The sequence below is a fragment of the Amblyraja radiata genome, chromosome 10 (assembly GCF_010909765.2).
Source record: "Amblyraja radiata isolate CabotCenter1 chromosome 10, sAmbRad1.1.pri, whole genome shotgun sequence".
In the NCBI taxonomy this organism is placed as follows: Eukaryota; Metazoa; Chordata; class Chondrichthyes; order Rajiformes; family Rajidae; genus Amblyraja; species Amblyraja radiata.
The window spans coordinates 47013197-47301554 of record NC_045965.1 but is presented as its reverse complement, the minus strand read 5'-3'; the positions used below and the strand labels follow the sequence as shown (position 1 = coordinate 47301554).

Below are 288358 nucleotides of genomic sequence, written 5' to 3'. Positions count from 1 at the left end.
AAATGGTCATACATGATCACTTTTAAAACAGAGACCATTGGTAGATTGGCAAGAGCAATAATAAATCCTGATTTTCTGATCAATGTAATATGCTAAGATCAGAGAGATTCATACAGCTAACTTAGCACGGCTACCTTACAGTGCTTATAAAGCCATAGACCCAGGTTCGATCCTGACTAGGGGCACTGTCTGGATGGAGTTTGTATGTTCTCCCCTGACTGCGTGGGTTTTCTCCGAGATCTTCGGTTTCCTCCCACACTCCAAAGACGTACAGGTTTGTAGGTTAGTTGGCTTGGTAGAAATTGTCCCTAGTGTGTGTAGGATAGTGTTATTGTGCGGGTATTGTGGTCGGTGCAGGCTCGATGGGCCGAGGGGCTTGTTTCTGTACTGTATCTCTAAATTAAACTAAACTAAACTAAACTAAACTAAAAACACTGGTCAGGGACTGATATTGGGACTCGTTCTGTGTGGCCCAGTTCAGTATAGTACTAGTTAAATCATCAATCTCAGCAACTAGTTTATCAACAAAAATATTAATTGCGATCAAAAACGAATCATTCATTCATCTTGCCTAACTCCAAAATTACACATCTCCCGATTAATTATTTTAGCTATTTTTAATTATTGCAAAAAAAGTCAGATTTATGTAAGATAACACTTCTCTATAATCAGTGGAATCAAGTGCTGACTTTGCTATGCACTCTGTCTGCCAGAGCATCTAAAACTCCTGGTTGCAAGCCAACTTAATACCCCTTCCAATTTCCACAATGGGCTGGATCTCCTCTGCCTCCTCTGCTGCCTGGGCGAGAGGAAACTAGAGGAACAGCACCACATTTTCCGTCTGGGTAGTCTACAACCCAAACATTCAATTCTCCAAATTATTCCTTGGAGCATCTGGGGAGGGAATAGGCAGGTGACAATTCGGGTCGGGACCCTTCTTCAGACTGATTGAAACAAAATGTGCTGTAGTAACTCAACAGGTCAGGAAGCATCACTGGATAACAAGGATAGGTGATGTTTCAGATTGGGACCCCTCCTCAGAATGAAAAGGTAACCCAGCACAGTTATATCCAGCACTCGCTGCTAACCACCATTATCTCGGTCACCCAAGACCTCCATCAAAATGCATTGTTTTCTTCCGTAACTGTTTACGTACTCTTTGAGGCAAAGGAAACATTCATGTGCTGTTGTGCAAAGAGCTGAAAGACTTCAAAGACTAGCACTGGAAACCACCGATGAGACCACAAGGTTGCAGGCAGGAAATTGTTCTGCCTAGTCCTTGGTGTCACCGAATAGTAGCCTGCAACAACAGGGTTCCTTTGGGGGAATATCTGTCAAAAAAAATAGACACAGAACTTTATATTGACTTTTATTTGTTGTTCCACTTAATGTGGGATTACGAGTAGGTGCAGTTCATTATCAGATAGACTAAAGGTGCAAACTTGCCTGCCTGGGAAATTTTGGGTGGGTTACATTAACACATCCCATTTCCACAACTTATGCAAAGTTTTCTAGTTTGCTATGCAAAATTGACAGCTATTTGAACTGTACCCGAATGACCTGTGGTGTTTCCCTGCAATATTATTTCATATTTGATATCCCCAGATGAAGGTTTACTAGGCACTGCTGCCTGGCTTTCATATGTGGTGCAATTCATCAAAGACTTGCAACGCACTCCCTCGCAGAAGTTGTTTCTCTGTATGCTTGATTGATTGAAAGCTGGCAGTTTTTCTTAAATCATGCATTACTTACTTACCTGATCCTCAAAGTATCTTCTATGTCACTATATAATGGTTTAATTGAATGAGCTAAATTCATAAGCAGCACATGAGCAAATTGGGTTATTATTTGGTGAATATCATGAATTCTTCAAATTAACTCAATTTCTTTAAACAACCCAAAGCACTGGAGGAATTCAGTGTGTTTTAGGCTTTAGAGATGCAGAGCGGGAAAAGGCCCTTTGGCCCATCTAGTCCGCACCGATCAGTGATACACTAACGTACACATACACTAGGGACAACTTTCCAAAGCCAATTAACCTACAAACCTGTACGTCTTTGGAGTATGAGAGGAAACCAGCGCACCAGGAAAAAAACCCTTGCGGTCACCGGGAGAACGTATCAACTCCATACAGATAGCACCCTTATTGAACACAGGTCCTCCTGATTAAATTTTACTGATTGTATGCCTCGTTGTCAGCTTCCCCTCAGCTAACGATGAACCATCCTACATTTTCCTTGATCGTCGTCCCCTTTGATCTCTCCTTTTCACACTTTTCCCTTCCATATCTCTGTCTCCCTCTCCCCTCACTCTCAGTCTGAAGAAGGATCTCGACCCAAAACTTTACTCTCCAGAGAGGCTGTCTGTCCCACTGAGTTACTCCAGCATTTTGTGTCTATCTTCAGTGTAAACCAGCATCTGCAGTTCCTTCCTGCACATATTAAGAGTAGTCTTGACCTGAATCCAGCAACACTATTTGCCTCTACTACGTTATTTGAATGTGCGACTGAACAAACCCCAGTTCAGTGCCTGATACAGTGAACGGAGTCACATTGAACCTGTTCTTACAAGTGAGGTAAATTGATTTTCACCACTGGGTGTCATCATGTTCAAAGCACCTAGCTTTCAAAAATGTATATATCCTAAAAAAGTATTTATTTTTTGAGCAATGTCATTTTATATCTGTTACCATGAAGTATAATTCTATTATCATTCTATATAATGAAAATAGAATTATAACTTTCATTTTTCTTCAACTTGTAATGTACCTAGCCACAATATTAAAAAAATGACCTGAAAACATGTTCTTAAATTCATCCCCAGGAGTGTAATTTCCAATGACTATTACAAATGTTGAGAATAAAATGCTTTCATGGCATTGTAGAAACTTTATAGTGGGACTAATTTCTTCTATTATTCTGTATTCTTCATGACATCCCTGCCTTTTTTTTAACTTTCTTTTGAATTCTGTTTTCATATAACTCTGTCAATGATTCTTTCATTGTGGACTTCATTCAAGCCCAGTGACACGGTGGTGCAGCGGTGGAGTTGTTGCCTTACTGCACTTGCAGCGCTGGAGACCCGGGTTCAATCCCGACTGCGGGTGCTGTCTGTCCGGAGTTTGTACGTTCTCCCCTTGACCGTGTGGGTTTTCTCCGAAATCTTCGGTTTCCTCCCACACACCAAAGACGTACACGTATATAGGTTAATTGGCTTGGTGTAAGTGTAAATTGTCCCTATTGTGTGTAGGATAGTGTTAATGTGCGGGGATCGCTGGTCAGTGCGGAATCTGTGGGCCGAAGGGCCTGTTTACATGCTGTATCTCTAAACTAAATTACACTAAATATGGCAGGTTTTTCACCCATAAAAAGGTATTTATAATTTTAATGTAAATGGACATGGCAAATTAATCTTCAAGGCTGATTCAAGCCCTAAGATCACATGGTTGCCCTCAGTCATATGCATATAATAGGATTTTAAAATCTCAGTCAAATCAATAGCAATGGTACTACATTATGGCAAGGTTCTTTCCACAAGAGGGGCTAAAGTCGTAAGGGAAGGACAACCCAATTCATGTTTAGCCTAGTCAAACTGAGAGGAGTTACCAAGCGACAGAAGACAAAATGCTTATCACCTGTCCCACATTCTCATTTAGAGATTAATGCACAGATACAGAACTGCAGAAATAAATGTTAACTTATGTTATTCTACTGGACGGAACTTATCAGCATTCTAACATTTCTCCCTCTCTCACATATATATATATTTTAAGGAGCGCTTTACTCACAAATTCACATCCTATTGAAATACTTACTGAACTAATTTATCAGTCTTTCTGTTCATGACCCGACAACATAAATAGAAGAACCAGATGTTTGCGAATGCAACAAAAAAAATGTCTATTGATAACTCTGACATCAACACCAAGGCCTGCTCGTTCCTTTTCTTTCTGTAATCAGGCTTTGATTTCTGTTCAACGCAGTCCAATGTTTATGTGTGTGAGTATCACATAAACCAGGATAATAACAGCGGCACACACTGAGCAAATTGTGTGTTAGCAACAGGAACCCCAGTGGAAAGGCAGCTGTCACAGCCTGCAGCTTGGGTGGTCCATTCAGCTGTGTTTATGCTCCCAGCCTATGAGATTGCCATGCTTGTGCTGGGGAATTGAATCTGATTTACAAGTGCTTTAGGCCATTATGGGAAATCAAGCTGCAAATCTGGGATTTCTGGAGGCGTTCAGCTCACCCCCCCTGAGCTCCACATTTTACTTAAATTAGCCAATTTAAAGTGATTGAACTGCATACGAATGAAACTGTATCTCCTCCCTTTGTCACATCGGACAGGAGCACACAGACTGAGCCTTTAACCCTTTCAGGAAAGCAATGCTTTTGTGACTGAGGAAGGTATATTAAAAGGACAATTTCATAATTTGACACTTCATGCAAATGGTTTGGGTTTATAATTGTCTTTTTAATAAACCAGTGTCTTCTGAACTGCACTTTTCCAGGCAGCAATAACAAGAACAATAATGGCTGACCATTGTGGCCTCCAGCTTTCCTTGATCATCATTATTTTTTGCATATCTTTCATTTATTTATTCTATATCTCTCTATAATGACTGTCTATATCTCTCATTTCCCTTTCCCCTGTCTCTCAGTCTGAAGAAGGGTCTCAACGCGATACGTCACCTATTCCTTTTCTCCAGAGGTGTCGCCTGACTCGCTGAGTTACTCCAACTTTTTGTGTCTATTTTCTGTTTAAACCAGCATCTGCAGTTCCTCCCTACACATAACTTCCATTGTGTTGTGCTTTCAATGGAGTAAAATGTGCTAAGGTGTTAGTTACACAAAGGGTGTTATCAAAGAATCATTGACTCTGAACTGCCTAAGATTGTGCCCAAGGAAATACCTAAAAAATTGTGTTATAAAAGATAGGCGTTAAGCAAGATTTTAAATGAAGGTAAAGAGGTGGAGGGAAGGAATTCTAAAGGTCTGGGACTCAGCAGGCTGATGGAGTGATTATATTTAGGGATAATGCCACAAGTGCAGATATAGACCTGGAGTACATTACTGAGATAGAGAACAGACCCTATCTTCCTGACCTGAGTTTGACTTGACCTGACTATATGGCTCAGCAAGGGTCAGGTTGTTCTGTGCTGTGCTTTATCCAGGTTAAGATTTACTTAATGTGACCAGCAAGTGAATAGTCTATTTAAATTGTTATACTTACGTCAATGATTGAGATTGGGTTTGATAAAACGGTAAGTACATATGCCCAGGTTGGGATTATATTGGGCGTGACTGGGTTGGGTTTTCATTTTATACCCTAGCAGACATGTATTACAAAGGGGGGAAAAAATCACAAAGATAATTCAAATCATGGGAGAAAAAGAATTAAATTCAGGGATAGACACAAAATGCTGGAGTAAATCAGCGGAAGAGGGAAAGCAGAGGGAAAGCAAGGGTTACTTGAAGTACATTGACTTCTCTAACTTCAAGTAACCCTTGCTTTTCCTCTCTCTCCATCCCTCACCTTCCCAGTTCACCGACCAGTCTTACTGTCTCCGACTACATTTTATCTCTGTTTGCTTTGAACAGAGATTTTTAAAAAGCAGTTAACTCCCAGCTAACAATGATCTATTCTAAGGTACACAAAAATGCTGGAGAAACTCAGCGGGTGCAGCAGTATCTATGGAGCGAAGGAAATAGGCAACGTTTCGGGCCGAAACCCTTCTTCTATTCTACATTTTCCTTGATCACCGTGCCCTTTGTCCTATTTTCACACCTTACACTTCCTTATCTATGTATGTCCTTCTCCCTTGACATCAGTCTGAAGAAGGGGCTCAACCCAAAATATCACCCACTTTTTCTCTCCAGAGATGCTGCCTGTCCCGCTGAGATACTCCAGCATTTTGTGTCTATCTTCGGTTTAAACCCACATCTGAAGTTCCTTCCTACACATTAAATTCCATGCATTGTTTAAGCAGGAGCATTGTTTAAGCAGGAGCCTGTTCAGTGTGTCAGGGGTTATGGGGAGAAGGCAGAAGAATGGGGTTGAGAGGGAAAGATAGATCAGCCATGATTGAATGGCAGAGGAGGCTTGATGGGCAGAATGGCCTAATTCTGCTCCGAGAATTTATGAACATCTGTAGGAAGAGAAACAGAGATAACTGTACAGGTGGAAGTGCCTTTGTCTTTCTGCAGATGCTACCTTTTACTTTGCGGGACATTGTGCTCTGTGGACCTTGCTCGGATGTATAAGATCTGTCTACACTTTGTGCTGGACAGTGCAGTGCGGGAGGGAAGGGAGAAAAACTGGCAAATGCACAAGAGGCAAATATTTCTTTCCTTCTTGGTTGTGAAATAACATGCAGTCTTGCCCATTTTTGTAACCGATATGTTTACCTGAATCTGTGTTCTGAATTCTCTGGCTTCTGCTGCCTGTCCAAATAATAGCGTTTGCATGCGCTACAGAGACAAGCGCACAGATACCAGCGGTACTCTCTTTGATAAGCCATGGCTTCAGAGACCTCTACTATGATTATTAAAAATTTCATTTTATAGAATCTGGCATTTACTTATTGCCAATTCCCAATTGTCTGGTTGCAGATTATTTTGTTTGGCCTCATACTGCGATAATGGAGAGGAATTTGTGAGTTTGTGCTGGGAGCTAAAGCCAATGCACAATTTTTCTGCCACGACAGGTCAGCTGGTGCAAGAGTCCATCTCTGGACAATTCCTGGATGGAGGCTGTAGTGCAGCCTTCCGCCCAGCAAAGCAGCTGCTGCAGGACTTCTCCACTGCATGGTTGGACACCTCACAGAGCCGAATGGAAGAACAGTGGTGAATCTCTGGAACTCTCTGCCACAGAAGGTGGCAGTAGTTGAGGCCAGTTCATTGGCTATATTTAAGAGGGAGTTAGATGTGGCCCTTGTGGCTAAAGGGAGCAGGGGGTATGGAGAGAAGGCAGGTACAGGATACTGAGTTGGATGATCAGCTATGATCATATTGAATGGTGGTGCAGGCTCGAAGGGCCGAGTGGTCTACTCCTGCACCTATTTTCTATGTTTCTATGTTTCTATGTAACAGGAATGTGTGCAGATATCCCTAGGAGTAACCCAAAGAGCCTGCACCAGGTTACCTCAACACAAGTAGAATGGGCCAATTTCAATTACTGCGAAGAGTCGCTGGGACAATAGTATGAAAAGGTCTTTATTGGGTTTTTTAAAAGCTAGTTTAAATGTTTAACTGTGTGTGTATGTGTGTTTAGTTTAACATCCTTGTCACTACAGTCAGCCTCTTGCATTGAGAGATCCATCACACTCCTTGCTGGTGTACTTGGAGTTAGGGTCATCAAGGAAAACCACAGCCTGGGCCTGCTGGACAACTGCCCCAATGCATTTAGTCTTCCTAACATTTCATTCAAAGAACCATCTGCTCACTCAATACTGGTACCTTCAAATTCCCACCGTTAGCCTTTGGCCCTTCATGCACTGTGACCCTTGCTCGGCTTGGAATGCTGGGATACAATCCTCCACAGCTCTACCCCATTTTCACCATTTGGACCATTGCAATGGATCCTCCAGGCTAGCGACCTCCATAAACTTTGGAGCAACTGAAGCCTATACACTAACTCACAAAAATTACTGTTCTTATACCATCCCCATATTCACTAATAAATTCTGGTATTATCTCAACTTTAAAATTCCCATCTGTGTTTTCATATATCATTTTCACACCTCCCCCTTGTCTTATTCTTAATGTTTCCAGATCTGTGACCTTCATTTCCTCCACTGGGACTGTTGCACATCCACGATTTTATTCCCTCCAAACATTATTGCCTATGCTACAGCTGCCTTCAGCATAAGCAATAGAGATTTCTCCTTAGAATTTTCCACACCGCTTACGGATCTCTGCAGCATCAACATGCTCCTTGAAATATTGTTCTGAGACCAAGCGATCACCGTGGTTCAGTGACAAACATTGTTTGACGATGTTCCTTGGAATGTTTTACCACATTACTACGCTAGCTTACGAAGAAGCTGCACGTTCCCCATACTTGTCTGTATAAATGATGTTTTTACAAATCAGAACCAAAAATGGCTTTCTGAAGTGGCTCCCTAGTTTGAAGCCACGCTGCCGATTGGCCTCAGCTGCTCCCTCCACACTCCGGAGACACTGGGTCCAGTACAAGTGCTACTAGTCTGCCCTAGAGAGTAGTACAAGTGAGTAGTTGTGGGTGGCAAAGTGGCTGCAGGCAACGGATGTAGATTACTTAATCATCAATCGAGAATGTCCCAAGCAACCGGTTTGCATGCTTCTAATTTTTCTCTGTCACTTTAAACAGACCCAGGCGTTTAAAAGGTCACAGGCCAGGCTTTGCTAAGTTCCTTCCCAGACAGTATCTAAAGCATGTAAATGATTATGCTGACTAGCACAGTAACTCATGTAACTGATCACCCAAATGTATGTTCTTCATATATCATTCATTGAAGTCACAAAGTCTCAGAACATAAGGAACCGTTTTGCTTAGCACTGACCCCTACTGGAATTATGAATTATTGTCATGCGTATAATGAGATTTATAACATGATGCAAATAAATTTGAATTAAAAATCTAAATTGAAATGCAACACTGGCATGAACAGATGTGAAGAATACAACTGTATGCTCATTGATTCCAAGATTTATTCTTCCATTGTTTATTACCAAACAATGTTGAATTTCACGACCTGTATGAATTGGATCTGGTCAATTTCTCCCTCCCCTCCATACCCACTCCCCGTGGTATGTTTAAAGTGGCATTCTCTTTGTGATTATTTATTTTACTTTTATCTGGATAAGGAACAAAGCCTGAAACAATATACTATTTTCATCATGATATTCCCTGAATCATCCTTCGCATCACATCATGTATGCGACGAACAGAATCTGCCATTCATTTTGTATGAACGTGGAGCTTCTTTGACAACATTCATATAAAGGGGCTGTTGCACTTGGGCGACCTAATTGGCGAGTTTAGAAGAGTTTAGGAGAGTTTGAAAAAATGTCATGTTGAAGACCTCCTTTGACTATGTTGAGGACTAGTTACGACTAACTTCTGGAAAATTGGACACCGAATAGTGGAGAGTGAAGATGACCTCCTTCGATCTCCTCAGACCTCCCTTCGACTATGATGAAGACTATCAACGACTACCTTCGACTACCCTCGATTACCTACGACTAACATGCCGACCTACTACGACCTACTACGACTAAACCTACGAGTAAAAAAAGTATCGATTTTTTCCATGGCGACCTTTTTTTATTCGCGGGCATTTTTCAACATGTTGAAAAATACGTCGCGACCAAGCTGAGGCCTCGAGTACACGGGGACTACTCTCAAGCATGAAGGGGAGTTATAAAAACCTCCTACGACCTCGTGTCGACCATGCTGCGAGTATGAGTCGAGGGCAAACTCGCCAGAACTCGCGAATTAGGTCGCCCAAGTGGGACAGCCCCTTAACTAATTTCTCCCCATTATTTATTTTATTTCCTCCTTTTTCTTTGCAGATTTCCATTATTGTAAATGTAATTTGTAATGAGAGAACATTTGACAATGGCAGAGTTCTGATGCTATAATTATAATTTAGAATGGGGTAAGGTGCTATTCGCCTCTCAATGTTTTGAGGGGAACTTATCATGTCAGAAAATGGTTTCACTTCTAATTGGTTGTAAAACCTCCCAGAATGTAATTGTGGTGCATTACTGGAAACACCTGTGGATTGATTGAAAGTCTCTTATCTGCCATGTAGAAACAAAGAACTGCTGATGCTGCCTAATACAAAAAAGGATATAAAGTACTGGAGTAACTTGGGAGGCCAGGCCGCATCTCTGCAGAAAATATGAATAGTTGACCTTTTGGGTTCAGTGGGTCTCAACCCGAAACTTTACTTATCCATGTTCTCCAAAGATGCTGCCTGACCTGCCGAGTTACTCCAGCACTTTGTGTCCTTTTGTATTTTCTCATCTCCCATATCTGCGATAATTCTAAGTAAAAGCAGCGTATTGGATACTTTCAGTGGGTTCCAAATAAGAATCGAAGGTAGAAACAAAATGCTGGAGTAACATAGAAACATAGAAATTAGGTGCAGGAGTAGGCCATTCGGCCCTTCGAGCTTGCACCGCCATTCAATATGATCATGGCTGATCATCCAACTCAGTATCCCGTACCTGCCTTCTCTCCATACCCTCTGATCCCCTTAGCCACAAGGGCCACATCTAACTCCCTCTTAAATATAGCCAATGAACTGGCCTCGACTACCTTCTGTGGCAGGGAGTTCCAGAGATTCACTACTCTCTGTGTGAAAAAAGTTCTTCTCATCTCGGTTTTAAAGGATTTCCCCCTTATCCTTAAGCTGTGACCCCTTGTCCTGGACTTCCCCCACATCGGGAGCAATCTTCCTGCATCTAGCCTGTCCAACCCCTTAAGAATTTTGTAAGTTTCTATAAGATCCCCTCTCAATCTCCTAAATTCTAGAGAGTATAAACCAAGTCTATCCAGTCTTTCTTCATAAGACAGTCCTGACATCCCAGGAATCAGTCTGGTGAACCTTCTCTGCACTCCCTCTATGGCAATAATGTCCTTCCTCAGATTTGGAGACCAAAACTGTACGCAATACTCCAGGTGTGGTCTCACCAAGACCCTGTACAACTGCAGTAGAACCTCCCTGCTCCTATACTCAAATCCTTTTGCTATGAAAGCTAACATACCATTCGCTTTCTTCACTGCCTGCTGCACCTGCATGCCCACTTTCAATGACTGGTGTACCATGACACCCAGGTCTCGCTGCATCTCCCCTTTTCCTAGTCGGCCACCATTTAGATAATAGTCTGCTTTCATGTTTTTGCCACCAAAATGGATAACCTCACATTTATCCACATTATACTGCATCTGCCAAACATTTGCCCACTCACCCAGCCTATCCAAGTCACCTTGCAGTCTCCTAGCATCCTCCTCACAGCTAACACTGCCCCCCAGCTTAGTGTCATCCGCAAACTTGGAGATATTGCCTTCAATTCCCTCATCCAGATCATTAATATATATTGTAAATAGCTGGGGTCCCAGCACTGAGCCTTGCGGTACCCCACTAGTCACTGCCTGCCATTGTGAAAAGGACCCGTTTACTCCTACTCTTTGCTTCCTGTTTGCCAGCCAGTTCTCTATCCACATCAATACTGAACCCCCAATGCCGTGTGCTTTAAGTTTGTAAACTAATCTCTTATGTGGGACCTTGTCGAAAGCCTTCTGGAAGTCCAGATACACCACATCCACTGGTTCTCCCCTATCCACGCTACTAGTTATATCCTCGAAAAATTCTATAAGATTCGTCAGACATGATTTACCTTTTGTAAATCCATGCTGACTTTGTCCAATGATTTCACCACTTTCCAAATGTGCTGCTATCCCATCTTTAATAACTGACTCTAGCAGTTTCCCCACTACCGATGTTAGACTAACTGGTCTGTAATTCCCCGTTTTCTCTCTCCCTCCCTTCTTAAAAAGTGCGGTTACGTTTGCTACCCGCCAATCCTCAGGAACTACTCCAGAATCTAAAGAGTTTTGAAAGATTATTACTAATGCATCCACTATTTCTGGAGCTACTTCCTTAAGTACTCTGGGATGCAGCCTATCTGGCCCTGGGGATTTATCGGCCTTTAATCCATTTAATTTACCCAACACCACTTCCCGGCTAACCTGGATTTCACTCAATTCCTCCAACTCCTTTGACCCGCGGTCCCCTGCTATTTCCGGCAGATTATTTATGTCTTCCTTAGTGAAGACAGAACCAAAGTAGTTATTCAATTGGTCCGCCATATCCTTGTTCCCCATGATCAACTCACCCGTTTCTGACTGCAAGGGACCTACATTTGTTTTAACTCAGCGGGACAGGCAGCATCTCTGGAGAGAAGGAATGGGTGATGTTTCGGGTCGAGACACTTGTTCAGACTCGGGTCACCCATTCCTTCTAACCCATTCCTTCTCTGCCATTCCTTCTCTCCAGAGATGCTGCCTGTCCTGCTGAGTTACTCCAGCATTTTGTGTCTACCTTCGATTTTAACCAGCATCTGCAGTTCTTTCCTCCAAATAAGAATCTATGTTACAAAAGGTGCCCATTACATCTGTCTAATCCTTGTAAAGCACGAGGATGCTGGTGCAGAAAATGGAATTACCCAAGTGCTTGAGGGCGAAAGCTGAGCTGCGCTTAAGGTAGGAGAAGGAAACAACAAAAAATCTTGCACTCACTGTGCTGTAGATAAATATATAGTACAAGGGGGACTTGTACTTTGAATTTCCAAATCCAACTGCACAGCAACCCCTCACTTTAATAAATGGAAAATTCTCATTTCCTTTTTGTAAACTGTTCTGATAACATCAAAATCTCATTACGATTAGTACATTCTTATGCTGTTGTTGATAAAGCCCATGAGTTACCATTAGAGGAGGTAGAAAACTGAAGGGAAAACTGCAACCCATTAGCTCCCTTGGTTTATTACTCTTTGAAAATATATGCATTTCTAAAAGTCTCCACCCATTATTGTTAATTTAGCTGCTATACCAGCCAAAGTTTTGTAAATTGCTGTTCTTATTGATGGATGCAATAAATTATCTGTCGACGACTATGGCTCAGCATTTTGGTTGTTGAAAATAATTGTCCAAGTATAAAATGTTATTGGTTCTTTAAAATAAGCTGCAACAAAATCTATTCAAACTCCTCTTGAGGTGGGGTGGGGCGGACAGCAGAGAACAAAGGGGGTACCTGTTATGGGGCCGTTAAGAACGAAGTGGGGATCCTCGGGGTGCTGCCTGCTGCCACGTGCGGTGGCAGGCAGAAGATAGGACGGTTCAATTAATTTTTGTAACTTTGGCAGTGCTAGAAACATGGCGACTCTTGTGTACTGCTTAGGTGAAGTCTTCTAAATGATATCACCGGGTTGTTTGCGAAACAATGCCTTTCACTGTGCCTAGGTACATGTGACAATAAAATATAATTGAATCAATGAATGATTGGCTACCAGTTAAGCTTCTGATAAATGGTGATTCCCAAGATGTTGTATTGAGATTTTGGCTATGCTGATGACTTTGAAGGTCAAGGTGAGATGTCTGGCGTTTCTCTTCTTCAATTTAGCCCATGGACATTACCCAGAACTCAATGCCGTAAGTCTGGATATTATATGAAGTCCTGCTTTAAATTGCTATTATTTCTTTTATTAATGGGTGAATTTGAATGAAGATGAACACAGTAGAATCATAAGCAAACTTTTCTAATGAAGAGAAGATCAACTGGAAATGGTCTGATCATCTTTTCTTCTGTGAGAAATCTGTTGAATAAAAGCAGGGGAGTGTATTGAGTGCTCAGTTAATTGCAACTACCTTTCTTTGCAACAATTGTAATCTCAACTACTGGAGAGTTTTCCACGCATAGACTTTTGAAAATTTCATGGTACTATGCATATATTGTAATGGTGTCTCAATAACGTGGATAATTACTTTCACCTCTCCTCTGCCTTCAGTTATTTCATGCATTCCTGAATCAAGCTGAAAGTAGGTAGACACAAAATGCTGGAGTAACTCAGCAGGGCAGGCAGCATCTCTGGAGAGTAGAAATTGGTGACGTTTTGGGTCGAGACCCTTGTTCAGACTAGTTAGGAAAAAGGAAAATGAGAGATATAGACAATAATGTAGAAAGATAAAGAACAATGATTGAAAGATTTGCAAAAAACATAACGATGATAAAGGAAACAGGCCATTGCTTGTTGGGTGAAAACAAGAAGCTGGTGTGATTTGGCTGGGGGAGGGATAAAGAGAGAGGGAATGCCGGGGTTACTTGAAGTTAAAGAAATCAATATTCATACCAGTGGGCTGTAAGCTGCCCAAGTAAAATATGAGATGCTGTTCCTCCAATTTGCATTTAGCTGCACTTCAATTGGAATTGGCATTAGTTTATTACTGTCACATGTTCCAAGATACATGTTCCAAGATACTGTCACATGTTCCAAGATACAAAGACTAAGTCGCGATGCAGGCCATATGCAGACTATAGCTGGGACTTGTCGTGGCCTATGTCCTCTGATATACCCAGGGAGTTCTTCCACATATTGCAAAGGTGTAAAATAATTTTGCTGGAAATTGCCAAACAAAATGATGGGAAATTGTGCAATTAGCCATAATAGCAGGCAAAATAAAGTATTTCATCGTATCTTAGTATACATGACAATAGTAAATCAATCCCATTACCAATAGTCTTCTGTTCCCATCTGCTTCAAAGAAACCTCCATCATTTCACTTAATCACATCTGTCCAGTAACACTACCATCAACCATGCTTGGCAATGGCTCACATTTTCACCAGTAATCCGGACAATTTTGACCTCATGCAATTCATGTACACAAAAAAAAGATATATGAAGAACACCATCTCTTGCACTACTTTCAACTCTGGCTTATTTTGACAATAAAAGCAATGCTATTGTTGCTATAGATGACTAGACATTGCTATACACTGACTATGTTGAGGCAGCAACTATGCAATGTTTAAGAAACAATGAGGCAGGTACATAGGAAGGTTCGGCAGAAGGGCCTTTTTCCACGGTGTATCACTATGATTCTATGTTCTCATTCTTTAGTAAAAATGCTCTCCCCCCCCCCCCTGCTGTTGTGGATGGATTCCTCATTTATGCCTTCCCTGTGTCCTGTAGTTCTGCTCTCTTCCCCCCCTACCCTACAGATGGAACAAGGATAGAGTTTACCTGGTCCTTACTTTTCACCCCCACCCTCTCTACAGCATCCAACACATCATTCTCCAATTTTCTGCGACCGGCAAAGTGATCCCACCACCAATCACATCTTCCCATCCTTCCCTTCCAACTTTCCAGAGAGACCCCTTCCCATCCAAACTGCTCCCCCTCCCCCAGGTACTTTCCCCTGCAACAGCTGGAGATGTAACACCTGTCCCAACACCTCCTCCTTCATCTCCCTCATCTCCTCCATCCATGAACGCCAGCAGCCCTTCCAAGTGAGTCAAAGCTTTACATGCACATCCTCTAACCTCATCTACTGCATTCGGTGCTCATGATGTGGCCCCCTTTACATTTGCGAAACCAAGTGTGGACTAGCATCAAACACTTGCACTTGGTCCGCCAAGGATCTCTCATTTCTAACCATTTTAACTAACCTTTCCATTTCAATACCAACTTTTCTGTCCTAGGCCTCGTCCAATGCCAGAGTGAGGCCACACGCAAACTGGAGAAACAGCATCTTGTATTCCACTTGGGTAGCTTATAATCCAACCTTATCAATGAATTCTCCAATTTCAGGTAACACCCCACTTATTTTAATTTCTTTCCTGTGCCTCTCCAACACCATTGTATGCCTATTTCTCCCATAATCCTGGACCACCTTCTACTACAATCAGTCTGACTAATTCTTTTCCAGCCTCTACTACAATCAGTCTGACAAACCTTCTACCAGAGATGCTGCCTGACCCATTGAGTTTCTCCAGCACTTTGTGTTTTACTCACGATTCCAGCATCTGCCTTGTGCCTTAGATATCTTCCTGGCAAACAGGATAATCATAAAAGAGGAACTATTTACTTGCTTCCCCCAACTGTGTGTGTTAAAAGGTCAGGAAATCAGCAGATTGGGAGGATGTGGACAGAAGCTGATTTTACTCCTACAATAAATTGTACCAGCACATGACCTTTTTCTTGCCTTTTTTAATTACCACATTGTTCCCAGTCATTTGTCTTTCTGAGGATGGCAACAATTTCAGAACCATTATAAAGAATTAGCCTCAAAACATTTTACATTTAATCCTCTCTTCCAATCTCTACTCCCCATAATTGCACTTCACTTATTTGGCAGTCTGCAGATCAGATAGGTTGGCACTAATTTACTATAAATGGACTGTAAACACTGACTTTCCATGGGAGGGAATGTAGATCAGGCAGGATAATAAAATGACATGAATAGTTATTTCATTAAGTACCTCATTATTATTCTCTGTGGGAATATGGTGCACCAAACTTCAGTTATCTGTTTCCTGTTCTCTCTTTTAAATGAACCTCATTCCGAACCCTTCCTGTGAACTTTTCCTTGTAACTTCCAATGAAATTACATGACCCAAATCTGCTTCAGACTGATTTGGAAGGGTTTTGGATACTGAGATTGTTAAAGGATTATTTGGGGGTTATAAAATGACATGGAGGTAGCAGCCATTAATTCAAAACAAGAACCAAAATATCTGTTCGAATGTGTATTGAACGCAGTAATCAGTTTGCCATTAAAAGGATTGTTTGGCAAACAGTCAGGCTATCTAATCAAATGACCATGACTCGTTTGTGTGTGTGAATCAGCCAAAGTGTAAAATAATGGGGTATGTTAATTGGCCTACATCAAACCAGGAATCTTCATCTTGTTTAAGAAAGAACTGCAGATGCTGGAAAAATCGAAGGTAGACAAAAATGCTGGAGAAACTCAGCGGGTGAGTTTTTCCTTTTCTTCGCTCCATAGATGCTGCCTCACCCGCTGAGTTTCTCCAGCATTTTTGTCTACCTAGGAATCTTCATCTTGTTATTTCACACCATTGTGATTGAGATGACAGAAGCTTCCAGACCAGATATATTTGTCACTTGGTCATAAGCATGAAGTCTGAAGAAGGGTCTCGACCCGAAACGTCACCCATTCCTTCTCTCCAGAGATGCTGCCTGGCCCGCTGAGTTACTCCACCTTTTTGTGTCTGTCAGAGGCATATTTGTCTGTCTAACAACAATTGGAATATTTATATTGTCAAGAAAGTCAGCCCTCACAATGCCAATTTTGGGTTGCTGGATTCTCCGCCCTCAGATGCTTTGAGATCATCCCTATGAATTATTTTGTCCCAGCAGGTGTTTGAATACTCAGAGGAGCCTTGGCAGCTACAATATGCTCCAATTGTAAATATGTAACTCTGCAAAGTTTCTTGTCTTTGCAAAAAATGTTAAAGCTCAGTAGATAATTGTCGCCGTTGAAACTGTAGTTAATCATTTATTGCATAGGAAGGAACTGCAGAGGCTGTTTACACCGAAGATAGACACAAAATACTGGAGTAACTCAGCGGGCCAGGCAGCATGTCTGGAGAAAAGGAATAGGTGACGCTTTGGGTCGAAACCCTTCCATTGTTGCCTTTGTGTTTCAAACATACATAAGCTCGAAGATAGACACAAAATGCTGGTATAAATCAGCGGGACAGGCAGCATATCTGGAGAGAAGGAATGGGTGACCCTTCTCGACGCGAAACGTCATCCGTCCCTTCTCGACCCAAATCGTTATCCATTCCTTCACTCCAGAGATGCTGCTTGTCCTGCTGAGTTACTCTAGTTTTTTGTGTCTATCTTCGGCTTAAACCACCATCTGCAGTTCCTTCCTATACATAAGCTCGATGTACATTGAGTTTGTAATTTTTGTCGAGAGCTTCTCCAACAGAACGTCTGTTTCTCTTGGATAAACAATGACTTTTATATCAACCAGCTTCAGCCTCTAATGACTTAGTTCAAAATATCACAACACATTAGACTAATTTGAAAGAGTTTTGGGTACCAGGAAAAAAAACATTGGAGAGGAGAAACAAGGTGAATATATACCAGGGAGTGATAGTGTGTGGATGGTTAAAAATGAAAAGTCTTGCCTTTATGTGGAGCCTTTCATATCCTCAAGTGTTTTCCAATCAATTGAAAAGTGGTCATTATGGTGAGGAAGAAAAGGTAGCAACCATTTTGCACAATGCGATAATAAGTGAATAAAATATAAATTTTGAAATGCTGAATGAGGGGAAAAAAAATTACTTGCATACCAAGAGGCAAGAGTCATGAGTGTTTTATTGTCATATGTCCAGAAACAGGACAATGAAATCCTTACTTGTTACAGCACAACAGATATGCAAACATAGTACTCTGCATACACCATCATTAACAAAAAAGTTCAGTATATATAAAATACATAAACAATAATAGTGTAAAGATAAAAGCCATGCCCCAAGTCTATGTCGATCTTGTATGAAGGTTGTTGTATTTAATAGCGTGATGGTTGTTGGGAAGAAGCTGCTCCTGAACCTGGACTTTACAGTTTTCAGGCTGCTGTACCTTCTTCCCTATGGCAGGAGTGAAATGAGAGCATGGCCAGGGTAATGTAGGTCTCTAATGATGCTGGCTGCCTATTTGAGGCAGCGACTCCTGTAGATCCCTTCGATGGTTGCAGTCAGTACCTGTGATCGACTGGTGGTCAGCATTCATCACATTTTGCAATCCTCACCATTCCTGGGTGTTCGAGTTGCTGAACCAGGCCATGATGCAACCAGTCACTATGGTCTCAATTGTACACTTCTACAGAAGTTCAAGAGAGTATTATTTTCGATACCGAATCTCCTTAAACTTCTAAGGAAGTAAAGACATTGATGAGCTTTCTTTGTGATTGTGGACTTTGTGTTGAGTCCAGGACAGAGATATGTACACCCAGGAATTTGAAGTTTTTCACTTTCTCCACCACCGCCCATCGATGAAGACAGGTTTGTGAATCCTTGGCCTTCTTCATCTAAAGTCAACAATCAGTCCCTTGGTTTTACTACTGTTGAGAGCAAGGTTGGTGTTCTGGCACCATTTGGTCAGTCAATGATTTCCCTCCTATACTTATTATCATCTGTAATTTGTCCAACAATGGCGGTGTCATCAGCAAAATTGAAGATGGAGTGGGAACTGTGTCTGGCTACACACTCATCATAGAATGAGCAAAACACAGGGCTGAGCAACCAACGATGAGGTGCTCCTGTGCTTGTGATTATCGAGGAGGAGGAGGTGTTGCTGCCAATTTGTTCAGATTGTGGTCTGTTGATGCAGAAGTCAAGAATCCAGTTGCAGAAGAATAAGCATAGACCCAATTCTGAGTGCTTGGTAACATGTTTGGAGGGGATGATTGTGTTGAATGCCGAGCTGTAGTCAACGAACAACATCCCGACGTATGTGTTTTTATTGTCCAAGTGGTCCAGTGCAGAGTTGAGAGTCAGTGAGATAGCATCCTCCATCGACCAGTTGTGGTGATAGGCAAATTGTAATGGGTCCAGGTTTTGAGTAAGGTAGGAGTCGATATGCGCCATAACCAACATCTCAAAGCACTTCATCACCATGGTCATTAGTGCCACTGCTTGGTGACGCTGTGTGTCATGGAGGCATTTACCTTACTTTTCTTGGGTACTGGTATAATTGACGCTCTTTTCATTCCCATGCTCTCTTGCATAACAGAGCCTTGGGATCTTTTGTAGAAACAAGGAACTGCAAATGCTAATGAAGAAGGATCTTGACTCAAAACATCACCTATCCATGTTCTCCAGAGATGTTGCCTGGCCCACTGAGCTACTCCAGCACTTTGTGTTCTTGGGATCATTTGTGTGTTGAGCTTCAATTTAACTTCACATCTTAAAGGATAGAAATTCCAAAAATGCAGCGATCCATCAACTAAAGTATTAGCTTAGGTTTTTTGTTTTTCAGTTTCTGGAACAGGACAATCCTCCACAACACTCTCAGTGTCTCCATGTTAATCCCAATTGCCTCCTTCATCACTAATTAAATATCTCCCTGACTGACTGCTGTCTTTTTGATTATCTCACTAATTCAACATTCCATGGGATCATTGAACATGTCTAGCCAATTCCCAACCACAGCACGGTGGCGCTGCGGTAGAGTTGCTGCCTTACAGCGCCAGAGACCCGGGTTCGATCCTGGCTACGGATGCTTTCTATGTAGAGTTTGTACGTTCTTCCTGTGACCACTGGGTTTTTCTCAGAGAACTTTGGTTTTCTCTGAGATCTTCTGTTTCCTCCCACACCCCAAAGATATGCAGGTTTGTAGGTTAATTGGCTTGGTATAAATGTAAAATTTATACGGGTTGGAGTTGAGTTGATCGGGTTGGACTCGGTGGGCCGAAGGGCCTGTTTCTGTGCTGTATCTCTAAGCTAAACTAAACCTCCCCATCACATAAGTGCCAACCTGATTCCTGACATGCAAGAAGATTGACTTGAATCATTTCCTTGCCTGCTAAAACAAAAAGACTGACTGATCTCGCTCATACTGCCAACAATAGAAAAGTAGACATTGCTTTTGCTTCCTCACTGTGAAGACATAGGTGAATTGGCTCTTGTAAATGATCCCTATTGTAGGTGGGTAGCAGGGGAATTGTAAAGAGTGTTAATGTGCATGAAGACAATAGGTTACAGGGAAATACTGTAAGTGGGGAAATAGGATGAGCCAGCAGAGACTTGATGGGCTGAATGGCATTCTACATCATAAACAATATGGGAAATATATAAATGACTGATTCTAGCCATCCCTAAAATCAAGAAGAATAGCCGATCCCTTCTCTGCCCAAACACAAGAAGACCAGTCAACCCGTCCCATGTTCCAATTGTTCAATGATACTTTATTTCAGATGTACTTTGGTAAAGTCATTGCTTAATTGCATATAGTTCAGGAAAAATCTCACCATACATCGGTACAGTCATACTCAAATTGAAGAATGTACGAATAGTAAATACTGAGGCAGTAGACAAAGAGTCGCTGCATTTCTGGCACTTTTTTGTACGATTCAAGTCCAAAGCTGCTAAAAATGTAGAGTCTTGACTTTGCCATGAGGGCACGTTGTCCTGGCGGCAGCGCTGGGTTGGAGTTGCAAGGTCGGCTTGGTCAGGCCGTGCTGTTGGTGTCCTCCACCACTCTGCTGCTTCATGCTGCTGCATGCCACCTGGAGCGGCGCCTGATCTAATCTAGCCCTAGTTGTCTGATCCCTCCCTCTGTAAGCAAGAGAACCAACCTTCTATATAGGGTGGCACAGTGGTACTGTGGTAGAGTTGCTGCCTTACAGCACCAGAGTCTCAGGTTTGACCCTGACCACGGGTGCTGGCTGTACGGAGTATGTACATTCTCGCTGTGACCGCGTGGGTTTCTCCGGGTGCTCCAGTTTCCTCCCACATGCCAAAGACTGCAGGTTTGTATGTTCAGTAATGTTAAATTGTCCCTAATGTGTAGGATAGTGCTAATGTATGAGGTGATCGCTGGTCGGGGCGGACTCGAGAGGCTGAAGGGCCTGTTTCCACACTGTATCTCTAAAGTCTAAAAAGTCTAAATTTCACCCCGCTCCACCTCAATGCAGGAAAAAAGAACAAATCTCTCCCACCTCAACACCAGCAAGCTGCCTGACTGCCTCTCCAAGCATTGCAAACACAATGACCACCCACCACTCCTCAAGCACAAAAATAACTGGCTGAGCCCTTCCAACAGAGTGGCTTAAGTCATGGCAATATTAGGAATTAAAAGTAACATTACCAAATTTGCTGACGACACAAAGCTGGTTGGCAGTGTAATCTGTGAAGAGGATGCTATGAGGATGCAGGATGATTTGGACAGGTTGGATGAGTGGGTAGATGCATGGCAGATGCAGTATAATGTGGATAAATGTGAGGTTATCCACTTTGATGGCAAGAACAGGAAGGCAGATTATTATCTAAGGTGTCAAGTTGGGAAAAGGGGAAGTACAATGAGACCTGGGTGTGCTTGTAATTCAGTCACTGAAAGTAAGCATACAGGTGCAGCAGGCAGTGCTTCAGTCACTGAAAGTAAGCATACAGGTGCAGCAGGCAGTGAAGAAAGCTGATGGCATGTTGTCCTTCATAACGAGAGGATTTGAGTATAGGAGCAAAGAGGTCCTTCTGCAGTTGTTCGGGGCCCTGGGGGCTCCAGTCGCAGAGTCTGCGGACTACTCGCCATCGTGGGGCTGGCCGGCCTCGGAACATCGCCTGGCACGGCCTTAAATGGCCGTGGGACTTACCATCGCCCACCTGGGGCTTCGACATCGGGAGAGAAATGGTGCAGGGGAGAGAAAATACTTTGCCTTCCATCACAGTGAGGAGGAGATTCACTGTGATGGATGTTTGTGTAAATTGAATTGTTTGTGCGTCTTGTAGGAATTGTTTTGTTTGTATGGCTGTGGAAACTGAGTTTCGTTTGAGCCATACTGAGGTGCAAATGACATGAATTAAATATTGTATTGTATTGTATTGAATCAAAGGATATGGGAAGAAGGCAGGAACGGGGTACTGATTGTGGATGATCACATTGAATGGCAGTGCTGGTTCAAAGGGCCAAATGGCCTACTCCTGCACCTATTGTCTATGTATCTATGTATTCCCATTTGGCAGACTTCTTTCTTATTCCTTGAAGACTGCCACACAGTTATGCTTAATTCATCTGGTTATTTTCTTATTCCCTGCTAAAAAGACTTCTGTTCCTGTCTGCTGGGAACTACAATTGGCATTGCCAGTATTGTTATTTTTTTGATAACTATAGAAACTCTTACGTCCATGTTTACATTACTTGTCTTTCTTAATCATTACCTTGGTTTTTAGAGTCATAGAGTTATACAGAGTGGAAACAGGCCCCTTCGGCCCGACTTGCCCACGCCGACCAATGTGCCTGATCTACACTAGCCCCACCTGCATACTTATCCCACTAAGCCTATCCTATCCATGTATCTGTCTAAATGTTTCTTAAACGTTGCGCTAGTAACTGCCTCAACTACATCCGCCAACAACTTGTTCCATGCACCCATCGTCTTTGTGTAAAAAAAAAACCCCATCGTCTTTGTGTAAAAAAAAAGACCCCTCAAGTTCCTATTAAACCTTTTCCCCCCTTGCCTTAAACCTATGGTCCTCTGGTTCTTCATTCCTGTTCACTGGGCAAAAGACTCTGTGCATTTACTTGATCTATTCCTCTCAAGATTTTGTACATCTCCATAAGACTATCCCTCACTCTCCTGCGCTCCAAGGAATAAAGTCCTGACCTCATCCTAGAGCTCAGGCCCTCGAGTCCTGGCAACATCTTTGCCGAGTTCTATAATGCTTCGAATTCTTAGGCCTTTTGTTATATCTGGGCTCTTCTTTAAATTTAATGCATCTTTCATTTTTGCCTGTCAGCCTTCGATGAAGAAACAAAGAACACAAAGTTCTGGAGGTGGGGAAATTCAGCAGGTCAGTCAGCATCTCTGGAGATAGACACAAAATGCCTGGAGTCATTTAGCGGAACAAGCAGAAGGAATGGGTGATGTTTTGGGTCCAGACCCTTCTTCAGACCTGGAGACATGTTCTCCAGTAATGCCGAGTCACTCCAGCACTTTTGGGAGTCTTGGATGAACCATTTTTTCTTGTAGGTTTTTGTGCCCACAGGAATGTATTTTCATGCCCATAGGAATATATGCCTTCGTGTCACTGCCAGGGACTTACAGGTATCTGCATTTAAGAAAAAATGAAGGAGTGTATCTACCCCTGCCCATTGCATGTATTGAAGACCTAGTGTATTTTCGGGATCAATGTAATCTGTAAAACATAATCTGCTCTTTGATCTTGCTAATGTTGAGAGCACAATTGTTATTCTGGCACAGTTTGTTCAGATTATTAATCTCCCTCCTGCACTCAGACTCTATTATTCTTCCAACAATGGTTGTATCGTCTGTAAATTTAAAGGTGGCATAGGAACTGTGTCTGGCTACAGCTGCCGACAACATTATATGACATGGGTATGAGAGAGAGTTGAGCAGGGGACTGAGCCCACAGCCTTGAGGTGCTCCTGTATTGATTGTTATTGAGGAGGAAGCTTTGTTGCCAATTTGTACTGCCGATTGTGGTCTGCCAATGAGCAAGTCAAGAATCCAGTTGCATAGGGACAAGCAGAGATCCAACTCTCTAAGCTGAATGATAAGTTTACAGGGGTTGATGGTGTTGTTGTCGATGAACTGATGTTGCCTGATGTCAGTGGTCTGATTGTCCAAGTGGTCCAATTCAGATTGTCCAAGTGGTCCAATTCACCAACCGTCATAACGGATCAACAGGGGCTGCAGTGAGTCGCAGCCTCTGTTGATCCGTTATGATGGTAGGTAAATTAGGAGTTCAGGTCATTACTAAGGCAGGAGTTGATATGCGTCATAACTAATCTCTCGCAGTACTTTATCACCACAAACATCAGTGCCACCGGTCCATGGTCATTGAGGCATGTTAACTTGTTCTTTGTGTACACTGTGGATGTTCTTTTAAAGCAGGTGGGGATCTCAAGCAGCAGTGAGATGGTGAAGATGTCCGCACATATTCCAGTCAGATAATCCACACAGGTATTAAGAACGCGGCCAGGTACACTAGTGGGGCTGGACACTTTACTGAAGGTCCAGCTTCCTGAAGGATCTTCTGATGTTGGCCTCAGTGACTGAGATTATAATGTCGTCGGCAGCTGTGAGGACCCGAGAATTTACAACAATGTTCTCCCTTTCGAAGTGAGCATAGAAAGCTTTGAACTTGTCCAGGAGTATTGCCTCGCTGTCGCTTGAGCCACTACTTGGTTTTCCTTAAATGATGTAACGGCTTACAAGCCTTGTCACAGCTGTCAAATGTCCGGCTTTCTCGATGGCCTTATTGAGGTTGTACCTTGAATATGACTCTGCATTTGAACCCCCAAGATATGGTCCTCAGTAGATTGGGGACCTCCTGGTTCATCCACGGCTTCTGGTTAGGGTATTAGTGGGAACCCACACAGCCACACATTTCCTTATGAAGTAACAACTGTGACATATTTGTTCATATCCATTGCTGAGTCCTCGAACACCATCCAGTCTACCAACTCCAAACTGTCCAAACTCCTCCAATTCCCTGACCAGCTCTGTGCAATGTTTACCACTGGAGCTGCATTCTTCAGTTGTTGTCTAAGCGCAGATTGAAGTATAAAAATGTTGCACAAATGTTAGGGTGACAAATTGAATTTTAGCCTTAATTACTAGGGGTATAAAAGATTCTGAAGGGGGATTGATTGGATAGATGCAGAGGTGATTTTCCCTCAGTGTCTAGAACTGAGAAGCATAATTTTAGAATACCAGATTGTCTACTTCACATGGGAATGAAGAGGACTATCTTCTGTCAGAGAGCCATGACTCTGAAATTCTTTCCCCTGGAGAACTAAGGAGGCCATTCAAGGTAATGAGTGGCAGACATTTAAACCACAAGAGAGTCAAGGAATGTGAATAGTGTGTAAATAAATTGGCGTCACGGTCGAGATTGGATCTTATCGATTAATGGAACATGCTTGAGGGCGGCACTGCCGCTCCTGTTTCTGAGGGTCTTTCAAATAAAATGAGTCTAAAGGAACCACGGACATCCTTAACTAATGTTATATATTTAACCTATTTACCTAGTAGCTGTGCGTTTGTTTTGCGTTGTTGTGAGAACTGTTATTAGGTTGTGCAAGTGAGCACAGTGTCCTCCAGCTGACTCCAGCCGTCCTGCTTATCAGTTGCAGCAGGCCCATTGCAGACCCGGAACTGTAGATCGAAGGCGCAACGAACCCAGTTCATCCGGACACCAAGCGCACATGTTGTGTCCGCGCTCCTTTTAACTCCCCGGGTCCAGTCACACACAGAAACTGTCCAGCCTGCTCCCGGCGTTGAGTTTTTTTTACACCGTCCACCTTGTTTTTTCTCTAACAACATCGGTGGAGGCTGCTGTGCTCCGCCGGCTGCGCCGCAGAGCCCGCGCTAAGGTAAACGACAGGAGAGCGGCCTGGGCCTGAAGCCGGAGAGTGTGAGCCCAGGACTGGGTGCAGGGGACAGGGGGACAGGAGAGGGGGTTGTGATCCAGGGAGAAAGCATCGGGCTCCGGGGGAGAAAGGACTGGGGTCGAGGGGAGAAAGTATTGGGTTTGCATCAGTGCCGGCTCTGATTTGTTCTGAACCTCTTCATACTTTTAGTTTCCCCCTCCCCTGAATCTCAGTCTGAAGAAAAGTCCTCAATCAAAACGTCTCCAGAGATGCTGCCTGACCCACTGACTTACTCCAGCATGTTGTGTGTCTGTGGGAGGTGAAGGATGACGGGTAGGTGGAGCTGAGGGGTGGGAGGAGGTTGCAGTTGGGACACAGGCAACTGGGTAATAGGGGGAAGATGCATGGATTTGCAAATGATAGCAAAACAACAAACTCAAATCTAGACACGAGGGGCTGCAGATGCTGGTTTACCAAATAAAAGGCACAAAATGCTGGAGTATATCAATGGGTCAGGCAGCATCTCTGGGGAACATGGATAGGCGACATTATGGGTCAGGATCTTTCTTCCTAATTGTAGTAGGGGGGAGAAAACTGGAAGACAGGTGAGGGTGGGATAAAGTCTGACAAGTGATAGATTGATAAAGGTTTGAGTTCAGCTTATTGTCACATGTACTGAGGTAGTGAAAAGCTTTTGTTGCGCACTAAAGAGAATACATGATTACAATAGAGCTATCCACAGTGTACAGATACATGATAAAGGGAATAACGTGAATGACGTTTAGTGCAAGGTAAAGTTTGATCAAAGATAGTCCGAGGGTCTCCAATGAGGTAGATAGAACCTCAGGACTGCTCTCTAGTTATTGGTTGGATGGTTCAATTGCCTGATAACAGCTCGGAAGAAATTATCCCTTGCACCTGGAGATGTGCTTTTTTACACTTCTATACCTTTTGCCCATGGGAGAGGGGAGAGGGGAGGTGGGAGTGGCTGGGGTGCGACTCGTCCTTGATTATGTTGCTGGCCTTGCCGAGGCAGCGTGAGGAGTGTTTTGTGTGATGGTCTGGGCTGCGTCCACACTTAAATCTGCAATTTATTGCGGTCTTGGATGGAGCTGTTCCCAAACCATGCTGCGATACCTTGCTAATGCTACATGGGATTGTTTGGACTAGATTTGAAGGGGGGATGGGATCGCGTACAGGACAGAGTCACGTGAGAGGCTAGACCTTGGTATGGAGGGTGGTGAGAGAAAGGTTAGTGGACAGAATGGGCATGTGAAAGGCGGAGCGCGAGGAAGGAGTGTTGGTTTAAACGGCATGTATTTTAATGCAAGGGGCCTGACGGGTAAGGCAGATGAGCTTAGGGCATGGATAGGTACGTGCGACTGGAAAGATGTAGCCATGACTGAAACCTGGCTAAGGGAGGGGCGGGGCTGGCAGCTCAATGGGGTACACGAGCTTCAGGAGAGCCGGGGGGTGAGGGTAAAAGAGGAGGGGGGGGGTTGCATTGTTGGTTAAAGAGTATGTCACGGCTGTGGTCAGAGATTACATTATGTCTAGTGAGGCTATATGGGTAGAGCTGAGGAACAAGAAAGGGATAATCACCTTGTTGCGGTGTACTACAGACCCCCGAATAGTGAACGGGAATTAGAAGAACAAATATACCAGGAGATTGCAGACAGCTGCAGGTCAAATACGGTTGTTATAGTAGGGGATTTTAACTTTCCCAATATTGAATGGGAAAATCATAGTGAGAAGGGTTTAAATGGGGTGCAATTCCTCAAAAGTGTTCAGGAGAGTTTTCTTAAGGAGTATGTAGAGGCCCCCACACGTGAGAGGGCAACACTGGATCTAGTATTGGGATATTGGGAGGGGCAAGTTAATGAAGTGTTTGTGGAGGAGCCTTTTGGGACCAGGGACCACAGAGACCACTGTCTGAAGAAGGGGTCTCGACCTGAAACGTCACCTTTTCGTTCGCTCCATAGATGCTGCCTCACCCGCTGAGTTTCTCCAGCATTTCTGTCTACCTTCGATTTTTCCAGCATCTGCAGTTCTTTCTAAAGAACAGTTCGATTAGGTTAAAGATAGATATGGATAGGGATGGAGAGGGTACACATGTTAAAATGCTCAACTGGGGTAATGCCGACTTTGAGAGTATGAGAGATGGTCTCGCTCAAGTTGACTGGAGCAGGTTATTTGAGGGGAAGGGAACATCAGCCAAGTGAGATGTTTTTAAAAGTGTGCTGACACAAGCTATGGATGTGTACGTCCCCGTTAGAGTGAAGGGCAAAGTTGACAAACGTAAGGAAGCTAATCTGATGAGGGAAATTGCGGCATTGGTCAAAATCAAGAAGGATGCATGGGACAGGTTTAGGCAGCTGGGATCAAGTGCATCCCTGGAGCAGTTTCGGGAACTATGGAGTAAACTGAAAAAGGAGATCAGAAGGGCAAAAAGGGGCCAGGAGATAGCTCTGGCGGGTAGCATTAAGGACAATCCCAAAAGATTTTATAAATGCACAAGGGGGAAAAGGGTAATTAGAGAGACAGTGGGATCTCTCAGGAATCAAAGCGGTCACCTCTGCGCGGAGCCACAGGAGATGGGCAAGGTACTAAATGAGTATTTCTCCTCTGTATTTACCGAGGAGAAAAACAGTAGGACGGAGGAACTTGGGGCAGTCAATGGAAGTGTCTTGAGAGCAGTCAGTGTTACCGTTGAAGAAGTACTGAAAGTACTATCGTGTATGAAGGTAGACAAATCTCCAGGGCCTGATCAGATATATTCAAAGGCATTGCGGGAAACTAGCGAGGAAATTGCGGGAGCCCTGGTTGAAATTTACGAGTCGTCCTTAAATGCAGGAGAGGTGCCGGAAAAATAGAGGGTGGCAAATGTTGTTTCAAGCAGGGCTGCAGGGAAAATGCTGGGAACTATAGGCCGGTGAGCTTAACATCTGTAGTTAAACAGTTACTAGAGAGTATTCTGAGGAATAGGTTATACAGGCATTTGGATGGGCAAGGGCTGATTAGGGATAGTCAGCATGGTTTTGTACATGGGAGGTCGTGTCTCACAAATCTGATTGATTTTTTTTTAAGAAGTGACCAAAAAGGTCGATGAGGGCAGAGCTGTGGATGTTGTGTACATGGATTTCAGTAAGGCATTCGACAAGGTTCCGCATGGTAGGCTGCTCTGGAAGGTTAGATCGCATGGGAACCAAGGAGAGATAGCTGAATGGATAGCAAATTGGCTCCATGGAAGGAAGCAATGGAAAGGGTGATGGTGGAAGGTTGCTTCTCGGACTGGAGGCCTGTGACTAGTGGTGTGCTTCAGGGTTCGATGCTGGGACCCATTACTGTTTGTCATCTACATCAATGATTTGGATGAGAACATACAGGGCAAGATTAGCAAGTTTGCCAATTATACAAAAGTGAGTTGTTTTGCAGATAGTGAATATGGTTGTGAACAATTGCAGCAGGATCTGGATCGATTGGCCAGGTGGTCTGAGAATGTTTAATGGAATTTAATGCAGAGAAATGTGAGGTGTTGCATTTTGGGATGTCGAACAAGGATAGGACCTACACAGTAAACGATAGGTCTCTGGGGACTCTGTAGAGCAGAGGGATCTAGGAGTGCAGGTGCATGGTTCCTTGAAGGTCAAGTCGCAGATAGATTATGTCGTCAAAAAGGCTTTTGGCACATTGGCCTTCATCCGTCAGAATATTGAGTATAGAAGTTGGGAAGTCATGTTGCAGTTGTATAAGACATTGGTGAGATTGCATTTAGAATATTGTGTTCAGTTCTGAGCACCAAGTTATAGGAAAGATACTATCAAGCTTGAAAGGGTTCAGAAAAGATTTACGAGGACGTTGCCAGGACTAGAGGGCGTGAGCTATAGGGACTGGTTGAGTAGGCTGGTCTCTATTCCTTGGAGCGCAGGAGGATGAAGGGTGATCTTATAGAGGTGTACAAAATCATGAGAGGAATAGATCAGGTAGATGCACAGAGTCTCTTTTGTCTACCTTTGATTTTCCAGCATCTGCAGTTCCTTCTTAAGCACAGAGTCACTTGCCCAGAGTAGGGGAATCGAAGACCATAGGTTCAAGGTTGTAAAGAGGAGTCATAACACACTGTGTCTTTACTACTGTCTATTCATGATACACATACATTGCTGCCCTAGCTGGTCGTGGTCTGTCACCGGAACCAGAGAGAGAGATCCATGGGTGGGAAGGTTGTAATTATACTTGTGATATGGGGAGTGGTTAGTAGTGGTGAGGTCACTATGTTAAAGGTACATGCACATGTCATCTACATCCTTCCCCTTGGAAATGAAAAGCAATACAGTAGTGACAGGGCGACCACGTCTCATACGCTACGAGCAGGTAAGCAAACAGTTAAGCAAAATCACCATAACGGACAGGCGGCTTGACCACCCGCCCGGACCGGGTACGCAGCTCGCCATCTCCCCCCTCTGCAGGAAGAAAAGGAGCAGGTGCGGGTGAGCGAACCGGGGACCCGGGAGGAGAAGGAGAAGATGGAGACGGAGGAGGGGATGCAGGCGCAGCAGCGGGAAGACGGGCAGGCGAGGGAGGATTGGCTGTTGGAGAGCGGGGCTGATAGAGCTGAGAAGGCAGGGGCCGAGGCAGGCGTGGAGCGGCAGGCAACGTGGCAGACAGCAGGGGGGCAAAGGGGTCGGCAGGCGGTGGTGGGGGCTCATTGACAAGCCGCAGATGTTGGCGGGACCGGCGATAAATGGTACCGTCATGGTCGACTAGATAGGACCGCGGCGAACCAGCAGTACCGACGACGATGGCAAGCCTGGAGTGACCGGAAGGGGACTGCATCCGGACGACTTGGCCAGGGAACAGACGCGGGAGGGGACGGCAGGACTTGTCGTGGGAGCGCTTTTGGATTTCTTGCTTGAGGGCAATGCGCTCCTGGACGGCAGCGGGCTGGAGAACAGAGGGCACGAGGGACCGCTGGGTTACCGGGATCGGAGGTCTCGTAGTGCGAGACATCAGCCGCTGTGCCGGCGAGCCCAAGGCAGGGTCGCGGGAGATGTTTCGAAGGTTGAGGAGGGCCAGGTAAAAGTCAGAATGGGACAGTCTACAATGTTCCAGCAAGTCCTTAGCACTGCGGACAGCGCGCTCTGCCAGGCCGTTCCTTTGCGGGTACTCTGGGCTGCTGGTATAGTGTCGGAAGTTCCAGGTGACAGCGAAATTCCGAAATTCGGCACTTGAGAACTGGCTGCCGTTGTCCGATTGAAGACTTGCCGGGGAGCCAAAGGTTGCGAAGTGGCGGCGCAGCTTCCCGATAACGGCCGAAGAGGTGAGGGAGTGCAGCTGGTCAACCTCGAACCAGCTGGAGTACGAGTCAACAAGGACCTGGAAGTGCTTGCCACGCCACTCGAAAATGTCAGTGGCGACGGCCATCCAGGGCAGCTTGGGGGCCGGCTGTTGCAGAAGCGGCTGCCGTTGCTGATGGGGAGCGAGGCTATTGCAGGTAGAGCAGGCGGAGACCCTCTCCCGGATGTCTTGGGCCATGCCGGGCCAGTAGAACTGACTCTGGGCCTGAGACAGAGTGGCCTCGGCCCCAGGATGACCGCGGTGGGCGGTCTGAAAGTAGTGGTCTCGCAGCGCAGCAGGCACAACGACCTTGTGTCCCTTCACGACCACGCCGTCGTGCAGCACGAGCTCGTCACGGACCAGGAAGTAGGGCACGGCACCAGCCGGCAAGGATGAACGACGGTCTGGCCAGCCCTGCCGGATGACGTCGGCAAGCTGCTGCAGGGCAGGATCCTTGGCAGTGTTGCTGACCAGGGACTGCATCTGCTGTGAAGGCACAATGTTAACGTTAAGCACCATCAGGTCAGACGATTCATATGGATGGCGATCGGTGGACGTTAGCGGTGCGCGAGACAGCGTGTCAGCCACGAACATGTCCTTGCCCTTGCGATATACAATTCTGAACATAAAACGCTGGAGCTGCAGCATCATGCGCTGCAACCGGGACGAGGCAACGTGGATCGGCTTGTTGAGGATAGAGACCAGCGGCTGGTGGTCGGTCTCGATCGTGAAGCTGTTGCCCAGAATATAGTCCCTGAACTTGGAGCAGGCAAACACCACAGCAAGCAGCTCCTTCTATATCTGAGCATAGCGCTGCTCGGCAGGGGTCATGGTGCGGGAGATACAAAAAAACACACAGGATAGGGAACTGGGTCAAAAGTAAAGAAAACCCGACAAACAGGAGGCGCAAAGGTACGATTCTGACACCATGTAAAGAGTAGTCATAACACACTGTGTCTTTACTACTGTTTATTCATGATACACATACATTGCTGCCCTAGCTGTTCGTGGTCTGTCACCGGAACCAGAGAGAGAGATCCATGGGTGGGAAGGTTGTAATTATACTTGTGATATGGGGAGTGGTTAGTAGTGGTGAGGTCACTATGTTAAAGGTACATGCACATGTCATCTATAAAGGTGAAGGGGAAAAGATTTAATAGGAATCCGAGGGGTAACCTTTTCACATAAAGGGTGGTGAGTGTATGGAACAAGCTGCCAGAGGAGGTAGTTGAGGCTGGGACTGTCCCATCGTTTAAGAAACAATTAGACAGGTACATGGATAGGACAGGTTTGGAGGGATATGCACCAAGCGCAGGCAAGTGGGACTAGTGAAGCTGGGACATTGTTGGCCAGTGAGGGCAAGTTGGGCCGAAGGGCCTGTTTCCACACTGTATCACTCTATGACTTCCGATAAAATACTTTCTACGGCGCACCTGTAGAAATTGGTGAGAATTGTTGGGGACATGCTGAACTTTCAAAGCCTTCTAGAGAAATAGTGGCGTTAGTATGCTTTCTTGACCATTGCTTCAATATGGGTGGTCCAGGACAAGTTGTTGGTGATATTTACTCTGAGGAATTTGAAGCTTTCAACCATCTCTACTTCGGCACCGTAAATACAAACTGGGCTCTGTGTACAACTTCACTTCCTGAAGTCTATCACTATCTCCTTTGTCTTGCTGACATTGAGAGAAAGGTTGGTGTCTGAGACACCAGGTCACGAGTTTCTCAATCTCCCTCCTGTACTCCGTCTCATCACTATTTGATATTCGGCCCACAATGGTGGTGTCATCTGCAAATGTTTCAATTGAATTGGATTTGTACTTGGCTGCATGGAAAGGGGTTGGAATTGGCAAATGGGTGGACAAAGGGCTGGGATGAAAAGACAAAAAGTGCCTGGAAGAAGCATGAAAATTGAAGAATTTAATGTTTATGCCTTTTAGTTGCAAGTTATCCAAGTGGAATATCAGGCACTGTTTGTTCATTTTGCATATGGCCTCGCGTGAAGCCCAGGATAGTTAGGTCAGTCAAGGAATAGGAAGGGGAGTTAAAATGATTAGCAACTGGGAAATCCAGCAGGTCTTGGCGGACCGAGCGCAAGTGTTTGGCGAAACAGTTTCCAGGTATACGCTTGGTCTTTTTAAATAACCAGTTAAAGTAGAGGAGGTGGATGTGAACCTCTGTTTCATTTGAAAGGGCTGCCGTTAGCCCTGCATGGATATCAGGGAGGTGGAATTGGGACATCTCCTGCGATTGCATAGCACAATATCTGGGAAGAGGGTGGTTTGGGTGGGAAGGGAAGAATGAACAAATTAATAATTAATAAAGCATATGTAATCATGTGGGTAGTGCGATGAATGTGTAAACAGCTGCTGAGGGTGATTGGCGAGGATGCGGAGGCTAATGTTGTGGGATTCTGATACATAGAGAAGGTAATAATGGGAATCTTTAAGGGACAGATGAAGGGTCCCAATCCAAGATGCCGACCATTCCTTACCTTGCACGTTTGCTGCTGCCAGTGAATTCCTCCAGCAGCCTGCATTTTGTTCCAGATGCCAGCATTTGCCATCTCTCGTGTCTCTGTATCTGGTCTGATCAGAGCTCGTCGAACATTTCCAATAAAATAGGGCAAGAAATTTTGATGTACAAAGAATCTTTGATATAATGGAAACTCTTGCAGCTTCTGTCACTTTGTCTAATTTGTGCGATACTGGACAAAGTGCTATTGCTGGAGAATTATTTTGCATTTGGAGTTCACATTTCCATTGTGGATCATGAACACCAGCAATAATTTTCATAACTTTCACATACTTTTCACAAATAAATAATTCCCGAGGTACTTTGCTGGGGCAAAAATAAGAACAACATGGCAGTAAATCTTCATAAACAGAAGAGGCAAAGAATGAGGATTTGTAAGGGAGAATTCAAGGTAGCATTGACTGAGGTAGTTGAATTACTTTATAGTCGTACTTGGAATGAAAGGGACAAAGGGACACATGAAAGGTCAGATTTGGCAGGGCTGGTCACTGGAATTAAAATAGAAATGTAATATGAGGAAAAGTTGCATTATTGGGGGCATGGCAAAGTCACATTTGCATGAGAAAATACAGATGTAATGAGATGGGAGTGGGGGGGGGGAGAAAAAGCAGAAGTGGAGAAGTACCAAGGATGCTTTAAGGGGCTGTCCCACTGCGGCGACCTAATTGGCGAGTTTAAAAGAGTTTAGGAGCGTTTGAGAAAGTGCCATGTTGAAGACCTCCTTCGACTATGTTGAAGACTAGCTTCGGGAAAATTGGACACCAAATAGTGGAGAGTGAAGACTATTTCCTTCGACCTCCCTTCGACTGTAGAAGAATACGACTACCTTCGATTACTTTTGATTACCTTCGACTACCCTCGATTATCTACGACTAACATGCTGACCTACTACGACCTACTTCGACTAAACCTATGAGTAAAAAAAACATCGATTTTTTTTCCATGGCGACCTTTTTTTACTCGCGGGCATTTTCCAGCATGTTGAAAAATACGCCGCGATCTAGCTGAGGCCTCGAGTACACGGGGACTACTCTCGAGCATGAAGGAGAGTTACAAATACCTCCTAGGACCTCGTGTCGACCATGCTGCGAGTATGAGTCGAGGGAAAACTCTTCTAAACTCGCCAGTTAGGTCGCCGCAGTGAACCAGCTCCTTTAGCATGTTCGAAAGTTAACATGGGACCTGAATGAGTTTGGGCAAGATTGTGATTTGAGGGTCGAGAATGTGTGAGATGGAAGGAAGAAATTTTGGCAATGGCTAACTTATTGGGCACAGGATCAAAACCACTTGCTCACTCCATTATTGCACTTTAGTCCTTCGGTTACTCTGTTATTGAGCTTTAGCATTTTCTTTTGCACTCTTTCAAATTACAATCTGTGTACCATTCTGTTTACATTTGTCAATATATTTATTGTTGTATCTATGATCATGTGTATGGGCATCCAATTAACTTAATGTGAACAAGGAATTTCATTGCACCGGCATTTATGACAGTAAACTAATCTGAATCATTTTTTGAGGTGGGACTAAGCTATTTTACCAATGGCTAATTTATAAGTTTTAAAGCTCAGCAATAGGTTGAACAGACTATCAAGGTTGTTTTAAAGATTGATTAAGTCTGTGTGATTTGCTGCAGGAATTGGACTGTCAGAAACATCCTCATTTGTATTGTTATGATGAATCCTAAAGTCAGATGGAATGGACCTGACCTTTGATAGTTGTCATGCATAGTTCATCAAATGCTAATGTATGCATTGTTCAAATATAGATTTTATGTTTTATAGAAAACCATAAGATGGAGTTCCAGGCTGTGTTGATGGCAGCTGCTGGGGGCTCCCGCATGATGGACCTCACCTCCAGTATCCCAAAGCCCCTTCTACCAGTTGGAAACAAACCACTAATATGGTATCCTCTAAACCTTTTGGAACGACTTGGGATTGAAGGTAGGATTGCTGCAGCAAAAGAATTGGCCAACGATATGTTAACGAATATTAATTGAAGTTGGCTTCATTCTTAAAGCTAGCAATAACAGATTTTCTGAGACTTCCCTTGGATTTTGAAACATTTTTTCTCACAGAGAGTGGTGAGTCTGTGGAATGCTCTGCCTCAGAGGGCGGTGGAGGCAGGTTCTCTGGATGCTTTCAAGAGAGAGCTAGATAGGCTCTTAAAAATAGTGGAGTCAGCGGATATGAGGAGAAGGCAGGAATGGGGTACTGATTGGGGATGATCAGCCATGATCACATTGAATGGCGATGCTGGCTCGAAGGGCCGAATGGCCTACTCCTGCACCTATTGTCTATTTTGGTGTGTTGATGAACCATTCCTGTTTCACACCCCTCCGTGGGACTGGATTTTTATTGGCTAATAATAGCCAGGTATTGCTCCTTTCCTGAAAATGACAATTTTATACCTGGAATATCAGCTTCCTAAGATAGACACAAAAATCTGGAGTAACTCAGTGGGTCAGGCAGGATCTCTGGTGAAAAGGAATAAGTGGCATTTCGGGTTGAGACCTGAAGAAGAGTCTCGATCCAGAGGTGCTGCCTGACCTGCTGAGTTACTCCAGCTTTTTGTTTCTTTCTTCAGTGTCAAGATTCCCATCCACAATATATACAATAGCCTCCATAATGTTTGGGACAAAGGCCCATCGTGTATTTATTTGCCTCTGCACTCCACATTTTGAGATTTGTAATAGAAAAAAAAACATGTGGTTAAAGTGCACTTTGTTAGATTTTAATAAAGGCCATTTTTATACATTTTGATTTCACCACATATAAATTACAGCTGTGTTTATACATAGTCCCCCCATTTCAGGGCACCATAATGTTTGGGACACATGGCTTAATTGGTGTTTGTCATTGCTCTTGTGTGTTTAATTGTCTCCTTAATGCAGGTATAAGAGCTCTCAGCACCTAGTCTTTCCTCCATCCAGTCTTTCCATCACCCTTGGATACTTTTGTTGTTGTTTATCAACATGATGACTAAATTTGTGCCACTGAAAGTTAAAGAAGCCATTATGAGACTGAGAAACAAGAATAAAACTGTTAGAGTCTTCAGCCAAACCTTAGGCTTACCAAATTCAACTGTTTGGAACATCATTAAGAAGAAAGAGCACTGGTGAGCTTACTAATCGCAAAGGGACTGGCAGGCCAAGGAAGACCTCCACAGCTGATGGCAGAAGAATTCTCTCTATTATAAAGAAAAATCCCCAAACACCTGTCCGTCAGATGAGAAACACTCTTCAGGAGTCAGGTGTGGATTTGTCAATGACCACTGTCTGCAGAAGATTTCATGAACAGAAATACAGAGGCTACACTGCAAGATGCAAACCACTGGTTAGCTGCAAAAATAGAATGGCCAGGTTACAGCTTACCAAGAAGTACTTAAAAAAGCAACCACAGATCTGGAAAAAGGTCTTGTGGACAGATGAGATGAAGATTAACTTATATCAGAGTGATGACAAGAGCAAAGTATGGAAGAGAGAAGGAACTGCCCAAGATCCAAAGCATACCACCTCATCTGTGAAACACGGTGGTGTGGGTGTTATGGCCTGGGCCAGTATGGCTGCTGAAGGTACTGGCTCACTTATCTTCATTGATGATACAACTGCTGATGGTAGTAGCATAATGAATTCTGAAGTGTATAGACACATCCTATCTGCTCAAGTTCAAACAAATCGCTTGAAACTCATTGGCCGACGGTTCATTCTACAGCAAGACAATGTTCCCAAACTTACTGCTAAAGCACAGTAGGAGTTTTTCAAAGCTAAAAAATGGTAAATTCTTGAGTGGCCAAGTCAATCACCCGATCTGAACCCAATTGAGCATGCCTTTTATATGCTGAAGAGAAAACTGAAGTAGACTAGCCCCCAAAACAAGCTAAAGATGGCTGCAATACAGGCCTGGCAGAGCATCACCAGAGAAGACACCCAGCAACTGGTGATCGCAGACTTCAAGCAGTCATTACATGCAAAGGATATGCAACAAAATACTAAACATGACTACTTTCATTTACATGACATTGCTGTGTCCCAAACATTATGGTGCCCTGAAATGGGGGGACTATGTGTAAACACTGCTGTAATTTCTACATGGTGAAACCAAAATGTATAAAAATGCCTTTATTAAAATCTGGCAAATGTGCACTTTAACCACATGTGATTTTTTTCTATTACAAATCTGAAATTGTGGAGTACAGAGGCAAATAAATAAATGATGGGTCTTTGTACCAAACAATATGGAGGGCACTGTAGGTGACTCCTACATGGGGAGGGGGAGGATTGCGTTCCTAGGAATCAGTTCTATCATGATCTTCCATAACATGAAGCCGCATCACCTGCACATGTGGCCAAAAATATAAGGCTTAGGAAAATGTTTTTAATAATTAACCTTTTATAACCATAAATTCCGTCATAGCTTAAATTTTGGGGAGTTTGTAAATTGTACAAGGACATACTTCCATTGCCCAAAGGCTACAATCTGGTATAAAATGCTACGTTTTCTGATTAAAGATTTTGTAGCAGAAGTTATCTTCACCATTAAAATCTCCATCTTGGAGGTTGGAGCCATCTGACAATGGCTTGGCTTGAAAGAAAGTTGTACCAATTTTTAGTTTAGTTATGAGATGTAGCATGAAAGCAGGCTGTTTGGCCCACCAAGTTCATGCCAACGATCGAACACCTGCTCACATAATTCTATGCTATCCCTCTTTCTCATCCACTCCTTATAAACGAGGGGCAATTTACTGTCCAATTAAGTTATAAATCCACACATCTTTCAGACCTGGGAGGAAACCCATGCGGTCACAGGGATAGCATGTAAACTCCACAAAGACAGCGTCCAAGATCAGGATCGAACCCAAGTCTGCTGCTATGAGGCAGCAGCTGGGCAGCAGCATCACTGCTGCAATCCATGACTTTCAACGCCTTGTATTACTTATTACATTTTAGTAAAATTGAGATGCTGTTGGGAGTTGGTTCACCCTCTGCAGGTCAGCAAATGAATAAGGTTAAATATGAGTTTTTTGCAGTTTAATTTAGATGAACACTTGAACACAAGCTTCAATTAGCACGTAGGTATTAATGTTATGGTGTTTCCAGTAATGGTTGTCTCTGTCACATTCTATTGGGTTTGTGTGGGTCACGTTGTACTATTATTTGTACGCCACTCAAGCCCACAGCTAAGTTCTCCTCCATCTTGACAGCATTTGCTGACCTGGAAATGCTTAATTAATTCTTACACTGCCATGAGATGGCGCTGCATCTTGTATAACTCACCAGGTTATTTTTATGAGCGGTATTTAGATCGGTATAACGAGCAAAAAATAAAGAGCTACAGGTAAATTCTTGTTGGTCAAAAAGAAAATAAGCCTTTAAGCACTGGGAAACAGGATTCTAATAATCAGAGATTTAATAAATTCAAACAAAATCGTGGTATTGCACGTTTTTCTTTGGTCCTTTGATAATACTGCAAAATTAAATTTTGGAAATTAAAAAATAACTATCTCAATCATTTGAGATGGCCTTTAAATGTTAGTGCATTCCTATTTATGAAGTGCAAGACACCCTTAAGGACATCTAGATCAGAAATTTACCAGTACTTTTTGTAATCCTGTAAGCCAGGAGTTCATGATGACATGGGTTTCATTTTTAAGAAACAAATTATATTTGTTGTTGCTGGGAGAAACTGAATATCATGGAGTGTGTCTGTAGTGGGGGATTGGTGGGGGGTGCGAAATGATCTTATAAATCATTGTAGATTTTGCTAACACTGAATTTTAATATATACGTTAGAACTTGGACAACACTGCAAAAGGTTGCTGAAAAAATGTGAATAATAATAATGAGATTGATTAGCTGAGTAGTACTACATGCTATTTGTAAGTGATTTTCGACAGGCGATTTTCAAACTGAAGACATTCCTCTTTATCAAAGTCACATGTAACGTTTCACATGTTTGTGACAAATATTTTCAAAAACAAATGTTGACTAGAATTGCATTTTTTGGAAGGTCAAAATGACCTTCACGAAAGGACTGGGTGAGGTCTGATTTAATCCTTCCTTTCACAAAATTTCCTTTGAGAGGATGATCTCTTCATTTCAGCATCATAAATCTCCATGAAATTTCTATGCTCTGGGCTTGAAATACCATCTCCCACTACACAGGAGCATTATTCATTTTTATAGTGAACCAATTTTCTTTTGGAGAACGATAGCTTTTTTTATATTTACAAGCAGATCACTCAAGGCAGATGATGCTTTTTAAAGTATTTTGACTGGTTTCTGAAATTAGTGAAGACATAAGGGACTGCAGATGCTGAAAACTTGAGCAAAAAGCAAACTGCTGGAGGAACTCTGGATCAGGGAGTATCTGAAAGGAAATGGGCAGATGAAGTTTGTCCCCTTCCCCTCACCACAATCTGTCAGCTATCTCCCCTCTAGATCTGATTTGATTTGATTTAATTTATTGTCAAAAAAAAAACTCTACTCCATTAATCTGAATAAAGGTTGTCTGTCCATTTCCCTCCAGAGTTTATTTTGTGTTCTGGAAGACCAGTGTTGACATTTCCATGTTCTGCATATAATAAAATACTGCATTTACTATGCAGTGTGGAAGACAAGTTTTCTTATCTTTAAGCAAAATCTGTTAAATAATAGCACCTGCTTCCGGAACTTGGTCTTGTCTTTAAGAACGGTGGTTGGTTTTGAAGATGAGTAAGGCAATATGACCATGTGTGTGGACATACTATAAGTATGAAGGTTGGTTTGAGTTCTTAATCACTGGCTGGATTTTTACACCCAGCACCTATATTTGAGAACAGAATCATGGTGATTTATGCTTCCAAAGTACTGAATGACATTCTGAGAACGTGAAAGGTTATTTACAAATCAAATGGAAGGGTGTCCTGCCCACACTCTTTATAATCGGACCAGTCATGAGGGAGAAGGTAGTAAATAGTTCACTCAATATGGTATGGCTAATAGTATTTTTGGAAAACATTAATAATTGATTTGCTTTGTTTCTACGAATAGTGCAAAAATGCTAATTCAGATTACTAACTTGTTTTCAAAAATGGCTCTCCGAAGGAATTAGCTCTGATGACCCATGCCTTCTGTAAATCTCTTGGCCCAATCTGTTAGACTCCATACTGGTATCAATCCTCAGATTTTTTCAGTGGACAGTCTAAATTCCACCTTCTATCTATTCATCATCTTCCCTCTACCTCGTGCTCCATTTGTCACAAACCCAAAACCCATCCCAGAGCAAGTGATGGATGTGTTTAATCTTTGTGGCAGATCAGGGATTTGTACTGATTCAGACCTCAAGGATTTCTATATTACATATTTTGAATAAAACCCTGATATATCCTGTGATTTGTGTTTTTAAATTAGTTCACTGTGGTTACTGTTTGAGAGTTATCCTTTGCAATGAAGGAAATAATAGATTTCTATCCAGCGGATATAAAATATTATGAATGCAGTGGGATGAATGGTCTCCTAATGGTGACAAATGTCTAGTTTCTGGGTGATTCATAAGGCAGCTTCCTGATAGATCTGTTACTGCCAGCTGTTTACCCTTGGTGACTAGCACTTTTCAGCTCTGTTCATGTTCTGTAAGCAAAGGATAACCAAAGGCTTCATGGAGTTAAATTCTGAAAGCAAGATGCTGCAAAAATTCAATTTAAACAAAGTTGACAGCTCGGGCATAGGTCTTCATCCCTACAATGCCCTTGTCATTGCTGCAGCTCTTCACTTGTGACGGGGAGTCTCAACACAAGACCCACCCTAGACCCACTGGAGAGCAGCATGGTGAAGGAGCAGCAGGTTATGGAGGATCTACTCCTTAACATTCTTGTGAGTTGAGGAGAGGAGAGGACAGGACAGGAAGTGACGAAATGCTGTCGTATAAAAATGTGGATTGCTGTGCACGGAATAAATAAAATAATTTGAAGAAGTATGTGAGAGCACCAACTGGAACAACGCTTTTAACATTGGGACCAGGATAATAATTTTCATTGTATGTGAAACTGCGGTTTCACTTAGAACTTGGTCTTCCAGATTTATTTTTCCCTTGTGCTGCATCTCAAATTCCTGATTGGGATGTGTTGGTGTCAGCAAGGTATTCTACTGCAATGCCATGTTCTTAATTAAACAGGAGATTTAAATAAACATGGATGGGGAAGCTGGGTTTCTTGCTGAGACGTTCCATTATCCATTCTCTGATGGTTTGATAGAGCACTGCTCTGATTTTCTGGCAATCCTTCCTAACCAGATTATTTAAAGTATTCGACAGACACCAGCCATCTGCTGTTAATATTAACGTAACCCCATTCCTGGAATTTGGAATCGGATTAATGCTTTCTCCTGGGAACAATGATGTCAGCGAGGGGTTTTAGAAGTATTATGCCTCTTTGTTCTTTTCAAAATCACTGCAACTAGATAACTAAATACCATGGTCTTATAACTACATCTGGGCAATGAAAATTTGCAGAGAACCTCTACATATTCTGCCATACTGTTCTAATCCATTGCTGCTTGACATCTTCTGCCATTGAAACCAAAAATGCTTCTTTATCTTTCATCTATTGTAACTTTTGATGCTTAGTGAAAGAAGAAAGGATATTGCCAGGTTCTAGAGGGTGTGAGCTGTAAGGAGAGGTTGAGTAGGCTGGGTCTCTATTCCATGGAGCACAGGAGGATGAGGGGAGATATTATAGAGATGTACAAAATTATGAGAGGAATAGATTGGGTCGATGCACAGAGTCTTTTGCCCAGAGTATGGGAATCGAGGACCAGAGGTTCAAGGTGAAGGGGAAAAGATTTAATAGGAATCCGAGGGGTAACATTTTCATACAAAGGGTGGTGGGTGTATGGAACAAGCTGCCAGAGGAGGTAGTTGTGGCTGGGACTATCCCATTGTTTAAGAAACAATTAGACAGGTACATGGATAAGACAGGGTTGGAGGGATATGGACCAAGCGCACGCAAGTGGGACTGGTGTAGCTGGGACATTGTTGGCTGGTATGGGCGTTGGGCAGAAGGGCCTGTTTCTACACTGTATCACTATGACTCTAAATCGAGGCATTATTGGTCACCCTATTCTGAACACTCTTAAATCTTACTATCTGATATTAAGATTATATTTTGCCTGAGATAATATAATTTAAATAAGATAAAAAATCAAATTATTGTTGTGATACCTCAGTGGGGGAAGGGGAAGATGTTACTTCATCTTTTGGTATTTCCATTAAAGTGCATATTTCCAGGGCTAACGCAAGCTATTATGTTACTAAGAAAGATAGACACAAAAAGCTGGAGTAACTCAGGCAGCATCTCTGGAGAGAAGGAATGGGTGACATTTCGGGTCGAGACCCTACTCTACTTTTCTATTCAGAAAAGTCCTTGATAGTTTGTATTTTTCTTTCTTAACCTTTTAAAGCTTAGTTATGCAGATTATTAACAAATTATTAATAAAAACATGACAGCTTGCTTCTGACTTATTAGTAGAATAATTGTAAAGTCTATATTGAAATCTTTCAGCATGTATTGAGCACTTCTAAGATCTAGATTACTTTGAGGATTGCCCATGGCCCATCTAGTTGTCAGACACTCCATCAACTATACACCAGGTCAGTTCACTTGAGTGAAGATGTGTGTTGAGTTTTAAATGACTAAAGTCAACAAAGAAACAACAATCTGAAATATCATGCAAAATGTTCTTCATAAACCCTTGTGTCTAATTGTAGATAAGCACCTTTGACATCTGAAAGGTTAAACAATTGATCATTTCCAAGTGCTTAGCTCTGCATGTACATTTTGATTGGGAATCCTTGTTTACTTTCCTTTCCAGAAGTAATTGTGATTACCACAAAAGAAGTCCATAAACAGCAACAGTTCGACACAAAAATGAAATTGGATATGGTGTATATTCCTGAAGACACTGACATGGGAACTGCTGACTCCTTACGAGAGATACATGGAAAAATTAAGGTAGTACATTATTTTGAAATTAAGGTATTACTGTATTAAGAGTCAATCAGTTATTCCCATTTTTAGGTATGTTGGGAGAATAGGTAACATACCTGTTTTCTACATTTCTTTGCATAAAGAATAATATTTTTGCAAGGTATAATTTTGTGCAGTCTGGAGTTTCAGGAATATATTTTCTGTTTCCAAGTTTGCAGATTTGTTTTTATTTTTCTAATCCTTCAGATAATGTTGAATCTTCCCATTGAATCTGTATTTCAACCTTGCATTTTCTCACTTTATCAATCTTTGTAACTTTCTGCCATTCAAACTTTCTTTTTCCTATGTTGTTGCTTAAGTGCAAATATATTCAGAATTTTATAAACATTTTTAGTTTCTATTGACCAAGTCGAATAATTTTTCGCACCATCTGAATGCAGGTTTTACTGTTTTTTCAGCCATCGGCTGAAATAAATAAAATTAGGGCTAATTATACTGTAGATAGATTACTGGTTCAATTGCTTATTATGGTGGGCTAGTTTATTGTCACATGTACCAAGATACAGTGAGAAGCTTGTTGTTGTGTGCTATCTAGTCTGCGGAAAGACTATATATGATTACAATCGAGCCGTCCACAGATCAGAATTTATGAACCTAAAGCATCCTCAATTTGCTTGGCTAAGTACTGTGTGGCACTCTGGTTTTACCACACTTGATTGGGTTGAGTAAGTATGACAAATTAAGCTTGGTTTCTAGGTTTCTTGGTCCTCCAAAATATTCCAAATGGAATTTAAACTGGAGGTGGTGAAGGGAGGGCTTAAGCCAGAAAGGGTTATTGCTCTGAAAGCTCTATGCTTTCAACTGCAGAGATACCATTGACAGATGGCAGGGTTGTGCTCCCAATTTTGCCCTTTGTCATAGATGTCAAGCTTTTGGAATGCTTCTAGCCCCTGACGACTGGAAACATTGGAAAACCATGAAAATAAGTTTTTAGAAAATTATAATACTACACTTTTAGAAAAAATAACCTTAAATAAAATTACATAAATACTTTTAGTTAATTAGAAACGATGGAAAAACACAAACCTTTAAAAAAAACAACTTGCTACATGGCTCCCAAATGTGCAAAGCCTTCATAAAATGAATCAATTTGTGGTCTTGTGTAGCAGATCCCTAAGCCATTGTGTTTGAACATCTCAAAGTTCAGGCTCTATCTTTGGACTCCACAAGTAATCGAATAGCAGTGTGCTTGAACAACTTATCTGACTGGAATTGTGAGTGAGTTCAGGTTGTCTGAAGAAGGGCCTTGCCCCGAAACGTCTCTTATCCATGTTCTCCAGAAATGTTGCCTAACCCGCTGAGTCATTGCAGCACATTGTGTCCTCTCTGAGCTTGATTTGGGCTGCTTTCTTTATCAGTCAGGTGTTTCCAAGTTTGTGTCATTGTTGTAGAGATGCCTCTGTAAATGTTATGCAGTTTGTATTTTACTCTTCTTGATTTTTTTCCAACTTGGATCATGCTGTCCTATAGTATGCAGCCTCTTTAGGATGCTGTGGATTTCTGGGACTGTAAGGAATCATAATTGGCCAGCTCATCTATGTTTAAATTAGAGCTGGATTTCTAGGGCTGAAGCTTATCCAAGAAATTTAAGAGCAGGGTCATAATCATCAATTACAAAACCCTTTCCAGTTTGTTGAATTCAGTTTCATTCCAGAAATTCACAAGTTCATAAATTGTAGGTCATTCAGCCCATATTATTGCGCCATTCAATCATGGCTGATCTATCTTTCCATTCCAACCCCACCCTACCTGCCTTCTCGCCATAACCCCTGACACCCTAACTAATCACGAAGGTGAGTTTCGGACTCTTGAGGATAGCATGTGGGTAGTGGTAGTCTTTCGCGTTTTCTTTGACTTTAGAAGGATGTAGAATCTTTGGCCACGCATGTTGGGCCAATGGCATTAATTCCAACTCAAAAACTGAAATGGATAGAGATTGTGTTTAACAAAACTTCAGCTGGTCAATCAAATCTTGCCTTTGGAAGACAAAAATTGAATTGAGATTCAAGAGAGTTTATTGTCATGTTTATTACTCATTTCAGATAATGATGGTAATCTTGACAATAATAGATTTGCAATACAAGCCAAATGCAAGAATCAGCAAGCTTCCCCAAGCCAAAACTTGTTTATCCACTTAAATAGTTGATAAGCAAATATTTCTGTTAAATGTATGGAAATTGGTAAAAGGAAAACTTGATGATATCTACATCCTGTGTCGTCACTCCTGTTTAACTAATTTTCACTGTTTATTCTTGTTTTTGCAGAAATTGCAATTTTTGTATTGTTTGCACCCCACATTCCACACTGTTAGCGTTCTGTATAATTTGTTGAATGACTTGTAATTTCAACAATCTAGTAAATTGCAGTGTATTTACCAGTAATATCAGAATGCTTCAAGATTTTAGTTTTTTAATAAAGTTTGTAGAAATGGGAGTATTCCTGTGGGTTTGGATATAACCTATAATACACAATAAGACCAGTCTGAAGAAGGATCTCGACCCAAAATGTCACCCATTCCCCCTTTCCAGAGATGCTGCCTGTTCTCTACTCAATCACGTTACGAGTCCACGTATGTTAAGTTTGCTGAGATCGGTCTATAGGTTATGACAGGTATAGGTATGAGAGGCTCCCACCAATTACCTGCAGCACCAGACCAGTCTGAAGAAGAGCCTCGACCTGAAACATCACTCGTTGAGTCTGAAGAAGGATCTCGACCCGAAACGTCACCCATTCCTTCTCTCCAGAGATGCTCCAGAGAGTGGAGAGCATAAAGTTCCTCAGAGTGCAAATCACAGACAGTCTCACCTGGTCCAGGAACATCACTGGGATTGTCAAACGGGCCCATCAGCGACTGCACTACCTGAGGAAACTCAAACAGGTCTCACTTCCCACCAATATCCTCAGGACTTTTTACAGGGGCACGGTGGAGTCTGTACTCACGTACTGCATGAACACGTGGTACTCCAACTGTAACTGCTCAGACAGGAAGTCTCTGCAGAGGGTATTGAGGGGAGCAGAGAGGATCATTGGCGTCTCGCTACCCTCGGTACAAGAACTGTTCCAGAGCCGCTGCCTGAAAAAAGCACTGAGCAAGCAAAGGACAGACTGCACCCCCTCCACACACATCTAGATCTCCTGCCATCAGGCAAGAGATACCGTAGCATCAAAGCCCAGACAACCAGACTGCTAAACAGCTTCCTTCCACAGGCTGTGAGGCTGCTAAACAGTCACTCCACCTGATTCTGCTGCTTTTGCACTGACAATTTAATAACTGGCACTGAGTAATAACTCTGGCACTGGCTCGGGCCACTTAAATCAGATGCCCTGGACATTTTATGATTTAAAAAAAAAAAATTTCTACTTGTATTTTAATGTTGCTTTTTTTACCTGCATTTTTAAAAAACTATTCGTACTGTTTTTTATCAGGAACTGGATTGTTTTTATTTATGCGTGAAATGTTTAAGTTTTTATGTGCGATGCTCCGGTATTCCCTGAGAAACGTCTTCTCATTTTGCACTGTACAATTGTTGCTTTGCATGATGACAATAAAAGGATGATAATGATATTGATTACTCCAGCATTTAGTGCCTATCTTCGATTTAAACCAGCATCTGCAGTTTCTTCTTACACTTTGTTTGAGTAGAGGTTGGGTGGAGAAGCAGTATTCCAATTTCATCAAGTTTATGACTAAAGCTTAGCTATGCTTCTCGTAATTTGGTTAAACCCAATTAGGTCTACCTCAATCGTTTCTGTTTCAAGAAAAGCAAACCCAGTCTCTCCAGCCACCTCATAGCTGAAATGCTCCATCCCAGGTAAATGGTACATTTCCTCTGTACCCACTCCAGTGTAATAATGTCTTCTCTATAGTGGGGAAACCTGAAATACACAACAATGGACACAGTGGACAGCAAGCCGTTGCTTAATCCATGTTTCGTTTCTTGATGTAGAGAAGGCCACAGGGTTTACAGCTCAAACTACATAGTTCAGAGCCTGGATTAGTACATGGAACTACAATATTGTGGCCATTTATTGTCTGAGAGAGTTGCAGGACTGGCAGCTTAACATTCCAGAGTACAGATGATTTTGATGTGATGGAGAGGGGTGTAAAAGAACTGGCAGCTGCATTTCTGATGAGGGGGAATGCCACTGCTGCACTAAGACTGGACATCTTGAAGGGCTCAATCAGCAAGACAGTGTGGGTGGAACTCAGGAATAAGAAAGGTCTGCCTCCTTAATTATTTGCCTATATTCCTTTGATGACTCTTTGCTGCCGCACAACTTGCTTTCTCACCTATGGTACTTTCCCTTCATCTCAGTCATTAATACAGATTTTTTTAAATTTCAGATATACACCATGGAAACTGACCCTTTGGTCCACCATGTCCATTCTGACCATCGATCACCCATTCATACTAGTTCTATATTACCCCACTTTCTCATCAACTCCTGACATATTAACCATATAACATATTAGGGGCAATTTTACAGAGACCTATAAACCTCCATATTTTTGAGGTGAGATGAAAGCCCATGCAGTCACATGGAAAACAAGTAAACACACAGATATAGCACCCATGGTCAGGAGCGAACCCCAGGTCTCTGGCATGGTGAGGTACCAGCTGTGCCACTAGGCTGCCCTAATTGTAAATATTTCAGGTCCATACACTGATCTCTGAATAACACAGCCAGAGCCTGGGGAGTTTGTAAGATCACAACCAGTCTAGCAGATAGGTATGAAGTCATTTTTAATCCAAGAAGCAGCCCTTTGACACCAGACGGCTTGTCAGCCCCATTCCTTTTGTATCTTAGAATCTTCACAAAATTGAAAGTGATTATTTTATGTTCTCCCATCCCTTCTTCTCTTATTAAAATGCTTTTAGTATATTTTACCGTTAAAACAACTATAAAAATATTTATTCACTATTTACTTATTTGCCATTATTAATTTCCCAGTCTTATCCCCTTAAGGAGCTAATATTTAATTTAACGAGTTTCTAAAAATATGCTTATGGTTGATCTTGCTGTCTGTTTTTATATTTAATGTTATCGTATTCTCATAATCTATTTTCTCATTCATTCCTCAGTCATCCTTTCTTTGCTCTTAAAATGTTTCCAATGATCTGGCCAACCGCTAATCTTTATATCAAATGGAAAGAAAAGACATGCAATGTTGCTGTCCTTAATTTCCTTAGCCACAGATGAATTATCCATCTGGAGAATTTATTTCTCAATTCAATATGTCTTTGTTGGAATTATAAAATACTTCCTTATATGTCTACCACTGCTTATCTACTGTCTTTTAATCTATGTTCGCAGCCCTCTTTGCCAAATCTGGTTTTGTTCAGGTTTCAGACACTACTTTCAGATCCATATTGTAGACTCTCAAGAGCGAGGACCTGTTGATGCCGGTGCTATAAAATATTATATCCCGCAGCTCCGCTCTTACTCCCCCTTCCCCCCCCATTCGTAGCAAGGACAGAGTTCCCCTTGTCCTCACCTTCCACCCTATCAGCCGTCGCATACAGCATATAATCCTCCAACATTTTCGCCACCTCCAACGGGATCCCACGACTGGCCACATCTTCCCATCTCCACCTCTTTCTGCTTTCCGCAGAGACCGTTCCCTCCGAAATTTCCTAGTCAATTCGTCCCTTCCCACCCCCAATTGCCCCCTCCCCAGGTACTTTCCCCTGCAACAGCAGGAGATGCAACACCTGTCTCTTTACCTCCCCCTCGATTTCATCCAAGGATCCAAACAGTCTTCCCAGGTGAGGCAGAGGTTCACTTGCACCTCCACCAACCTCATCTACTGTATCCGCTGTTCCAGGTGTCAACTTCTCTACATCGGCGAGACCAAGCGCAGGCTCGGCGATCGTTTCACTGAACACCTCCGCTCAGTCCATCATAACCTACCTGATCTCCAGGTAGCTCAGCACTTTAACTCCCCCTCCCATTTCCAATCTGACCTTTCTGTCCTGGACCTCCTCCATTGTCAGAGTGAGGCCCAGCACAAATTGGAGGAACAGCACCTCATATTTTGCGTGGGTAGTTTACACCCCAGCGGTATGAATATTAACTTCTCTAACTTCAAATAGCCTTTGGTTTCTCTCTCCATCCCCTTCCCCTTCCCTTTCCCACTTCTCTCACTAATCTTACCGTCTCCGCCCACATTCTATCTTTGTCCCGCCCACTCCCCTGACATCAGCCTGAAACATCGCTCATACCTTCTCTTCAGAGATGCTGCCTCACCCGCTGAGTTACTCCAGCATTTTTATATTTTTAGAAAGTCTGCTCTTTGATTCATTTGGTTCTCTCATTATCTGATTGATTATTACTGATCCATTTGGTTTTGGATAGTTAATTTGATTGGATCATACATATTTTTTTATCTTTGAAAATGTATCAAGTGACATAATATATCAGTAGATGCAATTTTAAAATTGTGAAGTGATGTGGTGATGTAAAATGCATTTCAGTTCTTTAATATATTAAGCCACTTTAAAGAGGCTGCGATTGTCTTGTACGTTTCTCTTTTTTGCTAAGGGGAGAATATTTGACCCATAACTTAGTTTCATTATTAATTTCCTAGTACAAGAAAGTTATTTCTAAAAACTGGCATAGCTTTGATTAATAACTCAAGATAACCAATGTGGCAAAGAGTATTAAAGAAGGCAAGACATTTTATACATATATTAAAAACAAGAGGATATTAGGGAGAAGGTAGAACCACTCAGGGACTGAGGGGGAACATGCCCAGTGCCAGAGGAAGTGGGCAATGTACTAAATTAGTACTTCTCATCTGTATCACCAAGGAGAAGAACATGAAAAATGGTGAGATCAGGGAGATGTAAAATTATATTCTAGGGTGTGTTGATATCAAGAAGGAGGAGATTTTGCTTGTAGGAAGGAACTGCAGATGCCGGTTTACCCCAACGATAGACACGAAATGCTGAAGTAACTTAGCGGGTCAGGCAGCATCTCCGGAATAAAGAAACTGAAGAAGGGTCTCGACCCGAAACGTCATCTATTTATTTTCTCCAGAGACACTGCCTGACCTGCTGAGTTACTCCAGCATTTTGTGTCTTTCTTAGAAGGAGATGTTGGATGTGTTAAAGAACATAACAGTGGATAAGTCTCCAGGGCCTGATGGATCCTTTCCCAGCTTATTGAGAAAGGCAAAATAGGAGAGTACTGGGGCCATGGCAGATATCTTTGTATCTTCTACCGCCACAGGCAAAGTCCCTGAGGACTGAAGAATAGTCAATGCTTAAAACAAACCATGAAATTATAGGCCAGTGAGCTGCGGTTGGGAAATCACTGGAGAAGATTCTTTGAGATAGGATCTACCCTCTTCTGGGAAAGCATAGACTTATTAAGGATATCGGTATATGCAGGGAAAGTCATTTCTTACAATCTTTGAATTTTTCAGAGGAGGTGAGGAAGATAATTGATGGGTGTAGGGCAGTAGATGGCATATATGGACTTTGGCTTTCGACAATGTCCTTCGTGATAAGCTGAACTAGAATATTAAGGCACATGGGGTTTGGTTGATTAGCTTGGCCAAAGAAGGCAGGTGGTGTGCGTTATTCGGACTGGAGATCTCTGACCGATGGTGTTCTACAAGGATCAGTGCTGGAACCTCTGTGTTTGTAGTATAACACATATAAATGATCTGGACAGAAAAGCAGATGGACTGATTAGTCGATTTGCAGACAACAGGAAAATGGTGGAGTTGGATGTCAAAGGATTCAAAAGAAATGAAGAAGGATGTCAAAGGATTCAGCAGGATATAGAGAGATCGGAGATATGAGCAGAGCATATCACCAATCTATGTTCTGAGTAGCTGCTGCCTGAGCTGCTAAGCTACTCCAGCACTGTGTCTTTTGTAAACCAGCATCTGTGGTTCCTCGTTTCTACGTTTTCTAGCTAACTTGCATCCTATAACCAACATAATCAAAAACAGAATGCCTATGTGTTTGCTCTTTAGAGGACTTTGCTGACTTAAAGCGAGCTATGGGCTATGATTACAAATAGGAACGCTTTTGGCTTTTGGAACTGTAACACAATTTAACTCATTCCAATTCTAGGTATTGAAAATTCTAATGTTTAAATATATTTTTCTTTTTGCAGACAGATGTACTGGTGGTCAGTTGTGACCTCATTACTGATGCAGCTCTGCATGAGGTGATTGACCTGTTCCGTGCACATGATGCCACAATGTCGATGTTGATGTGCAAGATGCATGACTGTACTGAACCTGTGCCAGGCCAAAAAGGGAAGAATAAAGCAGGTAAGCCTTTGCCAAGAGAAAAAGGAACAACGTTTTTATATTTTGAAAAAGTCATTAGAAAATGTAACTATAATCACAAATGCTTTAAGGACCCTGCTGAGAACTAAGGGGGGCTGCCGAGAACTGATGGGGACCTGGCGTAGGGGTCCACTGAGATTTTTTTTTGGAAAAAGTCATTAAAAAATCTAAATATTCACAAATGCTTTAAGGACCCCTCGTGGAAGGGCCGCCAAGAACTAAGAGGGACCTAGTGGCGGCAGCAACAAGAATTAAGGGGGACCTTTTGGGGGGGGGGGGGAACAAAGAAGGGATGAGTACTTTTTGTAACTTTGTCCGTAACCTTGGGGAGACTCTTTTGTGTACTTTGTACGCAAAAACAAAGAATTTGACTGCACCTAGCTAGGTACAAGTGACAATAAAATATTACCAACATCAAGACACTTCTTGCAACTCTATAGAAATCATTGCTGCAGAAAACTCATGTTGCAGCTTTTGGAGGTGTCGACGCCAGCCCCTCTAAGAGGTGCTTGTTTAGTTGCTCATTGCTTCTCTAATGACACAGCACATAAAAAATGCACACGGTTCCTACCTGTGGTAGTGGTCCTGATTTGATTATTATCTTTGATCATAGTTGGGTCCTAATGCACGCATATACATTTTGACTCGTACTGTGTAGGTTGAGTGCATGTTTTCATAAACTGAATGGGATCAGTGTCTGATCAATATTTGATAAATAGTCGAAAAACATTGCATCAAAATCAGAGACTGACCACAGTTCAGACCATGTTATGCCTTTGCACCAAAGAGCTAAATTCCAGTGGAGAATTGACAATGTCTAACTTTTAAGTCAAGGCAGCATCTGACTGAGTATGGCAGTAAGGTGACCAAGTAAAGCAGAAAATCAAAAAGGCTGCACGTTGGGACTCTGAATTAAAAACAGAAAACGGGCAAACATTCAGCAGGTCGGGGAGCATCTGTGGGGAGAGTTAATGTTTCGGGTTGTTGATCATTTATCAGAAGTGGATCGGTAAAAAAAGGAACACAAAGTGCTGGAGTGACAAAGTGGGTTAGGCAGCATCTCAGGAGCTCATGGATAGTTGACGTTTTTCGGACTCTGAGATAGGGAATGTCTGTGTTAAGGTTTGACGTACAAGATTATTCGGATTACACAAAAAAGTGTTTGTGATAACTAAGAGAGGGTTGATTTATCTGGAGGTATGTTAATAGGGAGCGAGAATATTGAGGGCAGTAGAGAGAAGAAAAATACTGGAACTGCGAGATACAGAGCATAACATTTGGGGGAAATCTGGAATAAAAGAATGCTAGAAATTCTCAACAGATCAGATTACTGTCTGTGACAGGAGAAAACCAGATTGTGAATGGAATTAAACATTGCACAGTTTCTCAGCAAATGAAGCAGTCCAGGCTTGCGTGCAGCACACCACTCAGTAGCAACAAACTGTTCCAAGACTGCCAGACAGTGACCATCTCCAACAACAGAACCTATCCTTGATGTTCAGTGGTATTTACCCCCCAACCATCAGCATAATGGGAGTCAACCATTGATCACAAATTTAACTGAACCAGCCAAATAAATCCTTTCTTTAAAAGATCTGGTCAACGGCTAGGTATCATGCAAGGAGTGATTCACCTCTTGGCAGATAAAAGCCTGGCCACCATTTGTAGGACATAAGTCGGGAATGTGATGGAATACTCCCCACATGTTTGCATGAGTGTAGATCCAATCCTATCAGTAGCCGGTTTGTTTTGCAGCCCATCCACCATCCGAAGCATTCACTTTCTATGCTCCCCCTCATGTACTTTAATGCTCCTTTAAAATAATAGGAGCAAAGTGATGGTACTCTAAGTTGACGTCTATGAATATCTAACTACCTAGCTCTTTTTTTTTATACTGATTTTCCAGGCATCATTTTAGAGCAGTGTCAAGCTGTCATCATGCCATTCATAGATAGACACAACATGCTGGAGTAATTCAATGTGACCAGTAGCATGTCTGTAGAGTGGGTGACATTTTGGGTCGAGACCATTCTTCAGACCCAGAATCATGCCATTCAGTTGGCTCAATGGTCAGTTACATTATCATATAATCATCAATATCATCAATAACGGTAGGTACTCGGGACATCCGGTAAACTCGTGACGTTTTTTCTTCCCTGCAAAAAATGGCCACGAGTAAAAAAATACTTGTGATGAAAAAAATTATTACTTTTTACTCGTATGAGCCGCTACGAGACATCCACGAACTCCTACAGACTCGCTACGGACATTCCTCGAGTTCGAATCAGGGGAAAACTCGGGAGAACTCTTGAATTGCCTCGTACAGTGGGACAGGGGCTTTACAGATTTTATAGAACAGAGTTTGCTAAGCAGTATTTATGGTTTTGTGTACCATATAAAGCTAGTATCAACCACAGCAGCAACTCTGGATAAAGTGGATAGAACATGGATAGATGGCGTTTTGGGTTGGGCCTCTTCTTCAGACTGATTGTGGCTGGGGTAAATGGAAGAGAGGAGGGGTGTGGCAAAGCCTGGCAATGAGGAGTGTTGCCAGTTTTACATGTATTTGCCGCCTCACCAGCTGAGTTTCTTCAATTTAAGCAATGTCTTTTAAACAAAAATTACAAAAAATTAAACCAAAAAGAGTATAAAAGTCCCAACATGGAGTGTTCTTGTTCTCACCAGCTTGAGACAGAATATACCGGCTTAAGTTTAACTGAGTGACAAAAGTTTTTTCGACTACGATTCATTTTTCTAGCCTTCCTCTGATCCTTTTCCAAACACTATATATCTTCCAGATGTCTTTATTGTCATGACTGAAATGATAAGTTTTATTTTTATATTTTTGGTTGTGTGCAGCGGAACAAAGGGACTTTGTTGGAGTTGATGACACATTCAAGCGTCTACTTTTCATGGCCAATGAAGCTGATTTGGACGACGAACTTGTCATAAGAAAGTCCATGATGCAGAAGTAAGTAAATAAAGCACAAATTTTTAAGGCATCATTTGTTTCAACAAATCGCATACTTATGTTGGGTTCAAGTAAGTCTTCTTCTTGCATATGACGTCCACAGCCTAAAGTTGTAGATCAAGGGTAGACATCCAGGCCAGGACAGCATCAGTTACTGGGTGGATGGCTTTGATGCCACCAGGGGAAAGCCTCAGTGAGCAGTCATTCAAGATGTGTGGAATGGTCTGGTCTGGATGTCCGCAGTCGCAAGCAGGGCTGTCTCATCCCCCATTTATGCGGGTGATGGGCTGTTCTTGCATGGAGGGTGCGGATTCTGTTCAGGGTTAACCATTGCTTGCGATGGAGGTCAAAACCCGGTGGTTTCACTGTGGGGTCTGTGATGACCTCTCCGTTGGTGTTGGAATCTTTCCAGGCTCTGCGCCACTCAGTCTTGGTCAAAGTCTTCTAGGGATTTTACGGAAGACCAGAAGGGTTTACGTTCAAGTATGTGTAAAACTGAAAGCAGGATACAAGAGCCATAAAAGGATAGAGACAGATTAAATGGAGAAGTAAGAAATTGACAGAGAATAATGAGGGAGAAAATTGGATTATTCACTATAGAAGGAGGAGTAAAGGGATCTGGGAGTTGTAAAAGTCCCATACCATTGAAATAAATTTAGAGTACAAAGGAATCTGGGAATCCTAGTATATGAAACGCCACACATTTGCACACACAGCGAGTAATGAGAAAGATAGGTGGAGAGTTCCAAACCCTATGTAATAAAGGGATTTGGAATATAAAAGTAGGGATGTTTGAGAGCATCTTGAGAAACTCAACAGGTCAGGCAGAGGGAAATGAACAATTGATAGTTTGGGTTGTGACCTTTAATCTAGATTAAGGTTCTGAGGCAACTTTGCCGCATGCTGATGAGATTGCATACAGGTTTTGGTCTCCACTTTGAAGGATGTGCTTGATGATTAACTAGTTTGTTCCTGGAATGGCGTTGATATATGAAGAAAATTTGAGAATGCTGGCCCTATCATCATAAAAGTTCATAGAGATGAGAGGTAATCTCATCTGTAATTATCAATACAAAGAATTGTTATCTCAATACATATAAAGTCCTGAGGGGTTGGCAAAATGATAGGTGATAGGATGTTTTCTTTACTGGGAATATCTAGTATTGGTGGATATAATTTCAGAATTGGGGTTTTAGCTTTTACGGCAAAGTTGAGGTAACATTTCTTCTCTAGGAGACGAATCTTTGGAATTCTTTACTCTGGAGAACTGTGTTGTGTCCAAGGTAAAGTCTGACAGACATTCATCTGATGAAGGGGATGGAGGAAGAAAGCCAAATGGTTCTGAGGCAGAGGTTGAAACAGACGTATTCTTATTGTTTGGCAGAGCAAGCCTGAGAGTCTGACTTGCCTGTTCCTGCATCTGTTCCTAATATTTCCTAACTACATGAAAAGCACAACATTGTAGATGCTGGAAGGCTGAAATAAAAACAGAACATTCTGGAAAAACCTATCGGGTCAGTCAGCATCAGTAGAAAATGATTCAAATCAATGGATTTTCATAGGACTTTCAATTGGAATTATACTAAAGCAAGTTTGATCAAATGGTCGATCAAATAAGCTGAAATGGTTACTGTGTTTCTGTTACCACAGATGCTGCCTGACCTACTGAGTATTAGTAGCATTTTCTGTTTTCTGTTTCTGCTACATGTTTCTGCCATTGCTGGATAATACACTTTGGCAGACTGGATATTTTGTGAATGGAGAGAGGCATTTATGCACAAGTAGCGTTGGCAAAGTAATGCCAGCTTGAGTACAATTTTGTTCTCCTAAATCCATGCAATACCTTCCCTATTTTTATAATCCTTTTATAAACCAGCTTATTCACAGATTGTAAAGAACAAAAAAAATCCCGCTGATTTGGAGTTTTAAACCTAAATGTTTGCTTTTTGGATGGAATAATATTGGTCATTTATTATTTTTATTAAAGTAGCAAATAGAGAATTCACATCCTGCTGTGCCACAAATAGAACATAAATTATTTAGGTGATTTTTGTTTTAAACCCTGTTCGCTGGTTTAAATTTTAGCTTTATAGTTCTGATCCGCTATCGCCTGAGGTACCATTCAAGAATGCTGAGCAAGTAACTGTTTATTATTCAGTGCTGTTATTAAAAGAGGCAAATGGGTGATTCAGCTAAGTAACCAAGAGCCAGGGCATTTATTAGTCAACATGTTGGAATTTAATTGATGTTGTGTATGAATGGTGGGCTTTCTTCCTAGAGGTCCCTTAGTAAACTAGTTGGATTTTTATGACAGCTTTGTAGGTTTTTCACTGAAACCAACTTTGTTTCTAAATTTCAAGTTGTTTTGAACTAAGTTCATATTTTCAAGATGTAAGTTTGAGTTTTCTGGTGATTAGTCCCAAGACTTTAAATTGTTGGTCAAATAGTGTAACCATTATGTGACCTATCACTTGACATGCTTATTCACCTTGGCAGGATATATGCAACATACAAATTAGAAGCAAGAATAGGCCGCTTGGTTCCTTGTGCCTGCTTTGCCATTTAATAAGATCTGATTGTAACTTCAACCTCACATCTGTATCTCTCCATGGTCTCCCAATCTGAGGAAAGACATTCTTGCCATAGAGGGAGTACAGAGAAGGTTCACCAGACTGATTCCTGGGATGTCAGGACTTTCGTATGAAGAAAGACTGGATAGACTCGGCTTGTACACTCTAGAATTCAGAAGATTGAGGGGGGATCTTATAGAAACTTACAAAATTCTTAAGGGGTTGGACAGGCTAGATGCAGGAAGATTATTCCCGATGTTGGGGAAGTCCAGAATTAGGGGTCACAATTTAAGGATAAGAGGGAAGTCTTTTAAGACCGAGGTGAGAAAATCATTTTTTACACAGAGAGTGGTGAATCTCTGGAATTCTCTGCCACAGAAGGTAGTTGAGGCCAGTTCATTGGCTATATTTAAGAGGGAGTTAGATGTGGCCCTTGTGGCTAAAGGGATCAGGAGGTATGGAGAGAAGGCAGGGATGGGATACTGAGTTGGATGATCAGCCATGATCATATCGAATGGCGGTGCAGGCTCGAAGGGCCGAATGGCCTACTCCTGCACCTATTTTCTATGTTTCTATGTAACCTTTGATATCCTTGCTTATAGAAAATTTGCCTACTTATTTAATAAAGTCTCTACTGTCAATACACTTTGAGGAAGAGAGTTCCAAGATTCAGAACCCATCACCTCTGCCTTAACTGGGTGACTCCTTATTTTTAAACAGTGGTTCCTAGTTCTAGATTCTGCTTAAAGTTCTGGTCACCTAACCAAAGGAAGATATGCTGAAAAGAATCACAAGGATGTTGCCAGGACGGGTGGGTTTGAGTTATAAGGAGAGACTGTTTTCTCTGGAATGAAGGAGTCTGAGGGCTGACCTAAGAGAAGTGCATAAAATCAAGAGGGACACAAATAAGATGGATCATCACAGTCTTAGTCTCACAAGGTAGAGGAGTCTAAAACTAGAGTGCCATAGGTTTAAGGTGAAAAAGGAAAGATTTAAAGGGGACCTGGAAGCAGGTTTTTCACGCAGAAAGTGGTATGTATATGGAATGAGCTGCCATAGGAAGCAGTAGAGGCAGATACAGTTACAACTTTTAAAAGACATTGGGACAGGTCCATTGATGAGAAAGGTTTAGAGGGATGTGGGACAAATGCGAGTGGTTCAATTTAGAAATACAGCATAGATACTGGTCTTTCGTCCGAATGAGTCCACACCGACTATTGATCATCATCCACACTAGTTCTATGATATCCCACATTTTGTCATCGCTCCCTCCACACTAGTGGGCAATTTACAGAGGCCAATTAATCTACAAACCTACACGTCTTTCGGATGTGGAAACCAGTGCACCCAGCACCTGAGGTCAGGATTGAACCCAGGTCACTGGCACTGTGAGGCAGCAGCTCCACCAGCTGCACCACTGTGCCAGACTAGCTCAGGAAGGCACCTTGATTAGCATGGATGAATTGGACTGAATGGTCTGTTCCCATGCTGTATAACTGACTTTGTGAAAGACTGGTATATCCCCTTTGGAGATATCGGAGGCATTGGAGATGTCCTCATTCTTTAGGGGCATCGGAGATGTCCTTATTCTTTAGGGAACGGGGTTTCCCTCTTCTACTATAGATGAGGCTCTCACCAGGGTCCCTTCTATACCCCGTAACTCTGCTCTCACTCCCCAACCCCCCCCCCCACTCGTAACAAGGGCAAAGTTCCCCTTGTCCTCACCTTCCACCCTACCAACCGTCACATACAACAAATAATCCTCAGACATTTTCGCCACCTCCAACGGGGTCCCACCACTGGCTACTTCTTCCCATCTCTTCTTTCGGCTTTCCGCGGAGACCGCTCCCTCCGTAGCTCCCTGGTCAATTCGTCCCTTCCCACCAAACCACCCCCTCTCCTGGCACTTTCCCTTGCAACCACAGGAAATGCTACACTTATCGCTTTACCTCCCCCCTTGACTCCATCCAAGGACCCAAGCAGTCTTTCCAGGAGCGGCAGAGGTTCACCTGCACCTCCTCCAACCTCATCTATTGCATCCGCTGCTCTAGGTGTCAGCTGCTCTACATCGGTGAGACCAAGCGTAGGCTTGGCGATCGCTTCGTCCAACACCTCCGCTCGGTTCGCAATAACCAACCTGATCTCCCAGTGGCTCAGCACTTCAACTCCCCCTCCCATTCCAAATCTGACCTTTCTGTCCTGTGCCTCCTCCATGGCCAGAGTGAGGCCCACTGTAAATTGGAGGAGCAGCACCTCATATTTCGCTTGGGCAGTTTACACCCCAGCGGTATGAACATTGACTTCTCCAATTTTAGGTAGTCCCTGCTTTCTTCTTCTTACCCCTACCCTTACTAGCTCTCCCACAGCCCACTGTCTCTGCCTCTTCCTTTCTTCTTCCCGCCCCCCCCCCCCCCATCTCCACATGTCTGAAGAAGGGTCTCGACCGAAACGTCGCCTATTTCCTTCGCTCCATAGATGCTGCCTCACCCGCTGAGTTTCTCCAGCATTTTTGTCTACCTCCCCATTTACTTCTATTATCCTGTATCTTAATTAATCTGAGGATTATTATTTCTGCCTTTAATTTTTGCTGAAAATATAAAATGTGTTTTATTTTTGTCTTTTTGCATCTAATTTTTCTTCCTTCTGTTTATTCTATACCTGTTCTGACATTAAATTCATTATTCTACTTTGCACTTCCCAGCTCAAGCATTTTGCTCCTCCTTAATAATAGTTCAGTGTGTTTAGTTAGGGATGCAAACACATTCTTGCACAGTTAATGCTGATCTTTTCCCATTCACCCATTTTACTGCACCTTGCTGTGGCAAAACTAATGGAAATTAAATGGATGGTGCATTTGTTTGCCGACTCCAATCAACTCTGGGCTCTTTGCCTTTCTTAATCGTGTACATACTTTCAATTTAACAGTAGGATCATCTTCAAAACTAATTGTTTCATAATAAAGCAGCAACTTTGTTTATCTCACGGAGCTCATTCTTAATTGAAGCTCATCTATGTTTGTGTCCTAAGAACGTTTCATAACACTAAACATATGCAAAGAAATAAGAAAGAAAATTAAATTTTTAAACAATATCTAATCTTTTGTTTCTGGTATGTCTTGTAATTATTTACAAATGCAAACCTTTGTCCAACAAAGTGGGGTTTCTCTCTGCACCCTGCAGAACAATAGAAACGGAGTGGTCACAAAGTCTACCTTGATCAAAGGACATGTGTTTCGCAGGAATGGTTTATCAGTGTTTGTAAGAAACATGGATACCACATGCCTGATTGTCCACATGTTATTCATCAGAGTACGTATAAAATGATGCAATCTTTAAAGGAATGTGGAGCTTGCTCTTCCATTAAGTAAAATGTTTTTCCACATGTCACTTGAGGGTTTCAACCCGTAACTTAAGTTTTAAGAGTTTTAGTTGCATATTCATTGTTAGAAATACGTGTTCTTCCTTCAGACAAACACTCAGGAAAGAACAAAAGTAAATTTTTGTTTTTATTGAAAAGTTTGGAACAAAGAATATTTTGAAACTAAAGTTGAGTTAAAGCCCCTTGGTTGATGGTCAGTCGCAGATTAGGTTTGGTTATTTTAATTTTTTGGTTATTTTCGTAGCTTCCATGCATCACCTTCACTTTGCATCTATAAAACACAAATTCCTCAATAAGATTACAAGCAAAAACGTGCTTCCAGACCTGCCAACATTGACAGCTGGGGGTTTTTATGTTACTTTTCATGCTTGGTAATTGATTACTTCTGCTCATTCCCCCCCTGCCCAGACAACTTGGTTGAGGCCTAAGAGCTTTCTATGTGGGAATTATGCAGTCGGTCAATTGTCTCCAAAGCACAGCATTGCTAACCACTACTAAACTTTGAACTTTTCATTAAAGTTATTTAAAGTCATTTTTATGTAAAGGTTTAAATAATGGAACGTAAATAAAGCATAAATGAAGAAAGTCAGGAGGGAAAAAAGAGGGCATCAAATAGGTTAGGCTAAAGACCCAAGTAGAATTGTGTGAGAAAGGTGAGATCCTCAATGAATATTTCTCCTGTTTTTACTGTGGAAAAAGACATAAACTCCAGGGAATTTGGGGAAGGTTAATGGGAATGTCTTGGAGGTAGACAGCAGTACAATAGAGGAGGTGCTGGACATCCTAAAACATATGAATGCAGAAAAATCTCTGGGGGAAGCTAGAGAAGAAATTACAGGAGCTCTGCTGGAGAAATATACATCACCGTTGGCCATGGGTGAGATTCCAGAAGATTGGAGCGTGGCTATTGTTGTCCTGTTATTTAAGAAAGGTTGTAAAGAAAGACCTGGGAACTATAGACCCGTAAGAATAACATCTATGGTAGGTAAATTACAGTAGAAGATTCTAAGGGATAAGATATACATGCATTTGGGACGACCACTTGATTAGGTTTAGTCAGTTTGGATGGGAAATAAGTTCATAAGTCATAGGAGCAGAATTAGGCCCTTTGGCCCATCGAACCTACTCTGCCATTTAATCATAGCTGATCTATCTTTCCCTCTCAACCCCATTCTCCTGCCTTCTCCCTGTAACCTTTGACACCTTTACTAATAAATCTCCGCTTGAAAAATACCCAGTGACTTGGCTTCCACAGCTGTCTGTAGCAATGAATTCCACAGATTCACCACCTTCTGGCTAAATAAATCAAGACATAAATATGAAGAAGTAACCAATAAGTCAAGATAGAGACATAGAGTTGATAGACATAGTCTATGGGGATTTAAGCAAAGCCTTTGATAAGGTTGCACATGGATCACATAGGATTCAGGATGGGCCAGTTAATTAAATACATGATTGTTTTGACAGTGGGATGCAGAGGGTGATAATGGAAGATTGCTTTTCAGACAGGAGGCCCATGACAAGGCCCACGCGCTGGTGCTGGGCCCATTGATTGTCATTTATATCAACAATTATCAACAAATCATTTATATCAACAATATGGATGAGAATATACAATGCAAGGTTAGTAAGTTTGCAAATGACATTAAAGTAGGTGATATCATGTTAGTGAAGAATGTTATTAAGAATTATAGCAGGATCGTCATTGGCTGGGTAGGTGGGCCAAGGAGTGGCAAGTGGAGTTCAATTCTGATAAATTGTGAGGTATTGCATTTTGGGAAGTCAAACAAGGGCAGGGCCTTCAGAATGGACGTTAGGGCTCTGAGGGGTATTGTAGAACTGAGGAACATAGGAATATAAGCACATGGCATGGATGAGTTGGGCCAAAGGGCCTGTTTCTATCCTATATCACTCTATGAACATTCCAATTGTATTCCAGTGCCCGCTTCCAATTTCAGTTTTAGACTTCACAAATCCAAAGTAAATAATATCACTGCAAGAATTTGGGACTATATAATGGACCTTGCTGAATAGAAAAAAAATATCGGGTGAACATTTTTAATAGAATAAAAATAATCTCTGCGTTAAACAATGTGCTTAAAGATTTGAGTTCTTTCAACAGCTTGGGGAAACTAATCCTGTGTCCCTTGTATAGCATTCTTATGCATTTCAGATCAACGTTTGGTTTTCTGGTCCCCAGGGTTAACATTTTTCCCCCATGTACATTAATCCCATTTGCCAGTGTAAGACCATATCCTTTTAAGTCTTGCCTAATTAAATGCCTGTTACATGTAGTAATTGGAACTGATGCTGGCTACCTCTTCTGGCAGCCCGTTCCAGACATCAACCACTCTCTGAGATTTTTTTTTAAACAAAAACCTTATCAGAACTCTTTCCAAACTCGTTCCTCTCATCCAAAATCTATTCTCCCGTGTTTTTGCTATTCTTGTCCGAGGGAAAATATTTTGACTATCTACCCACTCTGTATGTCTCCCATTATCTAATATACTTGTATCAGGTCATCCCCTCAGCATTATTCATTCCAGGGAAAACAATCCCTATCCAATCTCTCCCCATGACTACAGCGCTCCTATTCGGTCATGATCTGCTCTGACATCTGCCCTTGAGCACAATCACCAAATTCGCAACGAAGACTAGAACTGTACAGAATAGACTAAGTATGAATGTTTTATAAAACTGTAACATAACGTCCCAACTCTTGATCTATGAAGGCAAGCTTCATCACAGCCACTGTTGCCACTTGCTGGGTTTGCAGGGTTTTTACACTGAGCGGCGGACTGGCTTGCGATGCAAATAGGGCTCTTGAGCCAGAACCAAAAAGGCCTAAGGCAGGCAACGCCATTGTAGTGGGAGACTCCATTGTGAGAGGTACGGACAGGGGTTTCTGCGGCAACAGACGGGATGCGAGGATGGTGTGCTGCCTGCCTGGTGCCAGGATCCAGGATGTCACGGACAGAGTGCAGAAAATCCTCAAGGGCGAAGGTGAACATCCGGAAGTGGTAGTGCATGTCGGCACAAACGATGTCGGAAAGAAGGGGATGAATATTCTGCAGCGTGACTTTAGAGAGCTCGGAAAAATGCTGAAAAGCAGGACCTCCAGGGTTGTTATCTCCGGTTTGCTTCCAGTTCCTCGTGCTGGCGAGAGCAGGAACAGGGAGATATGGGACCTGAACGTGTGGCTGAGGAACTGGTGCACGGGGCAGGGATTTAGATTCTTAGATCACTGGGATCTGTTTTGGGTTAAGGGGGAACTGTACAAAAGGGACGGATTGCATCTTAACAGGTGTGGGACCAGCATTCTGGCAGGCAGGTTTGCCACTGCTACACGGGTGGTTTTAAACTGAATAAGGGGGGTGGGGTGTCGAATGGGATAGTGGAGGATGGAGTTAAAGGGAAAGGGTTTCTTAATTGTGTGAGCGTAGAGACAGAGGGGTGTAAAATGAGGGTAGAAGCAATAGGTAGCAAGGTGAAAAGTAAAAGTGGCAGGCAGACAAAACCAGGGCAAAAATCAAAAAGGGCCACTTTTCAACATAATTGTATAAGGGGTAAGAGTGTTGTAAAAACAAGCCTGAAGGCTTTGTGTCTCAATGCAAGGAGCATTCGTAATAAGGTGGATGAGTTGAATGTGCAGATAGCTATTAATGACTATGATATAGTTGGGATCACGGAGACATGGTTCCAGGGTGACCAAGGCTGGGAGCTGAACATCCAGGGATATTCAATATTCAGGAGGGATAGAGAGAAAGGAAAAGGAGGTGGGGTAGCGTTGCTGATTAGAGAGGAGATTAACGCAATGGAAAGGAAGGACATTAGTTTGGAGGATGTGGAATCGGTATGGGTAGAGCTGCAAAACACTAAGGGGCAGAAAACGCTGGTGGGTGTTGTGTACAGGCCACCTAACAGTAGTAGTGAAGTTGGAGATGGTATCAAACAGGAAATTAGAAATGCGTGTGACAAAGGCAAAACAGTTATAATGGGTGACTTCAATCTACATATAGATTGGGTGAATCAAATTGGCAGGGGTGTTGAGGAAGAGGATTTCTTGGAATGTATGCGGGATAGTTATCTAAATCAACATGTAGAGGAACCAACGAGAGAGCAGGCTATTTTAGACTGGGTATAGAGTAATGAGCAAAGGGTTAGTTAGCAGTCTTGTACGTGCCCCCTTGGGCAAGAGTGACCATAATATGGTTGAGTTCTTCATTAGCATGGAGAGTGACATTGTTAATTCAGAAACAATGGTTCTGAACTTAAAGAAAGGTAACTTTGAGGGTATGAGACGTGAATTGGCCAAGATTGACTGGCAATTAATTCTAAAAGAGTTGACGGTGGATATGCAATGGAAGACATTTAAAGACTGCATGGATGAACTACAAAAATTGTTCATCCCAGTTTGGCAAAAGAATAAATCAGGGAAGGTAGTGCATCCGTGGATAACAAGGGAAATCAGGGATAGTATCAAAGCGAAGGATGATGCGTACAAATTAGCCAGAAAAAGCAGCATACCGGAGGACTGGGAGAAATTCAGAGACCAGCAGAGGAGGACAAAGGGCTTAATTAGGAAAGGAAAAATAGATTATGAAAGAAAACTGGCAGGGAACATAAAAACTGACTGTAAAAGTTTTTATAGATATGTGAAAAGAAAGAGATTAGTTAAAACAAATGTAGGTCCCTTGCAGTCAGAAACAGGTGAGTTGATCATGGGGAACAAGGATATGGCGGACCAATTGAATAACTACTTTGGTTCCGTCTTCACTAAGGAAGACATAAATAATCTGCCAGAAATAGCAGGGGACCGCGGGTCAAAGGAGTTGGAGGAATTGAGTGAAATCCAGGTTAGCCGGGAAGTGGTGTTGGGTAAATTGAATGGATTAAAGGACGATAAATCCCCAGGGCCAGATAGGCTGCATCCCAGAGTACTTAAGGAAGTAGCTCCAGAAATAGTGGATGCATTAGTAATAATCTTTCAAAACTCTTTAGATTCTGAAGTAGTTCCTGAGGATTGGCGGGTAGCAAACGTAACCCCACTTTTTAAGAAGGGAGGGAGAGAGAAAACGGGGAATTACAGACCAGTTAGTCTAACATCGGTAGTGGGGAAACTGCTAGAGTCAGTTATTAAAGATGGGATAGCAGCACATTTGGAAAGTGGTGAAATCATTGGACAAAGTCAGCATGGATTTACAAAAGGTAAATCATGTCTGACGAATCTTATAGAATTTTTCGAGGATGTAACTAGTAGCGTGGATAGGGGAGAACCAGTGGATGTGGTGTATCTGGACTTCCAGAAGGTCCCACATAAGAGATTAGTATACAAACTTAAAGCACACGGCATTGGGGGTTCAGTATTGATGTGGATAGAAAACTGGCTGGCAAACAGGAAGCAAAGAGTAGGAGTAAACGGGTCCTTTTCACAATGGCAGGCAGTGACTTGTGGGGTACCGCAAGGCTCAGTGCTGGGACCCCAGCTATTTACAATATATATTAATGATCTGGATGAGGGAATTGAAGGCAATATCTCCAAGTTTGCGGATGACACCAAGCTGGGGGGCAGTGTTAGCTGTGAGGAGGATGCTAGGAGACTGCAAGGTGACTTGGATAGGCTGGGTGAGTGGGCAAATGTTTGGCAGATGCAGTATAATGTGGATAAATGTGAGGTTATCCATTTTGGTGGCAAAAACAGGAAAGCAGACTATTATCTAAATGGTGACCGACTAGGAAAAGGGGAGATGCAGCGAGACCTGGGTGTCATGGCACACCAGTCATTGAAAGTAGGCATGCAGGTGCAGCAGGCAGTGAAGAAAGCGAATGGTATGTTAGCTTTCATAGCAAAAGGATTTGAGTATAGGAGCAGGGAGGTTCTACTGTAGTTGTACAGGGTCTTGGTGAGACCACACCTGGAGTATTGCGTACAGTTTTGGTCTCCAAATCTGAGGAAGGACATTATTGCCATAGAGGGAGTGCAGAGAAGGTTCACCAGACTGATTCCTGGGATGTCAGGACTGTCTTATGAAGAAAGACTGGATAGACTTGGTTTATACTCTCTAGAATTTAGGAGATTGAGAGGGGATCTTATAGAAACTTACAAAATTCTTAAGGGGTTGGACAGGCTAGATGCAGGAAGATTGCTCCCGATGTTGGGGAAGTCCAGGACAAGGGGTCACAGCTTAAGGATAAGGGGGAAATCCTTTAAAACCGAGATGAGAAGAACTTGTTTCACACAGAGAGTGGTGAATCTCTGGAACTCTCTGCCACAGAGGGTAGTCAAGGCCAGTTCATTGGCTATATTTAAGAGGGAGTTAGATGTGGCCCTTGTGGCTAAGGGGATCAGAGGGTATGGAGAGAAGGCAGGTACGGGATACTGAGTTGGATGATCAGCCATGATCATATTGAATGGCGGTGCAGGCTCGAAGGGCCGAATGGCCTACTCCTGCACCTAATTTCTATGTTTCTATGTTTAAAATTATATTAAATTATATTAAAAACGTGGATGTGGGTGTGGTGGGTAAAATTTCCAAATTTGAGAGTGATATGAAACAAAGTTTGAAAATGTTATCGACAGTGAGAGAACAACAAAAACACGGAGTGTATCTAAACATTTGCAGTCTTCAAAGCACTTTATATCATAATATAGCTTCATAAAACTAGGTGATCGGGTAAGAAATCATCTATGGTGAAGCATAATTCTATATCCCATGACTAGGTGGTACTTCCATATTGCATGATGATTAAATGTATGTTTTAAAAAGAACATTCATTATCATTTATTGTAGCATTATAGGAAAATACTGCTGCAATTAAAAAAAAAATTGCAGCCTCTGTTTAAATGGTTTCTGTTAGTGAGGATGAATATAGGATTCGGTAATATTAAGCAGCAGGATCAAATGTTTAATTTTTGTGCTGTTTTTTTCCAGATATCCTCGGATGCACATAAAAACATCACTTGTGGATGCACATCTGTATTGCATGAAAAAATGGATTGTGGATTTCCTTGTGGAAAACAAGTAAGAAATGATCGTGCCATTATTTCATGAATAGCTCTTGCATATAAATAGTTATAAATTGCTCTGGTGTTCAACGGCGTTCATAATGGGTAACTCTGATCTTGCTGGTGAGTGTCACAGTTTAAAACTATTGCCGAAACTTTGAATTATTTGTATGGGCTTTATTGTGCAGAGGAGATGTTCATGTTCAGCATCTCAAAGACATTGCGTTAACTGACAGATTGATAATATTTTCAACGTAGTATTACATTACTAGTGCCATAAACTGGTTTGACCTTTTTAATATTGACTCCAAAATCAATTGGTGTGGCTCAATAATAGCAACATCACCCTCAGTTTGACGTTTGCAGACAAAAATGCTTAATTAAAGGTGATGATTCTGAAGGGTACTGAGGGTTTGCTGACTTCCGATATGTTGCCCAACTTACACCAATAACCTGAGTCTATCTCAGTAGATGTAAAAGATTTTCAAAATTAACAGCTAAAACATGTCAGTATCATGTCAGTTTTATTTATTTAAGGCAAATTTATTTTAATTGACTGAAGGCCATTGGAAGTCCAGAGTTATAGGGCCTGTCTTTGACCAGCATCTTCAGCTATGAATGAAGATTGTTCTCGGTCACTGCTGAAAATGAGAAATGTTTTAATTAAGCAAGGTCATAACTTTGATTATCCATGGATCTGAGTGTGAACTCATTCTGAGGCCCCTTCTATGACTGGAAGCATGATTAAGTCTTTATTTTTAGATTAAAGTTGTATAGTTACAGTTCGCTATGAAATGCTAATCAGACGATTCTGTACATCTGTTATATCTATTAGTTTATAATCAATACTCCTGGTAATTGTTTTAAGGGTTTAATTCTCACTTCTATACTCTGGCTCATCACCATCTGTAATTCGTCCCACAACAGTGGTGTCGTCGGCGAACTTGAAAATGGAGTTTGTACTATGTCTGGCTGTACAGTCATGAGTATAGAGTAAGTAGAACAGGGGGCTGAGCGCAGCCTTGAGGTGCTCCCGTACTGATTATTACTGAGCAGGGCTCTCGCTTAACTTTTTTTCCCTGTTGCCAGCCGGGCAACCTTGGCAGCCTTTTAGGTTGCAAAATGACAGTTTAGGTGGTCATTTAAGATGGCTTGCATGACACGTGCTCAGACAAAGTGCGTAGTTACCAGTCGGAATTATGCTCAGTGAAGCATTCACATATTATTTCTGCTTCAAATAAAGTCACAAACTAACAAATTCACCAATCAAGACATGATATATACCACAATGACATGCAGCACAATTATAATACAGTATCTCAACTCTTTTTACACATTGCAATTAATGCCATTTTTATTATTTCTTTCCACTTCCAAACAAAAATGTGGTTGGATTATTCAGCGTATGATCAACCTGTGTCAATAAATCCTGGACCTTGATAACATATATGCTTAATCATGCACACTACAGATTGATGCAAGCATGTTTTCTGTGAAGGACCAAACATTATCATGGCACGGCCATAGCATGTGTCGTTATTGCTATTGGTACAGAAACACTCTCGCTTCCCACATAGTAAAGAGTAGGAGTAAATGGGTCCTTTTCAGAATGGCAGTCAGTGACGTGGGGTACCGCAAGGCTCAGTGCTGGGACCCCAGCTATTTACAATATATATTAATGATTTGGACGAGGGAATTGAATGCAACATCTCCAAAATATACAGGTTGCAAGGAATTTTCTAAAGGCATTTTATGATAATAGCTGTTAAAACTGACTATACCCATCTGACAGGTTAAACATTACACTAACTAACAAGAGATGGCCAAAGGACATAAATGCAGCAAATGTTCTTTTGGTAATATAAAGGTAATATAAAGGTGTCAAGACGCCACATTACCGGACATTCAGATTAGATGTGTTTAAGAAGGGACTGCAGATGCTGGAAAATCAAAGGCACACAAAAAAGCTGGAGAAACTCAGCGGGTGCAGCAGCATCTATGGAGCGAAGGAAATAGGCAACGTTTTGGGCCGAAACCCTTCATCAGACTAGATGTATGTGTTGTGAACAGCAATGAAGATACCCAGTTTGTAAGCAACAATTTAAAAAAAAATTGTTGATAAACGCTTTTTCCATCATTCCCACTTCAGAATTAACGTTAAAATTTCAACTGAAATAACTCCTGACCAAATTTGTGATGTATATGACTGACTGTAGAAGTAAAACCTGGAAAATCCAACATATAGTTGTGAATGTTGCTCAGTAAATAACTACAGTACTGATTATCCATATTAAGATCATTGATTTGCCAATGGATTAAAACAAATAATAACATTGGGAATTAAAACATAGTTCATTGCATTCCATTATCAAACATAGTCGATGTAAGCTCTGAAGACATTTCCAGCACAATAGGGTCGGGAGGGGGGGGGGGGTTAATCAGTGCAGGATGGATAGATGGTAGTGGGTGGGGGGGGGGGGGCTCGAGAAGGCAATCGGTGTGGATTGGATGGATTGAGGCAGGAGAATTAGTGCGTGTTGGTTGGAGTAGGTAAAATTGTGAGGGGAGAGGGGGGGGATGTCAGTGGGTTGAATGGGGGGGAGGGTCTGTGCAGGATGGATGGGGGAGCAGTGCTGGATGAAGTGGAGGAGCAGTGCAGGATGGATGGGAAGGGGGGTCAGTACAGGATGAATTGGGGGACCCAGTGTAAGATTGATGGGGAGTGGCAGGAGAATTAATGCGAGGTGGATAGGGAGATGAGTGCAGGATGTATAGATGGGGGCGTGGGGGAGTAGATGAGGGGAGCACAGGGGATGTCAATGAGGACTGAATAGAGGCAGGAATGGGGATCAGTGCGGGATGGAGAGGAGGGGTCTCAGGATAAGGGGAGTGAAGGGGGACGTACGAGAGAGAGAGAGATAGAGGAAGGGGCAGAGGAGGTGGGAAGGAAGGCCAGCGCTCCTTGGACAACACCGGCATCGTCACTGCCTTGGGCGTCCCTGTCATCGCTATGAAAGTATAGAGGGGACCGGGGGACAGAATATCTTGGCGGCAGCGCGCGCATGCGCACGCGCACACTCACACACGCGCGCGAGGGTTCGGAGGCCCCGTGAACGGTAATTTCAGCTCAATCCAGCGCTAAATGCAGCTGAACTCTGCCTGTCTCGCCTACAGCCCTGTCTCATTCCAGACAGGGCTGTAAATTAAGCTGGCGAGACAGGCACAGTTGAGCTGGGTTTAGCACTGCTTCACTGCGCTGGCTGTGGGCCTGGGGGCACCGCACCCGTCTGACTCCCGACGCCTCTGGCCACCCTCGGGCGTGGGGGGGGGGGGGGGGGATGGTCCAGTGGCGGTTCAGTAGCGATTGCAGCGCCGGAGACCGGGATCGATCCTGGCTGCGGTGCAGGGCTGCCGAGAGTGTTTTGGCACGTCTCCCTTCTCCAATCACCACACTCTATCCTCAGGCAACCCCCCCCCCCCCCCCCCCCTACTTCCGCCTCTGACCGACACCTCCCTCCTCCAAGGGTTTGTTTTGAAAGCGGAGTGACAGCAGCGGCCGTTACCAGGCCGGGGGGGGTGCAGGAGCAGGAGGAGATGGAGCCGCCGCCGCTGCTACTGTGCTCCGACCCTCTGTCACGCCACACTTAGCATCTTTCCCACAACCAAAGATCTTATAGCGGAGCTCCCACAACCGCCGCCGACACAAAACGTCACGCTGCCAGACCCGCGGAGTTACTCCAGTTTTTTTTGTGTCTTTCTTCGGTATAAACCAAGTTGCCAAGCCGGGCAAAATGACTCGCCGTTTAGGTTGCCCGGCGGCACTTTGAGTGGTCAGTGGCACCCGGGCAACCGTTAATTCCGTGCCCTGCTGAGGATGAAGTGTTTCTGCCAATTCGAAAAACTGTGGTCTGTGGATGAGGAAGTCGAGGATCCAATTGCAGAGACCCAGTTCCGTGAGCTTGGTAATCAGCTTAGAGGGGATGATGGTATTGAACGCCGAGCTGTAGTCTATAAACCACAGCCTGACTTAAGTGTTTTTATTGTCCAAGTTATCCAGTGCGGAGTGGAGAGCCAGTGAGATCGCATCCTCCATGGACCTATTGTGACGATAGGCGAACTGTTGTGGGTCGAAGTTCCTATTGAGGTAGTAGTTGATATGCCCCATAACCAACCTCTCAAAGCACTTCATCACCACAGACGTTAGTGCCACTGGTCGATAGTCCTTGAGGCATGTCACCTTACTCTTCTTGGGCACCATTATTATTGGTGCTCTCTTAAAGCAGGTGGGAACCTCAGACCTCAGCAGTGAGAGGTTGAAAACGTCTGCAAAAACCCCGGCCAGTTGGCCTGCACAGGTTTTGAGAACTCGACCGGGTATACCATCGGGTCCAGGTGCTTTCCGAGGGTTCACCCTCCCTGAAGGATCTTCTGACGTCGGCCACTGTGACAGTAATACCATCAGGGCGTGTGGGGGCTCGGGAAGGCCCCCACATCAGTGTTCTCCCTATCAAAGCGTATGTGGAACGCATTGAGCTCGTTAGGGAGTGATGCTTCACTGTCACATGAGCTGCCTCCTGATTTCGCTTTGTGGGAGGTGATGGCATTCAAGCCCTGCCGCAGTTGTCGAACATCCGCCAGCTTTGAGCGGAAGTCCCTTTTGGCCTTTTTGATGGCCTTGTCAAGTCTAAGGCAAGCTGTTGAGCTTGGGGGCTGAAATTACTTAGTATCTGGCCCCTCCACTTTGTGTTAAATATTTAGTGTCATTGAATCATAGTCATAGAGTGATACAGTGTGGAAGAAGGCCCTTCAGCCCAACTTGCCCACACTGGCCAACATGCCCCAGCTACATTAATCTCACCTGCCCACGTTTCGCCCATATCCCTCCAAACCAGTCCTATCCATGTACCTGTGTAACTGTTTCTTTAAATGTTGGGATAGTCCCTGCCTTAACTATATCCTCCGGCAGCTTGTTCCATACACCCACCACCCTTTGTGTGAAAAAGTTACCCCTCAAATTCCTATTAAATCTTTTCCCCTTTTCATCTTAAACATATGTCCTCTGATCCTCGATTGACCTATGGGCAAGAGATTGTGTTTACCTGATCTATTCCTCTAATGAGTGAAGCTCCATTTATTTGAATGGTGTTACCAAAATTGATTTAACAAGCAAGATCAGCTAAATGTCTTCATTATTTTTTATTTACTTAACAGTATCTTTGTCTTAATTAACACTGTGTTCATGTTTTTTGAATATATACCTATTGCTTTAATTTTTAATTTTTTTCAACTTTTTCCAAAAGTCTCTGCTCAGCATTTGGAAACATTGAAACTGCCTTTTGCCAGAAAAGAGAGGGAGCGAAGTCATGATTCCTGCTACTTGCTACCAAGCGTGACAAACTAAATTGTGTTTAACAAGGCCCGTACAGGCAGTGTCCATGAGTTGCTGGCTGGGGTCGGCATTTCTGCCACTTTTTTCTGCACTGTACTGGAAATATTTTCAATCCTCTTTGATACTCAGTTACATTAAGTGAAATATTCAGCATTTGATTGAATAATCTATGCTGATGTGATAGATTTGAGCTAAGTCCATTTCACATTGTGACACACATTTCCACATCACACTTTTGGAGTGCACAAGAAAGTGAGAGAGAATAATTTAAGTAAAAATAGAAATTGTTGCAAAGAATCGTAGGTCAGGAGCCATCTGTGGAACGAGGAACAGGTCACAATTTGCTTTGAAGACTCTTTTGTCAGAAAGGTCTGATATGGGGTCATCATCCTTGTATGTGAACTCCTTCACTTTCCACAAAGATTGAGTGACTGTTGCATTCTCTGTTTTTAACTTCAGATTTAGGCAGCGCAGTGGAGCTGCTGATAGAGCCTCAGCCAGAGTTTGGGTTTGATCCTGACCTCGGGTGCTGTCACTGTGTAGTTTGCACTTTCTCCCTGTGACCACATGTGTTTCTTCTGGGTGTTCCATTCCCCCCCCCCCACATCCCAAAGTCGTGCGGGTTTGTAGGTTTAATTGACCTCTGTAAAGCTTGCCCCTCGTGTGTAGGGAGTGGATGAGATAGTGGAATAACACAGGACCTGTGTGAATGGGTGATCGATGGTCAATGCGGATTCGGTGGGTTGAAGTGCCTGTTTCCATGCTGCATCTGTCAATTCAAAAATTCCAGAGTCTGCAGAGTGTTGATTGTTGAAAATGATTTCCTGCTGTCTGCATGGAAACATTCCCACAACAGAAGAAAAGCACGATTGATCTTGAACCTTAGATTTGCCATGTACAGCTTGAAAAGAAGGAATTGCTGTGAGCGTTCTATTTGCATCAGGGCTGTGTATTATGTGATGTGATACTCTTGCCCTAAGATTTTGTATGTTGTTTACAATGGGCTAGTAACTTTAGGAAGTCTTAAGAACACAGAAAACATGCTTTGGTCAATGGATCTATAATTTATTGAATGAACTAGATACTTGACCTGTTCCTAGATTCTTCAATCCCTTCCATCCCCATAAATTCATATACAGAAAAAAATCACATGTGTTCAAACTGCAGATTGTCAGATTTTAATTATGGCCATTTTTATACATTTTGGTTTCATCATGAAGAAATTACGACAGTGTTTTATACATAGTCTCCACCCCCCCCAATTTCAGGGCACCATATGTTTGGGATACAGCAAAAACACCTGTGAAGCTATGTGTCCCAACATTACGGTGCCCTGAAATGGGGGGGACTATGTATAAGCTGTAATTTCCACATGGTGAAACCAAAATATATAAAAATACCCTTTAATAAATTCTGACAATGTGCACTTTAACCACATGTGATTTTTTTCTATTACAAATCTCAAATTGTGGAGTACAGAGGCGAATAAATAATTGATGGGTCTTTGTCCCAAACATTATGGTGGGCACTGTAGCTACTATTCTGGATCGTACCTTTGTGTATTATCTAGATGATGGAATGAAGATTTTGCCAGTCTCAAACAGTTTGTAAGCTGAAGATTTGACTCGCTGTAACCTTTCCCAAATAAACATAATGAAAAGGGAATCACATTACCACCAGAACTGTAAAGATTTGAGAAAGAATACAAGAGAATTTTGTGTAATTTTTTTTTAACATGTATATGATTTTCTGAAACAAGTTTACTCATGCCTACAAAAGGGTTTCTGTCTCTTTGAAACTATGCAGTAGGGTATCTATCCAAGCTTTCTTTTTGCTGTTAATGTAAAATTGTACAGAAATAAACTGATCTATGCAAATATTTATATAAATTTTAAGATTTTAATAACAATAAAAGCAGTCAGAATGAAATATCTCTTTAATAAGACCAGACATACGGCATGCAGATGGCCAGTTGGTATTCATGGTCTAAGCTCCAACCTCTCTTTGAAATTTATTATTTCTTGAAATGCACCTTTTAGGCAGCTGTATTTGGACCGTCTGGAACAGTATCCGATTTTGCCAGGCTCTTCCAGGCTTAAGGGGCATGCCGATGAACACAAGTGACAGTTATGATAGAATCACTCATGGAAAATAAAGAAGTTTAGTCTGGAACCTTATCGTAAAGTAAATCTAGCAGGAACTGGAGTGCATATGAACTAGTACTGCTAATCAGTTTGAAGAAGGGTCCCAACGCAAAACATCACCTATCCATTTTCTCCAGAGATGCTGCCTGACCCACTGAGTTATTCCAGCATTTTGTGTCTACTTTTGATACAAACCAGCATCTGCAGTTCCTTTTATTACACAAACATGTTTTTGTACTTTCCCCACATGGATTAATCAATACCAGACCTATGAATTAATTTATATATGATAGGTTGTGCCCTTACGTTTGTTTGCATATTGGTGCTTCTACATCTACTTATTGGAAAAAACAAATGAGTAGTTGTGGTCTTCAACTTTTAGTCACAAACAGGGCAATTCTCCTTGTTTTCTCCTAAAATAGGTCCTGCAGTTTGTTTCTATTTCCCATGTTTGAGTTACCTACGGTTTTATGCCCTCCAATCGTGGGAAAGTTTGGCATATATTTTGAATTTTCTCAAAAGTTGTATCATAATTTTTGTCCTTGGTATTAGTTTTCCTTGATTGTGTTCCTTTCCTACCAATGTCACGTTGTTACAGTTTCTTCAACTAATGTGCATTCCTTGTATCCAAGTTTGCATCTTGAACAATGAATGATTATACTTGCAGGGCTCTCTTGTGGATTTACGTCTCCAGGATATGAACAAACAATTTAGTCTACTCCTTCAGATTCCGATTAGTTTATTGTCACATACTCTTGGGTGCAGTGAAATTCCTTGTTTGCATGAAACTCATAGAATGCAAAGTATTCATGACAATAATAGATATAATGATAAATACAATAATAACTGCAAAACTGCAGGATGGTGCAAGATTGTAGTGTAATCTGAAGTAGTTCAAAAAATACTACGCTGCAATAACAGATAACCGAATGAAGTAGAGTTAAGAGTAGGAGCATGTGGTAATAGCTGAGTCTCACGTTGCGAGTTGACACAAGAGGTACCCCGAGTTAAAACTCGTGGTAATAACGTACGATTAACGTACGGAACTCGTGGACGCAACTTAGAGACTCGTGGCGCTAACGGCAGGTACTCGTGAAACTTGTCAACTCTTGCAAAAAATCAAACATGTTTAAAATTTTCCACAAGTCAGTTTTACTCTTGTGGTTAAGAATTGAAACATTTTAACTCGATGTAAGAACGTAGTGGCCCGTGCGTTTACTTTAGTGTATCGTGAGTCTACCGTGGGAACTCTTTAACTCAGCGGGCAGGCAGCAGCAGATTGTCACTCCCTACAGTTTCCCAGCGACAATCACCTGCCATAATGCGAGAGAGATCATGCACTGTTGTAGGTCTCCTTTGCACGTCAGTGTTTCTGTCTTTCTCCACTCATTGTTGGCCCTTTCTGTCACCACCCCCACCTACACCCCTCTGCTTCCCGGCCATGTGTGTGATCCCTTCCCTCCCCTCCCCTCTCCAGCTCCCCGCCCATTGCACCGGCGCGGGGGCTTTGCACTGTCTTCACGTCGGCGATGCCAGCAGGTCAGTGCCAGTCGCCCCGGGGCAGTCGCTCCCTTCAGTTTCCCAGGGGGTCGGGACGGGACTGGAGTTGGGAGGGAAAGGTGGGGGGTGGGGGGCGATGGGTGGGTTAGGTGAGCAGGAGAGTGGGGTTGTTTGCTGTTGCAGAGGGAGGGGGCAAGGGCGGTACAGTTCCCAGTCTCAGCTCCTGTCCAGGGGGCTGGCCGGAGACGTCAGGACCAACGGGACACCGAACCCCAGGCCCACTGCAAGCATGGAGAACCCAGAGACCCACAGACAGCAGCAACTCCAGCCCAGCCTCGCTCCAGCTCCAGAGGAACCCGCTCCCCGATGGGCAGCTATGGCGACAAGTGGCAGTTCGCCCACAGCCCGAGCTGCACCTCCTCATCTGCCACCTGGGTTCCTCTGGAGTTGGAGCGGGGCTGGGCTGGAGTTGCTGCTGGCTGTGGGTCTCTGGGTTCTCCGTGCTTTATGGCAGGTGATTGTCGCCTGCCCGCTGTTCCTGATTCTAAAGCCTTGGGATCGTTGCCCTTCGTGTTGGCGTGGAGGAGGAGAGGGGTATTGTGCTGTTTGATCGTCCCCTGCTATCCCAGGGACAAGGAGACACAGCGGCATTTGAGACTGGTGGGCAATCACTTCCAAAGTGTCTGCCCATACAGTCAGTACACCTCTCCTTGTCTCCCGCACTAAGATCATCCTGCAGAGAATGATCCCAGCCTAACCCAAGAGCCATGTCACCCCAGACAGATTAATGATGCCCCCCCAACCTCTCTCCACCTCAACTCACGCCTGGGCACCAAAGCAGCTCAGGAGGCGAACCCTGAGCTCCGTCTCACAACAATCTGATGTGCACATCCGTCCACATTCAAAGATTTAATCTCCCGTCTCCCCACAGTGTGTAGACATGGCAGTAAATTCAATTAAAACATATCAAACCTGTATGTTTCAAACAAATCATAAGTATAACTGCTCTGACACTGGATGGTGCGCATTTTCTCTTTGTAGGTCACATCAATAGATGCGGCCGCGCTGAATTCTATCTTTAAAACAAAGCCACAGGATGGAGAGGTCTTCTTTAACACTGTTGCTTATTTAAACATACCACTGTTGCTTATTAAAACAAACCTTCAATCAGGATTGGCTCAAGAGTAATTCGGGAGACGAACTTGGAACATCGCAGAAATGGCAAGTAAACGGCAAACTTGTCATACCCGTGGGAACTCGGTTAAACTCTTGATCATACACTTGCAATCTCGTACACAACCACGAGTCTTTCACTCGGGGTACCTCTTGTGTCAACTCGCAACGTGAGACTCAGCTTTTATGCTTCTGGGAAGGGGGTGTGAAAGAGGTGATTGGTTTAGGAGTGTGATATTGGTGTGGAAGAACTGTTCTTGAGTCTAGGCGTGCTGGCTTTCAAGCTTCTAAATTTTCCAGGAGGTGGAAGAAAGAAAAAGGTATATCCAAGGTGGCAGCCTTCCTTGAAGATATTTTCAACGTTCCTCATGCAATGTACCATGAAGATGGACAGGATAAAAAATGACCAGCCTGCGATGGATTGGGCTGTGTTCACCACTCTGCGGGGCGGTCAAGAGCAGAGCTGTTGCAATTCCAGGCTGAGGTGCATCCCGTCAGAATACTTTCTATAGCAGATCTGTAGAAGTTCAATTGAATCCCTGATGACATTCTGAATCTTCTCAGACTACTCAGAATAAATACGATGATGCACTTTCTGATCACCGCAACAGTGTTAGGGGATGAAGTTATGTTAATATGGATGGCAAGGAACTCTTAATCTTATCAATGGATGGCAAGGAGTCTTATAATCAATGGATGGCAAGGAACTCTTAATCTTATCAACTCCATTGGTGTGGACAGGGTTATGTTCATCTCATCACACCATTTCCCTGGCCCTAAAATGATCTGGAACACCTAGAAAACAAAGACTCCTATTTATACACTATAAATCTACCTTCTGCACCATAATCCCATCCAAACTCCTCTCCAAACTCCTGGACCTAGGAATTAGCACCCCCCTCTGCCACTGGATCCTCGACTTTCTGACCCACACACCACAATCAGTGAGGATAAGTGACAACACCTCCTCCACAAAATTGTGTTCTTGGTAACATTATATACTGTAGTATGTATATGTACAGTGTTATACTCCCTATATACCCACAACTGTGCGGCCAAATTTGGCCCTGACTCCATCTATAAATTTATAAATGATGCCACTGTGGTGGGATGAATCACAAATAATGATGAGACGGAGAGCAGGAAGGAGATAGAACTTAGTAACATGGTATTAGGACAATAACCACTCCTCTATTCAGCAAGACAAAGGAGCTAGTTATCGACTTCAAGAAGCGTGGTGGAGTATAGGGCCCAATCAGCACCAATGGTGCCAAAGTGGAATTGGTTGAGAGCTTCAAGTTGCTTGGCATCAATACTACAACGATCTGTTGTGAACCAACCGCATTGAAATGACAGCCAATGCCTCGATTTCCTTAGGAGACTTAGGTAATTTAGCAAGTGTCCAATGGCTCCTATAAGCTTGTACAGATACCCATAGAAAGCACATTGGTGGGTTGCATCACTATTTGGTTTGGGAACAACTCTGCTCAAGACTGCAAGAAATTGTAGAGTTGTGGATGTGGCCCAGTCTATCATACAGAGCAGACACCCCACCATTGACTCCATCTACACCACGCTGCCTCAGAAAAGCAGCCAACATTATCAAAGACGTCCTATCCTGGTCATTCCTCCTTCTCCACGCTCCTGTCAGGCAGAAGATACAGAAGCTTTAAAGTGTGCTTCTTCTTCTCTGTTATCAAGCTTCTGAACTGTCCTTCCATAAGCTAGGATACTGTTCAATTCACCTCTACCGCATTGCGGACATTGGACTTATTCTTTGGAACTGGTGCGCTACAATGCTGAGAACTATATTCTGCACTCTGTATCTTCCTCTTTGCTCTACCTTGAGTTTAGCTTGATTGTATTTATTTATGGTATTATCTGATTTTATTGATGGCATGCAAAACAACGTTTTTCACTGTGCACCAGTACATGTGACAATAATAAACCCAACCTAAACCATTTAGTAACTGCTAAGAGAATACTAGTGACTTAATTTCAGACAGAATACCGCTGCCAGAAAGGAGAATGGCTTGGACTGCCTCTTCCATTACCCTTTTGCTTTATATGGGGCTGCCCAAAGAAGCCATGTTCTCGCCAGGGCTTCTACATGGAGCAGCCTACATTTTAATTCCTTGCAAGTAATTCTCAGCATGAGAAAACACACTAACTCTCCTCAGAGATTTTTTAATTTATTTGTAATACAAATGTTTTCTCTTCCAAGATCTTTCACGTCAATCCGAGGCGAATTGATTCCTTATCTAGTTCGAAAGCAGTTCACTTCTCCCAAATCGGCTCAACTTTCTAATGATGATATAAGTGAAGGTCAGAAGCAAGCCCCCAAACCTTTAGGTAGGTTGTGTAAGTGATTCTCTGTAACAGTACAGGACTGCATTCCTTGCATCCATCAAAATGTGAAATAGAAACAAGTTTTATCATTTATTTTAGCTTTTGTTCATCACAATTAAGATAAATAATAACACTAAGGTTTTATTCATTTTAATGATCATGTGAATGCATTGTGAGAAAATCCTTCGATTTCATGAGTGGTTCAAAAATAATGCTCTTTTTAAATAACAAACACAAATACAAACTAAACACTAATGGCGAATTAAGCATATTATTAAAGCTTCCTTGAATATATATAATATCATATATTCATGGAAATTTCTAACCCCAGGCTGTTCAAAATAGAGAAGCAGCATTCAGGAAGGCACAAAATGCTGGAGTAACAGGCGGCATCTCTGGAGAGAAAGAATGGGTGACGTTTCATGTCGAGACCCTTCAGACTGATGTCAGGGGAGAGTGAGATACTTCGATAAGGAAGTGTAAGGTGTGAAAACAGGACAAAGGGAATGTAGATCAAGGAAAATGTAGAATATATAATTGTTAGCTGGGAGAAGGTAACAACAAAGCAAACATAAAATGTAGTCCGAGCCAATAAGACTGGTCAGAGAACTGGGTAGGGAGAGGGATGGAGAGAGAGGGAAAGCAAGGGTTACTTAAAGTTGGCATGGACAAATTGGGCGGAAGGGCATATTTCTATGCTGTATGACTATGCCTCTAGGTAGGTAAAGTATAAACTGTGAAAGGAGCACACAACATCCCAAACATACCACTCGCCCCTGAGAGAACACTTTCTTCTACCAGGGAAAAGTCTGTAGATGCCATAAATAATCTTGGAACCCACACATCTGGTTGGGGAAACGAGTCATTTTAAGACTAATTGTTTAAAAATACAAAGGGTAGTTATTTGTTTTCAGGTCAGAAAACAACAGAAGGGCTGTATTGGAAAATCGAGTGTTATTGGGATTTTTTTAAAGATCGGGATATAAAGGGGATTCCTCTGAGTGAAATAATATGGCCATTAAGAAGCAGCTAAACTCTTTTCTCTATGTTATGTATTGCTAATCTAGTAAAAGCTGTGTCGTGATCTTAATAACTACATACTGTAATTTCATTCTTTCAGAAGCGTTCCCTTTGATGCAACCACAACCCTTCCTCATCTTATCTGTCGCCTGTACTAATACAAAAACTAAGATGTAATGCTGAGGCTCTGCAAGGCATTGGTCAGGCCACATTTGGTGTACTGTGTGCAAATTTGGGCCCCATATCTGAGAAAGGATATGCTGGCTCTGGAGAGGGTCCAGAGGAGGTTTACAAGAATGATTCTTGGAATTAGTGTGTTACCATATGATGAGCATTTGACAGCACCAGGCCTGTACTCATTGGAGTTTCGAAGGTTGAGGGGAAACCTCATAGAAACTTACAGAATAATGAAAGGCATAGATAGAGTGGATGTGGAAAGGATTTGTCGACTGGTGGGAGAGTCTAGAACCAGAGGTCAAAGCCTCAAAAAAAAGGGTGCTCTTATAAAAAGGTGAGCAGGAACTACTTTAGTCAGAGGGTAGTTAACCTGTGGAATTCATTGCCACAGAGGACCGTGGCCGCCAAGCCAATGGATATTTTTAAGGCAGAAACAAATTCTTGATTAGAACAGGTGTGAAGGGTTATGGGGAGAAGGCAGGAAAGTGGGATTAGGAGGCAGAGATCAGCCATAATTTAATGGTGGAGTGGGGCTGAATGGCCTAATTCCACTCTTATAACATGTGAACGTAATATGTTTTTATCTTTCTCAATTATGATGAAGAGTCCCTGGTGTGAAATGGTTCTCTTTCCACAGATAATGTCTGACTTGCAGAGATTTTCCAGCATTTTATGTTTATATGAGCCTGTTTTGACGTTTTGTACTGTGCATGCTATCTGATGCTCAGTTTACTTAACTGCAGTAACTCTGCTTGGTACCTAGTGCGCTCACAGATTTATTTATTTTTTGTTTATAGAAGATATATTCAGTTATGTCAAAGAGGATGATCTTCTGAATTTAGCCAGAGAAAAATCATTTTGGAACGATCATCATGGAGATATGAGTGAACCATATCATGGAACCAAACTTCGCTGTTACGTACATATTATGGAAAAGGACATGTGTTACCGTGTAAACACTCTACCTTCATATATTGAAGCCAACCGACAGGTAAGAAGTGTGCCTTGCTTAACAAAGTTTCTGCTTTTCCCTATGTTTCTTATGTTGCAAACTGCAGACAGGAGTCCATATATTTTTTTTTAATGGGTTGTCATCATGAGGATAAGAATGGATTTGTTGAAAATTCATTTAGATTAAGATTTTTTTTTAAAATTAATACTTTTTTGCTGATGGTTTTTCGGGAATGCCAAAAAATTAGCCTAAACTTTGAGTTTGGACAAGAATTTGACAATCTGAGCAATGAGCAAACTAGATTTACTTTGAAGATTTACCATATTAGCAAACAAAGTTCATCAATTTTATGTTTTAAACCACATATCCACTAATTTACCCCTTGATACTGCCAAACAAAGTTACATAAGTGTATAAATACATAGTTTGCAGAAGATAGATGATTAGAGCTCCTTGAACCCCAGCAACTGACTCCGTTTATAGAGATCATTAGTAGCAAAGTTGTTGGGAAAGGTTCTGAGCGATTGGATTAGTGACCATTTGGAAAGTTCATTCCTCTGGCCTACCTCTCATCTTCACAAAATACTATGTATTTTCCCTATATTTGATACTATCCATAAGATAGTTATCCCCACCATGGTGCATCCTACTCATAACGCCTCCTTTTCTCACTGGAATCCACCATTTCTGAGATTCATGAAATATTTCTTTAAATGACTGCCATTGCTGACATACCCTTTAATCTATTTGGCCAGACTACATTTGCCTCATCTCATTGTTATTGCCTTTTTGTTCAGGTTTAGGGCACTAGTTTCAGATCCTCGGAGAAAATCAAAGAGCTACAGATGCTGGAAATCTGAAATAATTATGGAAAATCCTGGAAACATTCAATAGGTCAGGCAGCATCTCCGGAAATATAAACAGAGTTAATAATTCAAGTTGACGACTTTCAACCTGAAACATTAACCCTGTTTCTCTTTTCACAGATGCCGTCTGCCCTGCTGTGTTTTTCCATTTTTTTTTTCTCTTACACTCTAAATGAATTGAGCCACTATGGTGGCTGTTTAAGTCTATGTTTAATCTTTATGTAGTTATGTATGTTGGTGCTTTTTTTTGTGACTATGATAAATCAAATTTCACTGTACCTTGGTACACGTGACAATAAAGGACCATTAAAGGTTGAATTAAAGGTTTTAACATTCCATGGCCATTCTTTCCTGGGGATTCAACACAATGAGATTATTATTAGTCCTGTCTTATTGCACAATACCAGATCTAACAAAGATGGCTACCTGGTTACCACTTAAATACTTTGCTCTCAGAAACCATCCTAAATGTACTATGTGAACTCATCCCCATGGCTACCATTACAATTTGCATTGTCCAATCAACATGATGATTACATTTGCCCACAATGACTACTGGACCTTCTGTATGTTATCTTGATTTATAATCTACATTTCATGGATATTAAAAATATGTTGCTCCCTTTCAAAAAAGCAGAGGGTTTCTGTTTGGTCTCAGCCAAATACAAAAAACTGCAACTGCAAATCTGCAATTTAAAAACAAAATGGGCTGCAAATACTCAAATGAGGCAATATGAGGAGCCAATATGAAAAACGGTATTCAATTCATGATAAAATAATTACCTTTGGTATCATGGCTATCTATTTTCTGCACTGGCATTACAACCCACGGTCTATTTAGTCACTCTTTATTGAAATTGTCTTTTTTCAGTTTGTTATTGTATAGAGTTTAGTGTCTATATCATTTGTGGGGGGAGAGGGGAGGGGTGAATATTTCAATATCATTCTCTGAAAACATGATGTATGCACTTCATTTATTTTATTCCCTTCCAGACACTGTGGTGAATAGTCTGCTCTTGTGTTTTTTTTTATCTTCCAGGCTCCTAAGTTCTTATCTACTTTATCCCAAGAAGAATCACTAATCCACCCTTGGGCACAAATTACTGATACGTATATGGTGAGTAGTGAGAAGCCTAATGCATGTGGCAGAAAATCTTGAGACTTTTAACTAAACACAGACCGCTCTATTCTACCCAATTTATTCAAAATCCATTGATTACCAGGGCTCTGACTGTAGCAAGCCTATACTTGCCTCTGTTTGATTCATGATATTGTAGACAGAAAAAAAGACTATCTCTAGGTTGCTAGAAGCATAATTCTTTGTGTTTTAACACAATTATTATCTAATCTGAAAAAGCAAAGCAAACGCACAAAGAGTCATTCAGCTAAGGACCTCAAAAATGTGAATTGATGCTTTCCATTATTTTCCAACAATTAAAATTCATGAATGGAAAATCATGAAGATAGTTTCTGCCAAAATTTATGTCCAAATAGCAAGAATTCATTCTATTCATTTATTGGTAATGCAAAAGCAGGAAATTAAGGATAGAGTATTGAAGATTTTCTAAAACAATTCTTATTTTGTTTTGTAGAAACATGGAACTGCAGGTGGTGGTTTACAAAACAACACACAAAGTGCTGGAGTAACTGTGGGTCATGCAGCATCTCTGGGGAACATGAATAGGATAGGTGACGTTTCGGATTGGGACCTGAAATTCACCTATCCATGTTCCGCAGAGAGGCTGTCTGACCCTCTGAGTTACTCCAGCACTTTGTGTCTTGTCTGTTTTCCTCTCTAACATGACAATGTTGGTAAGTTGTTAACGTGTGGAGAGCAGTGGCAAATGGTATTTCATCCTGAGAAGTGTAAGGTGATGCATTTTAAGAGAGCTAAAATGCATCACCTCACACTTACCAGGATTAAATTCTAGTATGTACACAATGAATGGCAGAGCACGAGGGCAAATTGAGAAATAGAGTGACCTCAGTGTGCAAGCCCAATAAACAGATAGAGACTGATTAAGAAAGTATATGGGATACTTACTTTCCAATAGCTAGTGCAAATGATAGGAGAGCAGGGATGTTAGGTACAACTTTATAAGACATTGGTTGAGCCGCAGCTGGAGTACTGTGCACTGTTCTGGCCATCACACTAGAAGAAGGATTTGGTTGCACTGGAGAGGATGCAAACCAGGGGAACAGGGTGTTACCTGGGGTGGAGAGTTTCAGTAAAGAGGAGTGATTGAATTGTTTTTGTTCGACCCTTGGAGGCTAAGTGGTGATCTAACCGAAGCACACATGATTAAGGGACATAGATAGGGTCGGCCCGAGCAGACATTACTTCAACCAGAGGGCAAAGTTGTAGGAGGTTCAGAAGAGGTCTGAGGAAGAATGTTTTTGCCTAGAGGGTGGTTGGAATTTAGAAGGCACTGCCTGAGGAGGTGGTCAGGGCAGAAAATTCACATTTCATTTAGTAATTGTAAGGACGTACATTTGAATCACAAAGGCATAAACAGCTATAGCCAAGTGCTAGTATATGGGATTAGCATGGATGGACACTTGATATGGACATGGTAGGCCAGATGTCTTATTTCTGCGCTGCTTCACTCTATGACTAATCTATGAAGCATTTCCGTTCTAATCATTTTTCGTCAGTGACTTTTTTCCCCATTTTATTTGTTTGCATGATTATGTTGAAGTGTGGAAAATACTTGGAGCTAGTCTTATAACAGGAACTTCCTGTTCTAGTTACATTAATCCCACATAAAATGGAGAGGATGGGCTGCTTTTCAAAACCCTGGGTGGGCTTTGTGTATCTTTAACACCAGAAGCATTGCTCAGCTGGACAAAACAAACATTGACTAAAGTAAGTAACCCATCAGCCCACACACAGAGTGAAGCAGCAGGGGATACACAGGAGTACAGTAGGTTATAATTACGGGTAGACCTCCTCTTTCATTGTAAGACAACTCATCAATTTGTTCCTTTAAATTATTTTAATTAAATATTTCATAGTATTTCTAACATTTGAAAGAACTTGAAAGAAACATATTATTGTGCAGTACTATTTTACGATATTTCATATGTTACTTGTCAAGAACAACATTCATCTAATAGTTCTACTTTTGTTAATATTAGTATTTTGATTTTGTTTTACAAAGGGGGCACGCATACTCATTTATATGTTTGCAATAGCACAGAAACTATTTTGTTAACTTCATTGTCCAAATGTTTAGAAAATAAATCTTGTAAGCTGTCCCTCTCTCTTTCTCTCCCTCTCTCTTGCTCTTTCTCCCACACTCATGCACAGACGCATTTAAGCCAACTTTAACTATTGCCGTTTGGGAAGTTTTCCTCCCTGCTTTATCTCTGTACTACGGCTTCGGTACATTTTGTATAATTTTACGTGGCATCTTTCATATTCAGGCCTGAATTTTCAATGTCAATTACAAATAGGCTTGAGTTGGCTTATTTGCTCATATGCAGAATGTGAATAAGCTTTGAAACTTCAGCTGCAAACAAGGCCAGATAAGTAATCAGTTGCATTTGATAAGGCAGGCCTCTCTGGAAGGTTAGATCGCATGGGATCCAGGGAGAGCTAGCCAACTGATAGAAAATTGGCTTCATAGAAGGAAACAGAGAATGATGTTGGAGGGTTGTTTTGCAGATTGGAAGCCTGTGGCTAGTGGCATGCTTCGGGGATCGATGTTGGGCCCATTGCTGTTTGTGGTTTATATCAATGTTTCGCTGAGAATGTATAAGGCGTGATTAGTAACTTTGCAGATAACGCTAAAATGGATGGTATTGTTGATAGCGAAGATGGTTATCAAAAAAATACTGCAAATCTTGATCAGTTGGGCAAGTGGGCAGAGGAATGGTTAAAGGAGGTTAATGCAGATAAATGTGAAGTGTTGCATTTTGGGAAGAATACCAGGACATGACCTACATAGGGCTGCCCTGGTATTGGCAGGGCTCTGAGAAGTGTTGTAGAGCAGAGGGATCTAGGAGTGTAGGTACTTGAAAGTGGCGTCAGAGGTAGATAGGGTGGTCAAGAAGGTTTTGGCACATTGGTTGTCGGTCAAGATATTGAGTATCGAAGATGGGATGTGCAGGAAAGAACTGCAGGTGCTGCTTTAAACCGAAGATAGACACAAAAAGCTGGAGTAACTCAGTGGATCAGACAGCATCGCTGGAGAAAAGGAATAGGTAATGACTTGGGTCGAGAAGTTATGTTGCTGCTGTACAAGCTCTGATGAAGCCACAGTTGGAGTATTGCGTTCAGTTTGAGTATTGCATTCAGATTTGGTCTCCCTGCTGTAGGAGAGATATTGTTAAGCTGGAAAATGTGCAGAAAAGACTTATGGGGATCTCGCCAGGACTTGAAGGCCCGAGCTCTAGGGAGAGGTTGGGCAGGTTAGGTCTGCATTCCTTGGATGAGAGGTGATCCTGTAAAGGTGGATAAAATCATGAGGGGAATAGATAGGGTAGTTGTTCAGAGTCTTTTTCCCAAAGTAGGGGAATCAAGAACTGGAGGACATGCGTTTAAGATGAGAGGGGAGAAATGTAATCTGAGGGACAACTTTTTCCACACAGCGGGAGTTGGGTATATGGAATGAGCTGTCTGAGGAGGTAGTTGAGGCAGAAACTGTAACTACATTTAAAAGACATTTGGACAGGAACACGGATAGGAAAGGTTTAGAGAGATATGAGCTAAACGTTGGCAGGTGGGACTAGTGTAGATGCAGCACCTTGGTCGGCATGGGCAAGTTGGGCCTAAGAGTCTATTTCATTACTGTACGGCTCTATGACTAAATGCTTAAATATTATTTTATAGAACCTGGTATTATGTGGTAACCCTGCCTTGCATTTTCACTTTAACATTATATATATATTTCCTCCACAAAGGTTGGAGCTGACTGCATGATTGGCAGTTTGACTGAAGTAGCAGAGAAGTCCTCTATCAAGCGGTCAATCATTGGGGCCTCATGCACAATCAAAGAGAAAGTTAAAATTGCCAATTCAGTGATCATGGACAATGTCACAATTGAAGAGGGGTGAGTGACTAATATGTTGGAAAGTTGCTTTCGAAAATGTTGTGCTTTAAGCCTGCTATCTGGAACACTGTTTCTCAAAATATGGCTTGAAATTATTCAAGCATTCATTCTGTTTCAGTTGCTCTGGCCATCGAACGGATAAACAACTGATCTTGCTCATGTAAAAAGCTTCTGTTGTAATGTGGCCACCAGCAATGAAGATCTTGTATACTTGCCCAGTGCAATAATAGAAAAAAAAACAGCTTCTGGCATAGCACTTGCTTTTCCATCTCCCATTTCTTTATATTACTGTTGTACTGTTCCAAACCAAATTGCATCTTTTACTTTAAAAAGAAGTGTGACTCGTTTTGATCAAACTCATTATGGAAGGTTATGTGTGTCTGGGAAAGAGATTTAAAGTGTAAAAATAGAAATTCCAAACTTGCATTATCCCCAAAATTATTTTCAGTAAAATTGAGCAAGTGAATGTGCCTTTGCGGATGAAAATAAAATATCAAAAATCTACACATCTGAAGAGATGGATGTAGTGACTTTCTGCCGTATCATATTCTGGCTTTCTTATTCTGTTCTCAATTTCCCTGCAGTGTACCTGTGTGGTGGCTAGGCAATTATTTGCTATATTGTGTGCCCGCCCGTGCTTGTGTGTTTGTGAGAGTCTGAGACAATAAAATATTAAACTAACCTTGTTGCTGAATAGTTTGCATGCTAACCTTGTGAAAGCAATGTAGTTAACGTGTAATCAATGATTGGGAAAGTTGACCACAGCCAAAAATATATTTTTTAAGAAAGCCCTTTAACTTTGCATATGGAACTCAAAGTTGCAAGACGGGGATGTGTAGTTTAGTAGATTATGGTTACCTGACCCTTGTCAATTAATTGAAAGGCTGCTTAAAAAAAGAAGCAGATACATCAACATAAAGTGGACCTCAAATTATTCCGAGATATTGACAAAGGCAGAAATTGTCTCGGTAAGGAATGATATCTGGTTGGCCTTGTGCACAAATCAACGGTCAGTCAGTAAGCAAATGTAGCAAAGAAAATGACACTTCAGTCTATTTTGTAAGAGCTTTAAGTACATGAGTGGAGTCTTACTGCAGTGATATAGGGACTCAGTGAGATGTGCTGCTGGAATATTGCATAATCATTGGTGTGCCTATCGAAGGAAGAACATGGTTATGATAACAGCAATGAGCCATTATTCACTGGGATGGGGAGGGGGGGGGTGAGGATTGTCCTTTGAGGAGAAATAAAGCAGACTGGGCTTATTTTATCTAAGAGTTTAGAAAAATGAGATGTCAAAAACACGAGAGGCATGCTCGAGCAGATGCAGGGATGATGCATATATGCCATGGCACCACCCAACCTAGTGATCCCCGGAAGTGAAAAAGACAAGATTGGGAATGTGTAATGCAGGTAGAGCTGCTGCTTCATTGTTATCACTGATCCAAAATTCTGGAACGCGTAGTATTGACACTGTAGGGGCATTTTACTCTTCTGACTACAGAGATTCAAGATGTAAACTCACAAAACCATATCAGTAAAATCTGGGGTGGGCAATTAAATCAGCTTCACCCACATCTCCCAAGAATGCACTTAAAGAGAGGAATCCCAAATGTTTGGATTGGATGTTGTGAGCAAATTAACAGTTTGCTTATATCAATAAAAAAAACACTTCACATTTGGGGTGTTTATCCTGATTTCTATCCAGATGTATCACTCAATAATTTGGAGGAAATGCTTCACTTTTTAAAATTGTTTTCTAAGCTAATGCAAGTTGTTCAGTCATTGATGTTATTAGTATTTGTTATCCAAACAGTACTTTGCACTGTGAGTGCCAACACCACACAAAGAAGTTTCCTGTAATGTACTGAAGTTCAGTATCATAATTACAACTTTTGCCCTAGCCCACCCACAGCCATAATTACTGTTTAGAAGGAAGATCAATAATCAAATGTGCAACTTTCAGAGTCCTAGATGTCTGCTTAACAATATTCTTAGTAATCTCCGTGGTGGCTGTGTTTGATCATGGAGGTATGCTGTAGCTTTGAACTAGCATGTTTGTTTATAAAATGCTCAGGTCTGTAATCAATTCGGATTATTTTCATATAAAAGTAAAATTACATTTTGAATGGTTGTAATCAACATGCAGTTTTTTTAATTATGTACTTTTGTTAGCTTAAGAGATGTAGATTTCATTTTCATTTCTCAATCATTTTTATTTTTCTGAAAGTTTGTTCACTACTCGAGTGAAAGTTCATAAAAGTTCAATGCTGTCAGTGGCAGCATCTTGTGGCACTGCTGTTGCTCTGAAAAGGTTAGACTCAGAATAAATCAAGCAGGGTGTCCATGAAATTCTGTGGACCATCAGCTGCAGCAGAAATGAATGCCCGTGTAGTCTAAAGGGGCTGTCCCACTTGGGCGACCTAATCCGCGAGTTCTGGCGGGTTTTCCCTCGACATGGTCGCAGCATGGTCGACACGAGGTCGTAGGAGGTATTTGTAACTCTCCTTCATGCTTGAGAGTAGTCCCCATGTACTCGAGGCCTCAGCTAGGTCACGGTGTATTTTTCAACAAGTTGAAAAATGCCCGCGAGTAAACAAAAGTCGCCATGGAAAAAATTAATACTTTTTTTACTCTTAGGTTTAGTCGTAGTAGGTCGGCATGTTAGTCGTAGGTAATCGAGGGTAGTCAAAGGTAGTCGTAGATAGTCTTCATCATAGTCGAAGGGTTGTACATTCTCCCAGTGACCAACATTGCTTTTTTCCGGGAGCTCTGGTTTTCTCCCACACTCCAACGACGTACATGTTTGTAGGTTAATTGGCTTGATAAAAAATCGTAGATTGTCACTGATGTGTATAGGATAGTTAGTGTGTGGGGATCGCTGGTCGGTGCGGACTCAGTGGGCCAAAGGGCCTGTTTCCATGCTGTATAACTAAACTAAAGTAAACTGCGGCCAATTTAAAAGAGTATGCCACTGCTTTTATTTCTGGTCTTTGTTCCAACCAACTGCCGATCAAAAAATGTCTCTTGCCTGTTTTCACCTGCCCTCTCTCTTCTAGCTTTTCATTCACCCTTCACCCTTCACCCACACCCCCTCCCCCACACACCATGATCAATCTGAAGATGGGTCCCAACTAGAAAAGCATGCTATCCATGTTTACCAGAGATGCTGCCTGACCTTCTGAGTTACTCCAGCACTTTGTGCCCTTAAAGTGAAGACATCCCAGGGAAAGGGTCAGAAAAGGAAATAATTGAAATTAACATTAAGAAACAATAGTAGCAAACAAATAATGGCACTAAATGATAAATTCACAGGTTAAGAGCGTTTCTTACCAAAATTTTAGGTATTCTTCAGATTGGAAAATTGAACATTGCTCTATCGTTTAGAAAACTCGCTAGTAATTGATTCCAAATTTCCTGAAATAAACCCTAAACTTGGTTTACTTTGTTTTAAAACGGCATAAAACTTTCAGCTAGCTTCCTGTAAACAGCTCGCTCGCTCATAAAATGATGAGTAAGAATATCTGTGTATACAGATACTGTCATTATTTATCCTATCTCAGTCACGGACAGGCTGATCAACTCATTGCCGCAACAGCATCAGTTTAAGAGTTTGTTTTGGCAGTATTGCTCATTGGAAGACGCAGCCATTTAGGTGCCAGCTTCTGATATGAGATCACAATGATTGACCTCAGAATAGTGGACCACCAAGTAAGTTAAACAGGCAAAAAACTCTAATTACTACTAGTATATGCTCCTTTGCCTTCCATGTAAATAAACAATTCTAGCAGAACACTGACATTACATTACAGATCATCACATTACACATGCTCCATTCCTTCACACTGGAGACTTATAATCTACTCATTATTTATCTTCCAGGTTATTGGTAAAGAGCAAAGAAAAAAATAACAAATTTTCAAGTTTCATGAACACACATCTTGAATATTTAAAATATATGTGGCTTTTTAAAACAATTTGAATTATAAAAAAAATAATAATCCAGTGATTACATTATTTAAAGACGGGTGATTTGGGTCAAGTCAAATAAATTTAATCTGAGTCAATTAAATCTGCAATGTTAGACCATTCCAGATAGGGTTTTAAGAGCAAACTTCAAAATACAGCTTCCTCAAGAATCAAGTGGGCATCTAAATTATGTGGATGAAAAAAGCCCTTGGTTCAATTCTAGGTCAACATTAGTTTTGTTGCAGCAGTGGCACTTTTTAATTGTGTTCAATACTCCAAATAAACATACCATGATTCTTTTTTTGTGATTCCTATCTGTTCAATCCTCTTGGTTCTTGGTTTCTTGGTCCTCCAAAATATTCCAAATGGAATTTAAACTGGAGGTGGTGAAGGGAGGGATTATGCCAGAAAGGGTTATTGGGAAGAAAGAGCTACTTTAAATTTAGTTGCATCCGGTTGGAATTCCTCATTGGAATTTTATGCAAGAATTAACCAAGAATAGTATTAATTACTGATGGAACAGCCCCATTGCTAGATTGTCACTTTAACGCTCTATGGTTCAGTTCATATTAGAGTTACTTGAACGAGTTTTCGGAGGACACAAATCAATGGAATTTTATGCCAGTGAGGGCCAGTGTTTCGCTACAGGAACGGAGAAAAACGGAATTTTTAATAACATCATCATAAAAATAAAAGGCTGCAATTTCCACTCCCCAGAGCCCTGCCATTTACTGTGAGGGTCCTGCCCTGGTTAGACTTCCCAAAGTGCAACACCTCTAATTTATCTAAAATAAACTCTTGGTCATCTCTTTAAAAAAAAACACAATCAAATTTGTGAGATAATTTCCATGCTGACTATCTCTAATTAGTTCATGTCCTTTCAAATGCAAGTTTATCGTGTGAGAACCCGCTCGATAATCATGTATGGCTCACCAGCCAGTAATTCCCAGGTTTACACTTGCAGCCATTCTTAAATAGAGGCATAACATTTCCCAGCTCTAGACTTTCAGTAGGTCACCTGCAGTTGTTCATGCTGCAAATATCTCTGCCAGGGGTCTCACGATTCCTTCCTCAGCTTACCACTTTGTCTTAGGACACACTTGATTGAGTCACAGGGATTTATTTATCTTAATGCATTTTAATGTAATTAAGCTTCTGTAATGTGGACTTTCTTCATGCAGCTACTCTTGACTTCCCCAAGTCACGTAGCATGCGTGTCTTTCTCCAAAGTGAAGACAAACAAGAAATATTTGTTTTGTACCTCGCATATATCCTATGTCTCCATACATAGATGACCTTATTCATCCTATACTCTCCCTCGTTGTTCTTTTGCCCTTAACATCCTTGAAGGATTTCTCTCAACTCTCCTTTAGCTTATCTGCTAAGGCTTTCTCATGTCCTCTTATTTGCCCTCTTGGATTTTCCTCTTGGATACCTTTATATTCCCACTTCTCAAGGGATATGTTTGTTCCCAGCTGCCTATTCCCAGAGCCCTAATATCTCATCATCCAGTGCTCCCCACTCCAGCCAACCTTGCCTTGTGGGGTAAGATGTGTTCCATCTCCCACATACCCAATTCCTTCCATCCAGCAGATTAACTGGCCTCTCATCTTGTTTGATATCCTTGCACTTAAAGAGACCACAATAAGTGATCTGGCTGCCCTTCCTATTTTTATTCTGAAAGCATGGTGTGCACAACATAAAATCAGAAAATGCTGGAAAAACAGGTCCAAAGCATTGATCCTTCTTCTGATGCTGTCTGACGCTGCGTTTTTCTAGTATGTTCTATTTTTATTTCACATTTCCAGTATCTACAGGATTTTTTAAAAATCCTTTAATGTTGAATATGCACCTCACCATTCTGCACAAAGGGTAATCACCGTATAAACAAACTATCATTATACTCCTCATCTTTGTGTATTTAATGATTCAGCTAACCACTAAATTAATAAAGACACTTGCCAGCTTTAATGAGCAAACCTAAAACATACCTGCCAGCTGCCTTGGATTGTTTATGACTTCATGCTTAAATGACAAAGTGATAAAGTCAGGAAGAGGTTCTCCTTCCCTGACTAATTGATGGTAGGTGAAATTTATGGAAATTGTGAAATAATGCAGTAGAGCCAAAGAAAATTAAACCATGCAGGATTGGAAATGTACCATTTATTGAGATGGCTAAAGGGAAAGAGTGACTAATTATGGAATTGTAAAACCTTTACAACACAAGATAAACCCCCCAAACCCTCTGTTGGCACCAAGGTAATCACAGAAACATATAAAATAGGTGCAGGAGTAGGCCATTCGGCCCTTCAAGCCTGCACCGCCATTCAATATGATCATGGCTGATCATCCAACTCGGTATCCTGTACCTGCCTTCTCTCCATACCCACTGATACTTTTAGCCACAACGGCCACATCTAACTCCCTCTTAAATATAGCCAATGAACTGGCCTCAACTACCTTCTGTGGTAGAGAATTCCACAGATTCACCACTCCCTGTGTGAAAAATGTTTTTCTCATCTCGGTCCTAAAAGATTTCCCCCTTATCGTTAAACTGTGACCCCTTGTTCTGGACCTCCTAATCAATCCTAAACCATTCAGTCCACCATTCTAATACTATAAACCCTGCAAATAATTGTCCTTCAAGTGTCTAACCAGTTTCTCTCTTAAACCCAGTTTGTAATGGTGGCAGAAATTGAATTAATCATCGGCGTCTAGATCTACCTATCCCCTGCTTTGAAAAAAAATCCTCATTCTCCTTGGATCCTTTGTGCAACATTTTAAATATTTGCCTTTAAGCAATCTGGTAATGGGAACAGCTTCCCTCTATCCTATCAAAACTAGTCATTGTCCTGTGTGCCTCGATTAAGTCACCTCTCAACTTTTGCTCCAAGGAAAACAACCACAGCTTCTCTCTTGGAAAGTTCTTTCAAACAGCTTGGGTATGCATGATATGCTGACAAAATCCTCTGCTTATTTTTACTCTGCTTATTATTCTGTCAACTGCTGTGTTGTGTCCACGGGCTGAACTATTTAGTGTCCTATAAACTACAATAACATTTATTTATGGTAAACACTGAAGGAATAACCCTTTACATAGAAACATAGAAATTAGGTGCAGGAGTAGGCCATTCGGCCCTTCGAGCCTGCACCGCCATTCAAGATGATCATGGCTGATCATCCAACTCAGTATCCCGTACCTGCCTTCTCTCCATACCCTCTGATCCCTTTAGCCACAAGGGCCACATCTAACTCCCTCTTAAATATAGCCAATGAACTGGCCTTGACTACCCTCTGTGGCAGAGAGTTCCAGAGAACTGGCCTCTTTACTACCCAATCATCAGTTTTGTGAGAACTATACAGTCTTCAACCTAATTAAACAATGTCTTGAAGGTGAGGATAATTGCTTCCATTCCACCTTTCGAATATGGGTTTTTATACCCATACCTAGAGTCATACAGTGTGGAAACAGGCCTTTCGGCCCAACTTGCCCACACCGATCAACATGTCCCATAAACACTAGTCCCGCTTGCCTGTGTTTGGCCCATATCCCTCCAAACCTGTCCTATCCATGTATCTGTCTAATTGTTTCTTAAATGTTGCAATAGTCCCTGCTTCAACAACCACCTGTGGCAGCTTGTTCCATACACCTACCACCCTTTCTGTGAAAAGGTTATCCCTCGGATTCCTGTAAAATCTTTCTCCCTGCTCCTTAAACCTATGCCCTCTGGTTCTCAATACCCCAACTCTGGGCAAGCGACACTGTGCGTCCTCCCAATCTACGCCTCTCATTATTTTATACACTATAAGATCACCTGAACCAATATTTTAAAGCATTCTGGAGGTGAGAGTATTTGGTGGAATCCAGATGGCACTATTGTAAATGGGTCACTGGTTAGTTAATGAATGAATGAATGAATGAATAAGTTTATTGGCCAAGTATTCACATACAAGGAATTTGCCTTGGTGCTCCGCCTGCAAGTGACAACATGACATACAGTGACAGTTAGGAATGACACATAAAACATTAAACATTAATAATAAAACATTATCGATTAAACATTTGAATTAAATAAAATGCCAGAGCAAAAGGAGGCTACAGATTTTTGGTTATTGAGTAGAGCTACTAGTCATGGGGAAAAAAGCTGTTTACGTTTGCCTGTGCAAAGTGCGTCAAAGAGTTTGTCTCCAGGGTGAGAGGGGTCAGAGATGATCTTACCCGCTCGCTTCCTGGCCCTTGCAGTGTACAGTTCGTCAATGGAGGGAAGGTTGCAGCCAATAACTTCTCAGCTGATCGGACGATTCGCTGCAGCCTCCGGGTGTCGTGCTTGGTGGCTGAGCCAAACCAGACCATGATGGAGAAGGCGAGGACAGACTCTACGATGGCTGTATAGAATTGGACCATCATTACCTGTGGCAAATTGTGCATCCTCAGCTGCTGCAGGAAGTACATCCTCTATTGTGCCTTTTTGACTGTGGAGTCGATGGTGGCCCTCCATTTAAGGTCCTTGGAGATGATGGTTCCCAGGAATTTAAAAGACCCCACAGATGTGACTGTGGTGTTGTTGATCTTGAGTGGGGTGAGGGGAGGGGGAGCTCTCCTAAAGTCTACAATCAATTCCACTGTCTTAAGAGCATTGAGCTCCAGGTTGTTGTGATGGCACCAGGACGGCAGCTGTGTCACTTCCTGTCTGTAGGCAGATTCCTCCCCATCCTGGATCAGTCCAATCAGGGTTGTGTCGAACTTGAAACGATACAAATGCTCCTCAACATCATTCTCAACAGTATCTTCATCACTAATATGCTGTAGACACGTTGGGTGATAATAGGTTGAGTTGCTTTTGCTCTTTTTTTAAATGGATGTGGCATGCTTGATTAATTCAAGACTCAGAGTGTTTATTTATCATATGCACTGGATACGAATTGGAACAATTAAATTCTTTCTTGCTGCATCTTCGCAGGCACATTAGATGCAGAAATGAATTTGAACCGTGTCAGATTATCTTGTGACAATTGGAAGTACATCCAGTTTTGGAACACTGGTTTTCATATAGGAACTAAAAGTCTCTGATCTCCATGTTCATTATTCATTATTCATTTGTGAAGTATTTATGTGTAATTTATAATTTGTGTGTTGGTGTGTTTGACTGGATCTATGTGCCTGTGATGCTGCTGTAAGCAGGTTTCATTGTACCTGATCCTCACCGTACTTGTGCACATGCCAATAAATTCGACTTGATTCACAGAAGCATACAGCATGGAATCAGACCCTTTGGCCCATCCATTCCATGACAACCAAGATGCCTATCTACGCTAGCTCCTTTTGCCATTGTTTGACCCATATCCTCTAAACTTTTCAATTCAATGTACCTGTCCAAATGTCCTTTAAATGTTGTAATTGTACCTACCTCTATCACTTCCTCTGGCAGCTAGTTCCCAACACGTAATATCTTTTGTGTGAAGAATCTGTCCCTCAGGTTCCCATTAAATGTTTCAGACTTCTCACCTTAAAGTAATGCCCTCTAATTCTTGATGCCCCAGGGATAAGAAACTGTCCATTCACCTACCTATGCCCCTCATGATATTATGCACCCATGTAACATTACCCCCCAGTCTCCTACGCTCAAAGTAGAAATATCCTGCCTGTCAAACCACTCTCTTTAACTCAATCCCTCGAATTCTGCATCATCCTCGTAAATCTTTTGTGCACTCTTCCAGTGTAATGGCATTTTCACTACAGTTGTATAACCAAAATGGAACACAAGATTCCAAATGCAGCCTCGCTAATGTCTTGTTACACCTGCAACACAATGTCCTAACTGCTATGCTCACTGCCCTTATTAATGAAGGCCAACTTGCCAAAAGCAGCCTTCACCCGTGACACAATTTTCAGAGAACTGCACTGGAACACCCCTCAGGGCCCTATTACTCTCTGTGATGGTCCTACTTAGTCCTACTAGTTCTAGTTTGACCTCAAAAAGCTACACCTCATACTGATTTGAATTAAACTACATTTGCCACTCCTTATGTCCACATACCCAGCTGGTCAAGATCCTGCCGTAAATCTCGGTAATCTGCACTGTGTTAACTTGACATTCAGATGTTCATTGATTTTTTTTAAATTATTCACTTAAAAAAAAATCTGGGTCCAACTGCTAAAGCGTCTCAAGTTACAGGGAGATGACAGGAGAATAGGGTTGAGAAGGAAAAATAGATCAGCCATGATAAATGACAGAGCAGACTCAATGGATCGAATGGCCTAATTCTGCTCCTATGTCTTATGGTCTATGGCCAATATTTATTTCCCAACCATATTTGTTGAGAAGTTGGTGATGAGTTGCAACCTTGAACTACTGCAGTTCTTCTGGTAAACATGCTACACTGAGCAGTGGGATAGGAACTTCCAGAATTTTGATCCTTCAACAAAGATGTACAAGCAATAAATTACCATATCAGAGACATGTGCGTTTTAGAAGGGTGCTGGTAGAGCAGGTGTTCCCATGTGTCTATCGAAGTGGAGGTATCAGGTTTGGGACGCGCTGTTGTGCATCAAGTAAAAAGTTAAGGCTTATGGTGAATTATATCAAATTATTTCCTTTTATCCTCATAGACATTGCTTTTATCAGTGCACCTGGATACCGCTTTTAGTTAAATGCTGCCTTGAGTCACTCTCACATTTCTTCTGGATATTGTTTGAAGTGAATTGGAATGAGTGTAGACTAGCGCCAATCAGATGGTTTTGCAGGAGGAAGCAAGATGGGTTATCTGCTGGGTATTTCTGGGTGAAGGTGTTGTGCGTAATGCAGCCTGATAGTGTGCACATATCGATTGGGTGCCAGTATTTTTTCAGGACATATATATTAATGTATATCCCTCCAAACATTAACTATTTAATTGACCTGACTTAAAGCATTTATGTCTAGCATGATACTTTAGTAGTTTAAAATGCATATGGTTCTGCTTTGCAAGTTGGCACGTTATCTTCATGTAGGCCAGAAGCTACGTCCATCAATGACTTCTACACTTATTGATGTCACCTATTTATCTCTCTACCCAGCAATTTGATCAGCCTCTCGTCTGTCATTTTTTCATCAAAAATCTCTTTAAATGTAGCCATTTGCCCAAACATTTAGTCACTTGCCCGAATGTTTATTTTGATTTTCTGTGTATTTTTATGTGTTTGTGTTTCGCTAAAGAATACAAAGAGTCAAGAGGGTTTAATTGTTCTGTTTTGGTACGTGACAATTAAATTATTAGACTTTACTTTAAACTTTAGAGATATAGTGCGGAAACCGGGCCTTCATCCTGCCAACCAACAATTACCCCATACATCAACACTATCCTACACACTAGGGACAATTTACAATTTTTACCAAAACCAATTAATCTACAAATCTGTACGACTTTGGCGTGTGGGAAGAAACTGGAGCACCCAGAGAAAACCCACGTGGTCACAGAGAGAGCGTACAAACTCCGTACCGACAGCATCCATAGTCAGGATGTGGCTGCCTTTTTGAGGCAGCACCTCCTGTAGATAGATCCCTTTGAAAGTGGGCAGGTTAATACTTGTTATGGACCAGGTAACGTCCACTATTTATTGTAATCTCCTTCGTTCCTGGGCGTTTGAGTTGCCAAACCAGGCTGTGAATCAACCAATCAATATTCTCTCTACCCTACACCTGTAGAGGTTCAAGAGAGTACTTACGACATTGAATCTCCGCATTCTTCTACGGAAGTAGAGGCATTGATGGGCTTTCTTTGTGATTGAATCAATGTGCTGGGTCCAGGACAGATCTTCAAAGATCTACATGCCCAGAAACTTGAAGTTCGTGGGTCCTCAGCCTGCCTCTTCTAAAGTCAACAATCAGCTCCTTGGTCTTACTGATGTTGAGACCAAGATTGGTGTGCTGGCACCCATTTTAACTCGTGCCTAATTTCACAAAAGCCAACCATAATCTCATTATGAAGGACCCACCCTTTTTGGATTGTGGCAGCATGGTTGCAACATAAAGGAGCATTACGATTTTAGACTAGCATAATGGATAATGGTGGCACCCCCTACTTTTAATGTTTTAAAGATGTACCCAACACACACACACATATGGGTTGGCAGTTCACATATGTGTGTATGTGTATATGTATGTATATGTGTTGGGTACATCTTTAAACCATACACACACACACAATATATATATTATAAGCAATTACTTTAAATGAAGGTTTGTTAAGGATTTTATTAAGCTCAATAAATGTCACTAGACTAAGTTGGACACATTGGGTCCCATGTTCACACGGGAGAGCTGGTCCCCCAATGCAATATTCCACCTCTCCACCAATTCCAATATTGGTGGCCATTGGGCTTTTTGGAGCGGTAGTATGGGTGTTGTGGGCCGAAAGGACTGGTTTCCTGAGGGCTAGTATGGACATGTGGGCTGAATGAATTCTTGGGCTGGCAGCTCAGTCACTCAGGCCTGGTGGGCTGGCAGCTCAGTCACTCGGGCCTGTTGGGCTGGCAGCTCACTCATTCGGGGCTGGTGGGCTGGCAGCTCATTCAGGGCTGGTGGGCTGGCAGCTCAGTCACTCAGGGCTGGTGGGTTGGCAGTTCACTAATTCACGGCTGGCAGTTCACTGACTCACGACTCAATGCAATTTCAAACCATTTCAAGCAGAGTGCAGGCCACCAAATTCAAATACAATTTCATACAATTTGGGCTTTATACTACTGACCCCCCCCCCCAGAAGGGGTGTTACCTTCATCATGGTGATTGGCAGGCGAGAGGACCGCTCAGCTGATCTCAAGATTTTTTAAACATTCATAACTTTTTTTTTTTCATCGATCGGAAAAATCCTCGGAGCTACCTCAGCGGAGGAGGTCTGTTAGTTGATAGCCAAAAATCATAGCGATATATGGAACCTTTTTTCTAAAAACTATATACAGAGCTGACAGGAAGTGGTCATGATGAGACTTTTAGTTATATAGTTATGTGCATTTTATTCATAGACTATGATACATATATGAACGTTTATAGATTTATCAATGGAAGGAAATTAATTCATTGGAATAATGACATATAACACTTCAATGGTATATGAACTCACTGATCTATTCTGTATTTATTTATGTCTGCAATATTCTGTTGTGCTGAAGCAAAGCAAGAATATCATTGTCCTATCTGGGACACATGACAATAAACTCTCTTGAATCTTGAATATAACACTTTTTTTAAATGAGTAATTCGTGATGGATACAAAATAATCAGAAAATACAGCCAGTACTCAGCAAATCGGATAGAATCTGAAATGAAAGAACGTGCATTTCTGGCTTAATTCTTCAATTTTAAGTAAATGTTTAATGAAAATATGATAGCTGAAATAGAAACTTAAACCATCATTATGAAAGAGAAGAATAATTCATCATTTTGGATGCGGACTGCTGAGTGACTGACTGAAGCTGCTGGATGTAAAAGATCTTTATTCAACACAAGCAGGCATTCTGGAGAATCTATTCTGTGAAGAAAGTCTAGAGAAAATCTTCTGAACTTAAATGCATGCTGAGGTTTTATATTCGTTAAGGACAACGATAACAGCAAGTGATTAAATACAGTTTCAAAAGTCTCAAATCCTGTTTACCGTAATGTTCTGTGATTAGACATAATGGCTGTAGAAATAGCATATTTACAATGGAAGCACATCTCAGCTGACAGCAGGACCTCTGCATATTGAAACACCTTTGTTGGAAATCCAGACACCCAAAGCAGCCTTTTACCACTGCATTGAGAGATGGCTCTCTGCAGACAATGCTGTATATTCATGCAGCTCTCCTTGTAGATTGAAGACAGCATCTCATTTGTATTAACGCGCTGCTACCCCATTCCCTAACTCCTGAAAGATATCCCATGCCTAACATCTCCTAGCAAGGACACAATCCAAACTGAGGGTGCATAAAAATGGCAGGATTATTTCTGCCAGTTTAAAGCGTCTATTTCTCTTATTGTGCCTTGGTCGGCACTTTTCCAAACAGTTTAATATGGAAAACACAGTATATTGGATTGCAATTGTATGCAAATGTACAAAAGTGAAAATTATGGCAATTTGTTCTATTTTCCAGGTGCTGCATACAAGGCAGTGTTATTTGCAGTAAAGCAGTCATTGAAAAAGGAGCTGATCTCAAGGATTGTCTCTTGGGAAGTGGACAGCGTGTTGAAGCTAAGTGTAAGAAATGTTATTAATATTCACTAATTACTTCTGAGTAGAAAATGTATAGAATTACATTGATGAAGCATTAACTGAAAACCTATTGTTCAAGCATTTTAATTATTTTTCACCACTGTGCCTTTCCCTGAGCAACAATAGGTTGATGCATTTCCTAGCTCCCCCAATGCTCCAGTAAACTGGCTGCAAGGATTGCACAGTTGTTTCATATCTTCAATTATGTAACTACAGTAGCATTATACCATTATAACTCATTATGACATCCAAGCCTCTCTTTTGCTCACATTTCCTTTAAATTCTGCGTTCTACTTCCATTTAGGTTTTAGTGGTATTATTTTTTTTTTCTTGAGTTAAAGCAGCAATTACTGTTGCAATTAAGTTATTGTAATCTATAATTTCAGTTTGTTTTTATTAATTAATAATTTGAGTTAATCTGGAAATGAAAGTATCGTGTAGAATGGATCCCCTATGAAATATGCAGTGTTGGCATTTGCAATATTTTTTATTTCAAATGGCCTTGCTCAGATTTGTCATATATACATATAGATTTGTATATGCATCAATACAATACAATACAATTTTATTGTCATTTGAGCCTCAGTGAGGCTCAAACGAAATTCTGTTTCCACAGCCATACAAACAAAGACAATTCCTAGACATACACACAATTTAGTTCACACAAACATCCATCACAGTGAACCCACTGTGATGGAAGGCAAAGTATTTTCTCTCCCCTGTTCTCCATGTCTCTCCCGATGTCCAAGCCCCAGGCGGGCGATGATAAGTCCCACGGCCATTTTAGGCCGTGCCGGGCGATTTACGGCCCCGCTCCCGGTCTAAAAGTCTCGAAGTTGGAGCCCCTGGCGGGCGCTGTAATGTCCCACGGCCATGAAGCCGTGCCGGGCGATGTACGTCCCCGCTCCGGGTCGTTCCAACCGGGCTGGTGAAGTCGCGTTGCGGGAGCTCCGGGAAGCGGTCTCTCTCTCCCCCCGGACCCGCGAGCTCCCGATGTCCCAGTCCACCGGACCTGCGGCTGCGTTGCTGGAGCCTCCGGGCCCCAGGAGTCGAGTCGCAGCAGCGAGTCACCACCGCTCTCCACGTTCCGAGGCCGGCCAGCCCCACGATGGTGAGTAGTCCGCAGCTCCGCAGTCTCCCGAGCCCCCGGGTCGTTCAGGTTGGAGGCCGCTCCACAGTGCTAGGCCCCAACGACAACGGAGACCCGACAGGGAAAAGGTCGGGTCTCCCAGACAGGGAAGAGATTTAAATGAACACTTGTTACCTAGCGGCTGTCTGTGCTGCCTTTTAATCAGGTTTTAAACTAATATTAAAGTGGTGAGGCTTAAATTGCTCGTCTTGCTTACATGGAACTTGTCTGCAGTGTCCACGCACTGTCTTTATTGAACATGCACTTGGCAATTTCTTTCTTTCATGTCAATTAAATACCAAAAATACATGTTTTAATGATGTATTCTATCCCAGATTTAGCTAGCAGAAAATGGGATTTGACATTCTACCAATTGCTGAATATATATATATATACACTCAATTCAATGTTTAATAGTACAACAAAAATATTGACTCTTTTTCTATATATTTATATGGCCTATAATTGGTGCAAATGGCACAAACGCTGTTTCCTTTCATTGAAAAATGTTGCAATTATTATACAAATAGTTATAATCTAGGATCAATATTTAGAGCTTGATTGTTACAAACATGATTTTTGAGTTAAACATTGCAGTATAACCAAAGGCTTTCGGTAAATGTGACTTTTCATGCAACAATTAAATATTTGTTTTACAGTACATATATTTGACAGCTGGCAGAATGAACACAATCACATTCTTTTATCGGTCCTGGAACATAAACTTTTCTTTTTTGTATGCATCTTGTTCGTGGTTTCTTTGCATAGTACTTTAAAGAGAAAGAGAATGTCTCTACTCTGGGAAACAAACCAGAAATTTTAGCAGGTGAAATTATCCTGGTCATTAAGGTGTGTGTTTAAAGAATTGTTTGTGAAAACGTTATTAAAATGTTAAAGAGAACGATTTGAAGCTGATCCAAATGCTACACGTGCTGACTGTGAGGCCACCGGAGAAAAGAATTGTCAAGCAGTTCTTCATTCCCCAGATCAATTTTGCTGACTCTGGTTTTCAATCCAAGATACTGAGAAAGATGAGTAATCCTAGACTGATTCCTGGGATGTCAGGACTTTCATATGAAGAAAGACTGGATAGACTCAGCTTGTACTCGCTAGAATTTAGAAGATTGAGGGGGGATCTTATAGAAGCTTACAAAATTCTTAAAGGGTTGGACAGGCTAGATGCAAGAAGATTGTTCCCGATGATGGGGAAGTCCAGAACAAGGGGTCACAGTTTAAGGATAAGGGGGAAATCTTTTAGGACCGAGATGAGAAAAACATTTTTCACACAGAGAGTGGTGAATCTCTGGAATTCTCTGCCACAGAAGGTAGTTGAAGCCAGTTCATTGGCTATATTTAAGAGGGAGTTAGATGTGGCCCTTGTGGCTAAAGGGATCAGGGGGTATGGAGAGAAGGCAGGTACAGGATACTGAGTTGGATGATCAGCCATGGTCATATTGAATGGCGGTGCAGGCTCGAAGGGCCGAATGGCCTATTCCTGCACCTATTTTCTATGTTTCTAGATCAATTTCTAGATCCTAGAAATGTACAAGTTCTATGGAATTTGTACTGACCCCCTAAACTAATCTAACCAGAGAACTTTGACCAACCTAGTACACTGACACCATATTAATCGTTTCCCTTCTTTAGGTATGTTATGGCCCAGCATAACAGAAACTCCAACAAAACCACAGATTATTTACACGCTTTGAGTAGCATACTCTTTGCTTTTTGGGGAGGGGTTGAAAGGGAAAAGAAACCTTGTAGTCTGTAGGAAAATAAACAACTGTCATGACATGATGAGAACTGAAAACCTGGCAGTAAAATTACCATGATCATTGGTTCTGTAGTCTGGTATTGAATGTGAGTGGCATACATCATTCAGAAGCCAAAATATTAATTTATTACTTTCTCTTCAGGACAGCATATTTCCTGTTAAAATGGGAGTATTATTATTTCAAGAAATTGGCCAGTATTTAAACAGAATATTTTCATGTTGCTTGCACATTAGGGCCCAAATGGCTAAAGCTTTAATTGGGTGGAAATCTAAAAATAACAATAGGCAGGCTTTGTGCTATAGTTGGATTTCAGAGCAAGACAAGGTGAAGGGATAAAAACTCAGTTTCATGTTGCTTTTGCACATTTCTAGGTCTGAAGGAACGTCTTTGAGGCTTGCTGTTCTCTTAGTAGTTTCCCAAGTGGAGATCACATGCAAGAAATAGTAGAAAGGATAATAAAACTGATCAGTATTTTTGTGTTATTAGTTCCGGTTTTTATGACAAAAATACATGCAGATTAATATTTTGGGACCGTAGCATTTTTAACGTTGACACTTAATCAGATTATTGAGAGAGACAAGAGAGGGACTTGTTGGGTCCTAGCCAGAGATCTTTGTATCGTTTTTAGCAATGGGTGAACTCCCAGAGGACTGGAGAATAGCCAACATACTTCCTCTGTTTAAGGAAGCCAGTGGAGACAAACCAATAATTATAGGATGGTGAGCATTGCATCAGTGGTAGGCAAAATATTGGAGAAGAATCTTCGTGACAAGATCTACTTACACCTGAAATAACATAGACTTGGAGACACGAGACTGCAGATGCTGCAATCATGAACCAAAAAATAAACTGCTGGAGGAACTTTGGGTCAATCAGCAATTCTAAAGAAAGAAATGGACATCTGACATTTTGGGTCAGGACCCTTCTTCAACCATTGACTTATCAGGGAAAGTCAGCATTGCATCGAGGGCGAAGATTGAGTATTTTAAGGAAGAGACAAAGATGATTAAAGAGGATTGGACAGTAAAGCTTTTGATAAGATCCCTCATGGCACTCTGATCCTAAAAATTAAAGTCTATTGTGAGCATTGGTGTATAGAAGGATTTGGGGTGCGAGTCCACAGCTCCCTGAAATTGGCAACACAAGTAGATGGGATGGTAAAGAAGTCGCACGGCATGCTTGCCTTCATCCATCAGGGTACGGAGTATAAATACCAGGATGTTATGTTGCAGTTTTATGTAACTGGTGAAGCCACATTTGGAGTATAGTGTGTGGTTCCAGTTGCCGCATTACAGGAAAGTTGTGGATCCTTTGGAGAGGGTGCAGAAGAGGTTGAACAGAGTGTTCCTGGATTAGAGTACAAGGAGAAACTGTGCACACTTGGATTATCTCCTCTGGAGCGCCTGAGGCTAAGAGGCGACTTGAGAGAAATTTATAAAATCATGAGAAGCATTGACAGGGTAGATAGGAAGTCGTTTTCCCAGGGTGGAAATGTCAAATTTCATAGGTTTAAGATGAGAGGGGGTAAGTGGAAAGTTATCTTTTTACACAGAGGTTCCAAAGACATACACGTTTGTAGGCTAATTGAAGCCTGAAACATTAACCCAGATACTGCCCCTTGTGTGTAGGGTAGCAATAGTGAATGTGTAATAGCTGGTCGGTGCGGACTCTGGGCTGAAGGGCCCGTATCAACGCTGTATCTCTTATCTAAACTAAACACAGAGTGGCTGGAATGTGCTGCCAGGGGAAGTGGTGGATAGCATTGTTTAATATGCTTTTAGCCAGACACACCAACAGATGGGGGAATGGAGGGATATAGACCACATGCAGGCAGATATGCAGATTAAATTTGCTTCGTGCTCAGCACAGACATCGTGGGTGAAAGGGCCTGCTGTGTGTTCTAACCACCTGAGTAAATCCTAGGAGGTAATAATCAATAAAACTGCAGATACTAGGAATCTAAAATAGAGACAGAAAATGCTGGAAATAATCAGCAGCTCAATCAGCATCTGTGGGAAGAGAAACTGGGTTAATGTTTCAGGTTGAAGGTTATTTGACTAGGTAACCTTGTGTTCGGTTTATGGTCACCCTGGTTTTACTCTCTCAGAGGCATTCCCTCCCCTTCCCCTCCTGCGACTTAACAAGCTTCTTTTGTCTACATTGCAGTTGTGACAGAGTTTTCGGCCTGAAACCAACAGTTTCTCTTCTCATGATGCACACTGAGTGTTTCCAGCATTTTCTACTTATGTTAAAACTTAGAGGAATTGTTTCCTAGAGATGGAAAGTAGCTTTCAAGGAGCATATTGGTATGTGCACTCAGTTAAAAGGGATCCAATTGCTTTTATGTTCATACTGCATTCAAGGAACTTTGATCTGATTTTTTTTGTTTTCTTTGCAGCATTTGTCCCCAAACAACCACTTGTAGTTTATGAAGGTTATTTTAAATGTAAAACCAAGGAACTGCAGCTTCTAGTTTACAAAAAAATACACAAAGTGCTGGAGTAACTCAATCTGAAGACGAACTGAAACGTCACCTATCTATGTCCTTGAGAGATGCTGCCTGGACCTTTGAGTTATTCCAGCACTGTGCCTTTTTAAAAATAATTTTAAATGCTGTGATGGAGATAAAGAGGCAACGAGCAATAATAACAGCAGCCTTATCACTCAGTTTGTTACATGGGATTAAAATACAATGGATATGAGATGCGGCTTGTGGATAGGCTGACTGAGCTTGGATGTTTTGCTGAGGAGTTGCATGTTATTGCTGTGCCTCTGCAAGTGCTAACTCCTTCAACCTTGTGGAATATTGCCTGCTGCTTCCTGCACAGGTAGCTACATGTTGCCAGTGTTAATATCATGACAACTCTTCATCCTCCAGTCTATGGTGCAACCCAAACATACATGTCAGGACCAAACATACCTATCAGTGCCCTTTCCGTGGATGCCAATCATCAAGTTAGGTATGGGCAGCAACAGCAAGGTTAAACTGTTTCTGAAAGGCACGATACTCATGCAGTTGTCAAAGCACCGGAGGACCATCCAGTTGTTTTCACCAGTAAAAAGATCATTCCCTTTAATGTCTATTTGAGCAATTTGAATCTCCTTTGGACCACTATATTTGGCTCTTAAAAGGATCAGAATAGACTTCAGGAATTATTACAGTTTGCTGCAGAAATTTCTCCAGCATCCTTGTAATGTGCTATATGTGCCACCACATAGACACGCATACAAGCGCGCGCACACACGCACGCTCGCACACACACACACACGCAACAGGTCCTTTGGACAACAAAACGACACTGTCAAGTACCATTTTGCACAATTTCTGCAGGAATCCATTATTTTATTCTTGATTCCTGGTGAAAGAAGTAGCACAAGATGGATCAACTAACTTTGCAGACAGAAACATCATGCATCAGTTGAATGCTCATGAACTCTGCTGATCTGCCCGTTCCATTACCCTGAAACGTTGCACAAAATTCCTCGACATAAGATGTCATAGTTGTCTCTTTGCTTGTATTTATATATGTCTTTATGAGAGCCAAGCTGGTCATTTCTGCTCATTAAGTCTTGCCAGCTCAGAGGAAACCCAGCTCCTATATTTTTCCCCTGTGACCTCCCCACATTCCTATTAGACAGAGGAAACCCATAAGAAGAAAACTGCTCCAAGACATCACCTGAGGTCAGTATCAAAGCTGGTTCATTGGAGCTGTGAGGCAGCAGCTCTACAAGCTGTGCCACTGTGCTGAAATACTTAATTAGCCCTTTCAAGAGCATTAAAGCCATTCAGTATGAATGATATACGGATAATGCTGACTTGGAAGTTGCTATGACTATCAATCACATGGCAATTGCAATAATAAGCAACATTCATTTCTAAGCCAAACACCTGCCTTTCATGGTTTAATAATTCAAATACCATTGCTAAATGCTTCTCCCAATTTATTGAACAAAATTGGTCAAGATCTGCTCTTGTTCATAGTATATATAGAGTTGAAGTTTGAGACAACCCTTACTCATTTTTATATTACAGTGGATATTTTTTGAAGAAAGGATAAGCTTTAAGCGAAAACAGCATTTATTACTCTCACGGTTTCATATATGGTATTGTGCTGCAATGGCAATCTTTTCATCTGCATACCTATGGCGAGGTTCTTGAACCAACAACCTTCTGATTCAGAAGTGAGAGTGCTTCTACATGAGCCAAAATAAATACTGGTCAGCCTTTAGACTTTAGAAATAGACTTTAGAGATACAGCGCGGAAACAGACCTTTCGACCCACCGAGTCCGCACTGACCACCCCATACACTGGCACTATCCCACACGCTAGGGATAATCTACAATTTACAGTGAAGCCAATTAACCTACAAACCTGTACGTCTTTATAATGTGGGAGGAAACTGGAGCACCTGGAGAAAACCCACACGATCACAGGGAGAAGGTACAGACAACACCCGTAGTCAGGACTGGTGCTAAGGCAGCAACTCTACTGCTGCGCCACTGTGCCACCCGTTTGCAGCCAATCAATGACTTTCAACATGGAAGCTATCTTTTACAGTATCCTTTCCCCTGGTTAGAACAAGTAATGAGCCATAGATGAATTTAGTTTAGAGATACAGCATGACAACAAGTCCTTCGGCTCACCAAATCCATCCTGACCATCAATCGCCCGTTCACACTAAATCTATATTATCCTATTCTCTCATCTGCTTTTTTTATGGGGCAATTTTATGGAGGTCAATTAACTCGCAAATCCATACTTCTTTGAGATGTTTGCAGCAGGATCTTGATCGATTGGCCAGGTGGGCTTGGAATTTAGTACAGAGAAATGTGAGATGTTGCATTTTGGGAAGTCTAACATGGGCAGGACCTACACAGTGAATGGTTGAGCTCTGGGGAGTGTTATAAAGCAGAGGGATCTAGGAGTACAGGTGCATGGTTCCTTGAAGGTCGAGTTGCAGGTAGATAAGGTAGTCAAAAAGGCTTATGGTACATTGGCCTTCATCAGTCAGAGTATAGAAGTTGGGAGATCATGTTGCAGTTGTATAAAACATTGGTGAGACCCCATTTAGAGTATTGCGTTCAGTTATAGGAAATATGTTGTCAAGCTGGAAAGGTTCGAGAGAAGATTTCACAAGTTAAAGGAGTAGAATTAGGCCATTCGGCCCATCGAATGTACTCCGCCATTCAATCATGGCCGATCTCTGCCACCTCATCCTATTTTCCTGCCTTCTCCCCACAACCCTTGACACCCATTCTAATCAAGAACTGGTCTATCTCTGCCTTAAAAATATCCACTGATCTGACCTCCACAGCCCCCTATGGCAATGAGTTCCACAGATTAACTACCCTCTGACTAAAGAAGTTCCTCCTCACCTTTTTAAAAGATCGCCCTTTAATTCTGAGGCTATGACCTCTGGCCCTAGACTCTCCCACCAGTGGAAACAACCTTTCCACATCCACTCTATCTATGCCTTTCATTATTCTGTACGTTTCAATGAGGTCCCCCCTCAACCTTCTAACCTCCAGTAAATAGAGGCTGAGTGCTATCAAACGCTTATCATATGTTAGCCCACTCATTCATGAGAGGAATAGATTGGGTAGATGCACAGAGTCTCTTGCCCAGAATAGGTGAATCGAGGACCAGAGGACATAGGTTTAAGGTGAAGGGGAAAAGATTTAATAGGAATCTGAGGGGTAACTTTTTCACACAAAGGATGGTGGGTGTATGGAACAAGCTGCCAGAGGAGGTAGTTGAGGCTGGGACTATCCCAACGTTTAAGACGCAGTTAAGCAGGATAGGAAAGGTTTGGAGGGATATGGACCAAATGGGGGCAGGTGGGACTAGTGTAGCTGGGACATGTTGGCTGGTGTGGGCAAGTTGGGCCGAAAGGCCTGTTTCCACACTATATCACTCTATGATTCTATCTATGGGGGAAACCGGAGCACTCAGAGGAAACCCACGCGATCATGGGGTGAATGTGCAGATTCCAAAGAGGCAGCCCCAGAGGTTAGGTGTGAAGGTTGTAGTGTTTAGAAGCCGAATGGCTGTAGGGAAAAAGCTGTTCCTGAACTTGGACATTACAGTTTTCAGGCTCCTGTACCTTCTTCCCGATGGCAGGGTGGTGCGGGTCTCTGATTATACTGGTTGCTTTTTTAAGGCAGTGATTCTGGTAAATGCCTTCGATAGGTAAATTCCACCGTCTCTGACGCTGTGAGGCAGCAGCTCTACCAGCAGTGTCACTGTGCTGCTTCATGAGGCCAATATTGGTAGAAATGCGTTGCTGGGTTATTTTCCTTAATCTGAGCAGCATCCATCTCAAAATCAACATCAGAGAAACTGATTACGTGGTTATTTTTAAAAGTAGAAACTAACTTAGTGTGAACTGAGTATATACATTTTAGAAGGTGCTTTGCCTACTATGTTCAAATATTAAATGTAGTTGATTTGGTAGAGTGGGCTACCATCTTGCATTGATCTGTACTCTCAACCTTAGGAAAAGGAGAGAAATAGGAAATAAGAGATACCAGGTTGCAATGGGTGTGACTATTAAAAAAGTGTCTCGTTCTCTCTCTCATTCTTGACCATTATAAAATCATCAAGTTTAAAGTCTCAACATTTTTTTTGGTGGTGAATAACGTAAGTGTAGAGGGTTGTGGGCCAAGAACTAATGTAGATGGGGCATATTGGTTGGCGTGGGCAAGTTGGGCTGAAGGGCTTATTTCCATGCTGTATGACTCTATGACAATGAGAGAGTTCTAACATTTTTAAAAAGTTCTATAAAATCTGATATTCTTTCAAGAGCGTATATGATTTTGGAATGTGACTTGGAAGATTGCACAGCAACAGTAGTTGAAAAGCCAGGAACAGATTGCTTTCCTAACTTTGAACAAAGTAAGCACTGAGGATATCTAGTAGACTAATAAAAGGTTTTTCTTTTCAAAACTAGAAGTCTATAACAGTATAATACTGTGTTTCATCCTTAAAAAATCTTCTTGCTAAAAGCAATATTGTATGGTATTACTGATTCTATTTTTCCACTTGAAAAACATGCATGGATAAATTAACATTTTAATTTTATTCCGTTATCAACAATCATATGTTTAATCTTGTAAGATAACCCATAGCCCTTAGTCCCCAAGGCAATAAGCTTCTTGGTGGTCCTGGCCTAGGAACTAACCTTTTACACTAAAAGTTATCACAGTCAGCAGCAATCTATCCTTGAGCTAACAAGCAGATTTTGCTTCCTCTCCTCCCCAAATAAAGGGAAGTTGGCTTTACAGTAAGCTCTCTGTTGTCCTGACATTTGAATCTCGTACAAAAGGGTCATTGTCCTGAGCCAGCATGATCCATCATGAGATGAGCTTAACATCTGTCAGGAACAGTGTCCTCTCTGGCAAAAACCTCCAAGGCCTTTATCCTCTACTGATTCAAACAACAGGATTTCAGGCTGACTTAGTGACTTTTACACGGGGATTTTCTTGTAAGGCAATGTATTCTTTCTTTTTATTAATGATTTACAATACATTGGGCAGTGGGAAAGTAAGTCTGCATAAATAGAATTTCTTAAGGGAAGTAGTTTTATCACTTTTTTAAAATATATATATATATATATACATGTGCAATTTTTCTTGCCTTTGCAAAGACCCAGTTTATTGTTCAAATGCTTGTACGTTCAGGAAGTACAGATCTCTGCAGGCCAACAAAAATATTCAGTCCTATATTTTAAAGCCGAAGGTGTCAATATGTAGTTGAAATTTTAAATTCCTTTAACGATTAAGCCACTGCATACCATAAACACTTCCTCCTCCAGTTAACCCGTAACTATTCTTAACTAAAGTTACTCAGAGCTTGAATTGGGTGGATCTCACAAATAGTTTCTCCAATAACTAATGACTAATTTGCACTTTAAAACATAATTACATTGCCTCATAATCAATCAGGGAACATCTTTTGTAAGATGTTGCTAGAGGATGACAGAGTTTCTTGACTGGAATAGTGTTTATTTTAGTTTTTAAGTTGGAATCACTAATTCCTAACAAGCCCCATAGAGGTGATTTAACCTATCTTTCACCATCTCAGTAAATTCTCTGGATTTTAAAATAATTTCTTCGTGAAAATGACAAATGAAGTATTTTTGTTATCTATTTTAATAGCTCATGAAGATTGATGTATAGTGAAATCCTGAAGCAGAATTCAAGTTCAGGACCATGCTATCCCCATGGCTGGACATGAGCCTTTTTACTGCTTTGTACCTTAATTTAATTTTCTTGGCTATGTTTTAGTAGAATAACCAATGAATTAAAATATTGTAATTGATATAAATTATTGATTAGGATATTGAGTTTTATTAAAGGCTTGAGTCTGCAGAATTAAGTTTGCAATTTGGAGATAACTCAAAAGTTGGAGGTGTGCTAAACAGTGAGGATAGAACCAGACTGCAAGAGAACATAGACTGGTTGAACTGACAAACAAAGAACATAGAATTTAATACAGAGGTGCTGAGGTATGTATTTTGGAGAAACGGTGTAGATTAAATGGCATTGTTCTGAAGGGTGTGCTAGAATAGAGTCACACATTCTACAAATGTATGTCTTTCAAAGTGTCAGGAAGCATGGAAAGAACAGTTTAATAATTGTAAAGCAGAGAGGTTCCTGGGTTTCTTAAATAGAGGCATTGCTGCGTAAAGCAGGCAGATTAAGCTGAACCTTATTGAAACATCAGTTAGACTACAGCCGAAATATGGTACCCAATTCTAGACACCAATCTATGGAAACCAGTGAAGGTAGTAGGGAGGGTGCAAGAGAGATGGTAAGAGGAGAACATGAGACTGCAGATGCTGAAATCTTGAGCTAACAGCAAACTACAGGGATAACTCAGCAAGTCAGGCAATATCTGCGGAAGGAAATGGGCAGATGATGTTTTTGGTCAGGACTATTCTTCAGACAGATGGAGTAGAGGGGAGATAGCTGTGGAGTAGAGAGGAGATAGAGGGGAGATCCTCATTCTTCCTACCAAAATGTAACAATTTTCAGCATTAAATTTCACCTTCCAACAATCTCTAATCCAATCTACCTGTATTTCCTTGATATTTAGGATATTCTTCCAAGTTTGGAACTTGTGCCTGTTGTATTTAAATCCGAGTCAGTGATACATAATAAAGAAAGAAAATGGCCCTAGTACTGTGGAAATTTTGCTGTATACTTCCCTCCAGTTTGATAAGCACCTTGCACTACTACCGTTTCCTGTTATTTTAGTCAAAGTTCTATCCATGCAGCTATGGCCCCTTTTATTCCACAAACTTGCCTTACTGATGAGCTTAACTATGTGCCAGCTTATCAAAGTCCATATAAACTATATCAACTGCATTTTCTTAATTGCTCCTTACGGTTAACTACATTGAAAAGGAAACTCAAAGGAAGCCCCCGATCAATTGTTACATCTCGAAAAGGAAAGGTGTGCAGCCTTTTTAAGGCGACCTTCAATCTGATGCGCAACATTCATCACCCATTAGTAACTGATCTTCACTTAACAGTTTATTGCATTGACGGCTTTCAGCAACGTAGCATGATTTGATGTAAAGCATGCTTAGTAAATGCATTGCTTACTTTGTAAAGGCTTGGAATTAAAAGCACATTCTTTCATTCCATGTTTTCAATTTGTAACTGCAAAGGTGAAATTTCAAGTATATTTAATTTTGTAGTAGTTATTGTAAGCACTGCAAATATATTTCTTTAACTTTTTATTTCATACTTTGTTTTTCTGTTCTTACAGCCAAACATGTGAATGTAATAATTGTGGGCAACGATGGCTTGATGGAGATATGATGATACTGCTGATATTCTGGAATGGGTGACGTTTCGGGTCGAGACCCTTCTTCAATTTGCTGTTCATCTGGACACTGGACATGGACTGTTGGGAGACAAGTTAAATCTTACAAAGGAATGAGCATTGGGTTTGAATTGGCTCTGCTCCTATGCAAGCTAATTTCTACTGTTCAAAATTTTAATTTATATTCTAGATGATCAGAGTTTAAAAAGTCATATAACTTCACATAACAACTCAGCATGCTCGAAGTTAAAGAAATATTTGAGACTTCGCTTATTTAAATTTTTACGAAGATGGTTGGCACGTAGGAGGTTCTCAGACTTAAGTAATAATTGTGTTTTTTGATTCATATATTTCTGATGAATATAAATTGGTCCTGAAGGAACATCATTAGAAATGAAGTGACCGGTCATATTTAATGTAAATTGATGGCGAATGAATGATGGGACAAGGTTTTCATCTGATCTAACCCAAGAAGGCACTGGACAGAAGCAAACCAAATACTGAGAAGAAGAAAATTGACCTTTGCATTGTCTGATCTATCAGGTGACAATTTCAAAATGCCATTTGGCATTGATAGAAGTCGAAGAGGGAATCAGTGATCTAACTTTCGCTAACTAGAAAATGCTACCATGAACAACAACAAAATGTTGACTCTATAAAAATCATTAGGAAGCAAATTGGGAGAGACTTTTCAGGGTGCTAAACTGAACGAAATTGCTAAATTTATGGGCATTAGAGCTTTAGACTTCTCCACAAACTTTGTTGGTCAGTACTGAACGAAGAGGGATATATTTAGCACACAGTTGTACAGGGACTTTCTCTTCCCAACACCAAAATTATACTTCTCTACCACTGTATGTTTTCCAATTTCTTAATTCCCAATCAAGAGTCAGTGGGCCATGTTTACTGAGTAGCACTAAACTTTGAACATTAAAAAATGCCACCATATGAACTTGGACAGTCCAACACAGAGACTTAGCTGTTAAATCTGTCAGTTTTTTTTAACATTCAGGTGTGAAAGTGAGTGATGATTCGGTGATGGAGTTTCCATATCTGGCGTATATTTATCCATGTTATAATTTGTTTAATCTCGCACAGACAGCCATATGGATTCAGATGTGATATTTATTTAAATAGGCTGGTGATGCAGTAAATATCTGCCTCTTAAAGAAGCCTCCAAGATCCCAACCTATTGCTCATTCCAAATGCCGACAGTGCAGGTTCTTGAAGGAACCCATAGGGTTGCTTCAAAATGTCTGTATTTAACCCAATAAAAGAAAGATCTGTTAACATCTTTGTGTTTGCTTTTATTTTTAACATATTTACAGAATCATTGCAAAAACATTTATGCTAGTCTGGTTCGAGTATAATTCTGTTACGGGAGTTGAAGGCACTAGGTCACACCAGTACAATTTACTGAGAATGTGTATATCAAAACTTTACAAAGCTTGATTACCATTATATTCCTCAAGGCTGAAAGAATCTCATGGTTTTGTATTTTACACTCATGAGTGACCAATAATTATCTAATCAAAGGATTCCGATTGTGTACTAATAAATGTAATAGTGCATTTATAAAGTTTCAGATAAAGTACACAATAAGTGTAGGAACATTGTGTGGGAAGAAACTGCAGATGTTCCGAAGTTAGACACAAAATGCTGGAGTAACTCAGCAGGTCAGGCAGCAGGTACACAAAATTGCTGGAGAAACTCAGCGGGTGCAGCAGCATCTATGGAGCGAAGGAAATAGGCGACGTTTCGGGCCGAAACCCTTCTTCAGACTGGAGAGAAGGAATGGGTGACGTTTCGGGTCGAGAACTCTTCTTCAGTCTTAGATTTCTGATGTTGTTTGAAAGAAAAGCTTCAGTTATAATGGCAGTTTAACCAGGTGTCTATGATAAGAGTATGACTATTATGTACGAGTTTTGATATTGTAGGTAATATAAGGGATTGAAAACATAAGCCAACATACACATGAAAATTGAGGATGAATTTTCTGCTTATAGTGAGAAATGCAATATTTTATTCTTTAGTACCCATTGGCAGAATCAAACTCTCCCATAGGATATATTGGTGTTATTAACTAGAGAAATCGAAACATCCACCTTGCAATTTAGATACAACTTGGAAGAACGTCAGCTAATGTGCCACTGTAATATTTTCACTTCAACTTTAACGTTGATTTTGATTTGCGTATTGCATAATATGTTATATTATTAACAATGACCATGATCCTGAGGATACAAAACTGGGATACATATTCCTGACACATCTTACAGCATCGAAGATTTGATAACGATTACGTATTCAGTTTAGCCAATGGGCATAAAAGCAGACTTAAATGTAACATTGAAAAGTTTGCTCTTGGGATTGTGTGTGGATTTTTTGTCTTGGTACTGGATGCTGTTGTTTGGCATCTCCTGCATTCCATGTATTATTGTGAATATGTGCCTGAGTAAATTCCATGGTACTGCTTCAGTTTCTTGTAGGCTTAACACCTTCATTATTCCTCTTTGTTGTTGCATAGATTGACTCTAAGATGCAATAAGATGTACTGAAGAAGATTGTTCGCATATAATTTTTTTAAAATAAAAATCACAGGATGAATATTGAGTAACCAAGGGACAAAGATACTAATGAATTGGAAAGGGACGTTTTTTTCATGGAAGCTTTGAGAACTCCTTGAAGCATTTTCTACGTCTTCCTTTGCTACAACAGAGCTCCATGAGATGTGCTTGTTTCAGGAGTCCGATGATAACCTACATGCTGGAGATAATTGAATGTGATCATAGCCTTGAAGATGGGGATGTTTGACCTGGTAGAGATTAGTTCACTTATACAATCATTGGATTTGGAAAGTTATGCTGATGCAGCATTGATGGTACTTTATCAATGCCAACCTTTGATCATGTTTCAAAGCATACAGGAGGAATGGGATTGCTGCCACTCAGTAGTACCTGAATTTGTTGCAGGGTTTGAGATTTTGGTGCTGAGAGTCAGAGTTTTACAGCATGGATACAGGCCCTTCGGTCCAACTTGTCCATGCTGACCATGTTGCCCATCCTTGCTAGTCCCGCTTGTCAGTGCTAGGCCCATGTCCCTCTAAATATTTCCTATCCATGTATCTGTCCAAGCACCGTTTAAATGTTGTACCCACCTCTACCCTTTTCTCAAGTGTCAAGAGTGTTTAATTTTCATGTGAACTGACAATGGAACAATGGAATTCTTATTTGCAGCAGCACATCGTGTAATATACATAAATAAAATAGAATACAAAATGAATATATTATTAGCCACACCACCAGTGCAAAAAAGCTCATTGCCCTTAGACTAGAACAACCCAAAACAGTTCATAAGTAGTAATGTGTAATATTCAAGATACTGATGTTGTTGGGAAGAAGCTATTCTTGAACCTGGTGGTCACGGTTTTCAGAATTCTTCCTGAAGGTAGGAGTGAAATGAGAGCGTGGCCAGGGTGGTGCGGGTTATTTATGCTGACTCTCTTTTTAAGGCAGTGCCTCTACAGATCTCTACTATAGTGGGAAGGTCAGTGCCCATGGTTGTCTGGGCATTGTCTGCCACTTTTTGTAATTTCCTTCATTCCTGAGCAATATGTTCTCTATTGTACACCTGTGGGAGTTCAAGAATATTGGTCAACATATAAATTCTACTCATTCTTCTTTATGATTGCATCAAAGTGCTGAGCCTAAAACAGAGATATGCATGCCAAGGAACTGATTGCCTTTCTCCACCGCCACCCCATCGATGAAGACAGGTTTTTCTTTTCTTCGGCTTTCCCCTACCAAAGTTAAAAATTAGCTCTTTGTCCTTGCCGATGTTGAGAGAAAGATTGTCGTTCGACCATTCAATAAGATTTTCAATCTCCCTTCTAGACTCTGACATCTTTACTCATTGTTCATCCAACAACGATGGTGACGTCAGCAAATTTATAGATTGCATAACTAACTACGCAGTCGTGGGTATAGAGTGCGTGGAGCAGGGAACTAAGTACATGGCCCTGTTGTGCTCCTGTGCTGATGATTATTATGGGGGAAATATTGTTGCCAATTTGTACTGATTGTGGTCTACCAGTGAGGAAATCGAGGACCCAATTGCTTAGGGACCTCTGGCAGTTCGTCCTCTATACGCACTGTTTGGAAAAAGGTGCACCTCGCATGGTTTTTATATTTTTCCCCTCTCGCCTCCAAACATTCATCCCGTAGAGTAGCTCCACTCAGAGGGGACATAGATGAATATGAGAAGCAGTATTGCACTGAGGAATACTGGGATGAGGATTGATGCAATGACACAGCCCTTCTTAATCTAAAGTGTCATTTGGATTGGATCGGCCTTGAACGTATTGACCAGGATCATGGCTTGCGTGTCATTGCATTATAGAATGCTAACAAGTTTTGAAAGCTGCCAACTTTGAGATGGATTCTTCATTGTCTTCGACAAGGGAGTAGAACGTTTTTTGTGTGGACAAGTAACAACACATCCGGTGGTTTGTGCAACGTCATACATTGTTCTTCAATTTCCAATGCACTGAAGCTCAAGACCATTGTATCTCTTGACAGATGAATTTTCCATTGATTCTGGAGATCTTTAATCTCTGGAGTGGGCAGTTGAGAATTATGCCTAGAAGGACTTTCCGTGTGGCAGACTACAGGGAGGCTCCTCTGTACATACTCTGTACATAAGTGAATATCTCCTTCCTTGCAGATGATTAATTATGAGATTTACAGCATGTTCTTCACTTATCCAAAGAGGGATGAGGTCATGAATTGGTGCCAAAAATACTTCTCCACCATGTTTTTGTAATTCTGCTCCAGAGGTTTTGCTTTCCATCTGTTGGGTGTTCCTATTTCTTGCTGGACTGGAGTACCACCAAGGTTATAGTTGATAGTGTGTTGTGGGATTCTGTCAATGATGCTATGTCAAAGACAGATTCTTGGTTGAGGTGACCTGCAAAGACATCACAGGGCATATATAGGTTGTCTAGCAGACTGAAATAATTAATAGCGTTGCATTAACCTTTATTGAGGATTTCATCTGCTCAACCATTTTTATTGTCTTACTTTATCCCACTTCAGTTTAGAGCTGGCAAATCATGGAACTGGGCACCCATTTGGCAAAATTGATGGGTGAGTAAATTTGCAAGACAATATGTGAAATAAGTGATGATTTATAGTGTTTGCATTTGCCAATTGATGTGTTAGAAGTTTTCAGTCTTTTATTTGTTTTGGATTTTCAATTTTTTAAGTTTGTATTTCTTCCTTTTTGATCATCTAACACTTCCTGCTTCATGATCAAGCCATCAAAATGTCAAGACTTTCTTATCACAAGTAGATAAGACGCCAGATGCAAAATCCTGACTTTGCTTAATTTCTCAACAAAAGCATGATACAAAGCATACCAAGTCATGAGAACTATTTCACATTGGCTGTGCTAACTAAGTCTGGCCAGTTATGTGTATTTGTAATTGCAGCCAAAAGACCGAGATTCCCATGAGATTTAAATGATTTATCTTTACCCGAAATCTTATAAGATGGACGGTAGGAATCTCCCTATTTTTAAGTTTGGTCTAGAACTCTGGCTAGTTTTAGTTTATAAATAAATAAATGTGAAATAATTTGGAGGAAAAAATTGTCCATTTTCAGGAGATGCCAAAATGGGTTGAATGGAGAAATGAAATTAAAATCGATTGTAAAATGATTAGCATAAAGGAGAACTGAAAGGGGAAGTCTATACTGCTATTGTTGCAATGTGCTGATTATCTTTCTCATCTACTATAGTACTCATGGCATGGATAGGAACATAGGATAAAGATATTAGTGCTATTACAGAAATGTGACCGAGGGAGGAACAGACAGGTCGCTCAATGTCCCAGGATGCTACAGGAGAGATGGACATGGAGATGGACGTAAGTGAGGAGGACAATAAAATTCTTGCTTTGCTTCAGCACAACAGAATATTGTAGGCATAAATACATACAGAACGGATCAGTGTGTCCATATACCATCGAATATATATATATATATACACACATAAATAAGCATATAAAGTGCAATAGGCTATTAAAGTTCAGATTTTTGTTTGAGTTGAGTTTAATAGCCTGATTGCTGTGGGGAAGTAGCTGTTCCTGAACCTGGATGTTGCAGATTTCAGGCTCCTGTACCTTCCACCTGAAGGCAGCGGAGAGATGAGTCTGTGGCCAGGATGGTGTGGGTCCTTGATGATGCTGCCAGCCTTTTTGAGGCAGCGACTGTGGTAGATCCCTTCGATGGTAGGGAAGTCAGAGCCGATGATGGACTGTGCAGTGTTTACAACTTTTTGCAGTCTTTTCCGCTCCTGGGCGCACATGTTGCCGAACCAAGCCACGATGCAACTGGTCAGCAAGCTCTCTACTGTGTACCTGTAGAAGTTCGAGAGAGTCCTCCTTGACATACCGACTCTCCGTAATCTTCTCATGAAGTAGAGGCGCTGATGTGCTTTCTTTATAATTGCATCAGTGTTCTGGGACCAGGAGAGATCTTCTGCACGCCCAGGAATTTGAAGCTCTTGACCCTTTCCACCCGTTGATATAAACGGGACTGTGGGTCCCCATCCTACCCCTTCCAAAGTCCACAATCAGTTCCTTGGTTTTGCTGGTGTTGAGAGCCAGGTTATTGTGCTGGCACCATTTGGTCAGTCAGTCGATCTAATTTCTATACTCTGACTCGTCTCCATCAGTGATACGTCCCACAACAGTGGTGTCGTCGGCGAACTTGATGATGGAGTTTGCACTATGACCGGCTACTCAGTCATGAGCATAGAGTGAGTTCAGCAGGGGGCTGAGCACGCGGCCTTGAGGTGCTCCCGTGCTGATTGTTATCGAGGCTGACACATTTCCACCAATACGAACAGACTGTGGTCTGTGAATGAGGAAGTCGAGGATCCAATAACAGAGGAATGTGCAGAGACCCAGTTCTGAGAGGGGATGATTGTATTAAATGCCGAGCTGTAGTCAATGAATAACAGCCTGACATATGAGTTTTTGTGGTCCACAGCGGAGTGGAGAGCCAGCGAGATCCTATCCACCGTTGATCTGTTGTGGCAGTAAGCGAACTGCAGTGGGTCCAGGTTTTTGTTGAGGTATGAGTTGATTTGCGCCATGATCAGCCTCTCAAAGCATTTCATCACCACAGACGTTAGTGCCACTGGTCGATAGTCATTGAGGCACGTCACCTTGCTCTTCTTGGGCACCGGTATTATTGATGCCCTTTTAAAGCAGGTGGGAACCTCAGAAGTGAGAGGTTGAAAATGTCCATAAAAATTCCAGCCAGCTGGTCCGCACAGGTTTTCAGAACACGACCGGGTATACCATCAGGTCCAGGCGCTTTCCGAGGGTTCATCCCTCTGAAGGATTTTCTGACGTCGACCTCTGTGACTGTGACCGAAATACCTTCACAGTGAATGGGGGCTCGGGAAGGCACATCAGTGTTCTCCCTATCAAAGCGTGCGTAGAACACATTGAGCTCGTCAGGGAGTGATGCATCGCTGACATTTGAGCTGCCTCCTGATTTTGCCTTGTAGGAGGTAATGGCATTCAAGCCCTGCCACAGTTGCCGAACATCCGTCTCATCCTCCAGCTTGGAACAAAAGTCCCTTTTTGGCCTTTTTGATGGCCTTACCAAGGTCGTATCTGGACTTCTTGTAGACCTCTTTAACTTCGGACATGAATGCCTGGTGTCTGGTCTTCAGAAACGTCATCCATTTCTTCTCTCCAGAGAAGTTGCCTGTCCCGCTGAGTTACTCCAGCATTTTGTGCCTACCTTCGATTTAAACCAGCATCTGCAGTTCTTTCTTACACATTAAAAGAAGTAGAATTATGTTCACTTTTCTTAAAGTGCTTCTCGCACTAGCACTTCAGTCACTTGGCCTGCCTTCCTCAGTCTGAAGAAGGGTCTCGACCCGAAACGTCACCCATTCCTTCTCTCCAGGGATGTTGCCTGTCCCGCTGAGTTACTGCAGCATTTTGTGTCCACATACTACTTGTTTTTAAATAGTTATGGGAAATGATACGACTGTCCAAAAGTTGAAGTCCTAAACTGGGCAAAGCCAATTTTTATGGTTTGGATTTGAACTTTCAGAAGTTCACTGGGGAAGGCTATTTTCAGATAAAAGGATGTCTAATACTGAGGGGGCCTTTAAACATGAGATAACAAGAGTTCAGGGCCAGCATAATACTGTTAGAGTGAAGTGTAAGGCTGGTTGGAGAAGGTAGCCTTGGATGGTAAGAGATAATGAGGCTTTGGTCAAGAATATGAAGGAGGCATCTGTCAGACAGTGGCAGCTGGGATCAAGTGAATCCTTGGAGGAGTATAGGGGGTGTACAGGAGTACACTTAAGAGTGACGTCAGAAGAATGGAAAAGGGACGTGAAAAAGTTTGGGCAGATTAGGCAAAGGCGAACATGATGAGATTCTTCAAGTATAACAATGCAAAAGAGAAATGGCAGGAGAGAAGAATTAACAAATCAACAAAATCAACAAAGCCGTATATATGTGGCCACAAAAGATGGGTGAGGTGTTAAATTAACATGTCTTCTCTGTTTTTACTGTGGGGAAAAACATGAATGCTAGGGATCTCTAGGAAATTATGTTTGGAAACACACAAAGGTAGATAAATCCCTGGGACTTGATTATCCTAGAATGTTGTGCAAAGCTGGGGAAGAAATTGTGGGGACCCTGGCAGAAAATAAGTATCATTGATAATCACGTGTGAGATGCCAGAAGGCTGGAGGTTGGGTAATGCTGTGCTTCTGTGTAGGAAAGGCTGCAAGGATAACCCTGAGGAGCCTTAAATCAGTGGTGGGTAAGTTATTGGAGAAGGTTCAGAGAAATACACTCTACGAGCATGTGGAAAGATGACTGATTAGGGATAGTTAGCATGACCACATGTGAAATCGTGTCTTGCCAAATTGAGTTTGAAGAAATGAGCAATAAAATTGATGAGGGCAGTATGGTAGAGATGGTCCAAATAGGCTTTAGCAAGGCCTTTGACTTGGTACCATACTGTAGGATAGTCTGGAAGGTTAGTCAATTGGAAACTAAATAAGAAAGTAAGAAACGGAAGTAGATGGTAGAGGTTTACAGGTATCAGTGCTGGGTCCACTGTTGTTTGTTATTTATATTAATAAATTGGATGCGAATGCAGGTAACGTGGTTAGTAAGTTTACAGATAACACCAAAATCAGTGAAAGAGCTTTTCTATAATTATAACTAGATCTTGATCAATAGCCTGAGGAATGGCAGATGGAATTTAATTCAGATAAATGCAAAGATAGTGAAGAAGGTGTTTGGCATGCTTGCATTCGTTGGTTAGGGTCATGAGTACAGGAATTGGATATCATGTTACAGCTTTGCAAGACTTTGGAAAGGCCACATTTGGAGTACTGTGTACAACTCTGGTCACTGTGTAATTATGTTCCTAAAGCTTACCCCGTTAGTCTAGTTCAGTAAAACACTTGAGTCAAGCACTCGGATCAACTAAACTCTTTATTCTCAATCACAAACAAACTTCCTATACGATACCTAACCAACACCGAGGGTCTGGTCCTTGTCTCTACTCGTCCAAGCCCTTCAGCCTCGTGCGAATAGACACCTCCAGACAGACGGTCAACACAGTCCCAAGTGCACCTCCAGAAGATCAACCTCGATCCATTTGGTGTCCCCTCTTTTATACTGTATCGGACCTGTGGCGCAAAATACATGGGGCGGGTAGGAGGGGGGGAGGGGAAGCCAATCACAATTAAAGATCATATAATACATTTATTGACAGCTCCCTAACCCAATCACAAAATACCCCATTACATTGTTTCCACAGAAGGTTCCAGTCGGAAGACAGTTGACCAAAGTAAAGAAACATTTCCCCAGGTAACATAAACAATTCAACCAAGGCTCCATGCTTTGACCAATCACAACATAACAGTGCAAAGACTCGGCAACATAATTAACAATACTTTTACAACACCCCATTCTATAACCAATCCTGATCATGCATTTACAACCAAGCTCAGCTCTTTCTGCAAAACCCTCATACATATTAACAAATTGAGGGGACATGTGGACATCACCCTGTGCTTAGCTTCCTCCCAGGGTCCAGATACCCTGGAGCCATGAGCCTCATGACTTTGCAGCTTTTTACAGAAAGATGACAAGCAGACTTTGCAAATGCAGAGATCCTCCATTTTGTGACATACTTATTTGGCCAATATTATCAACTGTGTTACAGGTATCAACTGGAAATGGTGCAAAGAAAGGTTTACTATGATGTTATTAGGTCTATCGTATTTGAGCTAAAGGTGAGGCAGGATAGACAGGGTCTGTTTTTCTCTGGAATGCAGGAGGCTGAGTGGTGACCTTACAGAGGTATATAATCATGCGGGGAATAGATAAAGTAAACCAGCCACAGTCTTTGGGGTAGCAGTGTCAAAACTAGGCAGCATAGGTTTAAAGTGAGAGGGGAAATATTTCAAAACCACCTAAATTGTAACTTTTTCAAAGTGGGTATATAGAACATGCTGCCGAAAGAACTGGCAAAGGCCAGTACAATTATGAAATACATATTTAAAAAACACTTTGAAAGGTATATGAAAATGTTTGGAGGGATATGGGCCAGGTGTAGGGAAACATAGAAAATAGGTGCAGGAGTAGGCCATTCGGCCCTTCGAGCCTGCACCGCCAATTGATATGATCATGGCTGATCATTCAACTCAGTATCCCATCCCTGCCTTCTCTCCATACCCCCTGATCCCTTTAGCCACAAGGGCCACATCTAACTCCCTCTTAAATATAGCCAATGAACTGGCCTCAACTACCTTCTGTGGCAGAGAATTCCACAGATTCACCACTCTGTAAAAAATGATTTTCTCATCTCGGTCCTAAAAGACTTCCCTCTTATCCTTAAACTGTGACCCCTAGTTCTGGACTTCCCCAACATCGGGAATAATCTTCCTGCATCTAGCCTGTCCAACCCCTTAAGAAGTGGGACTAGCTCGGTTCAGAAACTTAATCGGCATCGATAAGTTGGGCTGAAGGGCCTAATTTTGTGCTGTGTAGCTCTATGGGTCTGAGTTGATAAATAACCATAGAGCTGCCTTGTGGTATCTCTCTGCAGCCCCATGGAAACAGTTAAAGTGGTGTGGGGAGCACCAAAGATAGACACAAAATGCTGGAGTAACTCGGCAGGTCAGGCAGCATCTCTGGGCCCGCTGAGTTACTCCAGCATTTTGTGTCTATCTTCAGTGTAAACTTGCATCTGCAGTTCCTTCCTACAAATAATTGGGATCACTTGGCTCTCAAATATGTTTCAGAATCCAGGCACCAATGCAAAGTTAAGTATTGAAGCAGATGTATTCCCACCCCTTCTAAAATTGATCTGGCCAATGGAATCTGAATTGGACTCGAATGCTAGGAACTCACCCTAAATATTAGAATATTATCAGCCCTGAATAATAAACGAAGGTTATAGTAGCAACAGACGTCCCAACGCAGACTCTACCACAAAGGAAAACCCATGCCTTAGCATCGCTGTGATAAGGAGTCCCACGTAAATGCCTTTTCTCAATCTGCCTTAAACCAGCAACTTATTTGTCAAGAAATATTTTTGTAAAAATGATAACTGAAAAACTTTGTGCATCAATTTATTCAATTTAACAAGCGTCGGGATTGTGAGTGATTTAAAGGACTACCGTTTCCCTTTAATTTACTTTATGTTTTGATGTATTTGTTTTGATGTGACTCCGCTGGAATCTGCCCAGAGAAATGTGAAAGAATGAACAAAGTATGTTTTCTGTGTTATCCTGGTGGTCAGCGAAGCCAAAAGCCACACAGTTGAAAATGAAAGGAACTGGGTTGAGAGCTGCGTGTGTTTCTGGGTCTGGGTTGTATGTCTGTATGTTTTGGGAGGATGGGGGGGGGGGGGGTTGGGGGGGCTAGGGCAGGAACTGCACCAAATAGACAAGTCGTAAGGACATGGAGATTAATAAGACAGGGTCATTCACTGTGCACAGGAAGATCAGGGTGGTTTGGACTGGCAGACCACCCACATAGAGCAGTCAGGCTTAACTGCTGACTCCAGCACGTTCATAGTGATCTCCACCAATTTGGCTTGAACATTCTGTTTCATAAATAAACTTCCTTTGTAAACTCGTACTTAAAAGGACACTGACGCCAACTCTCAAACACATAAAACAAAGAGGCTGCAGCCTAGTTTTACTGGGTTGAAACGAAAAATTCATCATTTTTAAATCGAGGTATTCCCATTATATTATTTAAAAATAATTCAAAGAAATACTGGAAGAGATTGTCTAGGAGAGATTGTGCAATAGTAATCTACAGTTTTACTGCCTGTAAAGCACACTTTGGAAGGAGGAATGATAGCGAAAATCCATATGGAAAATATCTACATGGATATATGCTTTGCAAACTGGACCATGAGAATAAACTTGCAAAGGACATAAAAGACTGTAAACCTCATTCAGTTGGAGATAAAGAAAAATGTTAGTGAAGACAAAAGTAGTGAAGACATAAGTCTCCGACACACAGCGATGGGAGAGTTTATACTAGGAGTGAGAAGATAGCAGAGTAATTAAACAAATAATATGGTTCTTTAATTATGGAGGCGGATTTCACAGAAAGGCTAGCAAACAAAGACAGTGGCACATCGATATAGTTGCTGCCTTACAGCGCTTGCAGCACTGCAGACCTGGGTTCGATCCCGACTACGGGTGCTGTCTGTACGGAGTTTGTACGTTCTCCCTGTGACCGCCTGGGTTTTCTCCAAGATCTTCCGTTTCCTCCCACACTCCAAAGCCGCACAGGTTTGTAGGTTGATTGGCTTGGTAAGTGTAAAAAATGTCCCTAGTGTGTGTAGGATAATGTTAATATGTGTGGATCACTGGTCGGCTCGGACTCGGTGGGCAAAGGGCCTGTTTCTGCACTGTGTCTCTAAAGTAAAGAAAACTGAACTAATAAGGAGGAGGAATTAAAAGTCCTTGATATTTGTAAAACTAAATATTGCAGGAAAAAATGATGGGATTAAAAAAGAGGAAATCCCCAGGTTTTGATAATCTGCATCCCAGATTACTACAAGTAGTTAGAATAGAATAGAATAGCCTTTTATTGTCATCCAGACCGAAGTCTGAACGAAATTTAAGCAGTCATACATATAATACAATACAATAAAAAACAACAATAAACACATATTAACATCCACCACAGTGAGTCCACCCAACATCTCCTCACTGTGATGGAGGCAAAAGTCTTAGGGCTGCAGTCTCTTCCCACCTCTTCTCCTTCTGCGCTGAGGCGATACCCCCCGGGCGATGTTAAAACCTGTCCTGCGGCTCAAACACCGCGGCCCGGGGTAGTCGAAGCTGCTGCTCACCAGACCTGCTGACGCAGCCGCTGGCCCGCGGCCGAACCCCCGGTCTCAGGCCACCGCCACCAGAACTGCCGTCCCAGCCCCCGGAGCATCGTTCCAGCCCGAGCCGGATCGCCCTCACGTGAGTACTGCCACCGTCTCAGCCTCGCGCCAGGCCGCCGCTCCTCCCTCGGGCTGGTCCGCCCCGACCGGGCGCCGATCCTCCATCTCGCGCCAGGCCGCCCCGACCGGGCACCGCGAATCACTAAGGATGGGCCGCCCCGACGGGCACCGCTCCTCCATCAGGCTGGGCGGCCGCAACGGAAACCGGGCGCCGCTCCTCCATCAGGCTGCGGCCGCACCGACTGGGCGCCGCTCATCCCTCAGGCTGGGCCGCCCCGGACCTGGGCGCCGCTACTCCCTCAGGCTGGGCCGCCCCGATCCGGGCGCCGCTCCTCCCATCAGGCTGGGCCGCCCCGACTGGGCGCCGCTCCTCCCTCAGGCTGGGAACGCCGTACCTCCCCGAGCTCGGCTACTCCGACGGGAGCACCGTTCCTTCCTCGGGCCGGCCGTCACAGCCCCTCACGAAAGCCCTGTTCCAGCCCCGAGCCGGGCTGTCCTCACGGGAGCGAGCTCAGTGCGAGTCCTGGCGGGCTCTGCCTCCTGAGCCTCGAGGTCGCCAGCTCCGCCATTAGGCCTCAGCGCAGACGGAGGCAGAGAAGGGGAATACGACAAAAAAGTCGCATTCCCCCGCAGGGAGAGACAGCAAGCCCCGTTTCAACCCCCCCCCCCCAAAACACAACTAAAAACCAAAAACTAGACTAACCAAAACGAAAATAAACAACCCAAAAAACACAAAACAAACAGGACTGCCGGAGAGCCGCTGCAGCCAGAGCCGCGCCGCCACTATCGTTGCCTGGAAACACTAGATGCATTGTGTTTGTCCTTCAAAATTCTATATATTGTGAAATAGTTATTGCAGTTGGGGAATTGGAAATGCCAATGTAGCCTGAGTATTTGAAAACAGACAGTCCCCTCAGACTCTGCCGCTCTGGAGAAAACAATCCAAGTTTGTCCAACCTCTGACATTACATTCTTAATGTTGGTCTTTGCAGACATGTGGGTCCCACGATATGGGAATGGTTCATCATTTCCAGGGTAGCATCGTGGACCTTTATTGTTGGGGATTAATGTGGTACAGCAGAGACGGGTTCATAGAGGACCTTCACCTACGCTGTCCTCCTATACTGCTGGAAGTGAACACACAATGGCTTGGAATTTGACCTGTGTGAGTATCTCTAACTGTAAACATTGTCTGCATTCTGCAACTTGACTACTGAGATTCGGGTGCCAATAATTCTTGAGGATGGTCGCTGCAGCTTGAATGGTTTCCTATTACGTCTTGGCTCTACTCCTGCAAGATGTTTGTTGGAGATGAAATGAAATAAATGCAAAGACTGAGAAACATGTTGGAGCAATGACGCTGCTTTATTTGACACCTGTCTTCGCTGAGATTGGCACTGGAATTTGGATGAATGAGAGGAGATCTCACTGAGACTTGAGAGATTCTGACAGTGCTTGAAAGGCTGGATATAGGGAGAACCGCTACTTACTCTACTCAGACACCTGGACCTATCACCTGTTTCACACCACCTTCCCCGAGGTACTGCCATGTACTCTTCCTCTTTTCTCTACCTCATTCGGTTATTCCGTTATGCTCAGTCTGAAGAAGGGTCTTGACCCGAAACGTCACCCATTCTTTCTCTCCAGAGATGCTGCCTGTCCCGTTGAGTTACCCCAGCATTTTGTGTCTATCTTCGGTTTAAACCAGCATCTGCAGTTCCTTCTTACACATTGCAATTTAATACTTCTTTGCACAACTTGAGATTACACGACAATCTTGCACCATTCTGCTGTTTAGAACTTGTTGTTGTAATTATCATTACTGTGTTTATATTGTTTACTCTGTGAGCTTCATGTGAACAAGGAATTTAATTGCACTCTAGTATATGGCAACCAACTAATCAGAATCTAGTAAATTAGACTGGTATCCTGAACATATTCTTTTGGTTTTAATGAGAACATTTTGGTTTGAGGAGAACAGGGTGGCGGGATAACTTGGTGCTGTACTATTCTGGAGACTGATAGTTGGAGGTAGCCCCTTGAAACTAAGTGGCTGAGACATAATGATTGTAATGGCAGCAAGGCTGTCAGCAACTCTTGTGAATGCACGTTAAGCTAACTGGAGAAATTCAGAAATTGCTGCCAGAAACTTCCAGCTCCTCCATGAGATATTCCGCAGCCTTCTCCTCTGAAAGTAATTTTGGTAAATCAGCGAAATAATGAAAACCAGGTACCTGAAAACTTTGTGTAAGGAAGAACTGCAGACGCTGGTTTAAATCGAAGGCAGACACAAACTGCTGGAGCAACTCAGCGGGTGAGGCAGCATCGCTGGAGAGAAGGAATGGGCAACGTTTTGGGTCGTGACCCTTCTTCAGAGTCAGGGGAGAGGGAGATACAGAGATAAGGAAGTGTAAGGTGTGAGAACGACACATCAAAGGGGGCGGAGATTAAGGAAAATGTAGATAGTTCATTGTTAGGTAGGAGAAGGTAACAACAAAGCAAACAGAGATAAAATGTCTTTTCTGGTGAGGTAGAGGTTCACTTGTACATCCTCCAACCTCATCCACTGTATCTGTTTTTCTAGGTGTGGACTCCTATATATCGGTGAGACCAAGTGCAGGCTCGGCGATTGTTTTGCTGAACGCCTCCGCTCAGTCAGCCTAAACCTACCTGATCTCCCAGTTGCTAAACACTTTAACCCCCCTCCCATTCCCACACTGACCTTTCTATCCTGGACCTCAAAAAGGCAACCAACATCATCAAGGACCCACACCATCCTGACCGCGCACTCATCTCTCCACTACCATCGGGCAGAAGGTACAGGAGCCTGAAACCTGTTACATCCAGGTTCAGGAACAACTACTTCCCCACAGCCATCAGGCTATTAAACTCGGCAACAAACAGACTCTGAACTGTAACAGCCTATTGCACTTTATCTGCTTATTTATGTGTATATTGAACTGAACTGTTCTGTATTTTTGCTTACAATATCCTGTTGTGCTGCAGCAAGCAAGAATTTCATTGTCCTATCTGGGACACATGACAATAAACACTCTTGACGACTTGACTTTCCCTCTCTCTCTCACTCTCTCTCTCTCCATGCCTCCCCCTTCCTAGTTCTCCGACTAGTCTGGCTGTCCCTGATTACATTTTATATCTGTTGCTTTGTTGTTCCTTGATCTCCACCCCCTTTGATGTGTCGTTCTCACACCTTACACTTCCTTATCTCTGTAGCTCCCCCTCCCCTGACTCTCAGTCTGAAGAAGGGTCTCGATCCAAAACGTCACCCATTCCTTCTCTCCGGAGATGCTGCCCGTCCCGCTGAGTTACTCCAGCATTTTGTGTCTACCTACTTTCTATAGTTCTCGTTTCTTTATCCACAAATTGCAGCTGACACCTAGAATATGCTCATTGTTGGTCATGTTTTCCAAATGCTGCACTGCTCTCAATAATACATCCCTTCTTGCTGGGGAAGAAAAACATTTACCAGCCGAGGAACAAACCCATGTGCAATTTTTCTTCTTTGTCCGCTTCCCCACTCTGCAGGACAGAGTGCTTGTCCTTGTGGGAATTGTAGTCTGGCAACAATGGGAGAAGTCATTGAAAAAGCTTCTTTAAAGCTCAGCATCATTTTTCATTCTGCTTTTTCAGAAATATTTTCAGTATCCACTTTTTTCTCTCTCTGCTTTCAGACAAACAAATAATGGGGTTTCCAAGAAGTTTTAGTCCACTAGGCAGTCTAGTGCTCCAGATTCACATGTACATCCTGTAGGATGTATTGCAACACTCTTCCTGAACGGTTTATGCAGCAGAAGATAGACACAAAGTGCTGGAGTAACTCAATGCGTCAGGCAGCATCTCTGGAGAAAAAGCATGGGTGATGTTTCGGGTCAGAACCCTTCTTCAGGCTTAAAGTAGAGGAGAGGGAACTGGAGGTAGGAAAAGGCCAGAATAAACCAGGGCTGGCAACAGATGACCAAGACAAGGTGGAGCCCATTAGGGCCCATTGTTGGCTGGCGAAGAGGTGATAATGAAGGGATGCAAGGGAGCGGACATTGGAACTAGTAGGACTAGGGTGGGGAGGGGGAGCAGAGGGAATGCAAGGGTCACTTGAAATTTGAGAAACATTGCAGCAGAATGTTAGTGGTTGCTTGGCATGCCAACTGTTAGCTTGATAATTGTTCTTTTGGTGGCAAAGGACTGTTCTGCAGCCTTATGTAGTTTTCTTACATAAATCATGAGCCACCCCGTGGGTTTTCTCCAGGATCTCAGATTTTCTCCCACACTCCAAAGATGTACAGGTTTGTTAGTTAATTGGCTTCGGTAAGAATTGTAAATGGTCCCTATTGTCTGTCGGATACTGTAAGTGTGCGGGGATTGTTACCGGCGGCTGTTCCACGCTGTATCTCTAAACTAAACTAAATACAAGTTGCCAACCTGGTGGAATGCAGGGCTGTAACAGGATAAATCATAACTGATGATATTAATTGAGAAATAAAAATTAGCTCGCAGAGCAATGATAATTCTCCTGCTCTGTTGAAAATCATCCAGGTGTGCCCTGTTAACAAAAAGCTGGTGCATAAATCGAATCTCTGGGTAGTTCCCATCCAGTCAATCTGTTTTTAAGTGTCACCACATTGAGGGAAGGTTTTGTTGACTGTTATCAAGCAGCACATATTTGTCGATAACCTTAATTAGCTGTCATGAGCAGGTTTTGTTAGAGGCACTCAGTGCTAAAGCTCATCAGTAAACATGAACCAAAAAGCTGAATGCCAGAGAAGAGATAGCAGTGATTATCCTTGATACCAAACCAATATTTGGGTGTGAATGGCTTCACAGAACCCCAGTAAAACTACAGTCCATGGGCATCAAAGGAAGATTATTAGTCAGAGGTCAATCTTCCCAAACACATGACTTCATTGAATAACCTCATCAGCGCATTTCTGGGTCCAAGTATCTTCAGCTGTTTTATCAAAGAACTTTGTTCCATTGTAAGGTTAAAAGTGGAGATGATCATTTCTATCAGCAACTCATTGCAGTCCATATCTTCAAGGGGAAAGACCTAGACAACATTCAGACATGGGCTGGGTAGGTGTCAAATATCGTTTGCATCATAAAGGTGCCAGGCAGTGGCCATCTCTTTATATTTTACTTTAGAGAGTGTGAAAACAAGCCCTTCAGCTCACCTAGTCCATGCCAACCAGTGATTACCCCATGAACTAGCATTATCCTATGCACGAGGAACATATTACAATTTAACCAAAGCCAATTACCCAAGAAGGGTCTCGATGCCTTTTCTCCAGAGATGCTGCCAAACCCGCTGAGTTACTCCAGCATTTTGTGTCTATCTTTGATGTAAACCAGCATCTGCAGTTCCTTCCTACACAACCTACAAACCTGTGCATTTTTGGAGTGTGGAAGGAAACCGACGCACCTGGGGAAAACCCACGTGGGTCACAGGGAGAATGTACAAACTCTATACAGACAGCCCTCATGGTCAGGTTCGAACCTGGGTCTCTGGCACTATAAAACAGCAACTCTGCCACTGCATCACTGTGCTGCCCAGAAGAGAAATCTCCGTAAATATTCAGTGGTATTGTCATTACTGCAGCACCTCGCTCAGTATCCTGGAGGAAACCATTGACCAGAAACTCAGCAGGAATAACATGAATCACCTGGTTATAAGAGCAGGTCAGAGGCTATACCTCATCTCCAGATACCTCAAAGCCTTTGTGTAATCCATAAGTACAAGTCAGGTGCAGAATTGAATACACTACACTTGCTTGACAAGTGTGGCTCCAACAGCACTGAAGAAGCTTGATACTATTCAGGACAAAGCAGCCCATCTGATATGCACCCCATTTAAATATTCAGTCCCTTGACAATGGTGCATGGTGCCTAAAATGTGCACTACTAAATAAGCTGCCATCAATTTAATATGCAGGAAAGAACTGCAGATGCAGGTTTAAATCAAAGGTACAGGGCATTCAGAAAGTATTCAGACTCCTTCACTTTTTCCACATTTTGTTATGTTACAACATTTTAAAATGGATTAAATTCATTTGTTTTATCATCAATCTGCACACAATGCAGAATGCAGAAGCGAAAACAGGCATTTAGAAATTTTTGCAAAGTAATGAAAAATAAATAACTGAAATATCACATTTACATAAGTATTCAGACCCTTTGCTATGACACCCAAAATTGTGCTTTGGTTCATCCTGTTTCCATTGATTATCCTTGAGGTGTTTCTTGACTGGAGTCCACCAGTGGTAAATTCAATTGATTGGACATGATTTGGAAAGGCACACACCTGTCTATATAAGATCCCACAGTTGACAGTGCATGTCAGAGCAAAAACCAAGCCATGAAGACGAAGGAATTGTCGTAGACCTCCGAGACAAGATTGTATTGAGACACAGATCTGGGAAGGGTATAAAACAATTTCTGCAGCATTGCAGGTCCCGAAGTGGCCTCTGTCATTCTTAAATGAAAGAACTTTGGAACCACCAGGACTCTTCATAGAGCTGGCCGCCCGGCCAAACTGAGCAATCGGGGGAGAAGGGCCTTGGTCAGGGAGGTGACCAAGAACCCGATGGTCACTCTGACAGATTTCCAGAGTTCCTCTGTGGAGATGAGCGAACCTTCCAGAAGGGCAACGATATCTGCAGCACTCCACCAATCAGGCCTTTATGGTAGAATGGCCAGACGGAAGCCACTCCTCAGTAAAAGGCACATGACAGCCCACTTGGAGTTTGCCGAAAGGCACCTAAACAAGATTCTCTTCTTCTTCTTCTTCGTCAGCAGCGTGTCCGTTTTTTTCTACTTTTTTTGTTTTTTTAGTATGTTTTAATGTATGTTTTTAATGTTCCTTTGTGGGTCTTGTGTGGGGGGTGGTGTGGGGGGGGTGAGGGGGAAACCGCTTCGGTCGCCTCCTCCACAGAGAGGCGACTTTTCCAGGTCGCCTCCCCCGTGGCCTAACAGCAAGGATCGGCGCGGCCTTTCCCGGAGACCCGCCCGGGGCTCCAGCGGCGGGCGCAGTGCGGACTCAGCGTGGAGCGGGCGAGCTCTCGTTGGGGCTCGCCGGAGGGGAGCGCTCCGTTTCGCTGGCCCGCGGCAGCTGGCAGCCTGAAGCCGCGGTCTGCAGAGCTCAAGCTGGCGCGGCGTCTACAGCCCGGGATCCCTTGTGGGGGACCCAGGGGGAAGAAGAATCTCCGAATGCCGGCCCGCGGCCAACTTCTACCGCGGGCCTGGCGTGAACTTACCATCACCCCTGGAGAGGAGCTTCGACCGCCGGCCCTGCAGTCTGCGGTGCTTCTGGCTGCGGCGCAAATTTTAAATCTTCGACTGCCGGCCAGCGGCCTACACCAGCCTGAAGCCGCGGTCTCCGGTGGGGAAGAGCCGATCCTGGACTTACCTTGACTTTTACCTTGTCCTTTATCATCTGGACGCCCGCAGCGACGGCTGCGGAGGGTTGAGGTCCCGACCACGGGGGGGAAATGGAGGACTGGCCAATTTCTGTGTCTTCCACCACAGTGATGAATGCTGTGGTGGATGTTTGTATTAAATTTTTATTGTGTATTGTGTGTTCTTTATCATTGTACTGCTGCTGACAAATTCATTTCACTTGCACTTTATGTGCAATGTGACGAATAAAACTGATTGATTGATTGATTGATTGATTGATTGATAGATATGGCATGCACAGCCTAAAGTTGCAGGACAACTTGTTCTATTTGATCTTATTTGATTGTGCACGCCAGGTTGATTGCATTCGTTGAAACAGGGCGGTCCACGTGAAGGTTGCAATCTCCCACCCCGCAGGATTCTCTGGTCTGATGAAACCAAGATTGCACTCTTTGGCCTGAATGCCAAGCGTTAAGTCTGGAGGAAACCAGGCACCGCTCATCACCTGGCCAATATCATACCTAGGGTGAAGCACGGTGGTGGCAGCATCATGCTGTGGGGATGTTTTTCAGTGGCAGGAACTGGGAGACTAGTCAGGATCGAGGGAAAGATGAATGGAGCAAAGTACAGAGAGATCCTTGATGAAAACCTGCTCCAGAGCATTCAGGACCTCAGACTGGGGCAGAGGTTCACTTTCCAACAGGACAATGACCCTAAGCACACAGCCAAGACAACGCAGGAGTGGCTTCATGACAAGTCTGTGAATGTCCTTAAGTGGCCCAGCCAGAGCCCGGACTTGAACCCGATCGAACATCTCTGGAGGGACTTGAAAATAGCTGTGCATCGACGCTCCCCATCCAACCTGACAGAGCTTGAGAAGATCTGCAGAGAAGAATGGGAGAAATTACCCAAATACAGGTGTGCCAAGCTTGTAGCGTCATACCCAAGAAGACTTGAGGCTGTAATCGCTGCCAAAGTTTCATCAACAAAGTACTGAGCAAAGGGTCTGAATATTTATGTAAATGTGATATTTCAGTTATTTCTTTTTAATTACTTTGCAAAAATTTCTAAACACCTGTTTTCGCTTTTTCATTATGGGGTATTGTGTGTAGATTGATAATTTAAAAAAAAAGAATTTAATCAATTTTAGAATAAGGCTGTAACGTAACAAAATGTGGAAAAAGTGAAGGGGTCTGAATACTTTCTGAATGCACTGTTGACACAAAATGCTGGAGTAACTCAGCATTTCAGGTCTCAACCCGAAACCCGGTCTCAATTCCTTCTCTCCAGTGATGCTGCCAGTGCCGCTGAGTTACTCAGGCATTTTGTGTCTGCCATCAATTTAAGATGGAAATGAGGAGGAATTTCATCTCTGAAGCTCATGACTCTTTGAAATTCTCCATCCCAGAGGACTAATGTGGTATACAATACAATACACAATACACAATACAATTTATTTGTCATTTGAACCTCATAGAGGCTCAAATGAAATGTTTTTTCTGCAGTCATACACACATGAAAAAAAAGACCCAAGACACAACACAATTTACACAGACATCCATCACAGCGCATCTCCTCCTCGCTGTGAAGTAAGGCCCCGCTCCAGGTCATCCTCGACCCCGCGACTCGGGCGGGTGAAGTCGCCGTTGCAGAAGCCTCGAAAAGCGGTCTCCCACCAGGGACCGATATTATACTGTCTGCCAGACCTGCGGTTGGAGCCTCCGAATCTCCGGGGGTCGGGTCACAGCAGCGCGCCACCACAGCTCCACCCGCTCCGGACTCGGCCAGCTCCATGATGGTGAGTAGCTCCGCAGCTCCGTGACTGGAGCCCCAGGACGTTCCTGCTGGAGGCCGCTCCACGTTGCAGCCCCAACGACAACGGAGACCCGACAGGGAAAAGGTCGGGTTTTCCGTGCAGGGGAAAGATTTTAAAAGTTCCCCCGCCCCCCCCCCCCCCCCCCACACACACACACATACACACACACACACACACACACACACATACCCCATCAAAAAAATAATAAAAACTACATTAAAACGGGACAAAAAATAACAAAAAGACAAACGGACTGCAGAGGCCGCTGCGACGTGAGTCGTGCCGCCCACCAGGTAGTCAATAAATATGTAAACCTTCGTTATCACGGATGTCTATAGAACTATTTTGGTTATTGCTGATGGAGCATCCCCACAGTAATCAGACTCCACTGTCTCTAAGAATATAGGCTGTTAGTTACGCTGGGATATTGAAATTGACAATCAATTACTTTGATCGACACTTGTGCAACGATGAAGGACACAAAGTGCTGGAGTAACTCAGCAAATCTGGGCTGACAGCGCCATTGGAGAGCATGGATACATGACATGTGGGGTCGGGACCCACTGCTGCATCGTGCCATACACCCAACATCCATGAAGCTGAGACCCACAACAGTGCCAAGAGATGCACCACCAGCATTCACCGCCTCCCTGGTCACTCTCAGTCCGGGGCAACCGAAGCAGCCACCCAAGCACACCGTCAGGCCAGGGCTGTCAACTCACCTGGATTTCAGGCCCAGTTCCAGACTGAGAGTCTGAAGAAGGGTCTCGACCCAAAACGTCACCCATCCATGTTCTCCAGAGATGCTACCTGACTTGCTCAGTTACTCCAGCACTTTGCGCCCTTTTGTGTATTAACCAGCATCTAAAGTTCTTTGTTTCTACTGTTTAGTTTAGTTTAGAGATACAGCGCAGAAACAAGTCTTTTGGCCCACGGAGTCCACACTGACCAGACACACACACACACACACACACACACACACACACACACACACACACACACACACACACACACACACACACACACACACACACACACGTCTTTGGAGTGTGGAAGGAAACCGAAGATCCCGGAGAAAACCCACACAGGTCACGGGGAGAACGTCTAAACTCCGTACAGACAAGCACCTATAGTCAGGATCGAACCTGGGTTTCTGGCGCTGTAAGGCAGCAGCTCTACTGCTGTGCCACCGTGCCACCCAATCATACTCCATATCTCTATTGGCCACTATAACCTTACATAGGTAATAACAGACACCATTCGTCTGAAAACATACTTCAGTACAAGAAAATAATTTCTGTGATCTATAGTTGTTTATGTTCATGTTTATGTTAATTTTACTTTTCTTTACACCTATTAGTTATTAGAAAACATCTGCATTTGCCTCAAATCTAAATTTAAATCGAATACCATCATGGAGTCATACTGCACGGAAACTGGCCCTTTGCCCCAACGTGCCCATTCCCACCAAGATTCCCCGTCTCCACTAATCCTACTTGCTTGCGTTTGGCCCATATCCCTCTAAACAATTCCTATCCATGTACTGTGCAGATGCTGAACATGTGAAATAAATAGGAGGAAGTGCAGATCTTTAAGATGAATGAATGTCAGAGAAGGCAGAGTCAGGTGACAAGTAGCAGATTGCATTATTGAGCTGCCTTCCACATGGAAGCAGAGAGTGGGAGTAAAGGGTAGCTATTTGCAAAGAAAGAAAAGTGATAAGCGTTGTTGTGCAATGATTTACATTAATGGTTAATGCTTTGGAATTGAAAACTTGCAGAATGGCCAAATAATTGGAATTGAAATTCAACATAAATAAATGTGGGGTAGCACATGTTGGTACGAAGAATGCAGAGGTCACTGATTGCTTGGAAGATGTAAGTCTCAGTGGAATAAAGGAACAAAGGGCTTTCAGAATACAAATACACCAATCACTGGATGTTTTAACATACGTTTTCAAGTCTTAAATAAGCAAATCATAGCTCCAGGGTTTGTTTCTAGAAGGATGGAATTGAAAAGTTACACATGCATCGAATATTTGTTAGACCACACTCAAAGTGCCATGTACAGTTCTAGTCACCATATTATAAAACCCATTGGAAAGAGAGCTGGGAAGATTTATAAGAACAATGTAACGAAATGTGACGGTGTACATACCAGGTATGATCAGAAATGAAGCCTGAGGGATGGACCTGATATTGTCCTTTAAAAGATGAAAGGCTTGGATAGTGATACTGAAACAACATCTTTATTCATGCGGATTGAATAATCAGCAGCCAACTCCAGACCCACTCAAAAAAAAAAGTATTCTCACTAAGGCACTCTAACCTGTCACCTTAACTATTTCTCTTTCCACGGATGCAGCTTGGCTTGCTTAAGTGTTAATTCAAAATATCCCTTGCACTCGAATCCTCATGCAAAAATTAGTCAGCATGTTTTGTTTCCTGATTGCTTTCCATTCATGTATTAGCTTTCCATGATTTGTGTATAAGAACATCCAACTCCCTCTGAACTTATCAATCTCTCACCATTTTAAAAAACTCTGCTTTTATTTTTTCTTCCAAGGTGAATTTTTTACAATTTTACGCAGGCCAGACTGTTACACAAACCAACCAACCTATCTGTCTATTTTGCTAGCCCTTGCTGTCTCCTCCCACCCTCCCATCCGCCCGCCCTCGGGCTCCTCCCCCTCCTCCCCTTTTCCTTCTTTCTCCCACCCCCCATCAGTCTGAAGAAGGGTTTCGGCCCGAAACGTCGCCTATTTCCTTCGCTCCATAGATGCTGCTGCACCCGCTGAGTTTCCCCAGCAATTTTGTGTACCAACCTATCCTTCCATTGACTTCATTTATACCTCACGCTGCCTTGGCAAGGCCAGCAGCATAATCAAGGATGAGTCGCACCCTGGCCACTCCCTCTTCTCCAGTCTCCCATGTGGCAAAAGATAGATGTGTGAAAACGCACACCTCCAGATTTAGAGACAGTTTCTTCCCTGCTGTTATCAGGCAACTGAATCATCCCACCACAACTACAGAGCAGCCCTAAACTACTATCTACCTCATTGGAGACTCTCGGACTTTGATCTGACTATATTGACTTTATCTTGCACTAAAGTTATTTGCGTTATTCCTTTTATCATGTATCTGTACACTGTGAATGGCTCGATTGTAATCATGCATTGTCTTTCCGATGTCTGGTGAGCACGCAGCTAAAGCTTTACACTATACCTTGGTACACATGACAATACACTAAACAAATCTAAACTAAACTGTTTATCTATATAACCCAAAACCTCTCTTCCATCCACAATGCTACCCATCTTTGCACCATCAGAAGACTTGGATAAATTATGCTCAGGCCCCAGCAGTTCACAACCTCTGAATGATTTGGATGAGGGCACTAACTGGTGTGGCATACCATTGGCCGCCACCTCCAGAGTGCGGCACAGTGGCACAGCTGGTAGAGCTGCTACCTCACAGCTCCGGTGAGCTAGGTTCAATCCTGATTTCCGTGACTCCCCGTGTGGAGTTTGCATATTTTCCCTGTGATTGCATGGGTTTCCCCAGGGTGTTCCAGCTTCCTCTCACATCCCAAAGTTGTATGGGTTGGCAGGTTAATATGCTGCCGTAAATTGTCTCTAGTGTATGGGTGAGGGGTAGACATTTGGGGTAGTTGATGGGAATGTGATGTAATGTTTGGGATGTAATGTTAAAATTGTACAAGGCATTGGTGAGACCAAATCTGGAGTATGGTGTACAATTTTGGTCGCCCAATTATAGGAAGGATGTCAACAAAATAGAGAGAGTACAGAGGAGATTTACTAGAATGTTGCCTGGGTTTCAACAACTAAGTTACTCAGATAGGTTGAATAAGTTAGGTCTTTATTATTATCTGGAGCGCAGAAGGTTAAGGGGGGACTTGATAGAGGTCTTTAAAATGATGAGAGGGATAGACAAGAGTGGATGTGATCAAGCTTTTCCCTTTGAGAATAGGGAAGATTCAAACAAGAGGACATGACTTCAGAATTAAGGGACAGAAGTTTAGGGGTAACATGAGGGGGAACTTCTTTACTCAGAGAGTGGTAGCGGTGTGGAATGAGCTTCCAGTGGAAGTGGTGGCGGCAGGTTCGTTGGTATCATTTAAAAATAAATTGGATAGGCATATGGATGAGAAGGGAATGGAGGGTTATGGTATGAGTGCAGGCAGGTGGGACTAAGGGGAAAAAGTTGTTCGGCACGGACTTGTAGGGCCGAGATGGCCTGTTTCCGTGCTGTAATTGTTATATGGTTATATGTGGTGAGAAGAAAATAGGATGTATAGGATTAGTGTGAATTGGTGGTTTAATTTAGTTTAGTTTAGAGATACAGCGCGGAAACGGGACCTTCGGCCCACCGGGTCCACACCAACCAGCGATCCCCACACACTAACACTATCCTACACCCACTAGGAACAATTTTTACATTTAACAAGCCAATTAACCTACAAACCTGTATGTCTTTGGAGTGTGGGAAGAAACCGAAGATCCCGGAGAAAACCCATGTGGATCATGGGAACGTACAAACTCCGTACAGACAGCACCCATAGTCAGGATCGAACCCGGGTCTCCGGCGCTGCATTCGCTGTAAGGCAGCAACTCGACCGCTGCGCCACCATGGCCACCCGGATGAAGACAGTGTTGACACGGTGGGCCGAATAGCCCGTTTCAATGTTATATATCACTCTATGACTATAACTGAATATGAACCATTTACTCCTTTTTGTTTACTGCTCGTAAATCAATCCTCAGTCTATTGCAATATATTACCCTCAGTGTAGGAAGGAACTGCAGATGCTGGTTTAAACCGAAGATAGACCACAAAAAGCTGGTGTAACTCAGCGGAACAGGCAGCATCTCTGGAGAGAAGGAATGAGTGACATTTTGGGTCGAGACCCTTCTTCAGAGTACTGTATGTGCTTTAATTTTGTTTACTAATCATTTGTGTGGCACATTATTGAAATTATAAATACAGCACATCCTTTGGCTTCCCCTGATTTTTTTTTAATAAGATACAACCTCAAGAAGACTTATCAACCTAATTTCCCTGTCATAAATTCATGTTGACTATACAATTTTATTAATATTTCCCAGCTGCCTTCATAATTGATTCCAGAATTTCCCCAGATACTGGACGATACAATTGTGCAGCTCAAAGAGTTATGGTCTTGCACCTCCAGTGATCCAGGTTCAATGTTCAGTGTTTAAGAAGGAACTGCAGATGCTGGAAAATCGAAGGTACACAAAAATGCTGGAGAAACTCAGCGGGTGCAGCAGCATCTATGAAGGAAATAGGCAATGTTTCGGGCTGAAACCCTTTTCAGACAGTGTCTTTAGTTTGCAAATGCTCCCTGGGATCGTGTGGGTTTCCTTAGGTTGTTCCTTTTCACCTCGGGATTATGGCAATTTGCACCAACTAATTAACTACCAACCGTGAGCGACTGGAGGTGTTAAGAGAGAATAAAATCCCTCCTTTCTTAAACAGTGTAGTTACTTTGGTTATCGTTCAATCTGTAGGAACTGTTGTAGACCAATGGAATTTTGGAAGGTGATGACTACCGGTGCATTCACCAGGATCCTGATGGCTCGCTGTTACTGTCTCAAGGACATTTAGGGACAGGCAATAATACTTCACTGGGATGCAACAGAGTAAGCTGCTGTTCTACCATAGTGGTTTGAATTCCCGTGTTGTGAAGTACTCCTTTGCCCATGAGGCTAAAATTACCTGTATTGTCAGGATTGGAAATAATAGAATATCAGTGTATTAGAAGAGGAATAGGACAGGGATGGGCATGATGCAATCTGGTTTGGGGAACACAGCATTTATTAGTAAACCAAAATTTCAAACTCCAATAAAATTACGACTTTGTCGATATGTGCTGCGCTCAGATTTTAGTCTTTACTTTACTCTTTAGACTTTGGAGATTCAGCGTGGAAATAGGCCCTTTGGCCCACTGAGTCCGCAATGACCAGCGATCACCCTGTACACTGGGGTGAGAGATTACAACCTTCACGTGGTCTGCCCTGTTTCGACGAATGCAATCAACGTGGCGTGCACAATCAAAAAGATCAAATCGAACAAGTTGTCCTACAACTTTAGGCTGTGCACGCCATACGCAAGAAGAAGAAGAAGACCCTGTACACTAGCACTATCAATTTACAATTTACAAAAGCCAATTAACCTACCAACCCAGAGATTACCCATGCAGTCACAGGGGGAACACAGTCAGGATCGAACCTAAGTCTCTGGTCCTGTAAGTAAGCAACTCTGCTGCACCACTGTGCTGCCCAGATGACGGGAATGGAGGTGGAAGGGAAAGGAAATGTTGATGGTGAAGATCATAGTTCTCGATTGAGTGGGAACATTTCATTACATTGCATGTTTCCATGCAGAGTGCCTCCATCGAGCATACAATGATGGAATTGATCCTGGGATGATTTTGATTCCATTCAAGTTCTCTCAGAAGTATGTTTGGCAGGCCACCAATGCTCACATGTTTGATTGAGTATGTCCAGTGAACTCTGTGACAGTTTTACTGTTGATTAGAAATCAGATTGTACTTGAAGGTGGAAAAGTCTGAGTTCTTAAGTAAATGAGAGGCATGACTAAGAATCTAATTTTACAACCATGGAATTATCAGCATCAGAAGAGATTAGTCTGGTTATACCAGAGTCGGCACAATTTGTGCACTGGGGCTCTGTAGATAACAAGCTTTCCTGCTACATCCACTATATAAATAAAGCACGTTTCAGGGACTGCACTCAGTGCAGCTAATCTAAACAAGGAGTAGAAGAAACAAGCTATTTATACTAGAATCCATCTGGTGCTGCATTGCTCAGTTTAGGTTCAGTGGAATGTGTCAGGTTTGAAAAAAACATTTACATATTGTGGGCATGCCAGAAATGTCCCTTTGTTAACCATTTTACTACTGAAGTAGTTTTAGATAAAACATCAGACTTGGAAGGGAGCAGCCAGTGATCAAAAATTCCTGTAGCTACATAAGCTTGCACCATTGAATCATAGGATGGACACAAAGTGTTGGAATAATTTAACGGGTCAGGCCGCATTTCAGCAGTAAATGGTGGGTGACGTTTCAGGTTGGGACCCTTCTTCAGAAGGGTGCCCCAAACTAGATTATATCGGAAGAAGGGATCCCAACCTGAAACGTCACCCATCCTTTTGCTCCACAGATGTTGCCTGAGATACTCCAGCACTTTATGCCTAACTTTGGTATAAACCAGCATCTGCAGTTTTTTTTAGTTTTTAGTTTAGTTTAGAGATACAGCATGAAAACAGGCCCTTCGGCCCACCAAGTCCACGCCGACCAGCAATGCCCGCACACTAACACTATCCTACAAGCATTAGGGACAAGTTACAAATATATCAAGTCAATTAGCCTACAAATCTGTATGTCTTTGGAGTGTGTGAGGAAACTGGAGATCCCGGAGTAAAACCCACGCAGGTCACGGGGAGAACGCACAAAGTCTGTACAAGCACTCCTAGTCAGGATGAAACCCTAGTCTCTGGAGCTGTAAGGAAGCAACTCTACCGCTGCACCACCATGCCGCACATTCCTTGTTTCTACATTGAATCACGGGGCTTGTGTTTGCAAATATTCTTGCTTTATAGGCTTAAGGGCCTGTCCCACTTTCACGACCTAATTCACAACCTTTTTTACACGTGGACATTTTACATCAGGCTAGAAAAACGCCCCGACCTACTTGATGCCACGAGTACCTACGACCAGCATCACAAACTACCTACGACCTACCTACGACCTCCTATGACCTTGTGACGACCATGCTGCGAGTATGAGTCACGGGCAAACGCGGCAGAGGTCGTGAATTAGGTCTTGAAAGTGGGACAGGCCCTTTACCGTGCTGGGAAATTCAGATATTTCCTTCAAAGAGGGGAAGGAATTCATAGGAACAATGCAGACCAAAGGTCCCTGCAGTTCATATCGCAGGGCAACTCTGCAGCCTTCAGCACAGCATAAACAATTTTTAACATGCAAGCTAGGTCCAGCAAGAAAAGAATCCTATGAATAATCGCTGAGGATCTTTAAAATATTTTCTATACGCAATATTAAAACTGGATATTTTGAGGGCATTTCTCATTTTAATTTTTTTTAAACAGACATGTTGAGAAACAAATCCTTAACAGTAACATAATTTGTTTAAAAAACATTAATCGTTTTTATTTGGAAAGTCAATAAACTTCAATTCAACAAGCAAGAAAGAGCAGAGCAGATAAAATGACCACATTTACATATTTATGTGTAAATGGGCTTTTGGACAGATCCTTCAATAGGAAAGGCTTAGATGGATATGGGCCGAATGCAAGGAATTGGGATCAGCATTGGTGGACATCATAGTTGACATGGATGAAGTTCTGTAGTTTACCTACACTATCTACGATTCTAAGATTCAAACAAGCTAACTGATGACACATTATAATTTACATTGCATATGGATAACACTTCTATTGTCTCATTAGAGTTTGATAAAGGAATGTAAGAATCCATGATTAGAATCAGAGAACATTTTATTTATTTATATATATGTTTTAGAAGTATGTGTTACCTTCTTCAATCACTAGTATTCATGCAGAAATAACTCACATAATGCCTTATGTGGGGAGTTCTTAGATTTAAATTCACTGATGACGGAACAGCAATTTATTTCTTAGTCATTCATTCGGGATTTGAAAGGGAATCTGCAGGGTGGTAATCCTCAGTGCCAGTTGCTCTTGTTCATCTTGGCAGTAGATGTTGCAGGATTGTGAAACGCTTGAGGAGAAAACAAGGTGAGAGGAGAATAATTAATTGCAGTGTGTGTTGTTGATGGCATACCGTGTGCTTTGTACCAAGCACGCATGTGTTTTTTAAATAGTACAGTGTCTTTTGTTGATGGTATATCAGTGTATTCTGTGGATGATATATTGTGATGAATGTTTATGATGGGGACAGCATCCTTTTTGATGGTAATGTCTATTACTAAGTATTCATTTTGCATTTCTCCTGCCTGTTACCTTCCTTATTCCTAATCAACATAATCCCTCCTGTTTTTATTAACTTACTACTCCAGTGCCTATAGAAGTATAGAATATTAATTGTAATTTTTATTTTACATTCTTTCCTTGCTTGTTTTATTTTCTGTTCACTTCTTCTTATAATTTGCTTTCCTCTGTTGCTGGAGCTATTCACCACAATGCATCATCTATTTTTTTTTCTTTCATCATCATTGTCATCCAGGGATCTCTGGCTTTGGTTCCTCTACCTTTCCCGATTTTAGGATCATATTAAATCTCTACCTGAAACAGATGTTCTTTAAAGGTTAGCCATTTTTCTGTTCCAGTTTTATCTGCATTCAGTTTTGTCTTCATTATGTGCTTTCTCCCATTGAAGAATTATAAAATTACTCCAGGAGTTAAATACATTTTTATGTAGTTGCGCCAATGCGCGTAACCCTTTGATATCACCTTGGTTGGCATGGACGAGTTGGGCCGAAGGGTCTGTTTCTGTGCTGTATGACATGAAATACATTATTAACAATAATGTCATATTATTGATTAATTTTACAATCATTAAGTATTGCATCTTTGTTACAGTTTTATGGACATATAAAATGTTATTTTTTTGATATTGAGATTTAATGATACATATTAAATATTAAGGTACGTATGTTTTAACATCATGAATGTGATATGTTAACCACAGGAATTGTGATGCTTTCGCCTTTAAGCCTAAAGGTCGTAGGTTCAAGCAACAACCACTCCTGAGGTTTCAGCAGAAAATCTAACATGTCCCTACAATGCCATGCTGCCAGAGGGAATATCTCTCAGACTGTGGTGCCATTAAACTGTGGGGTCATCTGCTCTCGTGAATGGATTAAAAGTTCTCATAGTACCTTTTGAAGAAGCCAAGGGCATTCCCTTAATATCTTTGTTAAACCTTCTTACATAGTAAGTACCACTAAAACAGATAATAAGGTCATTACCTCATTACTCGAGATCTTGCTGTTGCCAAATGACAACCAATTATTCAGTTTACAGTTTATTTAATTGTCACGTGTACCGAGGTACAGTGAAAAGCTTTTGTTGCGTGCTATTCAGTCAGCAGAAAGATAATACATGATTAATTCGTAACCTACAGACAAGAGGAACAGCAGATGCTGGATTCATGTAGAGTAACTCAAAGCAACGGGTCAGGGAGCGTCTATGAAGGACATAGATAAGCAACGTTTCTGATCAGGACCCTTCTTCAAACTGCAGTTGCCTTTCCACGTCCTTCAGAGATGCTCCCTGACGTGCTGAGTTACTCCAGCACTGTGTGTTCTATTCACTACCTCAAGCAGAGGCTTAAGTGGCCTTAGAGTGTTTGAGACCTAATTAAAGAATTAAATTATATATAGATTATGATTACATCTTATTGCTCCAAGCCATTGGTGGGTTAACATTTTGAAATTAATTTCCTCTGCAATTTACAATACAATTAGATTTTAGTCATTCACACTAACAACATGATTTTTGCATTGTATTCAAATGAATTTGCATTAAAGGACTCATCTAGGACAAACGAGCTTCGCCTTTGAAGGAATAATGAATAAAAACCTCCACAATGTTGCTTCATTGTTCCTTCAATTACACTGGAATAAGATCATAAGAGATCAAAACAGGGGTAGGACAAATGGTCTCTCTCGGTTATTCCATCAGTCCATAAGATCGTGGCTATTTTGTCTTAATCTTAGCGCCATTTCATAGTGCCATGTCACTTGATTCTCCTAATATAGCCGAGAGAAAATATATATATATATACATATATATACACACACACACACACACACACACACACACATATATATATATATATATATCCTTGCATTTATCCTATTAAGCTTTGCAAGAATTTTGTAGGTTTAATCAAAATCAATCTTCTAAACGCTGAACTGTAGTCTCAAATTGTTTAACCCCTCCCCAAAGAACACAACCCTCGCCTCTTCTCACAATACCCCAGGAATCAATCTGGTAGATCATCATTGCATTCTAACTATATTAAATATTTCCTTTCCAAGGTAGGGGGATCAGACCTGTACAAATATTTCAGATGCAGTCTCACCGTGGCCTTATTTCATTTAGCCAGAAGGTGGTGAATCTGTGGAATCCATTGCCACAGGCTGCAATGGAGGCCAAGCCATTGGGAATTTTTAAAAAGGTAGGTTCTTGGTTAGTAAGGGCGTCAAAGGTTATGGGGAGAGGGCAGGAGAATGGGGTTGAAAGGGAAAAATAGATCAGTCATGACTGAATGGCAGAGCAGACTTGATGGGCTGAATGGCCTAATTCTGTTCCTATGTCTTATGGTCTCATGGAAATATCTTTATTCTTATACTCAAATACCCTGCAATCAAGGTCAACATGACATTTACCTTCCTATTTGCTTTTTCGGCATGTTAATATTCTTCACCCAGTGAATAGTTAACCTTTGTAAATAGAAAAACATAGAAACATAGAAATTAGGTGCAGGAGTAGGCCATTCAGCCCTTCGAGCCTGCACCGCCATTCAATATGATCATGGCTGATCATCCAACTCAGTATCCCGTACCTGCCTTCTCTCCATACCCCCTGATCCCTTTAGCCACAAGGGCCACATCGAACTCCCTCTTAAATATAGCCAATGAACTGGCCTCAACTACCTTCTGTGGCAGAGAATAGTAAGATTAAACGAGAACTTACCTGTTTGAAGTTTGATCTGTAGTTTATGAGGAGGAACGTTGAGGGAATACGTGAAGAACCCCGCTTCCAACGCATCCGTGTCATTCTTCAAAGCAGCGGTGTGAGGTCACAGAAAACTATAATGACCTAACACAGTAAGATTATCAAAGAGATACCAGTTTTTGATATGATCATAGGAGGGTGGGAGCGGAGGGCACGTATTCCCTCAACGTTCCTCCTCATAAAATACAGATCAAACTTCAAACTGGTAAGTTCTCGTTTAATCTTACTATTTTACTTCGGAGTCACGTGAGTGACTACGTGAAGATTTCAAAGCTCTGTGACCTCATGCCGTGGAACGAGTCCATGCTTCACAACTGCCTTGAGTATTGGGAGAAAGGTATCGTTAGCAATTTTTGAACACACCCATACAAAAACTTGTGTGATATTACGAAAAATAAATTGGTTAAGTTGAAATCATAGCCCTGTAACCTTTCGGGCAAATTATATTATTGAACGTAACATGCTTTCAGAAATTGATGATGGATCCAAAACTGGTTTGTTATAAAACCTTTGGAAAGTCTTTCCCGATGACCATCCTGCCATTCTGAGGATTTGGTCTGTGGGCACCTCCAGAATTTTTGCTGCGGACGTCGCTGCAGCCCTGGTGGAATGAGATTTAAAACATTAGTGTCTATTCCTGCCATCTTTAGGACATATTTCAGCCACCTTGAGATAGTTTGGGTCGTGACCCTTTTGTGCGGTTTCTTGTAAGAAATTAACAGAGCCATTTCCTGACCTCGAATGATCTTGGTATTTTCCATGTATAATAGGATATGTTTGGCTATACACAGGCTTTCGTCATTTGGATATGCCATAAATTCGATCACTTGCCCCGATGAACCTGGTCTGTTTTGTTTTATTAAATCATGTATGACAAATACCAGTTTCTCGGGTGAGATCATCAAGCAGTCCAGCCTCAGTTTGTTTAATGACTGGACTCGTTGTGCGGTAACTAACGCCATGAACATAACCATCTTCATGGTCAGTTTCCGAAGTGATAATGATGTTATGGGCGACCAACTTCTCAGCATGGTCAAAACGACACCCACATCCCAGATTCTGTAGTACCTGGTTTTTGGGGGTTTTGCATTAAATATGCCCCTCATAAGTTTTGTTACCAGGGGGTGCGTTCCCACCGTGTGCCGCTCCGTTCCTTGCGATAGGTAATTGGAGAGTGCACTTCTGGCACTATTAATGGCACTGTAGCCCAATCATTTATCACAATGGAGGCTTGTTAGAAATTCCAATACGGCCGGAATGTTCTTGGCTCTTTGGTCTAGGTTGTTGTCAAAGCAGTATTTGCCCCATTTCTTGATATGTCCGAGGTACTGCTTTTGTGTTGACAGTCTTTGTGCTGATGTGATGGGATTCATAGTCCTGTTTGACAGCCCCATGTCGTGTAGTGGGTCTTTCAGACTACAAATCAACAAATCCATATTCTTATGGCATGGGTGACTGCCCTCAGTCACTGGATGAATTAGTAAATTTTGGCTATGTCCAATAAGGGAACATGGTTCTAACACCATCCCCTGTATAACCAAAACCACGGTTGAGTAGGCCAATCGGGTACTATGAGAATCCCAGATGCCGAATCTTGTTGAATTTTCCTTAGTACCTGATTGATGAGGCAGAACGGAGGAAATGCATAAAACACCATTTCCCCCAATGCAGTGAGAAAGCATCTGTAGCTTCTGCCCCAGGGTCTGGTTCCCATGACACATACCTTGGTAGTTGGTGATTCAACCTGGATGCAAAAAGATCAATATCTGGCGTACCATATTTTGCTGTAATTTCAGCAAATACTTTTTAATTTAACATCCATTCCGTGTTTTCGTTAAATTTGCGTGACCTGGTGTCTGCCACTGAATTTAGCTTCCCTGGTAGGTATGTTGCCGATATCCAAATGTTTCTTTGGATACACCATTGCCAAATTAAATTTGCCAATTGATCACAAGATGTCGATATATTTCCACCCATATAATTAATATATATGCCACCTCCACTGTCTTCCACCTCCCTCCACAACTAGAAACTGAATTAGTGGCTCCCCAACCAATGGCGCTGGCATCTGTTTGTAATACCATAGACGGGTTGTCAATGATGATTGGGTTGGAGCAATACCTAATGTTATGTTCCCACCACTGTAGTTCAATTATAGCTTCTGTAGGTAGCTCCATAGGCCTCCTTCTGGATCCCCGAGGCCGTGTGTTGTGGGTGTATACATCTTCCAGCATAAGGCGATACCTTTGAGGACGATGTTTGGACGTCTAGGTGAGCTCCAGATTGGCTTCATCGTCCAACTCCTTGACCTTCTAGCTGGGTCACCTCCAAATAAAGGGTTTTGCTTGGAGGTTTGGGGTTAACGCAGGCCCGCGTCAATCCCGGTTGGATGTTCCAGGAGCATAAATAAATGGTTAGCACATTCATGGATTTACAATCCTCGGTGGCCAGCGACAGCTATGGCTAATGTTAGCCCCACCAGTTGATAGCAAGCCACGTGGTCTATGCTAGCTTCTAATCTGGTTAATAGATCTTCCCCAGTTAGCTTTAACTTATCCCTGTTGATTTCCCCTGAAACATAAAACAGACACTCCCTTGTGACTGCCAGATGAGGATGGAATATGCCATCAATTTTGGCCTGCTAAATCCTTCATCTCAACATATAATTCCTGTATTTCTATCAGGAAATGACCAATAATGCACTCTATGACTTGGTGACTAAGAATGGCATCACCTCATAGTTACAGCAATATATCTATTACCTGTCCAGGACTTGACCCCAGCATTCTTCTGATAGAAGAGTCTGCTGGGGAGGGAGAAAGCATGATATAGCCCTATAGAAGGTGCTGCTTTCATCTCCTGGATCTGTCATTCCCTCAAGCACTTCACTGTAGTAATAGAAGTGAGCTACAGCCCTGTAAAAAGTGCTGCCACGGGACTTACCCACTGGAGGCTTTCTTCTTGGACCTGCATCCCTCCAACGAGGTATGTTCTCCCAGGTGTAGGTCTTTCCTGTAATGGGACAACAAGACTGTAAATGAGGTCTAACCAAAGTCCCCTATAGAGCTACATCATGACTTCCTGACTCTTTTACTCAATGCCCCTAAAGGGCCTGTCCCACTTAGGAGACCTCCACAGCAACCTCTGGTGACTTTGTCCGCCACCCATGGTCGCTGCAAGGTCGCGGGAGGTTTTGGTCACTCCCTAATGGTCGAAAGTGGTTTCCGCGTGGTCGAGGCTTCATCTAGGTAGCTGCTTTTTCCCCATCATGATTAAAACCGGCGGTGCAGTGTTCACGGCCCCTGTGCCGTCAGTACTTCCCTGCGGCGCTGCAACTGCAATTCCAGCGCGGTGCAGTGCTCACGGGCACTGAGCCGCCCGCACACCGTTGGCCTGAGCGTCCCTCAGGGAGTTCCAACATGTTTCCTTTCACCCCAGACTCACTGGAGGTGAGTAGTTCTGCGGCCCGTTCAGGGTCTGCCCAGAACTGATCCTCCGTGTTCTCCTCTGATGAGGAAGAGACACTGTGCAGCCCCCGAGGGGTACCGCTGTGGGGCTTACTGGTTGCCCACTGTGGCAGCCTCCATCTCCCGGAGTCTGCCACGGAGGATCTCCTTGAACAACCGCCGACCCCGGTGCTCACGGGCACTGGTCGCTTGCGGTTGTTCTCCAGCCGGTCAAACCAGCTCCAATGCCCGTTAGCTCCAACCGCTCGGGCCGACCCCGGTGCTCACGGCACTGGTCCCTCGCGGTTGCTGTGTCGCTCCTGGCTGCTCGTTTATCTCAGACCGCTGGGACCAACCCCGGTGCTCACGGCACTGGTCCCTCTGCGGTAGTTCCGCAGCCGGTCACACCGGCTCCAATGCCCTCAGCACTGGCCGCTCCCGGCTGCCGTAGGGACCCCTCGGACCAACCCCGGTACTTACAGCACTGGTCCCTCGTGGTTGTTCCCTGTCCTCGAGCTGCTTCAACCGGCCCCGGTAATATCGGCACTGGCCGCTGGCGACTGCTCCAAGCCAGACTCGCTTGAGACTGGCATATGGGACGTCTTTTGCTTCGCTTCCCGCCCGGCCGAGAAGTGAATTTTGCCGGTGCGGGAGCAAAGTCGGGCACAGCTGTTTCCTCTCCGGAAGTTTCGCGTGCCGTTGCTGCTGCTGCCGGCTGCCCGCACTCCGCGGTTCTCCCCCGCCAGTTGACCGCAGCCTTCATGGATCCGGTCCATGTCTCCACCTAAAAGGTAAGTGGAAGGAACGCAGAGTCTCTTACCTGCTGCTCCCGACTTTCAAATTCTCCACTAGGGGAACGTTGTTCCCCCTGCTGTGACTAATGGCAATGCGTGTAGCGATATGACACGCATGCGTTGGAAGCGGGGTTCTTCACGTAGTCACTCACGTGACTCCGAAGTAAAATTCCAAAGATTCACCACTCTCTGTGTGAAAAATGTTTTTCTCATCTCGGTCCTAAAAGATTTCCCCCTTATCCTTAAACTGTGACCCCTTGTTCTGGACTTCCCCAACATCGGGAACAATCTTCCTGCATCTAGCCTGTCCAACCCCTTAAGAATTTTGCAAGTTTCTATAAGATCCCCCCTCAATCTTCTAAATTCTAACGAATACAAGCCGAGTCTATCCAGTCTTTCTTCATATGAAAGTCCTGACATTCCAGGAATCAGTCTGGTGAACCTTCCCTGTACTCCCTCTATGGCAAGATTAGGAGACCTGAGCACAAGGAGGCTGTTGAGGCTCAGATACCGAGTAAATTCAAGAGAGGGCTATTTTAGATTATGAAAATCAGGGAATATGATGTTGGTGCAGAAAGTGGCACTGATCCATGGACTGGAGAGGCAGCAGAGTAGGTCTAATTATCCTACACTGCTCCCATTACTTATGGTCTTATTCCACTGTGATTGCAGGATAGTGAAACAACAGGGTGGAAATTCTCAGTACAAGGACACCAGGTCTCTTTGAATGGCAAACTCTCACCATTTGAAAGAGAATCAGCATTCCTTTTCAATTTGTGACAAATGGATTCTTAACCACTGAGGTGAAACTGTGTCTCTAAAACTCTGTTCGGATTCTACTTAGCTCCCATCGTGAAACCAGTGAGAGACTGGCAGAGTTCCCGTGGAAGTTGTGTATACAGCTGAAAATGGTCGTTGGCACTTTCCCTGGGGACCGCACCAGGTCATCTGCCAAAGCTGATGTGAGACATTGGCAGAGCCTGCACTGAACTTCAGTGATGCAATGGAGTCCTCGCGCTATAGAGCACAGAAACAGGCCTTATGCCCAACTTGTCCATGCTGACCAGAGTCATCAAGCCAGGATCGAACCCAGGCCTCTGGTGCTGTAAGACAGCAACTCTACCGCTGTGCCACCATGCCGCCCGCCCCTGTTCGATCAGAGCTGTTGGCTCCAGCATGCAAATGTTGCTGCTCCATTTCAATAATCTCCATCCCTCCCCCTTCCCAGTTCCCCGACCAGTTTTACTATCTCCGACTACATTTTATCTCTGTTTGCCGTGTTGTTTGTTACCTTCTCCCAGCTAACAATGATCTATTTTACCTTTTCCTTGATCTCCACTCCCTTTGTCCTGTTTTCACACCTCACACTTCCTTGTCTATGTATTTCCCTCTCCCCTGAAATCAGACTGAAATGGAGTTGTACGGGCTCCGAAATTTTTGTAGCGGACAAAATCTTCGCGTGCCAACGGCCTGTCGTGTAACTGATGGCCAAAGTGGGACAGGCCCAAGACCCTGGCACGACGCAACGTCTCACCTCCAACAGCAGCAGAAGCAGGCAAACGATCGTCGAGCTCTGCCTGGGGCTCATGGCCGTTGCGGTCCGGATCCGCTCCCACTTCTACTCCCAGAGCGAGGCCAAGAAAATTGAAGATAGACACAAAATGTAGGAGTAACTCAGCGGGACCGGCAGCATCTCTGGAGAGAAGCAATGGGTGACGTTTCGGGTCAAGACCCTTCTTTCAGACTGAAGACGTCTCGACCCGAAACATCATCCATTACACGAAAATGGATGAAAAAAAGGCCCACGTTCCGTTCCGTTGCGTACTACACGTCAGCCCATTGCATTTAGCAGGAGTGATCTATCTTGCTCCGCTATAGGATCTTTGCTTATAGCTTTCTTTTCTCCCACCCCTGCAATCAGTCTGAAGAAAGGGCTCATCCCAAAACGTCACCTAACCATGTTCTCCAGCGATGCTGCCTGACCCACTGGGTTACTCCCGTAGTTATAACACATATCTGATTTAGTAAAAGGTGAGAGATATAGGGGTGTCAGATAAGGTGATGAGAGAGGTAATGAAATGTAAAGCCAGAGGGAGAGATATGGGTGGAAGGGTATGGGGGGGAGAGAGAGGGGAGAGTAGAAGGAAATGGGAGTAGGCGGTGTGTATAAAAGAAGGGAAAGGAGCAATGGTAGTGGGGGAGTTAAAGGGGTGGGAGATGGTGGGAAAACAAGAGACCCTTCTTCAGATTGTCTATCCCGCTATCACTTTCCAGGCTTGGTCCCATTCCCATCTCTCTTTTCCAGCTTTCTCCCACCTACCACAATCAGACGAAGGGTCCCTATCTGAAATATTTCCTGTCCATTCCCTCCTGAGATACTCCTGACCTACAGAGTTCCTCCAGCACTTTGTGCTTTGCTCAGAATAAAAACAGCAAGGAACTTGGGAAATCATTGCCAATAAATAGTGCAAATAACTGATGTCTTCTGCCCTCATCCCCAGGTTAAAGTAAGCTGTGCCCAGAACTAAGGGGAGCATTTTCTTGGGCCTTAGAAAGAGAGCACATCCATGGTAGAAAAAGGCTGCAAAACACAAAATAATCAGCAGGACCTAAATGCTGCTATTTAGGAGCACAAGCCGGAACAGTAGGGAAAAAATCCTACAGGGAAAAGAAAACAAAATCAGTAATGCATGCAGGTTGAAGTCTGTTCAATTGTTTTACATAATCGTGTTTCATATAAAAAAATGAAACAAAATAGAAATGTTATATTGTGGGCAGGTCCATTTACTGTAACAAAACTAAATTTTAAATATAGTGAATTTCAAAAAGTCTGACTACTTACAGATTGGAGATTGGACTCTGGAGAAGACATATAAATTAAGACAGAAAGATAATTTGGCAAAGAGACCACAGCTTGAACTTGGGCTGGCATGCTTTAAATAACCATATAACCATATAACAATTACAGCACGGAAACAGGCCATCTCGACCCCTCTAGTCCGTGCCGAACACATAATCTCCCCTAGTCCCATATACCTGCGCTCAGACCATAACCCTCCATTCCTTTCCCATCCATATAACTATCCAATTTATTTTTAAATGATAAAAACGAACCTGCCTCCACCACCTTCACTGGAAGCTCATTCCACACAGCTACCACTCTCTGAGTAAAGAAGTTCCCCCTCATGTTACCCCTAAACTTCAGTCCCTTAATTCTCAAGTCATGTCCCCTTGTTTGAATCTTCCCTACTCTCAGTGGGAAAAGCTTTTCCACGTCAACTCTGTCTATCCCTCTCATCATTTTAAAAACCTCTATCAAGTCCCCCCTTAACCTTCTGCGCTCCAAAGGATAAAGTCCTAACTTGTTCAACCTTTCTCTGTAACTTAGTTGCTGAAACCCAGGCAACATTCTAGTAAATCTCCTCTGTACTCTCTCTATTTTGTTGACATCCTTCCTATAATTAGGCGACCAAAATTGTACACCATACTCCAGAATTGGCCTCACCAATGCCTTGTACAATTTTAACATTACATCCCAACTTCTATACTCAATGCTCTGATTTATAAAGGCCAGCACACCAAAAGCTTTCTTTACCACCCTATCTACATGAGATTCCACTTTCATGGAACTGTGCACAGTTATTCCCAGATCCCTCTGTTCACCTACATTCTTCAATTCCCTACCATTTACCATGTACGTCCTATTTTGATTTGTCCTGCCAAGATGTAGCACCTCACACTTATCAGCATTAAACTCCATCTGCCATCTTTCAGCCCACTCTTCCAACTGGCATAAATCTCTCTGTAGACTTTGAAACTCTTCTTCATTACCCGCAACCCCACCTATCTTAGTATCATCTGCATACTTACTAATCCAATTTACCACACCATCGTCCAGATCATTGATGTACATGACAAACAACAGTGGACCCAACACAGATCCCTGTGGCACCCCACTCGTCACTGGCCTCCAACCTGACAAACAACCATCCACCATTACTCTCTGGCATCTCCCATTCAGCCACTGTTGAATCCATCTTGCTACTCCACCATTAATACCCAACCATTGAACCTTCTTAACCAACCTTCCATGAGGAACCTTGTCAAAGGCCTTACTGAAGTCCATATACACAACATCCACTGCTTTACCCTCATCAATTTCCCGAGTAACATCTTCAAAAAATTCAAGAAGATTAGTTAAACATGACCTTCCAGGCACAAATCCATGTTGACTGTTCCTAATCAGACCCTGTTTATCCAGATGCTTATATATATTATCTCTAAGTATTCTTTCCATTAATTTGCCCACCACTGACGTCAAACTAATAGGTCTATAATTGCTAGGTTTACTCTTAGACCCCTTTTTAAACAATGGAACAACATGCGCAGTACGCCAATCCTCCGGCACTATTCCCGTTTCTAATGACATTGAATACTAGGGCCGTTATTTTGTCTCAGTCCATCTCTAATGGAAAGGATGGAATTAGTGTTCATGGCTACTTCTCTAGCAAGCTGCTGCCTCAACTCTAGCACTGTGGGACCTGAGGTGGCTAAAGAGTCCCAAGTAAGATCCACAGATGTGGGAACAGAGCAAGGTGCAAATACTCCTTTATGTTGTGAACCCACAGATCAGGGGTTTGTATCAGAGGGTGAGGGGGACTAACAACATGGATGCTGAGAGGGTATCTCCTTCACTGGTGGTATCTAGAACTCAGACATAATTTCAGAATAAAGCTCGTCTATTTAAGATGGCGACGAGGAGGAATTATTTTCTCTCAAAGTGTTTGGAATTTATCCCAGACAGCTGTGGAGGTGGAGTTATTGAATAGGTTTAAGGTCACGGACTCATACCACAAGGAAGTATGGGGAAAATGAGAGAAAGTGGTGTTGAGGCAAAGATTGGATCAGCCATGATTTTATTGAATGGATGGAACTGAGTCCATCAGTTAAATAGTTTGTTTCTGTCCCTGTGTTCCTGTACAGTTAAGTCATGATTTTGCAATTGTGGAGTTTGAGACCTGTTTTGTTGGCGACATGTCTGGTTTTATCATTTGTAACAATAATACAATCAAGTCTGGGTCATGCTCTGATGTTAATTAGCATTTTCCAATGAAGAATGAGTCAGCCTCAGATTAAGAGAATAACTAGTTCTGGTTAATCTCTAAAATAATTTCAATGCAAGACTGGTGATGTAGAGAACTGAAATATGAATGTGTAGGAAAGAACTGCAAATGCTGGTTTAAATGGAAGGTAGACACAAAATCCTGGAGTAACTCAGGCTGGAGTAAGGAATGGGTGACGTTTCGGGTCGAGACTGAAGAAAGGTCTCGACCCAAAATGTCACCCATTCCTTCTCTCCAGAGTTACTCCAGCATTTTGCGTCTACCACTGAAATATTAATGCCCCATAGAATTCTGTGGGATCATGCTAAGGTATAGATTACAATTAACAATTTCTCTGATCTTCACTGTCGGAAAGGGACAGAGAGTAAAAGAACAGCCTTTCCTCAGAGGCAAGAGCAGAGAAGAGTCGCCCAGAGAATTGTGAATTTGTGGAATTTTCACCCAGAGAGTTGTGAATTTGTGGAATTCTCCGCCACAGAAGGCAGTAGAGTTCAATTCACTGGATGTTTGCAAGAGAGAGTTGGATATAGCTCTTAATGCTAACGGAATCAAAGGATATGGGGAGAAAGCAGGAACGGGGTACTGATTTTGGATGATCAGCCATGATCATATTGAATGGCGGTGCTGGCTCGAAGAGCCGAATGGCCTACTCCTGCACCTATTTTCTATGTTTCTAATCTGAATTAGATGCAATGCCAGCCCAAGAATAACACAACAGCAGCATCAAAAAACGATTCATCACACTGTAATAATGGGAAAGTACCTAAAGAGAGGAAAACAAATTTAACATGAGAGAACTATAACTTTTTAAATGTATTGCACCTCATTATTCTTTTCGCAAAGCACCATTTATTATTGATGTAATTACATGAAAGTGCAATCTTAAGGGAACATTTGTCAGTGTTGGATTGATAGTGTTTGTTTAAAACATAATTTACCACAAGGTTTTCATGCCTCCATCTATGAAAAGTCATGTTTCACTTTGCAGGAATCGCTATTAATTCTCTACTTTATTTTTTTTTTTTGTCTTTTTTTTTTAATTGCCCTTTCATCTCTAGGGTTTGGGCTATAATCGACCCCAGACTGACGGATGATAATCTCTCTGGCCTGCAAGTGATTGTTAGCTAAATGAGGCTGAGGCCGTTTCAGACCTAGTGGGCACTGGTCCATAGACCTAAGTGCCCATAGTTAAGCTCTGTTTGGCATCAATTACCAGTGTTACTCAGCGAAGCCACAAGAATGACAGATGTGTGAAATAGAACTATTGCACTGGCACTGTAGGGGATGTTCCTTTGAGGCTTTGGTTGAAAATTATTAAGGGAATTGACCCCTTCCACCCAGCATGAAACTCCTTCATCTTGAAGAACACAAACATTTGCTGATTCTGTTTCCTTAAGCCTTCAGCCTTGAAATCCCTCCTCTGTATGTATTACTCTGTACTTATCAAACTCTTTTCTATTGCTCTTCATGTTTAATGCTATACTTGACAGAGGCCGAGTGAGTGAAAATATTGCCATACAAACGCAGTGGAAGCTGATGGACTCATGTTGCACCCAGAAATGACAGCAAACAGAAAGAAATGTCGCACTCATAAAATGCATAGGATTCACAACACAAAGTTAGGAGCAATAGGAAGAGGTATATTTAATCACAATTTACAATTTCTTTGGAGCTACCTTGACTCATTTTCCAGTTGTACAAAACATTGATTAGCCATTTGGACAAGTACATGGAATGGACAAGTTTAGAGGGATATGGGCCAAATGTAGGCAAGTGGGACTAGTATAGATGGGGCATGTTGGTCGGTGTGGGCAAGTTGAGCAGAATAAACTGTTTCCATGTTGTACGACTCTATGACCACACTTAAAAGTATTGTGCGCAGATCTGGTCACCACACTAATGAAAGGCTACAAAGGAGAAAATGCAGGAGAGATTCACCAGGATGTTGCCTGAAAAGGACAGCTGTAGCTATAAGCAGAGACTTGATAGGCTTGGTTTATTTACATAGAGGGTTGAAGTGTGACCTTAGAGCGGTTTATAAGAGACATAGATAGAGTGTGGTCAGAGTTTTTTCCCAGGATAGAAGTGGAAGGTACGTTTAAGGTAAGGGGAGAAATTTAAAGGACATTTGAAGGGTAAGACTTTCACACTGAAAGTGGTATGTATATGGAACGAGCTGCCAGAGGAGGTGGTGGATATACGGCATATAGTTCAGTGACAATCCTACTACACAATAGGCACAGTCATACTAAGTATAAAAGTGTAAGATAGTAGTCCATACTGATTCAGCACACAAGAGTCGGCACGTTTCAGGTGCTATTTTGTACGCTTCAAGTCCAAATTTTAAAAGTATGTTGGAGTCTAAACTTGGACATAAAGGCACGTTGGCCTGGCAGTGGCACTGGGCCTGAGTTGCATCTGTTCCGAATGCTTGGCCACTGGGAGCGGCACCCCAGGCTCCATTAGTTTGGAAAAGTGTAAAGGAATAAGGGCCTAATGCAGGCAAATTGAATTAGAGTAGATAGGCATTACATTCAACAAGTACATATTGGGCCAAAATATCCTGTTTCTGTGCTGTATCATTCTATCATCATCTTCCACATATTGTTGTGTCTAAATATCTGACAGGTTTAGTTTAGTTAAAGATACAGCACGGGAACAGTCCCGCCGGCCCATCGAACCTACGTCAACCAGCAATCCCTGTACACTAACACTGTCCTACATACTAGGGACCATTTATAATCTTTACCGAGGTCAATTAACCTACAAACATGTATGTCTTTGGAGTTTGGGAGGAAACTGGAGGACCTGGGGAAAACCCACAAGGTCATGGGGAGAAATTACTGCTGTGCCACCGTGTAGATTATTTCATCTTTTACATTTTTTTAGTGAGAATTTAAACACCATTTAGACAATGGTGCAAACCTGTCATGGGAAACAAATTAAAAATGATGAAACTTTATGACTAGACAGTTGTTTCCAATAAGACGCACATAAACATTACGGTGTGATTAATGGAAATAGGCTTTCTCAGTGATGGATTAATGGTGTTTGTTTAAAGCTAAATTTACCTTAAGGGTGATGCCTCGGCCTTTTAAAGGTTATGTTTCACCTAACAGGACTGTCAGGCACAGCATACAATATAGCAAGAGCAGAATGAGTGAAAAACAAAATGTACAAATGGGGATTTGTAACCAACTTTAAGTTTGAACACCACAGAAGGGAGGACCAAAGAGACTATGCCGTCACAAGGGGAGAATGGAGGAAACAATTTTTTTTAAATTGCCCTTGTAAAATGTAGCACTTGTACTTGGACAGTTCTTACAGAGACATATAAAATTCTTAAAGGATTGGACAGGCTGGATGCAGGAAAATTGTTCCCGATGTTGGGGGAGTCCAAAACCAGGGGTCACAGTTTTAAGGGGTAGGCCATTTAGGACTGAGATGAGGAAAAACTATTTCACCCAGAGAGTTGTGAATCTGGGTAATTCTCTGCCACAGATGGCAGTGGAGGCCAATTCACTGGATGTTTTCAAGAGAGAGTTAGATTTAGCTCTTGGGGCTAAAGGAACCAGGGGATATGGGGAAAAAGAAGGAACGAGGTACTGATTGTGGATGGTCAACCATGATCATATTGAATGGCGGTGCTGACTCGAAGTACCAAATGGCCTAGTCCTGCACCTATTGTCTATGTTCCACGGCGCCTCTCGGAAGCTCTCCTTGTGGAATACCATTTGGAACATACTGAGGTAACGCACTCAGCCTAATCAAAACAATTGCAAAAGTACCCTCATTTTTAAATAAAATATCAAATATCAAATGCATAATTATAAATAAGTTCTGTATAGTATTATACACCTTGTTTATACTCCAATGTGAATGTGTTCACATTATCCTGTTCTGGAGTTCCATGTCTTTCCAGTCTTTCCAGCTTTAGCTTTAAGTGTCAGGAAGGAACAGAGTTTGATTGGTAAGAATGAGCAGATTGCCAACATATTAAAACATATGGAACTGTTTATTTGTTAGAAAGGCATAATTCAAAATAGATTAGATTTTTAAACAATTTTAGTGATTGTTAATTGTAATAAATGAGGCTTGACAAGTCTCCAGAATTTCTACTGTAGCAGGAGCATACAACATCTACATCCCTTCCCAAGAATGTGGGGCACCATCCCATTAACAATCCAGTCAGCCATTTGGCCTCAATATTTATAGATTCCTGCTAGACCCAATTTACTCCCTTAAACCTTTCAACAGTGCTCCATCTTAACTGACAATGCCAACAACCCGTGCCCTTACAACCATTTGGGAAATTCATTTTTGGGGGTTGTAGGTCTCGCTGGGGCATTTATTGACCATCCCTAATCTCGCTTGAGAAGTCTCCAGAAGCTCAAATGACAATAAATTTGTATAAATTTGTATTGTAGAAGATAGTGGTGAGCTGCCTCATTGCCCAACCTTTCTCCTTCTGTAGAAGCTGCTCCCACTTGTTATCATGGGGAGCTCTATTATTTAGACCCAGTGGCATCATGTTTTTCAAGGGATTCTTTCGCTCCACCCTGGTAACCCCTCCATTAACACAGTGGAGTAGCTGGAAGAGCTGCTGCCTCACAAGGCCATCCTGACCTCAGGGTGCTGTCCGTGTGGAGTTTGCACGTTCTCCCATTGACTGCATAGGGTTCCTCCAGATGCTTTGGTTTCCTCTCATGTCCCAAAGACGTGCGGGTTTGTAGGTAAATTGTCCCTTGTGAGGGAGTTGAAGCAAAAGAGGGAATAACATAGAACTAGTGTGTAGGGGTGATCGGTGATCGGCGTGGACTCAGTGGGCCAGAGGGCCTGTTTCCATCTTGCATCTTTAAATTAATTCAATCTTATCCTGTCAATCTTATCCTGGCGACTTGAGTGGTTTATCTGTCTCTGTTAAACGTAGCTGGGTTTAAGGTTCAATTATTGAATGCACTGGCCAGACCTCTCCATCGGAGCGACCCACCGTAATTTTCCGTCTCCTGTTCGACTTCTCCTTTTTCATTGGCTAACTTTCCCAACCTACTATTTCAAGTCAAGTCAAGTTTATTCGTCACATACACATACGAGATGTGCAGTGAAATGAAAAGTGGCAATGCTCGCGGACTTTGTGCAAAAAGACAAACAAACAAACAACCAAACAAACTACAAACAGAATCACATATTCTTTTTACATATTAAATATTGTGGGCGGAAGGAAAAACGTTCAGTAAAGTTAGTCCCTGGTGAGATAGGAGTTTACAGTCCAAATGGCCTCTGGGAAGAAACTCCTTCTCAACCTCTCCGTTCTCACAGCATGGCAACGGAGGCGTTTGCCTAACCATAGCAGCTGGAACAGTCCGTTGCAGGGGTGGAAGGGGTCTCCCATGATTTTATTGGCTCTGGAGTTGCATCTCCTGATGTATAGTTCCTGCAGGGGGGCGAGTGAAGTTACCATAGTGCGTTCGGCCGAACGCACGACTCTCTGCAGAGCCTTCTTGTCCTGGGCAGAGCACTTCCCAAACCAGATGGTAATATTTCCGGACAAGATGCTTTCCACAGCCGCTGAGTAGAAGCACTGGAGGATCCTCGGAGACACTCTGAATTTCCTCAATTGCCTGAGGTGGTAAAGGCGCTGCCTTGCCTTACTCACGAGTGCTGCGGCGTGTGATGTCCATGTCATATCCTCAGAGATGTGGACTCCCAGATATTTAAAACAGCTCACCCTATCCACAGTATCCCCATTTATCCTCAATGGTGTGTACGTCCTCGGATGATGTGCCCTCCTATTTGACCCCAATACTCCCAGTCTACTCTCCCCTAACCCTCCTTCGCACCAGCTTCGTACACTCTTACGGCGCATGTAGAAACAAGGAACTGCAGATGCAGGTTGATACACAAAAACACAAAAATAGGTGATGTTTCGATCTCGACCCGAAACGTCACCTATCCATGTTCTCCAGAGATGCTACCTGACCTGCTGAGTTACTCCAGCACTTTGTGCCCTACTTCCTCATAAAGTGCATTCCCAATTTGGTTCCGTCAACCCCTTTTATCGATCACTTCGCTGCAATCCAATCTGATATTCCGCCAGCACAGTTCAAGTCTGGAAATGAGCACGTAACACGTGCAGTTTGTGAGGAATGACTCGCTGCAGCCGCTCCGCTGGGACCATCCATCTCCGTGGGTCGTGGTGTCGTTGCCTCGCTTGCCTCCAGCAGTGCCCCGCAGAGGGCGCTGAATAGCCGAGTCCTTCCCCTTGCCTCTCAGCCACACACACAAACGGGCGACTGTGCGGTTGAGCTCCGTCTGGGTCTCACATTTATTATAAAGGTTAATTGGACACCATTCGGAGCGGGACAACGCGTGTACTTTATATGTCTCTGTTAAACTTGTAGCTGCCTACAGCTTTCTTTAATATAATGCAGTGTGCGAGGTGAAAGGGGAGGGGGGGGGGAGAGGGGAAGCAAAAAATAGGAAACCCATTGCTTGGATTTTAAGTTTTATTGGAATAATGCAAGCAGCCCAACATTATACGCTATTCAAAGCAGCGATTTTCAAGGGGCTGATGGTAACATAAGGGCGAAGAGTCGTGAAATATCGAGGACTGTTGGCAGGACTGTTGCACGCATACATCGCGTTGTAAAATACTTCACTGAATGGCGATTATATGTTGGGGGGTGGTGGGTAGGGGTGAAGAAAAGAACACAATTTAACGGGGTGTGTGAAACAGACCGACGGAGGACAAGATTTTACAACACTGCCCCTTCTGCGGCTACACTTTAACACGGCCGTGGATTGTACTGAAGCAAGTTTAGAAGTAACCCCACGTCCGGCCGAAGCTCCGTCGAGCCCCCAACGAAGACAAAGGCGGGTTTGGAATAACCACCTGCTATCTGCAATCCTACAATACATCCTTAAAAGACAAACAAAAGACGTTAAAAATCTTAAAGAAGACCATTCATTAGATCGACAAAGGGGAAAAGAAATAAATTATCATAATTAATCCCATCAGTGCTGGTGGGTGGCATGCTGTGTGTCCTTTAAGGTAATGTTGGACACTAGTAATGTTAACATATACACATGCTTTTGTGGAAGGAGGTAGTCAGGGTTTCCACAGGATTTTAGCCGCTTGGTAAACAACCTTCAGGGAAGGAAAAACATGCTGCAGCTGCCGACTGCAACGCAAACAACATTTTCTGAAGTCAAACACAACGCGCACATTTATGTAAAAAAATATATTAGCGCACACCCGTGTAAGTCTAATTATAAAACCCCAAGTCAAAAATTCCGACTGCTTCCCCACCTGGTTTGAGGATCTTTAACGCCGATTTTTTTTTAAACCCAGCTCTCCCTGCTGTATTTGTACAATCTGAAACCCGGGTTGGATCATAATATCGGGGGTGGTTCTCTTTAGTTATAACAGCGCCTCAAAAAAGACAACGAATTACACTTGCATATGCTATTTAATTGTTTTAATTACATTGTTGCAATCCCTAACGTCGCCCCCCCCCCCCCCCCCCCCCCCTCCGCGTTATCATCTTTTTTTATTCCTCAGGCGATGCAATATTCAGCTCCTCAGCCTTGAGAGTGATTGGATGCAGTTTCACTACACGTTCCCCTCATTCATTTTCGCAACACTTTATTAACACAGATTTCTGGAGAACATTTATTCAGATCTACTGTGTCCTCCACAAAGACCAATCATTTATGTATTTGCCTCTGTACTCCACACTGTAATAGAAAAAAATCACATGTGGGTAAAGTGCACATTGTCAGATTTTAATAAAGGCCATTTTATACATTTTGGTTTGACCATGTAGAAATTACAACAGTGTTTATACATAGTCTTCCCATTTCAGGGCACCATAATGTTTGGGACACAACAATGTCATGTAAATGAGAGTAGTCATGTTTAGTATTTTGTTGCATATCCTTTGCATGTAATGACTGCTTGAAGTCTGCGATTCATGGACATCACCAGTTATTGGGTGTCTTCTCCGGTGATGCTCTGCCAGGCCTGTATTGCAGCCATCTTTAGCTTATGCTTGTTTTGGGAGCTAGTCCCCTTCAGTTTTCTCTTCAGCATATAAAAGGCATGCTCAATTGGGTTCAGATTGGGTGATTGACTTGACCACTCAAGAATTTATCATTTTTTAGCTTTGTAAAACTTCTTTGTTGCTTTAGCAGTGTGTTTGGGATCATTGTCTTGCTGTAGAATGAACTGCCGGCCAATGAGTTTTGAGGCATTTGTTTGAACTTGAGCAGATAGGATGTGTCTATACACTTCAGAATTCATTATGCGACTACCATCAGCAGTTGTATCATCAATGAAGATAAGTGAGCCAGTACCTTCAACCGTCATACATGCCAAGGCCATAACATCCCCACCATCATGTTTCACAGATGTGGTAGTATACTTTGGATCTTGGGCAGTTCCTTCTCTCCTCCATACTTTGCTCTTGCCATCACTCTGATATAAGTTAATCTTCATCTCATCTGTCCACAAGACCTTTTTCCAGAACTGTGGTTCCTCTGTCAAGTACTTATTGGCAAGCTGTAACCTGGCCATTCTATTTTTGCGGCTAACCAGTGGTTTGCATCTTGCAGTGTAGCCTCTGTATTTCTGTTCATGAAATCTTCTGTGGACAATGGTCATTGACAAATCCACACCTGACTCCTGAAGAGTGTTTCTCATCTGACACCTAGGTGTTTGGGGATTTTTCTTTATAATAGAGATAATTCTTCTGTCATCAGCTGTGAAGGGCTTCCATGGCCTGCCAGTCCCTTTGCAATTAGTAAGCTCACCAGTGCTCTCTTTCTTCTTAATGATGTTCCAAACAGTTGATGTTGGTAAGCTTAAGGTTTGGCTGATGTCTCTAACAATTGTCTTCTTGTTTCTCAGTCTCATAATGGCTTATTTGACTTTCATTGGCAAAACTTTGGTCCTCATGTTGATAAACAGCAATAGAAGTTTCGAAGGATGGTGGAAAGACTGGAGGAAAGGCTTGATGCTGAGAGCTCTCTTATACCTGCATTAAGGAGGCACTTAAACACACCTGAGCAATTACAAACACCTGTGAAACTATGTGTCCCAAACATTATGGTGCCCTGAAATGGGGGAACTATGTATAAACACAGCTGTAATTTCTACATGGTGAACCCAAAATGTGTAAAAATACCCTTTAATAAAATCTGACATTGTGCAGTTTAACCACATGTGATTTTTATTTTTCTATTACAAATTTCAAATTGTGGAGTCAGAGGCAAATAAAGAAATGATGGGTCTTTGTCCCAAACATTATGGAGGGCACTGTAGTTGCCCTTGGTTTATTTATGCAGTCTCCAGAATTCAACTGGGACCTCCCCTGCGTTTGTAGGGTTAAAGGGGCCCGGGTACCTCACGAGGCAATTGACGACGTTTTATATATACATACATACTTACATACCTAATATAAATACACATACACAGACTTATGTGTGGCTCTGTGTGTGTGCGTGCGTGTGAGAGAGAACGGGAACTAGCGTTCCCACTACTTTCATTTTTTTTAAGTTTCAAAAACTCTAACAAACTTTATTTCGCCGGGACAAAGACCTTTATGTAAACACATATCTAAACTATATACGATCCTATTTAGCTGTCAGTTTCGTGTATCAGTTGGGAAACTAGTTTTTTTTTTAAACAGAAAATATTCAAGGGCTTGGAAAGATCCGCGGAGATCTTGTGTGCAGAAGTTTTCGCTACCTCCCATTGATGCTTCTACAACATGGGTGGTCTATCCACTTTGGTGAGCTGTTGCTTAGCAGCTAATAATAGTAGATGTTTGCTAAGTAATTTGCTTCTTCCTTAGCCAATGGGAATCCGGTAGAGAGGACTTTCCATCAACTCCTTTTGATGGGCTGTAGGCGGGTTTTTCTCTCCAAATGTTGGATGCCTGAGATCGGGAACAGAAGTAAAGATTGAGCTGAAAGAGTATATATTTTTTCATTCCGTGGTGTTAGAAGGACGAGTAAAAAGGAGCGAGCGAGCGAGCGAGAGAGAGAGAGAGAGAGAGAGAGAGAAACTACACGTGGGTGTAGAGTCAAGATCCTCAAGGATTTCTGCGCGAAATGTTGGAATGGAAATATCAGGCTTTCGCTCAGGAAGAGACTAGGGACTCTCCAGCTGGTTTTCTTGTCACTTTTGGGGAATTATTGCTGTTGTTGTTGTTGTTGAACCAAACGATCGGCGACTGGTTTCCAGCGACATGACTTCGGTTTCTGACCTTGCCCGGAACGATGGAGCCTTGCCCCCGCGGTACAGCCACCGAGCCCCGGCCGTTTGCTTGGATCTGCAGCAGAGACCTAGTTACTGCCACGCTGCCTTCGCATTGAAGCAAATCTCCAAGGTGCAAAAAAAAAAGAATATTGTACTTGCTAACTCTCTCCCCACCCCCACCTCCCCCTGTGCAATAAGAGACGCTGATAACACCAGGAAGTCGGCAGGACTTCTGGAAGTTGTTTTTGAAACTGCCGTGTTAATAAGAATAAGATACCGAGCTGGGGGGTATTTCTGAGGCAAACGCGTGTTTAATGTTAGATTGTTTTCTCTTATTTAGAAACTGCGTGTCTCCCAGCAAAAGAAAGAGTCTTCGGGTGTTTTGCAAGTAACTATAACAAAAGTTGTCCATAATTTCAGAAAGTGCCTCCGCTCCAGAGCCTGGGATAGGGTTATTTGATAAAGCCGTGTTTCCCTGTAACAGTAAGTGTAGATTGTTGGTGAACACTGGGTCTAGGGTCCGTGTGAGTGGGGTAATGTTTAGTGCTCGCATTCTGTCTGTGCCCACCTTTGAGATATGTGTGTGGACCAGGGTGTACGAGTGAGGAAATGTATACATACAGGTGTGTGTGCATGTGTGTGTGTGTGTGTGTGTGTGCTTCTGTCTGCCCCCAACACGCCGTTATCCTTGCGTTGTGCCACTGGACGTGATGTTAGGGTCCAGGGTGCTTCTTATTTTAAGTCTGGCGCCGTGATCGCTGAACTTGTGGAAAGCATGGAAGACTGTCGGGATTTTTAAATTGATCTAAATAGGAGGCAGCTACTGGCAGAAATATGTGACAGTCTGCGTTGAATTTCTGGTTGGGAAGGGAGGGAGAGGCGAATGGTCGATCTTTCTTGCGGAGTCGGTGGGGGGGGGGGGGGGGGTTGTGGGGAGGAGGTTGGCGAGTCTTGAGTGCCGCTAATGAACATTTGACCAGAGTTGACGGGAAGGAGAAGCAACTATACGTGAGCAAAATGCTCAGAACTAATGTGTAGAGTGGGCAATAGGGATGTCAAGGCTGATTGGGAGAAGTGGGAGTGAGGTGGTGGTGGGACCGGCCAGATGGCGAATACTGAGTGGCAAAGGATGCAGGAAAGGATCAAACATTGAAAAATGGGAACCTGACTAAAATTGCTTTTTATGGCAGAGATATAACAACAGCAAAATAAGGAGATGGAGGGAGAAGCGAGAATGGAGGAGAGTTATGGAATGAAAATAAATGGGAGATCGGAAAGGAAAGGTGTTGTGGAAAATGTTGAAGGAGTAAATCTGAAAACAAGGAAAAGAAAAGCAGAATGAGATAATGAAGGGAAAGTATTAAAAAAAAAGCCAAATGATGCATACGGCATAAAGTGATGGCGTTAGAACTGTTCATCCACGTTAATGTGGGAGACTGATCCACGTTAGATCTTTTCAGCTTCAATCTTACCGCCAAGAATTTTCTGCTTCTTCGTTATGATTTTCTTTCATGATTTACAAACCAGATTCTTTATTAATAGTAACTGTTCCATTCTATGTTTATTTTTTTCCAGTTGTCCATTCGGAAACTTTCTTTCCTTGTTTCTGGTCCATGTTTTTCCTTGTCTACACTGGTTTCTCACCATTATCCTATCTCTGTCTTCATTTTTCTGTTCCTCTCCTCCTGCTCTTTGTTTTCTCTGCTTTTTCCCCCTAAAAAATGCCCAGATCCCTCTCACCTTTGTTTCTTATGTTATCTCCGTAGCTTTGCTCTCTCTTACTTTCCATTTCCTCTACTTCTCTTTACCCTTGTCCCACCTCCCCTTGCCTTTATCTATTTCATCTTTACAGATGTAAAGTTTGCAATTCCATTTTCTCTCCCACCTTAAATTAATTTCCCCCCTCCCCTCCACCCACGTTCTCACTGCTTCTCTCTTGTCATCCTTCCATTATTTGTATTCTATCATTCCACCCATTTCAAGTTCCTGCAGTCTCATTGCCTGTCCATTGCCCTTCTCTTGTTCCTTCCAGCCACCATTTGCATGTTCCCTCCCAAAATCTGCCTGGTCTAATGCTCTTGTCTTTTTACCCTAGGGTAAGGCAGAAGGGCGCCGGGCTCCACTGTGGCTCCGAGCCCATTTCCAGGCCAAACTCTTCAGACTGGGCTGCACCATCCAGCAGCACTGTGGCAAGTTCCTCTTCATTGGTCTCTTGGTCTTTGGAGCTTTTGCAGTTGGCCTGAGAGTTGCAAGCATTGAGACGGATATCGAGCAGCTTTGGGTGGAAGGTAAGAGTTAGAAATGGAGAACACACAAAGCAAAAATAAAACAAAGGTTAACGGAGATGGTTTTACTACAGACTAGCTACTTTTAGTTTAGTTTAGAAATACTGCAAGGAAACAGGCCCTTCGGCCTATCGAATCCACACCAAACAGCAATCACCCATACACTAGTTCTATCTTACACACTAGGGACAATTTACAGAAGTCAATTAACCTACAAACCCGCACATCTTTGGAGTGTGGGAGGGAACCAGAGCACCCGGAAAAAAATGCATAGTCACAGGGAGAACGTACAAACTCCATACAGACAGCCCCTGTAGTCTGGATAGAACCTGTATCTCTGGCGCTGTAAGGTAGCAACTTTACCACTGCGCCACTGTGCCACCCAACGATAATGATATTCTTGACTCCACTAAACCCTTATTTCCAAAGTGACCGTTCTTGTTAACTTTACCTTGTAACAAACACCATTTCTCTGTTAGATCCAAACTCTTTGCTGCTGTACTTCATAGAATTTGGTCGACGTTTAATTATAAATGCACAATCTTCATAATATCCATTTGTCTCACATCTTCCCACATTATCATATCCTCACTGAGGGCGACACAGTGGGGCGACGGTAGTATTGCTGCCTTACAGCGCCAGAGATCCGGGTTTGAACCAGACTATGGATGCTGTCTGTATGGAGTTTGCACGTTCTCCCTGTGACCATGTGGGTTTTCTCCGGCTGCTCCCATATTTGAAAGAAGTACAGGTTTGTAGGTTAATTGGCTTTGGTAAAATGTAAATTGGCCCTCGTGTGTACGATAGTACGAGTATATGGGGTGATCGTTGGTCGGTTTGGACTCGATGGGCCAAAGGGCATGTTTCCGTGCTGTATCCCTAATGTCTCAAGCCTCTGCATAATCTTTTTTAGTGGAGATGTCAGAATAACTGTATACATTGCCCCTCTTATTTTACTCATTCAGAATGCATTGGTAGCTTGTTCCAAACCCATGTCAATTCTTCATAAGGGATATTAAATCAAGGTTCCATTAAATCAAGGTTCTCAGATGAATGCAGAAGATCCCCCAGCACCATCCAAGAACCTTTAGGAGATTGTTCTTTTTTTTCCTGTTTAATGTTTATCCCTCAGTCACCATCAGCAAAACAAGATTATCCTGACCGTTATAATATTGTTCAAGGTACCTACTGTGCTCAAATTGGTTACTATGCTCCATCTATGAAGTGCATGGTCACACTCCATTACTACTTAATTGGCTGTAAAATGTTTTAGATCAACTTAACTCCGTCAAAGGCTCAAAATTCCTGGAAATGTTTTGCCTGTTCTCTCTCTAACTTCATCTCCCTAACTGATCAGCCGTGATAGAATAATGGTGTAGACTCGATGTGGACTGAATGGCCTCATTCTGCTCCTATGTCCTATAGTCTGTTCTGGTGTCATTCCCATCCTAGTGCCAGTTTCAATTGCACATATGTTGTGTATGTAAAACCATCTACATTGACATTATGCATTCAATCAGCTTCTCCGTTGCACTGTAAATATTGTCATGGAAATCGTCAGTCATTTTCATTTGCGGATATATTTTGCTGGTTGTCTATTAGAGGGCAGAACATTTTCAGGTTTTTGCATTGTATTAGTTGAATTAAGACAAAGCCTTATTTGTGTAATTTGGGTTTGCAAATAGAGATGCGTTGCAGACTAATGATTGCTCCTGGTTTTATATTTGAGAACTGATTTCATTATTTTGAACATGTGAGCAGAGAATCCTTGAAATCAATACGCTCCATTGGTGAATTGTCATTCTCTTGGTTCCAGTTACTCCTTGTATTGTTTAACATTTATTGATTGCACAGTTGCCCAAGATTGCCCTGGTTTCAAGTACATATGGGAGAGGCAGAAAATTATAGGTTATCTAAATATTTGAAGATGTAAGTTTTCAAGCCCCATTAAAACCTTTAACTGGTTTCCTGCTGCAGATTCCATCTCTTGCCATTGCCACCGTTATTCCAGGCTGCGGGAGGACACCAGAGGGTGTCCTTGTTGCAACTGTGAAAACAAGGAGCATAGAGTGGATTACAATGGCCGGGCACAGCGAGTATATAACAGAACAGTCACAGCTTGGAGGAGGCCTTTCAGTCCATCAAAAACATACTGGCATCATGCACGTGATCCAATTAGTCTCATTCCTCCGCCCCCTCTCCACAGGATTCCTTCCGATACTTATCCAGCTCCCTTTTGATCCCCCCCCACCCAATCTCCCTCCACCCAAACCTCAGGCAATGCATGCCAATCCTGATCACTGTGTAAGGGAACCTCAGGTCATTTGTGGATCTCTTGCCAGTCACCTTGGTTCTGCATCCCTTGGCCCTTGACCTCCTCCACCAATAGGAACAGCTTCTCCCTGCCTACTCTGCTTGTACCCTTCATGATTTGACATATATTTAGTTTAGTTTAGTTTAGTTTAGTTTAGAGACAGAGCATGGAAACAAGCCCCTCAGCCCACTGAGATTATGCCAAACCATAAATCACCTGTAGACACTAGTTCTATGTTATCCCACTTTCTCACCCACTCTCTACACCTTAGGCAAAATATACAGAGGCCAATTAGCCTAAAAGCCTGTACATTTTTGGGATATAGGAGGAAACTGGAGCATCCAGAGGAAACCCACGAGGTCACTGCGAGAACGGGCAAACTCCACACTGACAGAACCTGAGGTCAGGATCGAATCCAGATCTCAAGTGCTATGAGGCAGCAGCTCTATATCAGCTGCACCATTCTGCAACCTCCTCGCAGACACCTCTGTTCCAATGAGAACAATCCCGGCCTCCTTTCTGTACACATAAGAAAGTCCCTCGTTATAAAACAAAAAAATCATGGTCTAGGCACTGCTCTCAAAGTCAGCATTTATTGCCCGTCCAAATTGTCCTTGTTATGAGCTGCCTTCATGAACCACTGCAGTAACCATCTGAGGAAGGCACTTCCACAATGCTTTTGATTAAGGAATTCCACCATTCAGAGATGTTGAAGGATGCTGATATGTTTCCAAATGAGGATGCAGTGTGACTTGGAGGCAAACTAGCTATGATGAGGCTTTCATGTGCCTATTACCCATGTCCTTCTTGATGGTAGATTAGATGGTGCTGTCAAGCTAAACTTGTCTACCTCCTATTACTCAGCTAATTGTCTATCGATACCACCACAATCCTTCTTACATCCTGCAATTACTATAGAAAATCTCTTGCACACTCTCTCCGAAGCCCTCATTAATTTCCCAAGGTGTGCCACCGTACTCCGTTTTTGGATGTTGACTTAATTTTTTTCATGACTCAAAAACGAACTCTCATACTCTGTGTTTGTTTATAAACCCCAGACCCAATATGGTTTTGTAACCACTTTCTCAATCTACCCTGCCAATTTAAATGAACTGTGCATATATATTTTCCCAGATTTCTATGCTCCTGTAATTCTCCAATTTATATTACTTCCTCTCACTCTTCCTACCAAATATATTGCAGTGTTGAATTTCATCTGCCTTCTACCCACCTATTCCACCAGCCTGACTATATCTTCTTGAAGTTGATTGCTATGCTCCTCACAGTACCCTTTGCCTTTAACTTTTATGCCATTGGCAAACTTGGGAATTGTGTCCTCTATGCATAAGTCAAAATCATAAATGTATATTCAGAAAATTTAGGGGCGGCACAGTGGCGCAGCGATAAAGTTGCTGCCTTACAGCACCAAAGACCCGGGTTCAATCCTGTCAATGGGTGCTGTCTATAGGAAGTTTGTACATTCTCCCTGTGACCACATAGGTTTTCTCTGGATGCTCCAGTTTCCTCCCATACTCCACAGATGTACAGGTTTGTAAGTTAATTGTCTTTGGTAAAATAGTAAAATTATCTCTAGTATGTAGAATAGTGTTGGTGTATACAGTGATCACTGGTCGGCGCGGACTCAGTGGGCCGAATGGCCTGTTTCCGCACTGTATGTCTAAAATCTAAAGCCTGGAATTAAAAGCAATGGTTCCGGAGAACTCCACATGTACACTTTCCGTCAATCCAGAAAATAACCTTCACAACGTCACTGTTTTCTGTTATGGCACCAATTTTCCATTCATGTTGCCATAGTATGACTTATTCCATATCTAATTTTGTTGACGATCCTATTGTGTGGCACATTATCAGATGTCTATTGGAAATCCCTATATTCCACCTCAAACACATTTCCTTCATCGATCCTTTCTCTTACTCCATTATAAATTCTACCACATTAGTTACACAGAATTTGTCTTTAACACGTCTCTGCTGGTTTTCTCTAGTCAAATTACACTGGCCCAAGTATCTTCTATATTGTTCCTGATTATCGTTTCTGGAGCTTGTACACTACTGAAGTTAAACCCACTGGTCTACAGTTTCCAAGCTTATCCTAACTCCCTCACAGTTCCAGCGATCCAGGTTCAATCCTGACCGATATTTATCTTTGTAAAGTTTGTACGTTCTCTCTGTGGCTGTCTGGATTTCCTTTGGATCCTCCCACATTCCAATAAATGTGCAGGTTGGTGGAACTGGCCACTGTAAATTGCTCCGAGTGTGTAGGTGTGTGGTAGAATCTCGGCAGCAGCTGGTGGAAATGTGGGAAGGACAATGTGATTGATTGTAGGATTGGTGTAAAAGTGGGTGCTGGATGGTTGGCAAGGCTCAAGGAGGCTGTTCTCTATTTGAAGAATTTCTAACCCTTAGGTGCCAACATGAATCAATAGATAAATAATTAGAAGTGTCAAAATTATTATTACAGCTATGCTATGAATTAGTAGTTTTATCTCAGCTCATCTTGTACATTGTGTAGCAAAGTTGTTTGATTAGTGATAAGGTGGCACAATAACCATGCAATCCCAATGATAATATTGTACATTAACTTTGTGTTACAAATTTATTAAATGTGAATTTTAGTTTTAACAAAGTCTATTTTTTATTAGCCTTGGAGCAATCTTAGTTCAATTATTCACATGCTTAGATTTTAGCACTATTTAAATGAGTTAAGAGTTGATGAAACTTAGGCGGCATACTGATGCAACAGTTATTCCAGCTGCTCCTGGGACCCTGGTTTGATCTTGGTTCTGAGTGCCACCCGAGTGCTGGGGCAATATGGTGGAGCAGCGGTAGAGTTACTGCCTTACAGCGCCAAAGTCCTGGATTTGATCCTGACTACTGCCTGAACTGAGTTTGTATGTTGTCCCTATGGCCGCATAGGTTTTCTCAGGGTGCTCCGGTTCCATCTCAAACTCCAAAGACGTACAGATATTGTAAATTAATTAACTTTGGTAAAAATAAATTGTGAATGATGTGCCCTAGTGTGTAGGATAGTATGCGTGTACAGGGTGTGATCGGTGGTCGGCACGGACTCGGTGGATTGAAGGGCCTGTTTTCAGGCTGAATCTCTATAGTCCAAAGTCTATATGAAGTTTATATGTTCATATTGTGACCACTGGTTACATTGAGATTCTTAGAGCTATACAGCATGGAACCAGGCCCTTCGAGCTAGTCCTAGTTGCCTGCTCTTGGCCAATATCTCTCCATATCTTTCCTATCCATGCTCCAGTTTCCTCCCACATTCCAAACATGTGCTAGTTGGTAGGTTAATTGGCCAATGTAAATTACCCTTGGTGTAGGTGGGCTGGGAGTTTGAGATAGAATAGTTGTGGTGAGATAAGTGGGGGTATGAGGTTGCTGTGGCCACTCTGAGAAGATCAAGGGAATTAAAGCACGCATAAGTAAGCCACAGGGAAATAAGAGGGGGAATGGGATTTCTCAGCTTGGAGCCGGCATGGAGTCGATGGGCTGAATGACCTCATAATAAAGTTGTAATAGGTATGAGAGTTTGTCTGGTGTACCTTTTCAAGACAGTCTACACATATTTTGACATTTTTAAGTGTTTTTCTGAAAAATTATTTTTGTTATTTGAAAATTAACAAACGTATTAATTTTCAAATACTGTAACTCCAAGTTCAATTATTGACCTTAAAGTTCCTGCAGTCAGCTTTGAAGCAGCCATGTTCAAATTCTTATGTTTCCAAATGTGATTTACAATAACACAGTCATCTACTGGTAGAAATGTAGCATAGCTTCAGACAGCAGTAGTGAGTGGTTTATTGCTGACTTCACTTGCAACCGTTTCAAGTTGTTATTACACAACTAATTTGTCTACTTTTAACTGTGAACCTACTTGTGTGTCCTTCTTCTGTCTCCTAACTGAGCTTTCATTTCTATTTTTCCGGTCTCTCCTCCACTGCTGTTTTTATTTTAGCAGTTGCATGCTAATTGCTACCTTTTTTTTGTAACTCTCCCTGACTTTCTCCCTTCCCCTCCTATGTGTCGGGGTTTCCTATTACTCCCCCACCTCCCTCTCTGGTTCAGGCAGTTCAGGGCCATGTGTCCAATTGAGTTTTCACTCTCCCGACTCTTTTTAAATCAGCTGTCGACTCCCCACTATTGCCCCGAAAAAGTTCCTGCAGTTTTGCTCCCGGGACCAGAGTGGTGTGTATAATTTACGCCATTTTGAGCTGTTAACCCTGCAAAGAGTTTGTGTGTGTGTGTCCGTGCATGCATGTGTGTGTCTACGTGTAGTGTGTGTGGTCCCAAACTATTCCTGGACTCCATTCAACAATAGAGGGAAACACTCTTACGAAACCTGAATGCCATTAAAGTTTACCCACCTGTTTGCACACAAGGTTTGCACACAGCAGTTGGAAAAAGAAAAAAGAAGAGTCTGATGCCTCTCCTGATTCTTTCATCTTGCTTTTTTAGTTTTTTTCTCTCTAGAAACAACACCATGGGGAAGAGCAGCTGTTCTTACTTTTATGTTCTAAAGCACTGCATCTTTTTGCTTAATTAGCTGCATTTGTCCGACTGCACAACTTCCATGACTATATTAACCCTTTGAGGAACGCTGGTAGAATTTTTCAAAAATAATTTTAAAGTTTGGAAACAGGCCCTTCAGCCCACCTTTGCCCATGCTAACCAAGATGCTGATCTAAGCTAGTCCCATTTGACCACGCTTGATCCATATTCCTCTTAACTTTTCCAAACCATGTACTTGTCCAAATATATTTTAAATGTTGTTACTGTATCTACCTCAATTGCTAATGGCATCCTCCCTCTAGCAGGGTAACCAAAAGATAACTGTAAACTGTTGTACAATGCAACATAACACCCCAACTTCTATACGCAAAACCCTTCCTGATAAAGGCCAGTGCCAAAAGCCTTCTTCACGCCCTGTCCATCTGTGACGCCACTTTCAGAGAACTGTGCTCTTGTGCTCTTAGATTCCTTTGTTCTACAATGGTCTCCATGGCCCTACCATTCGCTGTGAAAGTCCTATCCTGGTTTGACTTCCAAAAATGCAATCCCTCACATTTATCTGAATTAAACTCCATGATCCACATGGACATGATCTTGCACTAGTTTTTGATAACTTTCATCACTGTCTATGATACCACCTATTTTAGTCCCATTGCAAACTTACTAATCATGCTGTGTGCATTCTTATCCAAATCATTGATGACAAACCATAATGGGCCCCGAATGACCCCTAGTCATGGGTCTCCAGTCCAAGAAAACAACCTTCCACAATCACCCTCTGCTTCCTACCATCAACCCAATTGGGCATGCAATTAGCTAGCTCTCCCTGAATTCCATGGGATGTAACCTTCCTGAGGAGTCCATGTGGAATGATAGCAAAGGCCTTGCTGAAGTCTATATAGACTATGTCTACCACCCTGCCCTCATCAACCTTCTTGGTTACTTCAAACAGATGTGTGAGACATGATCTGCCAGGCATAAATCCATACTCAATATCCCTAATTAACCCCTGGAATTCCTCAGAATCTCTGCATGTGCATGAATATCTTATTCCTTCAGAATCCCCCCCAAATGCACACACGTTTCTCGGAATCCACGTAAAATGCCGAGTAAAGGCGTGTCCTATTCATTTCTTTAATCTTTTCCCTCACCTCTTAACAGTGATGTGCATATAACATTTCATTGGACAACTTGACTATGAGCTTCCAATAACAAATTAACAGTTTGCTTTTATTTCCTACGCTCTGGTGCTTTGGAATTTTAAAAGTACCAGGCTGCCTCTGAACTATTTATCAGGAAGTCGTTTGATAAAGTTCTAAATGGTAAATCCTCTTTCAATTGAGATTTATGTGTTCACTGCTGGAACTGGCCCTTGAAATACCCAGCAAGTTACTTCCTTGCAGTTTCTCTTGGTGTCCTTCATTGTCACTGTCACTGCTTCTCCTCCTGAGTTCAGCTGATGCAAGAAATCTCCATGGAAGAATCCACATTCTATCATTCTTGGTCAGACCTGGTAAAGTGTTTGAAGTTTCGTGCTAAACATGGTAAAAGGAAGGTTGATGGATGAAAGCTTTTTCGTTGTAGGTGTTTCTTTTATAAATGTTGTTGATTAATTTTCTCTGTAATATAAATGGCATTAATATGCTGTGTACACTTTATTGCATGACTGTGGATGTGCAGTTGGCAGCAAAAACCTTGGGATGAGAAGATTAATAATTGAGATTAAATGTAAAAGTTAAATTGGATGAGAAGGTTAAAACCTTGGGATGAGAAGTAATGTAATTGGGGGCAATCTTGCCTTGAAACTGGTAAATGAGTTATAAGGGAGTGTTTTTGTTAAAGGATTAATTATGTATATATATTTTTTAAATCGTGTCATAAACAGGGAGAATAATAATTTATTGGCAGTTTGCTGTGTAATTTATTTGATATAAGAAAATAAATGGATTAATTTCATAGTACATCATGATTTAGTTTTATCACATATTTCTTCCATGTATTATATATTTGAATAGAGGTCTTGTCTCATTTCTGCTTTTGTTGTTATCTTGAGGCTTGCCACGGTTTCTGTCCCGCTAAGTTTCTGATTGCCTTTGCATGTGCTCACTGTATAGTCTGTTTATGTGGAACACAAGGAGAATTGGTGACTGACACCAGGCTGCGGGTCAAATGCATTTTGGAAGGGGCTAACATGCAATGACAAAGAGTGATATAAATTTGAATAACACACATTTTGGTCAACGGGATTTATTTTTTCTTCCCCAAACCACTGTATCCATGTAAAGATTTGAAACTGAGCTTCGGAACAACATGCATGCAAAATGTATGGCAGAGCTGATATTTTGCCTTGAAGAAGTCGAGGCTTGTGTTGGTGGGGCGACTTGCTCCTGCAGTCCCTCATGGCTTGTTCAAAGGTTCCTATCTGAATTATGTTTAAGTGGTGCACCAGCCAGTTTCTCACAAATACTGCACTTTTCTGTTAAGCAGTGTTGAAAGGACTCTGGGCAAATCTTTGAGTTGATTACAATCTGTCTGGAAAGTAACCCGTAGTTTTTGTTGAATACATGCCCAGGAGACCTCTGTGTATTGTGTATTCTCTTGCAGCATTCACACTGCTGCACAATGTAAGGTTTTTTTTTTTATTGAGGGCAAACATATTAAGAGAATGTTAAGGAAATCTCCTGTCACTTTGGATTCTATGCATTTTAGTTTTCAAGTTTGTTAAATATTTTCAAAATATATGTGGCAATAGTTTTCAGAAAGACTAAATCCTATTTAAATTTTGTTTTAGCGTGGCTGTTTGATGCTCTGATGAATGATCCCATGAATTCTATGTTGAATAGGGGACAAAATATTGAGATAAAACAGTATCCAGCATAGATGTTACTTCATCATTTGTCATGTTATTAGATCTATAAAATAATGTTAAATAAAAGAGTGTTATATTCAAGTGAAACAGTTAACTGCAAGTTGAAAATTGCAACAAGTCACCTGAGCAATCTTTGGCCCGAAACGTTGCCTATTTCCTTCGCTCCATAGATGCTGCTGCACCCGCTGAGTTTCTCCAGCACTTTTGTCTACCTTCGATTTTCCTGCATCTGCAGTTCCTTCTTAAACACCTGAGCAATGAATTGTATGACTTTGTTTTTGAGGTACAGTGTAATCCTTTGCAGGAGAACTATGCAAAAAGTATTTTCATTACACCTTGTGGTGGAGCTTTCCATTTGCTGAAGGCCATTTCAAGGCAGCCAATAAGCATTTGTAACTATAGTACATGAGTTGAATGTGTTTGCAATTTCAAAACACGATTCACCCAATGACAATGTTGGGTTATTGCACCAAAGCAAAACAGTGAAAGGAAAGCAGGACAAATCAGAGATATTTCTTTACAGGAAATATATTTTCCTACAGAATGTGTTTGATAAAGGCCCACAGTTAACAATGCCTTCTATTTATTTTCAGACTTGTCCATTTCTGTGTTATTCTTTTTACACTTTTGACAAATTGATAAGCTGCGATGATAGGCCATAATTGGTAAAGGTCCTCCCTATCTTGTACATTAGAACAGCAGAAATGAGGCTATCCAACAGATCCAAGATGTGCTGCAAATTGGGATGAGTTACATGTCACAATTCAGCATCAACCTTAGAGACATTCCTAATGCCTTTTGACAGGTTCTTTCTAATTGGTTTCAACTAAACGTTCGCACACAAGCATATGCGACTTTGTGAAAAGAAAGCTCAATAGTTCAGTCTCTTAATTGGTCAACTAACCCTTTGGTTCCCTTCCTTGGTTCTAGAATAGCCATGGTCTTTTGTTATTTTAATCTGAATAAAATATTTTGAAAGTATTCAGGTGCCCAACATGTTCTATAAAACTTTTCCAGTTAGTCAATTGAACTGTAATAATAGTCCTGCCAGCAGTGTCTGGACATTAATTTGATTTTATCCAAAACTATTTCCATGAATGAGGGAAACAAACAATTAGTTCTCACTCAGATATCCTTTCTTAGAAAAGTGAAGTAAAACAACAGGCACTTTTGATTGCAATTTGATTAAATTGTTTTGCAGTCAATTTTATGAATAAAAGCCATCAGCCCATTTTCTGTCATGTTAGCGCCTCTGGGAGAGGTGTACCTGATCTCTTTTCAGGGGGAGAGAGGAACTTTTGTCATTCGTTCCCGAACTGCATCTCAGTGGAGGTGGGAATGAGGGTGCATGCCCGATTAAGAGCGAATAAACCATTAAAAAAAATCCAAAAAGCTTTAGTTGTTGAGAGCTTATAATAAAAATAGACAGCAGTGAAATATGTAATAGCCCTTGTTTTTATTATTCAGTGCATCAAATGTTTCTTAAATTAGCCAGGTGTATTGGCGTCAGACCTCCTGGCTGCCCATCCAGCTAATCGGAATGTTTTGTCCACATTGGATGTTTTATTCCTGAAAGATGGGAGACCATGTCATCAAAATCACCCCTAGTTCATTGTCAAATCGACATTGTCATGCAAAAAGATAACAAGCAGGATAGTGCGGAAAACACAAAGAATACAGTTCTCTCCTGTCATGGTTTAACAGACATTGTATTTGATGTACATGGTAAGGGAAAGCAATTGGATGAAAAGGGTGAGACTCATAGAGTCATATAATATAGAAACATGCCTCTTGGCTCATTTCATCTCGCTAACCAACAAGAACCTATCTATACTAATCTAATTTACCAGCACTTGGGCCAAAGCTTACATGCTTTTTCAAAATGGGCACTACCTCAGCAGATCAGAGGACTTATCAATATAGTGTGACATCATTAAGACCAGCTAAATGCAAAATATCTATACGGAACGTGCTCTACTTGTGCACATCTGTACCTGTGGTTAACTTAGTGTAATGCAAATAATACAGCCAGTGTACACATGCCACACGCCACCTGTCACTCCCTTTTAATCTGACATACTTCTGAATTACAGCTTCAAAATGACAACCACCTGCCAAGCTTCAAAATTCCTTAACCAAACAATTATACGCTGAGTGACCTCAGCCCTTGTTAGTTTAAGAATTAGACTTTCTGGCCTTATGGAGACACTGTGTGTGCCACCTTAGCACAGTAATACGGGGTGCGTTTCATGGCACGATGCCTCTTTCCATGTGAAAAACATCATCATCCAAACTTTGCTATGTCCCGCAGCCCTCACTTTTGCCTTGTTCCTGTACTGCTCTTTCTTCCTCTTGCAATTTTAGTCTGTTTTTGCTCGCCTGAATTCCTTTATATTTTCCTCAGTCTTTATCTTGTATTTTCAATATTTATTTGTACTGTCTTTTGTTCCCTTTACCTTCCATGTCTTCTCATCTATTGCACGCTCTCTCTTTTTGATGCCCAGAGGACCAGATTGGCAGAGTGCAGTCAAACACTGGAAGTGCCAGGATATGCAGTAGGATAGGATTTGGGTAGCAGCCTGGATGAAGATAGACACAAAATGCTGGAGTAACTCAGCGGGCCAGGCAGCATCTCTGGATAGAAGGAATGGGTGATGTTTCAGGTTGAGACTCTTCTTCAGACTGAGGGATTCTAAATCAGCGGTGTGTTACCGTAACCTTCTAATCCACAAAACTCCTTCAAATAAGTGAAATATCATTAAATTGGGTGTCCTTGTTCATTGAAGGCGGCTGCCACCTAAACATGCCAGTGAAAACTAATGAAGTGGAGACGTAGTTCTAGATTATAATATCATGTTTAACACTTGAAGACAAGGCCTCTTGACGGGTTAAAAGTGTTAAAGGAGCAGTAAATATCGGGAGTAGTCAGCAGGTCAGGCAACATCTGTGGAGGGAGAAACAAAAGTTACAGCTTAAAATTAGTCATTTTTCAGTCAAAGCCAAAGGCCACCTTTCCCTCTTCACAGCTGCCACCTGACCTGTTGAATATTTCCAGTACGTTCTGTCTTGCTTTAAAATCTCCAGTTACACCTGTATTATACTATTATATTTACAACACAAATCATAGAGAATTGCTCACCTTCTAACTAGATGATTAAAGTTCTAGGTTTTTTGGCTATTGATTACACAATTGATATTTTGTACTTTTAAAATCATCTTTATGAACTTTGTGTTTATCAAGATGAAGGATATCAATGCCGAGAAGCTAAATATAGTTATCATAAGATCATAAGATAGTAGAATTAGACCATTCGGCCCATGAAGTCTACTCCGCCATCCATTCATGGCTGATCTATCTCTCCCTCCTAACCCCATTCTCCTGCCTTCTCTCCATAACCTCTGACACCCATACTAATCAAGAATCTATCTCTGCCTTAAATACTTTGCCTCCAAGGCCTTCTGTGGCAAAGAATTCCACAGATCCACCACCCTTATCCTTTCCCCTCCAAAATGATTGCAGCATTTATCGAGAGTAGGTGTACCTTGGATTAAATGCAGAGTAAAAGTATTTGGCAAAATTACTTTACCCCTTAATCTCAGAAAAGACTCCAAATGGCACACACTCAGCAAGTGGCCATTGTTTGCGACATGTAGTGTTGATTATTGTTGAAATTGGCCAAATTGCAGATTCCTGTCATGCACATTCTTATGAAGTGAAACAGTTTATAGCATACATTGGACCAATTCAACACTGGTGGCCTTGTGTTACTGTGGTATCCTGGCATTATCAGGAAGTTAGGCCCAAATGGTGTTTTCAAGCGAGAAAACAAACAATTTCAAATTTAGCATCTTTTCAACATTACATAGTGGCCCACTCCTGCTTCTCTTATTATATTCCAATATTTAAATGCCGCATTAATCCATTAATTTCAGCAAACTGTTGTAAAGATCAGCCAACTTTCACCTGTTTATTCTTCTCACCTTTATGAACGAGGTTGTTGGACATTTCTACGCTGTTTTTTGGAAATTTGACGTCAAGGATATGACAAATAGTTCAGAATTATGTTTACAGTTTTTCCCCTGCATCATCATTGTCTTTGACGCATTGCTTGTAGTTGGAACTGCATGTGAGATTGGATTTGCAATCAACCAGGCAAGTAGGTAGGGACAAAAAGCCAGAGTAACTCAGTGGGACAGGCAGCATCTCTGGAGAGAAGGAATGGGTGACATTTCGGGTCAAGACCTAGGATCTTGACCCAAAACGTCACCCATTCCTTCTCTCCAGAGATGCTGCCTGTCCCACTGAGTTACTCCAGCTTTTTGTGTCTATCTTCGGTTTAAATCAGCATCTGCTGTTCCTTCCTTCACAAGTAGGTAGGGACACACTTCTCCTTGGGGCCTCATAACCAGGCTCTGTGTTGGGTCATTTAACTTCCAATTTCTTCTTCCAGTACGATCCTTTCTGCAACCAGTTGGCTGATCTTATCTCAGTAACTTGATGTGCCATTTGAGGGAGCCAGTTGGTGGTGTACATTGAGTAGTACAGATCAAGGAAACTAGCTCATCCTCTCTGTCTCCTTCATTCTCTTGAGCTTGGACGTTCCTCTAAAATTAGGACTGGGACCTCCATATAGGAACGGGATGTGCACCATTAAATTAATGACTGCCAATCTCCATTTCAGCTGTAATTTTAGAATAAGATGGAGTACATTTCAAGTGTAGTGGGGAATTGGAAGATGGCATTACTGGAAGAATAATTTTAAGAGCATTTTCGTGCCAGGAATTGAGTATTTTTGCAGAGGTGGAATGAATGGTTTCAGATAAGCAATTTATCTGGCTCCCCATTGTCCTGGCAGCGTATGTGCTAGTTAAAGGAAACTTCACTGCATCTTCTGGTCCACAGGGAAGGAATCAGAAGATCAGTTCTTCAGTTATTAAGAATATGGGTATGAACATCCTTGATGCTGGAATTACATCATCTCTCGGTATTCTGCCTACTTTCTCACAGAATGAACTGCTTTACTGCAAGTCATTCCCAGTGAAGTTATTCCACATTAGGTCAGTTATACTACAGCTGTGACTGTTAACATTGTCAGATAGCTGCTCATTCCATTTGTGTTCTTGTAAAGACACAGATGGAGAAATTGTTACTTATTCTCATTCTGATTGGAACAATTTTACAAATAACATGGATAAATTGAATAATAATAGTCCCACAAATGAGAAATAAAGATCCTCGTACAGATGGACAAGTATTGACAACCGTTTATTTCAGTGAAAATCTAAAATAGGCAGAGGGAAAATAACCTTTGGTTTGAATATGTGTTTTTTTGGCAAAAAAAGGGAATATGTAAATGACTTATTGGAAAAACCATTGACTGGGAAATAAAATTGCGGGCCATCTGAGCTCGAGCATTGAAAGGTTTGGATGGGGGGGAATAATAGAGCAAAGGGACCATTGTTAGGCAGAAGAAAAGACAAGGCTGGAAGAGGAGCTGGCTGCACTGAAGCCCAGTTCAAGAGGGTACATGTTCAGCGTTAGATTTGCAACTTAAAGAAGCTTGGAAAAAAAAGTAGTTTTTGACGCAGTAGAAGGCTCATGTAGCCCAGAGTGGTCAGAATTATCAACTCATTGAGAAATGTTATGAAAAAGATTCTGTGCAGGGAGGGGATGGCTGGAGAATAGAATGAAATAAGTTTTACATTTTCGATATGACAACGTTATCTCTGTCTGAATTTTTTAGGTTAATTCTGCTTTCTGTTTCGACTGTAAACCAACAAATAAAGAAAGGTAGCAAAAATAGTGGTACGTAGCTGGTCTTATTCGCATTGGTAAGGATTATTTTCATGAAACAAAATTGAAGGTTAAAGGTACACAAAATTGCTGGGGAAACTCAGCGGGTGCGAAAGCACCCGCTGAGTTTCCCCAACAATTTTGTGTACCTTCGATATTCCAGCATCTGCAGTTCCTTTTTGAACAAAATTGAAGGTTAGTTCCCTGACAACCTTCCTGAAGAAAAATAAAACTGATGTAATGTGGAAGGCATATAACCATATTGAAAACAAACTTTTAACATCTTTGCAAAAGTGCATGAACTTGTATTGATACATTATGGTGTTAATGAACAAATTATTAAGATAATTCTCAAATTCAAATGATGTACTTGCTATTTATAATATTAAAAATAGTTCTCTATAATACTTTTCTGAAAGAAATGAAATTAGATGTTGTTCTGCAAGGTTGCAATACTTTAATTAATTGCACTGGATTTTATCAAAAATGTAATTAGAGTCATACTGCAAGGAAACTGGCTCTTCGGCCCAACTTTACCATGCTGATCTACGCTCGTCACACCTGCCTGTGTTTGGCTCATATCCCTCTAAACCTTTCCTTTTTATGTACCTGTCCAAATGCCTTTTAACTATATTAGTAATTGTTTGTGGAAATATTGTAACTTGGCTTAAGATCATGTCGGTATAAACCAGCATCTGCAGTTCCTTCCTACACATCATGAATTCATGTGATAGGAATAAAATTAGGCCATTCGGCCCATCAAGCCTAATCTGCCATTCATTCATGGCTGATCTATCTCTCCCTCCTAACCCCATTCTCCTGCTTTCTCCCCATAATCTCTGACACCTGTATTAATCAAGAACATCAAACCACATACTACGCACGCACTTGTTATTACGCTAAATATTGCAAAAAAACCAGCTCCTATAAATACTCTTGGTGGACGATGGCCTCGGAATAAAATGCTGCAGTAGTTCTCAGAAACCTTAAAACGGACATCATCTAGAAATTATTTATAATTAATAACTTGGAAGTCCGATGCTTGCTTTTTATAATATAATTTGATACATGCCCTCCCCAACAATGATGGACCAGAACTCAACCCTCCCGTTAACTCTTTCACTATCCGTCACACCCGCCTACCCCACCTGCTGCTCAATTGCTTTCAATTTCCCCCATCCCCAGCCCATTTTCTGTTCATCACCAACCAATGTCCACCCCACCGCCCTTTCCCCCCTCACAAAACTTTGGGTTCCAGTCTTTCTGACAGACCCTTGTAACATAAAACTCCTCCCTGTACTCCTCAGTTCTAACTTTGCAAACCCAGTCCCTGATTCTCTCAGCACCACTTTACCAGGACCCGGCCTTGGTCCAATATAGTTTGTTTTGGACACTGAATTTTGTTGTGTCGCAGCCTCAATTAAACAGTGGCTGGCAGCAGATTAAAGCCCTTTGAATAGGAGGCTCCACAGTAGTATGGGATCGAAATTTGGCCAAGTGACAGGAAACAGTTGGTATTTTCTCAGCCTAGATGGAAGCACACAGTAATGCTCCCAAGAGCCAGTGCTAATTAAATACTTTCAAGGTTTGGTCACTGTTGCAATATAAGAAATACAACAGTTAACTTAGACTTCGCAAAGTCTGACAGATAGAATTATGATAATAACTGTGTCATCTGTTTTTAGGAGTGGGTTAATTGATAAATATTGGTCAGAATACTAGAGTAACTGCATTTCCTGCAATATAGGTCCATGAGGTTTGGACTTTAGATCTTAGACCTTAGAGAAACAGGTGCCCTTTAGCCTGCCGAGTCAGCGCCAAGCAGCAATCACCCCGCACACCAGCACTATCCTACACACAGGGGACAATTTACAATTTTACCAAAGCCAATCGACTTACAAACCTGTACACCTTTGCAGTGTGCGAGTAAACAGCTTCACCCAGAGAAAACCCACGCAGTCACAGGGAGAACGCCTAAAGTCCGTACAGACAGCACCCTGTAGTCAGGATCAAACACGGATCCCTGGCGCTGTAAGGCAGCAATTCTGCTGCTGCACCACTGTATGGAGAGGACCAGGTTCCACTGAAATTTCCCCAGAAATTCTGTATTTCCAATCACAATATTTGTTTCTGTGGTGGTTTTGTGTTGTTTCTCTCAGCATTTTAAACTCTTAACACTCAGATTGGTGCTGTGACTATCAGGCTTCAGGCCCATTTCTTACGAACCTCTGATGGACATGGTGGTCCAAACCCTGCATCACACAGGCAGAGTAGGTACCGTACCTGGAAGCGCCAAGGAGGCCTCCATTGTGCCCAAAAACCTAGTCACCGGGGTGGTCTCCAAGTACGGAGGAAGCATCAGAGAATCCCACACCCCCAGCATTCTCTTGGCCATTGTACAGTCGATAGAAGATAAGACTGAAGGCTTAAGGGCAAGACTGCTTTAGCCAAGGGACAGGAGCAAATGCGGTGCTCCCTGTTTCACAGGCATGACTTTCTCCCATCTATGCGCAAAGGCTTCTAAATCCATTCATATGGACCAGACGGCATTATCGGATAAAGAGAGCGGTGATGGCATCTGACGCATGGTAAACTCCTCATGGTGCCTGGATGTGGTCCAACTCCTGCTCTTGAATGACTGTACACTGTGATCAACAGACACCAGACAACATACTCTGGTGTCTTCTCCATCTGTGCTGGGGTCTTTAGAAAAACTATCTTGACAAAGACATCTCAAAACTGAACATGTCTGCTGCAGCAGCAGAGGATCAAACACTCTCAGCCAGCACCACTTCATCATCAGGATTGGCCTATTGCTCCATCCCTCTCCCGCTCATTGGAAAATTGGACCACCTGGCTGTGCTTCTCCTTTGTGCATATAAGCAGCGACTGAGCTCTGGTGAAGAGGATTGTACAGAGCTGGTCAAGGGTGGCAGAGGGGTGACATAGCAAGTGCTTGGACTGAGCAATGTTTGAGGACTTGGCAACGGACCTGAACGAATATGCCACAATTTATATCGACTTCACAAGGAAATATGTGGAGGAATGTGTTCCTACCAAGTGTTCCCTAACCACAAGTCTGCTGGATGAGAAGATCAGCAATCTGCTGAAAACAAGACCTGGGAAGTTCAAGTCAGGCAATCAGAGCCATACAGGATGTCCAGGGGTAACCTCCAGAAGACCATTGCAAATGCAAAGTATCCCTTGAGGACTAAATGGAGGCTCAGAAAGAAGCTCAGCAACTGTGACAGAGCTCACGTCACTGCTTCCGACCATGAATCTGAGTAGCTCATGTGACGGAATGACAGCAGCCAGATGAGCTCAGTGCTTTCTAGCTTCGAGAGGAAGAACAACAATGTACCTTCACGAACCTCCATGACCCTCTGACCACGGTATCCGAGACCAACGTCTGAAGGTCTGTCACCAGGGTGAGCCTTTTGGCCCCAATGACGCACCTAGTTGTTTTTCAAAACCTGCTCAGACCAACTGTCTGGACCGTTAACCTCTCACTACTATGCCCGATGTTCCCACATGCGTAAAGAGGACATCCATAATACCGGTGCCCGTGAAGAGCCAAGTGAGATACTTCAACTACTGACTGTTGGCACTGACACCCATTGCAATGAAGCGCTTCAAGAGATTGGTTATCATGCAAATCAACGCCTGCCTCAGTAATGACCTGGACTCACTTTAATTCATCTGCCGATCTACAATAGATCAACAGCAGATTCCGATCTCGTTGGATCTCCATTCTGAAGAAGGGTCTTGTCCCGAAACATCTCCCATTCCTCTCTCTCCAGAGATGCTGCCTGTCCCGCAGAGTTACTCCAGCATTTTGTGTCTATCTTCCATTCTGCATTAGTCCACATGGGCAAAAGGTGAATTTGACGTAACAGCAAAACAAAAATGAAAATCGCAGCACATAAGGGTAAGGGTATGGAAGACAGGAGTTGGGGAATGTAATACTACAGCTGTACAAGATGCTGGTGAAAGCACATTTGGAGTATTATGTGGAGTTTCTGGTAACCTTGCTATACGAAAGATGGGGTTAAGTTGGAAAAGGTGCCGAAAAGGATGTAGACTACAACCAAATCCAGATCATAGCTTTCTTTTAAAAAAAATTACCCTGTAAGTGAATTGAAATTTTTAACGATAAATCACATTAGTGATGGCCACAAATTACATGATATGTTGCAGGTGACAGGGGCGTGTTCTGTTTATTCCTGAACCCTACTCTGCTTCAAGGTCATTATCAAGAGTGAAAGGGAAGTAGCAGTGGCAGAAGATTTTATTTACTTCAGCTCTACAAATCAGAAACATAACCAAGAAATTTAACTAGTGCATCCCATGGGCTCTTGGGAGAAATTTACCCTCAATCAGCAGTGCCAAACTCACAATGTAGCAGCAGTCCTTTCCATCCCTTCTGAAACTATGCTCCATTAACTTCAGGGGAGCTAGCCTTTGGAAAATCCAGAATACAATGCACTGATGCTGCTTGGACGTAATCTTTACTTTAGAGATACAGTGTGGAAACAGGCCCTTTGGCACACCGAGTCCACGCTGACCAGCCATCACCCCCGTACACTAGCACTATCCAACACACTAGGGACAATACACACTTTTTTACCAAAGCCAATTATCCTACGCGGTCACAGGGAGAACGAACATACTCCGCACTGCCAGCCCCCGTAGTCAGGGTCGAGTCCGTGTCTCTGTAAGGTGCTGTAAGGCAGCAACTCGACCGCTGCGCCACTGTGACATCCCTGCTTTGCTTTATCACCAATGACCAAAGATATCAGCTACATTTCTCCGTATTGTGCTCACCTGACATTTCAGAAGACTTATTCATTCAGCACGCTGGGTCCAATTCATATTCCATTGATGGTGAGAGTTGGGGGCTGAGGGACTGAAATAAACCAGGAAAGAACCAGGCACTCATTTACCTCCATTCTCCATCAGGAAATAACTAACCTGTTCACACGAAGTGTGACCAGTTGTCTGAAGAAGAGTCTCGGCCCGTAACGTCACCCATTCCTTCTTTCCGGAGGTTGCTGCCTGTCCCGCTGAGTTACTCCAGCTTTTGTCGGTGGTCTGTCTTTGGTTAGTAGGCAAATGTGGCAGCTAGTTTTGTTTAGTTTGGTTTATTGTCACGTGTACCGAGGTAGAGGGAAAAGCTTTCGTTTTTCGTGCAATCCAGAAGCAAATCTCAGCACGGCATGATCCCAGAAATAACGAATGAGGGTGTAGTCGGCTAATCTGTTTTGATTGAGGACTGAATGCTGGCCTGGCCCCCGAGAGAGCACCTCCCCGAAAGTCTTTTCTCTTCACCTTGACACAGAGATACACTGTGACATATCGTCTTACTCAAAGGACTGCACATTAGTGCAGGACTGTATATCCTCAGTACAACACAAAATTGTCGGCCTGGGTCTGTTTTTCTGGCGATAATATGTGGCAGCACCTCTAAAAAAATGAACGGTCATTATTCCATGTTACAGCCATGCTTATTAGTATATCAGCACCTTCTTGTCCACAAATAGAGCACCAGCCTAGATTATGCAGTTGAGTTTGAATTTAACCTTAAGGTTTTCAGTTTCTAATGGAAACAAACTGAGAAAGTGAAGCAGTGTATAAAACGTCCCCACTTTTACACCTTGCCTCTGTACTGTATGGGGCCTGCCCTACGATACAGAATCAGGGCTGTGAATTTCCATCCCTGCCTCTCCAGACTTGACCACCACTGAAGTTTCCAGTATCAACGGGCAAGGGGCTCATATAGATGAAATGAAAGGTAGAGGGAGATGGAGAGCCTTCCTGCCGACTCATGCAAGCAGGGACTCTGTTGCCCTCTGCTCTGGAAACTGGAAGTAGATCAATAGTTAGTTTGTGCAGATACTTGCAAGCGGTGCCACCACTGCACCCCTCCAACAACTCCCTCCCCTTCCATTTATAACACTAACCCTGTTGACCTTTGATATGAGGGCCAGTCACATAATTTTGTTTCTTGAGTTTAAGGGTTCCTGTCAAATCTGTGGACCAAGCCCAAAGAATCTCCATTGAGTCATTCAGCATGGAAGCAGGCCCTTTGGCCCAACATGTCCAAGATGCCCTATCTGCACTAGTCCCATTTGCCCAATATCCCTCTGAACCTTTCCTTTCCATATACCTGTCCAAGTTTATTGTACATGCTGATATAGTATCTCTCTCAACTACCTCCTCTGGCAGTACCTTCCATGTACCCACCACTCTCTGAGTGAAAAAGTTGTCCCTCAGGATTGTATTAAATCTTGTCACTCTCACTTTGAACATTGTCCTCTTCTTCACCCTACCCTGGGTAAAAGACTCTTGCGCTCTTGGTAATGTCGATCCCTGCCATTTTATCGATGGCACATTGTTACGCTTAGATCCAAATTCAGAACAAGGATTGCAAACGCTTGGCTCAAAGGAGGGGCGAGGGAAGAATCCATGATTGAATGGCGGAGTAGACTTGATGGGCCAATTGGCCGAATTCTGCTCTTATAACTTGTGAACGAAGATGGAGGGCGGTGAGGAATCCTTACCTCCAATCCCATCTCAGACTATTTCCTGTGTAAGAGGTTGAGGGTTTCACATCGGTTCCGTCTCTTTCAAAGCAACCCAAAATCCCGTGAAGAGGTTATGGGGAGAAGGCAGGAGAATGGGGTTAGGAGGGAGAGGTAGATCAGCCATGATTGAATGATGGAGTAGACTTGATGGGCCGAATAGGGCCTGGTTCTACTCCTATCCTTTAAGATCTTATGATGTAACTGCTTCTCTTTCATTTTTCTTTGGGGTTTTGCTCCACAAGTTAACCTGCAAAAGGGACGTGAGGTTATGTTTGTGTCTGAGCCTCCATAGAACTCCCTCAGCCACAGTAAATCGGAGCAACCACTACACTGTGCCACCACAGTCGGGTTGCTTCTAACTTTCAAATTGAAGTAAAGGTACAGGCAGACGTGGGTCCCTCTAACAACTCAACCGGGAAACATAATTCATGCTGGTATTATTAACACAGGCTGTAGCCATGGCCCATGAACTGTGGGGCACCAGCTACACAAATAAACCATTGCTGCAGAACTGCATACCTTAGTAGCAGTAAGTATAAACAAAGGAAACAACAGCCTTGGGGCTCCAGATAGAGGTGCAGTGAGGGGTTTCAAGGGAGTGATTCCTTTGTATGCTCAGAAAGTGACTTGTGCCAGTGGTGATATGGGTCATTCTGCTTAGAAAGGAACACCTAGAAATTCTTGTTGGTAGGCATTACAGTAAAAGGATACCAGTAAGTGATGTGGTCCTGTTAATTCATTAAGACCCAAACTCAAATGTCATCTGAGTCACAGCAGTTATCAATTTGGCAATCAAGTAAAAAAAATTAAATGTGAAGACATTTAGTACTATTGATCTTTATCGGGGTTGTACATGTGCTCATTCTTCAAAAGAGATGCCATTAATAATTGGTGTTAATAATGATTAAAGATATATATACATTGAGATATTTTAGTTAGTTTGATAGCATTTATTGGTGAAGAGTGTTACTTGTTCAAGGAGTGATTGTTGCATTTCAGCTTTAAGATCAGCATAGTTAACACAGTGGCACCACTGGTAGAGCTGCTGCCTCATACGATCCTCACCTCCGGTGCTGGCCAATGTGGGGTTCGAATGTTCTCCCAGGGATAGTATGGGTTTGTCCCAGATGCTTCAGTTTCCTCTCACATCCCAAAGGCTAATTGGCTGCTGTAAATTGCCCCGAGTGTGTAGGTGAGTGGAAGCATCTTGGGGAAGTGGATGGGAATATGGAACAAAATCAGTGGGAAATAGGATTGCCTTAGTGGGCTGAAATGGCCTCTTAATATTCTGTAATCAAATGTGAAGAATATGAAATGTGGAATACCTATAGGGTATTAATAACATTCATTACCATGGTGTGTCACCAGACTCAGGAATAGTTTCTTTCCCTCTGATATCAAGCTTCTTAATGGTCCTCCCTTCAGCCAGGGTACGGTTTGATTGACCTCTACCCTACTGTGTACATTGGACTTTGTCGAGGGAATTGATGTACGACGATGCTGAGAACTATAGTCTGCACTCTGCATCTTCCCCTTTGCTCTATGCATTGTGGTGGAGTTTGACTTGATTGTATTTATGCACAGTATTATCTGATCTGATTGGATAGCTTGCAAAACAAATTTTTTTCCTGTACCTCGGTACATGTGACAATAATAAACAGAAACCAAAATCATCTTTTTCTTGTCCTCTGAAACATGGAATTAATATCTGGATACAACTTTCTCGGCTTGGGATACCAATAGATTATAAAAGGTACGTGGAGGTTTAGATTATCGGTATTTTGGCAACGTGTGTAAAGGCCGAGTTGGTAACAAAAGGTGATCTAACAAAGACCGGCTTTGGAGGAACAACACCTCATATTTTGCTTGGCCAGCGGTATGAACATTCTCTAACTTCAAGTGACCCTTGCTTTCCCCACTCTCTCCATCTCTCCCCCTTCCCAGTTCTCTGATCAGTCTGACTGTCTCCGACTACATTTTATCTCTGTTTGTTGTTACCTTCTCCCAGCTAACAATGATCTATCCTACATTTAATTTCCATCCACTTTGTCCCATTTTCACACCTTACACTTCCTTATCTATGCATCTCCCTCTCCCCTGACATCAGTCTGAAGAAGGGTCTCGACCCAAAACATCACCCATTCCTTCTCTCCAGAGATGCTGCCTGTCCCGCTGAGTTACTCCAGCATTTTGTGTCCATCTTCGGTTTACACCAGCATCGGCAGTTCCTTCCTACATATGACCTGCTTGATTGACCTGGTTGAAGATATGAGTGAGTTGAATAGGAGATCATGGGTGCATTAATTTTGAAACTGGGGCCAGAGTGTTCCGAGACTGTTGGGTTTCCGTGACCCAGTACACCAGATGGTGCCAGTGTTTTTGACTGTACAGGAGGATTCCCATTCACTGATGAGAGCTGGACATTGTGGTGATAACTTGGGAAGGTACCGCCTGCTGTTCTGCCTGAGGTCAGCTGTTGCCTCCTAACTGAGTCTGTTGTCCGCCAGAATGTGTGTGTGGGTGGGAAGACAACTTTGTTATTGCTTGGATTTTATGACTTATCCCTCCTTTCACACCTCCCCCCCCCCCCACCCCACACCTCCCATTCTCAGCAGCATCGACCTTAGCCATCCAGAAGCAGGGTGATTGCTTCCCACATCTGCCCCGGACTTTCTCAGTGAGAGAGATTTGCAAGCCGTTGATTGATACACCGGTTGTATCCGTCAGATTTGTGTTGAAGGCATTTTGCTTTTCATGTGAGCTTTTATTTTCAGGTGGGTGCCTTCTGAAAGGATTCTTCACCCCAGCAAATTAAACGCTACCAATGTGGACTGATTAACTCTCCACTGCATTTGTTTTAAGTGAACCATTTTTTTACCGATCGGGAAGGGTTTAGAAAGAAGGTCACACTTCAAGCAAGGCCTAGTCTGACTCCGGGAAGGTGTGAGTTTACCTGACACAGAGATGGGGTGGGGTGGGTTAGGGTGGTGGCTATGTGGAGCTTTCCTACATAATGCACAACCCTGGCTGCTCGAAGACTGAGGTGTATTATATTTCCTTGGTTATTGGAGTAGATTCTAAATAAAGATAATGGGAGAGAAAAATCAACAGTAACGTTTTATTTTAGGCAACATTTCACTTGCCTTGGTGCGGGGGACCGAACTGAGTTCAACAAATTCATTTTTTTCCATGAATGAAGTCAGCAATGTGGAAAGATTTTGCCTTTCAGGGCTGGATGAATGTATATCTCAGCCACACATTAAGCCGCATTAACAGGCAGTGGAGTGCTTAATGTGGCCATTTTTCACAGGAGCCAACAGAGGAGATGATTAGCATAATTAGTACAGGCAAGCCTATACATATGGAAATGCCAACTGCATAAATGCCAGCACCAGTGGAAATTTATGTCAAGGCTGACAGGAATCTCAGGGCTCAATAGTTTCCAGCTGTACCTCTTTGGGTCACACTGTCCTCAACCCAGCTAGGGTCTTTGGTTTCCGAATGTAAGTGTGAACCGGCTAAAGGCAGGCCGCTGTCGTTGCTCGGGCTCGTAAAACAGCCAGGATCGCAGCACTTGCCCGCACCCTTAATCACTCAACTTTGTCCCCCTTCCTAATTTTACAAAGATCTTAATTATTTTCAATATGATCAATACCTCTCCCCCTCCCCCACATTCCCCAGCCCCGGCCCCAGCCCCGGGCCTTCTCTTCTCCACCCACTTTCTTTGGTCTATTTTTTTTTTATGTGGGGGCTTTGGTCTCTTGCTTTTGTTGTAGAGAATTCTTTTTCTCCCCCTGTTTGTTACAGAACATCTCTGACGGACATTCATGGTGGTGACAAAGCCTTGCATTCATTCACTGGAGGCTTGATGAGCCCAGCCTATTGGGCCTGGGGTGGAGCACACATCTGCTACTCGATTCAGGCAATGGAAAGATTTATTTTCAACAAAGCTTCTCCTACAGGCTTCTCGATGCGCGAGAGCCGAGAAGCCGGCGCGCGAGAGATGGGAGCGAGAGAGAGAGAGAGGAGCGAGCAGGGAGGCAGGAGCAGGGGAGAGAGAGAGAGAGAGAGGAGAGAAGAGAGAGAGAGAGAGAGAGAGAGCGAGAGAGAGAGAGAGAGCGAAGAGAGAGAGAGAGAGAGAGAGAGCAGAGAGAGAGAGAAGAAGAGAGAGAGAAGGAGAGACGAGAGGAGAGAGAGAGAGAGAGAGATGAGGCAGAGAGAGAGAGAGAGAGAGATGAGGCAGAGAGAGAGAGAGAGAGAGAGAGAGAGAGAGGCAGTAGAGAAGAGAGAGAGGAGAGAGAGCGAGAAGAGAGAGAGGAGGGAAGGGGGAGGCAAAGGAGAGAGCGAAGAGAGAGAGAGAGAGTAGTGAGGAGAGAGAGAGGTAGAGAGAGAGAGAGAGAGAGAGAGAGGAGAGAGATAGACATGAGAGAGAGAGAGAGAGAGAGAGAGAGATAGAGATGAGAAGGAGAAGAGACCAGAGGCGGGAGGCTAAAAGATGAGCTATCGATAGCGATCTTATCGCTCTCTCTCGCTCGAGCGTAGCTCGATCTATATAGTATCTATCTCTCTATATCTTTTCACCACCACCTCTCTCCCCCCCCCTCTCTCCCCCTCACCCTCTCTCTCTCTCTCTCTCTCTCTCTCTCCCAGTGTTATCCTCCCTCCCCCCCACCCCTCCCCGCCATTCTGCTCCCCCCCGACTCATGCTACCATAACATTAGACCCCCTAACAAACGTAGAAGGTGGTGCTGGGAAAAGTCCTGACTGAACAATGATGTAAAACAAAGAAAACATTCGGGCCAATACATGTTGTGACAGCCCTTGGCTGGAGAGCACTTATGAGCCTCTGGGGCTTGTGTCTCCCTCTCCCCTCCCCCTTCCCTCTTATAATAGAAGGCAGGAGTAGCTTGGACAGGTATAAAAAAAAGTCTCTTTCAACTAGTCCACAGTGAGACTTCCTCCAAAGCAGCATGGGTCTTTTCAGTGGAGCCCTAATCCAGCTAATCCTACCCACAACACTTTGAAGGTGGCCTTTGCCACGTACGCCGTGCGATTGGAAGAAAGGCCCGAGTGCAGGGCATGTCATTTTTTTTCTCTTTTTTCTGGATGCTGCTGTATGACAGGGACACGCTTGTTTTTAATCACCAATTAAAATAGATGTGTAACTTTAAAACGAAAGCTCATCTATGAGTTGGCATTTGCTTGAGCACTGTGGCATTTGTGTAATTTTTCCTAACAAATTCATGATTTCTGTAACCCAGTAAAAGAGAGGTGCATATAATGTGCTCAAAGTTATATCTCCAAAAGGGGCACGCTGTTACTCAATCCAGGACTCTAGTACAATGTAGCAAATGGGGCTTTATTGCCCACTGATAACTTTAGTGGGAATTAGCTCCAGATTATTCCTCAACAAACTCGCGCTGCTTTTGATAATTCATCCTTTAAAATAGGACATTGGTCTGGGTGTTCCTCGGGGAATCTGTTCGATCCTGGGTTGTCCACTATGTTTAAGGGCGGCACAGTGGCGCAGCGGTAGAGTTGCTGCTTGCAGCGTCGGAGACCCGGGTACGAACCCGACCACGGGTGCTGTTTGTACAGAGTTTGTACGTTCTCCTCGTGACCGCTTGAGTTTTCTCCGAGATCTTCAGTTTCTCCCCACACTCTAAAGAAGTACAGGTTTGATAGGTCAATTGGCTTGGAAAATGTAAAAATTGTCCCTGGTGTGTGCGTAGGATAGTGTTAATATGAAGGGATCGCTGGTCGGCGCAGCCTCGATGGGCCGAAGGGCCTGTTTCCGTGCTGTATCTCTAAACTAAACTAAGCAGAAAATGAAACTGCGGTGGACATTCCCATTGCCAGCACCCCACTGCAGAAAGAGCGTTGGCAGCTGTCAGTTCAACACCTCATTTCCCTCCTTTTCCACTCAGGACTCATGCTGACCGATAAACAGGTGTTTGAGATGGTAGCTCTTAGAGCTGTGTCCCCTTTAAGCCAAAATTAAAGAAAGTGAAGATGATAAGAATGAAGCTGAGAATATAAGGTTTATTTTTAAGGGCCGTGTGTGCTTTTTCTCAAGTTACCTCCAGCCCCTTGCAGAGTAGTTACAGCTTTTTGCCCCACAGGTCCAAATCATTGTTTTTGTTTCACATGAGCTTGTGAGTGAGCGCGATTTTGATTTATGTCAAATGCACGGTTCAGAAGTGGGCCATTCGGCCCTTCTTGACCGTGCTAATGTTTATGTTCCTTACCCCATTGCCTTCCACCTTAATTCATTACAACGCCTCAGATTATGTTACTTACCTGAGAGAATGGCAATTTATTAGAAATCCACAATGAATATGAATTGAGGACCATGAAATGTAACATTGGACTGATTCTGGGAGGAATTCCATTGACTGACAGATCTGGTACTATTTCAGTACTATATCCACCACAGAACGAGAATGGAATCGTACAATACTACTACGATGTATTCAAGAGAGAGTTAGATATAGCTCTTAGGGCTAACAGAATCAAGGGATATGGGGAGAAAGCAGGAAAACGTTACTGATTTTGGACGATCAGCCATGATCATATTGAATGGAGGTGCTGGCTCAAAGGGCCGAATGGCCTACTCCTGCACCCATTTTCTATGTTTCTATGGAACAAATTTCAGAGATCGAGTACAATGCAAAGATGTGACCATGTTTCGTGCTAGTGACGGGGAATTAATCTCTAGGCATTTATTACTTATCAGTTGCACAGCAATAGAGCCAGGTAGCTGTTACATAGAGCTGGTACACATTCAATGGCCTGCTTGCAGCAATTTATGAAAATAGGAACTCAGACATGGCATTAAACCCATTTCAGGGTTTATGACGCATTCTTTGGTATCCTCCCCCACATTTGACATTTTAATTGTAGGAATCGCTGATCATAGTCATCAAGGGTGAGATCACTGAGTGTGAATGGCTTCATGCTTCGATGATCCACTTGGACTAACTTTGCCTTTGGATGATCGTGTGAAAGGACAGATATCATAAATTCCACTCATTAAACATCTTTCCCAATTTTCATTTCATTGCAACTTTCCAAAAAAATTGTCTTCTTGGGACTGTGTCAACTTGAATCATCCAGTTAGCCCCATACACAACCAAGATTGTGTGCGCTCACCTTATCCATGACCCTTTGGATTTTATACACTTCTATACGTTTATGCCTCAATCTCTTACACTCCACGAGTAAGGTTGTAGCCTTCCCAACCTCTTCCTGGCATTGTTCTTGTGAATCTTCTTTGCACTCACCAGTTTAACAAAGTGTTTCCCAAAGCAAGGTTACAAATGCTGTACGCGATAAGTGTAGCTTCACCAACATCTTGCACAACAGCAGTTTAATGTCCAAGCTCCTGCACTCAATGCCCTGGCTTATGAAGGCCAAAGTGCCAAAATGCTTCAACACCTATCACCTAACGCCACTGACGCTGTTTGACATCCCAAAATGCTTCAACATATTGCATTTATCTGAATTGAACAACATTTGCCATTTCTCGGCCTAATTATATTTGATAACTTCCTTCATTGTCTACAACACTTCCCAAATCATTTATATAAATGACAAATATCCAATTGGCCCATCACTCATGCCCATGGCACTAGTCACAAAATTGCTGCTCATAAAACAACTTTTGAACAACACCCTCAGCTTTGTAACATCAAGCCTTTTATCTGTACAGGTAGCTAGTCATCCCTGGATTCCTGGTTTTGTGCAGGAGCTGGCTCTTCTGTTTCAAGTGGGATTTAATAATCAAATTTGAAAGGAGGCAGTAAATGTATTACACTGTTATATTTGGATTAGAATTGGTTGGAACCATTTATGCTTGATAGAGAATATCACGGTAACACTGTCATGTTTTGTGAACCATTAGACTTTCCCTCAAAGCCTTGGGATAAAAAATCATGTTGACAATTCCACCCATGCCCAAATTCCTGATTATCCTTCCACTCAGTAAGGATGCACTGGGGAAAAGAAGGAAAGCAGACAGCTTAATATTTCCCTGAAGACAAGTTGCCCTTCCCTCGTAAAGCATTGCTGCATAGTTCCAAACATTCCAAGACCCCTGGAAGCAAGCTGTTTTCTGCATCTTGTACTTGAGGAGTAGTGCATGGTTACTTGGAGGAAGGAGCGGCGGACCTCAGTGAAGGGGTAAAAGTGACCTTTACCTAGCATTTCAAAGATCATCTTAATGTGTATAATAAAATTCTGCTGTGTGCTTTTCCATGTAACACCTCACAAAAATATGAGAGACACGTCTCTCAATGTGCTTAAAATGTTACAAGGTTTTTCCTGATCCTCATTCAGTTACTACGCTGGAAGTTTTCTACAGGGGTGAAGCTGTTGACAGGCCTAATTGGTCTTCAGTAAAGAATGGAATACATTTTGGTTAACATCAGCATCTGTGTTAAATGTACAAGAAGATTGATTCTTCATGACTGGTGCTTTGATATTAATATTGCACACGTCAGTGGGATTTGTAGGTACATTCCTCTTGGGGTATATTGTTTAGTAGTGTACTGATGAGTGAAAGGAATCTCCCTGAAAGTGCAAGATATCCTGCCCTGCATTTACCACACCGATTAACTTCAAAGAAATCATCACCACATCCAGGTTTAGAAATCTCAAAATGCAAGCTATTTACTCATGGCAAGTGGAGTTTCTTCATTAATAGTTTCTTCAAGAAACAAAATCCTGATCCAGGCCATCAGAATCGTAATTTTGTGCACCAAGAGCAGTGTCCCCACATTTAGACTTCACCACAACAACATATTAGAAGTCTAATCAGTGTTGTATAAAGTAACACTTTTGTTAAATGTTTTTTTGTTGCTTTTATTTAAATTGAATTGCTGAATGAAAGCTTCAGCTGAGCTAAGATGCAAGGATCTGCCAGTTGGCTATTTTGACCTAGCGTTTATAGAATTCCTGAATCAACCACAACATTTCTTGGCAACATGAGTATTAGGATTCAGCAGGTGTAGTTTCTTTTCTCTGTTTGCTGCGAAGGGAAGAAAATAGTTAAAAAGAGTATGAGTGCGTGAGCAAAAAAAAATCATAGGTACCAATGTCACCGGGCGGAATGTAAGTTCGGAGATGAATTTCAGGTCACTTATCGAGGAGTGTGCAACAATCAGTTGCTGCAACGATCCCTCACCATGCGGATGTTGGGTATCTAAATATTCATTTCTCAGTTTTCAAATCTCTTTGTGAGATTTCACCTTGTGTTTGAACTTGTTGATGAGAAACAAAAGCAGGGCCGGCACGATGACACAGCGGTAGAGTTGCTGCCTTACAGCGCCAGAGACCCACATTCCATCCTGGCCACAGGTGCTGTCTGTACGGAGTTTGTACGTCCTCCCCATGACCGCGTGGGTTTTCCCCGGGTGTTCCGGTTTCCTCCCACACTCCAAAGATGTACAGGTTTGTATGTTAATTGGCTTCGGTAAAGTTTGTAAATTGTCCCTAATATGTAGGATAGTGCTAGTGTGTGTGGGGAATGCTGGTCTGCTCGGACTCGGTGGGCCTGTTTCCACGCTGTATCTCTAAAGTAAATGAAACAAAACAGATGTACTCCATTTGGCCACACAAGGCTATTGCACCATTCAACAGATCATGGCTGATCTTATTTTGGCTTTGAAGTCATTCTGGTGGTACAGCATGGACTCATTGCCTGGTACGAAGAAATGCAAACACGAAGAAACACTTAAACATCACTTACTGATTACATTGGAACAGAGGAGAATACGTCACATGAGAGATGTTTAAAATTATGAAAGAATAGAGGCAGCACTAAAGAAAAGAGACAATGGAAGAAGTTTGTTCTTGGTCACAAGATGTAGATGCATTGTATAAAGACAGCAGAGTGTTATATCCTACTTCAATTCAACTCACTTTCATTTTAAAAGCAGAATGTTATGTAAACCTAGAACTACATTGTGTGACTGGTGCTACCAGCCAGGGTAAGTTTGTAGACCCTGTCGCCAGTGATTGAAAGCTTTTAACCTGAAAGATAAAGCAATGTAGGATTAAGTGGTGGAGGTTGAGAACTAGCAGCTGGACAAACCTTTTTTAGAAGGAGGGTTGTGATACCTCAGAATAAACTACCAGAGCTCATGACTTGCACCCACTGTGCCTGTACGTCAGAGAAAGATAGATGTGTGGAAGGAAAGCAGCGTAAAGACATTACCTTGAATAGAATAGGCTAAGCAAACCGAAGTCTTTGGCCAAACTCTCCGTATATGTGCTATCATTGTCACCAATAAAGATTCATCCTTGATAATTAAGTTTCAGTGTACACAAAATTGTCTTACAAAAGATGTTAGACATAATTGCAGTGCATTGATGTAGACACACTGGATGATCATTGCATGGGTCTATAACCATTATGTTAAAGCCCACATAACAGAAGCATTTATCAGGTAGGACTGTAGAAGCTATGATATCCAACAGTTGGAGGCCTGTATGCCCCTTAGCTAGGATACACTATGGATAATTTCCAATTTGTACCGAAACCAATTAACCTACAAACCTGTACATCTTTAGAGTGTTGGAGGAAACCGGAGCACCCAGAGAAAACCCATGCGGTCATGAGAAGAATGTACAACCTCTGTACAGGCAGCACCCATAGTCAGGATTGAACCCAGGTCTGTAAGGCAGCAAATCTTCCACTGCACCACCATGCTGGCCCTCTGTTTCAGGATCAATTAGTGAATAAATGTAAGGAACCGTATGCACATTTTTCTGACATGCAGAATTACATTTCAAAACTTGTTGAATGTAATGTACTTGTACAAAATAAAACTCAGAGCAGTTTAGCTATAAAACTGTTCTGGGTTTGATGATGAATTAGGACTTGCACACTCATTGACGTATTTTAAGTGCAGTTTTGTTTTCTTCTGGTATGTTGGGTTTTCTTCTTGGCCTTTCCCTGTGCTGGACTTTTCTAGTTCTATGTTCTAATTGCAAAAGGAACTAGGATTCTAAAACAGAATGTTTGTCCTACACTTCCACTGGAGATGCAACAAGAGATGGATCCCCCCAAGAAATCTTTAAAACAAAAAGCTAAAGCAACATGGGATCAATCCCCAAATTTGATTCATTTAATCCCGGGAACTATTATGGACAGTAACTCTGTGAATGGACTGGAGAGATTGAATTCTTACCTGTTTTTGGACCACAAGGGCATGGAGAAAGTTTCCTTCTTGATAAAGGTCCCTGGAAATAGGAGCCTGGTCCTTCATTTCATTCTGCTATTGAATCAGGTCATGGCTGATCGCCATATCAATTCTGTTTCTTTTCAGGACCTTGTTACTGTTCCTGCAAAGAGATGATTGATTTTGGCATCGTGGGCCCATCCAGTGTTAACCCTAAGCTTTTGTCTGTCTGAAAAGGGCCAGGTTTTGAGTTTGAGTCCCATTGTGTGGATCCAATATAAACAAACTACGTACAAATTCATAAAACTAATGTGGCTAGTAAAATGATCACTTGTTATTCGCCCGTCCAGTAGCTCAGCAGGTTTTCTTGTGCACTGATTGATAGGGTGCCAGGTAACATCTGTCAACCTTCTGACTGCAGGGAGGGTGCAGAGCAGAGGCTAAGTGCTTATCCGCAGGAAGGAATGGAAATATTGGCAGGACTAGCCTCCCAGGTCTTCTGCTGTGTACAGTGTGACAGCTGTTCAAAGAACCCGAATGGTAGTGAAGCTATTTAATCAACATTCGTATGTTCAATGGCGAATAAAACAAAGGTTCAGTGAAAAAACTATTAAAATTGTGGTTTCAAAAATTGTGGTTTGGGGCGGCAAGTGTGCCTCAGTGTGTCACGTCTGCCTTACAGCACCAGAGACCCGGGTTCGATTTGGACTACTGGTGCTGCCTGTACGGAGATTGTGCGTTCTCCCTGTGACCACGTGGGCTTTCTTGGTTTTCTCCCGCACTCTACAGATTTGTAGGTTAATTAGCTAGTGTGTGTGGGGTAGTGTAGGTGTGCGGGGATTGCTGTTCGGCATGGGCTCAGAGGGCCAAAGGGCCTGTTTATCTCTAAACTAAACATGAAAGTATTATGATAATCAGTGGTACTGAAGTGAAGTGGAGGTAGATCACAAATCCAACCCAAAAAAAGACCTTGGTGGTGAAGAGGGGGCAACAACAATGTCCCAACCAGCTGGATGAAGAGCTTATTAAAACAAATCTAATAATTCACTTTTGATTTTCCCATTACAAAACATCTTTCTATAGCCTATTTGTCTACAGATAAAGTGAAGCTACTACCTTGTGTATTTGTGTTGGCTTGTTGCTACTGAGGCTCTAGTGCAGCTGTGGCAGCTTTGCTGAGTCCCAAAGAAACCACTCAATGAGAACCTTTGGGACTGTGCTTCCAACATCGACCCCATTGACTTAAAAATATGCAAAGCAGAAATGGCAAACCAAATCCAAATCTGCTTAAAGTGGTTGACTGGAATGTTTAGTTTTTGTAGTTTAGTTTAGAGGTACAGCGCGGAAACAGGCCCTTCGGCCCAACGAGTCCGTGCTGACCAGCGATCCCCGCACATTAGCACTGTCCTACACCCTTTAGGGACAATTTACAATTTCACCAAGCCGATTAACCTACAAACCCCTTGGTCTTTGGAGTGTGGGGGGGAAACCGGAGCACCTGGAGAAAACCTACGCAGGTCACGGGGAGAACATACTTATGCAGTTTAATATAAAGTATTTCAGTAAGCAAAGGAATGAGAGAAACCAACAAAATATACAGTAATTGTTCAACAAAGATGATGAATTGGAAGACTGTATTTGTGCTGAGCCAAGGTTTGTCTGACAGACAGCAGTCCACATTAACTTGGAACACACACTTGAGACTGTCATTGAGAACAGTCTCTTTTGTGCAGGGAGTATGAATGAAACAGATTCACACTGGACGGAAACCACCCACATGCATCACCCAAAGTCATTTCAGAACGGTTTACTTTGGGCTTCAAACCCTCAATTACAGTACTGCTTTGAAACTTGCCCAGGTAGCCATTACTCTGTGCACACACCATCTCATTTCCTCAACTAGATCACAACCTTATAATCATTCCAAGACAACCATTTTTCTTGAATCATCTTCAAGTATCCATTATTTCCCACATAATTTACAAAATGCTGCACTTCAAACAGCAAAGCATTCCTCTTTTCCCAGTCCTTCCTGTTACTTGATGTAAGATGCTTCCTAATACTCGCCCCCCACCAAGCTATGGCACCCATTACATAATTTAATACTTACCATCCACTAGAATAGATCGGGCTGCTTTTTTGTTGCTGAATGTAAATTTTCCATTTTCTTGCGCTTTTGGATATGTGAGGCATTTTAGTATTCATAATCTCTTTTTTTTCCCAATGAACTTTCAATCTTTCTTGATGTCTGCCTGTATTCTTAATTCCTTGTTGTAGATTAGGGTTGGTGTGTGTTCATTCTGTTATGGTTAATGGATAATTATCGAATAACATTGACAGAGGTCTGCAGTGGAGAATGGATTCTGATGTTTGATGCCAAGGCATTAATGTTGTTATAGATAAGGATTTAAGGAGATGAAGGGAAATTTGTTTTTCAAGGATGTTGTGGCTTTACAGCATGTTGGAACTGGCAGCTTGTTGTCTCGACAAAGATTCATGGCTATCATTCTCAATTGCTTATCTCTCTCCTTATAATTTCATGAGGCGCAGAGTACCTTCCACCCCACAGTTCACCTGTGTGATACAGCTTATGCAGATGGAGGGGTGCAACATTGACAAGGCCAACTATCATGTTAATTTGTTTGACGAAAGAGTTTGGTTGACCAGGAGGGCTTCTGTTGTGTTGTGTAATAATGCCTCTTAGACAAAAAGGAGGAACCGGACTTGTGTTAATGGCAGCATAAACTAAGCATTGAGAAAATAGCATGTGGTTGCAGGAACAAAGCCAGTCGAAGAAAGAAGCAGTTTCTCGTCCCTCCATGACTTTTTTTAAAACTGGATATTGCCTGGGCATTTGGGTATGACAAGATGGGGTGTCAGCCAATTTTGATGTTTAGATATTCTGGGTGGTCCAGGCGAAAGAACAGGAGATAGCAAATAACTGTAATTTAGTTCACCAATCCTATAATTATAGAGATAGTCCACATTTTGTTTGTTTGCAAAGTAATGAAAAGAACACAATTTGAAAAGGCTTTCCTGGCCAGCGGATCATTTGAAGCATGGTTTAGTTCACAGCCTAAACCATCCAATCCACTAAGTTAAACTAAAAAATGAAATTGAAGCTGAACTGAAGTTTATGCAATGTTGGCAAAGTCACATGTCATTTCTTTTAAGTATAGAATTCGAAGAAATGTGTGGGGTTTTCATAGAGTTCCTGCCATAACCTCTCTGCTGGCCGCATAGTCTTTGAGTGTGGGGGGTACATTATCTATAGTGGTGGGATTTGAGCAGCGAGCAGCTGGAGGTCAGTTCAACAGCTGGCAACCCACCAGCAATGACTTATGATACCCAAATACTGATAGTGGCCACCCTTTCCAAGTTAAATAAAGATAATTGATCATGAAATTCCTTTTGTAAAATGCAGACTGAAAGCAGGGTTATGGTTTCTTGCTACAGTTTGGGGCGGCACAGTGATGCAGCGGTAGAGTTGCTGCCTTACAGCGCCAGAGACCCGGGTACGATCATGACCACGGGTGGCGTCTGTACGGAGTTTGTATGTTCTCCCCGTGACCTGCATGGGTTTTCTCCGGGTGCTCCGGTTTCCTCCCACACTCCAAAGACGTACAGGTTTGGAGGTGAATTGGCTTCGGTAAAATTGTAAATTGTCCCTAGTGTGTGTAAGATGGTGTTAGTGTGCAGGAATCACTGGTGGACATGGACTCGGTGGGCCGAAGTTTCTGTTTCTGCACTGTATCTCTAAATAAAACTAAAACTGAACTAAACTATACTCTTAGCCATCCACGGGATTTTTTTAGGGTGGGGTGGGGGGGGGGGGGGGGAAGTGTTTGTTGCATGACTATGCCAATTGCACGAGAATTTCTCAAGAAACAATTACTGTACATCCCGCATTAGTAATAGGGTACCCCCCCATTTATTGCCTGTTACCCACCTGGATGTGCCCCCATTTCTCCCACTATCAAGTCCTCTTTCCTCTTCCCCCTGTCCCTTTCCACCCACACTCCTTCCTCTGGCTTCGCACTTCGCGCCTCCTCTCTCCTCACGTTACACCTTCTGTCTCCTTTGTCCACCTGTCAAAATCCCCCTACCTATATCCTCCCATCACTTGTCAGCTCTTTTCCAGTTGTCACCCCCACCCCCAATACCTGCAATCAGTCTGAAGAATGGTCCCAACCTGAAACTTTGCCTATCCATGTCCTCTAGAGATGCTGCCTGACCCACTGAGTTACTCCAGCAATTTGTACTTTGTTGAAGATTCCAGCATCTAAAATTCCTTGTGTCTCCACATACTAATAATCTATATCTAAACCATCATGACATTGCCAAAATACATCTTCTTACCCTTTTGAAATAACAATGTTTTACGCTGCAGTTCTATATTTTAAGGTTAAATGGCACCAATGTAAAATAGAGAAAAAAGTAACTCAAATGCATGGCCGTACTTCCCATCACACGAAGAGCCAAATCAGAGGATGTTGCTGCCAATTAGTCTTCAACTGCACAGTCTTTATGTAAAAACACAAACAGATTAAACATCCTTTGCATAATACTTGAAATAAAATTCACTGTTGACTTTATTTTCATCAAAATATTTTGTTGTTGTTTGCATGAGAATCCACGATGTATAAATACCAGGTACATGAGAGTGTGCTGCAGAGGCAACTTGCCTCTCCAAATCACTTTTAATGCAGCGCCATGTATGCAGTGTTGGAGGTTTGCGCTGTTGTGAAAATCTAGGTGTGAAAATTGTAGAGGTCAGAAACCCAGTGGGTCCTAACCAAGCTCCATTCTAACCCCCACATGCGCCTATTACATTCCTACCCCATGGGCAGGTTGTAATTACAGCTAACATCTTTAATAGGTGCCCTGATGAAGGGGTCTTAAAAGGGTCAAAGTGTAACCCTGCCTCTTCAAGAGTGCAGTGGTCGATTGATGCTTATGGTGACTGGAAATTATCTTAAGACAAACTATGTGCTTTGGCCAGGCTGAAGAGGGAGCAGCAGTTTGTAATTATCACAGAACTTTATCAAATGAGACCATGTCTTCTTTAACGTGTAGCTTTTCAAATGGTTAATTTTTATCGTGCCTTGTTGTGTTTGGCCTGGTTAATCCCATTTTGGAATTTGAGGATATTTTCTCTTTCTTGTGAGCTTAAAAAGTTTGGCATTAAATCACATTGCTGATTTTAAAAAGGAATGGATTTCTTTTATTTTCTTTACATTTTCCAATTATTTGCTATTTCTTTTCAGAAATGCAACACGGTTTATCCATTGTCTGCGCCTCTAGTAAAATTAAATTGGGCTTATTTTACATGCAGGTCATTTAAGACAGCACACCAGAGGCTTCAATAAAACTGTTTGTGCCCATGGAGTTCTGACTGCTTAGTGTGGCCCGCATTTATTTCTCTCAGCTAAAAAAAAGGAAGATATTTTTAACAAGAATTTGTTTAATTCTGTTTTATTGCATATCTTTTTATTGCCTGCTGTGCCACATAGCTACCCCCAAATCAAGTGGTGATACGACTTGTTCCCAGTGTTGGTCTCTAACTGGCTGCTAAACGGTGCACGACCATTGCCTTTGAGATTGACTCTCCATCCAATATCCCACCCCCACCCCATCCCCCCACTCTACAGTGGAGAAAATTCAGTGGTTGAAGTCAAATGGCTCCCCTGTGAGGGAATTGCAAAGGAACACTTGGACTCTTGCCCAAGCTGGCCGTTTCAAAATAACACTCTTTGTGACATTACTTGTCCAGGTTTAAAGCCCCCCCCCCCCCCCCCATCTCCAGTGCAGTGACAGAGTATTGGATCGTTTTAGTTCACAATATAGAATTACCATGCAAAACAAGCATGCATTTGAGTTGTGCTGGCAGAAAAATACAGAATATAGCACAATCAAAGCATATGAGAATATGCAAAAAATATTTGTGTAGAAAATCATCCATTCCCTTCATTGATGTACTCATGAAGTGGAGGTCTTATGCAAGATGTCAGTCGTTTGGTTTTGTGGCACATGAAAAACCCCTATGATGAATCTACTGTTTTATTCTCTACTGCGTAATATCACGAACACTGAAAGCGAGGTGAAGTTTAAAGCCCCTGTCCCACTTAGGAAACCTGAACGGAAACCTCTGCAGACTTTGCGCCCCACCCAAGGTTTCCGTGCGGTTCCCGGAGGTTTTTGTCAGTCTCCCTACCTGCTTCCACTACCTGCAACCTCCGGCAACCACCTGCAACCTCTGGGAACTGCACAGAAACCTTGGGTGGGGCGCAAAATCTCCAGAGGTTTCCGTTCAGGTTTCCTAAGTGGGACAGGGGCATAAGTTCCTGCATTAGGGCAGTGGTTGAGTTAAAATCTGATAGCAAAGGAAGGTGTCTCTGCAACGTTGCTATTAATGGAATAAAAGTATAAATCTGTTGATCCTGCAATTCATGCAGGAAGACAGAGGGAGTAAGCAGTAGGGATAAGGCAACATTAACTCTCTGACCTGCTTTTACACACACACACACACTACTGGGAGAGCTAGATCGACAAACACGTGCTCGAAAAATGTTCCTTTAATAATTATACCTTCGATAATCTACTTTAAAAACGTAAAATTACTGCTTTTTATCCCGGAAAAATTGAATGGTGCGGCATAAATGGAAGGTTTTGTTTAGGCTTTGACATAGATGTTCTTTGAGCAGGCCCTACCACCCCCTAGTAGCACAAGTATTAAACTGCCAATCTAAAGAAGCAAGCAGACAGCGGTGTTTGGCTATCCACAGTAAGGGGAGGGAACTCAGCATCTGTCAGGATATTAAAAATAATGCTCCCTGTTTGTGGTCTTGCTCTATGATGCTGGCTTACCTCACATTGGACGTCTGCCAGCCTTTCAATTTGGAATGTGTTGTAGACTAAAGCATGTAGGAAATGGAGCCGTACTGTGGGGAAGTGGGAGCAGGGTTAGTTATCAGGGAATGAAAGTGAGAGGCATGCACCATACAAGCCAGGAAATGTCTTACGCACTCCAGGCCAAGAGAGGCTGTACTGTCTCAGTGTAGATTTTTATGAGTGAAATGACAGCCCAATACTGTAATCAAGGCTTGGACTGTTCTTCTTTTAAAGGCACACTGTGCTTTGTTTCGACTGATAGTCCATTTAGTGTCTTGCATTTGAGGATGTGGTGCACAGCAAAAGCATTTAAGGGCATCACCTCAGGTCTCAAAAACAATTTGCTGTTCCTGACAAAGATCAAATACTGTGGGAAGTTACTAGTTCAGGTCTACAAGTCTAGGGCAAGAAAAATATTTATTTCCTTCTTGTGGATCATGTCATACTTATTTTGAATATCCAATCTTCTCTTGCAATCATTTTTCCATCTCGTTTGGCTTTCTCCAATTGATGCAGAGGGAATGAGGCTGACAGTTTGCGATGTACCACGGCATAAATAGTTCTTATTATTATTATTATTATTATTATTATTGTAGGTATTCAGGTTATTATTTTGCCTATATTAAGGAAATATTCTGGAGGGAAGAGATATAATTTATCATTGATACCAAAGCAACTGTAAAATATACAATTCCGTGTTTGAGATAACGTGACACACCAAATTTTGGTTACATTAAATAAATGTTTTATGCCCAAGAGTAAAGCATGTACAGATAAATGCTTTCCATGAACTATTTAAATAATGGATCACTTAGGCTTAAGGATTTACCTCCCCCACCCTGAGATGCTTCAGAGTGGACATCTAGACAATATTGCTGCAAGCTTTGGGTCAGGCTGCAGGTGTCTTAAGTATAACCAGCCATTCCTTATGATCAGCTCATGAGGATTTTAAATGGAAGTGGTATCACTACAAACATGCGCAATTTGAAGAAGAGGTTATTAACATTATGGAGCAGATATTTGTTCTTTAAGTATCAGAATCTAACTTCCCAAGTCTTGAGATAATTGCATGATAAAATTATTTAAACTAAATGTGCCTTAATTCTAAGTTGACTAGAAGTTTTCAAGTCACTCATCTCCCATCTTTATGTGGGATTGTCCCATCAGTACCAATTTCTTCCATTGGTTTTTTAGTTTTGTTCAGTTTAGAGATACAGCGTGGGAACAGGCACTATGGCCCACCGACTCCGCGCCGACCAGTAATCCCTGTATACTAGCACTATCCTACACACTAGGGACAATTTATCATTTTTACCGAAGCCAATCAACCTACAAACCTGTACGTTTAGTGTAGGAGGAAACCGGAACACCCGGAGAAAACCCATGTGGTCATGAGGAGAATGTGCAAACTCAGTACAGACAGCACCCGTCGTCAGGAATAAGCCCGGGCCTCTGCTGCCGTAAGGCAGCAACTCTACCACTGTGCCAGCCTGCCGCTTATTGCCTATTAGGAATTAATTAAAGATTGGTTTTAAATAATTTGGTTAAAGACACTTAAAGAGAAGACTTCCATTCCAACAGTCTAAGTTCCCAAAAGCGAAGAGGGGTTTTTAATTGAACATGCCACTCTGACCAAAGCAAATATCGCAAGCCAGAGTTGGTTACTGTTGGCGGAACTGATGCTGGAGTTTGGTGCTGGATCTCTTGCCGAACAGGTTTCCAAGGTTTATTGTCACAGTAATTACAGGTTAGATTTCCTGTTAATAACGTGGCTTAAATGTTCTTTCCTGTGTTTTCCTTCAGTGGGAAGCCGAGTGAGTCGAGAGTTAATGTACACACGGGAGAAACTGGGCGAGGAGACGATCTTCACAACGCAGATGCTGATTCAAACCTCGAAGAAGGAAGGGGAGAATATCCTTACTCAGGAAGCATTGCTCCAGCATCTGGATGCTGCCCTTGCAGCCAGCAAAGTACAAGTCTTTCTCTATGGAAAGTAAGAAATCTAAGACATTTATCTACTCAAGGTTTGGGCTTCAGACATCAGGGGAAGCACAGTCTCTCAGCTGGGCTCTAGGTCCAGGGTGGTTTAACTGTTTGGAGTTCATTTTAAATATCCCCAAAGCAAACCCCTTTCACACCTGGATAGGACAAGAACCCAGAGCAGCATGTGGAGATCCCACAGCACATGGGCTTTTGGTTATACGAGTTTGAGTTTTGTTTATTGTCACGTGTACCGAGGTACAGTGAAAAGCTTTTGTTGAGTGCTCACCAGTCATCAGAAAGACAATACATGATTACAATCGAGCCATCCACAGTGTATAGATGCATGAAAAAGGGAATATCGTGAATAAGGTTTAGTGCAAGATAAGATTTAGTAACGTTTTGGACACTCGAAATGGAGGTGAGTTTTAGGAGCCTCTTGGCTGCATCAATTAGAAGGTATCTTCATCCTTGCCACCAATCTCCGATTAGCCTCCTTTTGTTGAATTAAAGTTTTCTCCTAAAGACTAGGAACCTACCTTACCTGCAGTATTAACATTGAAAACATAGCTGAATCTTAATTGCTCACGCATCTACTCAAGTCCACCTAGATAGCAGACTTAAAATTTGCCTTCCCCAACTTTGATCTATTTGCCTGTTATATGCCAGTGCTGATGATAAAGGTAACATATAACCATCCTGAGATTAGCAGATGGGAAGTGGCCTGGTCTGAGTCTCTTTTGCTTCATCTGATTGATTGCATAGAAGAAAGTGATATTCCTCCCACTCAGCCTTTTCGCTTTTGCCTCACATCAATATCTGGTGACAATAGATAGTGTGTCCTGCTTCCGAGATGTTTTGGGGCTGGGCAGTGGAGGAATTATCAACAAAATATTTTAATTCAAACTCTTCACAGCCAGGCATCCAGAGTGGTAAACAAATGTGTATGTGTATGCACTCAGTAATTAGCATTGCTGGCTCCGTCAGTGTACTGTTTAACCAGGTCATTGGCCTTTAACCTTTCTTTCAGGTCCTGGGATTTAAACAAAATCTGTTACAAATCTGGAGTGCCTATCATTGAGAATGGAATGATTGAGCGAGTGAGTAGAGCAAAAATTATACTTTGCTATCTCAGAAATGATTCTTTACTCTCAAGCACCTTCTCTTTTTATTCATAATTCTGAGCTTTTTTTTCTTGCCTGGTAATTGTCAAAGTCAGTGGCATTCCTTAATGCATTGAATTTCAGTTTTTATGGCTTTCTCAGCTCTGCCCCAAAAATGTGCCCATAGCTTTTGTTACATCCTAAATCTCTGAATGGATTAAAGCTAGAATAAAAATCCTTTCACTCTGATTTAGTTCAACAGTGTTATTTTAAAGTGACAATTTAGCAATGGAGTGCTAAAGAAAGCAACAAGCCTTCCAGCATCCTATCTGCTAGAACAGTATTTAGATTGTGTGGTTATTAAAGTAGAACGAATGTGACTAGATTTACAAAAGTGAGCTGAAGGTAAAAGAGCGAATATGCCAACTGGACTGCTGAAATTATTATCTAAACATGGCCAGCATTGGTTAGTACTTTACCCTTCCTATATTTTCATCATTTTGTTTGACCCTCCCAGTTCCTACACCACCAGTTGAACTCAGCTGGTCGTCCCAGAGTACTTTGTCCAAAAAGCCTAGGCTCATACGTCAGACCTGACTATTAAAAACAAGCATGATCCTACCTTTCGTATATTCTCACCATTTCATTTTACTCTCCCAGTCCACATTGGTGTTGAACGCAGCTGGTCATCCTTGAGTACTTTGTCCATAAAGCCGTGGACTCATACATCAGATTTGACATTATTTAAAGGGGGGCATGATCACGAGGAATTGCAGAGGAACTCAATCCTCTCATCTTCTGGATGTCCTTGCATACCTGTCCTTCCAGCTGAGGTCACTGGGTAATGGATCAGGACCAAAAACTATGGTTCACCATCATTGTATCAAGCAAGGATGCACAGGTCAAGTAAAGCAGTCGTCCAAACATGCTGATTGGTAAATGTAGGTAAGATCAGGACCTCCGTTAGTTTAGCTGCTCATTAGATCAGTTCCCTGAACCATTGGGGAAGCCAACATCGTAACAAAATTAGCCATTAAAATAAATCTCCTAGCTCTAACCTCACTCTCCCTTTTTAACAGGCCTATCCCTTGTGTTCACACCTTAGGCCAGCAATCTCTTGTAAGGAAAAAGGGTTAATTTAATCTGTTGATGGGAGCAATGCAGACTTTAATGCTCCCATGTGGAGATGCTGGCATGATATGACACTATGGTAGAGTGTACAATGGGACTTGCATGTTGCTGTCAGCGTTTCAAAGCCAGCTAGTATGATCAACTTGCAAAGGCAGAAGGCTGACGACAGGCTGTCCTGATTTATGGCTGCTTAATGGTTTTGGAGTTCAATGTGATTTCTGCCAACCTTGCCTCTATATACTCTGGCGGAAGAGGATGTTTGGCACACACAGTCATTAATTATTTCCTCAGTTTTCTGTTCTTCCTCCTAACCTACTCCCCCCCTCCCACTCCACCTCCCAATAGGCACACATGTGCAAATCACTAATGAATCTAGTACTGACCACAATGGTAAATGCAGATTAAAATATAATACCCTATAATTTAAATGAAGCCAAGTGAGAGATTATTGCATTTAGTTCTAACACTCAGTTTCTGGATGAATTCAAAACTCATAAAAGCGCACTGTTAAATAGAGATGTCTCTTTCTCTCAGTGAAGTGCCCTTACGTGCCTGCTCGCTCTTTGGTTTAGTTTTCTGATTTACAGTTTAAACTTAAGGGTGATATTTACCATGCCCAAAAATGAATGCTTATTGGAAGTTGAATAGTTACCATTTATTTTGCCACCTAGGTCCTTGTATTGCAGGGACTGCAAAGTGGTGGTTCCTGATGTAAGGCCCCAGTCACATATGGACAAGGAATTGATAATTTTAGGAAAGACATTTTCCATCAATAATTTCACCCCATTGCAGTTTGTCCAACCAGTTCTCTTGTTGTGAAACAGGGAAACGGCCTTACTTTTTTTTTTCTAGTAACTTGTGGGTCTATGTTAATGTAAGGAAGCACCTGCCCAGTTGCCCACAGACAGTAGTTTTACTCAGACATGTTACCAGTGGGTAGAGACACAATGCTACAGCATCTCTGGTGAGGAGGAATGCGTGACTTTTCAGCTCGAGACCCTTCGTCTGAAAAAGGGTCTCGACCCAAAACATCACCCATTCCTTCTCTCCAGAAATGCTGCCTGTCCCGTTGAGTTACTCCAGCATTTTGTGTCTACCTTCGATTTAAACCAGCATGTGCAGTTCTTTCTTAAAATTCTTAAGGGGTTGGACATGCTAAATGCAGGAAGATTGTTCCCGATGTTGGGGAAGTCCGGAACAAGGGGTCACAGTTTAAGGATAAGGGGGGAAGTCTTTTAGGACCGAGATGAGAAAAACATTTTTCACACAGAGAGTGGTGAATCTCTGGAATTCTCTGCCACGGAAGGTAGTTGAGGCCAGTTCATTGGCTATATTTAAGAGGGAGTTAGATGTGGCCCTTGTGGCTAAAGGGATCAGGGGGTATGGAGGGAAGGTAGGTACGGGATACTGAGTTGGATGATCAGCCATGATCATATTGAATGGCGGTGCAGGCTCGAAGGGCTGAATGGCCTACTCCTGCAACTATTTTCTATGTTTCCTACACATGTTGCCAGTGGGAGTCTGTAGGTTTGAGCAAAAACCTATGAGTGAGGAGAAGATAGGTCTGTCTTAAGCAAACTCACCAAATGGTAAACGCACTTCTAGATGTAATGTCACGCCACTTTAATTAAGAGAGTTACTAATTCAGACCCTAACTAATATGGAATGAGCTGATCTCAGCTAGAGTGGTGTTGATGTTGCTACAAACAACTTTAGCATGTTTGGACCACAATGCCAATTGTCAGACAGTGGTGATCTTGATGCTCATTTACTGGGCGACAAGTTTTTGTCAAACGCAGGTGAGGACCCAATCTTCAAGTTCAGCTTTGACGGATCTTTTGATTGAATTGCCTGCTGACAGGACAATGCATTAAGAACAACTATTTGGGATGAGAGACAGGATTATCATTGCCCTAGGAAGGCACCCCTTCATTTGAGCTTTCCCTGAAATAAACTGTGCCCGTCGTGGCAAACCTTCCCTCGAATCTCAGTCTTAATCTTTTGAGGTTTGTGTTAGCACCAATGCTACTGTATCATCTACAACTTTGCAATTCATTGAGAAATTCACTGGTGAATAAGGCGACAATGCGGGAAAAAATCTTTAGTATCTATGCACACGTGCACCAGCATTGATATACTTGGGAATATGCTTGCTGTTCCCCCATTCCCATCACTGAAAATATTTAACTCAATAGCTGATTCTAGTTAATGAAAATAAGCAGAAAATTAATTCAGTGAATCATTTGTTGCCAATTTTCCTCTTTATGCCCTTGTTTAAGATAAAATGTAACCACATTTGTTCTTTTGCTTTGCCTCCACGGTCTAGATGATTGAGAAGCTATTCCCCTGTGTTATTCTAACTCCCTTAGACTGCTTCTGGGATGGTGCCAAGCTTCAAGGAGGTTCTGCCTACCTACCGTAAGTACGGCTGTGTTAATTACTATGTTTCTGGGGTTTTAAGGATTGGTCCTCTTAAAACAAAAATGACACACTGGACATTTCTCCCGATTTTTGGTCTGAATTGAAGTGGTGAGAGAGGCTGAACAATGGCCAGCATTCTTCCTCTGCAATGTGCTTACTTGTCAGGCAGAGCAGAGAGACCCATGGGAATTCTTTGTCAACAGACGATAACTGAAGTTATTCTCATGCTAATCTGAACTTTATTGCCGCAAGTTGCCCAACAAATAAAATGTACACATTATTCATTCCACGGGCCCTATTTAAAAATGCCCCATGAGAAGAAAAAAGCCCTATTTCGAATAAAATCAGCTCACTTGACAGCATCTCTCCCTTGAAAGATTGTGCACAGCTCTTTTTGTGTTTACTCTGTCAGTGTTAAACTGACACTGACTCTTATTCTTCCTAAATTTTGTATTTAAATCGCCATGTACGTGTGACGTTTTCAATGTTTGCCCTCTTTTGAACCTGTTTCCTCCCCCCCCCCCTCTCCCTCCTCCGATCCACACAACTTTGCGCCAATTTCATTCCCCCCCTCCCAACAACCTCGCCCCACTCCACCCCACCGACCCTAACCCCCTCCCCAGCCTTCACCTCTGAGGGTGAGCCTGTGTGTGCTGTCAGCTTCCGCTTCAGTTCAGCCGGTTCGAAGTACACGAGAGAAAGAGAGGGAGGGAGAGAGAGAGAGAGAGAGAGAGAGAGAGAGAACGAGAGAGGGAGGGAGAGAGCGAGCGAGCGAGAGAGGGAGAGAAAGAAGGAAAACAAAGAATGGCAATCTATTCTCAAACATGCAAAAACAAAAGGGCTTGAGTAGGCTCACTCAAGCAAGAAATAGGAGATAAAGGAGCCTCTCTTTGGTTGCAGTAGAAGAGGTTGCTGGTATGTGGGAATCAGAAAGTTTGCTTCACGCGATGCGTTACTCATGAATTATTGGAGTGTCATTCTGGCAGAATTGGCTATTTTCCCCTCGTCTACTATTCGAGATGTCCCGCACATTCACGATTTCCTTCCAACAGTTTTTTTTTCTTTGTCGACTCTCAACTTTGGTGGTGTGTGTGTGTGTATGTGTGTGTGTGTGTGTGTGTGTGTGTGTGTGTGTGTGTGTGTGTGTGTGTGTGTGTGTGTGTGTGTGTGTGTGGGGGGGAGAAAAAGTCAAAATCATTGGTAGGCTTTGTTTATGATAAATGTATCTAAGGAGACTTAAAAAAGAAACTCAATTAAAAAGGGCTGCACCATTAATTAAAGAGCATTTTAATCATTTCATCATGTGGAACTCTGGTTTCAGCTTTGCTTGGTCCTTTTAAACTCAGGAGGCATCGTTAAATGACAGCAAAGTCCAATTTTTTTTCTTTTTGTTCAGCAAGGATCTGAAAATTTTCTTTGCGGATGTATGGCTGACAGCGAAATGTCAGATCATCAATGATCCATAGCATTTCACTGCCACGTGTCGTCGATTCTTTGCAGTCTTGCAGTTCTCATGACAAAAGGCCCCGGAATCTCCAGCACTTTGCAGAATCACAGACTGTAAAACAGGAGCTGGACTTTTCCAGTTGTCCAATGTATTCGCTATTAAACTTTAAACCTGAGGCGCTGATGTCAAAGACGTCGCTGCTCTTGTGTAGACTTCATCACGTATTAAGGAGTTGAAATCTGCCACCAGAAAACAGCTGTTGACAGTTCCTTGTGGGCTCAGATAGGCAGTAAAACACCACTTCCAAATTCCCTCTGCCCCCATTTGTTTAACACACCATAAGGTGTTAGACATAAAACAGATAGAAACAATTTTAAGATTGTTCCCTTTCAATTGTTCAGATTCAGATTCAGATTCAACTTTATTGTCATTGTGCAGTTTACAGTACAGAGACAACGAAGTGCAGTTAGCATCTCCCTAGAAGAGCGACATAGAATATGAGCAATAAATAAATCTACTTACGTGCATACAGTCATAGTATTTTTTTCCTGGTGGGAGGAATGTCCGGGGGGGGGGGGGGGGGTGATTGGCAATCACCGAGGTACAGTGTTGAGTAGTGTAACAGCCGCAGGGACGAAGCTGTTCCGGCAACGGAGAGACCTGTAGCGCCTCCCGGATGGTAGGAGGGTAAACAGTCTGTGGTTGGGGTGAGAGCAGTCCTTGGTGATGCTGAGCGCCCTTCGCTGACAACGCTTGCTTTGGACAGACTCAATGGAGGGGAGTGAGGAACCGGTGATGCGTTCAGTGGTAGTTTCAGTTTAGTTTATTGTCACGTGTATCGAGGTACAGTGAAAAGCTTTTGTTGCGTGCTACTATCCAGTCAGCAGAAAGACAATGCATGATTACAATCAACCCATTTTACAGTGTATGGATACATGATAAGGGAGTTACGTTTAGTGGAAGGTAAAGCAAGCAAGGGTCACCAATGAGGTAGATAGTAGTTCAGGATTGCTCTCTGGTTGTGGTAGGATGATTCATTTGAAAGCTTTTCAATTCTTGTCCTTTTAATGCCGAAGGTACCACGTGATAGTCATTTTGCAGCATCCCCTACTCTGTAACATAGCAAAGTAACACTTGCGTTATATGCTTGAGTCATTCAAATAAATCAGCCATTTATAAAAGTCACGAAAATAAATTGAGCGACACACTGACATTCCTCAATTCCCACCAGTAATCTTCATCCTTCCTAGTTTCCTTCAGCTTCTCCCCCACTTCCAGTAAAGAAGCTAAGAGAGAGACCTGACAGTTCTGAAGGACTTTATTAGGTCTTGTCGAAGTAGAGAGAGAGAGAGAGACAGAGAGGCAGGCTGGGGAGGAGGGAGCAGGCTCTGTGTCAGAACCTCTTCCATCCAGCTCTTCTTGAGTCCAGTTTTCTGCTCAGCTCCTAAATGGTGATGAGCTGGCAGCAGTGGGTATTGAAATGCACTGAAATGAGAAGAAAAGGGAGAGAGTGAGAGAGAGAAAAAAAAAGACACTCTTTGTAGTGACGGGAGAAAACCGTACAAAAGGATATTTTACAGATGAAGAGATTAATGATTTAATGTGGCTGAGAAGAGAGCTGTTACAGGGGGAGTGGGAGGAGGAATGAGCACAATGGGGGAGGGGGAGAGACACAATCTAGAGTGGCAGCCTGGGTTGGAGACCGCAGGGCTCTGTTTGTGGGGCGTAATTTGATTATTTAGAGGAAAGACCTTTAATGAAAAATTAATTTGATCGGGCCTGACACATTGCCTGGGTAAGTGCAGGTGGAGATTGCCAGCTGAAGGGAAATGGGTTTACTAAAACATCACCAAATTGCAGGCAAGCTTGAGGTCTTAAACAGAAGGACACTAATCCCACCTTTAAAGAAACACTAACGTGGGAACACAGTTCTAATGCATTGCCATGTCCAGTATCTGAAATGCTACATAAAATAATCTATTTTTCTGCACTTCAGCTAATTCTTATATCTCTCTCCTACCGGGTGATTCTGTGCAATGTGAAACATTAATGCATATGAATAAAGTTCCTCCATCCGCTTTTGAAACAAACATTAGACAGAAGCTGGGGCAACTTCAAATCAGTGCAATAATATCTTGGTATATTAATTTCAAATAGCTCCATTTATTTGTGTTTGCATTAAGATTCATTTTCAATTTTGATTATATCTTTCTCTTGAATTTTGATCACTTTTGCTGGATTATGTTCCAGTCATTCACTAGATTTATTTTCTCTCAAGGTTCATAGGCAGGGCTCCCTCTTAAAGCATCATCAAAGGGTGTGCTCCTCTCAGTTGCAGGTTGCTACGTATTACAGTTCAAGTCAGTCCAAGCCTACCTTATGAAGTATCCCAACAATGTCAAAAGATGTGGAGGGGATCTCTCCCTTGCATCATTGCAGGGGTTTGGAAAGGCCCGGGACGAAGTACAGACCAGTAATATCAAGACATTTGAGAGTTCCTCAGTAATTGTCATGTCTCGTTGCACAAAGTTAAGAAATGTGAGTGGGCACCGCGGCCTGATCAGGCTTTCCCTCACTTTGTTCCTGCGTAATGGGATAATACATGGTCTTTTACTCTGCATCTGGCAATGATATAAGCTTAAAGGAGAAGGTACCTCTATGGGCAAGTGTAGTCAATTGGAAGCACTTTCCAGCACACCACCTCATTCTGTTTTTTAATACACTTGGAAGCGGTGGGAGGACTAACATTGAGAAGGCAGTATTTGTATTTCTTTTAGAATGACTGCATTTATCGCATCCTCCATTTATTTGGTGGCACAGTGTCGCAGTTTGTAGAGCTGTAGCTTCACAGCGCCAGGGACCTGGGTTCGATTCCAACCTCAGGTGTTGTCCGTGTGGAATTTGCATACTCTGCCTGTGACCGCGTGGGTTTCCTCTGGATGCTCCAGTTTCCTCCCACATCCAAAAGATGCGAAGGTTTTGTAGGTTAATTGGCCTCTGTAGATTGTCCCTGGTGTCTATGGAGTGGGTGAGAAAGTGGAATAATATAGATCTAGTATGAACAGGTGACTGGCATGGACTCGGTGGGCCTGTTTTCATGTGCAGAAAGGAACTGCAGATGCTGGTATATGCTGAAGATAGACTCAAAATGCTAGAGTAACTCCACGGGTCAGGCAACATCTCTGAAGAAAAAGGACAGGTGAAGTTTTGGGTCGGAGCCCTTCTTCAGACTTCTGCTTCCATGCTGTATCTCTAAATTAAACTAAACACCTCATGTGAAAAACTGGGGAAACAGTTAAGGTGGAATGCCATGAGACTTTGGACTGTATCAATGATTCCAACATAATTAGCATCTTTAGTGCATGACTGGAGGCTATTTGCTTTCAGGGTAAACAGTTCCCTTTGACAGAAGTTACCTGTAGAGCTAACTATCGTCTCCCCTGAGAACAGCATTTGAAGTGTCTTGTAATGGAAGCACACAGTGATCAGAAGAATCTGGTGACATGCAGGACATGTCTTCTGTTTACTGCTTGTAGCCAAGTTATACATGCATTCTTCATACATGTGTTTTCGATTTCACTACAAGTAGTGGACAGAAGAAATCATGCACAGTAACTTAAACAGATATTATCACGTCCATAAAGAGGGAGCCTTGTCATCAGTAGCCCCATTGTAAAGTGAACGGTTAAAAATATTTATTTCTTACTGCAGTGTCTATTTTGGTTGGGGAATTTTTTTGTGCCAGTAGATTTTTTTTTGACTGAAGCAGTAACTGGGATATCATCAAACAGAATTAGCAAAGTAGCTGCAGAATCTGACGGTAGGGGAGGTTATGAATTAACAGCGGCAGCTGACATGACAACAGGCAGAACAAAAAAATACAGAGGTTTGCCAGATTAATAATTCATTGCCACACATCATCTTGCTTGGTGACTCCTCCAACATGCCCAACTCTCACTGATACATTGCGTAAAAACCTATATATAAAATGAAGATGGGACCCATCAAGAAAAGATTCGCAGGAGGTAGTGATTGGTGGAAGCACGTATTGAAACCCCTGTAAATGACAATTGCCTCGTTATATTGAAAGAGGGTGGGACCCTTGTCATGGAGTCCCGCGCCGCAGTTAGAAAGAAATATTAAAAATGTATTTGTGTGGAGTCTTTTGTGTCATCGTGAGCAATCCCAAAAGCATTGCACAGCCAACAAAGTAATTTTGAAGTAGTGACTATGATAATTAGGAAACATTTCAACAATTCAAAGTTGCCAAAGATTGGAGATAGGGATTGCTGGGGTCACGGGGGTTATGTCAGATGGTGCCTTTCAACAGCACTGGTTTAGCTGAGTTGGTTGGGGAGAATCACATGTACATGTGATTTAGGTTCTGTTTTCAGTGTGAAAAATTGTGTTTGCCAGCTCGAAGATTCAACACTCTCCTATGTGTCAGGTGGAGCTGGGGAGATGGTCACTATTGAGAATAGTGGGTTTTTTTCAGCAGCGAACATTGTCTTCTAATGATGAATATCATTAAAGTTTTGCAATAGAGATAATGAATGTTTTACCATGAGCAATTAACTGTTGAGTTGCCCTTCAATGCAGCACTCCATTTACTGGCTTTGATAAGAACCATCAAAGTTGACTCTATTGATTTGATAACCTGTTGGGCGACCATGCAAGAACCTTTCCATGGCCCACCCGACGGTGAGAAGGAACTTATCCCCCAAGATCTGATACAATTAATGCACAGTTTGTTCGGCCTGTTTGCGGGCTCATGGATACAGGTCAGAGTTTGGAGAAAAGAAAATTGAAGGAGCTGCTGGAGGAACTCAACAGGTCAGGCAGAATCTGTGGAGGGAAATAGATGGCAACGTTTCAGGTCGAGGTCCTTCATGTAAACTGCCCAGTTGAAACAAAGGGTCTCGACCTAAAACGTCAACTGTCCATTTCAATCCTCAGATGCTGCCTGGCCTGCTGAGTTCCTTTTACAGCTCTACTTCATTTTTACTACAGATTCAGCTTCTGCAGTCTCTTGTGACTCTAGATCAGTTGGTATTAACTGGAGATAGAAAAGCATATATGCTGCCAGCAAGATTTAAATAAACATTTCTTCCCACAGGGGTAAGCCAGATATTCAGTGGATGAACCTTGACCCTGTGCAGCTCCTGGATGAACTGGGGCAATTTACATCTTTGGAAGGATTCACGGAGATGCTGGATAAGGCACAAGTAGGACATGCCTACATGGACAGGCTCTGCTTACAACCAGATGACACTGAATGCCCCGTGTCTGCCCGAAACAAAAAATCACTGGAGGTAAGCCCCTGGAGGCAATTTATTTCATCAAATGCCAGATGCATTCAAAAAATGCTGGAAATCTGAAATCAGATGAGAAAATGGTGGATACACTCAGATGGTCAGGCAGCATCTGTGGAAAGAGAAACGAGACAACATTTCAGGTTAAAACCCTTTTATCAGAAATCTGATCTCTCTTTCCACAGATGCTGCCCGACCTGCTGAGTGTGTCCACCATTTTCTGTTTTGATTCCAAATTTCCACCAATTGCAATTTTTTTTGATGATTATATTGATTGGCAATTTATTTGGACCGTTAGATAAATTTTGGTCCTTAACAATTCGAACGCTTAGCTTCACTGTTGGGAGTGAAATTACTGCCACAGGACATAGATATTTAAATGTATGTGAGGTCTCTTTGCCTGGCAAATGCTGGTGTATATTTTCATTCTGGAACGCCTCATTGTTCATAATCATAATCATACTTTATTCGCCAAGTATGTTTTGCAACATACGAGGAATTTGATTTGCCATACAGTCATACCAATATAAAGCAACAAGACACACAAAATACATTTTAACATAAACATCCACCACAGTGGATCCTCCACATTCCTCACTGTGATGGAAGGCGAAAAAAAAAGTTCAATCTCTTCCCCTCTTTGTCCTCCCGCAAAGTCGGGAAGTTGGGGGGCTTGTGCCTTCCATTGACGGGACGATCTTGGCTGTCGCAGCCGGTGGTCGAGCCCTACGTGTCGAGGCGATCAAGCTCCCGCATCGGGAGGATCTCAGCTCCCCCTCGCCAGGTGATCGGACCCCGGGTTGGGGCTAGTTGAACCTCCTGCGACTTTGCAGCTTCCCGACATCAGCCTCTACCTGATACTGCGAGCTCCTCGATGTTGAAATCCGCAGGCCGCAGTTGGAGTGTCGATCCCAGGCATTGGATCGCAGGCTCCGATGGTAAGTCCAAGTGGGGCTCAAAGTCAGTCTGGAGCAAGGCTGCCAGCTCCATGATGTTAGGCCACAGAACGACCGGAGATACGATCCGGAAAACAATCGCATCTCCGGCAAAGTGATTGAAAAAAAGTTTCCCCCGACCCCCTCTTCATCAATTGTTTCTACTCATGGGCCGACTGTTTTAGGCAATGTTGATTCTTCTGGCTGGTTCATCTGGTGCATGACGTGATGTTTAGACCCAAGTAAGTGTTGATTATCGAAAGACAGGGGCCACTCAAGCCTATGCAAAGTAACTTGATGAACCATTGTTTCTCAGTCAACTGCACTGGGAAATAGAACCTATATTTAAGTGAATTTAAAGATCACGGAGATGCTATTAAATATATATAATTAAACCTATTTAATTTTGTTGCAGGCTCCTAACATTCCCACTGAATTAACTGGAGGCTGCCATGGATTCTCAAAGAAGTTCATGCATTGGCAAGAGGAGCTGATTTTGGGTGGTGTCAAGAAAAATTCCCAGAACATACTGCTGAGGTAAGGCATGAGAATGAAGGAATGTTGAAGGAGGGTAGAATTTGGCCAAATTGGCAGAATTAAAAGGGAATTTGGCTTCCCAAAGTTATGACTCTTCAGTTTGAGTCCCTACTAGAACGATTTAATGGAAGTCTCTATCCTCTCTTAAGAGGCTAATAAATAGAGCAGGGAAGAATTTAGGTTCTCCAAATCATTCATTGTAAATTTGGAGCAGGAAAATGCGAGAAGCTGTTTTTCTGGATGTCTGTGCCTGCACTGCTTGGAGCCTCACCATCTAAATCTCCCCATGTACAATTTTATCTCCCCATGACTTAATACTTTTACATTCTAACGCTATTCAAATTGTAATAAACAATGAAAGCATTTAAAATGATTAGATATTCATTTGTTCAAAAAAAGTCGACTAAAACATCAGCCAAATCTTTTTAAAATAAAACTTCACACCGAACACAGGTAGTTAAAACAATGCAAGTGCTGTTGTGTTTCTTCCCTGCAACCCCTGTTCAAATGACACGGCTGAGAGAGCCTGTGGTGAGTCTAATCTGGTACAGGATCTGGGAGTAGGTTCCATAACATAAATGCCCAGGAGCACAGCAGGGATTCTGCTTGACCAACGGGCCAGACTGCTGCTGGAAAATGGCGGACAGGCTCGGCCATTCCGAGTGGGGCTTGTGCACATCCATGGAATTCCCGAAACGTATCAGCACGTTGCTAAGAGCCAGCGTAATTAACACAACGTGGACCAATATTTTCATGTTTTGCTTTGGTCTCAAGTGGTTTGAAAGGGTTAAAGCTCAACTCAGACTGATTTGCCTTCCAATAACCGCACAGCAAAATAATTCCTCGCAAGGGCAATCACTGATACCTTGTGACCTGAACGCTGGAGTAGCCAGCTGCAGTTAGTAGATGGGCATATAATCCTACCTTACATCATCCTTTCATTCTTAAGGAGTGAGGCCCACTTTTGAAAAGAGCCTTACTAAAGGTTAATACAATTAACAACTTTTTTACAGAAAATCCTATCAATACTAGGATCCCCTTTTAAAAACAGTCGCATCAGCACAATTGCCCTTTAAATAATAAACCATTTTAAATCAATGTTTTTATTTTATTAGACTCATAGAGTGTGGAAACAGGCCCTTTGGCCCAACTTGCCCACATCGACCAACGCGTCCCATCTGCACTAGTCGCACTTGCCTGTGCTTGGCCCATATCACTCTAAACCTATCCTATCCATGTACCTGTCTTAATTGCTTCTTAAACGTCCCAGCCTCCACTACCTCCTCCGGCAGCTAGTTCCATACACCCACCACCATTTGTGTGGACAAAGTTACCCCTCAGATTCGTATTAAATCTTTCACCCCCTCACCTTAAACTGGTTTCCGACCCCCCCACCCTGGGCAAGAGACTGTGTGCCTCCACCAGATCTATTCCTTTCATGATTTTATGCACTTCTGCCTAATTGTTTCTGAGCATCAACAATTAGCAGACATAATGCAAAATGGAGTCGCAGAGTTATGCTACGTGCAAGGGGTAAACTAAACTAGAGCGAAATACTGAAGCAAAAGATAAACTGTAAGAAGAACTCAGCGGGTCAGGCAGCTGCTATGGGGGCAAAGGGAAGATTGGTGGTTTTCGGGATGAGATCCTGCATCAGGACTGAGAGTGTAGAGAGAAAATGGTCACTGAGACATAGATTGAGAAGTGATAGTGGATCCAGATTAGGGAGAGATGGAGCCAGATGGGGGTGGTGATGAGTCCAGGTAATGAGGGGGGGGGAGAATGGATGGAAAATCAGAACAAAGGGAGAGAGACCCAGGGTGAATTGGTGGGAGTGGGAAAGGAACACAAGGGGTGTGGGGAATTCTATCCTCATACCATTGAGCTGTAGGCTATATAGGAGGGATATGAGGTAATTATTCTAGTTTGCATTTTGTTTCGTTTAGCTCAGTTTAGAGATACAGCAGGGAAACAGGCCCTTCGGCCCACCAAGTCCGCACAGATCAGGCATCCATTTATGTTGGCAGGTTACTTTGAGATTCCCCAAGATTCTTGGCTGAAAGATAGGAGATTATTTTTGTAAAAACCTTCAGTTCCTCTGCAAGCCCTTCTCTAGTTTATCATCTCCATCGGGCGTAAGATTATATATTGATCTTCTCTGGGACAGTGAAAGGTTATTTATTGTCAGGTGTGACAGATACCTGCTAGGGTTAAACATAGAAACATAGAAAATAGGTGCAGGAGTAGGCCATTTGGCACCGTCATTCAAATTGATCATTGCTGATCAGAGAAGGTTGAGAAGAAGTATCGATAGATCCCCACGGCAAATGAGAAAGGTTATTAATTATCTCTGCAGTTAATCTGGATAAGCAATCAATCTCTTAACTGCAGCCATATCAATTCACCTGGTTCACATTGTAGTGTTCAGCAGTTCTTCGTAACCAACCTCCATTGAAGAAACAAACTAAAATATTAAGTTGGTGGATAAACTCAGCCGATGCATAATTGCTTTGGGTCTTTGGCTTTTTTGTCAATTCGTTGACCTGAAATGCGAAAATAGAAATAGAAAATCCTTCAACTATTCAGCAGATTAGGCTGCATCAGAAGAGGGAGAGATATGTTGAAGTTTCAGGTCAGTGAACTGATGAAGAACCAATAACCAAAACTGTTACTGTACCTTTCCAAAAAGTTACCTCACCCCTTATTATCCCACATATTCTGACCCTACTCAGCCTTTTCACTTGTTTAACTTCATCCTGAAATATTCCGGTGGGTGGCAAGAACGTTAAGATAATAGTAACAAATTGAACGCTTTAAAGTAAAAAATAGCGCTGATGGTATTCCCGCTCGAAGTGCCTCGCATTTAAGATAATGCAATTTCTAATTGCCCAAAACATTTCACTATTGATTAGTGGAAGCTTGTATTTTCATGGAGTGGAGGGAAAGGAACAGGTGGCCTTGGTTGTGTGGCAACGTTGAATGTGAGTTCTATAAAACAATGCATCAGTGGTGGTCTTTTACCGGTTTGCAGCTGCTGTAACAATCATGAGAGTTTCCTCCTTTCCCGGACTAATCAAGTCCTTTTCAGGGTTGCTGTTTTGCACCTTCCAGCGAAGGCAGTGGTGAAAGTTGGCAGCTGATCTGTCTGTCTGACTGACTCCATGACATTCTCAACGAGCTGCGTGTGGCTCTCTGGAGAAAGAGAGAAAGCTTAAAGACAGGGGAAAATAACACAGATCAATTCAAATTATAAAAAGGAAATGGTTTGAATCATGTAAAAATGTATGGAATGTTACACAATCCCAGTATTTTTGTGCCTATTTTTTTTTTTGTTTCTATTTAAAATCAATGTAAAATGAGTGGGATTACAACAGAGTTGGTGCTTTGCCCAGAACATGACCTGGGAGATCTCTATGGATGTGGTGCAATCCCTTTAAACAGACCATGAAAGACTTGGAAACATTACTTTGTGATATGATTTATGATATCCTAGTTTTGCTCTTTGAGCTCTGGCTGTCAGGGTGCCAACCAGCAGGCTGGCCAGTAGCTGGAACGCACACACTGAATTTGCACCTGCGACTCCACTCTTGTGAAATCTCCGTGATGAAAGTGCCATAAAATGATGGCGTTGTTAAAGGTGTTGGGAGGAGCCTTAACCGGCCTGACAAAACATAGTGCTGAAGGGGCTGATAGGTCACCGGACCCAGGTCTAAAGTTTCATACTGAGAGAACATGAGATTCTGGCTGATTAACATGTGGACCTCTGTGAGAACAAACTGGTAGAAGGCAGGATTTTTGTTGAGAGAAGAGGGTGTTCTTTAACTTCTTTAACACTTTTAAGAGCGGCAATGCAAGCGATCCTAAATATTTTTCCACTCGCACACCAATCAGTCGATGGGATCCTCATTTCTTTCCTTGCTAATTTTCTTTCCGTAACTCTCACCTCCTTGCTGGAGTGTAGCTCGGGACACAGATATCCTCCATTAGCACCTCCCAGTGGTCATTATTCATGTGCCAGCCCTGGAACATCACTAACCACCTAGTCAAGGACGGCACAGGGGCGCAGGGGTAGAGTTGCTACCTTACAGCGCCGGGGACCCGGGTTCAATCCTGAGTACGGGTGCTTGTCTGTACGGAGTTTGTACATTCTCCCCGTGACCTGCGTGGGTTTTCTCTAGGATCTCCGGTTTCCTCCCACAGTACAAAGACGTACAGGTTTGTAGGTTAATTGGCTTGGTATAATTGTAAATTGTCCCTAGTGTGTGTAGGATAGTGTAAGGGTGCGGGGGTCGCTGGTCGGCGTGGACTCAGTGGGCTGAAGGGCCTGTTTCCGCGCTGTATCTCTAAAGTAAACTAAATTGTGGGGCTTGTATAACAGTTGGAAACAGGCAGTGTTTACTCTCCCCGCAATATCCATCCTCCTCACCACATCATTGATAGAGTTGATTGTAGACTCTACTGATGAACGGTTCATTTTAAACATTCCCTGATAATTCAGGCACGCTATCTTACACCTTCCCTCCTCGTTAGATCCAAAAATGCAGCATAGAAATACTCAATTGTGGGGAAAGACCTTGTAGCCTTCGATGAAAAGGGACTATGAAAATTCACGTGCTTCCAATATAAACTGGTTAAATGTGTCTTTTCTTCTTCACTCAAGTGCTGAAGCTCTTCAGACAATGTATCTGCTGATGAGCCCTAAGCAACTTTATGAACACTTCAAGGATGATTATGAAATCCATGATATCAATTGGAACCTGGAGAAGGCAACAACCATTTTGGAGAGCTGGCAACGGAAGTTTGTTGAGGTACTGACAAATGCGATCATTCCTGCCCCTTTTGTTTTGAATGGACAGTAAATGGGGTTGATGCTTCTTAGTGGGGAGGGAAATGGAATATGAATTGATTCTGCTGGTAAGGAGCAAATCTGCTTGGTGAGAAAGATGATATAGCTCAACAGGTGAACTGACTTTCAGCGATAAAGCACAGAACTGTAGCTTCTGCACACAAAGTGCTGGAGTAACTCATCAGGTCAGGCAGCATCTCTGGAGAATATGGTTAGGTGTCATTTTGGGTCGGGACCCTTCTTCAGATTGCAGTTGCCTATCCATGTCCTCCAGATATGCTACCTGACTCACTGAGCTTCTCCAGCACTTTGTGTTCAATTCATTACCTAAAACAGAGGCGTAAGTGACTGAAGAAATGTCTTGACTCGAAACGTCACCTATCCATGTTCATCAGAAATGCTGCATGACCTGCTGAATTACTCCAGCACTTTTTGTCCTTTTGTGTATTAACCAGCATCTGCAGTTCCTTGCCTCCTAGTTTGCTGACAGTTGGCTCAGTGTAACTGATTGATCATTAATCTACACCACCCAGCATATGAATGGGTAATTATATGGGTAATGGCCTGGCTATGGCCCTTAACTGCCTCCAAATTGTTCACTGCAGAAGATGCTAAGCATTGACCCTTTGAACACTAGACATCATTTGCTGGCACTTTAAAACCCTGCTTCATTCAGAATGTGAGTTTTATGTCAAGCAACAGAAATAAAACGTGCAATTTAATTTTTTGAATAGCAAATGCTGAACCTCTCATTAGTGGAGTTTCTGAGCTGATATTTGATAAGCTTTCCAAAAGTGCCAGTAACGATAATGTAGTGAAGAGCTCACTGGATCACAGATTAATATTACACCTCTAGGATGGGGTGTCTTAATGTGGATCATCTTGGATACTGATCCAACCAGTCGATATAATAATGAACCAAATTGATCAACACACTGTTTTGGCTGTAATCTTATGTTTTACATGATATCCGTGAAATATTCCGAAGTAGTTTGTGGTCAATTATGATATCTTGACCCTCCAGACTAAATTATAGAAAACTTTTATCACCAATCTGTATTTAATTGTTTCAGGGTGGTTAAATCGATAACAGAAATATTGCAGATATACAAAAAAATGGTAGTCGACTTTTAAAGATACCAGGATAAAAGAATGAGTTGAATATTACAGATATGGATATTAGCGTCATAGAGCTAAACAGCATGGAAACCTGCCCTTCTGCCCAACTTGTCTATGCCAACCAAGTTGCCTAACCGATCTAGTCCCACTTGCCTGCGCTTGACCCTTATCCCCCAAACCTTTCCTATTGTTGAGGTGACATATGAAGAGATGAATTATAACGAATGTGGTCAAATAGAGAGGAGTGATAGGAAGACCAAAAACACCGCTGTGAATTGGTGGGCTGTAGGGTATTGCCCATCACATGCACAGATCACCTCGGCAATGTATCACAGGGCTGCTAGATCCATATTCAGCTACGTCTGTGTGTTTAAGTGGAAATTCTCCAAAAAAATAAGAGAATGAAAGAGATGTTAACTGGTAGTTGGGTGGTTGCCAGGCAGAGGCTTAAGCTACATTGAACAAACAGGTCCTTTGAAAAATATGGATTTTTTGAGGTTATTCCTAATGTGTGGGCTTTTAACAACATAAAATGAGACATACTGGAAGCTATCTCAATTTATATCAGAGACACGTCCGATCACCAGGGGTTGGTTGACCTGATACATTAGTTGTTTTATGCTCAGCACACTTAGGTGTTTCCACTGAGTATACATGACTGTGTGAGCAACTCGATTCAGTTTATTAAATACCTCCTAGTGAACTTCGGGGATTAATTTCTATGGGAAAATACTTTTAAGGGTTTTTTTTAATAATAAAGAAAACAAACACACTTTTCTCTTTATTTTCAATTGGATTCCTTCCAGTGTGTGAGGGGAGAATTGTTTCTGTAAATGCTGGAATTACTCATCAGGTTGATTTCCATCCGTCTGCAGCTTGCAGCATTGCACGAGGAGTCAGGTTCTGGGCTTCTGACAGATGGAGAGTTATGGGAACAAGCTGCTTGGTGATAACTGACACCCAGATGCTGATTGCGAGAAGACCCGAGGCCTATGAACTGCATGCCTGGAAAGGGAATTGGGTTTGTGCTGGGGTGAATAACAAATGTGGAAGATGTTTCACCGATTCCCAAGGTCGCAGTCCCTTTGGCTGTTACAGCTTAGGTGGTGAATGACGGCAACTTTGCTTTGCTCCAGAGGCCATGTGATCTCACCCGACCTTTGACCACAATGATCTTTGGCATCTGCGGCCATTACTCTAAGCTGTCAAGAATTAAAACTAATGTGTTTTTTACGCCTTTAAAAGGAGCACCCTTAAGTAAAAGAAAAATCAACAAGACGGATTGTCGATTTTGCATTTGGTTAAATTGGAAAGCTTTAAGATGGACCACAAGTTTACACATACTATTTTGATAAGACACAGAACCAGAGAGAGATACAGGGAACTGTAGAATTCTCTGTTGTTTTTATTTAACTATGCAGGATTCAAATTGACTTAAACTGTGAAGGGTCTTGGGCACAAATTGAAAATACCTACAGAGTTTTATAACTAATTAGTCAGTTCATTTGTTCTGCATGTGTAGGAAGGAACTGCAAATGCTGATTTATACCGAGGATAGACACAAAATGCTGGAGTAACCCAGCGGGACAGGCAGCATCTCTGGAGAAAAAGAATAGGTGACGATTTGGGTCGCAACCCTTCTTCAGTCTGACGAAGGGTCCCAACTCAAAAAGTGACCCATTCCTTCGCTCCATAGATGCTGCCTCGTCCACTAAGTTTCACCAGCATTTTTGTCTACCTTCGCGGAGTTACACAAGCATTTTGTGTCTATCTTGGGAACCTTCATGCCAGACCTAACTGAGGCTATTCAACGGAAGAAAATGTGAACAATTGTCCTCAATATGATCCAGTATCTGATTCTATTTTTTTAAAGCATTATACAAATAATATGTTTTGAAATATAAATATGCAATTATCTATGGTTTGCAAACAAATGCATTTAGAAGATTTCAAGTGTCAAAAATATTGACAATTCTCTTTCATGGGCAAAACTGACTTCAACATATATGTACACATATATATTACACACATATATTAGTCTTTTGTCTCCTGGCCTTTAATGCAGATGAGTTACATGCTTTTAACCATGGAAGCCCTGCCTTTGTAATCGCCGCTTTGAATTTTAGAGGGATTTGCAGCACCATCAAATGAAGACCTTAAAACTTATGTTGCATTCGTTTGAATGTACATTTCCAAAGAGCCTGTAATACTGATGTTTTTAGCTTTCTGTTTTAACCTCTTGTTGTAGGTGGCTCACCAGACCCTGCCTCAGAACTCCACACAAAATATCCACGCCTTTTCCACCACCACCCTCAATGATATCATGAAGTCTTTTTCTGATGTCAGTGCCATCCGTGTCGCTGGAGGCTATTTGCTAATGGTGAGCATGTCTTGACCTCTGGATCTCTTGATTGAAGTTAACACCATTTTGTGTTGCCTCACAATGCATTGCCTTAATGAAAGAAATACAAACATAGGAGCAAGAATGGGCAGTTTAAACATGGCAGCCAGTTCCAATACCATTCAAAGAAGAAGAATGAATGATACTTTATTGTCACCTGTTCCTAGGGTGAGAATAGGTACCTAGGTCTTGGCGCAGATAAATCTACAAAAGTAGCGAACAGTCCTATCTACTGCTCCCATCCACCAGTTCCTTCTACATTCCCCAACCACCCCCACGCCGCCCCCCCCCCCCCGATCTTGGCGACCCCACGCCATGTCCCCTTAGATCACAGTGGACTATGGGAACTAAGCACCAAGTTCCGCAGCAGCTTATCTGTCAGTTCCGCAACCTTTGTCTAAATTCTTCTCATACTGATGGCAGCAATTAAGTTTATATCGAGGATGCTGTAAATATGTTAAACGAGTTGCAAGGCAGAGAGAAGTTCTGAAGAAATGCTTATAACATCTGAACCGGTCAAATTTGTTGCATGTTTTAAATGCACCCTGGTCTTTTTCCCAACTTTTAACAATATATTATCATTTTGTAACTGTGCATCCTTCCCAGCTCAGCTTTTTTCTATAATTGTAATGAAATCTGGCTTTGTAGATGTGTCATGATATACTTGCATTCTTCCGCCTGAGAGCAGTGTTGTGCATCATTTTTACATCTCCAGGCCCTTAAGCTAGAGGAAACTTTATGCACATATTTAGCATTTTAGATCAATTAATAAAGTGCAATTAAAATATTGTGTAATAATGCACTGTGGTCTTTTCTGACCAGAATATCTGACCTTAAATTGATAGATTGTATTATGTCTGTGCACACTGATCCAAGTAGCCTCTATGTACTAATCCACTTCTTATCTATAGGGGTGACAAATGGGAAATTGGCCTCTTTATTGTGTGTCTATTTTGTTCAGGATTATAGACATCATTTAAAAGCAAGAAATAAGTTGCATTAACCAACCATCTTTCAAGCCCTCAAAACTACCCAAATGCCTTCAGAGTAAATGACTTTAGAGGCGGCACGATGGCGCAGTGGTAGAGTTGCTGCCTTACAGCACCAGAGACCCGGGTTCGATCCTGACTACGGGTGTAGTCTGTACTGAATTTGTACCCTCACCCTGTGACTGTGTGGGCTTTCTCTGGGTGCTCAGGTTTCCCCCCACACTCCAAAGATGTAGGTTAATTGGCTTTGGGTTTCCTTCAACACTTCACAGATGTAGGTTAATTCCACGCTGTATCTCTAAACTAAACTAAAAGACTTCAAAGTTTGCCTAGCAGATGTTGTGTATGCTCATGTGGCAGTCAGACTCCAGATGATAAGGTACCACAAAAAATGTAAATAATCAGTTAATCTTCAATGAGTGATGCTTGTTGGCCTTGGGTGTGAGTGGACAGGGTCTCAGTTTCACTTCTCATCCAAGTTGTCAATAGCGCAAAATTTCCTCAGTACTGCATTAAATTCCTTACATAGCATATTTGTTCAAGTCCTTAAATATTCTCTACCCACTGATCTAAAGATGAAGACCCTTTCATGAACTTGGTAATGATAACACCCAGATATTATCTTCTAGCAATGATGAAAGTGGTGAATGATAGATGGAGGAACGTTACCAATGAATCTCCCTAGTTTCAGATTGAAACATTATGGCACCAGTGAATTTAAACTCTATAGATACTGAAAGGTAGAAAGGAAACCACCTTTCATTATTACAAGACCAATGTGCATGGTTCGTAGATAGTAGATCGTAGATCGTAGATAGACACAAAATGTCTATCTTTGGTGTAAACCAGCACCTCCAGTTCCTCACACATTCCGTCGGCCCCATGGGCATCATGGCCAATAAAATGCTTTTGAAGTGTAGTCACCTTTGGAGCTGATTCTTACATTGTATCAGTTGAATATTTTTAGTATTTTCAATTTCTGTTTATGCATTGTATGTTGATATGTATTTTTTTCTCTCTGATCTCCACTAGTTGGCATATGCATGTGTGACAATGCTGAGGTGGGACTGCTCAAAGTCCCAAGGGGCTGTGGGTCTAGCCGGTGTCCTGTTGGTGGCATTGTCAGTAGCGTCAGGACTGGGACTGTGTTCCCTTCTGGGCATTTCCTTCAACGCTGCAACTACCCAGGTACAGAATTCTTCTCTCAAGTTCCTGTTTCTCAGAAATCTACCCTTCCTCAACAGAATGAACTGGAGAAAAATCAACTGCTTTTGTCTCGGCCTACCTATGAAAGGCCTGGTTAGAGTGGATGTGGAGAGGATGTTTTCCAGTAGTGGGAGAGTCTAGGACCAGAGGGCACAGCCTCAGACTGAAAGGACGTACTTTTAGAAAGGAGAATTTTCTTTATCCACAGAATGGTGAATTTGGTGGAATTCATTGCCACAGAGGCGGTGAAGCCCAAGTGATTGGGTATTTTTAAAGCGATGAAAAAGGGCATCAAAGGTTACAGGGAGAAGGCAGGAGAATGGGGTTGAAAGGAAAAGATACATCAGTCATGATCGAATGGCGAAGCAGACTCGATGGGCTGAATAGCCTAATTATGCACCTATGTCTTATGAATGAGAAGTGAAATTTGTGTAGAATACATTGTAAAGGCAAATTTCAAATATTAATCATTTTTTTACATCTCCTGAATCTAGGTACTACCATTTCTGGCCTTGGGTATTGGTGTTGACGATATGTTTCTCCTGGCTCATGCATTCACTGAGACAGGTCAAAATAAGAACATTCCTTTCAAGGTAAAGACCAATCTCTATGTAAAACTTGAATACAATATTTACTCTGTATAATTGTTATACAGGTACCGGAATAATCAGCAAAGCATTGTCACTGAAACTTTACACAATACTGATAGAGCATGTTTCTTTGTCAACAAGTTTGAATTAGTTGATAACTTAGGAAACCATGATATTATCTGCTTGCTTCTCGTTAAGAACTCCTTTTAAACGGAGTTTGTACATTCTCCCTGTGACAGCGTGGGTTTTGTTTTTACTGCTCCGGTTTCCTCCCACACTCCAAAGATGCACAGGTTTGTAGGTTAATTGGCTTCTGTAAAGTGTAAATCGTCCCTAGTGTGTATGATAGTGCAACTATACAGGGTGATCGCTGGTCGGCGCAGACTAGGTGGGCCGAAAGGCTTGTTTCCACGCTGAAAGTCTAAAGTCTACTTCCTAAGAGATGCATGCCTTTCCTGGCAATCTTAAATTGGTGCGTTTATACCACATGAATTATAGTTTACTGTTTATTCCCTTTGAAAGTTCAATCACAGTGAAATAAGGTGACACACTGGTCTTAGAGGTGGATTCCACAGGTAACATAAAAGGAACAGAGATTTATTTCTTGGGAAATAAAAAATCCAGTGTAAATAGAACTTAGACACGAAGTGCTGGAGTAACTCAGCGGGACAGGCAGCATCTCTGGAGAGAAGGACGGGGTGGCGTTTTGGGTTGAGACCTTTCTTCAGACTGATGTCTGAAAGTTGAATAGAAGTTAAATAGAAGTTGCAGCAGACAGCAAAGATGGAGAGGGAAGCAAAATTAACATTTCAGGTAGATAAGCTTTCAGCAGATATTGTTGTGATTTGGTTCAGCTTGGGAAATATTATTTAAAAATAAATCTACATTTTTGTGCAGATATGCAATAATCCTTCAGTTTGCTCAATTTTGCCCACAAGTGCAATTGATCTTTGTTATTTGAAGCATACCCATAGCTCTTCACTGTTTTGTTTCGTGCTAAAGGACAGAACAGGCGAGTGTTTGAGACGAACTGGGACCAGCGTCGCGCTCACATCCATTAATAACATGATTGCTTTCTCGATGGCTGCATTAATTCCCATCCCTGCTCTTCGTGCCTTTTCCTTGCAGGTAAGTGAATCATATGAAGCAGCCTGGGTACGCATCAGGTGCTCAGTGTGTACATTTTCAAAGAAAATCTGCGAAATGTTTTATGTGCTTTAGTTGGAAGGTGGCAGGGGGGGGGGGGACTAGGCAGATGGGATGAGGGTGGATTAGGGGCTGCAAATTCCTTTGCTCCAGGTGTTACATGCTTCTTTGAATTTACCTGCACCACCCCTGTTGCTTACCTGCAGGTGTCTGCCACAGAGCAGCTTAACTGTCTGCTGCACAACAATGTGGCTTGTTATTAGGTGTATGGGAGAGGTGGTTTGGCTTCTGAAATGTGATGAACCGATGAGAACTTTCTGCAATTAAAATGACAAAAAAAATAGCAGTTTTAGAGAGCTGGAAAATCATATTTTGATTATCATCTAACATTTACCAAATACATTTTTCTACCGCAAACGTACCTTTCTGTAATGGTCACTAAAACAGAATTAATATTAATTTATTTTTCTTTGTGGACTCTTTGTGGAACTGCATAGAAAGTAGGATTACAGACATTAAGCAGCTGGGATCGATAAATGAAGGGCATTACCCAATTCATTGATAAACTGGTTAATTTATTAAAGAGTCGTGGATAAGGAAAATATCATTATACATCCATTTGTTTTCCATTGAGTAGTGATTGTTTTCCTCTCCTGTGCCTTCCTGAAAGCATTGTATTTCCTCGCATGCTGATCTGCTGAAAGGAGTCCCATTGGCCTACTGTACTTGGCAAGGCCTGGAGTCGCTGATTGAAAACAATAGAAAGAGCATTAAGCAACAAGAATCTGACGGGGATGAACACAGGGCCCTCCTTTTGCACAGCCAACCTAGTTGGCATAAATGATGGGATATATCATCCGCATGTCAACTCCAGCAATGTGATCTGCCTGAGCCTTCTGGGTGGTCCAGGAGATAATAATATATTATAATGTCTGCCTTGGGCATTCCCACCCCCTCCTTGTTCACTTACATCAGACTGCTTTGACCTGAAAACCCCCCTTCACTTTAATGTTTATGTGGAGGAGGGGAGTAAGGGGTTCTATATTTTGGAGTACGGGGGTGGGGGGAGGGTGGTTCTTGCATCAAATCCTTCAGTGATTTAATATTTTCTTTGGCCAAATACAGGGCTTTGGTGAGGTCTGGAAGTGGGTTGTAGTACAACTCACTTAAAGCTAGAAATATCTTGGGTAGAAATCAGAAACTGCTGTTCTCTGAATACTTTGCCTGAGGCCTGGGGCCTCCAGTGAAGCTATAGGTTTCAATTATGTTTCGTTCGAATCTTAAAGAGACACGCTAAGTTGATAGGCAGCCTGACAAAGCAGCACAGGAGTTAATAGACAGAACAAAAAATGCAGAAAAACAGTCAGCAATAAACGCATTTGATACAAAGAGTACGTATTCGGGAAGTTAAAAAATCTAGAGATTATGACAGATATTGTGTGGAGGTACCTCTGCTCCAAGTATTACGGTAGAGAATGGAGTATTCATGGTGGGCTGTTTATCATTAATTAATGCCATTTCCCTCATCCCACTAATCTTTGTGACTTTTCAAACTCGTTATTCAGAAAATGTCAAAATCAAGGCTTTGATATTAGAATGCAGATTAATAATTAATATCTTCATTCCTTGCCCTTCACAGGCTGCAATAGTCGTGGTTTTTAATTTTGCCATGGTGCTCCTCATTTTTCCTGCCATCTTAAGCTTGGACCTTCATCGACGGGAAGACAAAAGGCTGGACATTTTCTGCTGCTTTTCCAGGTGAGGCTTGCTCTTATAGAATCATGGAAAATAAGGAGAAATTAAAAAATTTTGTGCCATTACTTGTCAAGACCAGGCGGCCGAAAAACTGGTCAAAGTCCAGAGTCAAAAGTGAGCCAAGTGCATTTCAACTACTTGGTTTGCACCATTCCAAATGACCTCTATCCATTGATCTTAATGCTTCAATGTATAGATTTCTGCCAATGCACTTTCATCTGTTCCCTGATACAAAGGTTGCCCAGACTCGCCTCCAGTTACAACTTGGCATTGAATAAAGTCATTAAAGAAGCGGAGAAGGGAAAGCCATTCGAAGTGGGAAGCTCTCTCAACTCCTGATTGTTGAATTGCTTGAGGTGCATCGTGCTCCTGCATTTTAGACCAGGGATGGCACATGTGAATACTCCTTTATTGTAATAATGAATAACGTCATGATCTGAGCACCATCATCGGGTCAACCACATGAAACATTTTAGATACTGGCACCCACCACAACATCTGTTACCTTCCCAAAAAGAGATAAACATGGGACAAAGCTGCTTCCAGCCATGAAAGGAATACGTGGGAGTGATTTCAAGGCCATAATTTGACTTCAGGAATTAATTCAGGGAATAGTTAGAAACCATTTAGTTTTTATGGTTTTTGATGATCAATGAATTCCTCAATAAAATTACTTGTTCATAATCAGTCCCAGGCATGCTTTGTTATTATTCAGTGTTGCACGACAATGTATAATGATATAAATGACGGATAGATTACATGACAATGTATGGTTTTTTTTCCCAGCCTCTGCTCAACGAGGGTGATACAGGTCCAGCCACAGGAGTTTGCAGATGCGAATGATAGCCACAACTTTCACCCTTCTCTGAATGGAGGGCCAACGTTTAGCCACAGCACCCTGATCACCACCACCGTGCAGGCGTTTACCCAGTGCGATCCCACCGGACAGCACATTGTCACCATCATTTCGCCAACATCTCAGATCTCCTCGACTCCTCCCGTCATTGTGTCTCCAGCAGAGCACCTTGGCTCTCAGGGAATGGACCCCACCAGCTCCACCCGGGACTTACTAGCTCAGGTGGACGAGGCAAATGCCTGCAGGGAATGTGTTCAGATGCCCTTTGTCAAGTGGAACCTGGCGGATTTTGCACGGGACAAGTATGCTCCACTCCTTCTCAAGACGGAGTCCAAAGTAAGCAATTTTCAACTATTTTGTCTTTAATTTAGCTTAGTTTATTGTCACATATACCGGGGTACAGTGAAAAGCTTTTGTTGCGTGCTAGCCTGTCAGCGTAAGGGACGATACATGATTACAATTGAGCCATTCACAGTGTACAGACACATGATAAGGGAATGACGTTTAGTGCAAGATTGTCTTGCAAGTCCTAATACAAGATAGTCTTTGTATTACCATAAATATCATGGCCTGGAAGAGTAATCTTGTAGCTCTGATCACTTCACCTCAACTGGCATGAAACACGATATTGCTGATTTCCTGTTTGTTTTACACATGACTACAGAGATTTAACAGGACTCTTTCCAGCACGAGTCAAACATACACTTTTAATGAGAAGTGACATTTTATCTTTGTGCTGGGAAACTGCGTCCACTCCAAGGACAGCCATATTTTCTTTGTGCAGCAACAGCCAGCAAGTGGACCATGGTGAATTTCACCATTTACTTCCTGTCCACTGGGGGTCCTTTCCCCATGACCCCAACACCTTCACACCCAATCTCACTTCCTAAAACCTCACTTGGTTGGGGCCTCAACCTGATGATCACCCGGGATCCTTTGACTCTTTTTACCCCAAGACCCAGCCGTCCTAGATTCCTGAAACCTTGATACGCTCGTTCTTTCCTCTAAAGCCCGACTGGCCTGTTCCTGATTCAGCAAAGTCCCCATTAGGTCCAACACAACCACCAGGACCCAAATTCTACCTCCCATCTCTGACCTAATTGTCACATTATAAATGGCATTCCTTGCTTTCCTGTCTCCGTGAATGTGTGCTGGGTCTAGTGTGCTTGCTGCTACCCTAGAGAAATTTAGCTCAAGTACAAAGAATTCTAGTATGTCACCACTGGACACCCAACAAGGGAAAGACTGATTTTTAAAATTCATAGTCCTCATTAGTATTCACACTTGTTTGGCTCTGTAGCTTGTATCCAGAAAGCTGCAATGAAAGAAATATCTCATAAACGCTCCAGCCTTTTTCCCCTGATTAAAAGTTCAGCAGCAGGGTTTGTGGGTTAATTGGCCTCTATAATTGCTCCTAATATGCAGGGAGTCATGATATTGAACATGTGTGAATGGGTGATCAAAGGGCCTGTTTCCATGCTTTATCTAAACTAAACTAAGCATTGGTAGGGGCGTCAGTGGTTATGGGGAGAAGGCAGGAGAATGGGATTGAGAGGGGAAGGTAGATCGGCCATGATTGAATGGCGGAGTAGACTTGATGGGCCGAACAGCCTAATTCTGCAACTTTTGACCTTTTGAACTTATGAAGCACTGTCAAATCCTTATTGGTCTGGATAAATGCTGTGTATTGTGCATAGATTTGAATTGTGATATATTCATTCATTTATGGTTTTGCTTAACAACCTAGATTGTCGTGTTGGTCCTCTTCATGGCCTTGCTCGGGATGAGCCTTTATGGAACTACCATGGTTCATGATGGGCTGTACCTTACAGACATTGTGCCTCGTGAAACCAAGGAGTACAATTTTATTGAAGCCCAGTTCAAGTATTTCTCCTTCTACAACATGTACATCGTCTCCATGGGAGGGTTTGATTACGCTGCATCACAGACGTTGCTGTATGACCTGCACAGGAGTTTCAATGGCATCAAATACATTGTCCGTGAAGAGGATAAAGAGCTGCCAAAGATGTGGTTGCATTACATTCAGGACTGGCTAAGAGGTAAGAGTTCAAAGCTTCCCTTTCATATTTTTCGTACACGATTTAATTGTGAACAGTAAAGTATGTAAAAGTTTGCATGGAGAAAATAGCACCAGACAAAAAAAAAACAAAGTTAGCTTGTGCATCTGAAGGTGAAATTCTGAAACCTAAACCAGATCTCCATTAGTAGCTTAGGGTTAAATTTACTGGGCACTATATAATAATCTGCTCCTAATCTTCTTGGCCATATATCCCCAGCCATAATTTTTATGACATGAGCTTTTGAATTTAACATCTGTTAATTACAACATTGCAGGGGGTACTTGAAGTGAGGTCTGGGGTTCTGAAGAATAGCATAGGAATGTATACTTTGGGGCCTTGTGTATACAAAGTGACAGTCACAGCACTTCAAAGTAATTCTTAGTATGTAAAGCATATTGAGATGTTTCTGAGAGACATGGAAATGCAATGCTTTCTCTTGTGGCAAGCCACAGTATGTATTTCGCTGAACTATTGGAACTCTGTGAAGTTTTATAGCATGTCAGCTAGAGACAATATGAATTGTTTGACGCCTTGTCTCCTCTTATATGGCTGATGTAAAAGCAGAACGGCAATCATAATTTTATGTGTATGCGGTTGTTGTATCAGGGGTGACAGACTATATTACTGCAAAGGCCAGTGATACTCCCTTAATGATTGAGGGATCTGGAAATAACTTACCATTCAGGACGTTAATCATTTTTCCATATTCTGAACTACGCTTTTTATTTCATTTTAGTTAACTTTGTCTCAATGTCTCTCTGCTTCCAAGCCTGTGCACTTTGCTTCCCACACACTTGCCCCTATTTTGTGCAGAGACTTTGAGCCAATAAAATAAAATTTCACGGGACAGTGCGGTGTCGCTGCGGTAGAGTTGCTGCCTTACAGCGCCAGAGACCCCGGTTCGATCCTGACTACGGGTGCTGTCTGTCTGAAGTTTGTACGTTCTCCCCGGGACTTGCGTGGGTTTTCTCCAGGTGCTCCGGTTTCCTCCCACACTCCAAAGACGTACGGGTTTGTAGGTTAATTGGCTTTGGTAAAATTGTAAATTGGCGCAAGATTGTGTCGGATAGTGTTAGTTTACGAGGATTGCTGCTCGGCATGGACTTGGTGGGCCGAAGGGTCTGTTTCTGCACTATCTCCAAGCTAATAGTAAGTCTGATCTTTGTGATATTAGCTGTTTACTTATCAGATGGGGGTTTTGACACTCTATGTTGAAAGACCACACGTTTTCTTGAAAGTGGAAGGAGGTGATCGTAAATGATCCTATTGCAGACAATTGACCCAAACTTGCATTGCTCATGGGGTGGTGAGAGGCTCATGCACCTTGAGTTTATGACTTGTGGTGAACAAAAGCTGTCAACATTCATCCAATAAATTAACTTGTTAAAGAGATGTTAATCACAACGGGACCTTCCCAGCGCAAAACAATGCCTCGGACTTTATTCTCTCCCACCCTGCTAGATCCCAATCATAACTATCACATGGATTACTCTAATCCAGTTGACCAAAGCTGTTGAAACAATTGCACATGGCCTTTAAACTTTGACTAATATTGCCATCTCTCCAAAGTTATTGCATTGTTTGGCCGATCGAGCATTGAGAATACTTGACTTTTAAACTTGTTATAACAAAAGTGCCAGGAAAGCGTGTTCCAAATGCTCCTTGCTCTTCAATCAACCCTGTGGTACTTTTATTCCTTGCCTGATTTTTTCCTCTCTCTCCAGCTTTCCTGCTTGCAGTTTAAAACTCTTGTGCACTTTAGTCAATCATATCTATTTCTCCACCTTGCCTGTAAAATGTCTGGAATGTTTTCTATTTAAATGCAAGTTGTTTGCGCTGAGCCGTATACTCGGTCTGCTGTATCTCAAACTCTAGAGATGTCGTTTTTCAGTGAAGTGTGTGTTGTTTTAAAAAGATTGAGGCAAGCATAAATGACAAGTGAATTACATCATGAATCCACAAAGAACTCTTTAGTTATGGTAATAATTATTAACTCATTTGAGTGCATAACCTGAAGAATGTCAGTGCTACTAAGCTGCTGATTCTAGAGAGTTCTGACTCCAATAAGATGAAGTAACCTTTTATCACATTGGATTAAAAACCTGGATGGGAAGGAAAACAATTGGTATTTGTTCATTACTGTCACGTGTACCGAGTTGAAAAACTTTGTTTTACGTGCAATCCAGGCAAATCACACCGTATATGAGTATATCAATTATGCAAAAGAGAAAATAAGCAGAGTATAATATATAATGTTACAGCTACAGAGAAAGTGCAAATGAAAAAACTGCAAGGGCAGCAACTGGGTTGATCAGAAGATCAGGAATTCATTCATAGCTATAATTATGAAAAATCTAGAGTGATTAAATGCTACTGCAGTGTCAATGCGTGCCAATATTAGGAATACAATCAAAACAATGAATGAGTGGATGACACGGTGGCGCAGCGGTAGAGTTGCTGCCTTAGAGCCCTTGTAACACTGGAGAGTGGGTTCGATCCCAACTACAGGTGCTGTCTGTATGGAGTTTGTACGTTCTCCCCGTGACCGCGTGGGTTTTCTCCGAGATCTTTGGTTTCCTCCCACACTCAAGACTTACAGGTATGCAGGTAAATTGGCTTGGTATAAGTGTCAATTGCCCCTAGTGTGTGTAGGATAGTGTGAATGTGCAGGGAGCGCTGGTCGGTGCGGACTCAGTGGGCCGAAGGGCCTGTTTCTGCGCTGTGTCTCGAAACTAAACTAAACTAAATGCGTTCACAGCTACATGGGTGATCTGACAAAAATAGATTGATTAATAATTTTTGACGGATTAGTGTGAGAAAGGGATGGATATGCAGGGACAAAAAAAATATGATATCCATGGTACAAAAATGAATTTAAAATCTGTTTCTTTGCCACTTGGATAAATCAACCGACTTATCTTTTCAGACAGCAACATGGCCCTGGTAAGCTGTGCCATATTTTTACCTGCTATGATCTCCTGCAGTGTTAGAGAGAGTGTAGCTTGTTGGTGATATAAAAAGACCTCTTTTAGAATCAGTAAGCTTCATGTAAAAGCAGCTAATATGGATGAGATAAACACACAAGCACACTAAGTAAAAAACAACACACATCAAATGAAAACAAGACCAAAATGCTTTGGTTCCTTCACTCGGGCTAGTGCACTCTCTCCCTGATTAACCCATGTTCCAGCATTTCTGTCTCAAGGATGGGGTGGGGTGGGGGAAGAGAGAGAAGTTAATGGAGTGAATTATAGAACTTCAAAACTACAGATCGATGATATGCGAAAGGAAATTGGGGAAGGCACCAGATGCTGGTAGTGAAGAAATATAGTTCTCAAAGGGTTGCAGGGCTGGACCAGATTATAAAGTAAGGAAGTACCAACAAATATACTTTTCAAGAACTAAAGGCAGACGCACTTGTCTGCACAGCGTTAAGATGGGACAAGGGAGAAGTCCTCAGTGAGGGCAAGAGTTGTAGAGACACTCTTCACTTCCAATTGGCACTGGTCCAGTTTCCACCTAAACACAGAGAAAGGCGTTTTCTATATGTGTGTGGCATTTCAATTCACAAGTTTTAATTGTAATGATATACAGCTGTGACTTGACATTCTGAACACATTTGTGGGTGGCATGCTTTATTGGGTTATGATAGCTTTGAGAGTCAGCCATCGAGTTATGTGGCACAGATACAGGCTCTTTGGCCCAACTCATCCATGCTGACCACTGGGCCTTCTTGAACTGTTTCATTTGCATGCATTTGGTCCATATCCCTCTAAACGTTTCCTATTCATGAACCAGTCCATATAATGTCTTTAAAACGTTGTTATTGTTCCTGTCTCTACCACTTTCCCTGCCTGTTCATTCTACATACCCACTGCCATCTGTATGAAAAACCTGCCTCTCAATTCCTCTTTGAATCTTCACCCTATCACTTAAAACCTATAACCTCTATTTTAAGGCATCACTACCTTGGGAACAAGACCATGACCATCCACCTTATTTATGGCCTTTATGTTTTGTAAACCTTTACAAGATTGCCCCTCAGCCTTCTTCGCTCTAAGGAAACCTCCCCATCTGCCTAATCTGTCTCCTCACAACTCGAGCCCTCCAGTCGTGGCAACATATTTGTGAATCTGTTCTGCATCTTCTCTAGCTTAATTATATCCTTCCTATACTAGGACGATCAGAACTGCACACAATATTCCACATGGGGTCTCAACAGCAATGTTCTACTTAGCTGTAATATGATGCTCCAAATCTTGTATAAAATGCCCTGTCTGATGAAGGCAAGCAAGCCACAAGCCTTCTTCACCACTTGGCTACCTTTGTCACGACTTTCGGGGAACTTCATTGTGGGCCGAAGAGCCCGTTCTTGTGCTGCACTGTTTAATGCCGTCCCTATGGTCACGTCATTAATTGTATGAAACCCTGCCCTGGTTTAACTTCCCAAAATGCATTACGTTGCACGTAACTGAGTTAAATTGACTATTTTTTCAATGTCATCGTTGTTGTAGATGAAGGAGCCTGATTTCTGTAGAATAGGACAAATGTGTTGTGTAAAATTGCACTGAATTCTAGCAATTGTTGGATCGCCAATGGGGAGGTGTTAATTCCAAACTTTCAATGAAGAATGGAAGGTTTGCAGTTGGAGTAAGGTCCAAATGACACTTGATTCATGACATGCACGACCGTTATTAATAGATCATTGAGTTTATATGTTTATATTTCAAAGAAATATCGTTTAATTTTCATATTCTATCCAAACTACAAAGAGTTATCATTTCTATTAATGTATCATACTGTAATGATCTCTGTTGACTTTGTGAGTTTTCTTCAGTTTTGCAAAGCTTAAATATCTTGACATTGTCTCTGCACAACCAAGGCTAATGTAATAATGCCCGATTACAGGAGATTTAAATGCACTTAACATTGGCTCAACCCTCAGAGACGTTGCACAGAAAGCACCCTTGTCCATGTCCATGCTGTAGGACACTGTGAAAGTACTATCCAGTTAATTTGCAACATTAGACTTTACTTTGGAGCTTAGAGGTACAGCGTGGAAACAGGCCTTATGGCCTACTGAGTCCATGTCAACTAACGATCACCCCGTACACTTACACTATCCTCCACACTAGGGACAATTTTACACTTATTATCAACGCCAGTTAACGTACAAACCTGTACATCTTTGTAGTGTGGTGGAAACCGTAGCACCCGGAGAAAACCCACGTGGTAACAGTGAGAACTTACAAACTCTACACAGACAGCACCCGTAGTCAGGATCGAACCCGAGTCCCTGACGCTGTGAGGTAGCAACTCTACCCCTGTGCCTCTGTGCCGTTTAACCAAACTGACCGATGTTTCATGGGTTAAGTTCCAAGAAAGAAAATGAACATTCTTTAACCCATTGTTGACCACACTTGTGCTGCAAAGGAAAAGAAAAATAGGGTCACAACACATATTGTTCAAAAAGTTTTCAAATCAATAGATATTTTGCCTTTAGAAAAAAGTTCTATGCTTCTGCATAGAAGCCCTCGGAAGTGAGCTTTTATTGTTACCTTTGATCTGATGTTTGGTTCAGATACCTTATTTCAAATGCAAACATCACAGAGAAATTGCAGCATTCAAAAGGTTGTTTTCTTGTGTAGTTAGGAAATATTTTATTAAGTTTTTCTGGAGGATATTTAAAAAAAATTGCTGTGCTTCATCCAAGGATTCATTTCCTCACAGATCAGATGTGTAATTCTTGACATCTTGCTGACATGGATCTGAATTCAAAATCCTGCATCTCAATTTTAAAGTTGGCTTCAAAGGAGAATGAGCTAATCCCTTTCAACTGACAGCCCTGCGATATGTTTGCTGATCATTGTTGAGAGATTTGAGTGCCGCATATCTCAAGCACACTTCCTCGTCAACACCTTCCATTCCTCTTCAAAGTATTCTTGGTTTTTTCCCCCATGTGGCCCTACTGCTGAACACGTGTCCGCTCCTGTTTTGTCCTAGACTTTCCCTGTACGGGCTTGGTGGTGCCCTCTGGTACCAGCGAACAGCGTTGTATTGAAACATTCGGCAGTGAAAACACAGCTGTCTCCCAGCTCTTCCAAGTACAGAACAGAGCGCAGAATCTTTCTCTGAAGAGCTGAATTCCCTTCAGGGCTGAGTTGGAGGGGGTGTGGGTGGGGGGGGGGGGGGGGGGGGGGGGGGGGTAGGGAAGGGGGAGCAGGAAATACAACAATGCTTTTTTTCTTTCCCGAGTAAGCCTGCTCGTGTTACATCCTCATGCCTTGAGGGTTTGGCTTGATTGCATTTGCGAGATTGAATGACAAGGTGTGTTTACATTTCAGCAGAATCGCTCTGCCAAACACCCACCACTTTACCAAGAACATGCATGAGGTCGGAGCATTATCCTACCTTAGCCCTGTAATTGAAGACACAGTTGGAATCTCATTACAAGGCTGAAGATTAGGATTCTTTTATTATAGTTTGGTTTCAACACTTCCTTCAAGTGAATTGGTATTTTTATGTTTTTTCCCCCCAAGTGATACTGTTGCAATAACACTGATTTTAGCAGCCCCATGCGCACTCTCCCTCTCTTCCTCCACTCCCCCCCCCCCCCCTTCTCTCACCCCCTCCCCCTCTCTCCTGCACATGTATTTCCATTCCCCTTACAAAGTATTTAAGAAGGAACTGCAGATGCTGGAAAATCGAAGGTACACAAAAATGCTGGAGAAACTCAGCGGGTGCTGAAGGGTTTTGGCCCGAAACGTTGCCTATTTCCTTCGCTCCATACATGCTGCTGTACCCGCTGAGTTTCTCCAGCATTTTTGTGTACCCCTTACAAAGTACTTTTCTTCAGGTTTGCTAACAACATGGCAAATGCACCTGACATCTGGCTAGCTTTTTGCTCGAAGACCTGACATTAGGAAGATGTGCACACCCCACACAGCTTCTCTCAGCTCAGACAGTGGTTAGTATCCTTTCTGAAGCTCCTGGTAGGCAGAAACGCTCAATCTTTGAAACTCTCGACCTAAGTCTCCCTAGACTCCCACCAACAATTTTTACGAAACTACGTTGTTGACAGACAGTGGACAGAGGTTTCAGAAATGAATCTGTGCAGCTTTGCTTTAAAAGAACCAAATCTTTGAGGGTCTCTGCAACCATACCATCCCCCTTCCCAGTTCTTCCAATTAAAAGATCAAGTACTTTAACTTGAATTGGCAAATATGTTTGGCTGATGGAACATCTTTTCTGGTCAAGAGATAAAATAGAACATAAGCCTTTCATTTCATAATAGTAGTGAATGCATGTCAAAAGTTTTGTTCAAGTATACTTCTTTCTTTGCAACCAGTAAAATTATATCTTAGGAGAATTTATTAAATGAAATGGCCATGGCATGATTGCAGATTATACTTCATTTTTATACAATTTAACACCCGAGGCGGCACTGTGGCACAGCGGTAGAGCTACTGCCTTACAGCGCCAGAGACCCCGGTTTGATCCTGACTACAGGTGCTGTCTGTACAGTTTGCACATTCTCCCCGTGACCTGTGTGTGTTTTCTCCGAGATCTTCGGTTTCCTCCCACACTCCAAAGATGTACAGGTTTGTTGGGTTAATTGGTATGTAAAAGTGTCCCTAGTGTGTGTAGGGTAGTGTTAATGTGTGGGGATCACTGGGCAGTGCACACTCGGTGGGCCAAAGGGCCTCTTTCCGTGCTGTATCTCGAAATTTATAAATAAGTAAATAAACTTTTTTTTTAATGTATAAGCTATGGTATAGCATAGGTATAGCATAGATATGCTAGACCATGCCATATGTATAGCATTTCTACCGCTATTAGCATCAAAATGTGCTCGGAACTCTAATGGTGCACGATAACTATAATGTTTTGGGGGGGGGGGGGGGAATTCACCTTGACTGTGATCAGGAACTCGGCAAACTTTGAAGTCATTGGCGCATGTGAAGATTTTATCACTTGAGGAACGTCAGAGGCACAGATTGAAAGAACTAACATGAGGAAACAAACACAGATGCAAAATAAAAGTGAAATAAAGATGCTTGAATGTTCAAAGAGTTTGCCAGATGGAGTTTACTGGTTTTAAAAAAATGCCTTTGTCACAGCCATAACAGATTGAGCAGACTAGTGCTTTTTGAAAACCAGTGTATCCTTTTCTGTAGGACCACACAGGGTAGCATTCAACATACTATAATGTAAAAAAAAATCTTCCAAACCATGCCCTTTAATAAACTCCATGCATTCCCCATATTTTATTTGTGGTTTTTGTTCAGTGATGTTAAATTACTGCTTTGAGATGGGTTTCTTTTCAAACCACTAAATCATGGCAACAGCTTGTTCAGCAAAGTTTTCCTTAAGTCATTCTTTTGCAAAGAAAAAGGCAAACCTTGAGGTTTGCTAGGGTGAAGGATGTAATTGTAGACAGAAGAGTGCACAATCTCTATTGGGAGACACCGTGGCGCAGCGGTAGAGTTGCTGCCTCACAGCGCCAGAGACCCGGGTTTGTTCCTTACGATGGGTGCTGTCTGTGTGGAGTTTGTATGTTCTCCCCGAGACCGCGTGGATTTTCTCCGGGTTTCCGGTTTCCTCCCACACTCCCAAAATGTACAGGTTTATAGGTTAATTGGCTTTTAAATTAAATTAAATTTCTTTATTTATATAGCACATTTTTAGTCAACTTGCATTGACCCAAAGTGCTTCACATAATTACATTCACACACACAGGCAAAGATGGGTGAAGTGTCTTGCCCAAGGACACAACGACAGTATGCACTCCAAGCGGGATTCGAACCAGCTACCTTCCGGTTGCCAGCCGAACACTTAGCCCATTGTGGTTGCCACTTAGCCCATTGTGCCATCTGTCGTCCCATTCTGTGGCTTCTGTAAATTGTCCCTAGTGTATAGGATAGTGCTACTGTAGGGGGTGATCACTCGTCTGCGTGGACTCGGTGGGCCGGCCACTTTCTACGCTGTATCTCTAAAGTCTAAAGGTGCTGGAATCTGGCGCAAAAAACAAATATCTGGAGGAACTCGAGATGCAAGAGACTGCCGATGCCGAAATCTTGAGTTAAAGAACAAAGTGCTGGAGGAACTCAGCGGGGTCAGGCAGCATCTGTGAAGGGAAATGGACATAAGAGGTTTCGGGTCGGGACCCTTCTTCAGACTCTCCATCACTGTGTTTTGTTTTGCTGGAGGAGGAGCTCAATGGGCCAGGCAGTGTCTGTGGAGGCAGTGGGGATCGCTGTCCCGAAACATCAACTATTCTTCTGCCTCCACAGATGCTGCCGAACCTGTTGAAGTACTCTAGCAGTTTGTTTTTGTGCTGAAGGATGTCAAACTGGGGAGTGAGACCTTGCCATTTCAATAGCATGCATCACCAGAGGCAGCGGCTGGGGTGGTGGTGGCGGGAGGGAGGGAATTACTGAAGCTCTTGTCTGGCACAGGATAGAGTTCCTTCTATACCCCAATAGTGCATGTGGATTGCAGATGAGGAGTCAAACTGCATTTGAGATTCATTCCAGTCTAACAGTCGATAAATACTGTATTACATGTGCCTCAGTTATTTGATGCAACATGTTGCCCTTTTAAATTTTACCCACCAGTTTCTTGCTGTCCCAATGCAGTAACTCACATTGAGCCATGCCATGGGAGATTTCCCAGTATGGGTTTAAGCATCCATTTACTTTCATCAAGTTAGTGCAGAATAGCAACACATCAAGCGTGCAAGTGAAATGAAAGTGAAATTTAAAGATAAACTTTTGTCTTCAGAGCCTTAATCCAGTAGAGTAAATTGCGCCTCAATTTACAGGATTTGACTCATCTTTGCTCGACTGGAATTTATAAAAGCTGACTTTATAATGGGCGAGTGATGCGTTTGGCGAGATTACTTCATAGGCGGTGAAGAAGAAAAGCTACCTTGCAGTAATTTCTAGTTGTTACCTGATATACCCCTGATATACTAATGCTATTTACAATATATATTAATGATCTGGATGAGGGAATTGAAGGCAATATCTCCAAGTTTGCGGATGACACGAAGCTGGGGGGCAGTGTTAGCTGTGAGGAGGATGCTGGGAGACTGCAAGGTGACTTGGATAGGCTGGGTGAGTGGGCAAATGTTTGGCAGATGCAGTATAATGTGGATAAATGTGAGGTTATCCATTTTGGTGGCAAAAACAGGAAAGCAGACTATTATCTAAATGGTGGCCGACTAGGAAAAGGGGAGATGCAGCGAGACCTGGGTGTCATGGTACACCAGTCATTGAAAGTGGGCATGCAGGTGCAGCAGGCAGTAAAGAAAGCGAATGGTATGTTAGCTTTCATAGCAAAAGGATTTGAGTATAGGAGCAGGGAGGTTCTACTACAGTTGTACAGGGTCTTGGTGAAACCACACCTGGAGTATTGCGTACAGTTTTGGTCTCCAAATCTGAGGAAGGACATTATTGCCATAGAGGGAGTGCAGAGAAGGTTCACCAGACTGATTCCTGGGATGTCAGGACTGTCTTATGAAGAAAGACTGGATAGACTTGGTTTATACTCTCTAGAATTTAGGAGATTGAGAGGGGATCTTATAGAAACTTACAAAATTCTTAAGGGGTTGGACAGGCTAGATGCAGGAAGATTGCTCCCGATGTTGGGGAAGTCCAGGACAAGGGGTCACAGCTTAAGGATAAGGGGGAAATCCTTTAAAACCGAGATGAGAAGAACTTTTTTCACACAGAGAGTGGTGAATCTCTGGAACTCCCTGCCACAGAGGGTAGTCGAGGCCAGTTCATTGGCTATATTTAAGAGGGAGTTAGATGTGGCCCTTGTGGCTAAGGGGATCAGAGGGTATGGAGAGAAGGCAGGTACGGGATACTGAGTTGGATGATCAGCCATGATCATATTGAATGGCGGTGCAGGCTCGAAGGGCCGAATGGCCTACTCCTGCACCTAATTTCTATGTTTCTATACCTGTAGCAATCGGAGGGGAAATTCCTAAACCTTTCATAGAATTATGCTGGTTTTGATGGAAAATACATTCCAAATGTCTCATTATAGTTTGAAGACTGAATAAGTGGAGTTTTGAGAATGATAAGGTAGGGCGCTCACCTACGGATGTTTGATTGACCATATTCCTCTAGACCAAAGGACTAAAGAATTTCCTGCTAATTGTAGAAGTATTATACCGTTCCTTTTCTTATGCATATGTCTTGTTCATCCAGGGCTCCAGGCTGCATTTGATGAAGACTGGCGGACAGGCAAAATCACCAGGGAGGGTTACCGTAATGGTTCAGAAGATGGTGTCCTTGCCTATAAATTACTCATACAAACAGGAAACAAGAAAGAACCCTTCAACTACAACCAGGCGAGTTTTTAACCCATCTGCATGAATTGAACGTAGAGGGCATGAGAATTGCTTTCTCTAGCTGCCTAAACTTGTCAACTGGAGACCCATTCAGAATACAGGGATAACAAAACAGGAAACAGGAAATGACACATTGGTGCCTGGAGGTATTCTGGGATTAAAGCTGGTTGGGACATATAACCAGAGCAAAGCGGAGGGAGTATTAATCTGGATCACTCTTGTACATGAATGTTACTCTGGGTCACTCTTGTACAAGTACTCTTGTACCTGGATCTTTTGTACATGATTACAATAGTGGCTGAGGTCCATGCTGACACTGTGAGCTTCTGAAGCTTGCTTAAAACCTTCTTGGAGTTGGAGAGATAGTTTTTTTTTGGATTATTGTTTTATTTTCCTTTGGTCCCAGGAGATTATGTGACTACTGTTTGGAGCTCCTGACGTTCGGTGACGTCATGAGTATAGTGGACTATTTTGTCTTGTCCTGCCATCATATTTATGTACTTATGTGCTGCAAATATCTGAACTTGCTCTGCTGCTTATATACATTCTCCTCACCCCACCACCCTCCCAAGTTGAAATACTATCCTCACATTACTTATATCTATAAACAGAAGTGAAATAAGAAACAAAAGATGGCAAATTCTGCAAGATATGAAGCTTTAATATGGGATTCTAGATTTTCATGATCGATCATGAAGAAGGGGGATAAGAGGGGAAACTAGATCAGCCATGATCGAATGGTGGAGCAGATTTGATGGGCCGAATGGCTTAATTTTGCTCCTATGTCTTATAGTCTTATGGTTTTATTTCAGGATCTCGGGCTAGTTAGTGGTCAGACATGCTGTTACATTAGTTTGTTGTGTCTCACGCAAGGTGTGATGAATGTTTCCTCGTCTTCTTTGTTATAGTTGTCTTCAAGGCGTTTGGTGGATGAGGATGGAATCATCAACCCTGATGTCTTCTACATCTACCTGACGGTGTGGGTCAGCAATGACCCCCTCGGCTATGCTGCATCTCAAGCTAACTTCAACCCCCACCCACCCGAATGGATTCACGATAGATATGACACCACTGGAGAGAATTTGAGAAGTAGGTATCGAGAGGGGTATCAAAATCTGTGTGTGAATGACCAAAGAGCTTGCAGAAAAACTATAGAATACAGAGAAACAAGGAACTACACATGCTGGTTTACAAAAAAAAGACACAAAGTGCTGGAGTAACTTAGCGGGTTAGGCTGCATCTCTAGGGAACATGGATAGTGATGTTTTGGGCGGGATCCTTCTTCAGAATATACGCTTGAGAGGTATTATTAAACTTCTCCCAAACTGAATATGAAAGAAACGTTTCATCAGTTTGGAAACCATTCTCATTTTGGAATTCCTGTTTGCCTTGTTTACTGGAAATTAGTTCATCTAGGGCTCATTTAATAAAGATAAGGCACCAAGTGCCGGAGTAACTCAGCGGGTCAGGTTGGAGAAAAAGGATAGGTGATGTTTCGGAGTCTGAAGAAGGGTCCTGAGTTACTCCAGCATTTTGTGTCTATCTTTGGTATAAACCAGCATCTGCAGTTCCTTACTATCTCATTTAACAAAGACTCCCTTTGATTATGCACATGGAGTCATTGGCCTTCCGCTTAAGCATGCTGGAATTTATTTTTAAGGGAGCATAATGTTAGCCACATTGTGTGAAGGAAGTGGTTCCATATCCCTCATAATAAATGAATGCAAGAAGCCATTGCTTCAGATCCAAACTACTGGAAAAGTAGTCACAACATTGCACCGATGTCTGATGCCCTGATGTGACAAGACACTTGCACTTTCTTGTACCTACGTTGAGGGTAAATCTATCCAGGAAATCACAAAGCCACTGGAGTGGGGCTGAGGAAAGAATAAACTCTTTCAGATTGTTTGCATGCCTGAGGTGTGGTAAGTTAAAACGGAGGAAGACTGCGTCAGGCCGTGGAGCAGGGTGGCACAAAGAGGCCCAAGAGATTGTGAGTGTGCAGCTGGAGTCTGGCAAATGTCAACAGGATTTTGCTGACTGTTTCCGAAGTCGTCCCGTCCACAAGGGTTCTGCCCTCTGGCTGGGCTTCTCCATTGCTGCAAATGCTGCTGAACTCCTTTGACTAATTAGAATCCAGCACCTGTTGTGGGCGATCGCAGTCAGCGGCTAACAGCCTCCTGACCCATTGTGGAGGTCACCTGGACATCCGCTGACCATACCAAATGGTCGTGTCGAGTCTCCAGCTCTCAGTTGTTCCATATGCCAGACGTGCCAGATACGAACGTTGACAGCAAATTCGTTTTAACACACTTTCGCCCCACCTGCTCCAGTCAATGCAAAACAACTCGCACAGGAGTAGGAGATCTGATCTGAAAGAGGTGTATAAGATCATGAGAGGAATAGATAGGGTTAATGCACAAGAGTCTTTTGCACAATAGGGCAACCTTTTCACACAAAGGACGGTGGGTGTGTGGAATAATCTGCCAGAGTTATGGTGGCACAGCGGTAGAGTTGTTGCCTTACAGCGCCAGTGATCCCAGTTCAATCCTGACTACCGGTGACGTCCATATGGAATTTGTATGTTCTCCCCGTGACCGCATGTGTTTTCTCCTGGTACTCCGGTTTTCACCCACATTCTAAAGACGTACAGTTTGTAGGTTAATTGGCTTTGGTAAAGATTGCAAATTGTCCCTAGTGTGTAGGATAATGCTAGTGTATGGGGATCGCTGGTCAGCATGGACATGATGGACTGAAGGGCCTTTGTCCATGCTGTTTCTCCTGACTAAAGTAAGGATGTAATTGAGGCAGGTACTATCACAATGTTTAAAAAGCATTTGGACAGGTACATGGACAGGGTAGGTTTGGAGGGATATGGGCCAAACACAGGTAAGCCAAGTGTAGATGGGGCATGTTGGTTGGTGTGGGCAAGTTGGGTCGAAGGGCCTGTTTCTATGCCGTACGGCTATATGAACTACCATGCAGGTTAATAAAAGGTCTGGTTGCACTGTTCTGTGACTCTCTGAAACCATACTGCATGGAGATATTGCTGTGTAACAGTGGCAGTAATTAATATAGGCTATGCAATGAATCTACAATGGGGAGCAAGAGGGGAGAGCCCACCTCCATCGGTGGTACAGTGATCCTTAAAAAAGTTTAACAGTTTTTCTCTCTCCCCTTTACCCAGTTCCCACTGCCGAGCTGATCGAGTTTGCCCAATTCCCGTTCTACCTGACTGGCCTGCAGCAGACCTCCGATTTCATTGAAGCTATCGAGAGCGTCAGGGCAATATGTGAGGAGTTTTCCAAGAAGGGTGTTCTCAGCTACCCCAATGGTTACCCGTTCCTGTTCTGGGAGCAGTACATCGGCCTGCGTCACTGGTTCCTGCTCACCATCAGCATCGTGTTGGCCTGCACCTTCCTGGTCTGCGCTCTTCTGCTGCTAAATCCCTGGACCGCTGGCATCATTGTAAGTGTCCCTCATAAATAACAATCGTGAAGGTCAGGCACAAGAGGTGCATGTTCCTGCAAATGTTGTTTTGTTCAACTTGCCTGCATTATTATATTCAAATTCTGGCATTCTTGCGTACCCACAACAAAACGAAAACTTCTAACATGGTTGCTTCTGGGTCAGGGACTTGTTCTTTTCATTGTTTTTCTTGCGTGTTTGCCAATTTTTTGCCTTCTTCTTCCCCGCAAGAAGCACTCGTCCAGTTGGGAGGTTGTACAAACAACCATCTCCTGGTCCTTTTTCATGGGTTTCACCCTCATCTAGCCCCGGGGTGGTTGTTGAGTAGTTTTGCCTTGAAATCCCGGAGTCGCATGAGAGATCGAAAAGCCCAAGAGGGGGGGGGGAGCTGTGTAAAATCAAAAGGCACAAAACAGTGAGCAAAACAAACCATGCTTTCAATACTGAATAAAAACTGAGTCCATTTCACCAGCACTATATAACTTCAATGTGGAAGCTGCTTAATCGAGTTATGGTCTGCGAGAGATTCGACTGTATGTGGAACTCGCTTCCAGCAAGATATAACCACCAAGATGAATTACACTGTGGGAATTCTTAAAGCTTAAAGCTGAAACCAAGTAGTGGGATTCTATTTGAACAAGTTTTTACAACGTTGAACGCTATTTTACAAATACAAACATTTCAATTTTAATCAATCCTGCGAATGGCGTGTAGTGAAGTTGTGACTGATATAGCCCCTTCCACTACCTTTGAGTAATGAGTTCAAGATTGCTCTTTGCAATGGAAGGTCCAGCTGGCTACAGCGCACCACACCCACGTACACACCCCCACACACTTGCACACTCGTATGCCAACAAAGAAAGAAAGACACACACTCACTCTTACTCTCTCACTCACATTCTCACTCTCACATTCTCTCTCACACACACAAAATCACAATAGCTCACAATTTTATCTACCTGCAAGCCAATATTTGAAAATCTCAAGTTGCTGCACAAAAATATCTATTATTTATCTACAAAGGTATCTTGTTAATTTTTTTTTGTTACAAAAAAAACGCTTGCTTTAAGAAGCATTGTAGATACTTGCTATCTGCTAGCAAGTTCCAGAGCAATACAGCATGATACTTTAATTTTCATAACCTCTCTAGTCTCTAAAGAATCACTGACAGTCGCCAATAAATTAAATTGCTTATGGTGTACAGTGGGAAGTAATCTTTTAAAAAAACAGTGATAAAATAGCCAGCGCTCAAGGGACTCTCACATCCCTGTCTGTTGAATTTGGGAGAAAAGTAGTCCTTGGCGTGACCTTCTTGTGATAAATCAATCCATCAACAGCTGACGGACTATGGCAGCAGAGGAGGGAGGCCCATTGGCTGGGAGGGGGTCACCACAAGGCCTTTTTCCAAGGCCCAGTCAATAATACCATGAAAAGTAAACCTAGCTACAGGAGGGAATTGCCAAAAAAAATGATTCTCTTGGAATAGGAAGCTACAGACATAGTTTACACTGAGAAATGTAGAATTCATAACATTTTGCAAAGCCAAATGTGTCAAGGGGGGTCACGGTGGTGCAGCGGTAGAGTTGCTGCCTTACAGCGAATGCAACGCCGGAGACCCGGGTTCGATCCCGACTACGGGGGCTGTCTGAACGTAGTTTGTACGTTCTCCCCGTGACCTGCATGGGTTTTCTCCAAGATCTTCGGTTTCCTCCCACACTCCAAAGATGTACAGGTTTGTAGGTTAATTGGCTTGGTAAATGTAAATATTTTCCCTAGTGTGTGTAGGATGGTGTTAGTGTGAGGGGATTGCTAGTCGGCGCGGACCCAGTGGGCCGATAGGGTTTGTTTCTGCGCTGTATCTCTGAACTAAACTAAACTAAACTGTGTGGTAGCACTGAGTCAGAGGATGCAGAGGACCACTGCCAGAGACATGTTCAAAATCCAGCCTGATTCAATGCAGTGCTGAAGAAGAGACATTAACTAGGGCGGCAGGGTGACCCAGCAGTAGAGTTGTTGCCTCACAATGCCAGAGACCGGGTTCGATCCTGACCCTGTGACCTGCATGGGTTTTCCATAGTTGCTCTGGTTTCCCTGCCACACTCAAAAGACATACAGGTTTGTAGGTTAATATGGCTTCAGTAAAAATTGTAAATTGTCCCTAGTGTGTAGGATAATGCAAGTGTACGGGGATCGCTAGTCGGCATGGTCTCTGTAGGCCGAAGGGCCTGTTTCCCTGCTGTATCTTTAAACTAAACTAAACAGGAGCGTGTTCTGACACAACACGTTTTGCCATTGAAAAGCATTTGAAATTTCTCTTCTAAATAGACAATAGACAATAGGTGCAGGAGTAGGCCATTCGGCCCTTCGAGCCAGCACTGCCATTCAATGTGATCATGGCTGATCTTTTGGTTCGGTCACCATGTTCCTTCGTATCATTGGGCGAGCATCATAACATTGTGAAATAGAGACTCCTGGTGAATTGACTGTCATTTAAAAAAAGGGCATTGGAAAATCTAGACACAGGAAAAACTGTTGTGAAATTAAATAGCCCGGTCACTTTTTTTGATACAGCAGCTCCATCTATCCACCCTCTCACCAGATTGGTAATTCCTCTCCACTCCAATACTGAATAATGTACTTGGATTCGCCGTGAACTTATTTTGAAGTGTTTTGATGGCCTTCCGTGATGACATTCCACAACTCCATTACATTGCTGCTCCCATTTGCTCATTTTAAAAATTACTTTGGAAACATAAACAGCTGAGTAAATGTACCACATGGCACGTTACAGATCCCTAGTCACACTGTCCGAGCTCTACTTTAATTGGTCTATGTACGCGCTAAAATAACTTACTGCACCTTTCACATCTTATTCAGAATGTCTAAATCTGCTTGCTTTACCGCTAATGAAACAATTTATAGGTATGTAGTTCCAGTTGTAATGAAGGAAATACAACATAGATATACATTGCTCGGAGAAACTATTACTAAAGTACACATGGCTACTGCTGTATTAAAAACTAAGAATAAATAGCTGAGCTATTTATTACAAGAACATTAATGAATTGGGGGATTTTGGTTGATACTCATAAAATTCTCAAGTTTCATTGTTTTAATTTCTAATGTAATCCACCCCTTTCCCTTCACAGTCCAGTTCTGCTCCTGTAGCCAGCACTCTGGGGTCTGTTAGACACTTTCTCTTCCCCCCGACATGTGCAATTCCAACACATGTGTAATTCCAAAGCTTCTATTTGTTCAGTTGGTCACAGGCAGTCAACATGTTGGAGCTTCAGGGCTGAAGGATGTTCTGTCCTTTCCTCTTCATCGTTCACTTGAGGAGCAGAGACCTGTTTATGGATTGCCACAGCTGAAATTGATACATACCTTTGGGAAAGGGAGACCAGTATATCTTTCTTGTGATATTTTTCCTCCCATGTTCTGACACAACACGTTTTGTACTAATAAAATATACCACTACTTACCTTCAAAAGCAATATGTTGACTAACCCATTCATTTTGAATTTCGATACATATTTTAAAAAGTGGCAATATTCTTTATAAGAATAACCTGTTGCAAACCCATTCATGTATAAGAGTCCTATTCACTTGGGAAGGAATTTTAAAGTTATCAGTGATTCCTTCCGCACCCGTCAAGCAACAGGGTATGCGTGACAAAACCTGCCTCCTGCTGACATCAAAGCAATAATCTTATCATTACCTAGGCACAGAGAAGGCAAAATAAAAAGAAACGAGTACCAATTTCCTTACAATCTTGACTCGCACACAACGACACTTTAGTTCGTGCAGCCAAATGTGTAAAACAACTAGCGAGCAAGGAGTTGGGAGAGCCTGGTTCTATAGACCATGAAATGGAAGAAAAAAGCTTCACATCCTCTGTTTAAAGACAGTAGCCTTTCCTTGTAAACACTGAGTCGCAGGAGGCCTCTGTAACTCGATGCCTAGCAGATGATAGTGGCAGGAAGGTTCAGAGAGAATGTTTGCTTGCTGCTATCCTCATCTTCTCCAGGTCTAGGCTGGAGGGGCTGGGGGAATTTACATTTAAACGGCTCATGGTAGAAGATAAAAGCTCAGACTATAAACAAATCCCTTGCCCCAGCATCTTCTTACAAAAAGGGCAACACCTCTCTCCTCCCACCTTTTGAAGTTAACCTTTAAAAGTAATCCTTGAGTTTACAAGAACTCTTGTCTCTGATCTTGCCAACAAGTGGGTCCTTTAATTCAAAGAGTCTTCACATAGTTTAGATGTTAATACCAAAATGATTGTTTCCGCCCTCCCAGCCACTATTTTTCTATGAACTGTTCCACTAGATCATGCCTTCTATTGAAAAGATAATGCAGGAGAACTGCCACAAATCACCAATAACACCACCTGCATGACGGCTGGCGGTCAAAGTGTGGAGGGCAATATGTTATTCTATCAGTTTATCCTGCAACACGCATATTTATGTAGGAAAGTAAGGACAATTAAAGTATAGTCATAAAAGCCCCACTGTCCACAATGTCTCTTGGAGACGTGTTGCCATTCTTACACAATTTAGCCTGCAGGTAACAGCAGATCTCATGATAATTTATTAATTACCTCCTCAATTAGGGATGGACAATAAATGCTGACATTGCCAGCACCATGAATTAATACAACTTGTACATTACACCTTGGGCAAAGCCCATAATGGGCTTTGTGCTTGTAGCCCTATTCCTTTATGCAACCAATTTTCTTTATAGCTTCAAAGGACTGCATTGTAATGGCGAAGAAAGGCTGGGTTAGAGTTGTGGGTGGTACAAACTCCAAACTTCACCAAACTCAATACCTGCTGGCCAAGAAAGAAACATTTTTCCTGATCTGCGATGATATTTTCTTAAATGTCACCAGGTTTTCAGTGCTTATCATCTCCAGCTTCAACATTGCTGTACAATATGTGTAGGAAGGAACTGCAGATGCTGGTGTACACCGAAGATAGACACACAATGCTGGAGTCTCTCTGGATAGAAGGAATCACCCATTCCTTCTATCCAGAAATGCTGCCTGTTCCGTTGCCTTACAATATGTTGCCCATTGTATTTTGCGACGCCTGTTTAAAGATTAGTTCCTCAACTAACTGTTTTGTGAAATTACACTTGTGGCTACTCTAGCACAAACTGTTAGAATTTCTGCTTTTTTTTAAATAAATCTATTTTGATGACTTTTTGTGGCAATCGTAATCGCATGCATTAAATTGTCACTATCATTTCACTCACTCACTCTAGCTGTATATGGTAGAATGGCTGAAAAGGCAACTTTTCCTGGTGAAGTTACTGAATCAAGTCGACTTCTGACCATGCAGGTTCAAGACCCTCACCTCTCCTGTCTTTTTTGCAGGTTTTTATTCTGGCTATGATGACAGTCGAGCTGTTTGGTATCATGGGACTGATGGGAATCAAACTGAGTGCAATCCCTGTCGTGATCCTGATTGCCTCTGTTGGAATTGGAGTGGAATTCACTGTCCATGTAGCTCTGGTAAGTAAATCACTGCAGTCTTGTGCTTGCCTGCCTACAGGAACATATGCAGCCAGTCCAACACACTCATAGAATTAAAAAAAAAACTTAGCAATATAGAATGAATCATGCAACAAAATCTTTTCACTGTACCTCGATACATGTGACAATTGACTAAACTCCTTTAGCTCTTTGATGCAGCACACAACGCCACGGGAGATCCTTTTTCCCTGTGGCTATCAAACGGTACAACTCCTCCCACTTCTGTCGTGGGGTAGACTGACTCCTCTTCCAGGTTTTTATTCATATCTTCTCATAAACTTGTCTTTAGTTCAGAGTTTATGTTCACTGCCTTTTATTAGAGATGTTTTTTAAACTTCTCTGGTGCTTTAGACATTCTTCCACTTGCTAGACTCCTCGAGTAGTTAAGGTGTTTAGTAGCATTGGTAGTGGTACACATGTAAATTTACAACTTAAATTAACTTAATAATAAATCCTGTTAATTTTATTCTTAAACTTAATGGTGCATTTCAGTGGATTTTCATGTTTGTGCAATTTGGTTTGTGATATAAATACACAACATTTATCCTCATCAGGGTTTCCTAACGGCCATTGGGAACAGGAATCTGCGTTCTGCATCGGCACTGGAACACATGTTTGCACCAGTGATAGACGGGTCAATCTCCACACTACTTGGGGTCTTGATGTTGGCTGGTTCTGAGTTTGACTTCATTATTAGGTAGGTTCTGCACAACATCCCTGTCGGGAGCAAACTTTTCTGCAAGAATTCACCTTCAGTAGAAAAAAAGGGCTTATAATATTTTGTAAATTACTTATCTTTCACTTTTTCAAAGTTGTTTATCCCCTGTACCTTATTTTAACTACAATGCGCAAGCAAATAAAATGAGATCAGGGTTGGGGGGGGGGGGGGGGGGGGGGGGATGGCAACATAACTCAGCTAGCTAAAAGCAGGAAGTTTTAGGAAGAATGGTGAAATTCCCGAAATTGAATAGAGAGTAAAACAATGTTGCACCTGGTCCTATTGTTTTCTTGACTCCCAAACTAAGTCAAAATGGGACACGGTTAATAGAACATAACCGTGGCACACCAGGTAAAACAAAACTGGAGACCTTGGTTCGATCCTGACCTTGGGTGCTGTCTGTGTGGGGTTTGCAGTACTCCATGTGACCGTGTGGATTTCCTCCTGGTGCTCTGGTTTCCTCTCACATTCCAAAGGCATGCAGCTTTGCCGGTTAATTGGCCGTTGTAATCTGTCCCTGGTGTGTAAAGAACAGATGCAAAAGTGGGATAGCATAGAACTAGTGTGAATGAGTGATTGATGGTCTGCGTGGACTCAATGAGCTGAAGGGCCTGTTTCCATGCTGTATCTTGGAATCAGTCTTTCAATGAATCAATCAATGACATTTCAACCGTCCACCAGAAGATAGACAATTGTGGATTTTCTTGCAAAGGTTCAGTTCCATAGTGTTGAGCGATAATGTACAATTATTACGATTATTAATTTATTGCAGTTAAAAAAAATTATATTATTTTAATCTGTGTGTTTTGTGTTTAAGTTAAATTGCTGCAAATAAGGATTTCATTTTTCTATTGTCGACATGTATGACAATTAGACACTGTTGGCTTCTTCACTCTTGACCTTCATCAGCCCCTCTCTGACTGATCCTTTTGGTATGGGTGCTGACCAGGGCAAGACGGGGAGAAGAGGATTGATTGAAAAGTAGGGTAGAATCTTACAGTGATGAGAAATCACACATTCAACTACTCTACAGGCACAGTTCCTTCCACAGACAGCTTGACTGGCTGACTCATTGGGAAGGGGGAAGTTAGTAGCACATTCAATCTTCAATGAAAATCGTGTACTGGGCTCAGTTCTCGTGAAACAGAAACCGCAAATAGGATTGGACTCTTGAGACCCTGGGTGGTGTTACGGTGCTGTAATATTGGAGAAAGTGTTCTCTTAGCGGCATAATGCCCCAGTAAACTTTGTACAGTAGATGGTGGGTTTAAAACCCAACCAAATGGCTATGGGAGGCAAGTAGTGAATGTTTTGAATGTTGCCATTGTGCATTCAGTGTACCCCTCCTCGCACAAGGGGCCCTGCCTTTGCACTGCTACAGCTTGTGTGCATCAATATTGGCAGCATTTTCATTGAAAGCAAGGACGTCTCCGGAGTGCCGATTGTTAAAGAGGATAATTATTCTGTAAAAGAAGCTTCTTCCGGGGGCAAAAAATAAATTCACATGCATTAACTTCCTGTCCCATCAGTAATAAAATTGCTGACTTCCATAAAACTTTGCATCATCTGCCATAATCCCCCAGTAATCAAGTGTCTGAAGATGGAGGCTCACCAATGTGGGGGTTTTGTGAATTAATTAGAGAGATCTAGCAAAAGTTGAAAATGTAGTGTTACAAATGAGTAATCATCCTTTATTCTCGTTTTGTTTTAATTCCACAAACGTGAAAGAACTGGCATGGACTTGATGGGCTGAACGGCTTCCCCGTGTGTCAAAACAGTTCTGTATTTGCAGCAAATTAAACTAACATCATAATTTAATACAGGGTTTCACTTAAAACTTCAAGATGAAATATTCGTTGACTGTCAACATTAATAAACTACTCATTAAATCATGCAAACAATTGAACAGAATGTTTGCAGTAGGTTTTACTAAGATTCAGTGCCTGTGGGGGATTTGATATCCATATGCGATAGAGATTTAAGTTTTTGTTCATCGCTCTCTGTAAGAGTGATACTCAGCTGTCATTTCCACTTCTTTGGTTGATGTAACCCATGACACTGAGTAGATATCTAGTCCAAAGGTGTTCCCAGGGCAAATGTTAGACTGAAACACTTTGCTTTCCAGAGGTTTGGAATCTCAAACCATAGTTTGGGGTGACAATGTGGCGCAGCAGTAGAGTTGCTGCCGTACAGCGCTTGCCATGTCTGAGACCCCGGTTCGATCCCGACTACGGGTGCTGTCTGTATGGAGTTTGTACGTTCTCCCCGTGACCGAGTGTGTTTTCTCCGAGATCTTTGGTTTCATCCCACACTCCAAAGATGAACATGTTTGTAGGTTAATTGGCTTGGTAGACATGTAAATTGTCCCTAGTGTGTGTAGGATAGTGTTAATGAGCAGAGATCGCTGGTCGGCGCAGACCCGTTGGGCCAAAGGGCCTGTTTCTGCACTGTATCTCTAAACTAAACTAAAGTAAAACTGATGTGATTTTGTGGTGACTCTGTGGAATTCATTGCTAGAGATAGCTCTGGTGACCAAGTCATTGGGTATTTTTAAAGCGGAGATTGATAGGTTCTTGATTAGTAAGGGTGTCAAAGGTTACGGGGAGAAGGCGGGAGAATGAGGTTGAGAGGGAAAGATAGATCAGCCATGAGCGGACTCTTATGAACTTATGATTTTGAACCTTCCCTAACATTAGAAGCCTAATTGTGAAAGCTGTAGTTTGCTTTACTTCAGCATGTGTTTCCATTCTCTCTTAAACCATATACCAACTAGAATGGAAGGAGAAGTTGGCTACCCGCGGATGCTACTTTGTAGATGTTTGCTTGGTGGATTGCCAGACCACCCAGTTGGTTTTGAGTTAAAGAAGTCAAAATTCCTGGAGGCATTCTTGGAACTAGCAGAACCCACTAGAAATGATGGGCACCCAGAGTTTCTAAGATGTAACGTATGGAACACAACCTCCACCACCCCCTCCCAGGAAGATGTTATCTTAGGCTGGAAACCGTGGTTCATAGAGAAGCCAGTGTTTCTTTCTGGAGCGGTCCGCAGCAGTCTGAATGAAGTTGAAAGTTTTTGCACCTTAAATCCAAATCCCAGACTGGAAACTGTCAGCGATATCCAGTTCAGTGGTTGAAACTATTCCAGTTGCCGTGCCAAAGAGAAATACCAATTAGGTTTTTAGGATATAAAGCAATAGCAAAACCAAATAAAAAGAAAATGTAATTGTCCTCCCCTCCTGCATTCATTATTAAACAGCCTTTGCTGGAATTTAGGGCACATTTTGTGAAGGAATATGTCCCAGGTTTTGTAATCTCCGAAGATGTACAGGTTCGCAGGTTCGAAATGTAAATTGTCCCTAGTATGTGTAGGATAGTTGGTAGGATAGTGTGTGTAACTGTCAGGTTTTGCAAGCAGCTACATTCTGTCACAGTGTAGACCAGTTGCAGTGTATCAAGCATGGCAGCTAATATGTGCACAGCAATCTGCCATAAGCAGAAATGGAATCATCTGTTTTTGGTGTTCCCACAAAGGGAACATTGACAGTTTCTCCTTCCACAGATGCTGCTTGACCTGCCGAGTGTTTCCAGCACTTTCTGTCTTTGTTTCAGATTGCCATCCGTAGATTTCTGATTTTCGTTTGATTGAGAACCAGAGGGCATAGGTTTAAGATGAAGGGGAAAGATTTTATAGGAATCAGAGGGGTACCTTTTGCACACAAAGTGCGTTGGGAATCTGGAATGAGCTGCCGGAGGAAGTAGTTGAGGCAGGGACTATTGCGGCGTTTAAAAGACAATTAAACAGGTACATGGATAGGACAGGTTTAGAGGGATATGGGCCAGACGCAGGCAAGTGGGAGTAGTGTGGATGGGACTTGTTGGTCAGTGTGGGCAAGTTGGGCCTCAGGGCTTGTTTCCACATTGTATGACTCTATGACTACACGTGTTTTGTCTGAGCCCAGGAAAACAGGGTAATCTCATGGCCCCATCATCATCACCATTACCACCACTATCTGCCCACTCTTTTTAAACCATGGCTTTGAATATTTTTTCTGGCCGCCTATAAAAAAAGATGTGACAATGGATCATTCTCTATTTGACACCATCCCAAAACAGCTCTGCACCTCCCGAGTACAGTCCTGTGGTGTAGACACAACCTTCTAACTTATAACAAGAGCACCACCAATCACCCACAGTGGCCACTGTAGGGATCAGGCGAGAAAGAGTTGCATTTATATAGCATCTCTCATGAGAACATTTTCCAAAGTGCTCGAAGGCCAACGGAGCATCTTTGAGGTGCAGTTATTGTTGTCATGGTAGAATTTTAAAAATTCATGAAAAACGTGAGTTATAATGCTGCTGTCGTGCCTTCAGTGAATTGAATCCTATTTGTCCAAGTAACACAGTTGGTCAGTTACATAATACAGGCACCTCGCGTTTTATTAAGGAGTTACATGCTTGAAAAGCAACCCTGAATTCAAAAACGTGTAAATGAAACATACTGATTCTGGATGATCAGCCATGATCATATTGAATGGCGGTGCTGGCTCAAAGGGCCGAATGGCCTACTCCTGCACCTACTTTCTATGTTTCTATACACTGTCAGCGGTTAATTTGGGCATGTTATTCCAAAAATACCAGCGTGTAAATCAAACTATGGCATTAAATGTGTAAGCGCGTTATTTCAAAAAACGCATGTCAAATATGTGTAAAATGCGAGGTGACTGTATATGCGAAAATCATCTGGCTGTTTTAGCAATCTATGGGTAGAGAAGATGGAGTTTGAATGCTCGCACGATGTGACTTCTACGCTGAGCAATGTTGGGACATGGTTGATAGCCACAGAGTGAAAACAAATTCTGTATGCGCCCAGGCGATAGCAGGGACAAAAGATTAGGGATAAGCTCTCTGGCTATTTAGGAGATGCTGCAAAGCAGATATTGATAGATTTTGGTGGATGGAGAAATCCAGGGTTTTGGGGAATGAGCAGGAAAGTGTAGTTGGTCTAATGTTAGATCAGGCACAATTATATTGAATGGTGAAACAGCTTTGACAAACCATAGGCTGGTCTCCTGCTCTTGTTTTTGTATCCTTGCAAACGGGGAAAAAAAGAAAAAAAGGTGGGGGGGGGGGGGGGGGGGGGGGGGGGGGGGGGAGGGGGAGGGATGGGAGAAATTTCTCCTCCGCATCATTTAAAACTGATGAGAAACAGAGATACGGTTTTGAAAGCCCCAGCTAATTGAACCACAAGGTAGACTTTCAGGCAGGGGGGTCTTGTTTAGAGAACCAGTCAGATAGCGTGGGTTAGTGCAAGGTTGCTGTAAATATTTCTCCTTTGGTGCATGCACCATAAACAGCTGAACAAACTCTGCATTTTTCAGCAAGCTTTCCCCAGAATTAAAAAGATTACAGGAGGCATAAACAACGATATTCTGACATGCTGCCCACCTGGAGGTCCTGCTAACCAAGTCAACCGATTGATTTTCAGACTGTTGGCTGAAGTAAAATAAATAGAAGATGCTAGCTTGTCTGATTGCCGTGCTAGGAGGGCTCCACTTGTTATAAAGAGCTATGAGGGATGGCAATTAAGACTTTTTGCTTTAGTTTAGTTTAGAAATACAGTGCAAAAACAGGCCCTTCGGCCCACCGAGTCCATGCCGACCAGCGATCCCCGTACACTAGCACTATCCCACACACACACACACACACACTAGTGACAAGTTACAGTTGTACCAAGCCAATTAACCTATAAACTTGTACGCCTTTGGAGTGTGGGAGGAAAGCGGAGCTCCTGGAGAAAACCACGCAGGTCACGGGGAGAACGCACAAACTCCGTACAGGCAGCACCCTAGTCTGGATTGAACCCGGGTCTCTGGAGCTGTGAGGCAGTGACTCTACCACTGCGCCACTGTTCCTGGTGAGGGAAAGTTACCAACATGTTCATTTGCCAGTGTTAAAAGCCAAGTCAAATTTTGTTACTCTCTCAGCCACGGGGAGGTAGAAACTTGACTGATGATTTTTAGCAAAGGGCTGTGTTGGTGTTGGAGCACATTAAACTGACTGAGCCCCAGTATTTCGGAGCAGACCTTTATCCCTTAATTCTCCCCACTGTGATCTGATCTAATTGAAGTGGTGCGCAGTGGGGTCAAACAGGCCAGGGCAAAGCATTTTCTTCATCCACTCTCTGTATTGGAAGAGAGTGTCTGGTCAACCTGAGGAGTACCTTCAGCAACAGACTGGTTCCACCAAGATGCAGGACAGAACGCCATAGGAGATCCTTCTTCCCTATGGCTATCAAACTATACAACTCCTCCCTCTTCTGTCGTGGGTTAGACTGACTCCCCCCCCCCCCCCCCCCCCCCCCCCCAATCTTTGCACATCCCTTTACACTCATCACTTTAATTTCACGTTTCATGTATTTTGTGTTTTAATGACCGTTGGCAGATCAATTTCTCTCCTGGGATAAATAAAGTTCTATCGTATCGTAAGCCAATGCCAAAGCAACTTTAATAAAGAAATAACCAGCAATGCAAAATATTCAGTCCAGTGAGTTTCCTGGCAGTGAGGGAGCCAGCAAGTTGAGAGTTAGTTATGCTTGGATCCAAAGAAAAGTGGCTGAATTTTGACCTGTCAGCAATATCATTGCAAGGATTCTTTGCTAAATGATTCGTCAGCAGTTTTGCCAGCCAGGACCACAACTATTTTATAACAGGGTAGAAAGGAGATTGGCAAAAAGAAAGGACCCGTGGGTTAGGTTTACAGGACTGTGATGAATGCTGCCCGGGAAATTAACTTTAGAAACATGTCGACCCCCTCAGCAAAGTTCTAGTTGATGTGCAGGCCGTTTCAAAGTGGTTATATCTGCCTTCACCATTCTTTTCTTACCCACAAAATGGATGCCAAGGCCCCTTTAACACACAAGCACAACCCCCACACACCTCTCCCAAACATACGTAGCTATAACCAAGCCAGAGTGGAAACTCGTAAGCCACACTTACATTTTTTCTTTTCAATGAAGCAGGAAGACAGATCCTGGGGCTCCATTGGAGTTGCGTGCCATTCCTGTGAATTCCGAGTACTGCATATTGTTGCTTATCTTACTATGTTGTTAAATAAACACTCTTGCCTGCCTCCACACACATGCGGCTCAAAGGTTTAAAAGCTGGAAAGGCAGTAAGGTCTAGCAGAAAGGTTACTGCTGTTCTGCAGCTGTGCATAAGTTTTCTGTTTTCCGCGACTGTTCCCCATGTTTTAAAGAACAAAAAAGTTATTGCACTTTAAAAACAATGATCATCAAAACATTTAAGAGAATATGTTAAACCAAGAACAGAATGGAACGGATATTAAATCAACGACAGAATTGGGGGGAAGGCACAGTGGCACAATGATAGAGTTGCTGCCTTACAGCGCTACAGATATCCAGGTTCCATCCTGACTATGGGTGCTGTCTGTACGGAGTTTGTACGTTCTCCCTGTGACTGCGTGGGTTTTCTCTGGGTGCTCCAGTTTCTACCCACTCTCCAAAGATGTACAGGTTTGCAGGTCAATTGGCTTTGGTAAAATTGTAAATTCTCCCTAATGTGCAAGATAGTGCCAGGGTACGGGGTGATTGTTGGTCGGTGCCGGCCCAGTGGGACGAAGGCCCTGTTTCTGCGCTATATCTCTAAACTAAAATAGAGTAGGGTAAAAATCTACCAGTCGGCATTGGTCTCATTTATCAGATGAGTTTTAAACCATGGCCCTGGACGGCCTCACAGGTGGATGTTAACGATCCTTGGCACTTCCTGAAGAAAAGCAGACACTCTCCCAGTATTCTGGTCAATGTTCATTCCTCAACCAACATCACAAACAACAGGTTATTCAGGCATTAGTGCGGTCCGTGGGTCGTGGCTGAGAAGAAATTAAATGCTTTGCTTCCCTACTTTCTTGCAGTGCCTCGGAAATAATTGAGGTTTGCAACCTTACTTTATTTATAAAGGCATGTTTTAAATAGGCAACCTTGGCCTTTGAATGGTTCAAAGTTTACAACCATTTTTTTCTTGCTCGATTGCATTTTCAACACTGAAATGTTCAAACGCTGAACAGTTTGCCTCCCCACTGCATTTGCAAAGGATTTATCAGAGCCCCCAAAGCAAGAGTTCCAGCTCTGTTTTGCATTATTTACAGGGTTTGATATGAGGGAGCAATCATGACAGTTGTGTCCCTTTGCGGGGATATGAGGAAAAGGAAGAGACTGGAATTTTCTTGAGTGCCGAGCTAAACCCCTCCTCACCCTCCTGCTTTCTCACACACACACACGCACGCATATACTCACACAGAGCAGGAAGTACTGCGACTGTAATGATAGATGAGCCTGCCACTGGGAATAGGACTAAGCCTCCTGCTCAGGAATTTCACTTGAAACTGAGCCAAATGTCTTAATCCTTCTAAGTACGGCGAGGGGTTTCTGTGGAGGCCCTTTGCTCTGTAATGAATGCCTCCAGACCAACAGGCCTGAAACGGGAAATTGGCCATAATTATTCACAACCTTTCCCCAATTTTCATCCACAGCGGGAGATGTGGCTCACAGCTGATCTTGAGATGTGCCATCTAGTTTCACTAAATTTGGAGTCAAATATTGAGGGTGGTAGTAGGAGTGTCAGCAGCCTCGTGGAGTTACATTCATACGTTCACTTGGCCTAAATTTAATCAGGGTGAACAGAGCTGAGCTATTCGGCCCCTCTTCCCATGTTACTATCACCCACTCAATGCACTGTGGTCACTTTGTTGCAAGTGGATTCACATCAACAGTTCCTACTTCCCCACCGACCCAGACATACCTCCAGTTCCTCCATCTTCTTTATCTTGAAATTCATTCAAGAGTCAAGAGAGTCAAGGTCATAAGGTCACAAGTGATAGGAGTAAAATTAGGCCCATCAAGTCTGCCGTTCAATCATGGCTGATTTATCTCTCCCTCTTAACCCCATTCTCCTGCCTTCTCCCCCATAATCCCTGACACCCATACTAATCAAGAATCTCAATTTCTGCCTTAAAAATATCCATTGACTTGGCCTTCAACAAAAGCAAAACTATCATAGGTTCTTAGCCAAGCAATTGATGTATTCTCCAGCGATCCCCACTCGCACCCTTTCCATTCACCGCATTGCTGTCCGATATATTTGCTATTATGAATGTTTGATCAATTGTTGTTGATGGTTTGTTCTTGACTTTGATGAGGAAAATATGCAAGGTGGATCTTTTAACAATATGTATTCCTGTTTTCTATTTGCAGATATTTCTTTGCCGTTTTAACCATATTAACAATATTGGGCATCCTTAATGGTCTGGTTCTCCTTCCTGTTTTGCTCTCAGTCATTGGACCCCCAGCTGAGGTAAGCACAACGGTCTTTACATTACTGATCCTGGTTTGATGACGGGACAGAAATGTTGCCCAGTGGTGCAGCGGTAGAGCTGCTGCCTCACAGCGCCAGAGACCGGGAATCCGGTCTGTGTGTGCTAGCTGTGCAGAGTTTGTACGTTCTGCCTATGACCGCATGGGTTTTCTCTGGGTGCTCCGGTTTTCTCCCACACAGACAGCACCCGTAGTCAGGATCGAATTTGGGTCTCTGGCGCTGTAAGGCAGCAACTCTACCACTGTGGCAGCGTGCCTTGATGATATAGTGTATGTCATTACTTTAGTCATTTACTTTAGTAAATGAGTTGTTATAGGAAAGATGTTGTCAAACTGGAAAGGGTACTAGAGGGGCTGAGCTAAAGGGAGAGGAGGAGTAGGCTGGGACTCTATTTCTTGGAGTGCAGGAGGATGATGGGTGTTCTTAGAGAGGTGTATATAAAATCATGAGAGGAATAGATCGGGTAGATGCACAGAGTCTCTTGCCCAGGGCAGGTGAATCGAGGACCAGAGGACATAGGTTTACGGTGAAGGAGAAAAGATTTAATAGGAGAATGAGGGGCAATCTTTTCACACAAAGGGTGGTGGGTGTATGGAACAAGCTGCCAGAGATGGTACTTGAGACAGGGACTATCCCAACGTTTAAGAAACAGTTAGACAAGTACATGAATAGGACAGGTTTGGAGGGACATGGACCAAACGCGGGGAGGTGGGACTAGTGTAGCTGGGACATATTGGCCAGTGTGGGCAAGTTGACCCAAAGGGCCTGTTTCCACGCTGTATCACTCTACGATTCTGTGAGAGACTGACAAAATAATTCAATGCTTTGTTCCCTGTGACAATTTTGATTCTCCACAATCCCTCACACTTTTTGAAATATACGAGGCCTATTGCACGACCTTCCACATTTTGACTAAACTGTTACTGACCACAGTGTAGCGATAAACCGAGATGCAGCAGACCTGCTACAACACAATCGGTACTACTAGTAAAGTTCTTGGCTAGCTCCTGAATGCCACCTTTAATTCCCAGCACTTTCCCTCAAAATGTACATTCTACTCAAGTTGGTCTGAGTATTCTCCAAGCAAGAAAGGCAAATTGATTTTGGAAGCATGTTTGTGTTTGATTAACAAGATTTGGATTATTTTGGATTGCGAACTGAATTTTGTGTAATAAGTTCTTCAACCGGTAAGGGTAATTAATATAATTGGAAGCAGACCATTTTTATATGAGTTACAAATTCCCGTTGGTTGTGAATTTGCAGAATGAGCACAACAGCAGCTGAATAACTAGTCTGAAATCATGTGTTAGGGTTCTGCAAAATCTCCTAGGTTTGTGAATTTATCTAAACCCCCCGGAATTAAGACAAAACCTTGTTAGTTACTCCCAGTTAGCCATCACTGTGCATGCAAAAACCATACAAGGCCAATGATGAGGTTAATACTTTGATCATTGCTGAGTATATATTGCTCTGCATGTAACGTGATGCCTCAGAGAAACGTGATGCCTGTGTACGCGCTGTGTCAGGTTGTCCTTGTCACTGGGTATGGGGCAGGCCAAGTCCAACCACAATTTTTAGCAGGGCTATTACAACAATATCAATCCCAGGAAAGTTTGCATGCTTGCATGTGATGTGATAAAATTACATTTCTCAAAACTGATGTTTTTTCTAAATCCTGTCACTAAGAAATGTCGTACCTAGAACAGTTCCACAAGACCACATTGGCACTGGGGTTGGTCATAAGTTCTAGGAGCGGAATTAGGCCATTCGGCACATCAAGTCTACTCCACCATTCAATCATGGCTGATCTACCTTTCCCTCTGAACCCTATTCTCCTGCCTTCTCCCCATAACCACTGACACCCTTACTAATCAAAGGGCTGTGCGCAGGCTTCCTACTTTTTCATTTTGCTACATTTGGGTTGAAAACGTTGCTGGAAATCTTTGGGACTAGTTTATGCTAGAATTCCATTCCATTTGCAAAGATAAGTGGAGGGCTCTGCCTAGAATTTGGCAGAAGACAATATTAGATTCCTGCTCGGTTTATTGTCGCGTGTACCATAGTGAAAAGCTTTCTCATTGCTAGCTATCCAGTCAGTGGAAAAACTGTACATGATTACAAGCAAGTCGTCCACAGTATCTGGGGAAATAAAGGTACTGTGGAAATAACCAGGCCCTGGATGCATCTGCACCTTAAAGCCTACTTAAAGTTGCAAATAATTTCTAACATGCAGCTAATTCATTGCATTCTTTGATTTTTTTTTGTCTCTAGTTCACTCCAGCAGATAGAGGCAGTCAATTGCCAATGCCTTCTCCTGAGCCCATTCCTCCACCCATGAATCATCACGGGTTCTACATCCATTCATTCCCACAGCAGCAGAGCATGTTTAATGAGTCCTCTGACTCGGAATATTATTCGGAAGCCACAGTGTCTGGGATCAGCGAAGAGGACCTGCCACAGTTTGACCAGAGTGCGTACATCATCCCACCAATTCGCTCACAGATACTGGTGGAGTCTGGAAACAATCCTAACTTTCCTCGAGTCACTGTAAGTCATTACTTTGTCATTCAAATGTTTTATTTCGCCATTTAGATTGGAGTCAAAATCAATGGGTTATAAAAATGGAATGGGGCTTTATAATGAGCTAATCACAACCCTAGTTAAGAATCTATTTGGACCTTTTTCCACCAGGGGTGCAGGAAACTGAAACATTGCTAACATGGACATTTCTTCAGGTCAATAGCATTTGTGTAATTAAATGTCCTGCCTTTATTAATCAATGCATCCTATGTGTAAATCTACGTAGTGGAGTCAAAAGACTCCACTTCCAGGCAAGTTGCTGATGGAAAAGCGAATCCACCTATCTTAATTTTAGGATGGAAGAGAGAAAAGAAACAATATTTGTCTTCTGGAGCAATAACCAAATCAAGCATTGTTGGTATCCACTGGAACATCCACAAGACTGACCGTTATCCTCTGTAGCAAAATGTGTGAATTGCAAATTACTTTTCAAATTGCATTTGTCATTGAAAGGCTAGGGAAAGACTGAGCGACTTTGGCTCGAATTTTCCTATTAATAGTTAGAAAAAAATTCTAATAAGCCGATAACTGTGTATATATTAGAAAATGATGATTCAGTTTACAGGTCTACATTCAAAGGCTGGTTTGGAAATTAGTTTCTCTCAGTGCAATTGATGACCAATCATACCTCATTGGTCTGAGAATGGTCAACCTCTCATATTATTATAATCTTAAATTCATGTATCTGTCTAATAAACAAAACTTTTCTTTCAGAGAGAAGGTTTTGTTAAGAAACAATGTTTCATTTTAAATGTTCTCCAACAGATTGTGAAGCCGTACAAAGATGTTAAGGATTTGTCGCACAAGAAGAAGAATTTAAACTCAAAAGTACCAGCTCGATCCACTGTTGATTCGGTTAGTTCTCAACTAGCTTGGCAAGAACCTCAAGACTTAAATAAAGCAGCAGGAGAGGGGAGGCAACAGGTCTCTAACAATGGACTGCACAGCAGAAGTGTTGCTCAACCCATCCAGCCTGCCAGTTCCTCCAGGGGTCAACACAGGTCTCGCAACAGTAGGACTCACCATCCTAGGACTACACTTCCTTCATTCTCCACTGGTGTGTTTGGCCCCAGTAACCCTTTCACAACGGTGACTGCCACGGCATCAGTGACGCTCTCCGTGCACCCGAGTGTACCGCAGACATTTAAAGGGTACACACACGAAGGGTTTGAGGACAGCGAGTCAGACTGCTTTGAGATACCTTCTCCGTATGTGAATCATGAGAAAACAATGGACTCCAAGGAGGAGCTTTTTGAACTTCAGGATGCTGAATGTGAAGTGAGGAAATTGGAAGCCCCAAGAAGGCATTAGGTAATTCTCTCTGCTTTTTGCTTACTTCTCCAGGATATCACAAGACTGAACTCCAAATGTCTTACTTTGAAATAAAATTGATCAATATTAATCATGACTATCCTCTTTGCCGTCCCTTAATGGAAAATTGTGATTTTTAGTTGTTCAAATTCAAGGCAACAATGGCAGATATTTTTTAGTCTGTACCAGTTTAACTTTGAATTCCCGGACTTTAGACTTTTAAGACTTTCGACTTTTTAAAATAAAGTGTGGAAACAGGGCCTTTGTCCCATTGCGTCCGTACCGAACAGTGATCACCCCGTGCACTAGCACATTAGTGATAATCTACAATTTTTACCAAAGTCAATTAACCTCAAATCTGTATATTTTGGAGTGTGGGAAGAAACCGGAGCAAACCCACGTGGTCACGGGGAGAAAGTACAAACTCCATACCTCTACTCATTTATTTAGGTGTATCTTCATTTACTCAAACACTTTACATTCTCATAAGCATCAGGAAGAGGAACTAGAATCATTCCATCTGAAATGTATGCCCTGAAATTCATGGCTGTGTTTCTCTCTCTGTGCCAGCAGGCTTGTAGCTTTACTGCTGAGATTAGCCAGCTCAGTACCAACCCACGATCAGTGCAGGCACCTTCCTGATCTCAGTATTGCTTCGTATCTAACATCGTTGATTTTTTAATCATTAAGGTAGTTTTGGCCTAAAGGAGTACATGTTTATTGATATGTATGTATGCTGACCAATGTTATACACTTGATTCAGGTCTTGCTGATAGTAATTCCATTTCACATTTTGATCACCAGTCAGTAACTCTGCAGACATGCTGTTGGTTGAGGGGAAGTTCAAGAAAGTGTTGATTTGTAGAATTTACAGAGGTGATACGGATGTTTTCAACAACTCAAAGCAGCTATTCATTGATCTCATCAATACGGAATAATTAGACTGTCAATAGACACAAAATGTTGGAGTAACTCAGCGGGTCAGGCAGCATCTCTGGAAAAATGGAATAGGTGTCTTTTCAGGTCGAAATCCTTCTTCAGGCGAAGGGTGTCGACCCAAAATGTAACCTATTCCTTCTCTCCAGAGATGCTGCCTGACCCGCTGAGTTACTCTAGCATTTTGTGTCTATCTTCAGTGTAAACCAGCATCTGCAGTTCCTTCCAACACAATTAGACTGTCAAGTCCGTATTACACATTAGAGATTGTGCCAGACATCAAAAGGAACATGCACAATAATATAGATTTTTTTTTGATTTTAATGGCATACTCTTAGATCAATTGTGTAAATTATTCATAGTGCAATGAAGCTCCACTTAATGTAATAGAATGAGAACTGTGCTTGTGCCAACAGTAGCTTCATTTATATACTGTACTAGATGTAAGTGGAGGTCGTAGCCTCAGAATTAAAGGATATTCATAGCCTCAGAATTAAAGGATATTCATAGCCTCAGAATTAAAGGAAGGAGATGAGGAGGAATTTCTTTAGTCAGAGGGTGGTGAACCTGTGGAATTCATTGCCACGGAAGGCTGTGGAGGCCGTCAATGGATATTTTTAAGGCAGAGAAAGTTAGATTCTTGATTAGTACAGGCGTCGGGGGGTTATGGGCAGAAGGCAGGAGAATGGTGTTGAGAGGGATAGACAGATCAGCCATGATTGAATGGCAGAGTAGGCTTGATGGGCCGAATGGCCTAATTCTGCTCCTATCACTTATGAACTTTTATTTTTTTGACTTGTGCCACTGATAGTCTGATCATTCAATTTATTTTTCTGCAGGTCGCCTCAAATGAATGTGGCAGCCAAAGAATGCTTTTATTCCCCCGTCATCACCCCAGTCCATCGCATATCCCGACATCCTCTGGCTCAAGAAATGTGTAAAACTGCCTATGTACATAAACCTCATGATGGAGACAGGAAGATTTATATTAAAATATTAAGTTGGTGTTTAAATATATTTTAATACTAAAAAAAATCAAAACAAAACAAACCTATTTAATGATGTACTGTATACTTCTGTATTACTGTATATACTGTGTAAAGCACCGGAGAATTCAGAGTCAGAGTTCCAATGAATGGTAAGATGTGTAGACTGTGTACGATGAAGAGAATTTTTGTAACTTTGGGTTCAGATAAATGATAATTGCTTGATTATTTTGCTGCTATGCCTTTTAAAACTTAAAAGTTTATCTAGATTAGATTCTCTATCCTGTCAGGATTTTCTTTCTATGCAAGTACCTAGTCGTCATGAAAGAAGTTTGTTTTCACTTCAGATTACCGTGGTTACGGAAGTAATTTGCCTTTCTCCCAGTTCTGTGTGTGGGGGGGTGCGTGGGACCTACTGTAATTCCCTTTTAAATAATTTATTAGCTCAGAGTAAATCCCAATCTTACAAAATATCAAAAATACTAACCATATTTACACCACACAGTACCTGCCATATTGCAAACTGATTTTTTTTTTAGCCTTTATTCCATTGAATTAATTTCTCCAGTGGATGGTGCCACGAGCATTTAAGCAACGATATAATCTAAATTGGTAACATGGGTATCGATGTGATATTCATGTCATCCACAGCCATATAGTTCACAAAATGGCTACTGCCCATTGTCGACTCTTTGGATTGCTCATTAACGCTGAAGCTGCAAAAAAATTGGATTTAGGCTTCGCTAATGGGCTCACTGACTAAATTAGTACAATTTTGATCAGTCTCAACTCCGTGCCTGGCATTTGCTGAGTTAGTTGACGTAAACCGAGGCTGGTGATAGTGCGTGTAGGAAGGAACAGCAGATGCTGGTTTAAACCGAAGATAGACACAAAAAGCTGGAGTAACTCAGTGGGACAGGCAGCATCTTTGGAGAGAAGGAATGGGTGACGTTTCAGGTCGAGACCCTTCTTCAGGCGTTACTGAGTTACTCCAGCTTTTTGTGTCTATCTTTAGTGATAGTGCGGCAGAAATGGCATCCATTCTCTTTGATTACTTGGGTGTTCTTGCCACTGATTTACCAGTGGATTCCGACAGAACTGTGCACATGCTCGGAGAAGATAGGATTCAGCTCAGGAATCATTACCCATGGCAAGCAGCCTCCCCAAGCCCCATCACCAAAGCTCAAAAATGAGCAAGTTGGTAAAAGATGACTTGTGTTGCACGGAATCAGAGCACAATGGGGAAAACATCAAGAAGTGGGAGGCAAGAAAATTGACAAGAGAAAAATCCATTGTCATTTTAGCCTATGTGTGAGAGAAACATACCAGAGAGAGAAAGAAGTGATACATTTTGATGAGAGAGATGATGTACAGTGGGACAAAGCTCATGCTGAGTTGAACCACAGGGACGAAACACTAGCCCAGGAGAACAGCATTGCATTTTAACAGTCTCACCACGATCTTAGCTAATTTAGCATGGTCAGTGAATCAGCTCATGATCCAAAGAGCCCAGCAAGCTAGTGCCTTAATTACTCCAGCAATTAAGGCAACTTCAGGCTTTTTCTTCAAGAGCTTTAAATGCCATCCCATTAGCTCTCACTGCAGACTGGGAGTTTGAGCTGTTCTGTCAGCATGAATTAGTGGGAAATGCGTGATTTCAGGATACTTAACATTGATTTTCCTGCTGCTAAAACCCTTAATGTCCAGTAAACCGTGCAGGATGTTAACTTGCTGATCACAACAATGAGATTGTGCTTTTGCGCTTCTTTCAATTTAACTAGATCACTCATAGGTGTGCTATCCCCTTTACAGATTGGGGGGGGGGGCACTTATTTTCACCCTGGCAATGCTGGATTTTCCAGTAACATCCTTTGTTAAGCCCCCTCTCCCCCTTATGCTTGTGAGAAGCCGTAAACTTACACTGACGTAAGTAGATATTTGAGTGTTTTCTGCACAAACACTGCCTTTGGTTCTGCGACGTCAGTGAATTTGATGTTTGCAATACAGCACACCTAAAGGGCTGGGGTTTTCACTTTCACTTCCGTTTAGTTCCATTTCCCACTTGGCCTTCCATTTACTCAAAGAACTTATCAGTCACAGGGTGATGCAAATAATAATGTGCCTAATTTGCAGCCTTTCTTTGAGGCTCCTCTCGATGCCAAGCTGAGGTCTGTTCTAAGATGTGCACCACTGTCTCCTGTCCCAGTACCTGTTCTGAATTTTCTCTTCTGTACAAAAAAAAACCCATTTGAAGAACAGGTACTTTGGAAATCAACCTGCAAGCTTCCAAACACTGACTGTTTTAAAAATACTAATAATAGACTCCCCAACAGCTTGTATTGCTACTGTGCCCACCATCAAGCGGCAATGTATTCAGATACCGATCTATATGGTGATCTGACTAGGCATTTGACCTTAATCAGAGGAAGCCGATCTTTGTCACTCAGCAGAGTGAGATGCTAAGGTGTTGTTCGAAACGTTTGGTTTGTTTCTCATTCAGTTGCATGAATGCGATTGAAATGTCCCTTGTATCATCTACCCCGGTGTGCATATTCGCAGAACATGCAACTTATTCTTGTCATCGCCACCATTTTAAGTGCCAAGTGCTCTTTTTCCTGAACCAGACCGAGGAGAGTGGAGACTCGTAGCCAGTAAAATGAATGAATGAGAGTGTTTTAAATTAATAGTTTTGTTTGTTGTTGTTTGGTGGTGTTATATTTATATTTTTGTACAATATGGAAAAGAAAACAGTGTTTGTCGCAGTGATATTTACCCATATTTCTCTGGATCATGCACTGACTCACGATTTGATTTTGCAATTTATACAGTAGCCCCAAGTACAGATCACAGGAGCTGACTAGTCTAACTCTGCTGAAATAAATAGAATCTGAAATAAATAGTACCTACTTGGTGGGGTTCATAGTTACATCTCTAACCATCCAGATTCATCAAATTCAGGCAATTTTACGCCTGTTTACAATGTCATAATTAATATTATTAATTTATTAGAAAATCCAATAAATATTAATAATAGTTCAAACACAAGTATTAATAATCACGTTTGAATCAAACGGCGTATTTCAGTTTTCAACATTTCCCTCAACTAGTTTTGTTAATTTTACTAAATTGGTCTTTTTTTCATATTTTGTTTCACATTTTCCTTAATCTGCCCAGGTCTTGTAACTTGAACACAACAGAAGTGTCATAGAGTGATACAGTGTGGAAACAGGCCTTCGGCCCTACTTGTCCACACCGGCCAACAATGTCCCAGCTACACTAGTCCCACTTGCCTGCGCTTGGTCCATATCCCTCCAAACCTGTCCTATCCATGTATCTGTCTAAATGTCTCTTAAACGATGGGATATCCCAGCCTCAACTACCTCCTCTGGAAGCTTGTTCCATACACACCACGCTTGGTGTGAAAATGTTACCCCTTGGATTCCTATTAAATCTTTTCCTCTTCACCATGAACCTATGTCCTCTGGTCCTCGATTCCCCTGCTCTGGGCAAGAGTTAACCAATATCTTGTGAACAATCCTATCCCTTAGATGAATTTCTGTCATTCAAATCACTTGCAGATTTCACCTATTGGTTTGTTGTTTAAAATTATTCACTTAAATATCTCCTTGTTTTCCATTTACTCCATTTAATAAAAACAGAAAAGGCAATTTGTACACGTAAACAGGCAGGACATATTCGTGAGCTCATGAGCTCACTGGAGTTTATAACCGCATAGAACCCTCAATAATCCCCTGAATTGCAAGATCTTATGTTCTCCCCTTTTTTTCTTATCCTGGTAGCCTTCCATTAATATGGAGGGGTAGCAAGTCCACTGGGCAAGAGGCCTGGAGTGTAATATTGATCAGCATTTAAAGCCATGGTTCAAGAAAACACTCTCAAGTCTTCTTTGAAGTGGCTTGTGAGCAACAATTTGTGCTGCATCCAAGTTTAGGAGAGGGGGAGCACTGAGAAATCTTGTTAACTGTAAAACTTCACTCTGCCAAATACTGGGGGATGTACAACACAGAGGTACGGCCATTCTGCCAGCTGATGCTAGCCCAATAGTTCCATCCTTGAACCCATTCGTGAGCACAGTAGCCGATCCAGTGACTTAAGGATTCATCATTGTGATTGGTCTAATCACTGCCATTCCAACAAATGCAGGGAATTTTACTTTTGTTTTCTCTCTTTGATTTTTTTTTTTTTGCAATTGTACTGAAGCAAAAAGGGGCTGCTTCAAGTTGAAAAGAAAACTGCTTTGTCAGTGGACAAATGCTGTAACTGTCTAAAAGTGTGAGGGGGTGGTTGTGGAGAAGGAACAAGAACTGTTTTAATTGTAGGTTCCATTAGAAATGTATGTGTTGTTTCTTTCTGTGAAATAAAATCTTGTAAATTGTAGTTACTGTAGCAGATAAGCAAAATATACCCACCACGTGAAAAAAAATCTAATCTGTTCATGGGAGCTTTTTTTGGTGGTTGGGTATATGTAATCAGTTAAACTATTGTATGCCATATAAGTTATTTATATAAATTTTTATTTTTGTAGTTGTACAGAAGTAGCCATCTGACTGAAGTATATTTTTAAAGAGTAAATATATATTATTATATTATATATTGTTAATTGGGTTCATTACTAAGGTCTGGTGGACACCTCTTGTATACATCTGCAGAGTGAAGGATGTGTACAGAATTGTTACTGTATATGTTGTCATCTTGTTTTGTTACTGCTCCCCGCACCCTTCCCATTCTTGTTAAATGAGGTGATGAATTGGACATCCGGACACTGTGACCAATAAGCCTGCTCCTTGTGACTGTAATACTGCCGTGTTTAGTCTCCAGCACAATAGGAGATTAACTAACAAAATAAAAATAAACATGAACCATTTAATCTAATGCTGGTCCTGTGTTCTTTATTACTTTGTTCAGCGAATTTTCAGATTTCAAAATGGCTCACTCATCATTAGAGCGGCACGGTGGCGCAGCGGTACAGGTGCTGCCTTACAGCGCCGGAGACCCGGGTTCGATTCCGACTACGGGAGCTGAGTTTGCACATCTCCCCTTGACTGCATTTGGTTTTCTCCGAAATCTTTGATTTCCTTCCACACTCCAAAGATGTACAGGTTTGTAGGTTAATTGGTTTGATTAAAGTGTAAATTGTCCCTAGTGTGTGTAGGTAGTGTGAATGTGCAGGAATCACTGGTCAGTACAGACTCGGTGGGCCGAAGGGCCTGTTTCCGTGCTGTATCTCTAACCTAAACTAAATTATTATTATTTTAAACATCGCCCGGCATTACCTAATTATTCTCCTGCACCTCCTGTAAACCTTTGGTTAATCAATAGGCCAGAGATTTGTCCTGCTTGCTGCTTTTCTCATTGTGCAGTCACTAAGTAAGAGGAATTGTGCATGATTGATTGTCCCTCAGCTTTATTCTTCATGCACTCAGGGTAGATCCTCACCTGCATTCAGCCTATATTAGACTTGTGGAGAAACCTCCAAATTCACATGGTGTTTGTGACCTTGGGGGTCGTAAGCTATCATTCACTTTACTTCAAAGTGTAAGTACTTCACTTGTTACTGTGCAGCCGCGTCAATGATCTGAGTTGGTTATGGGTAAGTGCAAAGTGAAACTCAAGATTAGAATTGATTCAGAAGGGAAATGCCAGATCTGGAAGGGAAACATGGACATCCCCATTAGCAATTTCGTTCAGAATCCATTTGTGAGATTGGATGACATGTCTGAGCAACATATGCAACATCTGGTTTTCAAATCTAACCAGAAGGGTGAGTGTGGGTGAGTTCATTGACCAGTGATGCTGGCTCTGATGGATTGTTGCCCAGAGCTCAGAGACAAATAGCTTTGTACTTGACGAACCACCTGGCAAAAGTGACCTGTCCACCAGACGATGTGCTCTAGAGGGAAGAACGAAGGCTAGTTTCAAAGCCAATTATTTGCCATGCTCTTTGCAGTAAAATGAACGCCAATTTTCCCCTGTAGAGCATGTTTGATGTCTTCAGGTCATCCCACAACACCGTACTGCGCTGAAAGTGTCTTTGGAGTTTAATGCCTGTTGTAATCTGGGGAAACTGAGAAGACAATTTGAACACGGTAGGTTCCGCAAGAGACTATGAGATATTCTGCTTTGCGGTGATGGTTGAAGGATAAATTATGGCCAGAGCATCAGAGACAAATCGTTTCTTTATGTACTGTCCATCTCAGAAGAAGATGGGGCCTCAGTTAGATGCCGCAGCTGAAAGATGCCACCTCTGACATTGCGGCACTTCATCAGCTGCTGTTTTTCCAGGTGCACCTGCACTGGCCTTTGATGGATCTGCCGTCAGAACAAGTCAGCCACATTGTGACAGAAGCTGCCTACACATGAATTGTCAGATGTGCTGCAAAAGTACTTATCAGCACGACCAAAGAAATTGTTAAATAATTCTTATGAATTAATGTACATCAGTAACTATTGGTCATTTAGTTGTTTTTTTTAATGTTATTGGAGATACAGTGTGGAAATGGGCCCTTTGGCAGACCGAGTCCCTGTCGACCAGTGATCACTCTGTACACTAGCATTATCCTACACACTAGGGACAATTTACAATTTTTACCAAAGCTAATTAACCCACAAACCTGGACGTCTTTGGAAGGTGGGAGGAAGCCAGAACACCCGGGGAAAACCCACACAGCATGGGGGAACGTACAATCTCCGTACAGACAGCACCCATAGTCAGGATTGAACCTGGGTCTCTGGCGCTGTAAGGCAGCAACTCTTCCGCTGCTCCACCGTGCCGCCCTGGTCATCTGGGTTATTTTTTACAGTGGTACAGTGATATTTTGTCCATTTTCTCCATTCAAGTCCAAATGTAGAGTCTTATTTGGCCATAAAGGCCCTGTTGTCCTGGGGGTGGCAGTGGATAAGAATTGCAGGGGTCGGCCTGGTCAGGGGTCGTTCGCCTCCTCCGCTCCATGCCATTGCAGGCCCTGTCCCATCCATGTGCTTGGCCACTTGGAGCGGTGCCCGAACTAATCAAGCCCCAGGCTGCTGCAGGGCCTCCAACAAAAGGTTCTACCCTTTGGACTTGAAGGGTAGAAGATGGCGCCGGAAATGTGGGATCTCCTGTACTCTGCCTCAGTGCAACCTATGTATAGTAAGATTTTTTACAGAACTGTATGTGAAAATTAAATGTACCTGCACGTCGACCCGCCAATCATCGCCACACACGGCCACCACTCAGCCTCTGTGCCGCCATCACCATCTCTGCGTTAGACTGCACGTCTCTCATCCACATACGGCCTACGTTTTTGGCACAATGTACGGCGTTTGGTAAATAGTATTTCACAAAGTTCAATTGAAGCTGTTGAATACAGTAGCCCAGCTGAAGTTCTGAAACTACTTAAGCTACAATATAATGGTTTATAGTATCAGTGGCTGATTGGATTATTGGTTTGTGGCTCACTGCCAGGCATTTATTATTGCATCTGATATCCTGTGACCTTTTAACGCATACCCTTCGCATGCCATCCAGTTGTCCAGAACTGCTGCACAGCTGCAGTGTGTAATTGCTTGGAAGCAATCTATTAGTTGTAGGGAGCATACTGCATGATTAGTTGCCATTCCTGGCATACCCACCACAGCTGCCATTTAGCCGGCAAACACACCACTCTTATAACATCAATGATACCTCAAGGTATAAGGAAAATGCATTGAAAAACAAATTGATGTGATTAAAATTCAGTTAGTCACACTCGCACATAGCTCCTAGTGACCTTTAATGTGTCTGTGTGTGTGCATATGCATGCGCACACGTGCATGCATGCATCAGCAACGGTTGAAGTTCTTAAGCTGCAGTGCAACATATTTCTATTCACTGTCCAGCACGGCACGGTGGCGCAGCAGTAGAATTGCTGTCATACAGCGGCAGGGATCGACTCTGGTTCGATCCTGACTACGGGCACTGTCTGTACGGAGCTTGTACGTTTTTCCCCGTTACCTGCGTGGGCTTTCTCCGGGATCACCGGTTTCCTCCCACACTCCAGAGACATACAGGTTTGTAGTTTAATTGGCTTGGTAAAATTATAAAAATTGTCTCTAGTGTGTGTAGGATAGTGTTAGTGGGGGGGATCGCTGGTCGGCGCGGACGCCTGTTTTCACACTATCTCTAAACTAAACTAAACTAAAGTAAAATCAAGGACAGCCAATGCTGAAAATCTGAAATTAAAATAAATTCTGCAAAAACTCAGAAGGTCACTGTGGA

At 42.5% G+C, this 288358-nt stretch overlaps 2 protein-coding genes across 4 annotated transcripts; both read left to right on the top strand.

The window, feature by feature from the left end:
• Nucleotides 1-25431: 25431 nt before the first annotated feature.
• On the top strand, nucleotides 25432-116605 carry eif2b3 (eukaryotic translation initiation factor 2B subunit gamma). 2 transcript variants are annotated; one of them, XM_033028739.1, is made up of 12 exons: nucleotides 25432-25636; nucleotides 35287-35445; nucleotides 43350-43489; nucleotides 51656-51815; nucleotides 54693-54804; nucleotides 67685-67774; nucleotides 80189-80316; nucleotides 82308-82501; nucleotides 84368-84445; nucleotides 88234-88382; nucleotides 102460-102563; nucleotides 115259-116605. In XM_033028739.1, exons 2-12 carry the CDS (start codon nucleotides 35298-35300, stop codon nucleotides 115309-115311), a joined length of 1356 nt encoding a protein of 451 aa, XP_032884630.1. In that variant the 5' UTR covers nucleotides 25432-25636; nucleotides 35287-35297; the 3' UTR covers nucleotides 115312-116605. The 2 variants fall into 2 exon arrangements, with proteins under 2 accessions (XP_032884630.1, XP_032884631.1); XM_033028740.1 differs by having other exon boundaries at nucleotides 25442-25636; nucleotides 82311-82501.
• A 42982-nt stretch (nucleotides 116606-159587) lies between these two features.
• Nucleotides 159588-281429, top strand: ptch2 (patched 2). 2 transcript variants are annotated; one of them, XM_033028738.1, is made up of 25 exons: nucleotides 159588-159598; nucleotides 169256-169625; nucleotides 171591-171783; nucleotides 213764-213953; nucleotides 214971-215040; nucleotides 218501-218592; nucleotides 225159-225354; nucleotides 226705-226826; nucleotides 231487-231634; nucleotides 235040-235171; nucleotides 237214-237369; nucleotides 237882-237980; nucleotides 238980-239105; nucleotides 240763-240881; nucleotides 241665-242070; nucleotides 243482-243794; nucleotides 255035-255177; nucleotides 256086-256266; nucleotides 258365-258645; nucleotides 264023-264160; nucleotides 264736-264878; nucleotides 274168-274267; nucleotides 276560-276835; nucleotides 277634-278179; nucleotides 279955-281429. In XM_033028738.1, exons 2-24 carry the CDS (start codon nucleotides 169485-169487, stop codon nucleotides 278177-278179), a joined length of 4311 nt encoding a protein of 1436 aa, XP_032884629.1. In that variant the 5' UTR covers nucleotides 159588-159598; nucleotides 169256-169484; the 3' UTR covers nucleotides 279955-281429. The 2 variants fall into 2 exon arrangements, with proteins under 2 accessions (XP_032884629.1, XP_032884628.1); XM_033028737.1 differs by lacking the exon at nucleotides 159588-159598 and having other exon boundaries at nucleotides 168742-169625.
• Nucleotides 281430-288358: the final 6929 nt, after the last annotated feature.

What these genes read in the sequence shown, in the direction of transcription:
- eif2b3 (XM_033028739.1), top strand. Translation starts at nt 35,298, where the DNA reads ATGGAGTTCCAGGCTGTGTTGATGGCAGCTGCTGGGGGCTCCCGCATG. An exon ending in AGATACATGGAAAAATTAAG is followed by an intron (nt 43,490 to 51,655) that starts GTAGTACATTAT and finishes TTCTTTTTGCAG; the next exon opens with ACAGATGTACTGGTGGTCAG. An exon ending in GCAAGCCCCCAAACCTTTAG is followed by an intron (nt 80,317 to 82,307) that starts GTAGGTTGTGTA and finishes TTTTGTTTATAG; the next exon opens with AAGATATATTCAGTTATGTC.
- ptch2 (XM_033028738.1), top strand. Translation starts at nt 169,485, where the DNA reads ATGACTTCGGTTTCTGACCTTGCCCGGAACGATGGAGCCTTGCCCCCG. An exon ending in TTCTCAAGACGGAGTCCAAA is followed by an intron (nt 242,071 to 243,481) that starts GTAAGCAATTTT and finishes TTAACAACCTAG; the next exon opens with ATTGTCGTGTTGGTCCTCTT. An exon ending in CACTGGAGAGAATTTGAGAA is followed by an intron (nt 256,267 to 258,364) that starts GTAGGTATCGAG and finishes CCCTTTACCCAG; the next exon opens with TTCCCACTGCCGAGCTGATC.